The sequence below is a fragment of the Oryctolagus cuniculus genome, chromosome 19 (genome assembly GCF_051225735.1).
Source record: "Oryctolagus cuniculus isolate XC-2025 breed Fujian yellow rabbit chromosome 19, ASM5122573v1, whole genome shotgun sequence".
In the NCBI taxonomy this organism is placed as follows: Eukaryota; Metazoa; Chordata; class Mammalia; order Lagomorpha; family Leporidae; genus Oryctolagus; species Oryctolagus cuniculus.
Genome location: NC_142885.1, coordinates 59,093,875 through 59,316,091, shown reverse-complemented (window position 1 = coordinate 59,316,091; position 222,217 = coordinate 59,093,875). Strand labels below are relative to the sequence as shown.

The following is a 222,217-nucleotide window of genomic DNA, read 5'->3' as shown; positions in this document are numbered from 1 at the left end:
ATCTCTCTACCTCCCTACCTCCCCCCAAATAAATAAATTTAAAAAAAAAAATCAGTCTCATAGAAGTAGAACACACGTTAATGTTTACCAGAAGTTGGAGAGGGTGAGTGGAAGGGGACGGCTTGGTCCACAGCCCCAAAGTTGTAGTAAGATAAGAGGACTAAGTTCCAGTGCTCTGATGCTCCACAGGGTGGCTGAAGTCAACAAGACTGTATCATTCAGAATAGCTGGAAGAGAGGATTTCAAATGCTCCACTACAAAAAAACAGCTAACTGTTTGGAGTGATGAATATGCTGGTCGCCCTGTTTGCTCATTACACCAGATACTCATATATTGAAACTTCACATTGTACCCAATACAATTATTTTGTGTCAATTTTTTAAAAAGTACAGAAAAGAATACCAATGATAAGAAAATATGAAGAGCTTTATTACTATTTAAAGAGATGCAAAGTAAAACAATATGAAGTCGTTCTATCTTGCCAGGTGTCACCAACGCTCAGCCAGCAGCGTGGTGAAATATGTCTTTCTTCCGTACTCTTAGCAGTAGTTGAAATTCATATAACCTTTTCCAAGGGAAAGTCAGCAATAGCTATTAACATTTCATGTGCGCTCACCTACCAATGACTCAACAATTCCAGCTCTAGGCATTTACCATTTTGTAAATTGTTGACAAACCATACCAAGATATTTGAACAAAGATATTGCAGCTTTGTTTTGTAATGAGGTATTGGAACTATCCTAAATGTCGATCAATAGGGAATGTGTTAAATAATTACTATGCCTCCAGAAATCTGTTTTAAAATGTTAAGGTAGATTTCTATGTACTCATGGCTAAGACAACCTACTAGCTATGTTTAAGTGAAAAACTAGCATGCGTAGTGTAATCTCATCTTGTTTCTAAAGGAAAAATACAGTGTATTTATGTTTTTTAATTGTTTAAAATTTTTTAATGATTTTTTTTATTTGAGAGGTAGAGATACAGACAGACAGAGAAGGAGAGACAGAGAGAAAGGTCTTCCACTCACTAATTCACTCCCCAAATGGCCACAACATCTGGAGCTGGGCTGATTCGAAGCCAGGAGCCAGGAGCTTCTTCCGGGTCTCCCACATGGGTACAGGGGCCCAAGCACCTGGGCCATCTTCTACCGCTTTCCCAGGCAATAGCAAAGAGCTGGATCGGAAGTGGAGCAGCCGGGACTCGAACCAGTGCCCATATGGAATGCCCGCACTGCAGGTAGAATATTAACTTACTGCACCACAGCGCGGTCCCTTGTGTTTATGTTTAAAGAGTGACTGCAAATGTTAACATAGAATAAAAAATACTCTGGTGATTTTCAGATAAACTTTAAATATCTGATTTGGTTAATGTTCAATGGTTATGTATCCATTTTATTGTGATTAAACCATATATACAATTTATAAAACTTTTGTCCTATATTATTTATAAATAAGTCTGAAAATGAGAATATTGGATCATGGAATAAGTTCACTTAACTCAGGAGAACACAAAAGCTTTTCTTCTGGAGACCTTTAGTTTAGCACTCAGAAGTCATACACATCAACAGGCTTTTGTACGAATAAATGGACGGATGAATGGATGGGTGGGTGGATGGATGGGTGGGTGGGTGGATGGGTGGATGGATGGATGGATGGGTGAGTGGATAGATGGGTGGTTGGGTGGATGGGTGGATGGATGGATGGGTGGGTGGATGGATGGGTGGATGGATGGATGGATGGATGGGTGAATGGATGGATGGATGGGTGGTTGGGTGGATGGGTGGATGGGTGGATGGATGGATGGGCAGACGGACAGATGAGTACTCGGTTCTCAAAGGCAGGTTGCTCTTGTTGTTTTGATTGGCAACTTGAATAACTCCAGATAGACAGTCACTCTGAAGCTAGGTGGCTTTCCAAAAACAAATGTGAGGATTATTGACTACTATGGCTTTTGGAGTCTATTCCTCCCAAGCAAACAGCTGATGAGGGACCCAGATGAGATGAAGAGACAGCGACCACAGCAGCTCCGCTTAGCTGAAGGCAAACCTTTCCCCTCCATGGGTTCCAAGTTATCTGCAAGTGTGGTGCTTGTTGAGTGCAAGGCCAGGTTTCCATGGTGGTGTCTGTAGGCACCAGCTGGGTAGAAGGAGACCTTGGGATGGGAGAGTTGTGCCTGAGAGGCAGCAGCGTCTCTGAGCAATTGACTTTCCTTTTTGGTTTATACATACGCTGCTAGGGTTATAAAAGGAACTAATTGGTGTCATATTATACCACAGTCCAAAAAGGGCTAAAATGTGTAATCATCCAAATATATCCCTGCTTCAGCGCCCTATGGACACAGCAAAAGCTAAATTGGAAACGTTCCATTAGTTAGAATGTCCGCAAGTGTTGCCGCCTTGCCTCTGAGTTCATGCACAGCCCTGTTTGTTATCTGTTCCCACTCTGCCAGCACTCACCTCCATGGAGTCCTCCCCAATCCCCCTCTCTGTCCCTGATCCCCCTCTCTGTCCCCGGTCCCCCTCTCTGCCCCCGGTCCCCCTCTCTGTCCCCAATCCCCCTTTCTGTCCCCGATCCCCCTCTCTGTCCCCCGTCTCCCTCTCTGTCCCCGTCCCCCTCTCTGTCTCCAGTCCCCCTCTCTGTCCCCAATCCCCCTCTCTGTCCCCGATCCCCCTCTCTGTCCCCGGTCCCCCTCTCTGTCCCCCGTCCCCCTCTCTGTCCCCGGTCCCCCTCTCTGTCCCCCGTGCCCCTCTCTGTCCCCAATCCCCCTCTCTGTCCCCGGTCTCCCTCTCTGTCCCCCGTCCCCCTCTCTGTCCCCGGTCCCCTTCTCTGTCCCCGATCCCCCTCTCTGTCCCCGGTCCCCCTCTCTGTCCCTGTCCCCCTCTCTGTCCCCGGTCTCCCTCTCTGTCCCCCGTCCCCCTCTCTGTCCCCGGTCCCCCTCTCTGTCCCCAGTCCCCCTCAGTGATATCTTCTGATCATCAAGAACTTCAGAGGACCTCTCTGCTGCCACTGCTCATGAAGGGCACCTTGGGGGGCCGGCCCTGTGGCACAGCGGGTTAATGCCCTGGCCTGAAGCGCTGGCATCCCATATGGGTACAGATTCGAGACCCAGCTGTTCCACTTCCAATCCAGCTCTCTGCTGTGGCCTGGGAAAGCAGTGAAAGATGGCCCAAGGCCTTGGGCCCCTGCACCCACGTGGGAGATCCAGAGGATGTTCCTGGCTCCTGGCTTCAGATTGGCACAGCTGCAGTCATTGCAGCCAATTGGGGAGTGAACCATCGGATGGAGAACCCCTCTCTCTCTCTCTCTCTCTCTCTCTCTCTCTGCCTTTCCTCTCTCTATGTAACTGTGACTTTCAGATAAATAAACCTTTTAAAGGGGGGGGGGCACTTTGGAAAAGCTGGTGTAGGGCGAAAGCCCTGCCAGGCTCCAGCAGAAATGCAAAACTCGTCTTCCAAGTCAGGTCACCTGGCCCACAGTCGGGGGTGGGGGGGTGGGGGTGGGAAACGAATGAAGGTTATGACTATGAATAAGCCATTCCTACAAAAGGAGACTTAGTTAATAAAAAGAAAAAGCAGGGCCAGAGCGGTGGCATAGCAGGCAAAGCCACTGCTTGCCATGCCAGCATCCCATATGGGTACAGGTTCAAGACCCAGCTGCTCCACTTCCAATCCAGCTCTCTGCTGTGGCCTGGGAAAGCAGTGAAAGATGGCCCAAGGCCTTGTTCCTGGCTCCTGGCTTCGGATCAGCACAGCTCCAGCTGTTGCAGCCAACTGGGGAGTGAAATAGCAGATGGAAGACCAACTGACCTCTGTAACTCTACCTTTCAAATAAATAAATAAATCATTTAAAAAAAAAGTCTCAGAGTTTGAGTCCCAACACCACTTCCGATTCCAGCTTCCTGGTAATGCACACCCTGGAAGGCAGCAAGTGACGTCTCCACTGGTTGAGCCTCTGCCACCCATATGAAGGACTCCATTTGAGCCTCAGTCTCCTGGCTTCACCCTGCCTTGGAGTCATTTGAGTAATGAATCAGCAGATGAAAGATTTCTCTCCTCTCTGTCTCTCTCCCTCCCCCACCTCCGCCTTCAAATAAAATGAAAGCAAATTTTAAAACATTTTTAAATTACATTGCCAATCCCTTCCAGTGTTCTTTAAAAAAAAAAAAAAAAAGCAATGGACAACCTCAAGTGTTGGGCAGATGTGGAAAGACTAGGAGTGTCTGGGAAAGCAGCTGTCGGGGGCCAAGGCTCGGGGAGCCAAGTGCCTGCTCTAGCCCCAAGCCTCCTGAAGCATCGGGCAGCTCCAGCATTGATGAACTGATGAGAATGTGCAAGCCGGCACTTACTGAGGACCCACTATGAGGACGGAGTGGATGTTAGTGGAATTAACCCACGGAGCACCGGGCACAGTGGTAGGGCTGTCACATTGGTTATCTCATGTAGTCCTCATTGTCCCCTGGGACAGCACCCATTGTACAGCTGAGATAGCTCAAAGTCTTGGAACTCACACATACTGGTCGAGATTACTCAGCTCACATGACCCCAAGACCCTCATCTGAGTCGATGTGCCCCCAGGCCCAAGAGCTGCCCCCTACAGAATTGTGTCTAAGGATCTGAACCCCAGGAAAGCTGGTCGGGCTTGTCTGAAAGAGCTCGTTAGTCACAGAGGGTGCAAGTGGAGGAGACAAATGGGGGAGACACTGCTAGGATTCACCAAGGTTGGGGTTCTCCTCTTTTCCTGGTTTTTGGGATTTCCTCTTTTTTTTCACCACCTCCCCAAGCGAGGGGAGGCCTGGCCATGTGGCTTTCTTTGGCCATTGAAATGTGAGCTTAAAGGAAATACAGAACTCGATGAGCAGAGGTATTCAAGAGCCACTGGATGATTGCGCTCTCGATCGCTGCAAAGCAGTTGTTGAAGCCATCTGGGCCAAAGTGTGCATGAGGGCGAGTTGCCCGAACCTGCACTGAGTGTGAAATCAAGAAGAAACCAACTTCCGCTAAGCAACTGGGTGTTGGTGACATTTGTTACCGCAGAACAGCTTTGCCCACGTTGGCTAATACAATGATGACTAGGAAATTAAGAAGCAATGGCCTCTATAAGAAACAAATTTTTAGGACATGATGTTTGCACAGAAGAATAGGCAAACAGTTTTCCAGTCTGCCTAGAAATAGAGAAGCAATATCGAGCTTGCTGGAAAGGCAGTAGAGGGTGTGGGAAAGTGAAGAAGCGAAGTCTCACCAGCTGGGCTTAATTCCTGGCTAGGACACTCACCAGCTGGCTGGGCTGAGCCTCCCTGAGCCCATTTTCTTGTCTGTCATGTGAGATTGATGGGAACAGGGGCTTCCCACGGTGCTTAAGTTTTAAATGAGGTTATGCACGTGAACCTCTCCACATAGCTGGGGGACACAGTAGTCCTGGAGAAACGCTAACCGTTACTGCTGAAGGAGGCAATAAGCAGAGCCGGAAAAGGAGCCTTAGCTTTTCCTTCCACACAGAGCCCTGGCCTGCGGGGGTTAACCTGAGGTGCATACACATACACACACATGCACACGTACACACAGCCCCGAGTGGTTAACCTGAGACGCACACACATGCACACATGCACACACAGCCCCAAGTGGTTAACCTGAGACACACACACACATGCACACATGCACACGTACACACAGCCCCGAGTGGTTAACCTGAGACACACACACATGCACACATGCACACGCAGCCCTAAGTGGTTAACCTGAGACGCACACACACACACAACCCCGGGTGGTTAACCTGAGACGCACACACACACACAACCCTGAGTGGTTAACCTGAGACAAACACACACATGCACACATACACGTACACACAGCCCTGAGTGGTTAACCTGAGACGCACACACACACACACACACACTCACACTCACACACAGCCCCGAGTGGTTAACCTGAGATGCATACACACACGCACACGTACACACAGCCCCGAGTGTTGCCCTTTGATCCCGTCTCGAGGCAGAAACAGAGCTGAAGGCTGCCAACTGCGCGGCCCTAATTGCATTTTCTCCTCCAAGTGGGCCTGGTGCAGAACACCTGCAGTCCGGCGCTACGTGACGGCGAGGCTGTCGTCAGGCAGTGGAGGCAGAGGCAGCATGCAGATTCGGGGGCTGTGGGTCCAGACACGGCCAGACCTGGCACATCCCTGGGAACCCCCCCAGCTGGGCTCCCACCCTGCAGATGCAGCTTCTTGCACGAGGCTGGGGCGAGCTGAGCTGTTGCGATGCATTTCCTTCTCATGGGGCTCTCAGGGGCTGGGGATGGGGGAGAGAAGAGTCCAGTGATCTTCCTGATGCCCTCGGAGGCAGAATATAAAGCATGGTGGTTGAGAGGAGAGAGCTTTGACAGACGGGGAACGGGGCCCCAAATCAAGCTCTCCCATCAGTTGGGGTCAGTGTCATGAGCTGTTTGGGAACAAGCTTCCTTGGTGGAGCAATCCAAGCTGGGAACATTTGCAGGGCTGCCTGATGCAACTGAAGTGCTCAGGAGCCAATGCCCTGGCCCATGGCAGGCGCCTGACAATTGAGAGCCACTGTTACAGAGGTAACTCGTTCCCTTACTGCACACGCATGCATTTGGCACTTAGCGTGAGTCAGGTGTAGTTTCTGCTAAGAAAACTCAGGGAAACCACGTAAACCAAGCCTCTGCCCTAGGAGAGCTTCCATTCTGCTGCAGGAGACAGAGAGCAAGCATGCAATCCAATTAGAGACAGTTGGCACGAGCCAAATGCTCAGAAGGAAATAACCCTGGGCTGGTAGGGTTCTGAAAGCCTTAGCCAGGCTGGTTAGGGTGGTCCCCTCGGAAAGAGGTAACTATGCTGGAAAGTTAGAGGGCGGGGTGGGCCAGGCAGAGGGAAGAGCAGGTGCAGAGGCCCTAGGGTGAGCCTCTCCATCACTATGTGGGTGGATGGCAAGGAAAACTCTTATAAATTACAGCCACAATCACTCATCTAGATTCACAAGAGTTAGGATCCATATTGAAGGTTTGCAGATGTTCTGAATTTCTGAAGCTAGGGGAGTAGTAGGTGGATAAGGACCAACACTCCTTCTGTGAAAGATTTCCTGAGCATCCCCCTTGAACCAGGCAGTGCCTGGATACTAAGAGTCAAAGGTACATCAAGTTGACTGTTGCTTGCTGTCCCTATGACCAACCTGTATTCTAAACTCCAGACCCACAGCCTGGAAGACAGAAAGTACTCAACAAACAGGGGCTGGCAGAAGTAACAAGCATAACACTTGTTAAGATTTTTATAGCAAATTTTTTTATTTTTTAGTTAGTTTTTTTAAAATTTTATTTGAAAGACAGAGTTACAGAGAGAGGTAGAGACAGAGAGAGAGAGGTCTTCCACCCACTGGTTCACTCCCCAAATGGCTGCAATGGCTGGAGCTATGCCGATCCAAAGCCAGGAGCCAGGAGCTTCTTCCGGTCTCCCATCTTCTACTGCTTTCCCAGGCCATAGCAAAGAGCTGGATCGGAAGAGGAGCAGCGGGGACTAGAACCGGCGCCCACATGGGATGCCTGCGTCGCAGATGGAGGACTAACCTACTGCGCCACCGTGCCGGCCCCAACTCTAACATTCTTAGCGATGGGTTCAAAAAAGGTATAAAACAAAAATTGACAAAAACTAAATTTGTAGCAATACTGATACACACGGGCATTTCTTCTTTTTTTGTTGTTTTTGTTTTCTGTGTTTTTTCTTTTTTAATTTTAGCTCCCACATATAAGGGAGAACACGTGGTATGTGTCTTTCTGTGTCAGGCTTATTTCAGTCAACATGATGTCCTCCTGTTGCATGCCTCTTGCTGCAAAGTGTAGAATTTTATTCTTTTTCCAGCTGAGTAATATTCCATTGTGTGTATCTGTACCACATTTTCTTTATCCATTCAGCTGATGATGGACACCTTGGTTGATGCCGTATTTGTGCTGTTGTGAACAGTGCGGCTACACACGTGGTGGTGGTGCAGGTGTCTCTTTGCCACAGTGCGTTCACGTCTTGGGTGTATATCCAGAAGTAGGACTGCTGGATCATATGGCAAGTCTATTTCTAGTTTTTAAAAAAATCTCCACACTGTTTTCCACAGTGGCAGCTGCGCGATTTTACATTCCCACCCACACTGTGTACGTGTTCCCCTTTGGCCACATCCCCTCCACAGGAATGAGTCACTACTCCTTTCCTCTATGGGAGCCATTGAGGATGGAAAATCAAGTTGTTTCCTATAGCATTGCTCTTCCTTCCTCCTGAAATAGGCTGAATTGTGTCCCTCTCCCCCACCCCCAAAAAGATATTGGAGTCCTAAATTCCAGTGCCTGTGAATATGATGCAAATACCCTGCCTGGAAACAGGGTATTTGCAGATAAATTAATATAATTAACATAAAGACAGAGAGCGGCCTACAGACTGGTGGTTAAGACATTGACGTTCCTTAGCTCAGCTCCCAACTCCAGCTCCCAACTCCAGGTTCCCACCAGCGCAGACCCTAGTGATACCATCTTGCTTATTAATATTTTTCCAATACCAATAAGCTCGTGAGTTCTTGCCATGTATTCAGAGAAGAATTCTGAACACTGGCTCAAACAGACCAGACAACGTGGTAAGTTTTAAGGATTTTATTCAGTGCGAGAAATGAGTAGGAAAGTGAGGGCTTTATTTAGGGGAGAAAGAGAAGCCTAGAAATTAAGCTGTGTCTGTAACAAGCAGAGAGCAGGCCAGAAGCCACGGGCGGCAAGCATGCAGGCAGGAAGGCAGAGTGGGTGGCCCGAAGGCCATGTGCCCACAGGGTAACAAGGGCAACAAAAGCGGGGAGGGGGCCCACCATGTTCCAGGCCTTTTATCCACTTCCAAAGGGGCGTGGTTACCTAGCCTGATTGGCAGGTGGGCGTACAGGTAGGATCAGGCAGGGGCATGAGATCACACAGGGACGTGGTGAAGGCATGGTCTTCCAGCTCACAAAATAAATCAACTTTATCCTGTCTGCCTGCCTGCATCACTAGGAGGCACGGGTGGTGGCTCATGGTGGATGGCCTCCCACCCACCTGGGAGACCTGGATTGAGTTCATGGCTCATGGCTTCAGCCTTGACTATTGTGTGCATTTGGGGAGCAGCAGATAGAAGCGTTTCTCTCTCTCTCTCTCTCTCTCTCTCTCTCTCTTCCCCCTCTCCACTACCCCCTCAAATAAATAGGGTGAGCCCTAAATTAAATCACTGATATCCTTATACTAGGTGATACAGACACAGAAAGGATGACTACAGAGACAGAAATGCATTTTTAAGCTAAGAAACACCAAGTATGGCCGGTGCCGTGGCTCAATAGGTTAATCCTCCACCTTGCAGCACCGGCACACCAGGTTCTAGTCCTGGTCGGGGCACCAGATTCTCTCCCGGTTGCTCCTCTTCCAGTCCAGCTCTCTGCTGTGGCCCGGGAGCACGGTGGAGGATGACCCCCGTCCTTGGGCCCTGCACCCCATGGGAGACCAGGAAAAGCACCTGGCTCCTGCCTTCGGATCAGCGCGGTGTGCTGGCTGCAGCGCACCGGCCACAGCGGCCATTGGAGGGTGAACCAACAGTAAAGGAAGACCTTTCTCTCTGTCTCTCTCTCTCTCACTGTCCACTCTGCCTGTCAAAAAAAAAAAAAGAAAGAAAGACCAAGGATTTGGTGCAACATCAGAAGAAAAACACCAAGGATTTGGTGCAACCACCAGAAAAGGCAAAGAAAGAACCCCCCTTGAGCTTTCAGAGGGAGCTGGTCCCTGCTGGAACCTTGATCTGGCCTTCCAGACTCCAGAACTGTGAGAGGACACATTTCTGCTCTTCTGGCCCACTGGGCTTTGGAATCGCCCCCAGCAGCCCCGGGAGACTAACCCCTCTGTCCAACAGCAGGCAGCAGAGGGGACCGCAGTGGCTCACCTTGTTTCGCTGATGCTGGTTGGAGCTGAACTCATTTGTGCAGTTGTGTGATTCTGATGTCTTGGGTCAAGGCAGCAATGCACGCCACACAGGGGTGAGAACTCTGGGCGATTAGGCTAGATGGACGTGACGCAATCTCCAAGTCCCAAGTACATTTCCCAACCTTTTCCCCTCTCCCTTTCCGTGAACTTCCCAATTGGGCCTCCCTTTTCCACATCTTAACTACTAAGAACTGGGGTGGAGAAAAATTTCATTCAGACAGTGCTAGGGCGTGTTATAACAGTTGTGAGGAGCCAATAGTCTTAGGTGCCAGCAACAGAAAGCAACTGCTGTGGTCCGAGTGTTGCCTGTAAATCCTGTGCTAAATCCTACTCGCCAGTTGGGGGACAGGAAGAGGATGGGCTGTGGGAATGTGCCAGCCACGGAGCAGGTCCTCACCAAACACCAAATCCACCCGCCTCCTGATCCTGGGCCAGCCTCCAAAGCTACGAGCCACAGATTTCTGTTCTTTATAAATTTCCTGGTCTCAGGTGTTCGGTGACAGCAGCACAAAATAGATTAAGATACCAACTCTGGGCAATTTACACAGAAAAGGGATTAATTAAAGGCTATGAAGTAGCTGGCAGATGGGCAGAATGGCTAGAGGAGCAAGTGGAGAGCTGCTGGGCCAGGAACAATTCCAGAATTACACCACAGGCTCGGCCAGCACACGGCACCACCATAACGCAGACCCCTGCAGGCCCTGCCTCTTTGCTGAGCTCTCTCGCTCTCTCGCTCTCTCTCTCTCTTTCTCTCTCTTAAACACATGAATATTTAAACATCTTCTGAAAGAGGCCTGCCCTCTCATTCAGATGTCCTGTCTCAAAGACAGCCTGAGCTGCCCGGTGGGAATATGAGAGATCACATGGAGGGTAGCCCAGTTGTCCCACGATAGGTCGAAGGTTTGAGAGGAGCCCAGCCAAGACCAGGCCTTCACACCCTGCAAGTGTGCAAGCGAGCCCACCAGAGACCTGCCCAGATGACCCTCAGAGGGTGAGTATTTCAAGCCCTCCAGCCTGGCCTGTGGTGTTATTTCTACAGCACTGCTGGGCCGATAGATCCCGTTCTAGATACGGCGACCCTGGGTTTCAGCCTCCTGGGACTGCAAACGAGGCCACATTAGCTTGTGTGCGGGAATCATGCATATACTATGCACTATGCTTTTAGCTCGATGATACAGACGGGGTGTCACACAGGTCGTCACGCCTCTCCTTTAAAGGGCCAGATAGGAAACAGTGCAGGCTTCGCGGGCCATACGGTCGCTGTCAAAACCGCTCAGCTGCTTTGCAAGCATGAGAGAAACACTGACAATAGGTCAGCCAGTGGGCGTGGCTGTACACCAATAAAACTGTGCTCACAAAACCGGCTGAATTTCGCCCAAGAGCTGCAGTGTGGCTGCCCCGGGCATAGAATAAACACTCAAATTCTTCCTTTTCCCTTTCTCCCTTGAAAATAGACAGTTAACAGCTTCTGTATCCTTCAATTAATTTTCTACACATAAATGTCCTTAAAATACACACACACATGCATGCACACACACACATACCCATGCACACACACCCATGCACACACACACCCATGCACACCCACCCATGCACACACACGCACACACACACCCATGCACACACACACATGCACACATGCACACACCTGGTTTCCGACTACTCCTGCTGGCACAGCCTGCCTATTTCACAGAATGTGGCTTGGCCTTTTCTCTCTCTGTCAGCACCTCTGGGGTGACCTCATTGTTTTTAATAGCTGCAAAGTATTCCGTCGTAAGGATGGACCATAATGTATGGCTGGACTTTCAGTGGTTTTTCAACAGCTTCCTCTCCACATGAGTGCTGCAGTGAACAACCTCGTGCAGGTGCACTTTCAGGCAGGGGATGAACTCGTTTTCTCCGTAACCAACATTTGCAGACAGAAGCTAGTGGAATGCCTCACACAAGCAAGGCTCTGCGCTAGGTGCTCAAAGAGCTCAGTACCATGCAGTGGTGATGCCCAAGAACCTGTAGAGTGTTCACTAGGGGGTATGCACAGGGTGATGACACTGCCACGCACCCTCCCACTCAATCACCACAGCGAAACAACAGCCCCATGGGGCAGGTACTGTGATCAGCCCCAGTCTACAGAGTGAAGCTCAGGGAGGCTGAGTAACTTGCCTGAGGCCACACAGCCGTAGATTGAACTGGAATTCAAAGGCAAGCTCTTTAGCACTCTGCCTACACTCAGGGGACAGATTCCCGTGAGTGCAAGTGGAAGCCCAGAGGAGAGGAGAAAGGGCTCATTTAGGATGATTGAGGAAGGCCCCATGGAGCAAGCTTTGTTCTCCTGCTGGGGAAGGAGGGAGAGGGGATGCCAGGCAAACAGCACGAAGCCACTGATGGGGCAGTGAAGGCGTGGGGTTCCTGGGAAGCACTGGCGGTAATTCAGCAGGAGTGGGGTGCAGAGGGAAGGAGATGAGACTGGACAGAGGTGCCTTGCCTCCACGGAGGGCTCTAAGCTGTACCTGTGAGGAGCCACTGAAGAGTTTTTAAAGCAGAAAAATCCAGCCCACAGCTGCATTTGTAAAGGAGGACACTGACTACAGCATGGAAGTTGGGTTAGGGGGAGGGCAGAGGGGGTGGGGACGTGGAATAGGAGGCTGCCGGTTACCCGGGCCACACCTGGCAGGTGTCCTTTCCTTGGTGACAGCGTCAGCCTTGTAATTCAAGGCAGCAGGGCCAGAGGCAGGCTCAGCCCCTGAAAGCCCCCAGGACATCCAAGCCCACGGCTGCTGCTCAGTAGCGGAACTTGACTTCGCCCTGGGCCATTTAACTCCACAGCCGGGAAGCTTCAGGCAGCTCAGACATGTCCTCGGGTCACCCAGGCCTGGCGAGAGGACCTCTCGAGCAGTGGCCCGTCCATCTCCACCACCCCCTTGGGTGGCAGGAAGAAGCCGCGACCCTGTGGAGAGGCAAGCTGTGTGGCCACTGCGGCGTTGAGTCATCTCAGCTGGTTCCGGCTACTTTCCCTGGGAGGCAGAGGAGCTGGGCGGAAGTGTGCCCAGGGCTGCCAGCCACGGCTGAAGGGCAGAATGGATGCTGCACCTGCCCGCTGACCTTGGAGGGAGGGAGGGAGCTGCGGGGAGCACCTTGCTCGGTTGCACAATGGCCGGGTAGTGGTGATGGTGTCAAGGGCTCTGACCAGGTCAGGAGCGTCAAGTGAGGGGGAGCAGTGTCGGGAACGAGGTTGGCAGGGACAGCAGCTCACTGCTTGCTGAGCCCGGACTCCAGGCCAGAGCTGTGCTCAGCATTGCACAACACCACCGTGTCTGCAAGAAGATTTTATAGCCATTATCTCATTTAATCCACTGCAACTGGGGCCAGCCAAATCCAGATCGGGGCTGTCTTTGAACTACCCATGAGCTAAGAATGGTTTTTCATTGTTAAGGGGTTTTAGAAAAAAAGAAACAAAGAAAAATAGATGATAGAAACCATTTGCAGCCTACAAAGCCTAAAATATTTACTATCTGAACCTTTACAGAAAAACATGGGCCAGTCCAGGGTGAGTATTGGCACAGCAGCTGAGACACCTCATCCTGCATCCCATAATAGAGCGCCTGGGTTCCAGCCCCAGCTTCACTTCCGATTCCAGCTTCCTGCGAATGCACACCCCAGGGGGCAGCAGGTAATGGCTCAAGTACTTGAGTCTCTGCTGCCCACCTGGGCAATCTGGACTGAATTCCTGGTCCTGGCTCTGTCCCCCCAACTCCAGGCCACTGTGGACACTTTGGGGTTGAACCAGAGGATGCTCTTTTGCTCTTTCTCTTCCTCTCTCCCAAGGTTTTAAAATTATTTTAAACTTTTTTTGAAACTGTAAAGTATGCAAACCCTTACACCACATGTAAGCTCAATGAGGGCGAGGGGTGTGTGTGTGTGTGTGTACCACTTCTCAGATACTACAAGGGCCCAAGGACTAGGTCTTGTGGGCCTACAGCAGTCAGATTTCCTTGCGCCTCAATCAGCTGGGGCACCTGTTAGACTCACATGCCCAGGCCCTGCCTCTTGGAATTTCAATTCTGTTACCCAGAGTGGGGTCCAGGGCTCTGTGTGTATGGGGAAAGATGGATACATGAGTCGACAGCCAGGAGCAAGGAACTCTGGGAGGCAAAATGGGAGAGCATCAGAGTCTCCGATGTGTGGTATGCAATGTGAACGTTCTTCCTCCTCGCCCTACGATTGGTGCAGCAAATAATTGGTGCTTCAGATGGCACTTGGTGAGCTGGGTTCCCTGGGCTGGCATGTAGGGCCATATGTGGCTTACAAAACCAGCTACTTGAAAGCAGAGACTTGTTGGTACTTGAGGGGAACACGGGTTGAGAGCTGGTTAGTGGGAGTGGAAGAGCTGATTGTGATGGGCAAAGAATAGCCTTGCTCGTGGAAGTGTAGGCTGCATCCAGCCAGAAAGGAGACACGCCAAAACAGAGCTTGGAAAACGCAGGCTGAGAAAGACATCCCCAGGGGGGGTGCAGACCTTTGTGTCCTGAGGATGTGGCGGGTAGGGGAAGGGTCCCAGTCCTGAGTTGCTCCCCGATGAAAAACAGTGTAGCTTGGTGTATTGTTTTTCTCTTCTTAAATCACCTAAAGATTTTTAAGTCATTCAGGCTACATAATCATAGTCATTAGAGTTAAACATCACTTCTTTTTTTTAAACTTTTATTTAATGAATATAAATTTCCAAAGTACAGAATATTGATTACAATGGCTTCCCCCCCATAACGTCCCTCCAACCCACAACCCTCCCCTTATCCACTCCCTCTCCCCTTCCATTCATATCAAGATTCACTTTCGATTCTCTTTATATACAGAAGATCAGTTTAGCATACATTAAGTAAAGATTTCAACAGTTTGCTCCCACACAGAAACATAAAGTGAAAAATACTGTTTGAGTACTAGTTATAGCATTAAATCTCAATGTACAGCACACCAAGGACAAAGATCCTACATGAGGAGTAAGTGCACAGTGACTCCTGTTGTTGACTTAACAAATTGACACTCTTGTTTATGGCATCAGTAATCACCCTAGGCTCTTGTCATGAGCTGCCAAGGCTATGAAAGCCCCCTGAGTTCACTGACTCTGATCATTTTTAGACAAGGCCATGGTCAAAGTGGAAGTTCTCTCCTCCCTTCAGAGAAAGGTACCTCCTTCTTTGATGACCCATTCTTTCCACTGGGATCTCACTCACGGAGATATTTCATTTAGGTTTTTTTTTCCCCCAGAGTGTCTTGGCTTTCCATGCCTGAAATACTCTCATGGGCATTTCAGCCGGATCCGCATGCCTTAAGGGCTGATTATGAGGCCAGAGTGCTGTTAGGACATTTGCCATTCTATGGGTCTGCTGTGTATCTCACTTCCCATGTTGGATCATTCTCTCCCTTTTTGATTCTATCAGCTAGTATTTGCAGACACTATTCTTGTTTATGTGATCCCTTTGGTTCTTAGTCCTATCATTACGATCAATTGTGAACAGAAATTGATCACTGGGACTAGTGAAATGGCATTGGTACATGCCACCTCGATGGGATTGAATTCGAATCCCCTGGTATGTTTCTAACTCTACTGTTTGAGGTAAGTCAGCTTGAGCATGTCCCGAATTGCACATCTCTTCCCTCTCTTATTCCCACTCTTATATTTAACAGCGATCACTTTTCAGTTAAGTTTCAGCACTTAAGAAGAATTGTGTATTGATTACAGTATTCAACCAAAAGTATTAAGTAGAACAAACAAAAAAAATACTAAGAGGGATAACATATTAAGCTGCTCATCAACAGTCAGGGTGAGGGCTGATCAAGTCACTATTTCTCATAGTGTCCATTTCACTTCAACAAGTTTCCCCTTTGGTGCTCAGTTAGTTGTCACCAATCAGGGAGAACATATGATATTTGTCCCTTTGGGACTGGCTTAATTCACTCAGCATGATGTTTTCCAAATTCCTCCATCTTGTTGCAAATGACTGGGTTTCGTTGTTTTTGACTGCTGTATCGTATTAAACATCACTTCTTAAGGAAACAACAATGAAGGCAGAGAAAAGGAACTGTTGAAAAGGCAAGAGAGCCAACTGAGGCAGAGCCCAGAGGGGCTGAGAGAGAACAGAGAGAGCCTGGCGGAGCTGGCCGGCAGGGAGGGCAGCTGAGCACAGGAGGAGTGGGGGTTGGGGGTGGTGGTGGGGCTTGAGACCACAGAGACCTGCGCTGTCCACTGGCCAGCTCTGTGCCCTTGACCCGGCCTTGACCCAGCCACTCTTCCGTTAGGATTCCATCAGAGAAGCAGGACCACTAGGAGGCCCCTGGAGACCACTGTACATGTGGACGCGTGGGGGCTGTCCTAGTCCGCAGACCGGAAGCCATGGAATCAATAGAGATGTCTCCAGCACTAGAGGCTGCAGAGTCCAGGCAGATCCTGGGCCTGGTGAAGACCCTTCCTGGGTCACAGACGGCCGTCGTCTCCCTGGGTCCTCACGTGGAGAGGGGGCACAGGAGCTCTCTGGGGACTCTTTACAAAGCTGTGAACCCCAGCACGGTGGCACCACTCCCATCGCCTCATCAAAACCTGCCCACCCCCCACCCCTGGAAAAGCTCCACCTCCAGAGACCCTCACACTAGGGACTAGGTTCCAACACACAAAGCGTTCAGCCAATAGCGGATATGGAACTAGGTTTAGATTTACTTTTGCAGAAACTGGATCTTACGTAATTGTGGGAATTAGTGAAGGACCCTCTGCAAGGCTGCTGTCTTCCATCTGATGCTGGAGCCAGGCAGGAAGTCCAGAAGGAAAGACGGAGGGAGGGAAGCAGGGGGGACGAAGGCGAGGGACAGCTGAACCCACAGGCCCGAGCTGCAGCTGCTCTGTTCTGTTGCCTCTCGCCCGAGTAGCCTCAGTATTGAGGTAAACGCGCACCTGCCAGGAGACGGGGCATGCGAAAAGGAGAATCCAGGGTTGCAGACAATGGCACTGCTTCCCAGGCAGGAGCTGGGCCAGGACATGACAGCAATGTGTGTGAGCTGCCAAGGCCGGCTGCTCCACCACAGCCCACTCTCCAGCCAGAATCTCTACCACAGCCCACTTCTGAAGCTCATAGAAAAGAGGATTCTGGGAAATGTAGTTCAGCCCTACCAGTTGAACCACAACCATGCCACTTCTGAAGCACACAGAAAAGAGGATTCTGGGAAATGTAGTTCAGCTCTACCAGCTGACCCACGACCAAGGCACCACAGCGCTTAAAATGTTTCAGGTGTTTGGGGAGCTTGGCTGGGAGAGGGGAGTTAAGCTGTGGTTTTACTTTTTATTAAATAGAAGAAACATAATATTATTAAAGGCTAGTTTATATTTAAACATGAAATAATGACTCTCATAAGCATATGCCAGAGATGTTCTTCCCAAGCCATGAAGTTCTAGAAAGAACCAGAAGTTTGCATGCAATTGATTCAAAGGAGAAGTTGAAGAAGAAATGTGCAGATGATCAGGATTCTTAAAATAAACGTGCTCAGTGGATACAAAAGTGGTCAATAGCGAATACAGCAGTCGCATGCTACCAGACGTGAATCATGTGTATTTCTAGACATCACAGTCATTTGCATCGATAGCAGCTTTCTGTGACTTCCACAGTTATCAATGAGGAAAGCAAGGCACAGGGAAGTAAATCACCAGAGAACACACAGCTGTTAAACATCAGATCTGGATTCAAGTCCAGGCTTACGTATTCTGCATCCCACTTGCAGTGCAATGCCCTGTGGTAGCCAGAGGGACTCTATTTCACCCGATAGTGGTTAAAATTTCCAGCCAATGCTTTGCAATGGGGTGGGGTATGCTCACTCTTTGTTTTAAGTATGGTTTCCATCAGTTCTCCCCTTAATAAGTTGGCTTCACCTCCACTGCTCTCCGCTCCTTACCCCTGCCAAGAGGTGGCCTTTCCAGCTGATCTCCAGATATTTTCCTTCCTTAAAGGGAAAGATACTAATGTAGGGAACTTTGAATTCCTGAGGACACTTAGAGGGGCTCTTGGAGGCTGCAGGAGAAGAAGAAAAAGAAAGGGAAAAGAGAGAAGAGAAGAGGAGAGGAGAGGAGAGGAGAGGAGAGGAGAGGAGAGGAGAGGAGGGGAGGGGAGGGGAGGGGAGGGGAGGGGAGGGAAGGGAAGGGAAGGGAAGGGAAGGGAAGGGAAGGGAAGGGAAGGGAAGGGAAGGGAAGGGAAGGGAAGAGAAGAGAAGAGAAGAGGAGATCAAGAGAGACAGCTCCACGTTGGGAAGAATCTTGATGAGCAAAACTCTAAATGGAAAACTCGAAATGTCCAGTGCAGAATCTGATTGGGTTTCTGTGTGCCATGAGCCCTCTCTACACCCGTGGAATCTTCAGAGAAAATGACACTGTGCTCACGTACAGAGCTGCTGGGTGCTATTTGCAGAGAGTGCTTAGAAGAGTAGAACCTCTGGACAAACCGGCACACTGGGGTCCTGTTTTACACAGCTGGGCTGAAGATTCTTGAAATTAAACACAGCCCAGCTCTGTGTCCACGGGTTCTGTGTCCACATGATCAAACAGCCACAGATCAGAAATATTTACAGAAAAGTTGCATCTAGAGTGAACATGGACAGATTTTTCTTCTTGTCCTCATTCCCTAAGCAATGTGATACAAAAGCTATGTACAGAGCATCAGGTATTCTAAGTCATCTAGAGAGGATTTGTAATTAGAGGTGCAGGTGATAGGCAAACGCGACAGGGTTTCGGATAAGGGACCTGAGCATCCCGGAGACAAGGTGAACAAGAGGTCCAGGAGCCAATTCCTCCACAGACTCCAAGGGACAAGTGTATGTAAAGTGGTTAGCCCAGAGGAGACACTCAGTAAAAAGGGAAAACGGAGACAGGAAGACAGGAACAGGTAGACACACCTGAGAAAGAAAGCAGGCGCACAGGGGATCGGAGGGGCAGAGGAGCAGCGGGAAAGAAACCTGTGTAGGAACAGGGAGCAATGGAAAACTCCCAAAAGACAGCCACCTTGGAGACTCCTCCAGGGCTAAGCCAGCCTGCCTCATGCTTCCCCGAATCCCCAGCCAGAGTCCACACTCAATGTTTACTTGAATTCTTAAAAAATGCATGCCTCCTATGGACAAGAGCACCTACAGACAGAGGGATGTAAACTAGACACATTAGACATGCTGTCTACAGGGAACTGGTGAAAGACGCAATGCAATGGGATTAATCAAATCATAGTAATAAAACAGAAGGGAGTTTTGCCAGCCTGTCAGGTAAGAAGGACTTTGATTAGCTCAACTTTTGGCCCATGGGGTCCGGAAAGAACAGAAGGAGTAAGGATTGAGGGAGAGGGAAGGGGGGAAGCAGAAGGAAGGAGGGAAGAGGGATGAGGGACGGATGGGTGGTTGGTGGTTGGATAACAGATTCCCAGAAATGTGGGTTGGCTGCAGGACGAGGTGAACTGAAGAAAAGCTGGCACCACCAGCTGCCTCAAAGGAGAGTGACCCCCGGCATCCCAGGGATGGAATGGAAAGATTTATTGAAACTCTTGTCATGCCTTGTGGATTTTGAACCACCTGGAAATGTTGCCTAATCGAAAATAAAAAATAGGCATGATTTTAAGCCAGGTTTGTACTGGTTGTGGGAGACATTTCCAAGTGCAAATACATTTTCTCCTTTGCAAATATTTTGGAAACTCTCTTTTCTTGAAGGCCAGCATTTGCATCCTTCACAGCCCTGGTAGTGATTGATGGCACTCGGCCCTCTCCAGGCACCTCCCAAGGGCAGCGCACACAACAATCCAAACCGAATACTGCACTGCTCTAGGGGCTACCAGTTCCATTGATTGCATCATAAACAGGTTGTTCAGTGCCCAACCTGCTCAATCTTACATGGTGGCGCTCTCCTTCCATGTTCTACCCTTCCCCAGTATATAAAAGGATCATCAAACCCAAAACCTTTTTCTTGCATCCAAGAGGGAGTTCATGTTTGTTGTTTGCTTGTTGGTTTTCAAGTGTGGAGCAAGAAAGCAAGTCTCAACCCAATGAGCTCAACTTCCCTCTAACCCAGCACTTGGGTTCCTCGCCCTTGCTAACCATCCCTCACCACAAGTGAATCAACTCTGCCCACAACATATAATGATAATCTGAAGGTTTGTTCGCCTGCTTGGCGGAATTCAATTTGAGGAGTGCATTCAGGCAAAGGGAGCTGGCAGCATCCTGCCGGCTCAGGATGTGAGGTTGTTCTTAGGGGATCAGAAAACAGCTGCCTCCCTGGAGGCAGAGGGGCGCCTAGACAGCACATCGCAACTGCCCTGTCTTCTGTTCCCAACATAAAGTCTTTGCGGATGAGCTCCAGCCTGACTCCTACTTGATCACCCAAAGAGAGCTCCCCTTCCTTCCAGTTGTCACAATGTCTGCAGGGCCCCCACCAGAGTCCTTATTCCCTGGCACCCCCCAGCCACAAGCTGAAGCCCCAGTGTTAGACACGGCCCCTGCGGATCTCTGCCTTCCCTCCCACGCTGAGTCATCTTCCTGGTCTCTGTACATGCTCATCTCTCCGCCAAGAAGGCCTTTCCTGGAACAGTGACTGGTTCGATCTACTAGGGCACACTCTGCCAAGAAGCGTGACAAATGAGATGGACATTGTAGCACTGCTTAGGATGTCCATGTCCCATCTTGGATTGTGCAGGTTTCAGGCCTACCTCTGCCTCTGATCCAGCTCCCTGCTCAATTCAGGGCTCCCATATGGCTTGCAGAGACCCAAACGGCTGCCTTCCAGGGGTCTACACTAGCAGGAAGCTGGAATTGGAAGTGGAATTGGGTGTTGAACCTAGGCACTGTAATATGGGGCATGGGAGCTTTGACCTGACATCCTACCCACTAAACCATGGGTAGAGAAGCTACAGGTAGGCTTCTCCTCTCCTCCATTCCCCTCCCCTTCCTTCCCCTCCCTCTCTCCTCCCCTCCCCTCTTCCTTCTCTCCCCTCCCCTCCCTTCCCTTCCCCTTCCTCTCCTCACCTCTTCCCTCTCTGTGCGTCTCTCTCTGCCTTTCAAATAAATAAAAATAAACAAATAAACATTTTTTTAAAAAGAAGATAGAGTAAGTGTCCAAAAGCAAAGTACTTAGGCAATAAATATCTCCCACTTTCCAGGACTGTGTGGGTGCAAATATTAGTTCAAATTACTGCATGTGCATCAGCTGGTAGGGCTCCAAATACAGTTCCAGAGGCTGACGGAGATGCTCTTTGGGATGCACTGCGGATCTGGCCAGATACCAGGCTTCAGGGAAGCTTGGGTGGGTGCCTCCTCTACTCAAAGTGAGAGGGAGTGGCCAGTGCCGCAGCTCACTAGGCTAATCCTCCACCTAGCGGCGCCGGCACACCGGGTTCTAGTCCCGGTCGGGGCGCCAGATTCTTTCCCGGTTGCCCCTCTTCCAGGCCAGCTCTCTGCTGTGGCCAGGGAGTGCAGTGGAGGATGGCCCGGGTGCTTGGGCCCTGCACCCCATGGGAGACCAGGATAAGTACCTGGCTCCTGCCTTCGGATCAGCGTGGTGCGCCGACCGCAGCGCGCCGGCCATGGCGGCCATTGGAGGGTGAACCAACGGCAAAAGGAAGACCGTTCTCTCTGTCTCTCTCTCACTATCCACTCTGCCTGTCAAAAAAAAAAAAAAATGAGAGGGAGGTAGACCATTATCTGGTGGCCCCAGTGAACTGGATCTTCCCATCTGTGCCTGCTGCACTGGGTGTGTCCCCACTTCTCTGTCCCTTGGGAGGAGAATCTCTCTAAGAAAGCATTCATTCAGGCTGCTACAGCAGTGATAAAATGAGCCACAGCTTTACAAACAAATGCTAGCAGGTATAAGCCAGGCCATTTTACCTTAACGTGGCAAAGTCAAGGAGATCACGGTGAAATGGTTCTGTAGCTTCTATCGATGGTAAAACATATATAATATATAATATAATGTTATAAATAACATTATATACTGGAAGTGTTGCTGTTAAGGCCAAATGTTGTGAACTGCATATTTCCTTTATGAATTAAGGTAGGGTCAATGTTGGCACAGCTTCAGCATGTATGAACACACACACCCTCCGTCTCCTCTTCCTACAGATCTCAATGTCAACATTGCTTCCCAGCTAAGTCCTCCCAGACTCCCAGCCATGTATTCCCACATCTTTCCAGTCCTCTCACATTATAATATGTACTGTTGGCTGCCTACCCGGAATCCCAAGCCCTCCCTCTTATCGCTTCCAATAGAACTGGGTTGTGCCAAGCATCCACACTTCTCCCCTGATTTAGGACAATGGTAAAACCATTCTCAGTGGTGGTGGATAGACCTTAAATAGACTTAACCAGTCAGAATAAGGTATGCCCTCTGGCAGCTGCTATTGGTCCAGGAAAGGTCACATGTTCTCAACTGGCCAATTAGATTGAAGAGAAGGGAGATGGTTTAGGCATAGCAGGGACATTTTTGCTCCTCTCCTGCTGGAACAAAATGGTGAAGCAGAGAGCTTTAAGTGCATTGGAGCCCTCTTGGACCTACAGGGAGGACCAGGATGAGGCCAGCTCCAGGAAGGCACAGCAGAAAGACAGAAAGAATCATCTTGACATCATTAACCACCCCTTGCTCAGCGCCTACCCTACATGTGGACTTCTAGCTCTGGGTGATTAGTTTATTCCTAGACAAGTTTTAATCAAGATTCTCTGCTGATATAGCCAAAAGCATTCCAATAAATACATCTATTATCAATGCACTATTATTTTGATGGCTTAATTACCTTCTGCCTACAAATTTTTCCCATTAGACACTGTTCTCTATGATAACAGAGACAGTCTTATTCATCATAGATTCTCCAAAGCCTAACAGAGTGGACAGCTCCCAGCAGGTCCTCCACAAATACTCATAAATGGATGGACAGCGTCTTCCATGCTTTATAAATGGGGATGGGGAGGAGTGGACTTCTGACAAACACTGGGATAGACTCTGAGACTATCCCCACTGTTTATGCCTCTGCTGAGCGCTATAGTTGATGTACCTTTGTCGCTGTTGCCAACTGGATCAAATGATGAGCTGCAGGACGCTCTGCCCCCACATACGGCACCTTGGCTTTTGAAAGGCCAGCTGGAGCAGGAGGGCGACCCTCACCTTCCCCTCGCCCTGCTTCCCTGAAGCAGGTCATAGCAGAGTGTTTGGCCTAGGGATTGCCAGCTGACTCCAGCTTCCTGCTAACGCAAATCCAGGGAGTCAGCAACGATGGTACACGTGAACAGGTTCCTGCCAGGAAGGTGGGAGGGTTGTGTTGCGTTCCTGGCTCTTGGCTTCTGCCTCTGGTCAGGGGCCATTGTGGGATTTGGGGGATGAACTAGCAGGAGAGAGCCCTTGCTCTCTCTCCCCCTCCCTCCGTCTTAGCTGTCTTCCCTGCACTAAGTGCAATTGAGCTCATAGACCTTTATTCTACAAGTGCCCTCCCTATAGCTAGGGGAAAGGATCACTCTGCCTAGGAGCAGAGAAGAATCTGCACAAATAGCCTGAGTTCCTCCTTGCTGACCACCAGATCCTACTGTGTCCACTCATACTTCCACACAGCTGCACACTCTTCATCAAAAGTAAGCACCAAAACACCCAGGTGGCCCTGTTTCCTTTGGGTCAGAATGAGACATCCACAACAGGAATACAGTCTTCCCAGCTGTACTAGTTAGGTGATGCTGTCTAACAAACTACCCCAAAGTTTTTTTTTTTTTTTTGACATGCAGAGTGGACAGTGAGAGAGAGAGACAGAGAGAAAGGTCTTCCTTTTGCCGTTGGTTCACCCTCCATTGGCCACTGCGGCTGGCACGCTGCAGCCGGCGCACCACCCTGATCCGAAGGCAGAAGCCAGGTGCTTCTCCTGGTCTCCCATGGGGTGCAGGGCCCAAGCACTTGGGCCATCCTCCACTGCACTCCCTGGCCACAGCAGAGAGCTGGCCTGGAAGAGGGGCAACTGGGACAGAATGTGGCGCCCCGACCGGGACTAGAACCCGGTATGCCGGCGCTGCAAGGCAGAGGATTAGCCAAGTGAGCCACAGCGCCGGCCTATCCCAAAGTTTTAATCAGCAACCATGCATGATTTCAGTGGCAGTGGCTCAGGAATGTGGAGAAGCTCAGCTTCATGGTCAAGGTTTCTCGTGAGATCACCAGCAAGCCATCAGCTGCAGCCACCTCTCACATTCAATCACATGGCCATTGGCAGGAGGCATCACCCCCTTGCCACAGGGCTGCTCACAGAGTGGCTTCCCCAGAGAGAGTGAATCGGGAAGGAGGAAGTGCATGCATCCAGGAAGAAACCAAGAACCCACTCGTAGAGTAGACATCCGGCCACTTCTGCATAGTCTATTCATTAGAAGGCAGGCTTCAAGCCCAGAAGACACTCGATGGGAGGTGGCTTCAGCATCCATGTTTTAAACCACACTAACACTGAGTTCTTTCTCTCTCCCACTGATTGTTTATCTCCTGGGGTTAAGGGAGCCACAGCTCAGAAGCAGTCATGAGTGCATTGTTGTTATCATCAACATCATCACCATCACCATCATCATCATCATTACACAAGAGAATGACCACATTCATTGCTACCACTGTCTGGCCCGTGTGTCAGCACGTTAACTGCTTCACATTATCAGGCAGGTACTATTATTGTGCCCATTAATGGTTGAGGAAACAAACCCCTGGGTGCAGTTACATGACTCGTGCGGTGTTACATAGCTACTGAGGGCACAAACCAGAATGTGCATTCGGGTTGAACTACATAGTGAACGCTTCTAACCACTACTCTACACTGCCCCCCATTGGCCAATTAAGGAAACTCCACTTGTCCCAGGGCTGTGGATCTAAGTATCTCAAATTGCATTCCAAGTCCTTGCCCCACAGAGATAAGAATCCAAAGCAGGGGCGTAAATACAGTGCATAAGTAAGAGCAGGATTTATTTAAATGAGAGAGAGTGACTATATGTTCACCTGTGCGTGTGGGCAACCCCACATGGAGAGATGCTGCATCATGAGTGGGCCAGGGGATTGCCTAGGAGAGAGAGTGGGAGGGGGCCAAAGAAGGACCCAGAAGCCCGAAGTAAAGGAGCTGCTCCCATGTTGTCAGTCTCCCTCATGAGGTAGGGGATGGTGCCCTCATTGGATATACAAATGGAGTGGAGTTCAGCGTGCAAGGTTTCTAGGAGGTTCAAGGTGCCTCCATGTGGAGATTAACTTCCGTGTGGTCATCAAAGTGTCTTCTCCTTCCTGGTCCCAGATGAGACACAGGTGCATCATGGGGAAGTGGGCATACCAGATTGACAGGTAAGGGATTGGAGTTAATTGGAGTACAGAACTATGCGGCCAAGTCAGTTCCTAAAGCCAATGACCCACCATTGGGGAAAATAAAACCATCAACTTTGACATCAGAAGGCCCCCATCACATGAAGGAAGGGTGAGAAGCATTCTCAAGAATGGAGCTAGATGAATAAGAGATATTCAAGCACACACCCCAGCACATGCTAATCTACGCAGATATATGCAAATACATGTATGCGGCTGTGCCGATCTATGTAAAGAACCATGTCCTAAAAAGCAAAAAAGAAAAGGAGGGTGGAAGGAGGTCAGCTTTTCAAAAGATGATTCTCCCTGGTCTTGACGTCCCTTGGGTTAGGGACCGCCAACAAGAAAAAGAGGAAAGTCTCCCGACTGTAAGGAAAGGCCGGCCAAACCTTTGCAGGCATTCAGATGTCTGAGAGAGGGAGAGGCCCAGCTTACTCAGTTCCCAAAGAGCTGCCAGATTTGATAAATTAGTAAAAATCAGTAAAGAAAAATCCTATTTGAACGCAAGTGCCCGTTTTTCTGTGCATCAGGTAAATTAGCAAAACCAAATTGGAAACCTAGCTGTCCAGTGCAATCATTCTCAAACCAGCTGTGCATTTGAATTGCCAGGGTCCTTATTTCAAGGGGCACTCCCGTGCCCCTCCTGGAACCTCGTGAGGCAGGGTTTGGGGGTAGGAGTCAGCCATGCTGCAAATGTACATTTTAAAAACACATCCCGGGTTCTAGTCCCAGTTGGGGCGCCAGATTCTGTCCTGGTTGCTCCTCTTCCAATCCAGCTCTCTGCTGTGGCCTGGAGGGCAGAGGAAGATGGCCCAAATGATTGGGCACCTGTGCCCGCGTGGGAGACCAGGAGGAAGCACCTGGCTCCTGGCTTTGGATTGGCACAGTGCACCGGCCCTAGCAGCCATTTGGGGGGTGAACCAATGGAAGGAAGACCTTTCTCTTTGTCTCTCTCTCACTGTCTAACTCTGCCTGTCAAACACACACACACACACACACACACATCCCAGATGATTCTAAACCAGGGTGTTCATGGACCACCTTTTGAGAACATTGGCACTGAGAAAACACAGGGTCTGAGAGCAAGCAAATCTGGATTTGAACCTTGGCATGACACTCGCTAACCATGTGATCTTGCATTGTCAACAAAGTGTCCCTCTCTTGTCTTGCAAAATGGAGCTAATTGTATTCTCTCTCTCCAACAGCTCCTGCGGGGACTCAATGGGATAATTCCTTTAAAGGGCTTGGCAGGATGCCTGACACACAATTGAAAAAAACAACTCACTAAATAGTCAGTGTTGTTACGGTGGGCAGTCCCAGATGAAATCCCTCACTGGGTTTCCAAGCTGGCTCGGAGACAGGGCTTGTGACATAGTTGCACAGCCTGAAAATGTTACAACCGGAAGTGGAGGCCCAGAATTCTGTGACTTTAACCACTAGTGTAACCTTAACATGACCTTTACCTCTCATTCCACCTGTCACTGACCTGCCCCATCCCTCCCAGGGAGGCAGAGCAGTGCACCTGGCTGGGAAGTGGGCGAGAGTGTGAGCTCCCTTTGCTGCCTTTGGGGCGGATTTAAGATGTTACCTCCTCCTTCTTCCTCTTCCTCTTCCTCCCTTTCCATTCCCTCCCCCTTTTTCTCTTCTTTTCCCAACCTCCCCTCCCACTCCCCCTCTTATCACAGCCCCGAAAAGGGTCTCAAGTTCTAGACCAGAGCAGGGAGAGTAAGGCTGCTTGGGCCCACAGATCCGAGCCATGTCCTGCAAACCAGGCCAGCCAGCAACACATTTGACATTTTGATCTCTGACTCCTGGGTCTGTTAATTTCTCAACCAGTCCAAAACCCACAGAGCAAAGAGATGGCCTGACCCTACCACCTAGTGTCTGCCTTCCGGGCGCCTATTCGCATCCCCAGAGGGCAAGCTTCCTTGCCCGCTGCTGTCTGACTTGGCAGATTCCCACTGAGGTTGGTGATTCGGGCCTGATTATCCATGGCAACCATACTTGCACACTCACTGCACGCTGTCAAGTCTTCCTCTTGTGGTACACCCTCTATTTGCTTGAATTATGACTTTTCCCCGTCAGTTCTTAGTCCAGTGGGTTGTGTGCACAAAATCAGCAAACAGAGCGGCCATCGTAAGTGACGCCTCTGAAGGAGGAGCCCCAGCCACAGCCTATTAGCAATTAATAATTGGGTTTTGAAGCAGCTTTCAGAGCTGGTACTCCATGTTTATAAACAACAGCGCTGCCTGATCAACTCCCGTAGCAGCAGCTGCAGGATCCCGGAGCGGGGGTGGGGGGTGGGGGGTGTGTGTGTGCAGGCTGCGTGCCGAGCACCCTAAGAAGCTCCGTGGCTACACCGATCTTGGCAAACGAAGGTGATGCCCAAAGTCGGCCAGCTACAAGTCACGTGACCAGGATTCACACATGTGCATGTATCAGTAAGTAGAGCTTATTAAATAACAAATTTAAATTAAATAAATAAGTGGTGCTTCTTAAAGTGCTTTGCACTCTGATATAAATATGCATGTAATATTAGCTGAATTAATTAGAAAGCTGTTCTTTCGTGGTTAGTAGACTTCTGAGCAAACAGTGGCCTCTGCTCGCTGGTATTCAAGCGCTCCGTCATTCGCCTTCCCTGCAGTGCGCTGGGGCTCTTGTAGTCAACCAAACACAACCCAAGCGATGGGGTACGGTTTTCGCGCCAGGTTACAGAGGCCGCGACTCCCGTGTTGTTAGTGGAGTCTCTCGTACTGCATAGCTTGCACTTCCCAGCGGGGTGAGCTGCCATATTGGAAAGTGCACGTGGAACACACAGGAGGAACGGAGGCCCCTGCTCCTGCAGCCAGGGCGTGCAAACAGCCCTTGCAGCAACCCCAGGGGCTGGAAAGCAGACCCCGGCTTGCTCGGCTGAGCTTTGCAATGTCCGAAGCCCCAACTGACGCTGGATTGCAGCCTACACCACGGTACTCGGCTAGCACTGCCCGAATTCTCAACCCACCCAAGCTGTGAGGTACTGAGTGTGTGTGCCTCTAAGTCACTGAGTCCTGTGGCACTTTATTAAGCAGCGACAACGAGTTACATTATTCAATCCTTGATGCATTTATGCATTCGCTGGGGCTCTCCTCCGGGCCAGGCAGCAGACCAGAGGAGAGACACACAAACAGCCAGGCCTGCTCTGCAGCCCGTCTCCTTCTAAGCAGGGTCCTACGTGCGTATAAACAAGACCAACTCACCACCCACAAGGGAGGATGTGCAATCCACGCATAAAGAGGCAGGGCTTGTCCACGCAGGAGTAGCCGTGGCAAAGTGTAAATCCTAAGTATGAAAAAATGTAGATTTTTTTAAGTTAAAACTTAAGGGTAAAAATTAGGTTAAAATACAGGAGAAAGGAAAGACAGAAACATGTCCATCAACGGGAGAATGGCAGAATAAAGAAAAAAGAAAACTAAAATATAATTATAGTCACAGCCCATGAAGTACTTGGCAGCCATTAAGGATAATGAAATAAGCCAGTATCTATTGACATGGAAAAAACTCTAAGATACACTGCCGGCTGGGATTGGGAAAAAAAAAAAAAAAAAGCAGTATCAGAAAGAATGATTCAGTAAGACACTCATTACATTTGAAAGATAATCCACCGTGCACACGCATACCCATGGACACACAAACACAGTTACAGTCAGTGGGAAAACGTGCAGAAACAGTACAATAGCGAATAAGGGCATAGGCTGTTTTTAAATTTTTTTATTCATGTTCATTTTTATTTGAAAGGCAGAGAGACAGATGAAGAGAGATCTTCCATCTGCTGTTTCACTCCCCCAAAATGCCCACAACAGCTGGGGCTGGGCCAGCCTGAAGCCAGGAGCCCAAAACTCCATCCATGTCTCCCACGTCACGTGGGTTCCAGGGACCATCACCTGCTGCCTCCCAGGGAGCACTTTAGCAGGAAGGTAGATCAGAAGTAGAGCATCCAGATCCTGAGCCAGACACCTGATATGGGATGCAGGTGCCCCAAGCAGCAGCTTAACCACAGTGCTAAACAAGCCCTTAGCCAGACATCCAGGCCTCAACTTCCGGTTATGCCATTTACAGATTGTGCAACCTTAGGAATGTTTTCTAAATTCTTTGAGCGTCAGCTTTCTCATCTGTAAAATGGGATTATAATGGTATCTATATCACAGGATTATTGTGAGGACTCGATGAGCCAATATAAGGCTGTGCATATGAGGTCCTTAAGAAGGAGCCCCTGCCGGTGCCGTGGCTCACTAGGCTAATCCTCCACCTAGCGGCGCCGGCACACCAGGTTCTAGTCCCGGTTGGGGCGCCAGATTCTGTCCCGGCTGCTCCTCTTCCAGGCCAGCTCTCTGCTGTGGCCAGGGACTGCAGTGGAGGATGGCCCAAGTGCTTGGGCCCTGCACCCCATGGGAGACCAGGAGAAGCACCTGGCTCCTGCCATCTGATCAATGCGGTGCGCCGGCCGCGGCGGCCATTGGAGGGTGAGCCAATGGCAAAAGGAAGACCTTTCTCTCTGTCTCTCTCTGTCTCTCTCTCTCACTGTCCACTCTGCCTGCCAAAAAAAAAAAAAAAAAAAAAAAAAGGAGCCCCTGTGATGAGCAGTGGTTGTTGTCGTTCCTACTCCTAGTGTCTGGAAGGAAATACACAAAAGTCAAGACAAGGGTTCCCTTGATAAGTGAACTGGCACGAGCATGGAGGGACATTTCAGGTGTTATGTAATCCACCATCAGAATCAGCCAATCGCAGGTGCTCAGATGGCAGAGGGCACAGAGCCGGAAGTTCTCTGTTCGCAGTGGAGGTGGGGAGATTTCCAAGGCGGGGTCCCTGGAATCTGGCTTCCAACCATCCTCCTGCTCGCTGATGTCTAATTCGTGTCCTCTGTTTTCTCGACTGTCCGGTGGGGTCATGGCAGCTCACAGCGTGCCTGTGCCATTGTCATTGGGCCTGGCCGTGTGGCTCTGGGCAGCGGTGGGAGGCGGGGATGTGATGGGGGTCTTAGTAAAAACTGTAAAGGTATTATCCACTTCTACCAACTCCCTCCCTCTTCCCTCGGTCCCAAATGGCACATTTTGGAGACGGATCGTCCTCTCCACCTTGAACCTGGGAAGGAGAGTTTCGTGGTTGTAACCTACTGAAATTTTGGAGTTCTTAGATGTCGTAACAAAGCTGATGGTCACGAGGGCTTAGCACATCCTAGGCGCTGTTCTCAGGGTCTCCCATCCCTGGGGCTGGAGTGTGTGTGTGCCAGGAGCCGCGTGCTGGAAACGTGAGCCCCCGGACAGCAGTGAGGAGAGGGCGGGCTCTGAGGAGGTGATTAGGCCTGGGTGGGTCACAGATCCGGTCGTGTCGCTACGTACCAGTGAGCTACATACCAGTCAGGACAGGGAAGGCCACGCTACAGTAACAACAGCAAAAACTTCCAGGGACTCAGCTGCTCCGCCGGAAGTGACCCTTGGTTCCTGCTAGGCATCTGAGGCCGCTGGTGCTCTGGAGTGGGCACTGCCCCTCATTGTTCCTGCAGGATCCAGGGTGACCCTGGCGCCAGGCTGGACCGACCGTGTGATCACACTCTAGGAAGCACACACGGCAAACTGCCTGGGAGAGACTGACGCACATCGTGGTGCTGCACGGCCTAACTTCAAAAGGGCCTGGTGACTGTGCTGCAACTCTGCCACGTCGCCCGGCGTCCAGAGTCCCTGGCTGCGGGAGCTGAGGCACGGCCAGGTGAGGCCCGGCCCCAGGTCGCTCCAGGCGGCGGAGCCTGCGTTTGAGCTCTGGTCGCCTTCATTCCACAGCCTGACCTCTAGGTCTCTCTGCCTGGCCAAAGTCAGTTTCTTCCAGGCCAGAGGACTTACGGCTTCACTCCGGAAATGTCGCCTCGTTTTCCCACATCCAGCTTCCTGCAGCTTAGAGGTTGCAAACCTGAGCCCGAGGGCTGGATTTGACCTCCAGAAGGAACTTTTTTGACATGCACAGTGTTAAAAACATTCCTGAAGATTAATCACAGATATTTAAAGTTCCACCAAGGCACATGCGCCCACTCCTCCCTTTTCTAAACTCACGGGAAATTAAAAATACTCCTACCAAGGTCCCATCTGCACACGGCTACAGGGGACAGAAGCCACTGGGCGGCATCTCCCAGGCCGATTCACCCCCTTGCCATGCCCTCCTTGTCCCAGCAGGCCTATGAACTTGAACTCTGAGTCAAGGTCTCCTCCACTCAGCCTCTTCTTGCACCCGGCAAACAGAGAGGGCAGGGGCGTGAGGTCCTGTCCCCAGAACCAAGCAAACGGGCTGCCTATTAGAAAAACCGTGACACAGTCATCAAGAGTGGTCCCAGCCCCCAGAGCAAGCGAGTGAGACCCGCAGGAGCGAGCTGGAGGACAATCAAATCCAATAAATATGCATTTCATATCAGCAAGTTTTGCCGGCAGCTCATTAAACTGGAGTAATGAGTATGGGTCTGAATGCCCTCTTAGCACGCCGCGCCAGAAGGAGGGCCTCGCTGGGGGACTTGATCCGGGCATAAGAGGACATTCATCACAGTGGCTGCAGAGGCCTGGGAACGCCCCGCCGCGCTACAAACTGTAGCCGGCGGAGGAGGAAATGGAGCAACACAGAACATGCCGTGTTGAAGGCAGGCCGATTTGCCCTGCCCCTGGCCTGGCTGCTTCCTTCAGGGATGCTCTTGCTCCCCAACCCAGCGCAGAGCTGCTGCAGAGAGTCGTACAACTGCGGAATCCTGAGCCGTGGCATTCCCCTGTGTCTAGGTGGAGTGGTGCAGTACAGCTGTCCGTGAACAGCTTGTCCCTGAACGTCCTGGGCCGTGGAGCCTTCCAGGTTCAAATATCATGGCCTTCCAAAGCCTTTCCCAGGCCTATGCCTCTGCCCTTTGCAGTCTCACTTGTGGGGTGCTTGTCCTTTCTCCAGCGAGCTCTCCCCTGACCAGCCCTTCCCTCCCCTCTCCACCCCAACATAAGTGAGTCCTCTCTTATAATTCTCATAGCATCATGTTCTTTCCTTCATGGCATTCAGCCTGATGTATCATTAAATATTTATCTCCATCATTATTATTTCATGCCCCTCTTTGTAGCTGGGCTGCAACCTCCAGGACTACAGTCTCATACCCAGCACATAGTAGGTGTTAACTTAATAGATAACGAGTGAAACAAAGTAAATATCGCTTCGTTTACTACTTCACAGGCTAAGGGAGGGCAGGGATGGGCTTTACACGTGGTTGGATTCCCTGCAGGCCTGGCAAAGGCTTAGCACGTAGTAGGTGCTCAGTGGATGTTGACGTGAGGAGTAAAGGCCATGAGCTCCCATGATCACATGGACTGAATTCGCTGTGGCCTTTGCCATCACACACACCCCTTCCTGAACCCTCACCGCTTCCGCCACTCCTCTGTCTCTCTGCAGTTCCTGCCCAAGAGGTCATAGTGCACAACAGGTGCATGTGAGCTCCATCCCCCTTAGATCACTACCTCGCCCAAGGGCTCAGGAACCACAGCTCCCGGCTCCAACCCCGCCTATCATCTGTTTTGTAAACAAAATTGTGGTAGAATCCAGCCAAGTCCATTGTTCGGATGTGTGGGCTCAGCAAAATTCCAGGGGAAACTGCAAGGATTTTCAACTGTTTTGTTTTGCATCAAAATGAACACCTTTCTTCTTATATTTTAGAGTCAGGGGGGAGAGAGAAAGGCAGAGACAGAGACAGAGAGACAGAGATTCAGTCCGCAAGTGCCTTCAACAGCCGGGACTGGGCCAGGCCTGAGAAGGAGCCCAGAACCCAGTCCACATCTGCGGTGAGAATGTCAGGGATCCGACTGGCCCAGCCATCACATCGCCTGCTGCCTCCCAGGGCTCACGGTATCAGGAAGCTGGGACTGGAAGCGGACCCAGGACTGAGAGGCGGGCACTCCAGAATGGCGTATGGCATCTCAAGTGTTCCCAGAGGCTTTTGGACACGCCCCCGCGTTGCTTCTGTGCTGCAGCGACAGGAGTGAGCAGCTGCTGCAGGTCACTTGACACTCGAGGCTGGAAATGTTTGCTGCCTGGCCCTGCACAGAAAATCTTTGCCTTGAGCAAATCTTCTAACTCCTCTGAGTTTTCTTATTTGTCCAAGGGCTTATGAAACCTCGTTCATCAGGCTGTTGGGACGCTTCACATATTCACATACAGTAGGTGGTCCATAAATGCTGCTTTTCTCACCCTTGTCCCTTCTTTTGCAAACAGAATTCCGGTTCCTCTTCCTGAACTTCGACAGAATTTCTGCTTTTGTTTACTCATTCAACAAACTTTTTTCAACACGTTTTATCTTATTCATTTGAAAGGCAAGAGACAGAGAGAGAGATCGTCTATCTACCCGTTCACTCTCCAAATGCCTGCAAAAACCAGGGCTGGGCCAGGCTGAAACCAGGAGCCCCAAACCCTCACATGGGTGTCAGGGGCCCAAGCCCTTGCGCCATCAGCCACCTGCTGCCTCAGGAGTGCACATCAGCAGGAAGCTGGAATTGGAGCAGAGCCTGGATTGGAACCCAGGCACTTCAGTACAGGAAGTGTGCGTCTCAGGTGCTGTCTTCACCACCGTACCAGACGCTTGCCCCCAACAAACATTTATTGAGCACCAACTGTGTGCTGGGTGTTTTCTTAGGGACCATGGATGTGAGGGTGAGCAAGACAGACTCCGGCCTCATCTGGCTCCAGGTCTCTATAGGGAGATGCGATCACCAGGCAGCCAAACCCCGGTGTGAAAGTGGTGGGCGAGCAGGAAGTTCAGGGGACTTCAGCAGCGCGCAGTGGGGCAGCTCATTGGCCCTGCGAGCCCAGAAGGCTGGAGGAAGTGACTTTCAGCAGAAACCAGGAGGTGTGAGGGTGAGGAGGGGCAAGTGCGGAATCTTAGAAGCTCAGCTCCCAGGACCACTGCATTTCAGGGGACGGACGGCGCAGTACTGCTGAGTCATTGCAAGAATCCGACTGTCGCCGAAGCCAGAGGGGAGAGCCCCAAGCACCAAGTGCCACGGCTGGGCAGGGAGCCAGCGTTTGTCTGCAGGGCCTTGGAAGCCACACACACACACACACACACACACACACACCTTTTTTTTTTTTAGATTTATTTATTTGAAAGAGAGAAATCTTCCATCCGTTGGTTTACTCCACAAGTGGCTGCAATGGCTGGGGTTGGTCCAAGCTGAAGTCATGCCCCATGAGATGAGTTCCAGAGACTGATTGCACATAGCCCGAATGGCCTTAATGCCACAGAGTTGTACACTTTCCAAAATCTGCCAGGCCTGAGCTGTGACACAGCAGGTTCAGCCACAACTTATGCCTCTGGGTTCCCAACACCTGTTCAAGTCCCAGCTACCTGCGAGCCAGCTCCCTCCTAATGTAGCCAGGAAGGCAACAGCAGGTGGTCTGAGTACTTGCATTCCTGCCACCCATGTGGGAGACAAAGAGGGAGCTCCTGGGTCCTGGCTTCAGCCTGGCGCAGATATGGCTGTTGTGGACATTTGGGGAGTGATCCAGTGAATAGAAGATCTCTATCTGGGGCCAGCGCTGTGGCGCAATAGGTTAACGCCCTGACCTGAAGCGCCAGCATCGCATATGGGTGCCGGTTCGAGACCCGGCTGCTCCACTTCCCGTCCAGCTCTCTGCTATGGCCTGGGAAAGCAGTAGAGGATGGCCCAGGTCTTTGGACCCTTGCACCCATGTGGGAGACCAGGAAGAAGCTCCTGTCTCCTGGCTTCGGATAGGCATAGCTCTGGCCATTGCAGCCAATTGGGGAGTGAACCATCGGATGGGAGACCTCTCTCTCTCTCTCTCTCTCTCTGCCTCTCCTCTGTGTAACTCTTTCAAATAAATAAATAAATCTTTAAAAAAAAAGATCTCTATCTTTCTCTTCCTCTCTTTGCCACTTTGCCTATCAAATAAATTTTTAAAAAATTGTGCATTTAAAAAAATGTTGAGGTGGTAAGTTTTGTTGTATATAGTTCATCACAATAAAAACAATTCCCCCAAAACAGTACAGCACTCAGGCTCCACTAAGACCTGCCCAGGGACTGCTTGCCTTTATAACAAAACCTGCAGGGCTCCTATACTGGCTGATGTTTGAGACACACCATCACTGGAATATACCGTGGTCCAGGTACAGGATGCACTGGTAGGGACAGCCAAGAACAAGGAAATGGACAAGATCTGTATAAATGCAGAAAACAAGGGGATGCAGCTCAGAACACAACTCTCCTGCTTGCAGGAGCACCCCAACCTTGGGCTGCCAGCACCCTAGCACCTGGAAGGAGCTCTTGACCCCTGGGGTCTGGGCCAGCTGGCCACCACCCAGGCCAACAGAGCGCCCCACCCCCACCGTGTTTAGCCGGGCTCTTTGGAGCCCCTTGGCCGCCAACAGCAGTCACTGCGGTGCCTCTGAGCTCCGCTACAGAGGAGATTAATTCCTCCAGAGCCGAGGGAGCGGGGCGAGCGTAGGAGCAAGTGCAGGGCTGCTGGAGCAAATGGCTCTGGCAGCAGCTGTTCCATTTGGGGAACTAATGAGACTCGAGGAAAAACCTGGCGAGGGATGCCAAGCACTTGTTTGCTTGCGGAGCTGATACAGCCTTGGCCAAATTGGACAGCGATGCGCAAATGTCCATCATGTTTTTGTTCAGTGTTGCAGCTCTGCCTTGGCGTTTCAGAAAGCGAGGGATTAAAACCATGCGTGTCCCCAGGCCACCCCTCAGAGCTACAAAGATCCGGGGAAGACGGGCACCTTCACAATGCTGGGTATTCCACAAGATCATTTGTCTGGTCCCTGCTGACTCACTCCCCACCAAGCCCTGACCTTACTGCCTAAGTACTTCTTCGAAATTGTTTGGCTCGCTACTGCCTTTTGTAGCCAATGCGGATCTCTTTGCAGCAGATATAACATTTTAAAAGCTACAAACCCAGGTGAGCAAAAATATAATCTTTTTTTCATGCTTCTTTATAACTGGATTTTATTATTTCATCCAGAGCCCCAGCTCTTATCTGGCTGCTGTAAAGCTAACTCCGTTCACTTGAGGATAAACTTGGATGATTCGGGGAGAACTTAGTAAATCCAAGGGTTCGTTGCTGGTTTCCCAGTCTGCTGCTATGAGCTGCATTTCTCTTCCAGGAGGCTTCTATAACATCATTGGTGGGGGCACCTGGTTCGTGATTGCCCTCCTGTGCCTTGTCTTGTCTTAAATCAACAGTGCGGCTGCTCGTTGACATCACTGGACCTCCATGTTTTCTGGTCTCCATTTTCCCACGCTGTACCTGCAAGGACCCTGGGCCTGGAGGAGCTTTGTTCCCCTCTCCCTGGGAGATCCTGGGGGTGCTGCTGACTCAGCAAGTTTGCCGCCTCACAGACGACACCCTGAGCCGGCCCTGACTCAGCACGCCAGGCCAGGCTTCTTTGCAAAGCCTGACCACGGAGGCACAGATTCTCTCTGTTCTTGCTTTCTGCCCAACCTCCCTGCAGTTTCTTCAGTGCCTTCCCCCTGGAGGAATCTTGCAGCCAATGGGATTTCCCAAGGTTACGGGCAGTCATGCCTCTTACCCGTCACGTTCTTGTTATATTGGAACCTAAGCTGCGGGCTCTGTGTCCCCTTGAACCTGAGCAGAGCCTTCAACCCAGAGTAAGGCGGAGGACACACCTGACCTCCCTGCTTAGATCAGAGCAAGGTAACGCCCTCCCACCACCTTCTCTTGAAACACTGGCTCTTAGAACTCAGCCCTGACGCTATGAAAAAATCCAGCAGTGCCAGGAATGGCTTGTGGAGAGGTTCCCTGGCCTTAGCCCCAGCTGAGCTTCCCACCAAAAGCCAGCGTTGAGGTGCCAACCTCGGGAGTCCCTCAGCTTGAGAATGGATCGTCCTACACACACCTGCCCCGCCCATCCATGCCCTGCCAGCCGGTGCCACTGAGCAGATGGGAGCCTTCCACAGCAAACCTGCCCAGATGGCACTCTGTGCTCAACCACTAACGTTTAGGGTGTGTTGTTAAGCGGCAATAAAGAACTAACGCAATACCCATCAGCACCCAGTTCTCTTCTGTCTCCTTGAACCTTTCTCCTCCCAGTCATGATGAAACTCTCTCCACCCACCCTTCCCAGTCCAGGAAAATTTCCTTATGGTATGGACTCCAAGCCCTTTAGAACTTAAAGTTTTGAAACCATTTTTTTAAAAAAATCCAGCTCTTCTGAAGACAAAGTATTGGCTTTCAAGATGATTGCTTGGTTCTAAGAATTCCAAATTGCAAAACCCAAAAGCTTGGCATTATCTTGTCTCCTCTGCTGTGCATTCCTGATGCTCCGACCATCAGGAGGAGGATGAGTGTGGAATGCTGCAGCCTGCAACAGGAAGGCCAGGAGCAGAAGGAATTTCCAGGAGTGGTGGAAGGCTCTGGTTAATGCGTTAAAATAAAACCATGCTATCTTTACCAAAACAGGGACACATCTGCAGCGTGCAAGATTATCCTATCATTTTATTATCTTTAAATCAACTTAAATCCAACTCTGGGTCCCTCTCCCACTGTGCTGGTGAGAAAGCAGACTTGGGTCCACACCAGGACCCTGCTCTGAGCACTGCCCACTACCCATGAGGGGCTCAGAAAATTCTGAGTCTTAACCCAATTTTTTCAAGGCAGGACTCGCCGGGTTTTGGCCCATGGAGTCTCTGCTAAAATGTCCATTGCCCACGCCCAGCAACAAAAGTTCTCTATAAAGGACCAGATAGCAAATACTTTCAACTTTGGGGGCCACCCAGCCTTTGTTGCAATGTCTGCATTCAGCCCTTGGGTTGCAAAAGCAGCCATAGGCAAATTCATAACTACATAGTCACAACCGTATTGAAATAAAACTGGACGTACACAGACAGGACATGGTTTGCTGCCTCTGATTTTAGGTCAACCCGAGTCCACTGAAGTCCCGTGCTGCTCTGATTCTGCCTCACAGAGGGACATTGAAGTCTTTGCCACGACTGGACCCGCTGGTGACCAGGATTCAGAATCCCAGATGAGCTGCACAACTACAAGGGGTCTCTTTTGAGCAAGGGGGTTCTGGGGTACCAAGCAATCAAGTGGCCTACCAACCTTCAGCCACACCTGGCCCTAGGGTCCAGGCCTCCCTCTAACTTTGCCTTCCCTCCTCTTCTTCCTCTTTCTCCATCCCCAGTGAGTGCCAGCATTTTACCCTAGACAGGAAGAACCACTGGCTTGAAGCAAATTCTTCTTTCAGTTCTGTAAACAGGAGTTAAGAAATGCAAGGCCTAGCAACCTGCTTGACATCAGAAAAGGGGAAAATGCAGGGGCTGGACACAAACCCGTACATCAGTGCATTGTCCTAGGAAGCTTCATATTCGACTTCTCCTGTTCCCTTGCCTTTCTCTCACATATGTGGTGAGAATCCAGAGGGCACAGAGCAAATGTTACCCTCCTGAGTGGCACATTGCAAATGCTCCATTTTTTTTTTTTTAATTTTTGACAGGCAGAGTGGACAGTGAGAGAGAGAGAGACAGAGAGAAAGGTCTTCGTTTTGCCGTTGGTTCACCCTCCAATGGCCGCCGCGGCCGGTGCGCTGCGGCCAGCGCACCACGCTGATCCGAAGGCAGGAGCCAGGTGCTTCTCCTGGTCTCCCATGGGGTGCAGGGCCCAAGCACCTGGGCCATCCTCCATTGCACTCCCTGGCCACAGCAGAGAGCTGGCCTGGAAGAGGGGCAACCGGGACAGAATCCGGCGCCCCGACCGGGACTAGAACCCGGTGTGCCGACGCCGCTAGGCGGAGGATTAGCCTAGTGAGCCGCGGCACCGGCCGCACATGCTCCATTTTGTTGAACAAAAGGAAGAACATTCTGCAGGCACAGCTGATGTTTGACTTCCCAGAGTCGTCTCCAGTAGCTGAGCACTAAGGTAACGGAGTCCTCTTCAGTTTTTGATAGTTTTTGGCTGGGAGAAGGCAAAGGTGCCCTGCACACAGTAACATATGCATCCTTATAATTGAGGAGGATGAAAGCAAGGCTTTTAAAATAGATTTACTTACTTGTTTGTTTTATTTATTTGAAAGGTAGAGAGAGAGAGAGAGAGAGAGAGGTCTTCCATCTGCTGGTTCACTCCCCAGATGGCCACAGTCCCTGGGGCTGGGCCAGGCTGAAACCAGGAGCCAGGAACTCTGTCAGCGTCTCCTGCTTAGTACTTGGGCCACTCTCTGCTGCCTCGCAGGTGCACCAGCAGGAAGCTGGATCAGAAGCAGAGGGGGAACTGAGTCCCAGGCGCTTTGATATGGGATATCTCCCCCAAAAAGCAGGTCTAATGAACAAGATGACAGAAGCATCAAGGGAGACCTGCACACAGATTCTGAATGTAATTCGGGACCCTTCCGATGATGCTAGAGGTTAAAAAGGTGGTTCCTTGTGACCCTGGCTTTGCTAACTCAAAAAACTAAAGATTCTCTTTAGTTCTCTCTTTTTTAAAAAGATTTATTTATTTTAAAGGCAGAGTTACACAGAGAGAGAGAGAGAGAGAGAGAGAGGTCTTCCATCTGCTGGTTCACTCCCCAATTGGCTGCAATGGCCGGAGCTGTGCCGATCTGAATCCAGGAGCCAGGAGCTTCTTCCGGGTCTCCCATGCAGGTGCAGGGGCCCAAGGACTTGGGCATCCTCCACTGCTTTCCCAGGATTTCCTTCATCTCAGTATAGACAGGTGCTTGGCCACTTGGTGGGCCTTGTTAGGGACACTGGGTTTTTTATGTGAAACAGATTTGTCTTCCTATGGGGAAGGGATGGGACAGAGATGGAAAAGACATGGAGATGAAGGGAGCACATATATGTGGAATGTGAGGCTGTGGAAGTCCTGGAGTGGGACCCTCGACAACGTGGGTTCACAGGCAGGGGCCATGGGGAAATGCAGGAGCCCATAAGGAAGAGAATGAGTCAGACAATCTCACTGAAGCCACTAGGGGGAGCTATGGGTCGGACACAGCTTGGGCACTGTCCTGACTCATGGGGATGCCTGTGACGTCACACTCTGCTCTCACTTGGTATGCCTTCTCCTCTCACTGAATGGCTCCAGCCAGGCATATTCTATGTCTTTCTGGCCCTATGCAGGAAATCTGTTATCAGCCTGCAGCACCAACCGTCTTTTTTTTTTTTTTAACAGAGTTAGACAGTGAGAGAGAGAGAGAGAGACAGAGAGAAAGGTCTTCCTTTTCCATTGGTTCACCCCCCAATGGCCGCTGCTGCCTGCCGATCCGAAGCCAGGAGCCAGGTGATTCCTCCCGGTCTCCCATGCAGGTGCAGGGCCCAAGGACCTGGGCCATCCTCCACTGCCTTCCCGGGCCACAGCAGAGAGCTGGACTGAAAGAGGAGCAACCGGGACAGAACCCAGGGTGCCAGCACCACAGGAGGAAGATTAGCTTAGTGAGCCGTGGAGCCGGCTGGCACCAACCGTCTTAACGTGAAGCCTTAGTATTTGCATCCCACGCCTGCTTCCCGGTCTCCTTGTCTAGTTCAAGCCACTCGGGCTCTGGGTGGCAGCTGTTCCTTTGCCAAGCGTCTTCTCTTATCCTGTGATTTGAGCCCTCACCCATACCAGCTGTGAGAATCCCGTCAAACTCCTCATCTCCCTTGTCTGGTTGGCCCACCATCTCTTCTCTCTTGAATAAATAAACAAAACGTTAAGTAGCTTATTGAATGTTAAATGAATGAGTGAGTGCTGAGTGGTCCAAGACACTGGGGGATTTAGTTACCTCGAGTACCTGAAGACAAAATATTCCAAATCACCTCTGTTTTCGCCTGCTTCCTGGTACACGCTGGGTAGCAGACATGTTCAGCAGCCCAGGGCACCACAAGGCCATTAGTCAGGGTGGCTCTGGTCTCACTGGACTCCCATGGGACGCACCTTTATAAAACCCTCCACAGCTCTGCCAGCCAGCGTCCTGCCCTAGGGACTCTGTAAGACACACGCCCTTGAGCATGAGGACAGCTCCAGTATCTAATGATCATGCACGACACTGAGTCACCGGCACTCTCCCTTGGAGTGGCTAGGCCATTCCCATCACTGCACCGGTGGCCTCTGCTTTCACGAGACGTCAGAGTGCCCAAATGCACCACTTCGTCTGACCCTCCTGAGCAAATCCACCGAGCTGATGATCATCCAACCGTCCCGAACCACTCAGAAAGGAGGAGGTAAGACATTGGGTCCTGGGGACAAGAACAGCAGCAAATCCAGGAAAGGGGTAACTGCAGGTGCATCCATGGGGTCTTTCTCCTGGGATGCAGGCAAGGCCCACAGTTCATCCTGACAAGGCCTGTCTGTGTGCCACCTGGGCACAGACATCTTCCTAGAAAGAGGCCTGAAGTGGCGGAACAAGAGGGAGGGAGAGAGCAGGCCTGGCTATAAAGCCCCAGAGAGGAACTTCTTCCCTTCTGTGGACATCTGGCCTCTGCCGCTCTGGTCTCTGGGCTGGATGGAGATGGGCACTGACAAGGGTCTCCCCAGCCCGCTCTCTTCTCTCAGAAACAACCCTCATCTCCGAGAAACTGCTCCTCCCTGAGAAACTCATTCCTCCCAGGAGAACTAGAGCCATGATTCCAAACTTTTTTTATTGCACAACCCATTAATAAAATGCTGAGTTTGCAATGAAATGAAAAATATAGAAAACGTTTAATTTTCCTCCCCACAGCCTACATGATGTCTTTACTTAGAAGTCCATTGCCCTGAAAACAATGAAAATTTCCTAAAGCAAAATTGAATGTAAGTAGCGTATACAAAACAATATTCAGTAAGGGGATTCTTAATTACCTGACACTCAATACACAATATTTGCAAACCAGTACCTTCTCAAACCCCCAGCCCTCAGTAGCTATTGGACTAACAGTTTAGCAGTCCAATTTCCCTACATGGCATCCCTGAGTAAGGTCCTGGACCACAGCACCAGCATAACCCGGGAGCATATTAAAAATGCAGAATCTCATGCCTCACCCCAGACCTGCTGAGCCAGGACCTGCAGATGAATAAGATCCCCAGGTGAGTTCTGTGCACAAGCGCTCACCGAAGACACCATTTCCCAAGGCGGTCTGATTACAAGGCTCCCCGTGTTGCCTAAGCCACTTGGCGTCCTCCACCGGAATCGGGAGCCGCCCTGGCAGGGCCTGGGAATGTGTATTTCTGGAGGACACTCAGCGAATGCTCAGCTCAGGCAAGTCGGGAAGCTCTGCTCTACCGCTCAGCGTTGTGTTTCTGCAATGAGATACCTGGGGCAGCTCACTTCAAAGACAGAGAAAAGGTTTATTTAGCTCACAGTTCTGGGGGTTCGAGGGCATGGCATCCGTATCTCCTTGGTTCTGGTAAGGGCTGTGTCACGTCGTGGTCGACAGCAAGGGCGAGAGTCCAAGTGGAGGCATGAAACATCTCCAGCCAGCAGCAGGGTGAATGGGGCCAAACTCAGGTGTCTACAACAAAGCCTCCCTGGAGAACTCAAGAGATTGTGCAAGAACTACCTTCCAAGAACACCCCCTACCCCGTGCCTAAGGACTTCCGACTCAGCCCCAGCTCTTAGAGATCCCTCCTCCCTGGGAACCAACACCAACAACGCCTCAACTATGGACTTCAGCAGACTCGACATCCAAACCATGGCAGTTGCCTTAGAGGGCGCTAGCACCTTAGAAGCCTAAGCCCCTTCTTTCTCTTTTCCTAGCATTCAGTCTAAAGGGAACAAATGTAAAGTATCAAGCTAGACAGGTAACCTGGTGTAGTTCAAGTGTACAAAGTGGAAAAGAATGGAAGGGCTAAGACACCCCCTAACCTCAGGAGTCACCGCAGGCTGGCCAGGCTCCAGGGCTCCCTGGAACACAGCATTCAACGATTCCCTTCGCTTCTATGGGTGGAGATGTTTTCCCCTGTGATCGCTAATTAATAGAACTGGAACTGGATATGACATAGGTTTCCTGCAAAGCATCTGGCCTATCTAGAAATGTAATAGAATCGCAAATAGGGGCTCAAATGGCAAGTGGGGTGAATTGTTCACAAGGGGCATCTCAGCTCTAGAACTTTGAATTTGGATCTATCGTTGAGTGGGCTGGATCAGTGAGTGCCTGCCACACATCCCCTCCGATGGGATGGCTCTAATCTCCCCAGACACACCTGCTATTTAAACCAAAATACATTAAGTAGATAAAGTAAAATCCAACTAAGCCCCTGTCTGAAATAACACTCAACTGATATTACACCAAAAACCTTCAAGATCCCCAACCTGTGAGCTTCGGAGTTAGGAAGAATGTTTTCCCCAAAGAATTTCTTTTCCTGGCTTATTGTCATGACCTCACTAGGAAATAGCATCCCCATTTCACAGGAAAGTAAATGAGAGCAGGCTAACCATCTTACACTAATAACAGCGACCACTTATTGAGTACCTACTGTTTGCCAGGCATCGTGCTAAAGGTTGCATGCAGAAAATTGTTTTTATGCCCCCATTTTAACCTCTGAGCCTCAGAAGGATTAAGTAACGTGCCCAAGGTCACCTAGCCCGTAAGCATCAGAGCCAGAACCGGCATCCACATTTGCTGATTTCAAAGTATGGATTTTTAGCCTCTATTTATGCTACCTCCTTTTCCCAAAACTCACATAACTGGCAATGCCAAGTGCTGTCCTCATGTGATGATAGTTCTCTGGAAGCCTCCCTTCAATCAGCAAAAATAGCAATTATTGAGTGTTTACTGTATGCTGTGCCTGATGCCAACTGTGGGTTCCCATACCTCTGTCATCCAAATGTCCAAGGAGATTATGCACAAGCACGTAATTTAGATTTTGAGGCACAAAGAAGAAAAGCAGGTCTCTCTCTCTTTTCTCTCTCTCTTTCTCTCTCTCTTACTCTCCCTCTCTGGATTGGAGGTATTGAGTGATTCTGGGTAGAGGACAGACCACAACTTGGTAATCAATGATGCCAGATCTGGGCCTCACCCCGTCCAAGCAGCTCTTTGAGCTACAACGTCTGGGTAGGAAGAGCAGGGCTGAACATGACCCATAAGCTCCTTGTACAGGCTTCCTCAGTTTGTCTCTACCAACTTCCTGATTCTTCTCGGAATTGGTCGTCTCCCAGCTCCAAACATCAGATTTCCATAACAGCTGCCACGTTCTCCTTTGACCTCAAAGCACAACTGGCTGGTTCTGCAATGGGCACTTGACCCGAGCTAGACCCATCAGTGGCCAAGAATTGTTTTCTGTTTGAGGCCACAGTGAGAAACAGGTGCCGTCCATTTGGTTGGTATGACCATGATTTGGAAAAGTCTCCACCAATGGCCAACGTGTGGAGTCGGTGTGTCCATCAGGAGAGCCTAAGTTAGCACCTGGGGAGAAGCAGGAACAAGGAAACAACAGGCCTCCTTCCAGGCGTCCATCAGGTTCAGCTGCCTCACAGCACTTCCTGCCAGGTGGTTGCTCAGCCCTTGTTTGGATTCTGTGTGCCAATAAATTCCCTATTTACTGAAGCAACGTCAAGTTGGCTTTCTGTTTCTTTCAACCAAACAATATGCGGTCGTCCCTCAAAATCCACAGGGCCTCCATTCCAGGACCCCAGAGACACCAAAATCCATGGATTCTCAAATCTCTTCTATAAAATGGCACAGTAGGGGCCAGTGTTGTGCAGCAGTGGGTTAAGCTGCTACCGGCGATGCCAACGTCTCCTACCACAGAGACAGTTTGAGTCCTGGCTTCCCCGCTTCCAATCCAGCTCCCTGCTAATGCAGCCAGGAAGGCAGAGGAAGAAGGCCCAAGTGCTTGGACCCCTGCCACCCACGTGGGAGACCCAGATGGAGTACTGGGTTCCTGGCTTCAGCTTGGCCCAACCATTTGGGGAGTGAACCAGCAAATGGAAGGTTGATCTCTCTCTTTCTCTCACCCCTTTTGTAATTGCCTTTCAAATAAATAAATCAATCTTTTATAAATAAATAAAATGGCATAGTCCTTGCATATAACCTATGCACAGCTTCCTATATACTTTAAGCCATCTCTTGATTATGCATAAAAGCTCATGTAGGCCAGCGCTGCAGCTCAATAGGCTAATCCTCTGCTTGAGGCACCAGCACACCGGGTTCTAGTCCTGGTTGGGGCACTGGATTCTGTCCCAGTTGCCCCTCTTCCAGGCCAGCTCTCTGCTGTGGCCCAGAAGTGCAGTGGAGGATGGCCCAAGTGCTTGGGCCCTGCACCCGCATGGGAGACCAGGAGAAACACCTGGCTCCTGGCTTCAGATCAGCGCAATGTGCCGGCCGCAGCGCGCCAGCCACAGCGGACATTGGAGGGTGAACCAACAGCAAAGGAAGACCTTTCTCTCTCTCTCTCTCTCTCACTGTCCACTCTGCCTGTCAAAAAAAAAAAAAAACTCATGTAATGTAAATACTATGGAAACGGTTGCTTATACCGGGTTATTTAGGGAATAGTGGCTGATGAAAAAGTCTGCATTTTCAGTGCAGGTGCAATTATTTTTCTGAATATTTTGGGCCCAAAGTTGGTGAAATTCACAGACACAGAGCCCGTGGATGCAGGCGCCCAACCGGCTACGCTTATGCTGTGGTCATGTACTCACTGTATTCAGCACCCCAAAGAGGAACCAGTTGGTACCGCTGAAGACTTCTTCCGTTCCTTCCAGACTTGCCTCCACTCTGCATACCTGCTGAGCACCAAGCACACTGCAGACCGAGGCACAGTTTGGATGAAGTGATTGAGAGGAGTTTGAAAACACGGGAGAAGCTCTCAGATTTTGCAAAAACAAAAAGTACTTGGTGATGGAGTTGCCACTCAAACAGGCAGTGAAGGATATCCTATTATACCATCACTTAATTTTGCTAGAAAAATATGGGCTCCAAAAAGCGACTCATTTTTGTTTATCCTAAAATTCAGTGCAGAGGTGTTAGTCTAACCAAAATCATATTAGGTGCGCCAAATGCTGTGTCAAACTTGTCTCTTCCAATCTGATGACTCCATCTGGCTGTATTTTTCTTCTTCTTTCTTCCCCATGGTTTACCGTGAAGTTTTGGGATCTCTTCTAAGGGGGTTCACTGCCAATGCTGACCCTCGCGTGAGTTATCTTTGGACAACAAGGACCTGCTGCAGTTGCAATAAGCAGATACCAGATACTGCATGATGGGAGCGCTTGGGCTGCTTTCCTGGTGGTCAGATGAAGACCTGGGCCAGAGCCAGCGAATTCTCCCAGGAGCTCTCAGTCCAACTGGACGTCTCGAACCCCTTCCAATCAAATCCCTTCCTCTGTGATTCTCCCAGGCCTCCCTTACAGAATTCACCCTCTCTGCCTCTTCCAAGGAACCCAGGAAAAACAGCCTGATGGCTCCTTGAAGATGCCCTCCATGGGAAGCCACTATTTTTCCAGTCTCATTCTTTTTTTTGTTTGTTTGTTTGTTTTTTGACAGGCAGAGTGGACAGTGAGAGAGAGAGAGAGAGACAGAGAGAAAGGTCTTCCTTTGCCGTTGGTTCACCCTCCAATGGCCGCTGCAGCTGGTGCGCTGCGGCTGGTGCACCGCGCTGATCCGATGGCAGGAGCCAGGTGCTTCTCCTGGTCTCCCATGGGGTGCAGGGCCCAAGCACTTGGGCCATCCTCCACTGCACTCCCGGGCCACAGCAGAGAGCTGGCCTGGAGGAGGGGCAACCGGGACAGAATCCGGCACCCCGACCGGGACTAGAACCCGGTGTGCCGGCGCAGCAAGGCGGAGGATTAGCCTAGTGAGCCGCAGCACTGGCTCAGTCACATTCTAAAGCAGGAACTGGTGAAGCTTTTTCTGTAAAGAATCAGGTAATAATAGTGTAGACTTTGCCACCTATACGGTCTCTATGGCTACAGCCAACTCTGCCATCGGCATGCAAATGTGGCCACAGACAGACTATGGAAAATAGAATTTAGAGACCAGTTTATTTAGGTGCAAATAAAAAAAACCATTTAGAGGGGACCAGGCATTGTGGCATTGTGACATAGCAGCTTAAGCTGCCACCTGCAACACCAGCATCCCGTATTGGAGCGCCAATGCCAGTCTTCCAATGCGCTGCTTCTGATCCAACTCCCTGATGATGCTGTTGGGAAAACAGAAGATGGCCGAAGTGCTTGGGCCCCTGTCACCCATGTGGGAGACCTGGATGGAGTTCTAGGTTCCTGGCTTCAGTCTGGCCCAACTCCAGCTGTTGCAGCCATTTGGGGAGTAAACCAGCAGGTGAAAGATCTCTCTCTCTCTCTCTCTCTCTCTCTCTCTCTCTCTCTCTCCTCTTCTCTGTCACATGCCTTTCAGATAATTAAAACCAAATCTTTAAAAAAAATTTTTTGAAATCTATGCATACAAAGAGGTCTTCAAAATGTCCATGGAAAACTCATTATATGACAAAACTGTGCATTGTACGTACACACGTGGGCATGCCTGTATGTCAGTAAACTGAGTTTACAAAAATGGCCAGTGAGTGGGATTTGGCCCTGGGCTGCAGCTTGCCAGCCCCTCTGCTGGGGCATTTTAGAGCACAAGGGTGTGGTTTCCCCCCTCCCCGTGCCCCTGTTCACAGGAGTCGCCACCCCTGCAGGCTGTTCCCCAGGCTCCCAAATCAGCTGGGGTCTGGCCATGGTTGGCAGGACACTGGACAATGGGAGGAAAAACCAAACCGGGGCATGTCTTCCTCCTGCACCCCACGCTCAGCCTCTCCAGGAGCGGCTCTGCCTTCTCCAAGACCCCAGACCCTGGAGGCTGCCAACCGCACTCCCCAAGAGGCCAGGACTGCTCCTTTGCTCTCCAAAAGCAAATGCTCTTGAGGCCAGCGCCGCGGCTCACTAGGCTAATCCTCCATCTGCGGCGCCGGCACCCCAGGTTCTAGTCCCGGTCGGGGCGCCGGATTCTGTCCCGGTTGCCCCTCTTCCAGGCCAGCTCTCTGCTATGGCCCAGGAGTGCAGTGGAGGATGGCCCAAGTCCTTGGGCCCTGTACCCGCATGGGAGACCAGGAGAAGCACCTGGCTCCTGCCTTCGGATCAGCGCAGTGCGCCGGCCACAGCGCACCAGCTGCAGCAGCCATTGGAGGGTGAACCAATGGCAAAAGGAAGACCTTTCTCTCTGTCTCTCTCTCTCTCACGGTCCACTCTGCCTGTCAAAAAAATAAAAAATAAAAAAAGCAAATGCTCCTGAGAAACATCGCTGGCTGGGCCGGAGTGGGTTTTAAAGATAATGGCCTTCCCCACTCTCCCGGAATAACGAGTTCACCAGAGAGAGCACTTGGCTTGGAGAGTAAACCTTCCAGCCGCCCTCGGCCTGCGCTGACAGGTGCTCGCCTGCCACAGAGCAGCCTCCTGCCCTGGGTGACTGCGTGGGTTCCCAGCGCCCAGTTCTGTCCAGTGCAGGAGGTAGCCCCACCCATGGCAGTGCTGTACCTTATACACTGTCCCCAACACAACGACAATAGCGACAGAGAAAGCTGAGTGCGTACTTCTCTGGTTGCTTCCCATGCGTGCTTATTCAAATCACCAACTCCTGAGCCCACCTCCATGTTAGTTGCTTGCAACAGCCAGCGCTGGGCCAGGCCATACCCAGGGGCCAGGGGCTCCATCCAGGTCTCCCACGTGGGTGGCAAGGGGCTGTTATTGCTGCCTCCCGGGGTCTGCATTAGCAGGAAGCTGGCATTGAGAACAGAGCAAGGACTCAAGCCTAGGCACTCTGGAGTGACACATGGGTGTCTTTACCATTAGGTCGAATGCCTGATCCAAAATCAACAGCCAAGTGAACCTGCTGACCGGGTACGCTGGGGGCCAGCTGCATCATCCCTGAGCCTGTGAACTAGATACTCTTATTCCCATTTTATAGATGGGAATACAAAGGCAGAGAGGCAAAGGGGCCTCAGAGGCCACACAGCTGGGACACGGCAGGGCTTCATTCACACCCAGGTCTGCTTGGCTCCAAGGCCCAGCGTTCATGTCCCCTTTTATAGATCCCTCCCATGATCCTCAGTTCCTTCAATCATCCCAGGGGGCGGGAGTTCCTAGGGTAGAAAGCAAAACAAGGATTTGAACCCAGGTCCGCCCGCCTCTTGCCATGCACTCCTGTTGGTCCGTTCCCAGCGTGTGTTGGTACCTGGGCTGCTGGGGCCTCGTGGGCACCCTCGCTCTCTGTGCCCTCTTATAAGGACATGACCCTTTGGGAGAGCGCCACCCTGGTGACGTCATCATCTCCCCTAGGCCCCACCTCCCAACCCCCTGAGCTTGCAGACTAAGCTGCAGCATGTGAACTTTGAGAGGACAGACGTATTCACCCCATGGTGGATGCCCATTTCACAGATGAGGCAATGGAGGCAGGTCCAAGATCACACAGCTGGGACTCAAGTGCAGTCAGGCTGACCCCCAAGCCCACGCTTCAGGCTGTGTTGTAAGGCCTGGGAGGAGGGAAAGGGAGCTTAGCCAAGGTCAATCCCAAGCTCCTTCCATGTCTCTCTCTCTTTGTATTCCCATTCTTGAGCCTTTTGTAAAACCCTCGCAATCATCCCAGCCTCTCACAGCCACACTGCTGGGCTTATTAAGATTAGTGTCTCCTAGGCAGAAACTCGAAAGAAGTGAAAACATGCATCCATGCAAAGATGTCACAGGAAGCACTGTTTGTCAGAGCCAAGTTGTGCATGCAATCTAAACAGTCATCAGATGTGAACAGATCAGCACACCATCACAGACACACAACGGAAAACTGCTTAGATATAAAAAGGGCCGAGCCACTGATACAGACAACGCGGGTGAGCCTCCGACACCTTGTGCTAAAGGAGAAAGCCAGAGGCAAAAATCCACACATTGTGTGCTGTCACTTACGTGCCTGGGAAGGCCTGCTCTCCAGAGACACAGGGGCACCCAAGTGGCAAAGGCTGGGGGTGTGGATGGGGTTCACTGTGCGTGGGAGCGACTTTTTTGGGGATGCTGGAGTGAGCAGAAATGGGATGTGGGTGGGCATTTAGCCTTTCAGCCTAGCTGTGCAGATGCCCACACCCATGTGAGAGTCCTGCATTCCTGTCCCGGCTCCAGCTCTTGCGAACGGGCATGCTGGGTGGCAGCAGTGACGTCAGGCAGGGTCTCCTGCCGCCCATGTGGAAGACCTGCACTGAGTTCCCAGTGCCCAGCTGCAGGGCCATTGCGGGCACTTTGGAGTGAATCAGTGCATGGGAGAATCTCTCTCTCTCTCTCTCCCTCTCTTTTCCTCTCTCTCTCCTCCTCTGCCTCCCAAAAGCCAACTGAGTGGTGATGGTGATTATCACCTCTGTAAATCCATTCAAGTCTCATTGAATTGTCTCCTTAGCATAGAACTTATGAAACTCAAGGCACACTGGTAGATGATGCCTCAATAAAATTGTTCCTTAAAGCAGTTTGAAGAGGGATCACTGCCCCCTTGATCCCAGCAGTGTGGCTGCAGCCTCCAGGAGCCACGAGGGCAAGAGGTCAGGCACCAAGAACGCCAAGGGCTGAGCCTCGCCACGCAGAGACTCCCTGGGAGCACCTGTGCTGCCTTTTCCTAAGGGGAGACCATTTTCTCCTGCCTTTCTGGTCTCCCTTTGGCCCCTCTCTCGGGCGCCCCCTAGTGTTCCAACTCGGCAGTGTCTTAGACATCTTAGTCCAGACCAATCAGTCACACAGAAAGCAGTGGGTATGCAGAGGGTGGGAGCTTCCCGCGGGTGGGAGGCCGTGCATGGGCCCAGGGCCGGAGCAGCAGGCTTCTCACAAAGGTCCAGCAGAGGATACTGACAGGTGCCCATCAGTGGCACTGAGGCCCCTGGGGACCTCGACCAGAGTGTGCAGCTGCAGCCTAGCAGGAGTGCACTGGGCATCTACCTCCATGGGACAAAACTTAACAGCTTCAACCCCCAACACACACACATGAGTTCTTCCACAGTGCCTGTGACCCAGGGGGTCTGGCCTGGCTCAGCTGGGTCTCCTGCTGGGGGATCTTCACAGCCCACCTGCACCACGCCCACTGGAGCTGGGCTGCCTTGGAGGGCTCCACTGGGGACCTGCCCCCCACTCCCCGTCCAGCCTCATCTGGTTGTTGGCAAGACTCAGTTCCTTCTGGGTTCTTGGGCTTTTGCTGGGTGTCAGCTGGAAGCCTCTCCCAATTTCTGTTTTGCCACAAGGGTCCCTCCATCTGGCTTCATGCTTCCTCAAAGCCGGCCAGCTCTGAGGAGGCAGTAGGAAAGTTGATGGTTAAGACAGGGGCAGGATCTGGTCATGGGGGGAACCTCTCTCGAGGTTGGCATATTCTAACAGCTGGAAGCGAATTTCTTGGTGAAGGGGCTCACAAATGCATGAATGCTGGGAGGCAGGGGCCATCGGAGCGGCTGCATGCCACAGGGTCCAAGACAGTGAGCACGCAAGAGAGTAAACTTTGTTGTCCATTAGCTATACCAGGGAAAATACAGCAAGGAGTAGGGAGAGGGAACAAGGGGCTATTGCTTTAAATGGAGTGGCCGCGAAGTCCTTGCTGAGAAGGTAGCATTTCAGCAAGGGATGGAAGGAGGTGATGGCACAACCCTGGCTAAGATTGGGAGGCAAAGCCTTGCAAGTGGAGTGAACAGCAGGTGCAAAGGTCCTGGGGTGGGCGTAGGATTCAAGTGCTGAAGACCAGCAAGGTGTGAAGTGGGGGCAGGGTGAGAAGAGGTAATTCTAAGGAGGCAGCCAGATCCTGCCGCTCCCATGGGTGAGATGAGGCCACTACAGGGCTCTGAGGAGAGGAGAGAGCAGGTGCTGGGTGAGGCCCCTATCACAGGGAAACCCTCACATTCTCCTGTTGCACACCGCCTCCTGCTCCTGACAGAGAGCGCGACAGGAAAGCCTGGCCGGGGTCCAGACGACCAGCTGGGGCTGGGCAGACAGGAGTGCGTGCAGGACCACATGCTGCCAGAGGTTGCCTGGTTGCCTTAGCAACAGGGGCTTCCAAAAATCTCCCCAGGGACTCCCCGGGGAAGCAGCAGTAGGCCTGGCTCATTTCTTGTAACCCGGCAGCATGAGGACATTTAAAAAAAAATCAATTTATCGGCACACACGGTCCTGCAGGCTCCTGCTCTCGTTCTCCTTAGGATTCGACTCCATGTGGAACTTGCCGCATCCCGGTGCCCTGTGGGATCGTAAGCATCACTCTTGGAGGGAATGGACCGGCTGGTCTCCCCCAGCTCTCCATGGAGTAGAGGGCCACAGGGACATGCTCAGGGCTCTGGGTTCAAATCCCAGCTCTGTCACCGGCTGGTTGTGTGATCACTTAGCGTCTCTGGGCTCCGTGATCCTCGCAGTGCAGGCTGGTGAGAATCTAACACACAGATGCCTGTCCCATGCCCACCGCCTCCTCCCGTGTAAGACTCAGCCTCCGGAGCCTGGGAGCTTGACCCCTCTCTCCGGATCCTCCGTTATTTTCTACACCGCCTCTCTCGTCTCTGCAGGGAGGCTGTTCCCACTCTCCCTGCTGTCAGCTGAGATGCCTGGAATGTCCAAATGACCCACAAAATGGGGCGAGGGGCTCCGTTTCAGGAGTGGTTGGGAAAAGCAACTCAAACCCACACTGCACACTTGGCCTTTGCAACCAAACTCCATAGGAAATGGGATCCACAGCTACTTCTGTTCTTCTCCCCTCCTGCTCACTCCTCGGCCCCTAAACTCCTGCCGCAGGCTCTAAAATTGCTCATTGTGGAGATGGCCAACAATCTCAAGGTTGCTCAAGGCCATGGACGTTTTGCAGGCTGTCACAGAGAGTGACCCTTGGACTCTCACACCTTCCGTGATCAGGCAAGGACAGGGACAGCTCCTGCTGGGGGCTGAGAGCCCCTCGGAAACCAAAAGGTGGAGGAGACTCCGCCGTCTGGCAGGGCAAATGCAGGGAAAGGATACAGAACAGGATGGCCACACGTGAATATGCAAGGCAGCAAAGCCATGGAGAAAATGCACTAGACAGAAGGTGTGTGTGTCCACCAAAGATGCATGCAGGAGCCGCCAAAGACTCTGAGAATTTCCATCTCCCAGGTCCCCAAGAGCCTCTGAGGTGAGGATCTGCAGTGTCACCCACACTACCCAACCCAACACCCAAGGTCAACCCCAAGTACAGACAATGAATCTCCCATGACAGAAAACTCACAGCTGCAAAGTGAGACACTGTCCTCTCTCTCTCCCTCTCCCTCTCCCCCCACCTCTCTCTGCCTTTCCAATAAATAAACCTCTTTAAAAAAAAAAAAAAGGCAGTGGATTAACTACCACATGCTACATGGGAGTGCCAGTTTGAGTCCTGGCTGCTCTGTGCTTCTGATCCAGCTCCCTGCCAATGCACCTGGGAAAGCAGCAGAAGTTAATCCAGGTGCTTGGGTCCCTGCACCCAAATGGGAGACCTTAACTGAGTTCCTCACTCCTAGCTTCAACCTGGCCCAACCCTGGTTATTGTGGACATTTGGGGAGTGAACCAGCAGATGGAAGATCTGTGTGTGTGTGTGTGTGTGTGTGTGAGAGAGAGAGAGAGAGAGAGAGAAAGAGAGGCAGGGAGGGAGGGAGGAGAGAGAAAGAGAGAGAGAGAAATCCCTCTCTCTGTGTCTCTTCTCTCTGTTACTGCACCTTTTAAATAAGTAAACAGATAAATCTTTAAAAGGATGCTGCCACAGGTGGGGAGGAGGCCGACTCCTTGGCTACAGGGAAGTGAGCGATGTGAGATGTTTCAGCCGATCTTGGTCTTGGTGTCTTACTTGAGAGCCTTCTGCTCAGGGAGATAAAGAGGAGGAAGTGTGATACACAGACGAGATGCTCCCAGACCCAACAGAAACTCGGCAGAGGAGAGACTAAAGAGAGTCGCTGAAGAGAAGCAATATTTGAAGAATTTTCCAGATCCTTGGAAGACATCGGAGGCAAGAAGAAAGCTAAGCCCTCAGTAGCATGAGTAAAAGCAAACCCACGCCCAGATAGGATACAAAGAGGAGCAAAGCACAAAGAAGTCACAAAGATGTGTCAAATAGCACACACTGGAAAACACGATGTATTCAAGCCGTCTTGGGAAAGGCGGGGTACAGACTGGGGACAGCCAGGTTGCTCGCTCCTTCTCTGATTCCTGCTTCTCTGGTCTGCTTCTGGCACACACACTCCACACCACCCATCCCAGAAAGGGACCGTGGGTCTATCCCCACTTCCAGTCAAAAAGAATCCTAGAGTCCCAGACAAGGCTCTGATTGGTCCATCGGGGTCATGTGCTCACCTGTGGGCCAATAAGCTGTGGTGAGAAGGGTGGGATCTGCCAGCTCTCTGCTATGGCCTGGGAAAGCAGAACAAGATGGCCCAAGTCCTTGGGCCCCTGCACCCGCATGGAAGACCCGGAAGAAGCTCCTGGCTCCTGGCTCCTGGCTCCTGGCTCCTGGTGCAGCTCCGGCCATTGTGGCCATCTGGGGAGTGAACCATCAGATGGAAGACCTCTCTCTCTGTCCCTACCTCTCTCTCTAACTCTGTCTTTCAAATAAATAAAAATAAATCTTAAAAAAAAAAAAAAGAAGGGTGGGATCTGAAATCGATAACCCCCACACAAAGCTCAAGCTGCAAGTGGTGGGGGCTGACCCGGAAACACAGCTCATCCCAGGAGAGTTGGCGGGGGGCTGGAGGGAGGAAAGCGTTGAGGAGGGGAGGGGCGGCATCGCCCCGGGCAAACCTTTGTCAGACCCCAAAAGTGTGAAATTGAAAACCAGCAAAGGCCTCATAAGGGATCTCTTCCTCAGGTCAAGGTGACTCACTTGGAAGCCACAAGCAAACTCATTTGGGGGCCCACATGCATGACCCTACATGGAGCCAGGCGCCCGCATGTGGGAGAAGACACTTGTTGATGAGATGCCCCCCGGGTGGCAGATGCCTGGGGGGATTTCCGTCAAGCAGCCACCATCCATGCTCACAGTTGATAAGACAGCACGTGGTGACAGCCCCAGCTGCCCTCTCTGGGACTCTCCACCCCCGGACCCCGCGTCCTCACCGTGTGCTCCCCTCAAAACCCTGCTCAGCTCTCCCCCTCACATTCACCCCCGGGAGCTAAAGCCAGCTTTTCTTCAACAGATCCCAGGTCAGACCCACGCCCCGTCTCTCTGCAAGTGCAGCTAATGACATGAGGGCACGTCACAAAGCTCATGGGAACTTGAATTAAAAGATAAACTTGGGCCGGCGCTGTGGCACAGCTGGTTAAAAGGCCGGCCTACAGCACTGCCATCCCATATGGGTGCTGGTTCGAGTCCCGGCTGCTCCACTTCTGATCCAGCTCTCTGCTGTGGCCTGGGAAAGCAGCAGAAGATGGCCCAAGTCCTTGGGCCCCTGTGCCCATGTAGGAGGACCTGGAGGAAGCTCCTAGCTCCTGGCTCCTGGCTTTGGATCGGCCCAGCTCCAGCCGTTGTGGCCAGTTGGGTAGTGAAACAGCAGATGGAAGACCTCTCTCTCTCTCTCTCTCTCTGACTCTCTCTGTTACTATGTCTTCCAAATAAATAAAATAAATCTTTTTTTTTTTAAAAAAAGGATAAACTTATTTTGGTGTGAAAAAGTTTCAACCCATACATACAAGTAGCGTTTAAAGTGTTCACAGAAAATGAGTATTATGAAAAACCGTGTACAGGTTTTAAAGCCTTTTTTGCATCAAAATAAATTTATCTAGTTTTAAATATTTTAATTTTTTGAAGCAGAGAAATACAGGAAACAGAGACAGAGAGAGCACTCGCAACCGCTGGCTTACTCCTCACATACACACAATGGCCGGGGAGGCTGAAGCCAGGATCAGAAACTCAATCTCCGTCGCCCACGTGGGCGGCAGGGATCCGCCTACTTGAGCCTTCACCACTTCCTCCCAGCGTCTGCATTAACAGGAAGCTGGAGGCAGCAGCCACAGGCAGGTGCCAAACCCAAGCACTCCAATATGGGCCCTGGGGGTCTTAACCACGAGGCCAAACCCCTACCTCATACAGTCCCCGTGAAAATGAAATGAAATAATGCCTTTAGCACAAAGCCGGCACACCGTGGGTGATCAGCAAACCCAAGTTCTGACTTATGTACTCAGACGGGACAGGCGCACACCACTGATGCCTTTTCCCACGGCCCAGGGTCTCCTTCCACTCCCCAGGGCCTGCAGGCACACCGGGGGTCAGCAGAGCTGAGACTGGAGTGCTGAGACATTGGCAAAACCCATCAGCTCCCTCAGAGGGTCCCACCAAGTTCAAATGCAATACCAGTGATCACACAGCGTTAGGCCTTGGGCTCTGCTTCATTTCTCTTCCTAGGACATTCATTAACATTCACTAGTTGTATGGATTTATTTGTTAACATGTATTAAGTGCTGTCACCCAGCGCTATCCCAAGCTCTTTAGTATATGCATGTATTTAATCCTTTGAATTGAGTATTATTATTATTTGATTAGCCTCATCATCCATTGTCCTCCCTTTCCACAGATACGGAAGTGGATACAAGTAGGTAGCTGAGAGGAAGTGACGGAGCTGGGATTTGAACTCAGGCAGTCAGAGTCCCAAGGTCTCAGCCCTAACCACCACGCTGTGCTGGGTGACTGTGTTTTTACAGCCTGCGCACTCAACCAGGCTGCACACAGATCAAATGGGCTGTAGTAAACTCCAAGATCAGCTGAAAAATTGAAAAATCAATATCTAAGGCAAAACTCACAGAGTCTAAAATTCACCTTGAAAACCCTTCTTATGAGCCATAAAGGAAGGGTTGGTCTGCGTGTTGCTGTAACTACATCTTCTAGCCCGTGTTCCTTCCAACAGCAAAACAGAGCACCAATCCTTCAGCCAAATAATTTTTAAAAATAATACCCAATGGCTGGCACCGCAGCTCACTAGGCTAATCCTCTGCCTGCGGCGCCGGCACCCCAGGTTCTAGTCCCATTTGGGGCGCCGGTTCTGTCCCAGTTGCTCCTCTTCCAGTCCAGCTCTCTGCTGTGGCCCTGGAGTGCAGTGGAGGATGGCCCAAGTGCTTGGGCCCTGCACCCGCATGGGAGACCAGGAGGAAGCACCTGGCTCTTGGCTTTGGATCAGCGTGGCTCTGGCTGTAGCGGCCATTTGGGGAGTGAACTAACGGAAGGAAGACCTTTCTCTCTGTCTCTCTCACTGTCCACTCTGCCTGTCAAAAAAATTATGAAAATAATACCCAATGGGATATTGTTTCACTTGGTTGCTTTGCTGGGTGCCAAACTAGTGGTCTTGCAGAAGTTCACAGGAAATACCTATTATGAAAAACTGTGCATGGATTTCAATGTGTTTTTTTTTTTTTGCATCAAAATAAACTTTAGATTCCATTTTCCCAGTGACTTTTCAATATCCCCTGCTATTGGCCAAGATTGCACGGCTTCAGTCCCTCCAAGTTCAGTGTGTGTGTGTGTGTGGCCGCAGAGTCAGGGTGACGACACCAGTAGCAGCTGAAACTTGCCTGTGGCCCTCCCCAGGTGTCATGAGCCACTCTGTGTGCCTTGCATAGGTATGTGGATGAAGTGCATCCTCCCAACAGCCCTGCGAGGTAGATACCAGATCAGGGAAACTGAGGCACAGAACCTGCCAGACATGGCTTTGCTGGATCTGGCCGCGGATACTCTGGCCCCAGGGTCTGCACTCTCTGTGGCTGGGCCATGCCGTCTCTGCAAGGTCTCCAAGTGGAGGGTCATTGTGATGTCTCATGTGCCTCGCCCCCCACGCCCCCCACGCCCCCTGCCACCTTCCTCCGTGAGCAGCTGCCTGCAAAAGAGCCTGTTGGTCCCTGGGCAGCAGCCTCGCCGAGCCCTCTCTGAAAGCTAATTTGGGCATTTACTCCCAATTTGTGGCGGATGCTGTCGTCTCTCAGATTTCAAAGAAGATGAATGCATGGGTCAAATTGAATTAAAAAATTTAATTGAATAAGACAGAACCAGACAGCTTGATGGAAGACTTTGATCCGATAAAGGGAGAGGAGAAATGTGTGTGCCTAATGCCGGGGTGTGATGGGGAGCTGTCTGGACCTCGCCTAGCCTTTCTCATCTGCAGGAAAGCCAGTTATGCCAATTACGGGTGAGACAGCCCTGGGTGGTGTGGGGAAGACTGCTCTGAGGCCTCTTGCAGATCATCATGTCCCCAAACAGGCTGGCAGCCTGCCCACCTCCCTGGCCATCCCTGCCTCCAGCCCAGCCCAAGTCTCATCACAGACCCCTGGGTCCAGGCCATACAGAAACCCTACAAAAGACATCTGAACAGAGAACCACGTGTGCACGCACACACACACGCACATCAAACAGGGAAGGGCAGCCCGCAGAATCATCCGGGTACAGGGTGGTTGGTTTGTTGTCTAATTAGGCGATTCCCCATTTTCAAATCCGTATTTGCAGGTTCTTAAAGGGAGGCCCGCAGACCGGCAGCACCAGCACCCGCTGGAAGCCTGCTGGAGATGCAGAATCTCAGGCCCCACCCCAGATAGATATGCTCTGGGACCAGAATTTGCATTTTCCCATGAAGCCGGGTTCACAGCCCGGGCCGCGTGTCAGAATCACCTTCCGACTCCAGATGTTGGTCCACCTGCCGGCCCTGGATCTGAGACTCTGCAGGGGTGAGACATGAGCAGCTGTGTGTGTAAAGCTGCAGGGGCATTGAGACTGCAGGCCGAGCGGCAGACCCAGGAGATCGGTGTCAGATCACCTGCCCGCGTGGAGAGCTGTTCTGAGCCCGCCTGCCTGACCCTCGGCACGCACTGTCCTGCAGGGGGCTACACTCCTGTGATCCCCACGTGTTTTACAGCGGAAGTCCCTACATTCCCTGCTGGGCCCTCACCCTATCTTCCCCAGCCACCTCCCCACCCCCGGAACAGGACCGATCGCCAAGGCTGGAAACAAACCCAAACAACCGTCGGCACAAGCCAGGACCGACTGGGGCATACCCGTGCTATAGACTGTAGCTCGGCCATGAACGGGCAAGGCCGAGATGCATCTCAGAAACTAATATCGAGGGAAAGAAGCCAAACACAAAAGTGTACATGCTGTACAATTTCATCTACATGGAGGTCTTTTAAAATGAAGACAAAAATAGGGCGACTGCCCAGCATCCCTATGAGCGCTGGTTTGAGTCCCGGCTGCTCCGCTTCTGATCCAACTCCCTGTTAATGCGCTTGGGAAGACAACAGAAGATGGCCCAGAACCCCTGCCACCCATGTAGGAGACCCGGATGGAGTTCCAGGTTCCTGACTTTGGCCTGGCCCAGCTCTGCAGTCATTTGGAGAATGAACCGGCAGAGGAAAGATGTGTGCGTGTGTGTGCACGCGCATGTGTGGTGTCTCCACCCACCCCTCTCTGTAACTCTGCCTTTCAAATAAGTAAATGAACCAAAGATGGAAGAGGAGGAGGAGGAGGAGGACATGCAGGAGGAGGAGGAGGAAGAGGAGGAAGGAAGGAATCAGAATGGCAGTTGCCAGTGTGGGGGAGGGGTGTTAACTGGAAAGATCACCATGGAACTTTCTGGAGTGACGTCCATGCTTTCACCTTGCCTTGGTTCATCAAAGCGAGATGGGCGCAGAGCCGTGAACGCGGAACAACGTCCCCACGATGAGCACGGCTGCTCAGCGGCCCTCCCTCCCTCCCTCGCTGCTTCTGAACAAAGAGGGGTGAAAGCGATTATTTCACTTCTCTGTCCCCCGGCTCTGCAGCCAGGAACGACTGTGTGACCACACACCGTGTAATATGCAGAGAGCTATCAGCTCCACAGGGGGAGTTCTGGGAGAGGTTTTTAATCTCTAACTAAAGACAAATAAATAAAATAAACAGTTGTGGCTGGTGACCTCTCTCTCTCTCTCTCTCTCTCTCTCTCTCTCTCCTTCTTGCACTGAAAATAGACGTGATGCCTGGAGGAGGGGCAGCTGGGTTTTGACTATCAGGCAACAAGCAGGTGGTAAAAGGAACTCAGGGATACTGGCCATGACATTGCTGAGGTGTTGACCTGTGGTCAGCGATCACCTACCTTGAGACTTCATATATGAGAGGGAAAAAAACAGAAAAACAAAAACAAACAAACAAAAAAACCACAGTTTGGTGAAGCCACCAGGGGTCGGGCTGTAAGTTCTCTGCAGCGGGAAACACCCCCATCTCTCCACACTCAGGACTTCCAGGAGGAGTGAGAGCTTGGTGAAACCGCAAAACTAGACTCAGGGACGTGGTGAATGAAGCGAATTAAGCTGCCGATCCAAGAGCAGCATCCTGTGTCAGAGCCCCAGGGCAAGTCCCGGCTGCTCCACTCCAATCCAGCTCCCTGCTAAAGCACCTGAGAAGGCAGCAGAAGATGGGCCACGTGCTTGGGCTCAGCCACCCATGTGGGAGACCCAGATGGGGCTTCTAGGTCCTGGCTTTGACCTGGTCCATCTCTCTCTCTCTCTCTCTCTCTCTCTCTGGCATGTTCAAGTAGATGAAATTAAGTATTGTTTAAAAAAAAAAAAAAGCTGGGGCCAGCGCTATGATGCAGTGGGTTAAAGCTCCAGCCTGCAGTGCTGGCATCCCATATAGGCACCGGTTCGAGTCCCGGCTGTCCTCTGACGATCCAGCTCTCTGCTATGGCCTGGGAAAGCAGTAGAAGATGGCCCAGGTCCTTGGGCCCCTGCACCCGTTTTGGGAGACCCAGAGGAGGTGCCTGGCTCCTGGCTCCTGGCTTGGATCAGCTCAGCTCTGGACGTTGAGGCCATCTGGGGAGTGAACCAGCGGAATGGAAGACTTCTCTCTCTCTCTCTCTCTTTCTCTCTCTCTCTGGCTCTACCTCTCTCTGTAACTCTGTCTTTCAAATAAATAAAATAATTCTAAAAAAAAAAGCAGACAAATTCTCTCCTAGACCCTCCACAAGGAACACAGCCCTGCTAACCCTCACTGAGACCCAGTTCAGATTTGTGACCCCCAGAATTGTCAGATGGCACCAGCCCATTTGTGCTGTTTTAAACCACGACGCGTGGGGCAGTCGTCCCAGCAGCCCAGGTTCCTAATGCAGCGAACAAGTCCTTTTCCCAGAAGAGGATGAACGCAGGCAAACTATCCCAGCCAGAAAAGTGCTGGGCCTCCATCTAGCCGGTGGAGGAGAGAACACGCTATGTAACTTTTCCCTGCTGTGTGTCCACCACGTTCCCGCAGTGCCCATGTGAATTGGTTCTGCACCCGCCAAGGACATCAAGATCCAAGGATGCCCGAGTCCCTTATGGCATGGTAGCTGTGCGTGACCCACACACACCCCACCAATACTTAAAATCATCTCTAGATTAACCACAGTACCTAATAGAATGCCAGTGCTATGGACGTAGCGGCGACACTCGCCTAGAGGAGTCTGTACGGGTTCAGTACAAATGCAATTGTTTGTTTCTGAATGGTTTCAACCCGTGCTTGGTTGAATCCTACAGACGTAGACAGCCAACTCTCTATCCATTTAAAAGGGGGGAAGCCATGCTGAATGTTGTGACCGAATGTTGTTGTTGTTGTTTTTATTTTACAGGCAGAGTGGACAGTGAAAGAGAGAGACAGAGAGAAAGGTCTTCCTTTTGCCGTTGGTTCACCCTCCAGTGGCCGCTGCGGCCGGCGCACTGCGGCCGGCACACCGCGCTGATCCGATGGCAGGAGCCAGGTGCTTCTCCTGGTCTCCCATGGGGTGCAGGGCCCAAGCACTTGGGCCATCCTCCACTGCACTCCCGGGCCATAGCAGAGAGCTGGCCTGGAAGAGGGACAACTGGGACAGAATCCGGCGCCCCGACTGGGACTAGAACCCAGTGTGCCAATGCCGCTAGGCGGAGGATTAGCCTAGTGAGCCGTGGTGCCGGCCAATGACCAAATGTTTTTAGGCGATTCCTCCCTACGTCCAGCCAACCAAGTCAGCGGTCTGGGAGGAGGCAGGGCACTGCCCACAGAGGAAAGGGCCCGGGTCTGACCTCAGGAAGTGCAGCCCCGGGGCAGGCACCAGCACACTAAGAGGGGGCTTCCACCCTTGAACTCCCCTCTGGACACGCCTCCCACTTCCTGCCTTCACACAGCTTCCTCTGACATCTCTCCCTGGGCGTGCTTCCGCTACTACCCAGCATGGCCACAGAACTCTATGTGCCCAACAGAAGCTCCGTTTGCACCTGCTGTACAAGTCTAATTCACAGTGCGTCCCTGTCCGAACGACAAGTTGTGTAACCACCTAACTTGGAACCAATTGTTGAAAACGCGGCCTGGGGAGAACGCGCCAGAGGAAGAAATCACAGGCCCTTGCACACTGCACCTGAATGTTCCTGAGCTGCAGAGAAATCGGCAGAAACGAGAAATCCCGCATGCCGTGTGGGTCTGGCTAATCCCACCTGCTCTGCCCCGCTGGCCACACCAGTCTCAGCAGCACAGGGATGAGCTCAGAACAGCCAGAGACGCGGATCTATAAAACCTCACTTGCATCCTGCTCGGGGCTCAAACCAAACTGCCCACTCCATCCTCCCTGGGAAAAAGCGGTGTGCTTAAAAGCATCACATGGGGCCCATTCAAGGTAATTAAGAACCTGTTCGATGTCATAAACCAGCCCAACCCCCTCCCCCGGGTCCTTCCCTAACCTTGGGACTCAGGTAGAAAGGCGCACAAATTTGGCCATCGCTTAGCGTTGGGTTGAGCTTTTTCTCCATCTGTCTCAATGACATCCTGCCTTTTGAGGGGTCAGAAAACACAATCTATTTTGTGTTCAGCCTCTCCGGAGTTCGTGGCAAAGTCACCTTGCGGGAGAGGTGAACTTGACCCAGAGCTGCCCAGTGAGGTTTCCCAGGGCTGTAAGAGTGACGAGACCCAGTGTGTGGCTCAGACACCTCCTGAGGCTGGAGACAGACACACATCAGTGCTCCCGTGTGGCTCAGCCGACAGCGGCAGTAACAATGCAACACATGGTGGGAGGAGTCTTCCAGCTGGGGATCCAGGCATCACAGAGACAGGGACAATCCGTCCTGCCACGCCTGCGGAAAACAGGGAGAGATGAGGAAATAGCGTTGAAGCCACTCTGCTTTGGGCAGCGACTGATCACCCACAGGTAAAGAACTTAAAGGGCGCCCTCTTGTGCAGCACCCAGATTACCCTCTTTTGGAGGGATTGTGATTGGAGCTGTTTGGGGTGTGTAATCCTCCTCCTGGCCAAACCATTGAGACCAGGAGAAGTCTGCGCTGTGATTGGTTCAACCAACTGTCAGTGGGGCACCATGATCAACAACTCCACCTGCAAAGGAAGGCGGGACTAAGGGGTTTTCCTGGGAACACAACACTGGAAGGCAAAAGCAATGTCAAATACAGTGGCCGCGGTGCTTGGTCATCTCCCACTCCTGCCTCCCATGCTCCTCTGGTATCTTCTGCTGTTAACCCATTACCACTGAGGACATCCCCACGGATGGACCCCATGGACCCCCTGGGTAGCTGTGCTGGGACATCTGATGTCCAGGCCAATCTCTCACCAAAGCTGGAACCCTCGGTCACCAGTGCCTTGAGCTGTTACCTTTCTGGGGTCATCGTCTCGTTTCCTGACCTTAGGAGTCAAGGATGAGTCTCAGTGAGGAGCAAGGGAGAAGCGGAGCTGCATCATCCAATCCCTCAACTCCTACGCCAGCTGCTGTACTTGAACCCAACACAATCTCCCCATGGAAGTGGTTCTCAACCTTGGGGGCGCGTTGACCTTACCCAGGGAATTTTAAAAGCCAGCCCAGGTATTCAGGCTCTCCCCTGAGACAATGTTAAATGAGATGGCCAAGGGGAAAGCCCTGAACACCTGTATTTTGTTCAAGCTCTCTCAGAAGACTACAGGTGCAACCAGGGTGGAGCCCACTGGTTTGGGTGAGTTCTGCCCATGATGAAGTCACACTCCCTGGAGGTCACCAAGGTCATCTCTTGGCCCCCAGCTTCTTCCTGGTCCTCACCAACAGCAAGTTTTAGAAAACTCCAGTGATGGAGGTTACCACACTGGCCAAGGTTCTAGAACCTCAGTGGACTCCACTGCCAAGAGGGGAGCCGCATGGAAAATGAGCTAGGACAATTCTCTCTGCCTGGAAGCAGGCGTGGGGGGGGGGGGGTTTCTCCAAAAGAAAACCAGGAGGAGGTTTTCAGGCTAAGGGAAGGTGGAGAAGCAAAAACAACCACGTCCACACAGAGGAGAGAGAGAAATCAAGAGGGAAGACAGAAAACGTGAATATTGAGCCCTGGTTACAGCAGCGCCCCTGTGTAACTGGGCAGCAGTCTAACACGGGAAAACAAGCTGCAGAGAAATGCAAACAGTTTGACACCATTGGCATCAATTCAGGAATCCGCAAAACTAAACAACGTATTTTTTCACAACTGCAAACATATTAGGTAAAAGTAAAGAAAAGCCACAGAATGATAAACACAAAATCCATAGTGGTGAACTCCGAGGGAAGACAGGCAGAGACGGGATTAGACAGGGGCAGCCTGTAATATGGGGTCACTGCTGCAGAGAATTTTAAGACAATAAAACAAATTAAACATCTATCAGTCTTTTTTACTTTTGTTTTCATTGTGTTCCAACCATTCTCAGCCATGTCAGGGCTAAAATATTCCTCTCGTATATGAATGTATGCAAACTTCAAATTCTCCCATCCCCTCCCCGCCCCCCCCCCCCACCTTTGGTGGTCATTATCAATTTATTTGTCTCTCAGCTCCAAATCTGGGGCCAGACTCTGTGAACGGCCAGGGGTGCGCTGCTGAAAGATGTCGATAGAGGGCGCCATAGAGCCTCTGCCCGACGAAGGACGCTCTCCTTCCTGCCCGCCCCGCGGGGTCTCCTTCTGGCTCCTCGCCTGCAGGAGACTTGGCGGGGAGCTTCCCCAGTGGCGTCCAGCACCCAGGTGGGTTTCGCCAGCATCCAGCTGGGTTGTTTTCTGCTCCCCAGCCGTGGCTTCCAGAACCTCAGTGGACTCTGCCCCCCAGGAGGTGAGCCGCGTGGAAAGTGAGCTAAGTCCAAGGCAGCCTACAAGGATGCAAGCCGGGCGTGGTCCCCAGATCACGGCAGCCTGGGAGTGGATCCTGTGGGAACACTGGTGATGCTGGATTCTTCAAGGAATCACAAGAAAAAAAAAAGCCCGGACATGTTCCGTACAGATGCAGTTCCTTTTTTCTGGGTATTCTTGACCCACGATCAGCTGAATCCATAGATGTGGAGCCGCAGGTGCAGAGGGCGATAGATTTCAGATAGAATGTACTCGGCCTCAGACAGGCCACCTATCAGATTGGCAAAAATCAGAACTTTGATTGTCATCGACAAAGGCCAATCCCCCAGTTTATGAAGCATTTCAACAAATGCATCATGAAAAGACCAACAATCCAGTCTAAGAGGCACATGGCAGAAGAGATGAACGGACCACTGGCAGGAAAGAAAACACAGAAGATTCTTAAATATATAAAAAGATCACCGCTTTATTCCTCCTAAGAAAAGTCTAAGTCATTAGTCCGTGCAAAGGTTTGGTAAATGCACTGATTTGGCTGTGGGGAAGCTGGCTGGCACAAAGGAGACTGGGTGCTCTCTGCATAATGGACACGTGCTTTTCACCTCCAAGCCATCGATTCCACTCCCAGGAATTTAACCAACTGACAAGACAGGAGTGCAAATGCAGCTCGTGGCTAGTCACTGCGGCACGAATTCAGGAACCACCCACTTCCTCCAAGGAATGGTGTGATCAGCTACAATGGAGCCACGCCATGGGTCAGGTGGAGGAGACATTCGCAAGACACTTAAGTGAAAAATAAAGATAATGGGGCCAGCACTGTGGCATAGCAGGTAAAAGCCACAGCCTGCAATGCCGGCATCCCATATGGGCGCCGCTTCGAGTCCCAGCTGCTCCACTTCCTATCCAGCTCTCTGCTGTGCCCTGGGAAAGCAGTAGAAGATGGCCTAAGTCCTTGGGCCCCTGCACCCTCGTGGGAGACCAGGAAGAACCTTTGTGAAGTCAATGGTTAAGCATTTTAAACAACTACAGTTTTAATGATTTCTGATTAAAATTTACTGTTACGGATGAAGTGGTCATTTTTCCATTCAAGTGCTGTTTATAGCCATTGTCTATATTCCTACTAAACTAGGGTCTGTTTGCTTTTTATTGTTAAACTTCTTATTCAACAAAGTAGTAAGCCTTTTTACTGGAATGGAAATTCAAATGTTATCTCAATAAATTAAAAAAAGAGAGAAGGTGGTGGGGAGAGAGGGAAAGAGGGGGAGCAGGAAATATCATTGTGTTCTTAGAACTGTGTCACAAACCAATTAAAACTTTCAACAATGAAAAGAGAATTAATTTCTACTTAACAAGTATGCCTGTAGCATGTGCACGTGTATTATATGATAAGCCTGGGAAAATGCACCCGCAAACACAAACCTGGTTACGGTGGCGGCCGGGAGTGAGGGATTTGCTTCTGTTTTGAGAGGGAGGGGCAGTGAGGCTCTGGGAGTGAAGAGGAAACTGACTTTTCTCCCTATGCCTTTTTTTTTTTTTTCAAGGATTTATTTATTTATTTGAAAGGCAGAGTTAAGGAGAGAGAGAGAGAGGAGGGAGGAAGAGAGAGAGGGAGAGGGAGAGAGAGAGGGAGGGAGGGAGGGAGAGGGAGAGGGAGAGGGAGGGAGGAAGGAAGAGAGAGAAGGAGAGAGAATCTGCCATCTGCCAGTTCACTCCCCAAATGGTCACAGCAGCCAGGAATGGTCCATGCCAAAGCCAGGAGCCCAGAACTCCACGTGGGTCTCCCTCGCCAGGCACCTGGGCCATCTTCAATCCTTTCCCAGGTCCATGAGCAGGGGGCTGGATGGGAAGTGGAGCAGCCGGCTTGGAGTGGTGCCCACCTGGGACGCTCAGGCTTAGCCTTCGGTGTCACAGTGCCGGCCCCCCTCTCTCTGCCTTTTGCACTGATTCTTTTGACTTCTAAACACTGCCTCCTCAAAACAAAAAGACAGATCACCGACATCAACCGCAAACTAGCAACGAGGTTCCTGTGGGGTGGGCGGTGCCACCGTGGGGGAGCCAGCTGACCCCAGGAGCCAGGTGGGAGCCGGGACATTTTCTGTCTGTGGCTCAGGTTCGGACAGGGAGGCAGGCAGGATGCTTGCTGCACTGAGCATCAATAAAACCCACACTTGCACTCCAGAAAGCTCCGCCATTTATAGCTCCATCGATTTTCTAAGCCTATTTTTATGGCCGCTCTTCCCGGTGAGGGTTGTATACATTTTCGGGCTGCGTCCCTCTTGTAAATAAGTAAACATGCAGCTAAATGTGAATAAGGCAAGCATTTATTAGGTGCTTGGCGCCGTGCCAGGAAGGGTGCATGGGGGCCTGGGCTCCGTGACTGCATTTCACCATCACAGTGACCCCCACTTTAAAAGGGGGAAACTGAGGCTCAGACATGAATGAGCACGTCCCCCCTAAAAGGGGTCCAAGAGAAGCCATGGAAATGATCTGCCAGCCCCCCCCTCAAAGTGAGACATGGAGCTGCCATGTGACCCAGGTACATACGCGAGAAAAATGACAGCACCCACCGGCCCAGAACCCTGGGCACAAATGTTCTTTTTAAAAAAAATTATTTATAGGGCCAGCGGTGTGGCTTGGCAGGCAAAGCCACAGCCTGCAGTGCTGGCATCTCATATGGGTGTTGGTTCAAGTCCCGGCTGCCCCACTTTCCATCCAGCTCCCTGCTATGGCCTGGGAAAGCAGTAGAAGATGGCCCAAGTGCTTGGGCCCCTGCACGAACATAGCAGACCTGGAAGAAGCTCCTGACTTCGGCCTGGCCTAGCGCTGGCCAGTGAGGACATCTGGGGAGTGAACCAGCAGATGGAAGAGATCTGAGAATCTTCCATCTGCTGCTTCACTCCCCAAACGGCTGCAATGGCCAGAGCTGGGCCAATCTGAAGCGGCCACAGCGCCAGCCCCAGCACTGACGTTCCGAGCAGCACGGTTCACCGTGGCCAAGAGTGGGGAAACGCAAACATCCAACAGTGTCGCAGGGATAAACAAGATGCGATGGAGCCGCACAGAAGAACTGACCCAGCAGCGCAGGGCCAGGGCCAGAAAGCAGAGGCAAGAGGACTGCGCACCTGCGCCTTGCCCAGGGTGGCCCCCACAGCCTGCTCGCCGCACGGCCCCTGCGCTCCGCCCGGCTGCTTCCCAGGCACCACCGTCTCCCTCCGCGAAGGCGACCCAAAGCCCGCCCGGGCCCCGGCCTCCACGGACTTGGGGGCTGGCGCAGTCGGTTAGCCAGCCGCCACTGGGGCGGCCACATACCCTATCAGAGCTGTTCCAGTTCTGACCCAGCCCCTGCTCACGCATCAGGGAAGCAGGGACTTCCTGCCACCCACAGAGGAGCCCTGGGGGGGGTGAGGGGGCTCCTGGCCCTTGGCTTGCGTCTGTGCCACCCTCGATGGTGCAGGCGTAGGGGGAGTGAAGCAGACCTCTCTTTCCCTCTCTCTGTCGCTCTCTCTCTCCTCTGTCACTCTTTCAAATAAATAAATCTTCAAAAACAAGAAAGGCCGAGGGTCAAATCCTGCCTCTGCCTCCCAGGCAGGTCTCTGCATTTCTCTGAGCCTCTCTGTTCATGGGGCTACTAAGTCCCCCCCCAACCTTGGGGCGTGATCCGGGGGGGGGGGGGTCCGGAGGGGAAGGCTTCCCGATGCTAAAGGCCTGGATTCCACCCCCCAAAAATCCTGACATCCCGTGCCCGGGTGTGGCTGGGACAGGGTGCAGCCAGAGCCGAGCCACCCAGGGACGGGACAGCAGAGCCCAGTGTGGCCCAGCCCCCCCCCATCGGCACCGCCGGGATCGCAGTGGAAACGCACGTTCTCTGCCTGTCCTGCCCCCCCGCCCTCCACGGGTGACTCTGATGCATGTTCAAGTTTAAGCCCTGGACTCCTCACACTGCGGGATCACTGGAGCCACCAGGGGAAGGCGCTCGCTACCCCCCACCCCTCACTCCACCCCGACCCCCAGAGCTGAGCAGGAAGGGCTGGGCCAGGGCCTGGGAATGTGTGTTTTCAGGAAGGCCCACCCCCACACCCCTGGGTCTTAGCCTGGTGGGGGGCTCGGAGGCAACGCTGGCCCCCTTCCTCCGCAGGCACAGCCTCCTGCCTGTGCTGTCTCCCTCTGCCCCTAGGCCACCTGCTCTGTATCCTAACCCACATCCAGGACTTCCCACAAACGCAGCACGGACTTACTGAACCTTCACCAATGTAAGGAGCCGGACCAGGAAACCTCCCTGAAGGTGACCAGCAGGGAAGAGTGACAGGCCAGGATCCCCAGTGGACAGGCGGTCCTCCCCCAGTGTTTCCTGGTCCCCCAGCCCCTGCCAGCTGCCCGCCCCCGCACACCCCTGCCGGAATGAACAGAGAGCTAGGACTGGGCTGGGCTCTTCCTCCGCACTGTCTCACTTAACCCAGGACAGCACTGGACCCATATGACAGAGGGAGGAACCGAGGCCCGGAGGGGTTAAGATTCTGTAGTTAGGATGTGGGCTCTGAGACCAGCTGTCTGAGGTTACCCAAGGATGGGGTCACTTTAAATGTCCACCAACAACACATCAAGGCCCTACACATGGTTATTACGATTATTCCCATTTTACAGGTTGAAAAAACTGAGTCCCGAGGTCCACCCCAGTAGCAGACAGATCAGCTTTCTGACTCCACTCCTCAGGAGCTGGGGTGAAGTGCCCATCTTGAACTCCAGCCCAGGGCTCGTCCAGCTCCTCTCCACGCCCCACCCTACCCCAGCCCACCTCCCACCAAGGACCGCGCCAGTGTCCAGGGACAGGGACTGCGAGGAGTGGCCTCGCAGATGAAAACCGAGCCTGGGCTCGGCAGGTGCAGCTCTGGTTCTGATCACTTCCCCTCTCTGAGTCCCAGCCCAAACCCTAAATCTGGGTCCCGCTATTCTCCCACACCCTGGCCCCCCACCCCCTCCACCCTCGGGATGCAGACAGTGGAGAGGCCACCAGTCATGAAACACAAAGGGGCCTGCTCCGTGGAGCCCAAATTTGCTGTCCTTTCAAGGGTGTGGGGACACCTGCATTAATCACAAATGCACAAGCTCCCTACAGCTGGGTGAGGAGCCATATCTGCGAGACATTCTGCCACCCTGTGGCCACTGTGCGCCACTGCAGGCCACTCCAGGGATTTGCCCAGTTCACCGTGTGCTCCGCGGCAGTGGAGCTGGGGGAGCACCGGGAGCAGCCCCCACCCCTGCCCTGCAGGTGTGCATCCCCATTCGGGCGCGACAAGCTGTAGCACCTGGGAACACATGTGCTTTGCCTGTCATTCCTTCCCCGGCCGGAACACCAGCTCTAATGGGACACAGATGTCCGTCTGCCCTGCTCACTGCCCTGGCCTCAGCCCGTAGGGCAACACCTGGCTTAGGACAGCTGCATCCCACACCACAGAGCCAATTCGGGCCCCGGCTGCTCCACTTCCGATCCAGCTCCCTGCTAAGGCAGCAGAGGATGCCCCAAGTCCTTGGGCCCCTGCACCCACGTGGGAGACCCGGATGGAGTTCCCAGCTCAGGGTTCCAATCTGGCCCAGCCCCAGCCGTTGTGGGTATTTGGGGAGTGAACCAGCAGATGGAAGATCTTGTTCTCTCTCTCCATCTTTCCCTCTCTGCCTCTCAAATAAACGACTAAACACTTTAAAAAGTAAGATGACGAGAAGAACAATGCCTTCCTCTCTGTCTCCTGCCATTGCAGTGAATCAATGAGTTCCCGATGGGTGGACGGTGTCCAGCCTCATCCGTGTCTACTCGGCGGGATCCTGTTCAGAAAGAGACCTGGGTTTGGATGGGCCCACAGCCCAGGGCCTGGTGTTCTCCTAAGACAACAAGGGGGCACAGATACACGGGCTGGCATTCAGGGAAGGCCTGTGGAGGCACGGGCAGAGACCTGAGCGATGCCACCACAAGTCAGGAGAGGCCTGGGGCCACCGGAAGCTAACGCACCCAGGAAGCACCTAGGCCTGGAGGGTCCACAAAGCTCTCCTGCTTGCCCAGGGTCTTACTGCCGCGCACTGCATTACCAAGTATCACCACGCGGGGGCGCCAAAGCCCCAGAAATGTGCCTCCGGAGCTGGGAGACAACACAGGACTGCAAAAATCAAGTTGATGGTGGCAGATGGGCTATTCCTCCCAGCACCACAGGAACTGGGCTTGGCCGTGTGACTTGTGCCCGCCAACAGGACATCCGCAAGTATGGCATCAGCCAGGTTTGCTTTGAGCCTTGCCCTGCTGGGGCGCTCACTCTTGGAACCCAGGCATCCGGGCATAAATAAATTGGACAACCTGTGAGACAGACCACGTGACAAGAGGGTCCCGGCACAGGAGAGGCCCTGTGGGACCTGGCAGGTGATGGCATTGTTGGTTGACAAGCAAAAGGTGTGCCTTGATGCTTCTCAGAGTAGCCCCAGTAACACATGACTAGCTCAGAGACCGGGCAAGTACACACAGTCCACGCACGTTATAAGCGATCTTGGGAACCCTCCGAAGACGGGGTCCTCGTGCTCCCTGAAGGAGTGTCCCAACTCGAGCCTCAGATCCAGGGCCCGTGCGTGTCCAGGGAAGCCCCAGGCAGTGCGGAGACCCGGGGTTCCAGCACATGTCACAAGGACTTGGGCTCCTTCCGCTCACCCCCGTGCCCCTGAGGAGACCAAGCCCAGTGCACTGACCGTGACAAAGTCGCCACCAGGGTTTTTTTAATGATGTCTGCAACAGATATTTGGCAGAGTGGTTAAGGTGCTGCTTGGGGTCAGCACTGTGGTGCAGCAAGTGAAGCCGCCACCTGCGGCACCTACAGTCCCCTAGGGTCGCCGGTTAGAATCCCGGCTGCTCTACTTCCCATCCAGCTCTCTGCTGTGGCCTGGGAAAGCAGTAGAAGATGGCCCAAGTCCTTGGGCCCCTGCACACACATGGGAGACCTGGAAGAAGCTCCTGGCTCCTGGCTTTGGATCAGCCCAGCTCTGGCCTTGGCAGCCGTTTGGGGAGTGAACAGTGGATGGGAGACCTGTCTCTCTCTCTCTCTCTCTCTCCCTCTCCCTCCCTCTCAAATAAATAAATAAAATCTCTAAAGAAGATTAGGTCACTTAAAGACAGGGGAATGCAAGTGAAAGGGTTGGAGTCTTGGCCCCCGGACCCTCCCTTGCCCTTTGTGGCCACCCTGGGCCTCCCTGCAGCCCAGCTGGACTCCGGCCCAGGCAGATTTGCAGACCTAGGGTCCTGGTCTCTCTCTGGGGGCAGAGAGGCACCCCTGCCTGTCTCCAGGCCTTGTCCTGGCCGGCAGGCCCCCACCCCCATCACAGCGCCCGTCCTGCACCTCCTGCCCAGGCGCCGCCCCCGCCCTGTCAGGCCTGTGTATTCTGTCGCCCAGGAAGCGAGCGCGTCCCCTTCCCGGGGCCAGCGCCCTGGCAAGCCTCCCTGGGGGCCGCCATTGTGGGGAAGAACCCCTCCTGGGAGCTGCAAGCGCGAACTCCACCCTTTATTCATCCCGAGTCCACGACTGACCGCGGGAGGCCGATTCGTAGTGGAAGGGAGAGCAGGCTCCCCGAGCCCCCACTTCGGACCCCAGCGAGCACGCGGGCTTGTGATTGGCACCTGCGCAGGGACGTCTATCGGCCGGAGCCCTTGGCCTACGCAATCTCGTGCTGTCTCCAGGTACGTGGTCCCTGGGTCACGGGGCCCCCGAGCTGGTGTGACGGAATGGCTCTGTGTGGGGGGGACCCCACAGGCCAGCTTCCCGCGGGGGGGAGAGGATGGGAAGGGGGAGAGCAGAGTGGGGAGGCGGAGACCAGGAGCGCACACCTCCTCCCCCAGGCAGAGCTCACACCTCCCGCTCCCTGGGGGAGGCCCGGCCACACCGCAGGAATAAAGGAGCGGGAGCTGGCAGGACACCCCCCCCCCAGGGCCCTGGTTCAAGTCCTGACTTCCGCCCCGCCCCCAGCTTCCTGTTCCTGGGCGGGGGGGGGGGGGGGGGAGGCAGCAGGTGCTGGCTCAGGCCCCTGGACCCCTCCACTCACGCAGGAAACCCCGACTGCGTGCTGGGTTCCTGGCTTTGGGGTGGCCCAGCCCTGCCTGCTGCAGGTCCTTGGGGACAGCGTCCTGTCCTCTCTTGTGCCCCCAGCACCAGGCCCGGGCCTTGGCAGTGTTTGTTGACTGACTCAGTGAGTGTCATGGAAGCAGCGTTCTCCCAGCTAGCAAGCTGACTTTTCGGAGAGAAAGCTCTGGATAGGAATGCCACGCACAGTGGTTCTCAAACTGCCTGGGCTTGTGACCCTTTGACCCCCCCCCCCCAAAATTCACAGAGGCTCCGGGAGAGCTTAGTGCATGGATCTGGCTGAGACAGAGTGGCGCCCAGCCCCCAGGGGACCGGGGCCATTTCAATGGGCCAGCGGGAGGTCCTACGGGGAAGGTGTTCACACGTTCTCTTTTAAACGTTTATCAAAGCATTTAAAAGCAATGCATCCATTACTTATTAACCTAAAAGCTCTCTTAAAAACCCTCCATTTTCCAAAACGAAAAGCCAGTTTGTGGCGCCTGCCTGCCCCGGCCCACGTCTCAGAGCGGCTGGGAGACTCCGCAGTGTGTTGCAGACCATGGAGAGGAGAGGGAAAAATACGATTTTAGTCCTATTATGAACACTGTTTCTTTAAAAAAGATTTCCTTATTTATTTGCAAGGCAGAGTTACAGAGAAAGAGAGAGAGAGAGGGAGAGAGAGATCTTCCATCTGCTGGTTCATCCTGCCTACAATGGCCAGGGCTGGACTAGGCTGAAGCCAGGAGCCTGGACTCCATCCGGGTCTCCCTCGGGGGTGGCAGGGGCCCCCAGGACTTGGGCCATCTTCTGCTGGGCTCCCAGGGAGCTGGATCAGAAGTGGAGCAGCCAGGACTCGAACCGGTGCTCCTATGGGCTTCGGCGTCACAGGTGGCGGTTTTACCGGCTGCGCCATGATGCCGGCCCTCGGGTACGCTCTTGGAACGACTCAGATGAATGTGAGGAGCCAGGATTGAGAACGCCTGGGCCAAGGCCTTCACGACTCCAGGTGTGGTGCTGGGCGGGGCAGTCACTAAGGACCCCGGCAACCTGCTGCGGGCGTCAGTCCCGCAGCGAACCACCAGGTGGCGGTGCTCGCCCACTTTCCAATCGTGCGGCCGGCGGAGACCCCCCCCCCCAAACGGGGACAGGGTCTCCCTCGAGTGTTCCAAGGCTGCGACCGGGGTGCAGGGCGTTGATGCCCCCGTATCCGGCTTTGGCCCTAGGGCCGGAAACCTAGGCCAGGCGCTGGGTCGCTGGCCGAGGGCTCCCCCGGGGAGCTCAGCGTCCCGGGCCAGGGTAGGGGGTCTCAAGGTGGGAGAGGAGGGGGCGCAGCGCCGAGGGGAGCCTGCCCAGGACCCGCCCTCCTAGCAAGTCCCCCGGCGGCGGCGGCCACGGAGGAGCGGGTGCGCCAGGAGGGCGTGTGCGCACAGGGACACGCACGCGCCGCGGGTGGGGAGGCGCAGGGGTACACCCGGGGAACCCCTCTAGGCGAGCCCAAGCCTCGGGGGCCGGGAGGACTTCGGGACGCGAGTCGGGGTCTGCTGCGTGGGTGCCCAGGTCAGAGCGCGCCCTCCTGCCCTGGGATCCCCCTGTGGGGGTGTCCCTCGGGATGTGTGTGGGCCTGGGGTGCGGGAGGCGGGCGGCCCTCTGCGCTCCGGGCCAGGAGCTTGGAGCTTGCGCCCCTGGTGCGCGCGCGTTGCACCGGGTACCGGACGGAGCGGCTGCCGGGTTCGGGGGCGGGGGGCGGCTCGGCGGAGGGGCGGGGCTCGGGACTGGGAGGGGCGAGACTCGGGTCCTGAGGCGGGGCTCGGGCCCTAGCCCGGGGGCGGGGCTCGGGAACGGGCAGTGGGCTCGGGCCCGGGGAGCGGGGCTCGGAACCGGGAGAGATGGGGCTCGGGATGGGGGCGGGGCTTGGGCTCGGGGGCGGGGCTAGGGGCGGGGCTCGGGACCTGGGAGCGGGGCTTAGGCCCGGGGGCGGGGCTCGGTGGAAGGGCGGAGCTCGGGAACGGGCAGTGGGCTCGGGCCCGGGGAGCGGGGCTCGGAACCGGGAGGGATGGGGCTCGGGACGGGGGCGGGGCTCTGTCCCAGGAGGGGCGGGGCTCGGAACCGAGAGGGATGGGGCTCGGGCCTGGGGGCGGTGCTTGGGCTCGGGGGCGGGGCTCTGATCGGGGGCGGGGCTGGGGCCCAGGAGGGCGGGGGCTCGGGGCCGGGGGGCGGGGCCGGGGCGGGGCCGCGGTGCTGCAGCAGCGCGAGCCGGGCCAGGGGGCGCCTCGCGCGGCGGCGGCGGCTCGGAGCGCGATGCAGTGAGGCCGGAGCGGCGGGCGGGCGGGTGTGCGCGCGCGGAGTGGAGCCGCGGCCGCGCCGCAGGGATGTGACTCGGGCCAGGGCCAGCAGGAGCGCCGGCGCCGCGGGGCCGCGGGGGTCGGTGAGTGCGAGCCGCGCCAAGGCGGTGGAGGGCGCTGCGGGGACCCCGGAAAACTTTTCCCGCCGTGGACTTGGGAAGATTTGCAGGGGCGCGTCTTGCGGTTTCCTAAGCACCCCCCACTCCCACGCCACCCCAGGGTTAACCTGCCGAGTCGGGGAGGTGTTTGATTCCGGCCAGGGGACCCCAGGGCAGCGAGAGAGGAGCCTCAGAGCGCGGAGCGGGGCTGGGGGCCCCTCAGAGGGAGGGGTCCTGTGGATCCAGACCAGATGGAGGTCGAGTCCCCGAGGAGGCTCTGGGGGCGGCCCCAGCTGAAGGGCAGGAGCCCAGCCGTCTCCAGGTCGTGCGAGAGGAGCCGCGCGGGCTGGGCCCGGGGCCGCGCGCCAGGCGGGTGGGGGCTGCTGGGGGAGCGGGGGTCGGACTCGGGGGTCCAGCAGCCGCACCTGCCTGTCGCGGGGCTGGGGGCCACGTTCGCAGCCGGCCCGGGCCGCGCAGAGCTGGACAACGGCCCGACGGGGTGGGAACGTTGCTTGGGAAAAGGAGGCAGAGCGGAGACCTGGCCTTGGGGTCCAGTGGGGGCTGGAGGAGGCGGGGGGGGGGGAGGAGTGTGTGTGGGAGGGGGCGGGGAGTGGAGTTTCCACGCCAGACCCCGGGCGCTCGGCCCTCGGAGAGGCGGTCAGGTTGGAGCTAAGAAGTCGCCCAGTGCTGTGTCCTCTCCGCTTGGGGACACGGACTCCCAGCCCCTGGAGTGCCCCACACACATCCGGGGACCCGGACAGCCTGGGCAGTAAGAGGAGCACGGCTGGGGGGGGAGGGGTCCTGCACCTTGGCCTCCGGCTGCACCTGGTGCACCAGCCGGAGAGGGGCGCGCCGACCTTGCGCCAGAGGACTGCCCCCTGCGGCGTTCCTTCCCCGTCCTAGCCAGCTCCCCGCACCCCCACGCCCCACTTGTCCCCGGTTCGCTAAGGGGGCGGTCCTCGGAGCGCGGACAAAGGCCCCTGGAGTGTGGCGGCCGTGCGTCCCCGCCTGCGGCCCCAGCCCACGCTCCACGGTGGCCAGGATGGGGAGCACCTGAGCCTCGCACGAGCAGCCCTGCCCTCCCCCCCGCAAAGACGGAGAGAGAAGTGGGGGAGGGGGGAACCTGGCACAAAAAACCCGGCCGTGCAGCCAAAGAACCTTAATTCAGAAGTTTCTTTGGCAGAGCCCAGGGGCCCTCGGAGTGTCCAGACTGAGTTACACTGCGTGCGCACGGCACGGAAATCAAATGCGAACTGGCACCTGGTGGCCGGGAGCCCTGGTGCCTGCCAGGTTTGTACGCAGGCTGTGGAGTTCCAGGTCTGATAGGGGCAGCTGAGCCTGGGAGGCGTGCGGCGGGAGTCTCCATCTGGGGACGGGGGCTGCAGACGGTGGGGTTTGCCGGGACAGATAAGCTCAGACTCTTGGCTTGGTAACTTGTGATCTGAAGGAGGGGGCTGGGGCGCTGCCTTTATATAAACCCCCCACCCCACCCCCCGCTCTCCAGTCTTGGCAGGTGCGCAAGCCCACCCTCAACAGTGGAGGTAACCGTCCCCAGGGAGAGGGGCGGCAAGGTGTCTGTCCGTGCTAATCCCTGCGGGGGCGGGACCCTGGAGCTGAGCAATCCCCCCCACCCCCCACCCCCAGATCGTGGCGAAAGCCTGAGCCAGGCCCTGGGAAAGGCTCGGCAGTGGCACTGAGCTCAGAGGACCCAAACAAAGGCCATTGTGGCTGGGAAGCGGAGGCAGGTTTGGGGGTGGCAGCAGCGGGGACCAGCTGACCACCGTCTTTCAGGCCCGAGGGAGCTGAGGGTTTGTTCTGCTTGGGCCAGTGAGTCTCCGAAGAGTTCTGAGCAGGGGGCTGTGGGATCTGGTTTAAAAAAAAAATAGTTCTCCAGACAGATCTGGAGGCAAGGCAGCCTGTCCTCCGTTCTGGCTTTGGGACTGGCACTGGAGGAAGTCTCCAAGGGCCTTTGTCCAGCCGTGGGGAGCGCCTTGAGGCGTGGCTCAGGTTTTAAAACCCACTCTCCACTAACCAGCCCCCCGCCCCGAGCCCAGGCCCCCGTAAGCGCCACTGCGGACGCCTTCCGTGTTAGTCACATTTTCCACCCAGAATTACAGCCTGAGAGGAACCCGTCCACGCTGGAACGGACAGCCAAGGATGCAATTTGCATTTAAATGATTGCTTTTATTTACGGACCTCAGCTGCTTTGCATATTCATGAAGTCTTGGAGCTTGTGTTCTTGCAAGTCTGGGGGGGGGTGCTGGTCAGCCTTGGGGAGTGAGGATTAGGAGACCCTGGGACTTGGGAAAGATGGGAGAAGGTGAGAGGCGCAGGTCTGGAAAAGAGTTTAGTGTCAGGAAGCCTGGCGCGGTTTAATCTGGCAGTGCAGGAAGTCACCGGCGGCTCCCGGCTCGGGCGGAGGGGGCTGGAACAGAGCAGAACGCCGGGCTGCGTGGGGAGGCCGCCTCTGTAGCCACGTCCTGGGCTTCTGCCAGACGTGGGTGGTCAGAGTAGGAGGGCGCTGGAGAGGCCTTGGGGTCAGGAGCTGGGAAAAGTAAGCCGTGGCCCCTGCTCGTTCCGTGAACACCAGGAATGCTTGTGGCCAAACTGCGTGACCGTGACCTCTGCCTTCGTGTCCCATCGGGAGGACGGGGTGATTGTCTTCTGGCCTTCTCTGGGCCAGGCACTGAGTCCAGCACGTTCACCGCAGCCGCACCCCTTTTACAGAGAGGCAGACTGAGGTTGGGTCATTCCCATCAGTGTCACAGCTGTCTCCCGCCCACTGAGGTCCTCCACTCTGAAGCTAAACTGTGCCAGGCACCCAGGGGCGTGCTGAACCAAGAGGCAGAAAAGTCCGTTACACCCCCACCTGCTCCTTTTTTCTTTTCTTTTTTTTTTTTTTTAATGTTTATTTCTTTGGAAGACACAGTGAAAGAGAGTAATCCTCCATCTGCCATCACCTCCCCCCACCCTCCCTGCAAAGGACCCCAGCAGCCGGGGCTGGGCCAGGCGGAACCCAGGAGCCGGGACTGTACTTTGTCTCCTCCATGGGTAGCAGGGGCCCAAACACTTGGGCTCTCAGCCTCTGCTGCTTTCTCAGGTGCATTAGCCAGGAGCTGGATTGCCAGCAGAGCAGCGCGCTGATAGGGATGCGGGTGTCAGGTGGGCACTGAACCTGCTACACCACAACGCTGGCCGCTGGCCCCATGCCCTGCTTTGTTTTTTTCCCTTTCCGTGTTCCTGTGGCTCCTCCCACCCCACCCCATTACCAGCTTTCAAGAGAGCGAAGTTCCGATGCCGATGCCGCTGACCTGGCAGGCGCTGGGAGGGAGCCTGAGTGGGGGCCTCCCTGGGGCCTGGCTGGGAGCAGCAGAGGTGAGACCGAAAGGCGGCTCCGCCAGCGGTTTTGTGCATTTCGCTCGGTTTTGTGCATTTCGCTTCTCCTCTCCCAGGGCTGGATAGGAAAGGGGAGCCAGGCCAGGCTCAGCGAGACTCCCAGGGTCTGGGCTCGTGTCTGCCCGGGGGTGCTGCCACCCCCGCGGAGCGTGGGGGAGGCCCAGCCTGGAAACCAGCGGTGGACAAACACCCGTGGGAGCCCCCGCCACACGGCCTCCGGGTGTCCCCGTGCCAGAAATTCGGAAGCGTTCATTCCCCCTCTCGGTCAGCGGAGACTTGCCAGTCTATATTAACAGTTTCTTTAAAAGGTGCCTACTCCCCCGTGAACCACACTGTCCCACATTGTAATTACTACTTATTTTGTATCTTTTTTAAAGACTGATTTATTATTTATTTGAAAGGTAGAGTTACAGAGAGAGAGGGAGAAATAGAGATCGTCCATCTTCTGGTTCACTCCCCAAATGGCCACAATGGCCAGGACTGGACCAGGAGCTTCACCCGGGTCTCCCACATGGGTGGCAGGGGCCAAGCACTTGGGCCATCTTAGGCTGCTTTACCCAGGTGCATTAGCAGGGAGCTGGATGGGAAGTGGAGCAGCCAAGACACGTTCCACATGGTTAACCCATTGTGCCACAGCACTGGCCCCTAATTGCTAATTATTGTAACTGTCACCACAACCCCACGGGGTAAGCATCATTGTCACCCCCATTTGCAGATGAGAAAACTGAGGCAAGGTAGATGAAGTCAGCTGCCCAGGGTCAGAGGCTACCGGCAGGTGTCCCGGGGCAGGGTTTGAAGCCACTATGTCAGACTCCAAAGTTTACGGAGCAGGGAAGCTGTGTGTTGTGTGTGTGTGGGGGGGGGTGTCTCCAGGCAGGCCATGTGGTCCTTCACACACAAGGAATCCTGCTTGCATGGGTCACGGCCGCTGCAGGCCCCAGCAGGAGAGAAAGGGACCATGCTGCCCCTCTGCCTCCTGTGGTGGCTCAGAGAGAAAGAGGCAGAGAGAGGGAGCGATGCAGTGTGCTTGAGCCCTGGGTGAGTCCCTGGGAGCCTGGCTGGCAGCGTGGTAATTAGTATGGGAGCCGAGCCCTGCGCGCTCCCTGCGTTTCTTCCTTGCTCCTTTTGAGAAGCCGCACGCCTGCCCCCATGGGTCCCTTGTGGTCTCTTCATGCTGTCCCAGCCAGCTCTGCCTCCAGGCCCTCTGGAAACCTCTAATCATGTTGTTCCTCCCGGGATGGGAGGCAGCAGGTGGCTCACTCAGAGGAAGGGGGCTTACCTGCCAGGGGGCTCTGGGGCAGGGGCTGGGGAGGGCAGGGTCCTGCATCCGTGTACCCAGGCAACGCCTGCATGCGGGACTCATGGAAACACAGGTGTCCGGATCCCCACCCCCACCCCCAGCCCCTAGAGTCCGGGTTTCTGACACCATCCCAGGCAGTGCTGCTGTCCAAGTGTTGCCTGTCCAAGGAGCAAACTTAAGCTCAAGCCTTTCGGACCCTCACTCCTCTGTAGGTGATGGGAGAGCTAGAGACTATGTTTATCAGCAGGATAAATGGGGGGCCCTCCCCGTGTGCCAGGCCCTGGGGAATTGGTGCAAAACAAGGCAGATGCGGTGCTGGGCTTGGCATGGGGCCACGAGCGGGCATCATAAAATGAAATAATTAAAAATCCTGGCGTGGGCCACCAAGGCGGTGGCCCGAGGTGTGTGGTGGGGCGGGGTGGGTCTGAGTTGATAGACCTGCAGAAGGCTCGGCTTGTAGAGCCTGGTCCACAGAGAGAGCCCAGGGACAATCACAATTGTTTGCCTGCTGGCTCCACCTCTTTCTGGCTGTGTGATCTTGGACAAGCCTGGGACCTCCCTATACCACGGTTTTGTGCAAAATGGAAATGGTAAGAGTGCTTACCTCGTGAGGTTGTTGCACGGGTGACAAGGAATCTGTATACACAGAGGCCCCGGGCATGGTGAGCGCGCTCAGAGCTCACTGTCACTGTCACTGTCACAGAGGCAGTGGCAGAAAGCTCTGCAGGGCAGTTCTGGATCCTCCAGGCGGCCTAGGCCTGGCTTCGTGCCCTGGCCCGATGTGTGATGCCCACCCTGGCCATCCTGGACGTTGTTCCGTGGAGCAGGGTGGCTCTCGCCTCGGGGGCGTCCGGGGGACAACTGGGCCCCTGCTGCAGCCCCTGGCTGCCCTTGGTTGCAGGCACAGCCCGGGAGGTCAGACGTGGAGGACTTCCTAGAAGCGATGGGCCATAGGAGGTTGTGAAAAAATGAGAATTTGTGTGTTGCTGAATGAGAAAGACCTGGTTCCAGTGGGCACGTCTGTTGACTGCTGGCATGGCAAAGACTGATCCAGCTTCAGGCATGGATGCATCCAGCCGTTCCGTATATTAGGACACGGGCCCGGCACTCGGATCTTTCCTCTGCGTCAGCTTTACTCTAAGACAGGTTCTGCTGCTGCCATGGCAGATAAGTCCTGCAGCTGCAGGCCTCTCTCCTCCCAGCTTAGCAACCCAGCAAGCAGAGACACCCCTTGCCAGAACAGGGCGTCCCGGAGCTGGCACCCAGAGGTCCAGTTCAGGGCAGGTAGAAGCCTGAATGGCCTGTGCCAGGTGCCTCTGCCGGGAGCGCGGGCTCCAGGGAGCTCTCCGAAAGACAGTCAGCAGCTCTTTCCCGAAACGGGAGGACCACATGCTGGGTCACACAAACAGCAGCTGTCCTGGGAAGAAGGGGAAGATTCCACCCTCGGGAGCAAAAGCGGAAAGCCAGAGTGTGGCCGCTTCCTGTGTCAGAACCCCGGCAGGAGCCGGAGGCCTGGACCGGGGCCAGGAGGGCTCTGCACGCTCCCAGGAGTGAGGGCACCGTGTGGAGCTCTCCTCATCCCCCTCAGGCCTCCTGTTGAGGTCGGAAGACCGAACAGGAAGGGAAGGGAGCTGGGGAAACCAAGTCCCGCTTTGCGCCAGGCTGGGAGAGGAGCTCTTTCTAAGAGAAGGAACCGGGCGGCTCACCAAGGCCCGCTTCTTGTAGGAGAGGGCAGGCTGAGGCTGGAGGCCTGCTGGCTTCCTGTTCTTCCCCAACAGCGTTGCCCCTCAAGGCTACACCTGGCTTTCTCAGCGTGGGCCCTGTTGACCTGGTGGACTGACTTGTCAGTTCTCTGGCGTGGAGCCGTCCTGTGCCTTGTAGGAAACTTAGCATCCCTGGGCTCTACCCAGCAGGAGTGAGTCGTACCCTGCTCCCAGCGCTCAGCCTTGCCCAGTGGCCCGTGGTAGGGGGAAATGGCTCCTGGATGAAGGCTGCAGGCCTTGGGGGATCCAGAAGCACCTGCCACGCTCCCAGCCTGGGCCTGGCTGCTCCCCCGGTGACCTGGGGAGTGCTGCTTGCTGACGGTTGCTGGGTTTATGTTGATGACAGACGTCTGAGGGCCCCTCCACCCTGGCCGTGAGTGATGGCACCTTGTTCCAGCGCATCCAGTTCTCTCTATTTTTAACAATTGGTGTTCCTTTGTGTGTGTGCATTTAGTGGCTTTTATTTGAAAAGCAGAGCAAGAGACAGATCTTTCTCTGCTGGTTCAGTCCACGGGCCAGGCTGAAGCCAAGAGCCCAGTATTCCTTGTGGGTCTCCCATATGGGTAGCAGGAGCCCCAAGTACTTGGGCTGTCACCTGATGCCTGCTAGAGTGCTCATTTGCAGGAAGCTGGATCAGGAGTGGAAGAGCCAGGCACTCCGAAGTGGGATGCAGGGACTAACCCGCCGCATCACCAACCTGTCCACATCCAGTTCTGAAATGCTCATCCCCTGCTTCTTCCAGGAGCTCACAAGAAGCAGTTCTAGGCTGGCGTCGCAGCTCACTAGGCTAATCCTCCACCTGCGGCACCGGCACTCCAGGTTCTAGTCCCCGTTGGGGCGCCAGTTCTGTCCCAGTCACTCCTCTTCCAGTCCAGCTCTCTGCTGTGGCCCGGCAGTGCAGTGGAGGATGGCCCAAGTGCTTGGGCCCTGTACCCCATGGGAGACCAGGAGGAAGCACCCGGCTCCTGGCTTTGAATCAATGTGGTGCACCGGCCGCAGCAGCCATTGAAGGGTGAACCAATGGTAAAGAAAGACCTTTCTCTCTGTCTCTCTCTAACTCTGCCTGTCCAAAAAAAAAAAAAAAAAAAAAAAGGCAGTTCTGTTTAGGATAATAATTTTCCGAGGGATGTGCCCCTGGGACATCCTCATTGAAAATATATCCCATTAACGAGCAAGTTCAGAACATCAAGAATTATGTATTTAATGTGTTTATTGTCTCTAAAGTGGGTCACTTTAAAGGACTTGAGTTGAGTGACCGATGGCACCACGGGCGTAAGTAGCCGCAGTGACACTCTAATAACCCGCGGGCAGGGCCGTGGATAGCACTGGGGTGCAGCCTCACCCCCCAGTTGGCCCAGGCAGGATGCTGGCGAGCAGGCATCCCCTGCTAGATGCCCTCTGTCTGGGCCTGCATCTTCTCCCCTGCAGGCAAAGGAGAGGATCCCACGGCACCAGGCACCTTCTCCCACCATCACATCCATAATTCATGCCCATCGATGGCCTCACGGCCAAGGCAGGATCTGAGACGCTTGCAAGATCTCCATAAAGGAGCACAGAGGGAGGCGGTCGATACTGCATTTACTTACGGAAGCCCCAGGGACGCTTGGAGCCACGGGGAGGGTGGCTGGCTCCAGTGCTTCGCATGGGCCCAGCTCAAGGCGGTAGGACTGGCTTTGCAAAGCCTGGAGGAGAGCCTCACGCACAGACCTGTGCAGGCTGTGGCCTTCTAGGAAGCCAGGCAGGTGCAGGAGAGAGCATTCGGGATGAATAAGGCACTCTCGCTCATTCACTGCTTGCTGTGTGCTGGTGCTGGAGTCCACTCCCACGGTTCTCATCCAGGCAACTGCAGCCTCACTCTCTAGGGGCCGTTTCCGGTGTCTAGAGCAGTTGGATTGTCCAAGCTTGGGGAGAGGGTGCGCTGCTGGCGTCTGGTGGGCAGAGGCCAGGGACCCTGCCAAACACCTGGGGAGGCACAGAAAGAAGCCCCATGGCACTGTGTGATGCAGCCCGGAGGCCAGCGCCAAGGTTGCGGAGCCTGGTCCACCCCTGAGCAAGAGAGGACAAGGAAGGGAGGAGAGGGGGAGGGCGAGAGAGAAACAAAGTAAACAGGCAAAAAAAAAAAAAAAAGGATTACAGCCAAGAAAGGTAACAGGAAGCTCTGTTGAGAGGAGTCCGGCTATGACCTTGGGCAAGAACTGTGCTGTTGATGGCCGTCGGGAGGGGCGGCTTTCCCAGCGAGGGTGGCGGTGTGTCCTAGCGGGCAGAGCCCCCGCGGACAAAGGAGGCTTGGGGGATGCCTGTCACCGTCTCCGAGCTGCCTTGTGCAGTCTGGCACCCGTGGGGACAAGACAGTGAGCAGCATGGAGGGTCCTGCCGGTCTCCAGGCAGCAGCTGAGTGGGGTGGGGTGGGGAGGGCGTGTCCTCTGGAGAGCTCAAGGAGGAGAAGGAGGAGGAGGAGGAGGAGGAGGAGGAAGGCAGCCCCTTTCCTTCAGGATGGACAGGACAGTCATGTGCCACGTGGAGACAGGGACAGATTCTGAGCCCTGCAGGTTAGGTGATGGTGTCACTGTGCAAGCGTCCTGGGGGCACTCGCGGGACCCTGGGTGGCGCAGGTCACACACTCAGCTGGGCCTCCAGCAGGCAGGAGACGCCATCAAGGTGAGACGTGTGGCTGTTGCTGGCGTACGTGGGAACACACTCTACACAGCAGTGAGAAGTGTGACATGGGCAGCAACACAGTTTATTGCCAAGCGTTCTGTGCTGGGGTGGACACTGGCACAGCGATTCAGCATCCCACATCCGAGTGCCTGGGTTGGACACCTGGCTTCACTCTCCATTCCAGCCTCCTGCTCATGCACGCTTGGATGCAGCAATGGCCCAAGCACTTGGGTCCCTGCTCCCCACGTGGGAGACCCAGATGGTGTTCCTGGCTCCTGGCTTTGGCCTAGCCTGAAGCTGGGGATGGAAGCTCTGTCTCTCTGTCTCATCTTTGTCTCTCTGCCTTTCAAAATAAAAAGTACTGTTTTCTGCGTGTCACTGTATGGGCAATACTTTTACATACCAGTGGTGCAGCAGGAGTCGTGCCTTGTGCTATGATGTTAGGACGGCTGTGGTGTCAGTAGGCCATGGGGTTTTTCTGATCTGGCATCAAGCAGAGATGGGAACACCCAGCCCACGGGTCCTGGAAGGCCTGTGAAATCATTTGCTCTGGCCCTGGCTCTGCTACGGCAACCACAGGTGGAGCTTGAAATTCAATTAATCTTGGCCGGCGCCATGGCTCAATAGGCTAATCCTCCACCTAGTGGCACCGGCACACCGGTTCTAGTCCCAGTCAGGGTGCCGGATTCTGTCCCGGTTGCCCCTCTTCCAGGCCAGCTCTCTGCTGTGGCCCGGGAGTGCAGTGGAGGATGGCCCTAGTCCTTGGGCCCTGCACCCGCATGGGAGACCAGGAGAAACACCTGGCTCCTGCCTTCAGATCAGTGTGATGTGCCGGCCGCAGCACACCGGCCGTGGCGGCCATTGGAGGATGATCCAACGGCAAAAGGAAGACCTTTCTCTCTGGCTCTCTCTCTCGCTGTCCACTCTGCCTGTCAAAAAAGAAAAAAAAAAGAAATTCAATTAATCTGTTGCAGGCATTTTTTTTTTTTTAAGATTTATTTGAGAGGCAGGGTTGCAGAGAGAGAAAGAGGGAGAGGCAGAGAAAGGTCTCCTATCCGCTGGTTCACTCCCCAGATGGCTGCAATGGCCAGAGCTGTACCAATCCGAAGCCAGGAGCCAGGAGCTTCTTCAGGGTCTCCTACATGGGTGCAGAGGCCCAAGCACATAGGCCATCTTCTACTGCTTTCCCAGGCCATAAACAGAAAGCTGGATCGGAAGAGGCCAGCCGGGACTCAAACCAGCACTCATATAGGGTGCCAGCCCCACAGGCAGAGGCTTAGCCCGCTATACCACAGCGCCAGCCCCTTATGGCCCGCGAATGACGTCACAAATCTCCGGATGGCCCGTGGCAGGACACAGGTTCGCCAGCCCCACCAGGGGGTCACCCTCACATGAGCTGCCCATCATGCATCGAGATGTCATCGTGCGGCGCCTGCCTGTTGCAGTGTTTGAGACGCTGGTGGGTTTCCGAGGGGAGCCGCCACCAGGACTTGGCTTGTGTGTCCTTGGGCAAGTGCCATCACCTCTTGGACACCTGTTGTGTCACCTGTAAACTGGAGGTCACAATGGGAGCTGCCTCAGAGAGCATTGTGAGGGGGGGCGGTGCCCCGTTCCTAGGCTGGTGTGCGTGTGCAGTAGATATGAGCTGTTAGCCTTGAGCCACTGGAAGGGGTACGGCTCATGGCCTGGCCGTGACCTTCTCTTTCAAGCTCCATTTGAGTCTCTGACTTTTGGAGGGGCCGTTCGGGGCAGGGAGCCTCACATTTAAGGAATTCCAAAAGGGATACTGGGAAGGTGAGTCTCTGGCCCACCCGATGCCCCAGCCAGTGGCACTGATGGCTCAAGGCTGTTCACGGCACCCGGCCATGGATGACGAGGGAGATGAGGTCCCCAGCCAGGGGCTGCCCCACAGAGCCGTGTGGGTCCCCAGGTGTGGAACGAGGTGGGTGTGGACGAAGTCGGAAGGGTGAGAATCTTACTATAAATGTGTCTTCCCCCCTCCCTGCCCCTGCGTGACTTTTCCAGAACGTTCCCGGTGTCAGAAAGATGAGAACCCGCGCGGTGCTCGCCTTCCTTCTGCTCCTGACGGTCGCCTCCGTGGCCTCTGAGAATGCCAGCACATCCCGGGGCTGCGGGCTGGACCTCCTCCCTCAATATGTGTCCCTGTGCGACCTGGACGCTGTCTGGGGCATCGTGGTGGAGGCGGTGGCCGGGGCGGGTGCCCTGATCACACTGCTTCTGATGTTCATCCTCCTGGTGCGGCTGCCGTGCGTCCGGGACAAGGAGAAGCGGAGGCCCGCGTGCCTCCTCTTCCTCTTCCTCCTGGGGACCCTGGGCCTCTTCGGGCTGACGTTTGCCTTCATCATCCGCATGGACGAGACTATCTGCTCCGTGCGCCGCTTCCTCTGGGGCGTCCTCTTCGCCCTCTGCTTCTCCTGCCTGCTGAGCCAGACGTGGCGCGTGCGGAGGCTGGTGCGCCAGGGCTCGAGCCCGGCAGGCTGGCAGCTGGTGAGCCTGGCGCTGTGCCTGATGATGGTGCAGGTGATCATCGCCACCGAGTGGCTGGTACTGACGGTGTTGCGGGACACGAAGCCGTCCTGCGCCTACGAGCCCATGGACTTCGTGATGGCCCTCATCTATGACATGGTGCTGCTCGCGGCCACGCTGGGGCAGGCCCTGTTCACGCTGTGCGGCAAGTTCCACAGGTGGAAGCTGAACGGGGCCTTCCTCCTCATCACGTCCTTCCTCTCTATGCTCATCTGGGTGGCCTGGATGTCCATGTACCTCTTCGGCAACACCATGCTGCACCAGGAGGAGGCCTGGAGCGACCCCACCTTGGCCATCACGCTGGTGGCCAGCGGCTGGGTCTTCATCGTCTTCCACGCCATCCCTGAGGTCCACTGCACCCTCCTGCCGCCCCTGCAGGAAAACCCGCCCAACTACTTCGACACGTCGCACTCAAGGATGCGACAGACGGCGTTCGACGACATGCACCTGCCGCGCACCTACATGGAGAACAAGGCCTTCTCGATGGATGAGCACAGCTCAGGTAAAGCAGGTGCCCCCCGGGGGCCGTGCGACCCACACGGTCTCTCCTGTCTATCTCCAGGGGGTTGAGTGCACCTTGTCCCAGGGGCAGTCCTAGCGGACAGGAGCCCACTGACAAAACTGGCCCAGAGGTGGATTTTTTAAATTGTTACTTATTTATTTTAAAAGAGAGGGAGAGACAGGAGATCTTCCATCTGCTGGTTCACTCCCTAAATAGCCACAAAAACCAGGGCTGGGCCAGGCCAAAGCCAGGAGCCAGGAGCTCCCTCCAGGTCTCCCATGTGGGTGGCAGGGACTCAAGTACTTGGGCCATCACCTGGGTCAGAAGTGAAAAGCCAGGACTTGAACCTTCACCCTGCTACGGGATGTGGGTGCTGTATGTGGCGGCTTTCGCCCACGCTTCCACAATGCCTGCCCAAATTAGATTTTTGTTTAGCTTTATTCCCTAGCAATTGCCAACCAGATTATGTTGTAAAAAGGCAGGTTTCTGGCATCTTGTGACAAGTCAGATCTGGTGACTTGGGATGGTCTGGAAGTGACAGGAGCCGGAGTGTAGCAGAAGGCCCCTCGCTGAGCTGTGGCTGCCCTTCCTCGTCACCGTCCTCTCCGCCTCTCCCTCCTGCTCCCTGACCCAGCTGTGGCTCCGCTCGTGCCGGCACTCCTGTCCCCTCCCCTCCCTCAGTCCCCAGGAGTGTGTGACTCCGGGCCCTGGGGGCAGGTGCCAAGGTTCAGAATCCTGCCTCCACCACTCCCTGGGTGTGCGGCTTTGAGCAGATGGTTTGTGTCTCCACCTGTGGACGAGAACTCAGGCTGTAGTGAGAAGTGACCCAGGGAGTCCCACGCTCCCTGGTGTGAGGCATGTGTGTCTTACTGGGGTTCACCTGAAAGCAGAGTCTGGGACAAGGCTGGGGTGCAGGTGCAGGGGAGGTGGCCGTACAGGGGTGAAGCGGGGAGAGCAAGAAATGCCTGAACAAGTGCATTCATGGGCTGGGTAGCACTGGGAGCACCTGGGACTCAGTCCTGCCAGGAGCCCCTCTGAGGCTTGTCCTACACACATTGCCTGGAGTGATAGGAGGCTGGGGCATCGTCCACTACGAACTCCCATCTCCCGCCATCTCCTCTGACTCCGCGAGTTGGCTGAACGGGACCCCGTTGGGTTCCAGGGCAGAAAAACAGGTTTGGAAGACACTGTAGGTGGCGTGGGACCCCCAGCACTGCTCCTCTGCCCCAACGGGATACAGAGGTGAAGTCATAATAGGACCTGCCGGCGGTGCAGTATAGGCACCCAGGCCCCTCCGGGAGAAGTTTTGTCATTTGTGGAGTGCTGAGTGCCAGGCTCCATTCTACGTCTTTAACCTGCTTTACCTCAGTCCTCACCACTACCCAATTTATAGATGAGCACCTAGAGGCTCTAAGAAGCTCAGTGACTTTAAAATCCTGAGGGGGCCCCATCCGGATCGTCACTGTTCTGTGTTCAGTGCCATTCACCCAGGTGCATGGTGCCGTGCTCAGTAGCTGGTCACGCCACACCTGGTTGGGGTGAGTGCCATGGTGCTCTTAAGTGCTTCGACAGCCCTGCAACAGGGTGGGCATTGGGCCTGGGACAGCTGCCTCCTGTGTTAGAGTGCACCTACCTTGGGGGTAGCGGTGATGGCCCAAGTGCTTGGGTCCCTGCCAACCCACATGGGCGATCTGGATTGAATTCTGGGCTCCTGGCTTGGGCCCGGCCCAGCTGTGTTAGTTGTAGCCATCTGGGGAGTGAGCCAACAGGTGGACAATCTCTGTCTTTCTCTGCCTTCCAAATAAATGAAAAAACAAATACTTTTTGAAAAACAACTCATGAGGGCAGGGGTTGCAGACGGGATATGGGGGCTAAGTGACTCACCCGGGGGCGGGGGCGGGGGCGGGGTCTGAATCCTGGCAGGCTCGCTGCAAAGCCGACACCCATGACCTCTGCCGTGGAATCGCTCTCCGCTCAGCTCACGGAAGTGCCCCAGATCTCACCGAGCTGTCAGCAGCACTGTGTGCATTTGGTAGGATGTGTTTTGGCAAACACCCATTTCACAGAGTGGGACACCGAGGCCCAGGAATGCCGGCAAACGTGTCCAAACTCACCCTGTGAGAGCTCAGCAGGGCAGGGGAGGGGGAAGCTGGTTGTCTGAGTCTGATTGCACCTGTCTTGTAAAAATGCAGCCGGTACTGTGGGTGCACATAGGACTCAGTTGGTGGGCACGGTATCAGCGCAGCCACCGCACCCCACATCTGTTTTGCACTGTGATAGCCTCGTCCAGCCAAGTGAGTTATTTTTTCATCCCCCTCTTTCTGTTTCAAAACAAAGAAAGCCCTTTATTATTCCTTTCTGATGGCTGTACCCCAACAATACTCTGTTGCCGGCCAGGAACCGTGTAGGTTCAGCAAATGAGAACACAAAAGTTATTCCGAGGCCCACGCCTACAGGGGCTGCTCCCCTCTCGCCAGACCTCAGCGCAGGCAGGCATGCCGTGTCTCACATGACAATACGGCAAAGGCGCTCTGTTTTTTTTTTAAAGATTGATTGATTTGGAAAGCAGAGGGAGACAGATCTTCCATTCACTGGTTCACTTCTCAAATGGCCGCAATGGCCAGGGCTGGGCCAGGCCAAAGCCAGGAGCCCGGAACTCCATCCGGGTCCCCCATGTAGGTGGCAGGGGGCCCAAGCACTTGGGCCATCACCATCCCCTACTGCCTTCCCAGATGCATTAGCAGGGAGCTGGACTGGAAGTGGAACAGCTAGGATTTGAACCAGTGCTCCAATGTGCGATGCTGGCACAGCACCCTAGCTCTGGCCCCGGAGCCATTCGTAACCTGGCTGCATGTTAGAGGCACCTGGGCCGCTTAGGAAAATTACCAGTGCCTGCCTGCTTCATTCAGATTGAGCACACCTGATTTTTGGAATAGGCGATTCTAAGACCCACACAGGTGCAGCCGCTGCTCTGACTGGGGCTGTGCGGAGCTGCTTAGCCCTCCCGGGGTCAGCCACTGCCCAGAGCTTTCCATGAGGCACATTCGTTTATTTTTCTGCCCTTCTGCTTGCTGCTGGCTTTCCACGGTGAACAGCGCTGCATCGTCCGGCCTCTGATCACTTAACTCCTTGCACAATCAATCCTAGATGTGAATAAGAGTGTGCACTTTAAATCTGGTGTATCCTTCCAGAAGGGACCCCAGAAAGGCCAACTAACTTCCTGTTCCCCGACTTGATACTTGCAGGAGAACCCAATTCCTCCACCCCATCAGCAACCTTGGGTGTTGTCAAACTTTTTAAAAAGATTTATTTATGTATTTGAAAGGCAGTGTTATAGAGAGAGAGGGAGAGACAGAGAGAAACACATTGCCCATCCGCTGGTTCCCTGCCCAAATGAATGCAGTGGTCAGGGCTGGACCAAGCCAAAGCTAGGAGCTTTCTCCGGATCTCCCATGTGGGTGCAGGGGCCCAAGCACTTGGGCCATCCTCCACTGCCTTCCCAGGCACATTAGCAGGGAGCTGGATCAGAAGTGGAGCAGCTGGGACTCGAACCTATGGGATGCCGACACCACAGGCTGAGGCTTAACCCACTGCACCACAGTGTTGGCCCCTGTCAGAGTTTTTTTGGTACTAGCCATCTTTGAGATCACTCCAGCTGTCCACCAAAAATCACGTGGGGCCAGGCCGTGCAGCCCCTGGCAAAGCTTGCACAGAGAGGCTGGCTGCATTTGGAGTCATGGTGAGGAAGGCTGGTGTTCCACCAGCACCCGCTTTGCTGGCTGGGGGCATAGGGGTACGCTCCCTGGCCACCGTGGACAGCTGCCGACTTCCCTGGGGGTGCGGACCTCAGCCGGTGTGTATTTTAGAAAGCTGGCCCCTGGGCCTCTGCCCTCACAGAACCTCCGATGCCCCGGGCTATGTACAGTGGGGCCTGTTTTCCTTGCATTTCTGCCCTCCTGCCAGCCTTGTGGGCTTTCTTCCCAGGAGGACCGTCCCCAACGAGCTCAGGAGATGGGGCGGGCCTTCTCCAAGCCGCTCTGTGGCTCTGCCAGGCGCCGGCAACCAGCGCCTTCGTATTACCTTTCCCCGAGTGCAACCCCGCGTACCCACGACCTCCGCAAGTGCTGCCTGAGTGTGTATCAACAAGGCGTGATGTGTGTGATAAGAGTACCGCGGGGGGCAGCGCTGGATCCCATCTTGGAGAACATTAACAGGGCGTGTTCAATGTTCACCTTCCAGGGGAGGAAGGAAGAAAAGTGGGACTTTGGGCTCTGAGGTCACGCTAGGTGCACGGACCCTCTGCTTGCTCCTGGGGGCGCGGAGCTGGCTTTGGGGGCGGAGCCAACCAGGTGTCGCCTGCCAGTGTCTACACCGGCTAAGGCTGGCATTCCATCTGTGAGCTTCGATTCCCGGGGGGCCCCCAGTGGCTGAGCCTTGCTGGCCTTTCACGTCTGGGTAGGGTGTCAGTCTTCTGGCTTATTGAGGCTGCTTGCAAGAAATAATCCAGTTCAACTCAGCTAACGTATAAAAGAAAGTCTACTGAGAAGCAGGCTTGGGGCACGGATCCATGTGGGAGACTCAGTGGGGACAGGATGCAGTCTCTGCATCTCGTGGCTATGTTCGCCTAAGGCAGCTCTCAGCTCCAGGCTTGCCCAGATTCTCAGTGGCAAACAGGAACATTTCCCAGGATGCCTGGGCAAAAAAAAATAAAAATAAAAATAAAAAAAAAAAATCCCAGGGTTCACTCTGATTGGATCTGACTGCCCTGCCCTTGACCAATCAGTGTGTCCAGGGAGATGTGGTGCCCTGATTGGCTGAGCCTAAATCACATGCCCACCCCTGAGTCCTGGGAGAAGGCAGTTTGGCCTCCACTCAGGGGAGGTCCCCAAGCAGCCGGTACAGAGAGGGCCTGGGGGCTTAGGCACCCCACAGCTGGGCTGTGGACTCCTACCTTGGTTGCTTTGAGGGGAGCACGTTTGGAAAGCTGGGCTGTGTGGTGGTTCCTCTCCTGGGGGCAGGCGTTGCCCACCCTGCCGGCATCCCACAGGCCCTAGGATCACTTAAATTCAAGCTGCTTCTTAGTGACACGTGCGATGGTTTAAAACTCAGTATTTGGAGCCGATAGCTTTGAGGGGATGGGGAAGAACACGGCTGTTTGTTCTCTGCCGGACTCCAGTGCTGGTCCCGCCTCTGCGGCTGTGCAGACCTGGGCAGGCTGCTGGGGCTGGGTCTGTGTTCCATGTCGAGTGGAAATGGTAAGTGTGAAAACCCAGTGAGCTAATATATATATATTATATATATATATGCATAGAATTTACATGCCTGGCCCTGAGAAGGTTGGTTCTAGTGCTTAGGTGATTTGGTCCCTGCCCCAAGCAATTTGTCAAAACCAAAAAATAAACAAACCAAACTCTCTTGAAGTCATTTAGACAGACAGGCAGGACGCTTAGTGAAGTCCTTCAATGAGGATGAATCTGCAAAGAGCCCATCCAAGAAGACTTGGAGTCTTTCAAATAGTGCTTTGACTTTCTCATGGGTTTTCATAAGTTGTCTTTAAGATTTATTTATTTATTTGAAAGGCAGAGTGATAGGAGAGACAGAGATCTCTCCAGCCTCTAGTTCATTCCCCAGATTGCCACAGAAGCTGGGGTTCAGCCAGGCCAGAGCCAGGAACTCCATCCCAGGTTTCCCACATGGGTGGCAGGAACTCAAATATTTGAGCCATTGTCCACTGCTTCCCATGCACATATGCAGGACACTGGATTGAAAGCAGAGTATCCGGGACTCAGTCCTGAGCAGTGTGGCTTAGCCTGCCATGCCACAGTGCCCACCCCTCATTGGTTATTTTTTTAAGAGTAGTTTTAAGTTGATGGAAAAATTGAGCAGGAAATAGCAGCAGTTTCCAAATGCTGCCCACCCCACCCCCCGCCCCTATGTTGAACAGTGCATATTAGCTGTGTGTGTGTGTGTGTGTGTGTGTGTGTGTGTGTGTGTTTCAGTTGCTGGGTCAGTATTGATAACTGGATTCGCTGAAGTCCATATTTTAATTAGTTTGCCCTGTCCTGCAGGGTTCTGTGGGTTTTGACAAATGCATCGGGGCATGTATCTGCCATGTCATGTCTTACCGAAGAATCTCACTGCCCTCAAGATGCCCTGTCCCCCCTTCCCCGCCCCCCAGCCCCTGGCAAACTGTCTCCGTTGCTTTGCCTTTCCTGGAACATGAAATACTTGGAATCACACAATAGGTGGCTTGTATAGACCAGCCTCTTCCACTTAGCAATATGCAGTTACAGTTTCTCTCTGTCTTTCCAGGTTAATTTGTCTTTAAAACCTCTTAAAAGGCCGGTGCTGCAGCTCACTAGGCTAATGCTCCGCCTTCGGTGCCGGCACCACAGGTTCTAGTACCGGTCAGGGTGCCGGATTCTGTCCCGGTTGCTCCTCTTCCAGTCCAGCTCTCTGCTGTGGCCCGGGAAGGCAGTGGAGGATGACCCAAGTGCTTGCGCCCTGCACCCCATGGGAGACCAGGAGGAAGCACCTGGCTCCTGGCTTCAGATCGGCGCAGCGTCAGCTGTAGTGGCCATTTTGGGGGGTGAACCAACGGAAGGAAGGAAGACCTTTCTCTCCCTCTCTCTCTCTCACTGTCTAACTCTGCCTGTTAAAAAAACAACAACAACAACAAAAAACTCTTAAAGACACAACAACCCAACTTCCTGCTAACGCACCTGGGAAGCAGGTAATGGCCCACGTACTAGAGCTCCTGCCACCCACCTGGGAGACCTGGACAGAGTTCCTGGCTCCTGGCCTCAGCCTGGCTCAGCCCTGGCTGCTGTGGGCATTTGGGCGGAGAGCAGGGGCAGTGGTGAACCAGCAAATAGAAGAACCCTTTCTGTGTTTCTGCTGTCCTCTCGCTGTCACTATGCTTTATAAATTAAAAAAAAAAAAAAGTTCAGCCAAGTAAGACACACTGTTTGCTCACCCTTCAGGGGTAAAAGTGGTGACGTATTTTGCCATCTTTGCATCACCTCTCCCTGTTTAGAAATCACCTCCAGTGTGGCGAGGTCCCTTTGCTATATAGACAAGCATCACTGTGAACTTGCTGTGCGCATCCCTGAGGGTTCTCGCCCTTGAGCGTGTGCAGAAGCAGCCAAGGGGTTGAAGCGCGTTTGACTGCACGTGAAAGGCACTCCGGCGTGAGACCGGCTTTGTCCATGGCGCTCGTCCCCCTTGACCCCAGGCTGGGTGGAGGCGAGCACGGGGAGGAGGCTGAAGCCTGGGCCTCCTCCCACAGAGAGCAGCCTGCACCCTGGACTGCACACCACCACGGGGGCTCTTAGAGCTGCTGGAGAACAAAGCCCCTTTGTGACTTCTGTTTTGAATCAGGCTGTGACAAAGGGGAGGACCGATGGGGGGCGGGGAGGGGTGGGGGAGCTGCCAGCCCGGGAGGACACTGTGGATGCAGGGAAGCGAACAAAATCGAGTTTCTTTTTTGGGTGTTGTCCTGTTGCCAACTCCTCCCTCCCACCCCCAGCTCGCCGATCGGCAAGATTTTCCAATGGCAGCGTGGGGAAGAAGCGCAGTGGCAGCTTGGGGCGGAAACCCAGCGGTGGCGGCGGCGGGAGCCTGGGCAAGAAACACAGTGGTGGTGGCGGTGGTGGTGGTGGCAGCGGCAGCAGCGGCGGCAGCGTGGGGAAGAAGCAGAGTGGCGGCGTGGGGCACAGACCCAGCGCCCCGTTTAGAAGCAACGTGTACCAGCCGACCGAGATGGCCGTGGTCCTCAACGGGGGCACGGTAAGTAGCAAGAGGCCGATGGCTGGGCGGGAAGCCCTAGAGCACAGTGTTGGGGACCCCGTGCTCTGGGCAGGCTGCGGGGGCATGCATTGCTTTCCTGTCCCCGCCCCTCACCCCCCTGCACTCAGTTAGCTCTCGGTCCACTGGGCCTGCATCCCCAGTGACTTATCGTCTGTCATCTGGCTCCCTCTGTGGGAAGGGACCTGTAGGAGAAGCCCAGCACGATGAAGCTGGCTTGGGTGACATCTGACCTAGTTCAAGTCCCCTCGCCCCTGGGGGGCCTCGGTCTCTGTGACCCGGCTGGGTCCCCAGGGGTCCTCCCAGCCCCAATTCCTAAGAGAAAGAAATCTTGGAACAAGTGGAAGCGTTGGCCGTGTCTGCCCCCTCAAATACAGAAGCACGCTCACTGATGCCAAACAGGGTGCCACCATGATTGTCATTCTGGTTTTTTTGTTGTTTTTTGCTGCTGAGAATTGCATCATCGCGTTTCTCGGGCCGTCCTGAGACACGCTGTCATTCCCACATTGATCCCTGGCGTGGCTCCATGCTTCTTTGCAAGACAGCACGTGAGCCAGTTTACAGCAGTAAATTGGATCCATCCTCGATGCCATGTGCCCGCTCCATAACTCAACCTGAGCTTTTTTTGGTTTGGTTTTTGTTCTCCCCTGTTAGTGCAAGGCTGTGGGGGAAGGTCTCTGCTGTCCAGGGGGAACTTGGTTTTTCTGACCTTGTGAATGGGAGACCCTGCGTCGGTTTGCAGCGGTTCAGAACAGGTTCAAAGACAAATGCAAGCACAGCTTTGCATTCTTAAAGGCCCCCGCCACCACTGGGCTCTTGCACTGTCTGGTACAATAAAGGCCTGTGACTCATGGGCACTGGGCCTCTGTGTGTTATAATAAGTGTGGTGAGAGGGGCCCGTCTGGCCCTCGGGGGCACCCTGCACCCCCCACCATCCCTTCCAGGCCAGTGCACGTGAAGCCCCTGAGAGCTGAGTGGGCGGGCGAGGTCCTGGGTGAGTAGACAGGGACAGTGCCGCGGTGGCCACTCGGTCCGCCCAGGTGACGGCCGGGTCGTGGCCTGCCCCCGGCGCCGTGTTGACGGAGGGTTCTCAGCCTGTTATCCTTATGTTATTCCAGATCCCAACCGCTCCGCCAAGCCACACTGGAAGACACCACTGGTGAAAGACTTTTAAGTTCCAGAGAATAAGCATCTCTCTTACCCATCTTACTCCCTGGCTGTGTCTTTCTTGAGGGAGCAGTGGGGTCACTGTAGCCGAACCAGGCCGCCTCGCAGCCAGCCGGGAGATGTGGAAACCCCAGCCAAGGGGATTTTGTGTAAATGTGAACCTTGATGAACTGAAAAAGCTAACACCGACTGCCCTTCCTGCTCTGCCACACACACACACACACACACACACACAGTCTACCAAGCCAACCTCAATCCCCGCCAACTAAAGCAAAGCTAATTGCAACTAGTATTAGGCTTACTCAAAAATGTGGCTGGGAAGACAGGGTCGGCCCCTGGGGGCGAGAACAGAACCAGATTCCCAGCTGGTGGGCCCAGGCTGGTGTTGGATGACTGTTGAGATGGGGGTGGGGCGTGGACTCCCACCCTGCGGCCCCTCCCCCCAGCAAGTGCCGGACACCGGGTGGCCTCTTGGAGGCCACCGTTTTGTGAGGCATGGGGTCGCTTCCACTGGCCCCCCTGGTGGTTTGCACATTTCACAGGAGGGCCAGGCGAGCGAAGGAGCCTGTGGCTGTGACTCTGAGGCAGCCGGATGGTGGCGTGAGCTTTAGAGCCAGCCATGGTGGGGGGACTCTGGCATGTGCCAAAGAGGAGGAGGCTCTCCCGGTGTGGAAGTGACCGTCCCCTTGAGAAAGCACTGGCCAATCACTGTTCCCTCCTGGTGCCTGGGGCCAGACGGCAGGCCCCGCCCCCTTTCCTTGCAGAGCTGGGGGTGGTGAGGTCCCTTCTTCTAAACCCTGTCCCAGCTTCATGGCCATGTTCCTATCCAAAGCTCAGATGGAGCCACCAGCCGGAAGCCGCTCCAGGAGACAGGTTGGAAGGCGGGCGCCATGGCAGGTTTTCGGGATGATGATGTCGCGTGGTAGGGTTTCCCAGGGCTGCCCTCTAGAGTGAGGAGGGATGGCGCTTGCCGCTGCCTCAGTAGCAGTGGCTTCTCTGGTCTTCTCCGTTAACCTTGTGAAAATGGCAGGTGGAATGGGTATGTGGGGGTGTCCGGCTACTCTGGGAGGAGCGAGTGGGGGACATCCCGGTCCTGGTTGTCTGCAGCTGGCTCTCTACAAAGCCCATCGTTTCTGCCATGACTTCCATCTGTCATTCTTTTGTTCCTTGGCATTGCCAACATCTCAGCCGCTTGGAGCCCCACGTCCTCTACACTGTTTGGCCAGCGTGATTGCCAGCAAAGGGCACGGAATGTATCGATGAGGGTGGGGCCTTTTGCATATGCTCTGGTCGCTACATTGCTTTTTCTATGAAACCTACCTATAAGCCTTTAACCTTTCAGGAAAATGAAGCAGGTTCGCACTGGGCGGAGGCACGGGGGAGGCCTGACCCCTTCCGTGAGCCAGTGCTTCCGAGCTGCGCGTCTTTTAATAAACCTGATTTTTCTTGGCCCCCGTCTTAACTGTGTTCCCCCTGCCTGCCTCCTACGCCCCTGTCCCTGCACTGCACTGGAGAAAATGAGGCCAATCTGGGCCCCCCAGGGTGGCCCTCTGTGAGTTTTCCTTACAGCTAGGGTACTTTCTTGTGTCACCACCATGCTTGGGGTAGAAAGCATGGCACCAGGCTACGGCCCCTACCTGGCCTCCCAGGGTGAGTCCCCGCACCCAGCCCAAGGCATGTGCTTGCTTCTTAGAGAATCTGATCCCAGTCCTCTGCTTTGGGACCCTGGCTGGGTGGTCTGCAAAGCTGGGGTCTTGGCAAGGTGGGGGAGGGACAGAAGCGAGGACACTCCCCTCTCCCCGGGTGGGGTGCGGGGTGGTTGCATGCAGACCCCCTGTTCTGAAAATAAAGAGGTCCCTGCCTGCCTGGGGCCGACCCAGTGAAACGACCACAGCGTCACACATTCTTGTGCCAGGACGTGGCTGCTCGCCCCCGCGCCCTGGAGTCCTTCGGAGCTTTCTGATGGCAGCAGGGAGCTGGTGTGCAGGAGCCCCCACCCCCTGCAGAAGGCAGCAGTTCACACGGTCACTCATTCTAAGTTCTGTGTTGTCCACCACGTGCTTAAGGTGAGCAGGGCGTAAGTGGCAGGACTGGGGACATATTCCCCCCCAACCACGGTCACCCCTGGAAAAATGGAACCGCCACGGAGGCCTGGGAGAACCTCACCGAATAACAAGACCTTCTCTTCTTTCCTCTTTTAAAAATCTCTGATAGGCTATTGCGCTTCTGGGTTTTGTTTTATTTTGGCTTTAAGGTCAAGGTCAAGAGCAGGCTGAGTGCCCTCAGCATGGGGGCAGAGGCGAGAGTGAGGAGAGAAGAGAGAGAGCTGTTGTTGCCCTAAGGACTTTACTCGGAGCCCATCAGACAGAGCTCTGCCGTGCGACTGACCGCCAGCAGCCCCCAAGAAGCCAAGTTCAAGCGTGAAGTTTGGAGGCAGCTGTGTTTAAGACCTGTTTCTGTAAACACAGCGTGGTTGGGGAAAAGCACCTGGAAGAAGAGTGTCTGTGATCAGAATCCCTCATTGTAAGCACAAATCTTTCCATGTCCAGTCATTAGAATCGCTTTGGGACTCTATCAGCCACTGTTGTCCTCGTCTTTTGATAGAAAACTGTCAGTCTAGCGTGGATCTCTCCCCCCAGAGATGGAGAGTGAGGAACGAGGGGCTTGGCGGTGCTGGGGGCTCAGCAAACTGAGGTTGTGAGCTCTAGGGTTAAAGGTGCGGTTGTTGGGAGTTGGGTGTGCATGGGGCTTTTTGTGGCACAGCTGCCCACTGGGGCAGGGGTGGGGGTGGTCCTGGTTGGCCCAGGCTGCGTGGAATGTCTCAGGCTGAACCCCAAATGAAAAGGGAGCAACTGTGGCTTTTATAATCCGGTGATGCAATGATTATACCAGCTTGGGAGCGCTCTCGGCAGGTGCTTTTTGTTAATTGATAAAGAGCTGAGGCTCATTTTTTTGATAGATAATATATATTTATTAAATGGGTTCATGTGTGTTTTATAATGTCCCTTTATCTGCCCCTGGCTGACTTGCGTACTTCTATGGGACGAAAACTCCTTAAATGTCAAGACAATCAACCTGTACCCTGCGTGACTGTATATATCCATGTTGCCGATTCAAAAAGGTTTCATTTTCAAAATGCTGCTCTTAACACAAAAATAAAGGCTTTACTGTTCACTCCCGCCGTGTGGTAGTGTGTCACAGCAACCCAGTGCAGCCACCAGGGCTCGGGACCGAGTTTTGAATGGGAGAATCCTGGTTAGCAGCCAACCACAGCACAAATGAGAGTGATAACGGTCATTGGCCCACAAAAGCAACACCTCTCTATGTCTCTGGGGCCCGAACTTCAAAAGTCCTCTGTTAACAATTGCCTGGGTTCAGATGTCCAAGCCTGTGTTGGGTTTGTAGGGAAATTTAAGGACCCTGCTCTGTTGGAAATGATCGTAAGCACTGATGTCACCAGGCAAACGTGAAACCCAGTTGGGAGGTTTGGGACTTAAAACGCAGGTCTTTGCAGAAGGCGGCCAAAAGCGGGGACGTGGGGAACTTGAGCTTGTGGGGACTGGAGTTCACTGCACGTCTGCTGGTGCAGGGGGATGCTGAGGAAGCTTGGAAAAATATCTGGGTAAAAACAAAATCGGAGGATAAATCGGAAACTACGTTGTTTTCGAAAGAGTTCGTGCTAATGCCTGTTTCTGCTACCTTGAGCAGAAAGGATTCTGTTTTCGCGGGAACCAAGTCTTGGTGGCACAGCAGTCACAGCAGAGGAAGCTGCACTCGGAGGTTGTCCTCTGCCAGGATGGTTCCCGCAGGGGGCTAAGGTCGCAGGATCTTAACCACGGGCGCCACCGCCGCCTCCTCCTCCTCCTCCATTTTGCATTTCACTGCAAAGAGACAAAAGAGGAAGTCAGGCGGGGTGTAGATAGGCCAGTCCTTTGGAAACATGGATGCGTGGACAGGTCAGCAGCACCTAACCGCCGCCCCTGCTGTGGTCCCGGCCCCAGGAGCCCACCGTGAAGAACCCGGGGCCGGCCCAGGAGCCTTTCCCAAGCCGCTCGGTTCAGCGGGAAGCCACAGGTGTGCTTTGTGGACCGGGGTCCTGGAGGAAAGAAGTTTAATTGAAAGTTGTGACAGATCCCAGGCTCTCTGCTCAAGCCGGGCCGTAGCCACACACCGTTCCCCTGCACCCACTCAGAATGGGAACCCCAGAGTCTCGCTGGGGCCGGTGACATGGGCAGGATCGAGTCTTTCCTCCTCTGCCACCATCAGGACACAAACGGGATCCTGGTGGTACCCAGAGCCTGCCAGACAGGAGACTTAGGTGGACATGGAACAGCGCCACGTGTGTGTGTGTCAGGGAGAGGAGTCACAGCAGACAGCCTCTCCCCACACACATCAGGAAGCCCAAAGCCCCCGGGTGGGTGGAGGGATCCCTGGGCACAGACCCTCTTGTTTGTCCTACGTCTTTCCCTGGAGTGTCCCAGGACCTCCCCACCCCCGTGTTACTGCCCGAGAGGTGACTTGAACCACAGGGGCCCCCAGAGTCTCCTCTGCCGTCTGTGTTTATGAACCACCCACATGCATGATAAGGGTCAGCACTGTGGTATAGCATCCTGGCCACTCTGCTTCCAGTCCAGCTCCTACTAACAAGCCTGAGAAAGCAGCGAAAAATGGCCCTAGGGCTTGTATCCTGGCCACCCATATGGGAGCCCCCGATGGAGCGTCCAGCTCCTAGCTTCAGCCAGGCCCAGCCCTGGCTGTCATGGTCACTGGGGGGAGTGAACCAGCTGGTGGAAGACTTCTCTGTCACTCTGCCTTTCCAATCAATAAATAAGTGAATCAATTTGCTTTTGTGTGCTACTGCTAATTATAGAGTGTGAGCGTGTCTCATCCGGATTTCTGAAATGGTCCGAAACCTGAAAGTTGTTGGGTGTCAACAAAAATTCCACACTCTGTAGCTGTGAACAAAATCACTTAAAATACTGTATGAACCATGTCTTTTAGGCTGTGTGTGTAAGGCATGGTAGTGGCGTGTTTCAGGGAGCTAGAGACCCCCTGACTACCGGGTCTCTTACCCTCAGCTACACATAAGAAACAGGTGCTCAACTCCTGGAAGGGACTGGTGCCTGTGTCTCACTTCAGAAATTCTCATGTGCGGGGCCTGGGGCCTGGACACCAGCATTTCATCAAGGCCCCTGCACATTGCTAATAGCCTGGGTGGAGAAGCAGGCTGCGGGCGGAATGCCTTTGGAGAAGCAACGGCTGGCAAGGGACAGATGTCCCTTAAGTGTGACTGCCCCATGCGTTCATCACCTCCAAAATTGTATCCATTGCCTCGAATAAGTTATGGTCCAGCAACCCAACTAGGTTTTGTTAAAAAAAAAAAAAAAAACTAGCTAAACACAGATAAAATGATGGAAAACAGGTGGATTCTTACTTTTCCAAATGCTCTACAGCATACGCACATGACACACAACTGGGGGAAACTTTCTTAAGGAATCATCAGAAAATGTACCAGACAAGGGGCTGGCGTTGCGGTATGGGGGGTTAAGCCGCTGCCTGTGCCACCAGCATCCCATGTGAGTGCTGGTTCCTGTCCTAACTGTCCCATTTATGATCCAGCTTACCTGCTAATGACCTGAGAAAAGCAGTGGACCATGGCCCATGTGCCGGGGCCCCTGCCACCCATGTGGGAGACCTGGATGAAGCTCCTGGCTCCCGGCTTTGGCCCTGCTCAGCCCTGGCCATTGTGGCCATTTGGGCGCGCTCGCTTTCTCTCTCTCTCTCTCTCTCTCTCTCTCTCTCTCTCTCTCTCTCTCTTTCTCCCTCTCTCGTAACTCTGAATTTCAAATAAATTTTTAAAAATATACACCATACATAAGACAAACAGAACTGAAAGCAGAGTCAACATGGAAGCAGAGCTTCTACAGTCAGAGCCCAGAGATAGGGGAAAGAGAAGAAACAGGGTCAAGGGTCAGTTGGAAGCTCTAGGAACGGCACAGGAGCTGACCTCTGACCTCTCCAGTCTCACCAGGTCCGATGTTGGTTGCCTTGGAGGAGACCGTTAGGAGAAATGCTATGAGATGTTTGCTAGAAGTTTTTGATGAGCAGATTGCTGGAAAAACAATATCCCCTCCCCCACCACAAGTTTGCTTGCCAATGGAAGGGCGGACTTTGGGCATGAAGCAGATTCTACGTTGTAGTCCTGGTGCTGCCACTCAATAGCTGGGTGACCCCCCAACACACACACACCATGATCCCAGCCTCAGTTTCCTCCTTTGACCTGTAGGTATCATCACCTCCACCCCTCCAGGGTCTTTACAAAGGGTGCATTTAAAATGCCTGGGCCAGTGGGCCCATGGTGCCAGTGCCATCGAATAGTAGGCAGCAGGTGCTCAACAGATATGAATGCCTTTCCCCCTAAGAGGATGGCAGAAATATAATCTGAATCACCAGAGTTCACTTTAGCATCTTTTAAAATTCTTAAGACGTCACTTATCTGAAAATTATCTTGCACGCTCAGCCATCGGCACAGCCAAGAACTTGAGAGCAGGCAGACGCCAACATAGGTGTACTGGAGTGTGTTCCCAGGACGCGGGTGTTTATGTCATAAGGGGCCTTGGGGTCTGCTCTCAAAACACGTGCTTATTCCTTCAACACCGTGCTGGCAAACTGGCCCATCAGAGATCCCAAGAGCATAACTGGATGTAGGAACAAAATGCTGTTCCCGTTGGCTGAAAAGCACAGCAGAAGGTGTGCACCCTCCTTAGTCGTCGGGGAAACCAAAGCCCCAGTCGGGCAGCCGCTGCCCACTGAAGCCGTAACATGAAAAAGACTCATCGTGCTTGGTGTTGGGGAAGACGCACAGGGGCTGGAAAGCTCACGCCCCACTACGGCCATGTAAAAATGGGGCAGCCACTTTGGAAAAGCCACTTGGAAGGATCTGCTAGAATTAGACACGCGCATGCCCCATGACCAAGCAATTCCAAGTCTGCATCTGACATGAGTACTGTATAGACTCCATGAGAGGCTACCAAGAGTGTCCAAGGTAATAGCATTTTTCATAACAGGAACACTGGGTGTAACCCAAGTAAAAGGGAAAACAGTTGAGATAGTTAGTCACACACGGGGGAACTGCACGGCAATGAAAAAGAGCAACCTGGAGCTGGCTTTCGCAACCCAACTGAGTCTCCCAGATAGAACATTCAACAAAAGCAGCCATACAGAAATGAGGTCATGTGGTGTTTTCCAGCTGTGTCAAGTTCAAGAGTAAGCAAAACTCTTCTGTGATGGGAGAAGTCAGGATAGAGCTGACTCAGGGAAGGGAACTGCTTCATGGACCAGGGCGTGGATGCTGGCCGTGGTCTGCGTCCTGATCCAGGTGGGGGTCATGTGGTGGACGCTGAGCTCCATGCTATGACCAGAGTACCCTACTCCATGTACGTTTGACCTCAGCCACAAAAAAATAAAATAAAATTAGAAGAACGGGACTGCCGTTATTACTTATGTACCTGATGAAAGCAGTCACTGTAGAAAAATTGGATGATGGGGTGGGCCGGTGGGCTCCTCCCCTACCCCACCCCAGCGGCATTGTAGTACATCTGGTCAACCTGCCTCTGTGACTCCAGCGTCCTCTATTTGCAGTGTTGGTTTGAGTCCTGATGGCTTCGCTGGTGATCCAGCTCCCTGCTAATGTACCTGGGAAAGCAGCAGAGGACGGTTCAAGTGGGAGACCCAAATGGAGTCCCAGGCGCCTGACATCAGCCGGCCAGACCCCTCTGGCAACTTTTTGGGGAGTGAATCAGCAAATGGAATGTGTGTGTGTATATCTCCATCTCTGTAACTCTGCCTTCCAAATCCGTAAGATACACCTTAAAAAAAAAGAGAAAGGAAAACTGAAAAAAAAATGATTCCTAAAAAGATTTTCAAATCACTGGGTAAGCTTTCTTTTCTTTTTTTTTTTTTTTTTTTAAGATTTATTTTATTTATTTGAAAGACAGAGTTACAGAGAGAGGTAGCGACATCTGCTGGTTCACTCCCCAAAGGGTCGCAACAGCCAGAGCTGTGCTGATCCGAAGCCAGGAGCCAGGAGCTTCTTCTGGGTCTCCGATAGGTGTGCAGGGGCCCAAGGACTTGGGCCACCTTTTACTGTTTTCCCAGGCCATAGCAGAGAGCTGCATTGGAAGTGGAGCAGCCGGGACTGGAACCGGCGCCCATATGGATGCCAGTGCTTCAGGCCAGGGCGTTAACCCGCTGCGCCACAGCACCGGCCCCTGTGTAAGCTTTCATGTATGTATTACTCGCTTGTGTTTATAGACCTACATATTGATATTTGCTCTCTGCATCTCAACTGACCAGGGCAGCTCCCTTTCCCAGAGAGAGCGTGATCGGAGTGCAGCAGTGTGAGCGGTCTCCGGCTGCTAGCTCCCCCTGCCACACTGTGTGCCTTCCACAGGCTGTGAGTCACGGCCGTGCAGGAGAGCATACAACCCCGGGCGGCTCTGTCCCGTGACTTTTCCTTTCTCTCGTCATTCTCAGCTGCCGCCGCCAAGATCAGCCTTTGGAAACACCCCAGGCATTCTGAATGTGTTTAGGGCATCAACACTTCCCATCCAGTTCAGACTGGCAGAAGCGGCTGTGTGTTAAATGTTTCCTTTAAGGGAAATGGACACAAATACTCCAGTTTATTTTTAAACAGCGCTGCTACAAGGGTGACAAGTTAATAAACAATTACTGGAATTATTGCTTTCTGTGCTTTGGGGTTGGGAGGCAGTGTTCCATCATCCAGGTGGCTGACTCAGACCCCAATACAGGGCTCAAATCAAGAAATCCTAAATACCAGAAATCGAATTTATTTATCGTTAAAAGAAGGGGATGGGATAAAAGGGCCAGGGTTGTGGTGCAGCTGGTTAAGCTGCTACCTGCGACTCTAGCATCCCACAAGAGCGCTGGTTCAAATCCCTGCTGCTCCGCTTCTGATCCAGCTCCCTGCTAATGCACCCAGGAAAGCAGCAGAAGATGGCCCAAGTGCTTGGGTCTCTGCCACCCCGGTGAGAGACCAGGATGGGGTTCCAGGCTTTGGCCTGGCCCAGCCCTGGCTATTGCAGCCATTTGGGGGAGTGAATCAACCGATGGAAGATCTCTTTCTCTCTCTCACTCTCGCTCTCTCTCTCCAACTCTGCCTTTCAAATACATGAAAAAAAAAAAAAAAAGATGGGAATGGAAATCATACTGCAAGGGTTTCAAGAAGCCCCCTGATAACAGTGAAAAGAGGCCGGTGCCGCGGCTCACTAGGCTAATCCTCCGCCTGCGGCGCCGGCACCCCGGGTTCTAGTCCCGGTCAGGGCACTGTATTCTGTCCCGGTTGCTCCTCTTCCAGTCCAGCTCTCTGCTGTGGCCCGGGAGTGCAGTGGAGGATGGCCCAGGTGCTTGGGCCCTGCACCCACATGGGAGACCCAGAGAAAGCACCTGGCTCCTGGCTTTGGATCGGCGCAGCACGCCAGCCGGCCGTAGTGGCCATTTGGGGGGTGAACCAACGGTAAAGGAGACCTTTCGCTCTGTCTTTCTCTCACTATCTAACTCTGCCTGTCGGAAAAAAAAAAAAAAAGAAAAGAAAACACGGACACTTTGAACCACTTATGGTGGGGAGAAACAGACTTAACAATCAACAAAAATACCTCTTTGGAAGGGGTCACTCATCTCAACTTTGTTATTTTATCCCATAACTCTCTCCTAAATCCATCCACACCTCTCCATGCTCACTGCCACCGGACCATCTGGTCCACCCCCACCTGCAGCCATGCTCATCCAGCTGGGCAGCCCTTCTGAAGCTGCCGATGCCCAGCTGAAGTCAGGAAGTGCTTCCCAAGGTCCTGGGGCCACTGCACTCTCCTGGCGGTCCCCCTTGGAGACTCACCCTCAGTGGCCCTTTCTGCCACTCACGCCCAGCGAACTCACACACCAGCTCTCAGCCTGCAAGGACCTGCTGGCGCCGTTCACCCCCACCTCTCCCAGCACCCTGAACATCAGTGATGCGCTCCTTGGTGTTGGTGTTCACGTGGCTGCTACACTGCCTTCCCCATAGGCTCGGAGCTCCCAGCAGCTCAGTGTATTGTCTTCTGTTTCCCATCGCACTCCCAGCACCTGGCCCAGCCTGGGGCCTTACTTTACACTGGGTACAAGGATAACTCAGACTGGGCCAGAGACCTGCATAAAGGTGCTCAGGCTATAGAACGTTTAGGAAGAAGTGAGCAAAGCTTTGTGCCCTTGCATTAGGCATCGGGTTCCTAGATCATGACACCAAAAGCACAGGCGACCGATAACAAATAAACTGGACATCATCAAAATTTGTGCTTTGAAAGCAACAAGGAAAAGACAACTCCCAGGACTGCTGATCATGTGCTGATGGAGACTGTACCTGCAACCACGTGAAAACCTTCATAGCTCAGTGAGAAAAATATAGTGAAATTTAGAAGGGCAAGGGACTTGAATGGATGTTTCTCTAAAGATTACCAATGGTCACATGACAAGGTACCCAGCATCATTTTCCATCAAGGGAATTTACATCAAACCACAATGAGATCCCACCTAACACCCACTCCAGCTGAATTATATTTTTTAAGATTTATTTATTTTGAAAAGCAGAATGATATATACAGAGAGATGTCTTTCATCTGCTGGTTTTCTCTCCAAGTGGCAGCAACGGCCAGGGCTGGGCCAGGCTAAAGCCAGGGGCCAAGAGCGCTTCCAGGTCTCCCTCGTGGGTACAGGGGCCCAAGCACTTGGGCCATCTTCTACTGCTTTCCCAGGCACGTTAGCAGGGAGCTGGATGGGAAGTGGAGCAGGCAGGCTTGCACAGGCACTCTAAAATGGAATGCTTAACCCACTGCACCACAGTGCCCACTCCAAGTCTTTTTTTTTAAACAAATAAATACACTTGTCTTTCAGTTGGGCTTTTCAGTGGGGGTATTATTCCACTTTTCAGTTAAAAGATGAACAATCGGCAAGTTCAAGGACACACATCTAGGAAGCTGCCGGTCAGAGCTTGAATGCAGGTCTTGGGACACCAAGCCCAGGACTCTTTCTTCCATTCTTAGCTGCTAATCCTGAACAGCTTCTCATGTCGCTTTGAGACTTCTTCAATGACAGTTTCCCTGGATGCCATGGGAAGCAAAGAAGGCAGTGCCAATGCGCACGGCAACCACAGAACACAGGCGAGGCTCCCAGGTCTCCTCCGTCTCTGTTCCTATTCAGCAGAGGCGCTTGTTAAAAATCTTCCTGGACCGAGTTTGCAACTCCTGGCTGTCGCCTGGCACAGCCCCAATCATTGCGGCCATTTGGGGAGTGAACCAGCAGATGGAAGATCTCTGTCTCTCCTTCTCTCTCTGTAACTCTGCCTTCCAAATAAATAAATCTTTTTAAAAATATATAGTTTCCCTACATAGGAAAGTATTCTCAGAGACAGTGAGATCTCTTTAGATCTCTTGCTAGTTTCTTGTATTTTTCATAAGAACAACGTGCTGCTTGGCTATTATTTAACTATCTAATTGTTTAAACGGGAATCAGTCTGTTTTTCTAAAGACCTGGCCTCCAGAGCGCTGTACCTTTAAATTTTTCCCATGTCCTGGACTAATGAGAGTTGGATCTGAAAACTGGCAAGACACTCTAGCCGCTCACTCCTAAATTTAGAGACCAGGGGATACCGCGTGTCACCAGCACTGGAGTGGTACTCGCAGGGGGAAGGTGGGGTAGCTTGGGGGGCGGGCTGAGTCCCCCCCAAGGAACAGGAGTGGGGAGCACTTGTGCCCTCGGCAGCACCCATGGCTCTGTAAGACGCCCAGCACCAACAGAGTTCTGAACGTTTTCACCCCACAAATAACCCCCGTGCCTCGCGGCACAGCGCAGCCTCCGGGACTCTGGGGCACGCTGCTTGGCTGAGCCACTTTCTCCCTGTGAGGCCCTGGGCATCACCTGCATCGCGTACGGGCGCTGGCTGCTCCACTCCCGATCCATCTCCCTGCTAACGTGCCTGGGGAAGCACTGCAAGACGGCCCAAGTGCTTGGCCCTAGCTACCCACGTGGGAGACCTGAGGGAGTTCCTGGCTCCTGGCTTCAGCCTAGCCCAGCCCAGGCCATTGCAGCCATCTGGGAAGTGAACCAGTGGATGGAAGATTCTCTCTCCCACCCCCCTTCCTCCACTCTGCCTTTGAAATCGGTCTTTATTATAAAACGAAGCACTGTTGCAGAGCCTTCTTCACAGGGTTACTGTGAAGACGAATGGATGCAGCCACACGGCTGGGTCGCTCCAAGCAAAGTGCTTGGGAAAATGATTGTCTCCGAGTGAAGCCCGCGATGTAAGTGAATGCTCCTTATTATTTTAGCAAATGTGGATAACCGAAAGAGAGGGAAAAAATCCCCTACATTTCTGTTGTAGAAAAAAAAAAGCATACAAGAATTAGTGAGCCCATCAGTTGCCTGCATTACTACCAGGTAGAGAGAATCACTGGTAGCCCTGGGCAGGGGGGGTGGGTTAGTAGACATTTGGTCTTTATCCATTTAGATCGGCCACACGAGCAAATATTTCTGCTTTACTTGCTTTTTGGAAAGAGTTCTGTTTCCTTTAGGTTGCTGTTGTCCACAGCTATGGACCAGAGTGGGTCATTTGGGAGGTGGGCTATGTAAGGCCAAGTTCAGGCACCAGGGTGGTGGGGGGAGGCGGCGGGGGGGCTCGCCAGGCAGGGGACAGGAAGCAGAGCCTGATGGGGGAAGGGGAGTGGGCCAGGGGCCCCGCTGGGGTTGGTGCCTCCATTCTGGGGGGGTCTTGAACTTGTAGTGTAAACTATTAAGAAAAAAACTCATCTTTTATTTTACTTTTTATTTCAGCAGAATAGTAGGGACCTTGAAGCATTTCGGTAAAATCGTGTCCCAGCTGTGCCGACTTTTGCACACATTAAAGGAAAAGCAATCTGGGGGAAACTGACGTCATACAAACACCCCCACCCACGGGTGGGTCTGAAAAACAGAATCAATGAAGATATTAGCGAGGCGTGGAGTCATTAGGTGCCTCGTAATCAGCCTCTTTTGTGGGTTAAAATGGAGAAGAAGCTGAAGTTGGAGGAGAGATGGAAGGAAAAAAAATCAAAAATGAAAATGATGACTTAGATCTGCAGATAAAGCTCTTTTCTTTAAAAGCCACGGTATTACCAAAACAATGACCTCATGGAGAATTATCCCTGAGGCAAAATGAGTCTCATTTTGCAAAGACTCTCATTTTGGAAAGCCCCACCGTGGGGTGGAGGCAGGAGGCACAGACTGACACCACATTTTTGGATGACGGCACCGCGATGCTGCCGGAACCCCACGCGTGAATGTCCTTTGACCCAGCAGTCCCACTTCTTGGAATGGACACCATAAACACTTCTGTAATTAAGCAGGAATGTTTATGGGGCCCTGGAATACAGGCCAAACAGGGTTCGGTTCTGAGAAAAGGCGGCTCTGATCCCTCCGAATGGAGGCACTATCAGCGATGAGGCAGGGCTGTACGTCCTGGCAGGGACACAGGTCATGCGCACACAGCCATGGGGAGAAGCGCGCAGGGGCCGGCACAGCGCAGCCAACACGGCTCCCTGTCTGTACAGGTAGGCAAGGGTTCATCAGACAGTTCACAGCAAATAGAACTGAAAGATCACTGGGGTGTAGACCATTTTGAAATCCTATGAGGGATCTTCAAAAATTTGTGGAAAGTGTATATTACGAAAACACTATGTATGGGGTTAAAAAAATTTCATGTGTGTGTGTGTAATACATGCATATTTGTATATAATAGATTTATGAAAAAGAAAATCTATGGGCTGGGAGCAGACCTTTGGTATAGCAGTTAAGTCACCGCTTGGGGGCTGGTGCTGTGGCACAGAGGGTCAAGCCGCCCACCTATGCTGCCGGCATCCCATATGGGCGCTGGTTTTAAGTCCGGCTGCTCTACTTCCTATCCAGCTCCCTGCCAGTGGCCTGGGAAGATGGAGGTGGATGGCCCAAGTCCATGGGCCCCACCCTCATGTGGAAGATCCTAATGAAGCTCCTGGCTCCTGGCTGCGGCCCACCCCACCCCTGGCCATGGTGGCCATTTGGGGAGTGGATGGAAGATCTCTCTCTGTCTCTGCTTCTCTCTATAACTCTGTCTTTCAAATAAATAAATCTTTTTTTTTTTAAATCACCACTTGGGATTCCCACGTCCCCTGTTGGAGTTCCTGGTTCGAGTCCTGGCTCCACTTCTGACCCAGCATCCTGCTAATGTGCACGGGCCCCTGCCAGTGACCCGGGAGACCCAGCTGGGGTTCTGGGCTCCTGGCTTCAATCTGGCCCAGCCCCGGGTGCTGCAGGTATGGGGCGGGGGAGTGGGCCAGCAGATAGAAAATCTCCAAATGTCTCTTTCTCTCTGCCTTTCAAATACAAAATAACTTAATTTTTAAAAATTTAAAAAACCTACGGCTGACACACTCAACGGCCGTTGTCTCAGGAGGGTGAGGCACTGAAGGCGGAACCTTTCTGTTACGTGATGGGTGATGCTTGCTGATATCATAGGGTCTCGGCTAATGCCAGATCCCACTTCCTGCACCGCAGCTTGAGAGTCCCCCAGCCCTGGGTGCCAGTGCCCTCCTCCGCTCCTCACCTGTACATGGGCAGGGGATTGGGAAGGAGGGCGGGAGCAGCATCCTCCTCCTGGTTCACTTGACCCTGGCTTCCTGCTCTAATGTCTCCCCCAAACACAGGGGCAGACCCTGCTGCCGTGGGCCTGGAGAGTCAGCCTCCCCTACTGCTGCCTCCTCACCAGACCTGTGGGCAAGCTGGGCTTAGTGTGGAGGGCAGGAGGCAGGGCTCTTAGGCACCCCCCACCCCTTCCCCCAGCTAAGCTTGCAAAGCTCCTCCTAGGTGACAAGCAGATCTGGGTTCGAATCCCTCACCTCCGGTCCCACTGGCTGTGTGGCCCTGTACCAGTCTCGTCTCCTCCTGGCCTCGGCTTCCTCATCTGTACACTGCAGACGATAGCCTCTCTCTGGGGGAGCAGGTGTGGGCAGCACGTGCCTGGCACACGGTACCCACTCGGTAAGTGACAGCCACTGCTTGTCCTTATCTGTTCCCAGCAGGCACGCAGGCAGGAAAGACAAAGGTCACAGCAGGTGGTGTGGCCGAGATGAGCTTATTTTAAGAACGTCCTTCAAGCCACGGAGAAAGCCTGGAAGTCAGGACTTACTCTGCAAGCTGACCTGAAAACGGGGAAAAGAATGCTCTACCCCGTGCCCAGGGCTTCCACCTGTTCCCGCGGGAAGCAAACGTGACTCTGAGGAACCCGCTGTTATGTTTAGGGGAAGAACAGCGGTGTCCTCTTCGTCAGCGACAAACCACGTCTCAGCTCCAAGAATCAAAGTGGTTCCAAGACCCTGTTTTGGTCTTGAGGACACCGTGAGCCATCGATGATCCTATTCCTTTTATTGCTCAGGCTTCTAGGAAGCTCAGAGCTGTGTTTCTGTTTATCGTAGGAACATTTTTGAGCCTGTTATTCACGCTCCAAAATGCATTAGGGAAGAGCTTGGCCTGTCCTGAACGACTGGTTTTTCTTTTTTTCTTGTGGGCAATGTGAACAAAAAACTTTTTGTTTTGTCTCTAAGAAAACTTTATACTGGCCAAAGATTCAAGCTGCCAGTTATACAATGAATGAGTTCTGGGGATGTAACATAGAACATGCTGACTACAGTCAATAATATGGTATTGGCTCTTTGGAATTTGATTAATAAAAAAGCAGATTTGAAGTGTCCTCACCACCCCCCCCCCATGAACACTGAGTATGGGTGGTGATGGATATGTCAGTTGTGGTGACCACTGCACCACACGTCCATCTATTCCATCATCACGTCGTATACCTTGAGTACATACCATTTTTATTTCTCAGTTAAGTATTATAAAATTAAAAAAAAAATCTCGGGGCCGTTGCTGTGGCTTAGCAGGTAAAGCTGCCACCTGCAGTGCCAGCATCCCATATGGGTGCCGGCTCAAGTCCCAGCTGCTCCACTTCCCATCCAGCTCTCTGCTATGGCCTGAGAAAGCAGTAGAAGATGGCCCAAGCCCTTGGGCCCCTGCACCTGCATGGGAGACCCGGAAGAAGCTCCTGGCTCCTGGCTTCTGATCAGCTCAGCTCCAGCCATTGCAGCCAATTGGGGAGTGAACCAGAGGATGGAAGACCTCTCTTTCTCTCTCTCTCTGTAACTCTGACTTTCAAATAAATAAATAAATCTTCAAAAAAAGAATCTCTAGCAAGTATAGGTCTTGGATTATTTTGCTTCATACTTTCAGTGGCTGTCTGCATTCCCTAAACTCTCCTTACCTTAATTACCATGTTTACCTAAAAAGATTATAGAGCATATGTGTCTGTGACTACCACAAGCCGTGCTTAGACTAAGGTAGGGAATAAATAGTTAAGCCAACAGGAAGAAAACAACGCCTCCCTTCCCACAGATCTACCCTCCCCCCACCAAGCCCTGCTTTTTTGTCAAAACATCAAAAAATGAGTCATTTAAAGGTTGCTTGTATGTACATAAAAATATCCCTTTACACATTTCAGAGTACTTCAAAAAGTTTAAGAAAATGGAATTTAAAAATGAATTTATTTTGGTGCAAAGCATTTTTGGAATCTACGCATAAGGACCAGCAAGCGGTACGGCACAGCAGGTTGAGCCTCCTCCTGCGACACCAGCGCCCCATGTCCAAGCACTGGTTCCAGTCCAAGCTGCCCTCCTTCCGATCTGGAAGGTGGCCCAAATACTTGGTCCCCTGCCACCCACGTGGGAGATCTGGATGGAGTTCCAGGTTCCTGGCTTTAGCCTGGCCCAACCCTGGCTGTTGCGACCATTTGGGGAGTGAACCAGCAAATGGAAGATCTGTGTGTGTGTGTGTGTGTGTGTGTATCTCCCTTTCTCTGTGTCACTCTACCTTTCAAATAAATCTTTAAAAAAAAATCCTTATGCAGCTTTTTCATAAAATATGCATTTTCCACGATTTTTTTGAGGACTGTTCATATGCATGGATTTCAGGATTTTCTCACCAAAAATAAATTTAGCTGTTAAAATTCCATTTTCTGCAAACATTTGGAAGTACCCCGTGTATGGGAAATTGATCTGATGTTATCAGGTGCATGCATGTGCGTTTAAATGAGACATAATCTAATGCTATGGGAACAATTTCTACAATTTGTTTTTCCCTGTGCATACTAGATTTCCAAATAAAATAGAAATATTCCATTGAAAAGCACATCTGAAAATAATTACTGACTATATGGAGTTAAAAATACACTCTTAATCCAGACAGGATTTTTGATCACGTCTTGAAAATGACTTGGGCATCTTCTTCTAACAGTGGCTGAAATTCTTAGCACACACATTTAAAAATAATCCCTGCATCTGTCCCAATGCTTAGAGACCTGAGGATAGCTTCACGCCGTTTCTGTCCCCAAGGCAAATGGCATTTGGGACAGGCAGGCTTCTGACTCGGTGCAACATGAGCTGGGCTCGGTCTGAGCACGCTCCAGCCCGACAGCTGATGCTGGCTCCGAGAAAGGAACTTGGTAAACTATGTTCGTACTGTAAACACCAAAGCAGAACACGGTTAACGTCTATGGAAAGAAAAAATGATGTTGGCTGGATCTGTGCATTAAGGAGTTGTGCTTGCTTTTTTTTTTTTTTTTTTTGCTTGGAGCTGAAAACAACAACAAAAAAACATTTTCATTTGCAACTGCCTTGCTCTTAGTGATTGCAAGAAGAATGAACTCATGTTTCTGTTTGTTTTCAACTTGCTTCATGGGAGGTCTCTGCGGGGTAGTGACAATGTCACCTTGGCTAGGGGAAGCACATTCTCGAATCTTCCACGCTGCCCAGGTTCTGCAGATCGAAACAGGCAGTGACTCTAATGTGTGAGCTTAACAAAGTCATCCAGGGTGGTGACGCCTAAAGGAACAAACTGTCTCCTGCGCTCGGTGGGCTAGAGGTGGTACCCGGCTCCTCGTCATTCAGTCCCTGCCTGGAGGCTTCGCTCAGCCCAAACACAGGGAAGGAGAACGCGGGAAACCAAACTTCCCGAGAAGTCTGGGTCCGGAGCTCTCTCTGGTCGCTGAGGCTTGTGTTGGAACAGAGGCGGGAGAGAGGGAACGTCTGGGCGCTTGTCCTAGACCCTCTGCTGCCGTGTGAACTTGGGCAAGTCCCGTGACCTTCCTAGGCCTCTGGTTCATCATGTGTGCGGGGAGCCCGGAGCTTCAGCTGCCAAAATTGTGCCAACCACCTCTCTGTGCTGAACTCCACGCTGGGTGTGGAGCAATCCCACGAAAGAGACGAGCGTGGTCCCTACCTGGAACCCAGGGAGCTTGGCGGGTCCCAGAGGAAATCCACACACGGTTGCCTCAAACCACACAGCCATTTCAGCAACACTATAATGGCAGTGACTGGCCCTTAGGGGAACTGGCTCTAAAGACCGTCTCTTGGCGTGGGTGTCTGGAGCAGCAGGGGACGCCCACAGCCCTGTGGGAATGCCTGGGCTTCAGTCCTGGCTCCACTCCCAATTCCAGCTGCTGCGAGTCGCATCCCGGGAGGCAGCAGGTGGAGTCCTGGCTGGAGGTCCCAGTTCTAGACTTGGGCCTGGCCCAGCCCCCAGCTGTTGCTGGCATTTGCGGAGTGAACCAGCAGGTGGGAGATCTCTCCCTGTCTCTATCTCTGCACCTTTCAGCTAACCCACCAAAGAACAATCATCTCTTGTAACCCCTTAGCAATGCCTGTGTCCCGTGTTGTATGGGACAGAATGAAGTTTAACGAAGCTAACCAGACCAAGGTCACATAGCTAGAAGTGGTAGTTAGGATTCCAAGGGCAGCTTTGGCTAACCCCGCAGCCTTTAAATGTTAAATGCTGGATGACTTCCTTTTTATCTGACTGCACCCTGGGGACCGACTTTAGAAATGGCTTTTTTTGGGAGGTGGGCGTCTCAGCGTAGTGAGAATTTGCCCCCGGCTTGCACTAGGGCATTTACTGAGCACCCATCGCCTGTGGCAAGCACTGTTCCATCTGGAGGCCTCGAAGGCACAAGTGCAGCAAGCAGCAGGTGGCTGGAGGGGGGTCGCTGCCACACTGCCCCTCCTGGCTGCGGGCTCGCACGCCAAGCACCGTACTCTCCCTGCTCCCAAGTCAGTCCACCAATGCACAGCAGAGCACCTGCAGCCCGTATGCAACAAGTGCACTGCACTTTAACTTGACCTTTCCAATGGCGACCGCCCTGTCGTCCAGGTCAGACGTGAAATGAAATGAAATAGCAGTTGTGCATGGAACAGAGAGGCCTGTGCTAAGCCAGCCAGCCAGGAATAGCTCGAGTGGCTTCTTTCTAAGGGGCACTAAAGCTGCCAACTTGATGAGCTCTGCACTGGGCACTTTCCATGTTGAACTCATTCACTGCACCACAACATCAGCCTCAAGGAAGAGATTTACCAGGAGGTCCTGCCTAGCTCACAAAATTACGCAAACCGAGAAGCCCCACAATCTGCCATCTGCAAAGCTGGTGGTGTCATTCTAAGGTTTAACCATTGGTGCCCACAATGGCCGCCCATGGGGGAGGGAGGGCCCGAGAACCACGTGCGCCAAGGGCAGGTGAAGACGGACGGCACAGCTCGGTCAGGTGGAGTCAGGTCAACCCTCCGCCCCCTCCAAGGACTGGACCCCTCCCACCCTCCCTAGGGAGGACCGTGTGCTTTGCAGGGGGGCTTCCCAAAATTCATGCAACAGGTGTGTCGTTTTAAAATTCCCTTTTCCACAAATTGCTTGAAGCCCCTTCACGTTCTGCCTGCCCATTCAAAAGCGAATCTCTTCCGGAAACACCCCCACAGACACACCCAGAAATAATGCTTCCGCGGCTAGCGGGGCATCTCTTGGCCCGGTCAAGTGGCCGCCAAAACACTAACCATTACGAAAGGGGAAATGACCAGCATAAAATACCATTTAAGTTCAGACACACAGCCAAGAATAACTACTTATAATGTTGGTAGACACTGTGCTTCCAAAATCATGAGGCATTTGGATGTCTTTAAAAAAAAAAAAAAAAAAAAAAAAACCTGCAGACACAGGTGACAGTGAATTTGTGGCCGCGTCAGTTACATCAACTCTATCGCTCCTGATCAGAGCCTGCACCTGCAGCCACCCCACCCCACCGCGCGCGCGCGCGCGCCCCCATACACACAGACTGGGTTCCGTGTCGGCTCCGCGTGGTCATGCAGGGACCTTGTACCGTCTCAGAAGTCTTCCCTCTTCAGCCTGGAAGAAAAGTCGGGCTTTCCCCGAATGAAGCAGAGACTGCGAACCCAGACACTGACCTTTTATTTCTTGTTTGGTCCAAAACATTCGGACTCGCTGGCGGATGTGCTTGTCCTCGCGCAGCTGCTTCTGCCACTGGCGCAGTTCTTGAATCTCGGGATCGCAGCGGACCTGGAAAACGCAGGAGAAGCTGTGGCCCCTTTGCTGCGGGCTCGCGCGCGTCGGCTTGCGAACCCCACGTGGGAGGACGCTGTCCAGGGCAGCTGGGGGTACTTGTGACGCTCAGTGAACCGGTGTTCCAGAGTGGTGCGGACCGCCCTGCCTGTGCCCCGGAAGTCGTGGGTTCTGGCCCTGCCCAGGCAACCACAGGCAGGACTGGAAACCCAATCCACCTGTAGCCGGCTGCGTGTTGAGCGGGTCACTGTGGACGGCCTGTGAGCGATGCTACAAAGATCAGAAAGGCCCCTGGGAGAAGACAGCTTCCCTACCCCTGTCTGACCGAGCACTCATCAAACTCAGGTCCTGTTTGAGCACGGAGGAAATGGTGCGAAGATTTGCTTTGCTAACAGGAGGCTGAGATCACCTGCGCCATCCCACGGGGACATCATACAGCCACGGAAAATAAAAATCAGCCAGTGAGAATAGTTGTCAGAATATATTCTACCCAACCTGAAACAGCCAAGGTTGCATCACTTCAACATGAAAGTTATGTGTAGGTTTTACTTTCTGTATTCTATGTTCGCCATATCCTGCATTTTTGCACACAGGGCACATCCCAGTGTCAACTAGAGGCCTTTCGAGTGCTCCATAGCCACACGTGTTTGGTGACGGTTGTCTGGACGGCTGATACACCAACCGCAGCTCCATTTCACACAACTAACCGAGTGCCTACTTCATACTAGCCTTTATGCTGGCCCTTGAGAATAAGGAGATGATTAATAATTAGCTATATTTGATTGTTACTACAGCTATGATATTGACATGTATTACTAGAGCTACAGTATATACTATATCATCTATGCACCTATACACTTATATGGTATACAGTATTGTTACTGTAGCTATGGTATCACTATATGTTACTACAGTTGTTAGTATACTCTGTATATAGTATAGAGTATTGTTACTATAGCTAGTGTCACGATATATTATTGTAGCTGGAGTGTTACTATAATTATTTTTATTTTATTGTTATTATAGCTCATTTATTAAACCCTTATTTCTCAGGCATTGTTTAAGTAGTTTATAAATTTTAATCATCAAAACAACCCACTAAGGCAGGAATGATGTGAGAACTGAGTTTTTTTTAATATATAAATTTATCTGTTACTTCTATTTTTCCATGAATGCTTTGAAGTACTTCATACTTTTTAAAAAGATTTATCTATTTAGGGGCCAGTATTGTGGCTTAGTGTGTTAATTTATTGCCTACAACCCCTGCCATCTCATATGGGCACCAGTTCGAGTCCCAACTCCTCCACTTTTGATCCAGCTTCCTGCTAATGTGCCTGGGAAAGCAGAAGATGCCCCAAGCGCTCAGGCCCCTGTAGCCATGTGAGAACCAGATGAGCTCCTAGCTGCCTCCTGGCTTCAGCCTGGCCCAGCTCTGGCCATTGTGCATTTAGGGAGTGAAGAAGCAGATGGAAGACTTCTCTCTCTCTCTCTCTCTCTCTCTCTGTAACTCTGCCTTTCAAATAAATAAATCTGTAAGATTTATCCATTTATTTGAAAAGGCAAGCAGGACACTCCAAGGTCAAAAGCAACGGAAGGCACAGACAAGTCATGGCCTTGGCCTTCCTGCCTTTCAAATAAATCTGTCTTTCATAGAAATAAATCTTTTTTAAAAAAAATTATCTATTTATTTTAAAAAGTGGAGTTACAGAGAGAGGGAGAGAGAGATCTTCCATCCAATGGTTCAATCCCCAAATGGCTGCAATGATTGGACGTGAGAGAAGCTAGGCTCCTGGAACCCCATTCAAGTATCCCACATGGATGCAGGGGTCTAAACACTTGGGTCATTTTCCTCTGCTTTCCCACACACACCAGCAGGGAGCTGGATCAGAAGTGGAGCAATCAGGACTCAAACCAGCCCTCAGAAATGGGATCTGTTGTTAAGCCGCAGGCATTGGCTTAACCCACAATGCCAGCCCGAATACTTTTATTGTTGCTATGGCTCTTTTCTTGAGCACTTACATCCCAGGCATTGTTGAAACAGTTTACAAATTTTAATCATCAAAACAATCCAACCAGGCAGGAATGATTACCCCCACTTTACAGACGTATGAACTGAGTTTAAGTCGTTCACCAACTCTGGCAGTTAGGAAATGGGGGTGCTGTGATTTAAACTTTGTGAGATGGACTCCAGCTGCCCTCGGTCTGGAAGGACCCACAGGGGCAGGATCATCGGTATGGTAAGGAAACAGGTACCAGCGAGTGCCAGGAAACACAGAGGGCCATCTGACCCAGGAGACGCTGCACCAAGCAGGTGAGCCAGTGGTGGGGAGGTGTGGGGCATCGTGGTGTTCCAGGGAGAGAGGAAGCAGGCTGTGCAGAGGTGTGGAGGCTGAAGCGCCCCAGGCGAGCAGGACACTCCCAGGTCAAAAGCAGTGGGAGGTACAGACAGTGCCCTCGCTCTCACTCAGCTTTCCGCCTCTGTGCTTGCCTGCCGTGTGAATTCCAAGGCCACACGTGAGTAACTTGTCAATGTGCGGTCGTGGGTCCGATGCGCAAGCGGCGAAAGAACACCGGGAGGCGTCCCGAGGATGCTGGCTTCCTGGCTCAGCTCTTCAGGTCACTTACGGAACACCAGCCCCCCCCCCCGGGGGGGGTGTTCCCTTGGGTAACCAGCTCTGTCCGTTGAAAACGGGGCAGTGGTGTGTATTCTGGGAGATATCCCAGTTACCTGGAATCAGCAGGTGCCTCGGCTGCCGGGGGAGGGGATACGCAGGACAGGAAGAAGTAGACATGGAGCCCAGGGAGAAGATGCAATGAGGGCCTGGGTTGTCCAGAGGTCTCTCTGACCACTAATGAGTCACGTGACTCCCCGCCAGGCCATGGGCTTCCTACCGTGCCCACAACATCCCCGTGTGATTCCCAGAGCTCAACTGTTGAGAGTCCCCCACATGTGCCTGCCTCCCGGGGACACAAGCATGGCCCCCACGGGGGATCACTGGGGCCGGCTCTCAGCCCCAGGACCCCTACTCCCTGCTGTTGTCCCATCCCAGGAGGGTGCCCCTCTTCCTGCTTGCCTCATGACCAGAAACCCCAATGGTTGGGTTTTTGTGGCTTATATTGTGGTAAAACACATTTCCTGCTTTGAAGTGTACACTTCATGGCATCAGGCACATTCCCAGCACCGTGCAGTGCCGTGCAGCCTCCGTCCTGTGCAGTTCTGGCACACTTCCATCAGCATGAAAGCCAAGTCCCTACCCCGTGCGCAGTCTCCACCCCCTCCCCCCTCTGCCCAGCCCTGCACCACTAACCACTTTCCACCCCACAGCCTGCCCGATGCCTTCGCCTACTCTGGCTACTTCACCCCCATGGGGTTACGCGTGCAAGCGGCCTTTTCGTGTCTGGATGGTTTCACAGCTTGGCCCCCTTGCAGCCTGCACCAGGACCACCTCCCCAAGGAGTATTCCGCCATGCGCTGTACCACATTTTCACCCCATTCATCACTTAATGAGCATTTGAGTTGTTGTCTTTTTTTTTTCTTTTTTTTTACTATGATGAATAGAGCTTCTATGAACATTTGTGCACTGGCTTTTGTTCAAACACCTATTTTCCTGCAAGTATTTGACTCTCAGTTACCTGAACACTCGACAAACAGAAGCACCCACTCCCCGTGGCTCTGGAAGCCTGAAGGTGAGCCCCGGACAGTGAGCTTCGCCTCCTCTTGGCCAGGGACCCTCTCGTCTCCTTCGCTTCGCATCGGGGACTGCTCAGCCCCGTGGAACACAGCAGCCTTGTTAGTTTCCATTTGCCAGAAAGGCCTGGATCTTTAGAGAAGGCTTTTGTGAGCTCTGGGGAGAGCGTGCACCCATTGAGCTGGGTAATCCCGCTTGCTATCGTCATGATTAGGAAATCAGTTTAAATGGTAGTGGCTGTGCCAATCAGCAAATGCCATGGAGAATGCAGCATGATGTTGAACACACAGTTTCATGGCAAAACACAGGCTTTTTTTTTTACCAGGTGCTTTCTATTTTTACTTTTTGAAAAATTTTTAGGGGCTGGCGCTGTGGTGTAGTAGGTTAAGCATCCGCCTGCAGTGCTGGCATCCCATACGGGCGCCGGTTCAAGTCCCGGGTGCTCCACTTTTAATCCAGCTCTCTGCTATGGCCTGGGAAAGCAGTAGAAGATGGCCCACATCCTTGGGCCCCTGTATTCATGTGGGAAGACCTGGAAGAAGCTCCTGGATTCAGATCGGCTCACCTCCGGCCGTTGCAGCCATTGGAGGGGGGGGTGTGAAACAGCAGATGGAAGACCTCTCTCTCTCTCTGTAACTCTGCCTCTCAAGTAACTAAATAAATCATTAAAAAATTTTTTTGTAATTTATTTGAGAGGCAGAGCGAGAGAGAGAGAGAGAGAGATCTTCCATCTCCTGGTTCATTCCACAAATGGCTGCAACAGCCAGGGTTGGACCAGGTGAAAGCCAGGAGCCTGGAACACCATCCAGATTTCCCAGGTGGGTGCAGGGGCCCAAGCACTTGGTCCATCATCTGCTGCCTTCCCAGGCACATTTGCAGGGAGCTGGATTGGAATCAGAGCAGCCGGGGCACCAGGCGACACCCTGATATGAGAAGCTGGCATTGCAAGCAGCAGGTTGATGCACAGTGCCACAATGCTGGCCCTCTATTTTTACTTTTGCAAATCATCATGTGGCGTTTATTTGCTCTTCCAAGATATGCATGCAGAGTATGATGCACATTATTATATAGTTGACTTTGGGATAAGAAAAAAAAAACAAACTCCTTTATGGGGTGAGCATGAAGTATTAACCTGCGAGTTAAGACAGCCGCATCCTGAATCTGAGTCCTTGGGTTCGAGTCCCTGCTCCATTTCCAACTCCAGCTTCCTGCATGCTGGGAGGCAGCCGGTGATGACGATGGTTCATGTAAGTTGAGTCCCTGCCACCCATGTGGGAGATCGGGATTGAGTTCCTAACTCTCAGCTTCTGCCTGGCCCACCCCGGCCAATGTAGGCATTTGGGTAGAGCACCTGTGGGTGGGAGCTCGCTGGGTACCCACTAAAGCCAACACGGGGGATTCTAGGGATGGAAGAAGCCAGCTCTGAGTCAAACGGCTGGGGTGGGGGCAGCGAATCTCGGCTCTGGCAGCCCTGAGCGAGTCTTCCTCATCCGTCCAACGGGGGAAAATAAAGATACTCGGGTGGGATGGTGTGAGAACCAGCCGAGATAACGCAAGCGTAGCGGGAAGACAAGCGTACAGCAAGCTCTCCCTGGGCGAGCGCCTTCTCAAATCAGTTAATAGAGTCCCGGGAATCATCTGGATTCCGTGCACAGGCTGCGTCCTCACAGAGCTGGGAGTACATGCAGCCAGCGATTCTTCGCATTGAAAGCGAGGCCTCAGGGCTTACAAAGCGCTGAGCACACACGTGACTTTCTCATTGTGTAACCTCAGGCAGCGGCAGCCAACTGGTCAAGAGGTGGGGGCGGGGGGAGGGCAGGGAGGTGGGGGCTGCAGGCAGGGGGCAAGACCAAGGCCGGTGGCCTGGGACTCGCATCACTCATAGAGTTCTCTGTGTCTGAATTCCTCTTCGCTGAGTTGTTTTTTTCCCCCGGGGCTTCTTGGCAAAACAGACAAAAACATAGCAACCACTTCCCTCTCTGGATGGCTCCCTGGAGTCTTTCTGATCACTCTGAAGGAAGGCCCCTGATACGGCCCAGTTGCTGGAAAGATGCTGGAGACGTCAGGTCCCAGATGGCCCCCGAAGTGCTCAGGACAGGGACGCACTGGCTTCGGGGGGAGGTGGCTCGCGGAAGCTTCTTGCTCTGTACTCGCCACGACCTAACCATGATCATACTGAAGCGCTTTATTCTTGGGGAAAAGCAGGTTTCAACAGAAAGGAAACACGTCTCCAAAAGCTCTTTGAGTTACCGAAGAAGATAGCGTATGGGACTCTCCCGTGAGTTCCGTCTCCTCTCTGGAAGCCAGCTTTGTGATTGCCTCCCATGTCTCTGGCGAAATATAACCAAACAACAGTTGGTCTCTCATCCTGCTGGTTCTAAGTTCCCCTCGATGTCTTCAAACCTGTGGCTACAACATCTCCATTCCAGTATCCAGACGCCCACCTGCTGTAGGGGAGAAGGCCTTGGAGATGCTGGCCACTTTCAGAGAGGTGTAGCAGTGTCTGCTACAGTGGGCTGCAGCACAGTAGTTAAAGTCAACTGGGTGCACTGTCATTAGCACTGAAAAGATCTAATGGGCTGGGGGTAAGGCATTGTGCCATAGCAGATTCAGCCACTGCCTGCAATGCCGGCATCCTATGTGGGCACCAGTGCCCGTCCTGCTGCTCCACTTCCGATCCAGCTCCCAGCTAATGCACCTGGGAAAGCAGTAGAAGATGGTTTGAGTGCTTGGACCCCTGCACCCATGTGGGAGACCCAGAAGAGGCTCCTGGGCTCCTGGCTTCAGCCTGGCCTAGCCCTGGCTGTTGCAGCCATCTGGGGAGTGAACCAGCGATTGAAAGATCGCTCTATGCATCTGTCTCTCCCTTTCTCTGTGTAACTTGGCCTTTCAAATGAGTAAGTAAATCTTAAAAAAAAAAAAAAAAAAAAAAAAAACTAACTGAATAGAAAATGAATTAGTCCATTAAGTAAGGACCGTCTTTATTCCTGCTAATGTTTTCACTGCCTCAAAAGCGATTTTATCTGATGTTAATAAGGCTAGATCATCTTTCTTCTGGCCAGGATTGGTGTGGAACCTTTTCCTACCTCTTTACTTTCAACCAGCGTGGTCTTTTGTGTTGCTTGCACCTCTACCATACAGCCAGATTTCTTTCCATATCCAAACTGGGAATCCGAGCGGAAATTGTCCTATTACAATTTTTGTGATTCATGATACGTTTGTATTTTTTTTTTTTTAGACTTTTATTTGTCAGAGAGAGAAAGCACGCCCATCCACTGGTTCCCTCCCACGGGCCTGCAACAACTGGAGCCGGGGATGAAGAACTCAGGCCAGTTCTCTGATGCGAGGATCTCACTGTGTTAGCAGGAGCTGGAGGCAGGAATCGCACCCGGGCACTGAGTGTGGGAGGCAGGCGGTGTGGCGTGGCCGCTAGGCCGAAAGCCACCTGACATGTGCGTGTTTATCTGTGTCAGCTTGTTTTATTTATGCCTTTATGCCTTTATGTCTCTATTTTTTCTTGTTTTGGATAGCATTGGATTTTAAGAACTCTGTTTCCTTCTCCTGGTTTCTTAGCCTCCTCCTGAACCATGCCAGGACCCGAGACTGCCTCCACTCTCCACTTGCCTACTCTCATCGCCTAGTAATTTAGCCACCTCCTATTTACCTCCCATTGGTGAATGCCTACTTAGGTCTGGCAGCCGCTTGCTTCACCCTCCCCTCTTGCATCACTCCTTCCTCACAGGTTCAATTTCCTTCTGATTCAAGTCTGCCATTTAGGAGATCTTTCCAGGAGAGGCATGTCTGCAACCCGTTTATTTACAGCGGGGCGGGAATGTAGTTCCTTTCCTTCAGGACTGGAAGATCCTGCACTTCCTCCACCACCACCACCCCCCCCCCCCCATTCTGCCGGGGCTGAGACGTCTCTCATCAGTGGCATTGGTTTTCCTTTGTCATTGATCTTTCCCTGAAGATCGCTAAGGCGTCTTCCCTCTGGTGTTTCCCGGTTCGGCCATGAAGCCTCTGATGTGGTTTTGTCCTCATTTCTCTGTTTCAGGATCCCCGTTCCTTCAGTGTTCGGAACATCCTCACGCCACAGCGCTGGGAACTGCTCGTCCCCCTGGCTTGTTCCGTTGCTGCAGTCTGGAAGTCCTATTGGACTCATTCTGGTCCTTGTCTCTCAACTGCTTTTCCACATTCCCCATGTCTGTCTCTCCGCCTCATTCTGTCTCCCAGACTTGTCTCGCAGGTGACTAACTGCCTCCCTCTGCTCCTAACCTCATGCCCCAAATGTGGTCCCTGGATCAACATCACCTGGGAGCTCCTTAGAACTGCACATTCGTGGGCTCCCCCCAAGACCTACTAAGGTCGCTTTCCACAGAGTGGGCCCGGGGCTGTGTGGTGGGACAGAGTCCAGCTGACTCGGCCGCAGCCCATAGCTGGTGACGCTGCAAATCCGAGTTTCACCTCTTGCTTCCTACTGCCTTGTTCTTTGAGCAAGGTATGTGCTTTTATCCCAGTCATTCTCTATCATCATCTTAAACATACTTATTTCGTAGTCTCAAATGGCAGCCCTCGGGGGCCTGCATTTTCCACTCCGCTGTGCTTGCTGCCGCCCTCCTGGGCGGTCTGTTTTCCTATTGTGAGCTCATGGTCACTGCAGATCTTGGTATCGAGCCCCAGCTTGCCCAGGGCTGAGGTCAGTAAGCTCTTTTTGGTGAAGAGGCTGAAAGCAGACACCCTTGGCTTTGTGAGCCACGTGATCTCTCTCATCACTCCCTCTTTCACGATAGCACCAAAGTATCCACGGACAATGTTATAAAATGGGGAGGGCTGTGTTTCAATAAAGTTTTATTTATAAAAACAGGCAGTGGGCCAGCTTTGGTCCACGTGCTGTAGTTTGCCAAACCCAACTCTTATCCTTGAGTCAGCATTAAAGCTATAGCCCCCAAAGTCCCTCTTTGTCTCTTCCATCTCCACTCTCTGCACATACATAGACAACATATATAAAATATATTCTGTAACATGCATGTTATGTCAATATTTACTAATTTAAGACTCTTTCCTAAACTTACCTGATGACATTGATATCATTTTGTGGAACTGATAAAAACAGAATTCCAAGCCCTGATGCTGCAGGTTCTTTTTGTTTGTATGTTAAGGGGGAGAGGGGGGAGGGGGAAGAGGGGAGGGGGAGAGGGGGAGAGGGGGAAGAGGAGAAGGGGGAGGGGGAGGGGAGGAGGAGAGGGGAGGGGGGAGAGGGAAGAGGGGGAGGGAGAAACATCTTCCACCTGCTGGTTCACCCCCAAATGGCTGAAACATCAGAGGCTGGGCCAGGAGGAAGCCAGGAGCCTGGACCTCCAGCTGAGTCTCCCACACGGGTGGCAGGTGACTCAAGGACTCGAGCCATCCACTGCTGTTTCCCAGGCAACAATAGAAGGGAGCTGGACCGGAAGCAGAGCAGCCAGGACTTGAACCGGCGCTCTTTGGGGCTGTTGGGGTTGCACGCCGACCTGGTGCTGTGGGTTCTGATTCGGTACGTGTGAGCTGGAGGCGCAGTGGCCTCAGCGGGAACCCCGGGGGATTCTAATGCGCTGAGAAGTGTGGGGGACCCTGCCGCTGTGGCAGAGAACGCTCACGACTCCACCACGGGGAGAAGTTCGTTTCAGTTCTTCCTCATTCCAGTGCCATGCTGAAGGTTGCAACTGCTCACAGCCTGAGTCGAGAGGGAAGACTCGGGCTGTGACTGCGTGCTCAGGAAGGCATCGTGTCTATGAGTCACAGGCAGCAGCTGCTTGTTGGCGGGGTCCCCTCTGTGGTGCCGGATCGAAAAGGACCTTCTCCCAGGAAGCCACACCTTGTTTTTTAACAATGAGGCCGCGTCCCAGAACCTAGTTGGAAACAACAGAATTTCCCCCAGTGGTTCAGTGAGGACAGTTTGGATCAAGTTCATGCAACTTTTCTTGGTACTTGCTTGCCTGATAATCAGAGAATGAATAAGTTGCCAAAGCGTTTAAGGAATTTGATGAACTTTCCAATGATTTACAGGGTAAAATTACAGCGAAGCTTGCTATGCCAAAAACCATGCTATTACACATCTCTTCCTTATCATTAACACTCAGAACTGATGTTTGTGCAATACTTCCAGTTTATAATCCTCGCAGCACCAGCTCTGGGCTAGGAGTTCATATATACGAGCATACTTCACACCGTTCATGGAAAATGGAATTTAAAGATAAGTTGATCTTGGTGCAGAATTTTGTTGAAATCCATGCATACAAGGGATTTTCAATAGTTTCATGGAAAATGTGTACGATGAAAAAAATAACTATGCATGTATTTCAAAAAATGTTTGCCCCCAAATCAACTTATCTTTTGATTCCATTTTTCCATAGCCTTTCTGAAATGCCCAATGGAGTCAGTACAACTGCACCCCCACATTCCAGGAGGACCCCGAGACACAGGAGGTGAATAACTTGCCTACATGTACAGGTGCAGTAGCCAAGATGTCTTCAGCCAAGTAGTCTTCAGTCTCTGGCTACACATTGGAATCACTTGGGGGAGTTTGAAGACAACCACACTCTTACCTAAGATTTAACACCGTGGCTACTGATTTAATCGATGGCTTCAGGATGCCCACTGGTGCCCAGCTACCGCTGACCTGCAGTCAAGTGTGGGCGCCAGTGCTCCAGACTCAAGTGTTGACCCAAGTCCATCAGCATTTGCAGGGCAAGTCCTCAGGCCCCATCCCAGAGCCACTCACTCGGCCACTCTGGGAATGGGTCCCTCGGTACCGGTCTGGGGGCTAACAGGCAATCTAGATCATTCTGACTCAGGCCAAAGATGGAGGCCTGCTGGTTGCACTCCGTTCCAGGTGAATCGCATCCCCCAGGTCCCCGCCCCTTTGCAGACTGATACTCTGCTCATGAAATGGGGAGTCCATGCCGCCTCTCTTGAACTCAGGTGAGCCTCGTGACTCCCTTAGACCAAGAGAGGGTAACAGGTGCCGCCGGGCAAGTTTCCCAGGCGAGGCCTCAGAAAGGCCTGCAGCTGCTGTTTTTTACCTCGTTGAGTTGCTCCTGCCATAATTCCAGGCAGCTGGTCCGGCCCACTGGAGGATAAGAGGCCACGTGAAGAACACGGAAGGACCCCAGCCAACAGCCAGTGCTAGCTGCTAGGCTCACGAACGAGGCCAGCTCGGACCTCCCTGCCTCACTGGGTCACCACATGGACGCAGCCACAGGAGCGAGCCTAGGTAAGGCCAGCGTGAGTCTGCCCAGCTCACCCCCAGGACCCTGAAAAATAATCAGTTGTGGTTTTAAGTTGCTGTGTGTCAGAGGGATAGAACTGCTGATGTGAAATTCGCCTATAATCTTTACCTAGAAGGGACGCTGGTTAGGCCTTAGAGAGGAGGGCTCTATGAACGCTGGGGGTTGGACAGGCAGTAATGGCAGGTGATAGAGGTGTGTCACATGCAGGGCCTACTCCCTAGACACTGCTCTGTGCCGTCAAACGGGAGTGGGGGGCGGGTACTCAGAAGGGCGTCCTGCCTCTCTTATGCCCGGCTGTCACTGGCCAGAATTTCTCATAAAGATTCAGTTATTTGAGGGACTGGTGTGATGGTATGGCAAGAGCCCCTGACTGCCTCTCTGCTGGCTGCAGTATCCCCCCAGGAGCAGAAACGGATGCTGGGAGAACGACTGTTCCCGATCATCCAAACGATGCACTCAACCCTGGCGGGCAAGATCACGGGAATGCTGTTGGAGATGGACAACTCGGAGCTGCTGCACATGCTGGAGTGTCCCGAGTTTCTCCGCTCCAAGGTGGAGGAAGCTGCGGCAATCCTACAAGGTCATCATGCCAAGAAGTAAGCTGTCCAGAAGGTGGGCGCTGCTGCTGCCACTACCTCTTAGACATGGAAAAACCGATTCAAAAGCCAAATAACCGCTCGTGGAGTTCAGCTCAGGGTTTGAAGACTTCGTAGCTTGTCCTATGGACCTCAACACTAAGAACCACATTTTGCAAATTTAATAGGTCATTTTATATCAAAAGGTCAATTAATAAAGCACCTAGAATTTTTCAATTATATGACTATATTCTGAGTTCTGCTTTGGCTCAGTGTTAACTTTTTTTTTTTTTTCTATTGTGGGTTTTGATTTTCTTTTTTTCCCCCTTCCCTGGAAACTGGTTTTATTTGATGTACCCAAGTCTTATCTTTCTCAGTAAAGAAAAATCTCCATTAAAGACACCAGCATCCCATGTAAGTGCCGGTTCATGTCCTGGCTGTACCATCTCCAATCCAGCTCTCTTCTAGAGACCTGGGAAAAGCAGTGGAAGATGGCCCAAGTGTTTGGGCCCCTGCACCCATGTGGGAGACCTGGGTAAAGCTCCAGGCTCTGGTTTTGGCCTGGGCCAGCCCTGGCTGTTGTAGCCGCCTGGGGAGTCAACCAGTAGATGGTTGACTTCTCCCTCTATCACTCTGCCTTGCAAAACCTTGAAAAAACATTAAATTTGAGAGGCAGAGTTATAGAAAGAGGAAGAAACGGAGGTCTTCAATCACTGGTTCACTCCCCAAATGGCCACAATGGCTGGAGTTGGCCGACTGGAAGCCAGAAGCCAGGAACCAGGAGCTTCTTCCGGGTCTCCCACGTGTGTGCAGGGGCCCAAGCACTTGGGCTGCCTTCCAGTTTTCCCAGGCCACAGCAGAGAGCTGGATTGGTAAGGGGAGCAGGCGGGTCTTGAACTGGAGCCCATATGGGATGCTGGTGCCACAGGCAGAGGCTTAACCTATGCCACAATGCCCGCTTCTAAGAATTTTTTGAAATACTACTTATTGGAGAGGCAGAGTGAAAACGGGAGGAGGGACATACAGAATGTCTTCCATCTGCTGGTTCATTCCCCAAATGGCTGCAACAACCAGGACTGGGCCACGCCAAAGCCAGGAGCTGGGAACTCGCACATGAGTGTGGGAGCCCAAGGATTTAGGCCATCTGCTGCTGCTGTGCCAGGCACGCTAGCAGGGAGCTGCGTTGGAAGCAGAGCAGCTGGGACTTGGAATGCTGGCATTGCAGGCGGCGGCTTAACCCGCTGTGCCCCAGTGCCGGCCCCCAGAAACTGTTAGAATGCAGGGCTGCTTGTTCCAAGTTACTTAGTTTACATGGGGCCTGCCTTGCTAACCATACAGCCAGTCCTACTGACATGCGCCTTCTCAGACTCTTCCCAGTCACTCTTGGAACGAGATTAACCGTGATTATCATCCACATTTCACAGCTGAGGCAAATGAGGCTCAGAAGGTGAATGCAAATACAAGGTCATATGTGAGGGACTCGAGCCCCTGGGGTGAGCCATCAGGTTAAACCGGGAGTTGGGTTTATTGGACTTTGTTACATACTTGAGACAGGCTGTGACAGAAGAGGTGGAAAGCGGGGCTTGGGCTGACAGCTGGGCAGCCGGCAAAGCAACTTTAGGTCCACTGGGGAGACTGCACCTGCAGCCGGAGCCAGGAATACAGGGGAACGAGGAGGCCTAGCCTGGGAAGCTCAGCCCAGAGCAGCCCAAACCCATGCGTGTGCTGCTGAGGCTTGTTCAGCCTGCTGGGTGGTCTTGAAATGGCCCTGAAGTTGGGCCATGGGTAGTGGACCCTGACATTCTAGGGGATGGCTGGCATTACACCGGGCACAGGCAGAAGTTTTCTGATGAGCACAGGACGTTTGGAAAAAGTTGTCTTTAACAGGAGTTTTAAAAAAGCTTTAAAGGATGTGATTAGGAGTGATGAGGAACACACTTGTAGGGATGCCAATGCACGCATCAGGTTGAGTTGATAAAGAGCTATTAGTTAGGAGGCCTGAGTCACCTGTGCTAAGCAGCACATGTCCACCATTTCATCAATACTTTCACATGTGATCCTACGGGGACGGCACTACTACCCCCCCATCCCCCCCCCCCACACACACACAGAGAAAAACAGACTTAAGAAACCGATTGGGTTAACGCCCTGGCCTGCAGTGCTGGCATCCCATATGGGTACCAGTTTGTGTCCCAGCTGCTCCACTTCCAATCCAGCTCTCTGCTCTGGCCTGGGAAGGCAGTGGAAGATGGCCCAAGTCCTTGGGCCCCTGCACCTGCATGGGAGACCCGGAAGAGGCTCCTGGCTCCTGGCTCCTGGCTCCTGGCTCCTGGCTCCTGGCTCCTGGCTCCTGGCTCCTGGCTCCAGATGAGCACAGCTCTGGCCATTGCAGCCAATTGGGGAGTGAACCAGTGGATGGAAGACCTCTCTGCCTCTCTTCTCTCTTTTAAGTAAACTAAAAAAGAAAAAAGTGATTGACTGCAGGTTGCAGAATTGGGCAGCCAGGCTTCAAACCCACATCGTGGCTCCCTATTTGCCCAGGCTGTCACTTTCAGCAATGCTTTGCATCAACGGGGGATCTTACTAAGATACAGGTTTTGAGCTGGGAGCTCAGGGGTGGGGCCTGAGTGTGCCTTGGCAGCCAGTTGCCAAGCAATGGAGATAGCCCTGGTCCACGGACAACAGCGTGAATGACAAGGATGTGGGTATCCCAATAGTCTCCCTGTTTGCTCAACCACACCCTAAGTTGCATTGCTGTGGAACAAATGCCCCCCGAAACTTGGCAGCTTGAAATAACACAGCTTGGGAGGGTTGGGGATCTAGGGGAGCCTGGTAGGGTGGGGCTGACTGAGATCTCCTGAGACTGCTGTTAGCCTGACAGTGGGCAGTGTTAGCTAGAGACTCGACCGCACAGAGGGGTCTGATGGCAAATGTGACAAGCTGGGGGTCTTCCTGATCTTGGAAGTGGCATGCCATTATTTCTACTGTATTCTACTATTCACGCCTGATGCCCACAGTGCAATGTGGGAGAATGCTAGGACCTGCAGTTGATCGGGGGCTCATCCTGGGTGCTGGCTGCTGCACCTTATGAAAAGTTGGGTCATATGACTGCTCTCTAAGACCTTATCGCCACCTCTCATCAGAGTCGGAATAAAATCCACAGTTCCAGCATCCAGGCGAATGGTCACACTCAGCCATACGGGGTCTGGTCCCTAACTGCTTTCTTACCTCCTGCCCTACTCACCCCCAGTTCCTGCTCTATTTATCTTAAAATGATTGTATTTATCTGAAAGGCAGAATGACGGAAACACCTGCTGGTTCACTCCCCCAAATGGCTTCAACAGCCGAGGCTGGGTGAGATGGAAGCCAGCAGTGCAATCTGCATCTCCCATGTGTGAGGCAGGGCACTCGGGCCATCCTGGGACGCTTTCCCAGGTGCAGTAGCGGGGAGCTGGACTGGAAGTGGAGCAGCCGGGGCCTGGACGTGGGATGCTGCATTGCAGGCAGCAGCGTAACCTATGCCACAAAGCCACCCCCGACTCCGCTTCGCTTTAATCAAGTTCACGGATGCCCTGACTGTTCCTCAAACACGTCTAGCACGTTCCCAGCTCTACGGGCCTTGGCACATGCTTTTTCCCTCTGCCTGGAATGGACTGCATTCATGTCTGTTCTCACACAACACCTGGAGGTTGCCCTGAACACAGTCCTCATCTAGAATAATAGCCTCTGTTCTCCAGCCCTGGGGTTTGCTTTCCTTTGTTTCATGGTATTTATTTGCAGTAGGTAATTGTTCAGCAAGGAGGAGATGGTCCTGCCCCATTGATGTTGAACTTGGCCATTGAGATAGATGTGGGAGTGACGTGTGCCAGTTCCCAGCCAAGGCCTTAAAATGCATCCTGTGTGTTTTTACTCCCCCTCCTCCTGAGAGCTGCTTGCTGTGAGAAGAGCGTGCCCTTGGTAGCCTGCTGATCTCAGAAGAAAACTAAACAGAGGCCAGTGCTGTGGAGCCCAGCAGGGAGCAGGTGGTGTCGGACTGGTCTGCAGCCATCAGAGAAACATAAATGGACATTGTAAGCCACTCAGTTTGGGAGTGGTTTTCTTTTGTTTTTAAAGACATGTTTGAGGGACCAGCAGACCTGCACAGCCTGCACAGTAGGTTAAGCCTCTGCCTGCAATGGTAGCATCCCATGTGGGTGCCGTTCGTGTCTCAGCTGCTGCTCTTCTGATCCAGCTCTCTGCTATGGCCTGGGAGGGCAGCAGAGGATGGCCCAGGTTCGTGGACCCCTGCACCCATGTGGGAGACCTGGAAGAAGCTCCCGGCTTTGATTGGCCCAGCTCTGGCTGTTGTGGCCATCTGGGGAGTGAGGCAGTGGGTGGAAGACCTCTGTTTCTCCCTTTTTCTGTATATAACTGTCTCTCAAATAAGTACATCTTTTAAACATTTAAAAGGACTACAGAGAGCAAGCGAGAGACAGTGACCTGGTTCACTCCCCAGGTGGCCACAACAACTGGGGTTGGGCCAGGCTGATGCCAGGAGCTTCTTCCAGGTCTCCCACATGAGTGGCAGGGGCCCAAGCACCTGGGCCATCTTCCCCTGCTTTCCCAGGCACATTAGCAGGGAGCTGGATCTGAAGTGGAGCAGCCAGGACTCGAACCAGTACCTATATGGGATGCTGGCATTGCAGGTGGTGGCCTTAAGTGACTACTATATTTGTACATAGACTACTATAAGTGCCTTGGGTGTAGGGACTTCATCTTGTTCTTGAAAGTGTGCCAGGTAGTCCAGAATGATGCCTGCCACGTAGTAGGCACTCTAAAACCAGTGAGTGGATATCGGTGCACATTTCGTCTGTTTGCAGTGCCTGCTTGCTTAGCTGCACTGCCTTCAGATTAGCCCCCTTAACTGCAAAGTGTTGTTTTTTTTTTTAAACTGCTTGCACGGGGATTGTCGGCTGCATACACTCTACCAGGAAAACATGCCTTGCACCAGGCTGCTTGCCGTGGTCTGTGTGCCCAGTGCCATCTCTCTCCGCCTGGCCACACCAGACAGCCTTCCGTTCTTGGGCTGCTTTCAGGGACACTGGGTCGCCTGGTTCGGTGGCCCTCCCCAGGGGGAGCAAAGCCAGAGAGATGGCGGCTGAGCACTTACAAAGGGAGGAAGCCGTGCACCCCCACCCCCCACCCCCGCCTGCACAGCTGTGCCAGGACCAGCCCCTCTAGGCAGGGAGGAAGAGGAAGTGTGGGAAAACTGCATAGCCGAACGACAATATGGGGAAGTCGCAGACCCGGGAGGAAGCAGAGGGCAAAGGGGAGCTGAACCTAGCATATTAATCGTTGAGGCTTTCAAAGAGGAAATTAAACTGAGATCAGTCATGCCGCCTTGGGGCTCGCTGGGGCTGGGAGCATTCTGGGTGACGACCTCGGAACGTCCCACTCATCCGTGCGTTCCCCTGGAGATGTCAACAGGGAGAGCAGCCTCCCAATGCTAGATGCAAGATGGCTCTGCAGTGTCAGCCCGTGTCTGCTACCTAGAGTGGCCCAGTGGTTCAGCGACCACTTGGGATGCCCACATCGCATATCCCAGTGCCTCTTTGCAATCCAGGTTCCTGCCTGGGAGCCAGCAGACGACGGCTCGGGTGCTTGGTTCCTGCCGCCCGTGTGGGAGACCCAGATTAAGGCTGGTGGCCCCTGGCTTCAACGTGGCCTAGCCCTGGGTGTTTGGGAGGCTTTAGGGGGTGAGGCAGTGGATGATAAGCACACAGTATGATAAATACAACTGTACATCGATTACAAAGGAAAGTCGCCGGGAAGACGCACACGTGTTCACGGTAGCGCCACCTAAGCAGCAGTATTGGGGCAGGCAAGGAGCACAGGCCTCTTCCTGTACTCGAAGCCACTTCCAGACGGCGTAGTTTTTGCCCACAATAGGGACTTTTCACGCACAGATAGCCAATTTTCCCATAGGAAACTGACATGTGGCTCCTGGCACAGTCTCCAGAGTGTCCGAACGAGGTTGCAAGGTAACATCTGGTTTCGCATGGTTCTTGCCAAGCGCTCAGGCCTCCTGCCTGCTCCCCAGAGCTGCCCCGGAGTGGTATCCGTGGTGACCGGCCCCTGCCTGCCACGGTCTCCCGGTGCCATCCGTGGTTTACCTTCTGCAGGCACCATGGACTTAGCCGCTGTGTGGAGGAGGAGTGTGCCCGGTTCTGCTGCCATCACTGTGGTCTCGGAGAGGAGCGAGGTTCTCTGCTCCCCCTCTTTTCTCCCATCCTGGTTAGCCTTCTCGTGCACCAAGCAGTCTTCCAACAACACACAGAAGGCGATGAGGGGAGCCTGCCTCCGAGTATGGCCCTTCAAACCTTTCTCGCTCAAGTAGGAAGTAGAGCTTCTGGGACTTTGTAAATGGAGGAGGTGCTGATCCTGGCCACCTGCTGTCCGTGGCCGTAGCAAGATGGGGCTAGGAGAGCAGAAGATTGTGTAGCACACAGTTTTGGAGGCTCAATATCCAGGTTTGTGTGTCGCGGGTATGGGCCTGGTTATCTTAGTCATTATTGTGGGTTCTTGACCCTACAGGTAAGAATCTGAAATGGAGGCACGAGAGACAGCATGAGTGAGAATGGGATTTAAGAGTGAACTTGGACTCGCGTGTGAGCATGGGCTGCCCCACGTGGAGGGACACCTGTCATGCGTGGGCTGGGGAGTTGACCGTGAGAGAAGGGAAACCAGAGCATGGCCCCCAAGCATGGTCAAGGGCAAAAAGAGGGTCTCTCTCTCCTGTTACCAGCTCCCTTATGAGGAGGGGGGAGGTGCCTTAATAAACGGGGTGGGATCTTAGCATGCGTGGAGCTTCCTGGGATTTTTCATGGCACTTCCATGGGGTCCTTGTGGCATTTCCTCTTTCTGGGTCCCTGATGAGACCAGGATGTTGGATTGATAGGAGAGGAATCAAGTTAGAACTCGGGGCTGGCAAATTCTAGCTCGTCTACCCCTTCCCCCTACTCTCTGCCTGGCTTCCCATTATCAGCTCATTTGTTGGCCTCTGGCAAGGGCCCCGTTGGCCGCCTTACATCACAGTGCTGGCATCATGGTGGGAGCGCCTGGGAGACAGGCAGCAGGAGGACGGGGAGGAACTGGGTCATTTTGAGACCACCCCCCAATGACCTGATTCCTTGCAGTAAGCCCCAGCTCTTAAAGGACCCACCTCCCGCTGACATTGCCACACGGGGGACCAACATATGAACCCTGGGGAGGTGCCTTTGAACTGTATCCGAACTTCAGCATGGGTTTATCTATCACGCTCACTTTCCTGCCACTCATTTCTGCATCGAGAGCTTACAGAACTTTCAAGTATTGCCACATTTTAATCCTCATGATAACCCAGGCAGCTGTTAGTGTCCTTGATTTAGAGAGAGAACCTGAGACCTGGAGTTGAGTGGTTGGTCTGGGATCCTCCAGCTGGCAGTAGCCACGTCAGTTCTGGTACCACGGTGGGTTGCAGCCTGGTTGCATCTTAGAGTCTTTTAAGAAACGACTCCTCTTCTGCTCTGACTTCGGCCAAGTGAACAAGAATCTCTGGAATGAGGCCCTGGGTGTCAGATGAAAATATCTGTGGATGACTTGGCTGCATAGCGAGGTCTGAGACCACTGCAGTCTCTCGTAGAACTCACACGTGTGTTTAGTCCCCAGCAGGGTCAGGGTTCGCGCCTCCTGTTTCTTCTCTCACTGGGGCTCGGCCGTGGAATCCTCAGCAAACAGGAGGAAGTGGTTCCTCCTGCACCCAAACAGGGGAACCTCAAACGCGTCAGGCCTGGCGAGAGAAGCCCAGCTCTCAGGCCATGTGCTATACCGCCCCAGTCACGTGACGTTCTGCAACCGGTGAAACCACAGGAGCAGGAAACCAATCCCTGACCTCCAGGGAGCTGGTGGTGGGAGTGAGGGGTGGGGACTGACTACACCAGGGCATTGAGGAACTTTGGTGGGGGCTGAGACAAATATTCCATATATTGACCATGGGGGTGAGCCAGCTGTATACAGTTGTCAGAATTCAAATTCTTCTATTTAAGGAATACCTTAACACACCTGATTTGAAATATATGTACACAAGATGAGACCCCTATACCCTTACTAGAAGGGCTAAAGTGAAAAAGACTGACCAAGCCAAGTGTTGATGGGGGCGTGGAGCAACCGGAACCCCCGTACATTGCCGGTAGGAATGTCAGGGTTGTTAAGAGGCGGGGGGCTCGGAGGACCGACAGAGCTGAGCCTGGATTCTGGCTGGACCTCTTGCACGTGTAACACTGGGGTTCCTGGCCTTGGTTTGCTCACTGACACACAGGATAACCATGGTACATGCTTGCCACCTTCACAGAGCAGGTGTAAGGCAGACAGGAGAAAACGCCTAGAGCAGCGCTTGCACATGGTAAAGGACCACAGACTCAGGTGTTGCTATTCTCGATACTTCCTACCATCCTTCTTATGACTCATGCCTCTGGGCTTATCAACACAGGGCTCTGTCTCTGTAGCACTCTGCTTGTTCTTGGCAAGCCTTGCAACACAGGTTTGTCAAACAAGGGAACAGAAGAAGTCGCGTGCCGGTGGCGGGCACGAGGCATCCCCGTGAGTGGAGCGCAGGACGGCTGGCGGCAGCTGTCCGGGGAGCATCCCGTCCCAAAGGCGAGTGCTCTGCTGTCTGGATCCTCAGCATAGAACCGAGTTTTCGCATGGTTAGAAGGTTCAGGAATTTTACTCTACTCATGCAGTGGGATTTGTGGAGGTGGCCTACCTCCTCGTGCCCTTGTAAACATTTCCCACGTGTGACAAAATGCTCAAAACCAACCTCAAGCATGTGAATTTTAAAAATTTGAGGGCCTGGAGAGGAGATCTGAGTTTTCTGGTTGAGAACATGCGTAGAAGTGAAAAGTAATTAAAATTGTACTCATGAGTCAGCAAATACCAAGAGGATGCCACAGGGAAGATAAAATGTGTGTGGAATTCCCACAGAGGAACCTGGACAGACACGGTTCACGGAGTCACAAAGCGTACCGCCAGCCCCTCGGAGGCTATGATGGCTGGGTACCACCAAGAGGTGGAACTGGGGGCAATGTGAAGCAGCGCCCCATTTTTAGCATTCCTTTTGCACAATACCATGTCTGACTTTGGCAGTTTGTCCACCTGCCAGTGATACCAGCGATCGGAAAAATCAAAGGCCAATGTGGTGGCCTAGTGGGTTAAACTACTGCTTTCGGTCCTGGTACTGCCTATCTGAGTGCCACTTCAAGTCCTGGCTGCTCCACTTCTGATCCAGCTCCCTGCCAATGTGCCTGGGAAGCCAACAGATGATGCCCCAAGTGCTGGGGCTCCTGCCACTCTTGTGGGAGACCTGGATGGAGTTCCTGGCTCCTGCCTTCAGTCTGGCCCAGTCCTGGCTGTTACAGCCATTTGGGGAGTGAACCAGCAGAGGATCTCCCTCTCTGTTTATTTCACTTTCTCTTCCACGTGCTCTCTTGCCCCCCCTCTTCTCTCTTCTCCCCTCCTTTCTCTCTCACTCCCTCCCACCCCGCCCTCCCACTGGCCATGGAGAAGCTGTCCTCTTCCATGTACGGGGCCTCTGGCCACAATTCCTGCTTTCTGCAAACATGGGAGGAACTACAAAACCTGTTCTCTCTCCTGCCAGACGAGCAAGTGCGTCCAGGGTCGCTGGGGTTTTATCTGGCTTCGGCATCGGCTGTCGCCTGTCTGCCTGGGTCTGCCAGATCTCCTCCCAGTAGAAGGGAGTCGCTTTCCAGGAGGAGCGAATTGGTCGGAGCACACGTGAACCGCCACCAGCTTGTATCCCAGGCCTTTGCCTCGCTGGGGGCTGACCCCGTGACCGCACGTGTGCCATCCCTGCTTGTCCTTGTCGGTCAGTGAGGTTGAGACTCCCAGGAGGGGGTCTTTAGGCAGAGTGAGCCTGCCTAACTGGAGCTGGAACCAGGGTTTCGGCAGCAGCACTTCCTGTCCACGTGGCTATGCCATGGTGAGGGCGTCCGAGAGCCAGGCAGCGCCTTGTGGTTTCGGGATGCACTGTGTGAGCGAGTGCTGGGCTGCAGTGGAGCGGGTCTTCTGAATATTACTTTTTCAGTAGCTTTTGCATATTTAGGTAAATGCATGGAGTTCTAAAAAGGCTCAGGAAAAATAGTCTAATGGTGGCAAATCTTAAGGGAAAAATATCACTGCCATACTTAGCTTCTAAGCTGTTCCTTAATGTTTTTAGTCCTTTATAAAAAAATATGTATTTGAAAAATAGTTTGACAGGCAGACTGAAGCAAACAGTAACAACATCACGCCCTCCTAACACTGAACAGTCACAATATTTTACATACCTCTTGCTGGTCTGTTTTTTATACCCAGTTCTCACTTTTAAAATTTATTAAGATTTATTGCTTAGGCCCCTGCACCCATGTGGGAGACAGGAAAGAAGCTCCTGGCTTCGGATCGGCCCAGCTCTGGCCATTGCAGCCATTTGGGGAGTGAACCAACAGACGGAAGACCTCTCTCTCTCTCTCTGGAACTCTGCCTCTCAAGTAGATAGATTTAAAAAAAAATTACTCACTTGAAAGGCAGAATTGGAGGGAGGGAGGGAGAGAAAGAGAATCTTTTATCCCCTGTCTCATTGCCCACATGGCTCCAGGCTGAAGGCAGGAGCCTGAAACTCCATCTGCGTCTCCCACCTGGATGCGGGGACCCTAAAATACTTGGCCTATCCGCTGCTGCTTTCCCAGGTGCATTAGCAGGGAGCTGGATCGGAAGTGGAGCAGCTGGGGCTTGAACTGGCTCTTGTAGGGGCATGATGGGTAGTGGCTTCACCTGCTGTACCATGACATTGGCCCCAAACTCTTTTAACCTATGTGGATATAAGATTTTATTATGTGTACTATAGGCAATTTTCATCTTGTCATCCTGTCCAGTGTTTGATGTTTCATTTTTGGAGAAACACTGAAGACATGAAGGCCCAATTATTATTGAATATTGGTTGTATGTCTAACCACTAAAAGATGTTACATGATTTCAGAACGACACTCGGCTTCTACACTGTGTCACGGACATGCGCTCCGCTGCCTCCTCCCCACTCCAGCCACCGCCAGGCTATGTTCCCCTATCGGCTAGCAGCTGCCGAGACTGGTGGTACAGGAGAGAGGTATGCACATCGGCCCCTCGGCCACCATTTCCCAGGCTTCTCAAAGCCTCCTGTCCCTTCAGAGTTGTGCAGTCTGTAACCCACACGACTGACCATGCCAGCCCTCCCTTTTCCTGCCCTCCAGCGCCATGTCCTCACGCCCCACCCACCTCAGGCAGCCTTCGCGCTCCCTCTCTGCTCTATCCCACCCAAGCCTGCTCCTGGGGCACACTCAGTATACTTTGGGGGAGCAGCGGAAGGGCCTGGGCTTGGCCTCCAGCTTCCCCAGACTCCCAGAGCAGGGGCTCGCTCTGAGTCATCAGTTAACCTCGGAGAGAAACCCAGACACACGTGCAGACTCACGGGAGGGAGACCTAGAACATGCAACCGCCTGTGCCTGGCTCCGTGTGTTTGCAGGAAGATGCCCGCGTATACACTTACATACAACGCACGCATACGTATACCGTAGCATCATCAAACTTGTGAGGCAAACCTTAGTTGACTGACAAAGCTAGTCCCAGCATATCATTAAGGGCAGAAAATGCGCACTGGGAAAATTTCCTGCATAAAAAAAAAGTGAATGCCATCTTTGAAGAAACTTAAATGCATGACGTATTTTCTGCACGATCAATATATATTACTCGCCCAATGAAACAACCTAGGTATGTTTTGAAAAAAGCTCTTTCAAAAAGATGGATTTATTTAATTGAAAGGCAGAGTGCCAGAGAGAAATCTTCCATCTGCCAGTTGACTCCCTAAATGGCATCGACAGCCAGAGCTGGGCCAGTCTGAAGCCGGAAGCCAGAAACTGCATTTGAGTCTCGCGCGTGGGTGGCAGGGGCCCAGGTACTTGGGCCATCATCTGCTGCTGTCCCAGGCGCATTGGCAGGGAGCTGGATCAGAAGTGGAGCAGCTGGAACTGAAGCCGGCATTTGGATATGGAATGCCTGTGTCACACACAAGCAGAGGTTTAACCCGCTGTGCCACAACACCAGCCCCAGGGCACAGTCATTTACTGGGACAAACTGAGAAGGCCACACTGTGCAAGTACACCCAAAATTTGCATGTGTGTGACAGTTTCCTCCTGCATACAAGGAACCAGGAGGCTGGCTGTCTTTGTACTGAGAATTTATCATTGGGGCTCGAGGTTGTAAGTGAAATCTTAGGATCCACTGGGGTTACTGAGAACCAAGTCAGCGGGGCCCAGCCCTCCACTCTGCTGTTTAAGCCAGCGGGATGTGACGACATTTGAGTGTCCCAGTTGCCAGGGTGAGACCTGTCACCCTGGAAACCCAGCACTGGGCTTAAACCGAGCCGTTTGTCCTCGGGGGTCATGCACCCCCGGTGTAAATGAGTCAGACGCCAAAGTGCAGATATTCAGTGTTCACTGTCGAGCAGAGACCAGAATCTCCGTTCTCTGGTTATCTCGCAAGGTTATGAAGGGGCTGTGGCAGCCACCTCCAACTGTGTTCATCAAATCGTGGGTGATGATGGGTGGCCTCTGCGACTCGGTTGTCACAGTGCCTAGAAGTGGGCAGTCACTGGCTGGAGCAAGGGGATGGTGACTGTACGCTGGTGTCGCTCCCCCTCTTCGTGGAGGAACGACACAGGACCCTGCGCTGTTCTTTCGTCTGCTCGGCCCTCCCCGGGTTTGCTGCTGGTTCTTCCCGGGTTGGCTACTATCCCTTCCACCTCCGTGGAAGGGCAGTTCCCCCTGGCCGCATTCCCCACTTCCGCAGGGGAGCGGCACACCGCTGGCCGGTTCTCTCGGGGGCTGCACGGGTTCCCTTTAGATGTTCCCCATAGATGTTCCCGGTGCATGCCGTCTCTCTCCTCCTTTATAGTCCTCCTCCGCCAATCCCAACTCGGCTGAGTACGCTGCTCTCCAATCAGGAGCAAGTCCTACAGTTAATTGGTTGAACTGGAGGCAGCTGTGCGGAAGCTGTTTACTTCTCTCCCAGCGCCATATTGTGGGAGAGCAGATGCATAGAATAAGTCCTAATTCGAGCAACTTAGTCTAGTCCGGATTGCTCCCCACAGATCCCCCTTTCTTTTTATTTTTTAGCGTTGATACGCGCCTGTCTTCGGTGTCCCGCGGAACACACTCTGCTCTACTTGCTAGAGTTGCCACAGGCTCTTACAAGTCCTATCAATCAGGAAAACCGAATCCGGGTCCTCTCTTCGCCATTGTGAGGAGGTTTTTAGGCGCTGATGCATGCCTGTGTTCGGTGCCCTGCAGCGCATGCTCTGCTCTGCCCGCAGGGGCTTACAAAACCTATCAGGCAAACCGAATCCAAGCCTTCTCATTGCCTTATTGTGGGGGAGACTTATTAGTGTTGGTTCGTGCCTATCTTCGGTGACCTGCAGCTCATACTCTGGTCGAGCTTTGCTGGCGCTTACCGCCTTAAATCAGGCAGACCGAATCCAAGCCTTCTAATTGGCATGTTGAGGGGAGGCCTTATTTTTCTCTATTTCTCTATCTCCGGGCATTCCTACCTCTCCCATTTCACTTCTATCTTCCAGCATTCCCATTTCTCTTTTACTTCACTTCCAAACTTCTGTTTCTCTTATCCCTGCGGCTTTCCGGCACCTCGCCCCGCCGGCGGGTTCCCGGCTCTGCGCCGCTTCAGCCCGCGCGCCTCTCTGCGCGGCTTCCCGGCTTTGCGCAGTCCGCGGTCTCCACGCTTAACCCTTTCGCGTCTGAACCACGGCCTACGCCAGCGTTCCCTATCTATTCACGCCCCGTGCTCTCTCTGCACGCGGCGGCTTCCGCGAGTAACACAGCGTAGCTCACGTGTCCGCCACTAGGATTCAATCTAAGTTCCCCGGGCTAGCCTGGCGAATTCAACCCAGCGTACGTCTCCGCCCCACGGTTTGGCTTCCCGTCCTTTGCTCCCCGGGCTAATCAGACGGATCCCAATCTGGCTTGCGTCTCAGCTTCTGGTTTTAACTTTTCGCCCCCTATTCCCGGGCTAACTTGAGAATCCCAAAGTGGCTTTCGTTTCCGCCTTGGCCTGCCCCCCGCGGCTTCAATTTCCCTAACATTTTTCTCTACCCGGTATGTTTCCCCAAGCTTTCTTCCAACAATATTCCTCCCTCATTTCTCCTGGCCTCTCCCCACAGTCCGCATCCGAGTCTGTTTGTTCTAGCTTTCACTTTCGCTTTCGACCTTAGAGATTTCTCCCAGCTTCCCCCCGTAGTCCGTATACGAGTCTATGCCTAGGCTTTCAATAGCTTCTTCCGGCTCCTTTTTCGTCCGGCTTTTCCCTAGGCTGTTTGCTAGTCTCTCTCTCCGATATTTTCCCAGTTCTTCCCGTTTCTTCCCTCCTAGGTTTCCTATCCGTCCTAAGTTTCCTATCCGAGTCAGGTTTCCTATCCGAGTCACGGCACCATTATGTCGCTCCCCCTCTTCGTGGAGGAACGACACAGGACCCTGCGCTGTTCTTTCGTCTGCTCGGCCCTCCCCGGGTTTGCTGCTGGTTCTTCCCGGGTTGGCTACTATCCCTTCCACCTCCGTGGAAGGGCAGTTCCCCCTGGCCGCATTCCCCACTTCCGCAGGGGAGCGGCACACCGCTGGCCGGTTCTCTCGGGGGCTGCACGGGTTCCCTTTAGATGTTCCCCATAGATGTTCCCGGTGCATGCCGTCTCTCTCCTCCTTTATAGTCCTCCTCCGCCAATCCCAACTCGGCTGAGTACGCTGCTCTCCAATCAGGAGCAAGTCCTACAGTTAATTGGTTGAACTGGAGGCAGCTGTGCGGAAGCTGTTTACTTCTCTCCCAGCGCCATATTGTGGGAGAGCAGATGCATAGAATAAGTCCTAATTCGAGCAACTTAGTCTAGTCCGGATTGCTCCCCACACGCTGGGGTAGGCATCGGGGCTGAGGCGGCATGGAATAAAATCAATGAGGAGAAGGCGTGTGGCGCATAAAGCAGGCAAGATATTCGGTGGCTTCATCTGGTCTCTGCCTCCTAAATCATTAAGGAGAGACTCCAATCACAGCCTGGAGGAAGCTCAGTTTTCGAACATCGGGAGAGAGCAGGGTTTCTCAGTAGTTTCTGGTTGCCTCTGGCAGGTCGCCCACGGGGCAGAGCACAGGTGACTCATCACCGATGACACAGAGGAAGGCGAGGTTTCGCAGGACCAGATTGAATTCCTAACATTCACATGGATTTACACAAAAACCCAACCTGCTTTGTGTGTTGGAACAATCTCAGTTTTCCACTGCTGGTCTAGGGTTTTGAGACGGGGGTAGGGGGAACGTGTCTGCTTGTATAGCAGCCCTTGGTGTCCAGTGGTGAAGCATTGGCATTGGCCACGCTCCCTGGGAGTCGCAGCTGTGCAGGACAGGTCGCTACAGACAGCTCTCGCGTTCCGTGACGTTGCTGCTGGCATGGTCCATTGAAACGTGGTTATTCCGAGATGCCTGGCTGGTGCTGTGAAGATGGCAGGCTTCTGAGCTTGGAGACTTCGTGGCAAGCGTTTCATTCAGCCCTGGAAAGGAAGGAAGCTCTGACATGCGCTGTGCCGCAGCTGGACCTTGATCACCCAAGGACTGTGGGGATGGGGGTTGTGGTTCCTGGGAGCCAGCCTGGAGGGAGGGGAGTGGCCAATCACTGATCCAGTGATGAGTGATGAAGAACTTCTGGGTGGTGGTGACAGTCGCCTGATATCCGAGTGCACTGAGTGCCACTGCACCAGACATTTAAAAATTGCTAAGAGGACGCATTTTATTTTATGTGCGTTGTGCTTCACAAACACTTGAGTCCTTTATGGGAGGATTTGTTGTTTCGTCCATGGTATTTGAGAAAACACAAAGGTTAATGTTGACCAAGTTAACCTTAGCTAGTATAGAAAAATTCTCCCGGGGAACGGGTGTTCAACCGAGCAGTTAAAATGCCACGAGCCTGGGTTTGGTTCCTGGCTCCGGCTTCCTCCCGAGGCACACCCTGGTAGGGAGCAATGATGGTTCCTGCCACCCACGTGAGACACCTGGATTGTGTTCCTGGATCCCAGCTTTGCCCCAGCCCAGCCTCAGCTGTTGTAGGCATCTGGGGAGTGAATCGGTGGAAGGGAGGTTCTCCCCCAATCCTATATATATAAATAAGATATAGCTGCCAACCACTGACTCCCCAGATACCTGCAGCTGCCAGGGCTGGGCCAGGCCAAAGCCAGGGGCCAGGAAATCCATCCGGGTTTTCCCACGTAGGTGGCAGGGACCTAGGTACTGGAGCCATCACCTGCTGTCTCCCAGGGGGCCGGGATCGGGGCTCTGACTCCAGTATGGGATGCAGGCGCCACAGCGACATCTTCAGCACTGTGCAAACCTCCCCACCCGGGGAGACTTGGGCGTCCACTTCTAGAGTTGCTGGAGGTCCCGTTTGCCATTTGCAGGATGTTCAGTCCTTGCTGCAAGGATCGAAATTCGAGCTTGTATCAGAAGAATGCGTGACCACAAGGAACGCGAAGGTACGGCTGCTTTTTTCCTAGTTACTTCAATTTCTGTGTCGCTCAGGAAGCGTACAATTCTCCTTCTAAAGTTTGCAGTTGGGTGGGTTTTCTTATCGTCACAAAGCGGCTCAGCCAACACCACTACCTACTTCCAGGGCATCTTCATCCATGCAGACAGAAGCTCTGTACCCGTCGGCAGTCACTACCCGCCCTCCCTTCCTCCAGCGGCTGGCAATGGCCAATCTCGTTTCTGTAGATAGAGTGTCCTGTTCTGAACATTTCGTTTACACATCACACAGCATGCAGCCTGTTGTCTCTGGGTTCTTCCATGAAGCATAAAGTCTACGGGGTCCATCCATGTTGTAGCATGTAACACAACCCACCCCTTCTCACGGCTAAATAATCCATGTGCGGATGAGCACATTTCATTTACCTGTTCACGGGCTGATGGGCATTCAGACTGTTTCTTTTTAACCACTGTGAGGGCTGCTCCTAGGAGCGTTCATATCTAAGTGTGCAGACAGGTATCTTTATTATGTCAAATATTAAAATATCGCTGGCTCATCATACAGAGACTCTGTGCTTTAACTCTTTGGGGAACTGCCCAACTGCTTTCCCGATTGGCTGCACCGTTTTGGCCTTTTGCATTCCCATTCGTGTGTGAAGGTTTCCGGTACTCCACGTTCTCCCCAACACATTACACTTGTAAGTACCTTTCTGATGATTGCCGTGCTGATGAGTACAGATTAGCATCTTGGCATAATTTTGGTGGGCATTACACGGTGACCAGTGGTGCTGGGCATCTCTTCTTGGACTTCATGGCCAGAGTGCACAGTCTTCAGAGAAATGTCTGTGCAAACCTCTGCCAATCTTGAGACTGCGTTAGTTGTATGTTTATTGTTGGATTGTGGGAGTTCTTCATGTGTTACAGATATTGGATCTCTGTCTGATAGATGATCTGCAAATTCCGGTGCCCACGTGGGATGCCGGCACTGCAGGCAGCGGCTTTACCCGCTACACCACAGTGCTGGCCCCCTCTGGATTCGTTTTCAATCGTGGTGTTCTTGGAAGCACAGAAGCTTTTAATGTTGATGCAGTCCAATTTATTTTTTCTCTTCTGCTTATGCTTTTTGTTATATAAGCCTGTATAATCCAAGCATGAAGGTGTGTGTGTGTGTGTGTGTGTGTGTGTGTGAAGATTTGTAGTTTTATCGCTTTCATTTGGGTCTTTAGTTTTGAATCAATTTTTGTACATGGTGTGGAGTAGGGGGAAGTGTGGCTGACTTTATTTTTGGGCGTGTGGGTATCCAGTTGTCCCGGAACTGGTGATTGAAAAGGCTAATTTTCCCTGCATTGAATGGTCCTGGCATCCTTCAGACAGTTGGTTGATCACGAATATGAGGGTTTATTTCTGGACTCTGATTTTATTCCATTGATCTCCATGCTAGTACCACTCCCTATCAATCCCTCTCCCTTTGTTCTTTCTCAAGATAAGTTTGACTGTTGTGGGTCCCTTGCATCTTCGCATAAACTTTAGAATCGGCTTGCCAATGCATACCAAAAAAAAAAAAAAATAAAAGAAGCTGAGGTTTCGTTAGCGATTAAACTGAACCTGTGGATCATAGGGAGAGTACTGCCATCTTTACAAAGTCAAGTCTTCCAGTCGCTGACCATGGAATGCATTTCCGCTCACTTAGATCTTCTTTATTTCTGTGATATTTTCTAGGTCACAGTGTACAAGTCTTGCATCTGTGTTGCTAAATGTATCCCTAAATATTTTGTTCTTTTTGGTACCACTGTAGATGGAACGGCTTTCTTAATTTTCATATTGTTCATTGCTAAGTATATAGAAATATAACTTTTTTAAGATTTATTTATTTATTTGAAAGTCAGAGTTGCACAGAGGAGAGGCCGACAGAGAGAGAGAGAGAGAGGTCTTCCATCCACTGGTTCACTCCCCATTTGGCCACAACAGCCGGAGCTGTGCCGATCTGAAACCAGGAGCCATGAGCTTCTTCCAGATCTCCCACGCGGGTGCAGGGGCCCAAGGACTTGGGCCATCCTCTACTGCTTTCCCAGGCCATAGCAGAGAGCTGGATCAGAAGAGGAGCAGCCAGGACACAAACCAGCACCCATATGGGATGTCGGCACTTCAGTCCAGGGCATTAACCTGTTGCACCACAGCGTCGGCCCCATATATAATTGGTTTTTGTATATTGATTGTGTGTATCCAGTAACCTTGCTGATTTTTTTAGTGAATTCCTTAGTATTTTCCACATTTACAATCATGTCATCTATGACATGGGTAGTTTAATTTCTTCCTTGATGACTTAAATAGCTTTTATTTTTCTGGCCTGATTTCTCTGGTATCAACTCCCAGTACTACGTTAGACTGAAGTGGCGAGAGAGGATGTGTTCCCTTGTTTTAGTCTTGGGAGGAAAGCGCCCAGTCTTTGGCCATCAAGTAGGATGTCAGTGGTGGGGTCTTCACAGATGTCCTTTCCCAGGCCGTGGGTGTCCCCTTCTCTTTGCAGTTTGTTGAGTGCTTTTATAGGGAAAGCATGTTGGCTTTTGGCAAATGTGTTTTCAATGTCCATTGAGATGATCGCACAGTTTAAATTTTGATGAAACAAAATCATACTATGTTCTCTTTGTTTAAAAAATGCATTTAGTATATATTTAAGGTTTGACTTTTCTCCAGTTCTTGCTCAGCAATGCCCAAGGTACTCACTCACTCCCGTCAGACTGCTGTGTTTCCTTTCAGTTACATGCGAAGGTTGTATATAAAATAGATTTTAATTAACTATTTTTTTAGATTATTATTTGAGCGGCAGAGTTACAGAAAAAGGGAAAGACAGAGAGAAAGGTCTTCCATCCACCAGTTCACTTCCTAAATGGCCACAGTGGCCGGAGCTGGGCAGGTCCAAAGCCAGGAGCCAGGAACTTCCTCTGGGTCTCCTACGTGGGTGCAGGGGCCCAAGGACTTGGGCCATCTTCTAATTTCCCAGGCCACAGCAGAGAGCTGGACCAGAAGCGGAGCAGCCGTGCCTTGAACCAGCACCCATATGGGATGCCGGCACTGCAGGCGACGGCTTTTACCCACTACATCACAGTGCCTGCCCCATTAGGTTTTAATTTAATGGTACACAACATACATGCTCTTTCCTCTCCCTGGAGGCCCTTTGGTCCCAGCTGACACACAAGCCACCCCCTTCCCTTTCCTTTAAGGCTGAGTCCACGTCCTTTTTTCCTGTGAGGTCATCCAAGGTCATTCCCGAGGCGGGCACCTTCTCCTCTTAGTGATGACCTAGGATCTCTCCCTGCCCCTAGGTCCCTTAGGTGTGCTTTGAGCATGGGAGGTGTTCAGGGGCTCTGAACAGCTGAACTTGCACACGGTAGACACTGACCCCTCCCACCCCGCCGAAACATCTGTGAAGCTCAAGGAGCACTTGCAGCCATTGTGAGATGATGGTGCGAGAGCCACAGTTACATTGTGAGCCGGCCGCTCTGACACCTGTGTGCTTGGCAGTGTTTATCGGTGTGATGAGCTGCATTCGGCCGGCTCGCAGATGGCTTTTCAGGCCATTCCCACGGCACTGCGAATAAGCCTCACAGCACTCTGCCTGGGGCGGTGGGGGCGTGGGGCAGAGGGTCTTGCCACATAGGAGAATCAGGACAGTGCCTCGCTTTATACGACAGAGCTTCAAAACGTTTGTGGAAAGATGGAGTTAAAGGGAATGCACACGTTCCATGAACTTGCTAAACGTACCCCACGTCTCCACAATCTTCTTTTTTTTTTTTTTTTTTTTTGACAGGCAGAGTGGACAGTGAGAGAGAGAGACAGAGAGAAAGGTCTTCCTTTGCCGTTGGTTCACCCTCCAATGGCCGCCGCGGCTGGCACGCTGCGGCCGGCGCACCGCGCTGATCCGATGGCAGGAGCCAGGAGCCAGGTGCTTTTCCTGGTCTCCCATGGGGTGCAGGGCCCAAGCACCTGGGCCATCCTCCACTGCACTCCCGGGCCACAGCAGAGGGCTGGCCTGGAAGAGGGGCAACCGGGACAGAATCCGGTGCCCCGACCGGGACTAGAACCCGGTGTGCCGGCGCCGCTAGGCGGAGGATTAGCCTAGTGAGCCGCGGCGCCGGCCTCCACAATCTTCTTAAACATGTTCGTTTCGTCTATGTAAAAGGCAGACCAGCAGACATCCCCTATCTGCTGGTTTAGTCCCCAAATGGCTGCAACAGCCAGGGCTGCCCCAGGTCTAAGCCAGGAGCTTAGAACTCCATGCCGGTCTCCCATGCGGGAGGCAGCGGGCCCAAGTAACTGAGCCATCATCTGCTGTGTCCCAGGACTGGATTGGAAGAGGAGTAGCTGGGACTTGAGCCAGCGCTCTGATACGGGATGTGGCCATTTCAAGTGGTGGCTTCGCCCACTCTGCCACAGCACCTGCTCCTCCATTGAACTTTTCGAAGCCACCTCACTCTGTTACGTACTGGACTACAGGGTATGATTTGAGTTGAAGAAAGGGCTTTGCTGCTTTAAAAAAAAAAACCTGAAAATCACTGTTTTCTTGCTCTTTGCTCATCGTTTCACAAAAATGGAACAGCAAATAGAAACAAACAAACAAACAAAAAAAACCACTGACTCGAGTGTAACAGGCATGAGTCTGACCAGGATAAGACACTGATAGACAAGGTGGAATTCAAGAAGCAGGGGAGACCAGGACGCTTCTCCCCTGGATTGGACGTCTCTGGGTTCAAGCTGTCCTCCTGGTGTTCAGTTGTGTAGGAGAAGGACCACAGTTAAGAAATACGGGAAACCTACATTGCCAAAGATGATGTCTAAATTTGGGGCCAAGAGGGGGATTTTGTAACTGTTTAAAAACATCTTGGGCACAGACGATCGCTTTACGAGCATGCCTATTTAACCATTGCACCTGCCTTCAGCTGTGTTTATTTATTTATTTGCAAGGCAGAGTTACACACACACACAGAGGGGGGGAGAGAGAGAGAGAGAGAGAGAGGCTGACTTCCATCTGCTGGTTCACTCCCCAATTGTCCACAACACCCAGAGCTACGCCAATCCAAAGCCAGGAGCTTCTTCCAGGTCTCCCACATGGGCACAGGGGCCCAAGGACTTGGGCCATCCTCTACTGCTTTTCCAGGCCATAGCAGAGAGCTGGATTGGAAGTGGAGCAGCTGGGACTCAAACTGGTGCCCTTATGGGATGCTGGCACTGCAGGTAGCGGCCTTACCCACTATGCCACGGTGCCAGCTTTTCAGGAATGTGCATGGAAGCAGCAGACCTTGGACACGAAGCTCCCGTGACCAGGGCAAGTCCCACAAATGGGTACACAACAAATAGTCACTGGCTGACCGATCCTAGCTCATTAGGTTGAGGCCAACTCTGGGAAGGACAGCCATTGGCTGGTGTGTTCATCTCAGCCTCTTTCCCCTGCATCAGCTCAGAGGAATGCAGGGATAGCGATCTCTGTTTCCCACATCAATCCACTGCCATCAGTGGCAGTGTTGGCCACCGCTGCTGTCAAATCTCAACTCGTCCTTGGCTACCGCTCACCTCTCAGACCTGGGGGAGCCATGCTGCCTCCCAACAGGAGCTCCGTGCTTATGTGGATGCTTGCTAACGTTGACACTCTGCTGGCCGGACCATCGGCACGGGTGTGTACCCTTTTTGGCATGAGAAACATACACCATTCTCAGATGTATTGAGTAAGAATTTTTTAACAAGATTTACTTCATTAATTTGAAAGGCAGAGTTACAGAGAGGCAGAGTTTCAGAGAGGCGGAGGGAGGGAAGGAGGGAGGGTTGTCTTCCATTCATTGGTTCACTCCCCAGAATGGCTGCAATGGCCAGAGGTGGGCCAATCTGAAGCCAGGAGCAAGTGCTTCTTCTCTGCCTCCCACATGGGTGCAGGGGCCCAAAGACTTGGGCCATCTTCCACTACTTTCCCAGGCCATAACAGAGAGCTGGATCGTAAGAGGAGCAGCTGGGACCTGAACCGGTGCCCATATTGGGTGCTGGCACAAGAATTTTTTCTTTTTCTTTTTCTTTTTTTGTCTTTATTTATTTATTTATTTATTTTTGACAAGCAGAGTTAGAAAGAAAGGTCTTCCTTCTGTTGGTTCACCCCCCAAGTGGCCGCTACAGCTGGCGCGCTGCACCGATCTGAAGCCAGGAGCCAGGTGCTTCCTCCTGGTCTCCCATGCGGGTGCAGGGCCCAAGCACTTGGGCCATCCTCCACTGCCTTCCCGGCCACAGCAGAGAGCTGGACTGGAAGAGGAGAAACTGGGACAGAATCCGGTGCCCCAACCGGGACTAGAACCCGGAGTACCGGCACCGCAGGTAGAGGATTAGCCTAGTGAGCTGTGGCACTGGCCAAGAATTTTTTCAAGTACATCCTTCCTGAAGGGCCACATGACCATACCCATCAGGAGCTTGAAAAAGGAACTTGACTTTTGACTTAGAAATACCGTTCCCAGGGAGTGGTGTTGTGACATGAAGGTAAAGCTACCACCTCAACACCAGCATTCCATATGGGTGCCACTTTGTGTCCCAGCTGCTCCATTTCCAATCCAACTCCCCGCCACTGGCGTGGGGAAAACAGAGGAAGGAGGCCCAACTGCTTGGGACCCTTGCATCCATCTGGGAGACCCAGATGAAGCTGCTGGCTTCAGCCTAGCTCAACCCTGGCCATTGTGGCCACTTGGGGAGTGAACCAGCAGGTGGAAGATTTCTCTCCTTGTTTCTCCCTCTCTGTCTGCAACTCTGACATTCAAATAAGTGTTTCTCTTCAAAAAATGAACAAACCACTCCTGGGGCCAGTGCTGTGGTGCAGCGAATTAAAGCCCCAGCCTGCAGCGCCCGCATCCCATATGGGCACCTGTTTGAGTCCCAGTTGCTTCACTTCTGATCCAGCTCCCTGCTAATGCACCTGGGAAACCAGCAGAGGCTGGCCCAAGTCCTTGGGCCCCTGTGCCCATGTGGGAGACCCGGAAGAAGAAGCTCCTGGCTTCAGATTGGCCCAGCTCTGGCCATTGTGGGCATTTGGGGAGTGAACCAACAGATGGAAGAACTCTGTCTCTACCTCTCTAACTCTTTCAAACAAATAAACTAAATCTTTAGGAAAAAAACACTCCTAGATTTCCTTCTACATAATGGACAAAGATGACCACACAAAGATGTGCATTTTTATTTTTTGCAACAGTGAAAGAAAGGACATAGCTTCAAAGTCCCCAGGAGGAAAATGGTTGAAAAAGACAAGTTAGAAAAGAAAAAGTTCTTCTCTCTAGGTTGAATACAAAAATAGAAATATATATTCTATTTATATTATAAAAATATAAATTAAATTATATAATATATAATCTATAATATATAATAATATATATTTAATATATATACACTAAGATTTTTAAAGTCTAGGATGCTTTATACCAAAATGTTACAGAACAATTATCTTTTGGCTTAAAAGGATTTTTTCCTGCTTTGTCTGAATTACCTGAAGTTTTTCTGACAATGCTTTTGTCTATAAAGATAACGTATTCCCCTCGGTACTCATAGAATATGGTTTTAGGCAACACAGGCTGGTCAAGCCAACTTTGAAAGGTCGGAGGGAACTCGCACTGATAAAATGTCCAAGTCACTCTTGGAGACCTGCGCCGCAGAGCGTCCTACCACGGAGGTAGGGATGTGGGCTGGAGCATCTTGTTGCAAGTGTGTCTAATGCTTCATCCCCGGGCCTCCCTACCCCAGCAGAGCCCAGGCCGCGGCTGCACGCAATGCTTACCAGATAGGCTCTCCAGAAAGCCTGAATGCAAATCGCCGCTTCTTCCTCCGTCAGCAGCAGGGAGAGCATGATTGGAGGCCGCGGGCTGAAAAGGAACGAAACAGTCACATGCTCCATGCGTCCGCCTTGGAGTGACCTTGACAACAAAACACTCTCTGGTGAAGTGCCCCATCCAAGCCCTTTCTCAGAACGTAACAGTGTCACCGTTCATAGAAAATGCACGCTCAACTTGGCATTTTGTATCTCTCAATCTGGGATGGGGGCATGTATTCCTTTATTTGAAAGGCAAAGTTACCTAGAGAAGGAGATGACATCCATTGGCTCACTCTCCAAACGCCCCGCAATGGTCGGGGCTGGGTCAGGCCGAAGCTGGGAGCCAGGAGCTCCCCAGAAGCCTCCCACGTGGGAGCACGCTCACTGGACACTTGTGGGCTGAGCAGCTGCCTCCCTGAGGGGCGCAAGTAAGGAGCTACTGCCACTGGGTTAGAGTGGAAGAAAGAGGGGCGCACGGGGGTGGACAGCATGTCCTACGGAGATCACCTACTGCCTGGGAAACATGGGGAGTGGCCCAGAGAGAGGAGGCCGGCTCCGGAGTCCGGCAGCTGAAGCAGCCCTTGGCCCAGAAGCAAAAGCCACAGCCGCGGACAGCGCCCCCTCCATGGGGCTCTCCGGAGATACGGGAACTTCTGCAGGGGACTGCTGAGCAGAGCCGAGCTGGCACCCGTTCCACGGGGGAGACCCGACCGCGCCTCTGGGTCCAGCTGCCGCTTTGCAGCCCTAAGTACGTTTTTCACTGCAGATGTCCTGCAACCCACTGCTGGCTTCAGGAGGGCAGGAGGAAAAGAAGGAAAAATCTCCGGACAGGGACACAAGGGGTGGGGCCGGCCCAACAAAGGCCTCTCACAGCCCGGGAAACCGTGAGCCGCTCTCTGCATCACAATGACATCTCCGGAAAGCAAACTGGGAGAGGGAAAAGGAGAGGGAGAGGGAGAGTCCGTCCTCATGGGCCTCTAGAGCTGTAACAGGAGGCCACCTGGAGTGATGGATATCCCCATTCTGGCTAAATGGGCACCGTCCAGCTCCCAATCCGGGACTGGGTAGGAGAGAGCCCCTGGAAATCGAGCCAAACGCGGAGGATGGAGTCTCCGGAGAGGAGTGACAGGTGCCTTTGGGTCAGATGAAAACTAAAGAGGTGACAGCTTGTCACCAGGCAGCTGGGGGAGGAGAAGAGATGAATGTGTCAGTCACCGGAGAAGGCAGCTGAGGCTCCTCCCGGACCTGCCCGGGACCCCACCCCCCACCTCCGTCCGACGCGTTCGCGTGTTCAGGCATTCAGGCTTGCTGCCTTGTTTCTGAGAACTGTTTTCTGCTTTTTTTAAAAGCATTTATTTTTTTATTTGCAAGGCAGAGTTAGAGAAAGGAGTAGTGGAGAGAGACAGACAGACAGATGGCCTCAACAGCCAGAGTTGGGCTGGGCTGAAGCCAGGAGCTTCTTCTAGGTCTCCCACATGGGTGCAGGGCTCCAAGCACTTGGGCCGTCCTCCACTGCTTTCTCAGGCATGTTAGCAGGGAGCTGGATTGGAAGTGGAGCAGCCAGGACTCGAACCTGTGCCTGTATAGGATGCCAGTGCTTCAGGCAGCAGCTTAACCTGCTACGCCACAGCGCTGGCCTTGGGGACTGTTTTCTTAGTGCTGCTCTTTTTTCATGCACTTCATTTCCCAAGTGCAAATGAAGTATATTTGACTCCTCTGGGTCTCCACCCATGGGTACAGGGGCCTAAGCACTTGGGTCAGCCTCGGCTGCTTTCCCAGGCCATAGCGGGGAACTGGATCAGAAGTGGAACAGCTGGGACTCGAACCAGCGCCCATATGGGATGCCAACACTGCAGGCAGCTGCCTTACCCACTATACCACAGCTCTGGCCCAATACCTAATTTCTTAAAAATACAAGTTCATTTTGGTGCAGAAAGTTTTGAAATACATGCCTGCAAGGAAGTCTTCAATACCTTCGTGGAAAATGTTATGGAAGAAATGACACATGGAAGTAGACGCAAGGGGTTGTGATGACGCAAGGAAGGGGTCCCGAGCCGGGGAACCCAGGCCACCCCCAGAAGCCAGAGGACGAGGTCTCCCCAGAGCTCCCAGGGAGGCCAACACTTTGCTTTTAGCTCAGGAAAGCTGACTTTGGAACTCTAGCGTCCAGAGCTATAAGAGAACACGGGAACGTTATTCTACGCCACCCAGTTGGTGGGAAATGTGTCCTCACAGCCCTGGGCAGCCGAGACCTCACCAAGCATGCGGCAGAGCTGCAGCTGGAGCCCAGCTGGGGCTGCCTCGCCCAGGCTCGCGCCTCCCCAGCAGGAAGACGGAGAGGAAGCAGCACTGTACAGCCTGCAGAAAGGCCCCCCTCCCCCCCGGTGCCCCCTCAGCCTCTCAGGATGCTTGCGTCCCTGTGTGTCCCGAGTTCGGGAAGCAGCCTTCCTTCCTGCACACACGCGAAGCGCAGAGGCCATTTACCGTGCGGGCAGGGGGAGGCTCCCGGCCGCTGAGGTCCCCCACCCCACCCCCCACCCGGGAGTCTGTTCTTCCACGAGACAAAGTCGCTTCCAAGGCTTTTTGACTCTCAAAAGGGCGTGATGGCGTTGCAATGCGACCTTGAGCGCAGGATGCCCGCTGTCTCCTGGGTCACTTTGAAGGCAGGAGCGCGCTCGGTCCCTCGGCACATAGAGGCCACCGCATGGCCAGCGCTTGTCCTCACACGGCACCGGGATGCCTTTGTTTTCGCCTCACTTTTCAGTCATAAGATACCTTTCGCCAATGTGAAAGCATCGTGGGTTTTTTTTTTTTTTTTCCTCCCTTTTGCTCAGAGAACTGCTGAAAAGACACGTCAGCCTGCTTTAGCTTTCTCTTTTCTAAGATCTTTGTTTCGTGGAAGGTCTCCGTTTTAATGATATCTTTTATGAGGCTTCTCCCTGGGGGACAGGAGGCCGGCAGGGCTGTGGTGCACTTTTTGTTTTTTATTTTTGCAAAGGGATCTGACCGACTTTCTGTCAGTCCTCTTGGGCAATTCTTTTGGACACAAATAGGAGACTAAACTTTTCCTGTTCTTAATATGCCAGCAGATAATGACCTGGCCTCTGATGGGCAGGTTGGGTTAGGACCCTACACTTTTTTTTTTTTTTTGACAGGCAGAGTGGATAGTGAGAGAGAGAGACAGAGAGAAAGGTTGTCCTTTTGCCGTTGGTTCACCCTCCAATGGCCTCCGCGGCCGGCGCACCACGCTGATCCGATGGCAGGAGCCAGGAGCCAGGTACTTATCCTGGTCTCCCATGGGGTGCAGGGCCCAAGCACTTGGGCCATCCTCCACTGCACTCCCTGGCCACAGCAGAGAACTGGCCTGGAAGAGGGGCAACCAGGACAGAATCCGCTGCCCCGACTGGGACTAGAACCCGGTGTGCCGGCGCCGTAAGGCAGAGGATTAGCCTAGTGAGCTGCAGCGCTGGCCAGGACCCTACACTTCTAAAGAGAATGGTGATTAGGAATAAGGTCAATAGGATGTCTAGTATAACGCACCAGTGTGGACGATGGGGGAATACGGCATCCCTAACAAATGGTGGTTAGAGCCCGTGTGTCATTGCTCCCCGTCTTGCAGGGAAACTGTGCATCCCTTCCCCTGGCCATACACCTTGTGGTTCCTCCCTTTGGGAAGTGTCCCGTTCCTCTGGTGTTGAACTTGGCCATTTGACCTGCATTGGCCAATGTATAAGAGGGTGAGGGTTAGACCTGCAGTGCTACAAGGCTCTGAGACTTGGTGGGGGGGTGGGGGGGTTAGTGCTTGTTACTACAGCAGAACTTAGGGAGAGATGACTGACAGAGTACTGGGGGGTAGGCGGGGCCATAGCAGGACATTTCACTTGCAAGTGTCAGGAACTCAACCTGCCTTAAACAAAAGGGCTCACTTTATTTGCAAAGCGGGGGAGAGTTGAATTTCCATACGGCCAGATGATGAGGCTCAAAGGAACATCACAGGGGCAGGCATGTTGTGCAGTGGGTAAGATGCCCCTGGGAACGGCCCCATCCCGCGGCGGAGCGCCTATTCAAGTCTCAGCTCTGCTTCTGACTCCCGCTCTCTGCTAATGCACACCCTGGGAGGCAGCAGGTGATGGATCGAGTCGTTGGGTCCCTGCCACCCATGGGGGAGACCTGGATTGAGTTCCCCGTTCCCAGCTTTTGCCTGGCCCGGCCCTGGCTGTTTGTGCCTGTCTCATTTTAAAATAAAATGAAAGTAAATGACTTAAAAATTATTTTAAATTTTAAAAGATTGTAAGGACACAGACCCTTGCCGCCTTTCCATTCTGTCGTCTCGGGCTAAGGACCTTTGCCTTTAGGTGGTCGATCTTTGCAGTTACAAGCTTCGAGCTGCTCAGAGCAAAGTCTGGGATGTCGTAGTGCAGGGGGCTGGGCTGCTTGGGATGCCTCGTCCCATACTGGACTGCCACTGGGGTGCTGGCCAAGCCCTGGCACCTCCGCTTCTGATCCACTTCCTGCTAACCATCCTCTAAGGCAGCAGATGCTGGCCCAAGGGTTTGGACCCCTGGCACCCACGTGGGACATTCAGATGGAGTTTGGGGCTCCCAGCTCAACCCTGCTGTTGCAGTCATTTGGAGAGTGAACTAGAAGACGGAAGATAAGTCTCTGGCGTGCTCTTGCTCTGCTTTCCAAATAGATCAGAATAAGCTAAAGCTTAATAAAAAATGAGAAATCTAAGGGGAAAAAGTCTTGGGATTAACTCTGGGTGAACTGATTTGGGTAGCCGCCCTGGTGGTCAGGGAGAATCACCGATCTGATTGGCCAGACCTGGGTCACAACCCAGGCCCGAGCCAGAGGTGGAGTCGGCGCCCTGAGCCGGCGGAGTTGAGGATGGCAGATGGGTGATCCTTTAGGGACACAGGGGATCCTGTAACCCAAAGAGGGAGATCAACACAGGGCTGGGAGAAGCATAAATGTCCACCCCCACAAAGCAACAAAATGGAATAAATGTCCTTCAGTCTTACAACTGTTCTTCATTCCTACAATAATTCTGCAGAAACTACAAAAACTGGAAAGCAGAGAGGAGAAAACAGAAGGCATTCATGTTCCTGCCACTTGGAGTGGAACCTTCTTTTGAATGATTGTCTTTGGAGGCCTGGAGTTAGTTCATTCCATGATGATCCTTGAACATTCTCTGTCAGTGGATAATTTACCCAATATGTATATGGTAAACACAATAGATTTTCGTTACTTCTATAAGCGTAGGAGCATTTTTTATATGTCCCCGGCTACATACAAATGTAGCTGTAAGAGGAAGTTAGGGAAAATGAGTGGCCAGTTGGGAAAGGGTGGATGGAGCCTGTGGGAGAAGGGCCCGTCATCTGTGTGACAAGCAGTTGGCAGCCGCCGTGACAAATGATCCCAACCTCCCAGCTGTGATCTGATGGTATAATCACATGAGCTTCCAAGGCAGCTGGGCTTGAGAGACCGTCTTACCAAGAGCAGTAAAGTAAGACCCGCGCTCCCCGGGCTGGCGGGTCAGGTTATTTGAGGCACTGATTGCTAGCAAGCACACGGAGCAGTTGCACTGTAAAACTGAGACCTAAGATGGGGGTCATCAGTCAACATTTCCATTTCAAATCCTTAAATGACCCCAACAAGTGGCAGAGCTCGGTGGTCTCATGGGGCTGATTTTCTCCCAGTCTCAGTTCTGATCACTTTAAATACCAGGTGACAGGAGACAGCGCAGAAGTGGGAACTGCCCTCTTAACAGCCCCAGCGCTGGAGCCCAGCTGCTGGGTGCAAATCCTGACCCTGTGATTGGCTTATGTATGATGTCAGTGACCACTCAAGGCTCTTGACAGTGACCTGCCTAGGCTATGGAAGACTTTTTTTTTTTTTATTTAATGAGCATAAATTTCCAAAGTACAGCTTATGGATTACAATAGCTTCCCCCCGCCCCATAACTTCCCTCCTACCCACAACACTCCCCTCTCCCACTCCCTCTTCCCTTACATTCACATCAAGATTAATTTTCAATTATCTTTATATACAGAAGATCAATTTAGCATATATTAAGTAAAGATTTCAAGTTTGCACCCACACAGAAACACAAAGTGTAAAATACTATTTGAGTACTAGTTATAGCATTAATTAAACACCTAAGAGTAATTGTGTATTAATTACAGAGTTCAACCAATAGTTTTAAGTAGAACATAAAAAATACTAAAAGGGTAAAGTATTAAGTTCCTTTTTTTGTTATATAGTTATTTTTTTATTTAATAAATGTGAATTTACAAAGTGCAACTTTTGTATTGTTGTGGCTTCCCCCCCACCAACCTCCCTCCCTCCCGTGGCCCTCCCCTCTCCCACTCCCTCTCCCATCCTGCCCTTCATCGATTTTCATTTTCAATTACCTTCATATACTGAAGATCAACTTAGTATATACTAAGCAAGGATTTCAACAAGCTGTACTCACACAACCGCACAAGGTATAGGGTATTGTTCGACTAGTAGTGTTGTTTTTAAGTTTCATAGTAAAACACATTAAGGACAGAGATCCTACGTGGGGAGCATGTACCCAGTGACTCCCGTTGTTGATTTAACAATTGGCACTCTTATTTATGACGTCAGCAATCACCCGAGACTCTTGCTATGAGCTGTCTAGGCTATGGAAGCCCCTTGAGTTCACCGACTCTGAACTTGTTTAGTCAAGGCCGTATCACAGTGGAGGTTCCTTCCTCCCTTCAGAGAAAGGCGCCTCTCTCCTTGATGGCCTGTTCCTTCTGCTGGGGTCTTGTTCACCAGGATCTTTCATTTAGATTGTTTTTTGCCACCGTGTCATGGCTTTCCATGCCTGTGAGACTCTCATGGACCTTTTAGCCAGATCCGAATGTCCCAAGGGTTGATTCTGAGGCAGGAGTGCTGCCATTCTATGGAGTCTGCTGTGTGTCCTATTTTCCCCGCAGGATCATTCTCTCCCTTTTAATTCTATCCTTCATTATTTGTGGAAGACTTTTGAATCCACAGACTTCGTCAGTATTTAGACACGGCCATAAACTAAGTGCAAGTTCTCTTCTCCATTTAGAGAAAAGTACATCCTTCTTTGATGGCCACTTCTTTCTGCTGGGTTCTCTCTCACAGAGATCCTTAATGTAGAACATTTTTTGCCACTGAGTCTTGGCTTTCCATGCCTAAAATGGTCTCATGGGCTTTTCAGCCAGACCAGGAAGCCTTAAGGGCTGATTCTGAGGTCCAAATGCTAATTAAAGTGATTGTCATTCTATGAGTCTGATGGGTGGAATGCTTCCCTTGTTGGACTATTCTCCCCTTTTTAATTTTATTATAATTACCTGACACTTGATTCTAATTAATTGTCACTTTAACACTTAATCCTATCTATATGTTCACTTTAACACTTAATATGATCACTTTAACACTTAAGATGACATTTTTACCACCTAGCTTAATGAGATTTGGGGTCCCATGACATTTTTAAACTATACCCTTAGAAGTAAGTCCATAGGAAGGTATGCAGAACTGTACAGCCTCTCTTATTCTCACTCTTATTATTTTTTTTACTAAGATACATTCTCAATTAACTTTATACAAACATGATTAAGTCTATGTTAAGTAGAGAGTTCAACAAATAGTATGAAGAAGGAAGAAAGAAAAAAAATTGACAACTGAGACAAGGGCTATTCAAGCCATTGTTCTAAAAGTGTCAATTTCACTCCTACAGATTGCCATTTAGGTGTTCTATTAGTTCTCACAGATCAGGGAGAATATATGCTGTTTGTCTCTATGGGACTGGTTTATCTCACTAAGTATGATGTTTTCCAGATTCATCCATTTTGATGCAAATGACGAGATTTCATTTTCTTTTTTACTGCTGTGTGGTATCTAAGTGTACATATCCCATAATTTCTTTATCCAGTCTTCAGTTGATGGTCATTTAGGTTGATTCCATGTCTTAGCTATTGTAAACTGAGATGCAATAAACATGGAGGTACAGCTAGCTCCTTTATTTGCTGATTTCATTTCCCTTGGGTAAATTCCCAGGAGTGGCATGGCTGGGTAATATGGAAGGTCTATATTCAGACTTTTGAGGTATCTCCATACTGTCTTCCATAGTGATTTTACCAGTTTACATTCTTACCAACAGTGGGTTAGAGAACCTTTTCCCCCACATCCTCACCAGCATCTGTTGTTAGTTGATTTCTGCATGAAAGCCATTCTAACTGAGGTGAGGTGAAACATTGTGGTTTTGATTTGCAGTTTCCTGATGGCTAGTGATCCTGAATATCTTTTCATGAGTCTGTTAGCCATCTGGATTTCCTCTTTGAGAAAAGTCTGTTTAAGTCCTTGGTCCGTCTCTTAACTGGGTTGTTTGTTTTGTTGTGGAATTTCTTGATCTCTGTAGATTTTGGTTATTAATCATTTATCAGTTGCATAGTTTGCAAATAATTTCACCCATTCTATCAGTTGCCTCTTGACTTTCCTGAGTGTTTCTTTTGCAGTATAGAAGCTTCTCAATTTGAAGTAATCCCATTTGTTAATTTTGGTTTTGACTGCCTGGGCCTCTGGGGCCTTTTCCAAGAACTCTTTGCCTGTGACAATATCTTGCATGGTTTCCCCAATGTTCTGTACTAATTTGATGGTGTCAGGTCATAGATCTTTAATCCATGTTGAGTGGATTTTTTTGTGTATGGTGTAAGGCAGCGGTCTTGTTTCATATTTCTGCATATGGAAATACAGTTTTCCCAGAATCATTTGTTGAAGAGACTATCCTTCCTCTAGGGATTGATTTCAGCTCCTTGGTCAAATATAAGTTTGTTGTAGATGTTTGGATTGATTTCTGACATTTCTATTCTGTTCCACTGGTCTATCCACATATTTTTGTACCAGTACTAGGGTGTTTCGATTATAACTTCCTTTGTAGTATGTCTTGAAATCTGCTATTGTGATGCCTCTGGCTTTGTTTTGGTTGTATAAGATTGCTTGAGCTATTTGAGGTCTCCTGTATTTCCATACGAATTTCAGCATCATTTTTTTCTAGATCTGAGAAGAATGTCTTTGGTATTTTGATTGGTATCAAAATCAGTAAATTACTTTCAGAAGAATGGACATTTTGATGATACTGATTCTTCTAATCCATGAACATGGGAGATTTTTCCATTTTTTGTATCTTCTTCTATTTCTTTCTTCAGTGTTTTGTAATTCTCATCATAAAGATTATTGACATCCTTGGTTAAATTTATTCCAAGGTATTTGATTTTATTTTTGTGGCTATTGTGAATGGGATTGATTAGAAGTTCTTTCTCAGCATTGGCATTTCTGTGTATACAAAGGCTGTTGATTTTTGTGTATAGATTTTATATCCTGCTACTTTACCAAACTCTTCTATGAGTTCCAGTAGTCTCTTGGTGGAGTCTTTTGGATCCCCTGTATATAGAATGATGTCATCTATAAATAGGGATAGTTTGACTTCTTCCTTCCAATTTGTATCCCTTTGCTTTCTTTTTCTTACCTAATAGCTCTGGATAAAACTTCCAGGACTATATTGAATAGCAGTGGTGAGAGTGGGCATCCTTGTCTGGTACCAGATCTCAGTGGGAATGCTTCCCAACTTTTCCCCCTTCAGTAGGATGCTGGCTGTGGTTTTGTTATAAATCACCTTGATTGTGTTGAGGAATGTTCCTTCTATACCCACTGTGCTTAGAGTTTTCATTATGAAAGGGTGTTGTATTTTATCAAATGCTTTCTCTGCATCTATTGAGATAATTGGTTTTTGTTCTGCAATTTGTTAATGTGATGTATCAAATTGATTGATTTGCAAATGTTGAAACATCCCTGCATACCAGGGATGAATCCCACTTGGTCTGGGTGGATGATCTTTCTTATGTGTTGTTGGGTACGATTGGCTAGATTTTTTGTTCAGGATTTTTGCACCTATGTTCAGCAGGGAAAATGGTCTGTAGTTCTCTTTTTTTGTTGCATCTTTCCTGAGTATAGGAATTAAGGTGATGCTGGCTTCATAGAAAGAATTTGGGAGGATTCCCTTTCAGTTGTTTTGAATATCTTGAGAAGAATTGGAGTTAGTTCTTTAAATGTCTGGTAGAATTCACGGAAGCTATCTAGTAGTGGGCTTTTCTTTGTTGGGAGCGCCTTTATTACTGATTAAATATCTTTCTTGGTTATGCATCTGTTTAGGTTTTCTGTGTCTTTATGACTCAATGTAGGTAGGTTGTATGTGTCCAGGAATTTATCCATTTTTTTCTAGGTTTCCCAGTTTCCCAGTTGGCATACAGCTCTTTGTAGTGGTTTCTGATGATTCTTTTTTATTTCTGTGGTGTCTATTGTTACATTTCCTTTTTCATCTCTAATTTTATTTATTTGGGTCTTTTTTTGGGGGGGAGGTTGGGCCAATGATGTGTCAATTTTTTTTTTTTCCCAAAAAAGCTAGCTCTTCATTTTGCTGATCTTCTGTGTTGTTCCTTTAGATTGATTTTTGTTGATTTCTTTCCAATTTTAATTGTTCTTTTTTCCTACTGTTTTGGTTTTTGTTTACTGTTGTTTTTCTAGATCCTTGAGGTGTAGCTCATTTATTTGGTGCCTTTCCAATTTCTTGATGTAAGCACCAATTGCTGTAAACTTTGTTCTTAATACTGCTTTTGCTGTATCCCATAAGTTTTGATATGTTGTACTGTCATTCTCATTTGCTTCCAGACTTTTTTTATTTCTTCTATGACCCACTGTTTCTCTAGGAACATGTTGTTCAGTCTCCAGGTATTTGCATATGTTCTAGAGATTCCTGAGTTGATTTCCAGTTTCATTCCATTGTGGTCTGAGAAGATGCATGGTATGATTTCGATTTTTTTGAATTTGCTGCGACTTGCTTTATGGCCTAATATGTGGTGAATCCTAGAGAAAGTTCCATGCACTGGTGAGAAGAATGTGTATTCTGCAAATACAGGATGAAAAGTTCTGTAGATATCTATTAGGTCCATTTGGTCTATAGTGTCAATTAACTCTTGCTGTTTCCTTGCTGATTTTCTGTTTGCTTGCTGTCCATTGTGAAAGTGGGGTATTGAAGTCCCCCATTACTATTGTATGGAGTCTATGTCTCCCTTTAGATCCCTTAACATTTCTTTTAAATAGCCAGGTGCCCTGTAATTAGGTACATATACATTTATAATAGTTATATCTTCTGTTGAATTGACCCCTTAATCATTACATAGTGCCCTTGTTTGTCTCTTTCAACAGTTTTTGTGTTAAAGTCTATTCTGTATGCTATTAGGATGGCTACACCAGCTCTTTTTTGGTTTCTGTTGGCATGGAATATCTTTTCCTATCCTTTCATTTTCAGTCTGTGTGCATCTTTGTTGGTGAGATCTATTTCTTGTAGGTAGTAAACAGATGGGTTTTGTTTTTTAATCCATTCAGCCAGTCTATGTCTTTTAACTGAAAAGTTGAGGCCATTTACATTCAAGGTGACTATTGATTATAATGACTATGCCATGCTATTTTTCCAAAAATAGTCCTTTTTATTTACTTTGAATTTCCTTTGAACTTCTACTGGGAGATTTTCTTCTTTTACCTTCTTTCATCGTGATGACCATGTTTCTGTGTGAAGCACACCTTTAAGCATCTTTTTGTAGGGCTGTATGGGTGTGACAAACTCATTGAATTTCTGTTTGTTATGGAAGGTCTTTATTTCACCTTCATTCATAAATGAGCGCTTTGCAGGGTATACTGTTCTTGGTTGACAGTTTTTTTTTTTTTCACTCTTAAGACTTGGACTATATCTCACCATTCTTTCCTAGCCTGTAGGGTTTCTGATGAGAAGTCCACTGTGAGTCTAATCTGACATTTCTTTTGTGCACATTTTAGAATCTTTTCTTTATGTTTTACTGTGGTGAGTTTGATTGCAATGTGTTGTGGTAAAGATCTTTTCTGGTCATGTCTATTAGGTGTTCTGTGTGCTTCCTGTACTTGAATGTCCCTTCCTTTTTCCAAATTATGGAAGTTTTTGTTATTATTTCACTAAAAAGGCCTTCTCACCCTTTCTTTCTCTCTTTCCACACTTTAAGGAACTCCTAGAACCTGCATGTTGGGTCATTTGATAGTATCCTATAGATTCCCAACAGTGCTTTTAGTTTCCTAATTTCCTCTTCTTTTTGGTTTGACTGTATAATTTCATGTGCTTTGTTTTCTAAGTCTGATATTCCTTATTCTGCTTCACCGATTCTGTTGTTAAGGCTCTCCACTGCATTTTTTATTCTGTTGAATTCTTCTTTTCACTTTGATTTCTCTTTAAGATCTCAATTTCGTGGGATAAATTTTCTTTCATCTCATATACAGATTTCAGTAGTTTGTGCATTTGCTTCTGATTACTTCTATGCAATCTTATGATCAGTTTTTTGAATTCCATTTCTGGTATTTCTTCAATCTCTTCATCTTCACAATCTAGTATTGAAGTGTTATGTTGTTTTGGGGGGCATCATGATGTCTTTCTTATTCTTTCTTGAATTGGTGCATTTGTTATTTGGCATTTGTGGAGATACTTTATTTATTTATTTTTTTTTGCTGTGGCAGATTTTATCTTTGTACTATTCCTCTGTTGATAAGTGGAGTGTCTGCTTTCAGGGAATATCTAGAGGCATGTGGTGGGTGTGGCCAGGGAGATATGTTCAGTTTTCCAGGATGAAGGGTGTGTGTAAGGTGACACATCCAGGTTTGGCACGGGAAATCTTTTTTTTTTTTTTTTTTTAGCAGAAGGGAGGTTTATTTTGCTCAGTTGAGCTCCTCTCCTCAAAGGAGACCAGTTCCTGAGCACTAGCCCCAGTGAGTACAATATTCATCCACTCTGCCCCTAGATCCACACAAAGGATCTGTGCAGTCCTCAGTGTAAGCTTAGATTCTCCAGCAATGTCTCTCACCAGATAACCAGGAAGTCCTGAGTGTGTGGAGCCTCCCACAGTGACTGCTCAAAGTCCCAGGCACACCCTGAGTCCTCCCACACAGCCTCAGTTTTTTCCACAGTCCTAGCACACAAGCCTCCCATAGACACGAGCACCCAGCCTCCTGTTAGTTCTCCCCACCACAGTCAGGAGTCTCCCCTCAGCTGGTTGCTGGTAATGGACATGAGCTGGCACAGCTGTTACATATGTCCAATCTGGCACCTGCTCTATCAGCTTGTTACAGGACTCCGTTGTAAGGTGATCAGGGAGAGAGAAATGTGTCCCTCCTTGTTTTTTGCCCTCATCTAGTTTGGCAGGTACACTATCCCTCATGGGGCTCCAAGACAGAGTCCCTCTAGTTCTTCCTACAGCTTTATCGCCAGTGGCTTGGGCTGCTGTAGTCTGATCTCGCCTCACTCTCCAGTGCTGACGTGTAGGCTCTTGCCTGTTGGGGTCTTGAGTTGTGGGAATCCACGATCCTCATGTAGGTCTACTGTGTCCCTCTAATTTGCATAGAATTTCCTCTGCCATTTTCTCCCTAACACTTCCCTGCAATTGCACTCTCTCCAACTATTAAACTATTTTCTCCTAGATTAGAGCAGTAAGCTCCCTCCCTACTCCACCATCCTTGAAGCTCCTAAATGAATCGATGGGTATAACATTTCTGCCTTGTAGTATTGTTATGCAAGTTAAATTGGGTAATATTTGAAAACTGCTTGGAATAGTATGCAAATTAGAACCATGTAAATATTTGACAAGTCAAAGCACAGATGGACAGGCAGCAGGCTTTAGTTACTCATGTTACCAGGGGCACACAAAGCTGAGAATAACTCAGGAAATAACTGAGTCATGTATATCATCTTATGCTTCATCTCCCAGGTGAGATGCAAGAATCTCTTGAGTTTCAAAAAAAATTTTAGAGCATATTTATTTGAAGGGCAGAGTGGGGGTGGAGGGAGGGAAAGAGAGAGAGAGAGAGAGAATGAGAACGAATCTGCATCAGCTGGTTCACTTCCCAAATTCCCACAACAGTAAGGGCTATGCCAGAGCCAGGAACTCCATCCAGGTCTCCCATGTGAGTGGCAGGAACTCAAGTATTTGAGTCATCACCTCCTGCCTCCCAGGGTGCTAATTAGCAGGGAGCTGGACCAGAAGCAGAGGCAGGACTTGAACAAGGCATTTCAGCATGGGATATGGATATCCCGTGACAGTTTAACCAGCTGCACCACATTTAACCACCTGCCCTCATTTAAAAAATTCTTTCTCCCACAAGAGTATTGTTGAATTAGCAAACATTAAGTACATATATACTTCAATCCAACTATATATGGGATCTATCTATGAGGACTAGATCATGTTTGCCTAATCATATGTCCAGGACACCCATTAGGTATTCAATAAATGGAAGTGGTCTCTATAAATCCTATAAATTTATTCTATAACTGAATGTAACTGTTCCATAACTTTAGAGCATATTAGTATTTATTTGAGAAACAGTGAGACAGAGACAGACAAATCTCAGCTCAACGGGTTCACTCTCCAAATGCCTGCATTGGCCAGGGCTGGGCCAGGATGAGACCTGGAACCCAATGAAGGTCTTCCATGGCGGTGGTAAGGACCCGTGTGCATGAGCCATCACCCGCTATTTGCAGGGTGTGCATCAGCTGGACACTAAAATTGGGAGCAGGTGCTGTGATAGGAGATGCAGGTGTTCCACTGGCCACTTAATGGCTGGGCCAAGCACCTGCCCCTGAGAGCACATTTAACCACTCAGTGAATATTAGATAACAAATGGACAAATAAGTACCTTTCTTGAAATCACTGAAACACACCTGCTTGGTATATGTCTCAGTAATGGGAAAAAAAATGTATACCTGGTACCCAGTTCCTCTTAGGTGGGGTGCTTGCTTTATTTAGATGGGAAACTGCCTGAGCTGTGGACAAACTAAGGCTCAGAGAGACCAAGTCATCTTTTCCACAGTCGCACTGCAGGAGGTGGTGGAGCTGGTTTGCAGCTATGATTCCAGAGCCCACGCTCCAAGCCACGACACGGCACTGGCGCTTTTTCTGGAACGTTCCCACGTCTCCCTTGACAGCTTTGGGATTTGACTCCCTGCTGCCTTCTTCAACTGCCTCCCATCAACCTTCTCAGCTACCTATCCTCCATGCTATCAGCATGGAGGCTTTGGGTCCACATGTTTCCCATGAGCCCTACCTCACCTCTGTGACAGGCGCACAATAGAATGGTCCCATCTTGCAGATGGCTCATCACCGAAGACTGTCACCTCTCAATTTCCCAGGGTCCCGACTTGACCAGAACCTTCTGTGTTCTTCCATCTTTCCCAGCACCTTCCTTCTGTTTGTATTGTTTTTCGCCCTTACATGAGACCATGAAGGTTATTTGCTCTCCATCCAGAACAGGGATCAACAAACTATAGCCCACGGGCCAAGTCTGGCCCACCACCTGTTTTTGTTAATAAAGTCCTCCTGGAATGCAGCCAATTGCTCCATTCATTCACATATTGTCTATGGCTATTTTCATGCTACAGTGACCGAGTTGAGTGGTTCAGGGACCATCTGTGCCTGCAAAGCCTAAAACAGATTGTTTTCTACAGAAACGTCTGCTGACCCCTGGCCTAGAGAGACTCTTAATTGTTCCCAGAAACCCTGAGGTTATTGGAGCCTTGTTCTTTAGGGCAAACCCAAGCTTCTGATCACGCTAATCCCCCTCTGGTTGTGGCTGGGAGGATCGGGTTTGGCACTGGAGTGGGAGGTGGGAAGGAGCCTGAGACTCGTGTAGGGGAACTGCCGGGTTAATCGTGTGCGTCACGGCTGGGTCTCGGGAGGGCTGAGGAGGCATCCCCAGCACCGTGCTGCTTCTCGCTGGGGCCTGCACCTGCTACTCTCCCCGTGCCCCAGGGCCGCTGGAATTTCTCAGCATGATCTTGGGAAAATGCGGTCCCCCACCGTCACCCCAGCCATCTACCACGGAGAACTCTGGCTCGCTGCCAGGCAACAGATAGCTCCTTGCCTGTGGCCAGCCCCCACACGCTCAGAGGCGCGCACGAGGCGAATCCAACAAGCTTATACTTTCCTTCTCTTCAGTGTTTACTATGGAAAATGTCAGATATTTACAAAAGCAGACAGAAAAAAATGAGTGCACATCTCCATCTGCCAGCTTCAATTGTGCTGTTCTCCATATCTGTCACTTGGTGGTTACCACCTCCCCCAACCACAGAAGTTGTAATTTTATACATACACACGTCAGTGTGTTTCTCTTATTGTGACTATAAAGTCATTGTCATCATGCTTTAAATAGATAACAATAATTTATCCTTTTAAAGGTTTTTAGAATTTATTTAGAAGGCAGATTGACAAGAGAGAGAAATCTTCCATCTGCTGGTTCACTCCCCCAGTGGCCACAATGGCTAAGGCTAGGCCAGGCCAAAGCCAAGAGCCTAGAGCTCCATTCAGGTCTTCTACATGGTGGGTGCAGGGGCCCAAGCACTTAGGCTATCTTCTGTTGCTTTCAAAGACACCTGGGTAGAGAGCTGGATTGGAAGGGGAGCAGCTGGCACTCCAACTGCACCCTGGTGTTGGATGCCAACATCACAGGGGCAGCTTAATCCATGTGGCCCTAACAATAATTTCTTATGTCATCAACCACCTATTAAGTCTTCAAATTTCCAACTGTTTAATTTTTTAAATAGTTTTTTTTTGAATCAAGACCCACAGTTCAAGCTTTTTTTTTTTAAAGTCTTCTTGATTTTAAGATGGACCCCACCATCTCCTTTTCAGTGTTTATCAGTTTTAAAGAGTATGTTTCTTTTTGGAATACTTGATTTTCATTCATAAGAAAGGCTGAGAGCCACAGGCAGGGATCATCCACTCACTGGGTCACTCCTCAAATGCCTGCAGTGGCCAAGGCTGGCCCTAACTGAAGCTGGGAGCCTGGAGCTCCATCCGGGTCTCTCATGTGGGTGGCAGGGGCCCAAGGACTCAAGCCATCTTCTGTGGCCTCCTAAGGTGTGCGTTTGCAGGAGGATAGATTGAAAGCAGAGGCAGGCCTTGAACCCCCATGGGGGCACAATCCCAATGGCATTTTAACCACAAGGGCCTGATGCGCACCCCTGCTGGGATCTGGTCCTTGCTTTCCACGCATACACTCAACGTGCTGTTTCTCTTCCTGAAAACTGATTATGCAGGCATGCAAATGAATCGGCAGTGGTGGTAGCTGATGAGAAAAGGGGCAAGATGTGACTTTTAGAAAAGGATGCAAGGCTTTCCCTGGGCCCTGAGACCTGGGCCCCGCCTTTCCCCTGCTGTGGGACAGCTCCATCCATCTTCAGCCCTGACTTTCCAGCCATCTGTTCTCGCCACCCTCTTTCCAGGGTTGCTGGAGACCAACCCATCAGCAGGCTGTTAGCATGCAGGGGGCCACCCCTGTTTGGCCCTTGTTGATTCCCTATGGTTTCACCATAGTCGCTGCCACACTCCCCTCTCCTCCTCTTCAGGCCATCAGAAACTGCATGGCCTCCCTCTTCAGAGAGACCTTGATATCTGTGACAGCAGCCACGTGGCAGCTCCCAGCTCGGACTTTCTCAACGCTTCTCCCTTCCACCCAAACTTTCCCTCGCTTTTAGCTCCATCTCGGAGCACGGAGGAAGCACCTGCTTGGATCTCTGTGGAGGGACTATGCACAGAGGACTGTCTGAGAGGTGTCACTCCAGTGTCAACATGGTCCTGTCTGGGAGGGAGACGCCTAGGTGACCGGGCCTTCTGTGAAATTTTCCACTGAGTGTGTATTACTTTCACAAAACCTGTAATACCATTTGAAGATGGAAATGATACCCGCCAAAATGTAGACAACTACTAGGAGGAAGGGACAGTCCATTTCCCTACATTCTCCATCACCCTGTGTGGCAGACAGAATCTGGGTCCCAAAGATGGCCCTGTTATAATTCCCTGGGGAAGTGTTATCTGACGCTGGCAGAAGGGACGTGGCAGGTGGGATAGAGCTAAGTATCTTCAGACAGGAAGGTCATCCCGATCTTCCAGGCGAGCCAGTGGGAGCCCAGGAGTCCTTAAAGTAGCAGCTGGACACCAAGGAGAGCCACGCAGAAGTGAGGATGGAGAAGGCTGAGGATAAAGGTCAAGGGTGCAAAGTTGCTGGGTTGGAAGATGGAGGCAGGGGCCGCCAGCCAAGGAATGCAGGCAGCTTGTAGAGGCTGGAAAAGGCCCGAGCATCTTCCTCCAGGGCATCCAGAAAAGAATCCGGCTCTACCAACCCCTTGATTTTAGCACCGAGACCCAGGTCAGCCTCTGCTGTCTAGGCTGCGGGATAACAAAAACCTACCAAGGTTGTGGTGGTTTGTTACAAAAATGGAGGTGTTTGACTTCCAAGGCCGGAGCATAAAGGGCACTGTGGCTTCCTCATTGTGCTAGGTTTTTTTTTTTTTTTCTTTTTAAACTCAATGCATACTCAAGCAGCCCACGAGAGGGCCTGCAGCCAACAACCTCACCACATGACTGCACCATCTTGGAAACCCCAAGCCTAGCTAAGCCCCCTTGACATCTTGTCTAGAACCTCGCAGGAGGCTCTGAACCAGAACCAGCCACGTGTCTGATCCACAGAAACTCTGAGATAATAACTGTGTACTGCTTTAAGCTACTAAGTTTGGGGGCAGTGTATGGCGGCACAGTGATGGATAAACACCACTTGCCCAAGGTCAGACCATCAGTATGTACTGGAGTGGAGATTTGAAAACTGGTTGTCTATCCCCAGAGCTCAGGCTCTTGATCCAAAGCCAATAATGCCTAAAGCACTAGTTTATATTTGCACTTAAAAAATCTTGGCAGAGTTTTTTTTCTCAAAGTTCATCTTCCTCCCGTTTGCATCTTTAAGTCCTGCTCAAAATGCCCCTCTGTCCTTCTCCCGCCTCCTGTAGTCATCCATAGGAGGAGGCCGATAGAACAACCGGTCTTTGGTAAAGCCAAGAGCAATACTTTCCCAAAGCTCCCCAGGTCACTTCCATGGGCAGCCGGGGTGCAGAAAGCCACCAGAGTGGATGAGGAGTTCTCACCCCCAGCCTTGGGGACGCTTGCCAGTGTCTGGAGACATCCGTGACTGTCACAGGTGCAAGGGGGCAGCTACTGGACACTCGTGGGTGGAAGCCAGTGATGCTGCTCAATACCCTACAACACACAGGTCAACCCCACAACGAAGAGTTACCTGGTCCTAAACACCAGCCCACAGTGAGAAAAACCTGGGTTAGATACGCTTTTCCAGGCCCTGCCTTCAACTTCCTTTAAGAACTTGGGCTCCTGCTTGCTTCTCTGATTCTCCTTGCCCAACAGTACCCTGAGGAAGAATAATGCACTGAGTTCTTACACCTCAAGATCAAATCTAGGCCGGCGCCGCGGCTCACTAGGCTAATCCTCCGCCTAGCGGCGCCGGCACACTGGGTTCTAGTCCCGGTCAGGGCGCCGGATTCTGTCCCGGTTGCTCCTCTTCCAGTCCAGCTCTCTGCTGTGGCCCGGGAGTGCAGTGGAGGATGGCCCAGGTGCTTGGGCCCTGCACCCACATGGGAGACCAGGAGGAAGTACCTGGCTCCTGGCTTTGAATCGGCACAATGCGCCGGCCATGGCAGCCATTTGGGGGGTGAACCAACGGAAAGAAGACCTTTCTCTCTGTCTCTCTCTCTCTCTCACTGTATAACGCTGCCTGTCAAAAAAAAAAAAAAGACCAAATCTGGGCACTGACCACCCTGGCCACTGCCCGAGCAGGACTGGCTCCAGGCCCAGCAGCAAGACCCCCGGGATGGGGCTCTCTCCTGTTTCCTTCTAGTGCTCTGCTCACATCTGTATCACAACACTCATTATGGAATCTGTAGCTAATATAAACACCTCTCTCTCTCCCCAAGGGCTGGAGATATAAGTTATTCACCTCTGCTTTTTCCATAGCACTAAGCTCTGTGTCGTAGACGGTGGTTATTCAATAGATAGATATTGCTTCAAATGAATTGGCCTAGTATCACTTACTTGTCCTCATGCTTCTGGGCTTTTCTTTGAAAGGTAATGGAAGGACTGGCACTGTGGCATAGTGGGTAAAGCTGCTGCCTGCGATGCTGGCATCCCAGTTTGAATCTCAGATATTCCACTTCCTGTCCAGCTCCCCTGCTAATGGCCTGGGAAAGCAACAGAAGATGGCCCAGGTGCTTGGGCCCCTGCACCCATGTGGGAGACCAGGGGGAGAGGGGAGCTCCCATCTCCTGGCTCCTGGCTTTGGATGGGCCCAGCTTCCGGCCATTGGGGCCATTTAAGGAGTGAACCAGCAGATGGAAGACCTCTCTCTCTCTCTCTCTCTCTCTCTCTCTCACTGCCTTTCAAATAAATAAATCTTAAAAAAGAAAAAAAGCAATGGAAGTAGAGAATACGAATGCCAATCCAAGCAAGAGTGCCTGTGTTTCTGTTCCTGTGGCGTCCAGCTGAGATGACTATCCCCCCAAAAAATCAAATTTCAGGACCAGCAACGTGGCCTACCAGGTTAAGCCATCACTTGAAATGGCAGCATCCCATATGAATGCTGATTCAAGTCATGGCTGCTTCACTTCTCTCCGGCTCCCTGCTACTGTGCCCAGGAAAGCAGCGATACATGGTCCAAGTCCTTGGGCCCCTGCCACCCACATGGGAGACCCAAATGGAGTTCCAGGCTCCTGCTTCAGCCTGACCCAGCCCTGGCTTTTAGGGCCATTTAGGGAGTGAACCAGCAAGTGGAAAATCAATCAATCCATTTCTCTCTCTCTCTGTCAACCTTTCAAAGAAATAAATCTTTTTTTTTTTTTTTGACAGGCAGAGTGGACAGTGAGAGAGAGAGACAGAGAGAAAGGTCTTCCTTTGCCGTTGGTTCACCCTCCAATGGCCGCCGCGGCCGGCACACTGCGGCTGGTGTACCGCGCTGATCCGATGGCAGGAGCCAGGTGCTTCTCCTGGTCTCCCATGGGGTGCAGGGCCCAAGCACTTGGGCCATCCTCCACTGCACTCCCTGGCCACAGCAGAGAGCTGGCCTGGAAGAGGGGCAACCGGGACAGAATCCGGCGCTCCAACCGGGACTAGAACCGGTGTGCCGGCGCCGCTTGGCGGAGGATTAGCCTAGTGAGCCGCGGCGCCGGCCAGAAATAAATCTTAAAAATAAGAAAAAAGAGGCCGGCGCCGCGGCTCACTAGGCTAATCCTCCGCCTAGCGGCGCCGGCACACCGGGTTCTAGTCCCGGTTGGGGCGCCGGATTCTGTCCCGGTTGCCCCTCTTCCAGGCCAGCTCTCTGCTGTGGCCCAGGAGTGCAGTGGAGGATGGCCCAGGTGCTTGGGCCCTGCACCCCATGGGAGACCAGGAAAAGCACCTGGCTCCTGGCTCCTGCCATCGGATCAGCGCGGTGCGCCGGCCGCAGCGCGCCGGCCGCGGCGGCCATTGGAGGGTGAACCAACGGCAAAAGGAAGACCTTTCTCTCTGTCTCTCTCTCTCACTGTCCACTCTGCCTGTCAAAAAATAAAAAAAATAAAAAAATAAAAAAAAGAAAAATCAAATTTAAAAGCAAATGTACTTAGATGCAAACATATTTGAAATCCATGCATAGTTTTTACATCAGCTTTTTGAAGAAAGACCCCTCATAGGTATATGAGCAGCCAGTGGATGTCTACAGCCATTTTCTTAAGATTCATGAGTTACTTATTTGAAAAGCGGAGTTACAGAGGGACAGTTTCCATCCACTGGTTCACTCCCCAAATGGCCACAATGGCGGGGATGGTCCAGGCCAAAGCCAGGAGCCAGGAGCTTTTGTGGGTTTCCCATGTGGGTGCAGGGGCCCAAGCACCTGGGCCAACTTCTGTTGCTTCCCTAGGTTCATGAGCAGGGAGCTACACTGGAAGCAGAGCAGCTGGGACTCAAATAGGCACCTTACCCACTATGCCACAGCACTGGCCCCTCAAGATTTTTTTTTTTAATGGTAAAAATCCACTTGGTTGTTTGTTTTGTAATTGTCAAAATTGAGAGTGTCAAGTCTGCGCACACGGTGTGACACTGCAGGGCCATGGGTCTCACCTAACAGCTTCTGCTCTGGGTAACCCGCGCCCCTGCGAGCCTCGCACTCAGTTTCCTGACACTGTCCTTGCCCAGGACACAGGGGAAATCCATGTTCCTCTCCAGATGGAGCGCACTTTTCTTCCACCGAGGGCTTCACACGGTAGAATACTGCTTGGCTGTTGCCTTCGAAGCGAGCTTTCCTGACTGCGCCCTCAACTTGAGCGCCCGAACCACTTCACATTCTCCTCTCTGCTTGCTTCTTCCTGGCATGTACCCGCTGACCTTTTGTCATCCCCCACCCCCAAGACTATCAATTCCTTGCAGACAGACATGTCGGGCTACTGGGTTCACCGCCACAGCTCTTTCTCCAACACCCAGAATGATGTCTGGCATGCAGGATCAATATTTCTTGCATGCATGAATAAATTATGCTAATCTAGAAATGAAATGTACTGTAGAGTCATCAACAAGCACAAATTAGATGTAACTGATCCAGCGTGGTGGCTAGATCTCACAAGTGTATATTTGAATTAAAGGACATTGCAGAATAAAAGGAAAATTTCTTGATTTGCAAAAATTGGGCTGGTGATAGCATTGTTAGGCGGGTCAAATGCTGAGAACAGTGCTATAGGTACTCAAATGATGGCTGGACTTGCTGTTATCGACGACAAAAAAAACTTATACACAGTACTATCATATACTATGATATAAATACTACTAATTTTATATGATATAAACTAGTTTTATATAGTAAAAATATCACTTTTAAGAGCTCTGGAAAGATACACTAGAGACTGAAATGAATACCTCAGTGAGGGGAGGAGACCCAGACTAGCACGGCCAAAGAGAGTTACCTTTTTGTCTTGTTCTAATATTGGGAATGGAGAGTTAATGCATGTAATGAAAAATTAATATTTAGCAAAGTTTTTTTTAATATTTCCCAAGATATATTGACCTTCAGAGAGAGAGGGGAGATGAATGACTTCAGATAAGAATTATTTTTTCTAGTTTATTTCTGAAATGCTTCTTGAATGATATCACTGCAGGGTTAGAATGAGCTTAGCATGGGCTAAAAATAACCAGAGGCAGGAGCCACAAATAGAACTGACCCAGGGCTCTCCTATAGTGGGGAAAACGCTCAGTAACTCAATCCGCAGATGCGGATAAATCATGCAAAGCCCCGTGCCGTACTTACTGTTGCTTCAGCCACTCGGCCACGAATGGGATGGAGAAGAATTCTGTGAATGGCTCCCCCGTCCTCTTCGGATTGTGGCTGCTCCGGGTGCCATGCGATTGATTGACAGGGAAGCAATAAGCAAGGATGCAAGTCAGTTTTGGCCACACTCGCGAATGCTCAGGCTCGCTGAATATTCAAAGACGTGGACCACTTACTTGTATAACCACTCGGTGAGGAAATCGCAGGCCAGGAATTTGGTTCTCTTCCTCTGAAACGAGAGAATGAAATTGTATTCTGCCTCTGCTCACGGGTCTGAGTAGGCCAGAGGCAGAGGGTAACGGAAGGCATGGGTGGGATGAGACCCAACTTTACGAGGTTTATGTGCACATCAGCAGACAGTAGCTGGGGCCACAGCAGGAATGCTGAAGACATTTCCTTAGTCATCTTGGAACATCCTATTTTCTGGCAGTAACGATTAAGAGACTGTATGCACAGTAGGGGCTTGCTACATGCTCTTGGGATTGCTTTGGAAGGAGGTTGCACTTCGATCTAGACCGCGATTCTCTTTCTGAGTGAACGCAATCACATTTCCCAGGCTCCTCGGCACCAGGGGACAGCTACAGGAGGACAGCAGTCCGGCCTTACGGGCTACAAAAAGACCTATCCTGGAGATTTCAGGAAAAGCTCCACTTTTCTAAGTCCTGCTGCCCCCAGTTCCTAGAAGGTCACTTCCACTTCCAACCTGGAACCCAGACACAGAACTAGGAGGGAGCCAGGAAGCCACTGCCAGGGCCAGTGGAGCCGGGGGGGCAGGAGCCTGGGCCTTCGTTGGCTTCCTTCCACTCCAGCGTGGGCCTGCCCTGCATGGGCTTCTTCATGTGTAAGGATAAAGAAACTTCACGTGGGTCATGCCCTGTTCTAGAGTTGTCATTACACGCGATTAGATGCCGTGCCTCAGTGGCAGAGCTGGTCAGGCACAACGGGGAGAAAGTGGCAGAGTCAGTGGGGGCAAGGCACCAGATACTCGCCTTAGGTCTTGGGTTCGAGTCTCTCCTGGTAGCCCCGACAGAACCAGTCAATTCCTTTTGGAGAACTGTTAGGAAAATGGGGAGAGAGAGGGCGCCTGCCTCTCCCTTGAAGATGGCAGGGGCTAAGAACCACGTCAGGACAGAGGCGTTGGTCGCCCCGTGGAGTGAGTCTTCCCAAGGATGACAGTGACACAGCGTGATCTGGAAATTCTCTCGGGCTTTCCAGATCCGCCATGCTCTCCTCTCCTCTCTGCCCTGGAGAGCTTCTCAGGGACCAGGCTCCTTTGCCTTCTAATGGAGTGAAGCCCGTAGCAAGAGCCAGCAGGGGATGAGAGCGAGAGAGGAGAAAGGCAGCCTGCTGTGGGTTGAGCTCTGTCCCCTCCCCCTGACACGTTCAGGTCCTAACACCTAGTACTTCAGGACATGATCTGATGTGGAAACACCTGGCCACAGGTGTAACTAACTAAGCCCAGCTACTCCAGAAGGCCAAAGTTGCTCCAATGACTGGGAACCAATGTAGGTTTCTAGTAGCGAGGAAGACAGCGATGCCACTGGGGAGGCTACCAGTGGCCAGTACCACCATACTGGACCCTGGGTCCAGCCATGATGAAGGCAAAATGCCCTGCACCTTTCAGGAACCTGAGGCATGTCTTTCCTTTCCTTGGTTGGGACGGCGCCAGTTTGCACTGGGCTGGGCATGGTCTACAACAGCAGATGTGTTTTTTTTTTGTTTGTTTGTTTTTGTTTTTTTTTTGACAGGCAGAGTGGACAGTGAGAGAGAGAGAGAGAGACAGAGAGAAAGGTCTTCCTTTGCCGTTGGTTCACCCTCCAATGGCCGCCGCGGCCGGCGCGCTGCGGCCGGCGCACCGCGCTGATCCGATGGCAGGAGCCAGGAGCCAGGTGCTTTTCCTGGTCTCCCATCGGGCGCAGGGCCCAAGCACTTGGGCCATCCTCCACTGCACTCCCTGGCCACAGCAGAGAGCTGGCCTGGAAGAGGGGCAACCGGGACAGAATCCGGCGCCCCAACCGGGACTAGAACCCGGTGTGCCGGCGCCGCTAGGTGGAGGATTAGCCTAGTGAGCCGCGGCACCGGCCAACAGCAGATGTTTTAAACACCATTCTTCCTTCTCCAATCAGCCACCTGCCATCCGCCCTTCACAATGCTGCCAGGAAGCCTTTCTGACCACCATCACCCTCTTCCGTGTGGGGTGGGCTCTCCCCTCATTCCCTGTGTGCCCCCTGCAGGGCACCTCAGACTGTGACACACCTGGTGGCCCATACGTCTAAGTCCCTGACTGAATCATGAACTTGGGTAGAGCGTACCTGTGGGTTCTTCTGTCTTTCTGTTCCCAGCGCTGATGGGAATACCTTGCACGGGGCAGGTGATGAGCGGGTGTGCAGTAATGAGTGCATTCCCCACTCAGCTGCAGTGCCCCAACGCCAGAAAGAACCCACGCACAGGGGTGGGCTGTGTGCAAACAGGAACTGCTCATGTAGTTCCGGACAAGTGCTCCTCCCTTTCTTCCCACCACATACTAGACCGTGTAATGGGGTCTTCTGGCCTGCTTTGCAAGGGGAGGATTCCCTTCGAGAGGCTTTCTCTAGCCAAAATAAGGAAATACGCCAACGACAATGCACACAGGTAGCTGGCCTGACGCGCCGTGTACTAATTTGAACAATCCAGCGATTGTAGAATGGCAGCGTCGCGCTCCCGTCCCACAAAAGACGCATTGTTCCCTCGGCAGTCACCGCACCACTTAGTGGCAAAGGTTCCTTCTACGAGGGGAAGGCGGCCCGAGACTTTCAAAATTGCCAGACGCTCTGGTGTATGAAGGTCATGTAGGCAGATCTAATCACTTTTGATGCAAAGAAATAACATGGGGAAAATTGTGTTCTCCTCGTGTTCTGAGCGGGCGTGGACGTGCCGAGCATACCCGCACGCCCAGAACACTGCGGGCATTGTTCAGCTGCTGTTTGCTTTGAAAATTATCTGCTGGGGGGAGCTGAGAGAGAGAAGGGAAAGCAAATGAAAACTTGTGATGAGTGACGAGATAAGACAGAGGAAGTCATGGGAAAAGGAGAGAGCAAGATTAGGAATGTGTGGGCGCTCGAGGTTTCCCGAACGTGGGCAAACGCACTGAGTTCTTGGCGGTAAAAGGCTGCAAATGTGCGGGTTTGGGAAAGCAGAGGAAATCGTTATCGGAGCCTCAAATTTGTTACAAGGAAATTTGTTTTTTTAAATCAAGAATTCAGAGGAACTAGATTAAGCATTGAGGGACAAAACATCATTGTGTCATCACGAGTTGGCAAATTACTTTGAAATAGATCCAAAAAACCCAAAACAGACGGCTGGATGGCTTGTGGATAGATGTGTAACGAAGCGGGTAAAACAAGACGGTCGCTGACAATGTGGTCGTGGCTACGTGGGCAGTCGCTCCGACGTCCTTTCAGATCCCCTTTGTGCTTGGAAAAAAAAAACTGAAGGGTTCTTTTTTAAAAAAAAAATTTATTTATTTTAAAGGAAGAGTGGTGGGGGGAGAGAGAGAGAAAGAGATCCTCTGTCGGCTTGGTCACTCCCCCCAAATGCCCACAACAGCCAAAGAGGGGCTGGGCTAGAGCCAGCAGCCCAGAGCTCCATCCGGGTCTCCAACGTGAGTGGCGGGAAGCCGAGCACTGGGGCCATCTTCGGCTCGCCCACCAGGTGCATTCACAGGAAGCCGGGTCAGCAGTGGGGGATGGGGTGGGGGGCAGAGCTTGAGCCAGGCGCTCTGACGTGGGATGCAGACGTTCCAAATGGCAGCTTAAATTGCCGTGCCACAGAACCTGCCCGCTGTGTGCCTGGATGAAATTGTGTGATGAAACTGAGGGCCAGGGGGAGGGGAGAGAGCACCATCGTAAAAGATCCGAATCTCAGAGAGAGGAGAGGCACACATGAGTAGGAATTCTGTCCACACAGGCACTGGGACCAGTCTTTATGGGTGCGCGTACAGGAGACAGGCTGGAAGCCTGGGAGGAGAGTCAGTCAGCACTCGGAAGAGACGGAGTCTGATTCCACCCCCTAAAAACATCCGCAGCGCACGCTGTGAGTTGAGGGGATCGAAGCGTGGCCGAGACTCCTGGGGGCGGAGAGAGGGCGAGCGAGGGTCAGGCTGCCCCCTGCCTTGGTCCAGCTGGGCTGTTATACCAGAAGCACCTCGACCAGGGACTTCTAAACAAGAAAACTTCCTTTCTCACAGGCCTGGAGCCGGCAGCCTGGGGGGTTCATGATCAAGGGCACAGCAGCGGACTTGGCGTCTCCCACTTAGTACCTCCCCCCTCTGTCCCCCGAGCAAACAAGCTCCCTAGGCCCCTTCCACAAGAGCCCCGGACCCACTCCCGAAGGCCCTGCCTGTGTTTTCTGATCATTGCCCAAAGACCAGGCAGGTGACGGGGACACGGACACTCGGGCCGTAACACATCATTCTTGTCTCTCCCTTTTCTTCCCTCCCCTCTCCGTCAGCCAGAAGAGGGTAGATTTGCCAGGGTAATGCCCAACCTACAAATCTCAGTAGCTTATGCAATCAGAGGTTTATCTCGCCCTCACGTGACAAGGCCATTTTGAGTGGCTGCTGTTCTCTCTGCTCCATAGTTTTGTTTTTTAAAAGATTTTTTAAAAATTTGATTTGAAAGGCAGAGTGACAAATGGAAAGAGACGGGAGGGGAGAAAGGGAGGGAGAGACGGAAAGAGAGAGAACTTCAATGGCTGCAATGACTAGGGCTGGGCCAGACCAAAGCCAAGAACCTGGAACTCCATCCGGGTCTCCCATGTTGGGGGCAGGGACCCAAGTGCCGGGACCATCATCCCACGGCCTATGCAGGGGCATTAGCAGGGAGATGAATTCCATAGTCTTTGCAATTCAGACTAACCGAGGAGCCTTGTCTATCTGAAACGCCACCAGTTCCCATGCAAATAAACACCATCTACTGAGCCATGCTTTGAGTCAAAAAAAAGATTTACTTATTTGAAAGGCAGAGTGACAGGGAGAGACAGAGAGAGAAGTCTTCCATTAAGTGGTTCCTCCCCCGCCCCCAGATGTCCACAATAGCCAGGGTTGGACCAGGTCAAAGCCACAAGCCTGGAGCTCCACTCTGGTCTCCCACGTGGGTGACAGGGGTCCAAACACTTGGACCATTCTCTGCTGCCTTCCCAGGTACATTAGCAGGGAGCTGGATAGGAAGTGGAACAGCTGGGATTCAAACCAGCACCCATATGGGATGCAGGCGGCAGCTCAACCTACTGCGCCACAATGGCAGCCCCTCAGGTTTTGATCCTTAAAGCGTGTGTTTGGAAATGCCACACTGTCATGTCTGGTCCTTTCAGTGACCACAACAGGGAAGCCTCCCTTAGAGACAGGCCCAAAATACCCGTGCACGTCAAAATATTCCACCACACGGGGGCGCTGTAGAGGAGAAGGGGTGGAAAGGAAAGCGGGAATCCAGCTGCCTCTCCAGGCTCCCGCGGGCAGGAAGCGGAGGCAAGCCTTGAGCCCAGGCACTCTGATCTGGGCTGTGGGTAGCTGAGCCACGATGCCAGGTGCCTGCCCCTGACTCATGTTTGTGAAGCTTTCTCCCTGTCCCCGGGGGCCTGTTCCCTCTGTGGTCTGACGTGCGGCTCTTCAGGAGGGAGAATCTGATTGGGCTGGTTAGGTACTTGCCAGGGTAGAGCATCCCTGGCGAGCGAAGAAGCTGTGCCAGATCATTGCAGGCCCCCTTGCCACCCTGCGGTGGCTTCCCCACAGCCTGACGCTTACGTGGGCGCTTCACAAAGTTCGTGGAAAAGTAGGATGAGAGAGAAGTCTATTTGGGGCAAGCACATTTTGAAATAGTCTTTTGTTGCTTTCTAAAAACAACTGTTATTTATGGGGGAGGTGAGTGAGGGGAGGAAAAAGATGTTTTATTTGAAAAGCAGGGATGAGAGGGAGGCAGATGGACATCTCCCACCTGCTGATTTCTCCTCCCGATGCCCACCATAACCAGGGCTGGGCCAGGCCAATCCTGAGAGCCAGAAGCTCCCCATGCGTCTCCCACGTGGATTGGCAGGAACCCAACTCCTTGAGATGCCACCTGCTGCCTCCCAGGGTGTGCATTAGCAGAAAACTGGAATCGGGGGGAGAGCTGGGACTTGAACCCGGGACCTCCAATATGGGATGCAGGCACCCCAAGTAGTGGCTTAGCCACCAGGCCAAATACCGGCTCCCATCATTTTTTCATGCTATGTATTTTCTATGACTTTTCTGAAGACCTCTCTTATGCACAGCTTTCGCCCTTTTTCGCATCCAAATAGACTTGTAATCTCATTTTCTGTGAGCTTTTTGAAGTACCCTCGTACACCAGATTCAGTCACTTGTGGTCCAGGTGATGAGGACAGGGACAAAGCCTCGACTGAAATTGGCAGTCAAGGGCTGCGGACACGGCCAGCATGCAGAACCATCATGGTCTCCTTTCCAACGCACGTATTCTCTCCACTAGACTTAGGGAGGCCTGAGAATTCCCAGACAGGACAGAGCTGGTCCATGACTATGTTAAAGAAAAATTATGGGAGGTCATTATTTTTGCACTAAGCTCTTGCACAACAGATTAGGCTAAAGGTCAAAATGGAGTCACTCACGCTAAAGTTACCTATTGCCAAATGGCAGCTAAGTTGTTACCTGATCCTCCAAGAAGCCGAGAGAGAGAAGTAACAGTCCAGTTTCCCAAGCCAGGCTCACTCAGATTGGTAATGACGTTTCTTCCGCTTCCATCCTTAGAAGCGGAGGGACCTGGTGTTGGAAGTCAGTTATTTGTCTTTTGTTCTGTCTCCCTGTGCTGGTTCTGCAGGGAAAGTGACTCTGAAAGGACCCATGTGTTTTGTGTCCTGTGTTTCTGCTTTCTCCATTTCTCTGCTCAGCCCATTGGAATGCTTGTTCTATTTTATGGAATGAAGTGTTGCCCGATTCTAGAATTGCAGAGGAAGCCAACTGAGATCTCTCTGTGTTGTAATTTTGTCCTCTGATACTACGATACCAGGAATGAGCAAACACTGGGACTCTAACCAGATGTCAAAGTACTTAGCACAGCAAACTTCAAACAGGTGTTCTCATTGTCCCTGCTGCGCTCGAATTTTATTAGAGAAAAATAATACTTCTCAAAACAAGCTCAAAATATGCTCTGGAAACACAAACTATGGGCCAAGACATCCAGCCCGGTCACAAGAGCCTTACTAAAAGTGCTCTTGATAACACTGAAAAATTCTGCCACACCTTTCCTGCCAGGTCTATTTTTTCCACTCTTTAGGATTTTTTTTTTAAACAAAAGCTGATAATATTTCTAATTTTTCCTTATTGGCCAAGGTCAGGAAATGGAGTTCTTCCCATGCTGACCCGAGCCCTTGTACTTTTTAAAAGAGATTCAAGCATTTGGTTTAAACAAGGGAAATGGCTGAGCGTTTGGCTTGGCGGTGAAGATGCTGGGTGAGACGCGTAAGTCCTACACTGCAGTGCCTGAACTCCACCGCCGGCGCTGGCTCCTGATTCCGGCCACCTGCTGGTGGGGACCCTGGGAAGCAGTGGTGATGCCTCAGGTGCCTCAGTTCCTACCACCCGTGTGGGAGACCCAGATGCAGTTCCTGGCTTTGCCCCCGCTGGCTGTTATGGGCATTTGAAGAGTTAACCAGAAGATGGGAACTCTGTCTAGTTGTCTGTCTGTCTCTGTCTCTCTCTCAATAAATAAGCAAAGTCTGTAGATTTCTTTAAAAAGGGAAAGACTGAGATGGGCAAGGTATATAACAAGAAAAAAGGTTTATTTTACTTAATTATTCACATAGCAAATTTTAGTGTCATGACATCCTCAAAGGACTTTTCAGGAGTTAGAACTAACTTCCTGCTACCAGCTATTTTTTTAAAAGATTTATTTATTTGAAAGTCACAGTTACAGGGGCCAGTGCCGTGGCTCACTTGGTTAATCCTCCACCTGCAGCACCGGCATCCCATATGGGCGCCGGGTTCTAGTCCCAGCTGCTCCTCTTCCAGTCCAGCTCTCTGCTGTGGCCCAGGAGTACAGTGGAGGATGGCCCAGGTGCTTGGGTCCCTGCACCCACATGGGAGACCAGGAAGAAGCACCTGGCTCCTGGCTTCGGATCGGCGCAGCGCTGGATGGAGCAGCCATTTGGGGAGTGAACCAACAGAAGGAAGACCTTTCTCTCTCTCACTGTCTACCTGTCCAAAAAAAAAAAAAAAGGAAAGTCACAGTTACATAGAGAGAGGGGGAGAAACACATAGCATCTTCCATCCACTGTTTCATTCCCCAAGTGGCTGCAACAGCCAAGGCTGAGTCAGGCTGAAGCCAGGAGCCATGGGCTTCATCAGTGTCTCCCACATGAGTGGTAGGGGCCCAAGTACTTGATCCAGCTTCTGCTGCTGTACCTAGGCCATTAGCAGGGAGCTGGATGAGAAGTGGAGCAGCCAGGACACAAACTGGCGCCCATACAGGACACTGGCGTTGTGGGTGGCGGCTTTACCCGCTGTGCTACAATGCCAGCCCGACTGCTGTTTACGGTTCTCCTCCCTGTGGGAGCATCTGATGAGCCACCAAAAGGGAAATTTAGCATAGAGGAGGGCAGGAAGGACAGGTGGTCACATGGCCTCTGTAAAGAATGCACGTCTAATCCGTACTTAAAGCTGAGAAAATATTTATTTTTAGTCATTCAACTCATGCCTAGAATTTCTGATTTCTTTCCAAGTTAAGTATGGTGCACTGCTCCACTTTGATGATACTCTTCCACAACCTTTTGTTGAACATCTACTAGGTGGCCAGCTCTGGGAGAAACACTAGCGATCAAGAAATGGGCAAGAATGGCCCCCGTGTGGTTATTAATATAATGACTGGCGACCACCACCCCAGCCCCCAGAGCTGGGAAGTAGCTGCTATGGGTGCAGACAATGAACCCCGGTTCCAGCACCAGGTGTGGACCAGAGAGCAGGCAGTGGAGACAAACCCACTTCACCGGTCTGATCCACAGTTAACCTGGTCAAAGGAATTCCCTAAATCAGGACTGCACACAAGGCCCATTTTGGTCATAGGCTGTGAGAGATGTGCTGGGACTCGGGGGGGGGGGGGGGAGAATCGTTTCCTTTGCTTTTCCCAGAGAGCTTGCTCACGGCCTCATTCTGGTTGATGCAGCAGGTGGACGACTGGCCTCGGGCCATGGCCACGGCTGTCCTGCCGCTCTGAGGCTGACTCTGCAGGAGGCCACGCAGGAGGCAGAAGAGACCCAGACCCTCCGCTCCCTGAGGGCACTTCCCAGAGGTCATGGAAATGGAATTGAGAGACAAGTTTCTTTTGGTACAAAAAAATTCTTGCAAACTGCGTATGAGGAATCTTCCAAAAGTCCTTGAAAATGCACAGTACGAAAAAAAAAACAAAACTATGCACGGAGTTCAAAAAAATTCTACACCAAAATAAACTTCTCTTTTGTTCCCATTTTTCTACAGACTTTGTGAAATACCCTCCTATATACTGAGCCCCTGATTGAAATCCACCCTGAAGCCTGATCTGGGAATGTTCTAGGTTCCTGAGTCCATGAGGTCCCCTTAGCTCAGCTAGTGCAGCCCGCACCCAGCTAGCTGCCCAGGATGCCTTCCACCTCCTTTGGGTGCCAGCAGCCCAGACTCTTTGTGGGTTCCAGTCTTCCCCAACTCTAAGACCGTGTGCTTTGCCTGGGGCCCCTTCTCTTGCCAAAGCCCAGTAAATACTCCTAGTTCTGAGGACTCACTCCGAAGTGGGTATGTGACCCGAGTTAGTTCAATTAGAAGGAAACTCTGGGAGCAACTCTCTTTTTGCTCTTGAGCCTTAGGGCAGGGCACAGGCTGATGCCGCAGAGGAAGGAGCCAAAGCAAAGGAAACAATCAAGTGACAGAGAAAGAACTAAGTTCTGAAGATGTCAGGAGAGAGCCCAGATCAAGCTGTGCTGCCAGAGCTCCCGGCAGGCCTCTGGACTACACCTAAAATCCTCATCCTCATCTCTCTTATGCAAAGTCAGCTTGATTGGGTTTCCTGTCACTTGCAGGACCTGTTCTCAAAGAGTTAACTCCAGCAAATATGGGAATCTTAGCTCTGCATGCAGAACACTACCATCCGGCTGAAACAAACTCCTTTGGGTTTGCAATACTTCTTACTGCTAACAATATAAAAATAAATCTCTTATCAAAAACTGCTTAGAGGAAAAATCGTTATCTTGACTCTGAGTGCCCAAAACATTTTCAGAGATGCATCGGAAAGAATTTCCAAGCGAAATGTAACAACGTGGGCCGCTAAGCCAACTCTGTTTAATATAGCAGTTCAATTAAATTCTAATTAAGTTTTGATCTCTTGTGTTCCAATTAAGCTAATCCGGAGGCCTGGCTGGATGTCCAGGGATCAGTTAACAGCATCAACCCAACAGTAAGGTTTCGTCCTCATGATGGTATTTATATGTCTGATGCTTAATTTGTTCCAGTGAAATACAACTCAGTTCCTAGTAGAACAGGGCGAATACTGAAGTTCTATCTGAACAATCATACCATTGACTTCCTGCCTTAAAACCTCCTCTTCCAACTCTCACAGGCCCCCGCCAGAGAAGGCAGCTTTAACCAGAGCAGGAAGGTCAAGGTCAATGTCAATGCAGATTCAGCACAGGAAAGGCAAGTCCTTGCAAAGACTCTTCTCAGGAGCTGCTGTAATTTCAGTGAGATGGCTCCCGAACTCAGATTTTAAAGCTGAAGCCTCAAAGTGTATGCTAATAGCACTAAGAAGGGTGGAAACGTCATCCAATCACGGTGTGCAGGAGGCGGGCCTAGTGAGAGGTTCTTGGGTCGCTTGAGGCATGTCCTCCGAAGCAGTTCTGGCGAGAGTGTTAGTTAAGAACACCACTTGGGTCTAGCCTCTCTGGCTGTGCTTCCTGGCTCGCTATGTGCTGCCTCCTTTTCCCCGGGCTCTGCCGCTGCTCTCCTCCAGCCTCACCAGAGGGCTGAACCAATGGGGTTCGCTCAATCTTGGACTGTGAACCTCCAAAACCAGAATAAACCTCCTGCCTTCATTTGTAGCTTGTCTTGGACATTTCAGTGCAGCAGAGAAAGACTAACAAGAACCTAGATTCTTCACACACAAAGTTTCACAGCCATGCCTCCGAGAGACCAAGAATTCTGCTCTCTGCTCAGAGAAGGCTTGTCAAGGCTTGTGCACATGGGTGCTTCTGGAAGGAGGCTCCAGTGCCAGGCCATTCCTGATGGCTCCTCGCTATTCCTGGCTGAAGTAGTTCTTTCACCGTCACCCCGCACATATCTCCTCTCCCCCTGGCTGTTCACTTGCTGACATCTGCCGCCTCTCTCGAGACCCCTCCCTCTGGCACAATTCTTAACAATGGCTGCCACTTTCTGTGTTTGACATGTGCCTGCTCGTTCAACCTTCCCGACAGCGCTGGTGAGGTGGGTATTGGGATTGTCACTGCTCCCATTGGAAAGAGAAGAACAGGAGGGCTCGTGGAGTTGAAGGAATCTCTGTAGGGCTCCAGAGACAGCAAGGGTTAGAAGGGGGTTCAAGCCCGCTTGGCCCAATCTTCACCACGTGTCCTGCCACCGCCCTCCCATTTCTGAGGCTCATCTCCCACCATGCCAGCCCCCTGGCGGCCAGTCTCAGCCCACTGCTTCCTTACAAACTTTCATCCTCAGTCTTCCATCGCAGGTCTGCTCTCCAGTTGAATTTTGTTCCATTTTCTTGCTACATTTCATCATGGCTGTGCCAGTGCTTCAAATGCATTACTAAGTTCTCGTAAGCTCCCTTATACGAAGCCATTACTATTATTATTTCCATTTCACAAAGGAAAAAACTAAGCCTCAGGACAGTTAAGGTTACAATGCTAGCAAGGTCCTTTTAGAAAGGATGTGCAGCCGGCGCCGCGGCTCACTAGGCTAATCCTCTGCCTATCGGCGCCGGCACACCGGGTTCTAGTCCCAGTTGGGGCGCCGGATTCTGTCCCGGTTGCCCCTCTTCCAGGCCAGCTCTCTGCTGTGGCCAGGGAAGGCAGTGGAGGATGGCCCAAGTGCTTGGGTCCTGCACCCCATGGGAGACCAGGAGAAGCACCTGGCTCCTGCCATCGGATCAGCGCGGTGTGCCGGCCGCAGCGTGCCAGCCGTGGTGGCCATTGGAGGGCGAACCAACGGCAAAAGGAAGACCTTTCTCTCTCTCTCTCTCTCTCTCTCTCTCTCTATCCACTCTGCCTGTCAAAAAAAAAAAAAAAAAAAAACTATAGAAAGGATGTGCACCTGGGTCCCAAACTCAGCTGAAAATGGGTCCCCATTCCATGCTTTATCCTTAAATTGTCCTTACATGAGCATACTTCGAAAACCTCATGAAAACTAGAATCAAAATGTGGTTTTTTTGGTGCAAAAAAATCTGACATCTATGCATGTATATTTCATAATACACATTTCCCATGAACTTGTTGAAGACCCCTCATCCTGCTTTCCACGTAACAACTTCATCAGCATGCTTCCCTTGTCCTGCCTCCTCCCCAACAGCTCCAAAAATAAGAATCTGGAAAATTCCATGACTTCACAATAGGAGTTGGTAAACGTTTTCACAAAGGATCAGACCGTAAACATTTTTGGGTTTGTGCTACAAATTTTTGACTCTACCACTGCAGTAAGTATGTAGAAGAATGGGCCCAGCTGTGTCCCCCCCCCCCCAAATTTCTTCTACAAAAACAGGTTGTTGGCCCCATGGACTGTAGTTTGGAGACCTCTTCTTGAGGACATTTCAAATAACCGTGAGGAAGCTTGGTAGACCTGATGTCTGACATACAAGTCTGAATTTGAGACGGTGCTGCTTCACCTCTTTCTCTAGTTCCTGGCAACTGTCAGCTTGACAGTTAAACCATCTTTTAGATTCAGAGTTAGTCGATGAGTTGGGGTTTTCCTGTTTCTAAAAAACAGCAGAGATATGCAGTTCTCTGACCCACCCCAAGGAACAATAACTAATGTTAAGATATGCTTCCTAAAAAACAATCCATTGGCTATATTTTCATCCTTTTTAGAAAACATGACTTCTATTTTTTGGACATAAACTCTCAAATCTGGGATACTTTCATGGTTGGTTTTTTTGTTGTCAAAAGCTGTGATTCCAGCAGTTTCTAAATTCTTGGAGGTGTTGTCATATTCGAAGGCTCTGAGCTCATCTTTTTCTCAAAGTTATCTGTTGACATATGTACATATATAGAGGGGGACAATACGCCATTCATACTTGTAACAACTGATCAACCTGAAGGGGCCATGGGAGAATGATATTCTTACCAATTTGCTTTCTCTTTTAAAAGCACAATGCTGATAGTGTTCACAATAGCTAACATGGATTGAGTGTTTCCTTTGTACGAGGCACTCTCTTAAATTTTACTTAACTCATTGATCCTCACAAGTACACATTACTTTGAGGTACTTGTTGGGTATTCCTCATCTGAAATGCTTGGGATTTGAACTGTTTCAGATTTTGGAATATCCGCATGTGTGTAATGAGATATCTTGGGGATGGGAGCCAAGTCTAAACACAGAATTCATCTATGCTTAATTAATTTAATTTTATGCATGAAAATATGTTTTAAATATTTATTTGAAAAGCAGTATGATAGAGAGAGGGAGAGACAGAGATCATCCATCCACTGGTTCACTCCCCATATGGCCCCAACAGCTGGAGCTGGGTTGGTCTGAAGCTAGGAGCCAGGAGCTTCTTCCAGGTGTCCCATGGGGGTTGCAAGGGCCCACGTAGTTGGGCCATCTTCCACTGTTTTGCATGGGAAAACTGTTAGGTGTGGAATTATCCACTTGTGCCTCATGTCAGCACTCGGATAGTTCTGGAGTCTGAATTTTGGATGTTCAGATCAGGGATGTGGAATGTATACTCCATGCTCTCCCATTTTACAGATTAGTAAATGGAGGCATAAGGAGGCTACCTTGCCCTAACTGATCGTGCGTTAGTAAACAGAAGACTAAGAATCTGCATCCAGACAGCTGGACGCTAGGTTAGCACCTGGATTCACTAGTTCCCTCGGTCATCTCCATAACCCTGCCTATGGTTTACGAACAATGAGAGGAGAGAGCTGCCAGCAAGTAGCCTCCCTGAAGTTACAGGGCTGCAGCCAGAAGTAAGGCCGGGCATCTGTGACCAGTCCATAGCCTTTATTTATTTAAAGTTAATTAGTTTGAGAGGCAAACACACACACACACACACACACACACAGAGCGCTCCCCCATCCACTGGCCCACTTCCCAAATGCCCTCCATGGCTGGGGTTGGGATGGGCCAAGCTGGGAACCAGGAACTCCATTTGGGTCTCTCGGGATCTAGAGCCAGCTATTGAACCCAGGTGGTCCTGCTAGGCCAGATGCCCACCCCTATATTATTCCTAATGCAGTATGTGAGGTAAGGTGCAGGAAGGACCCCCATTCTCCACCCTTCTTTGTTCCAAAGCCTTTGCAATGTGACTTCACAGCTCTCCCCATCAAGGGGTGGAGCCCATTTCCTAACTCCTTGAATCTGAGCTGGCCTTGTCTCTTGCTTTGGCCAATATAACATTGGAAAGTGACACTATACCAGTTCCAAGTCTCAGGCCCCAAAGGCCTTAAGGGCATCCACTCAAATCCTAAGCAACCCTGCCTGGCTACCCTAGGAACAAGCTAGGACCAAACGGATGAGGGATGGGAGATCAAGTGCAACAGAGACGATCCATCCCTATAGCACCTGGCTGACCACAGACATGTGAATGAAGCCAGCCAGGGCCAGAAGAGCTTCCCAGTGGGTCCAGTCCAATTACTGACTTGCAGAATCGTGAATGAAATTGGTGCTTGTCATTTTAAGTTACTAACTCTTGAGGTCGTTTGTTATGCAGCAAAAAGTTAACTGATGCAGTGCATAATGACTGAAATGCAGTTTATGGCCAAATGATTATGTTCCCCGACTTGGCAGGTGGTCAAGGCAGCTCCTGCAGCCACCTGGCACGAAGCCATTCCCCTAAGAGCAAGAGGACAAAGCTTCAGGCCAGAGAAGGAAAACCCTGCCACCAAGCCACTGCCCTTATTTTGTAAGGGAACTACGGGGTCATCCTCGGGTCAGAGCCTGTTGACTTTCTTTCTAAAGCCTGTCCTTTGAGGATGACTTGGATTTTTCAAAACAAAAGCAACTCTTAGCCAAGTCTGGGGAATGAATTTATCAATGCTCTTTTGTTGAAAATCAAAAAAGAAGTATGAACAGGAAGTTCTAATACGATTTTTTTTTTGTAAAGCTTACAAACTGTATCTGCCAGAAATGCCAAGAATCACAATGGGAAATATTTTGGGCACCAACAGCCGTATCGCCATGGGCCAACAGTAAGAAAGAATGTCAGGGGGCTGTTGTGGGAGCACGGGGAGGGGGGTAAGCCTCTGCCTGGGATGCCGGCATTCCATGCTGGAGGGCTGGTCCAAGTCCCAGCTGCTCTGCTCTGCTCCAGCTCCCTGACAATGCACCTAGGAAGGCAAGGGAAGGTGGCCCAAGTGCTTGGGCCCCTGCCACCAATGTGAGAGACCTAGATGGAGCCTCTGGTTCCTGGCTTTGGCTTGGCCAGACCTGTCTATTGAGGCCATTTGGGTAGTGAGCCTGTGGATGAAAGATCTCTCTCTCTCTCTCCCTCTCTCTCTCTCCCCACACACACCTCCTTTCTCTCTCTGCCTTTCCCTTTCACTTTGACGCTGTGCCTTTTGGGCAAATAAATATTTTTTGAAGGAATAACACTAATAACAGCTATTTATTAAGGACTTGCAGTGTGGCAGGTGTAATGCGAAGCAACTAGCGTGATCTAGCTTGGTGCTCAGAACAAGCTGATAAGGCAGATGCTAATATTACTGTCCGTTTATACTCGAGAAAAGTGAGGCTATTGGGGGTGAGGTTATTCAAGTAAGCAGCCCGGGGAAATCACAACCCAGCTCTATCTGATTCCAATAGCTTAGTCAAGTAAATGAATAAAAGGAAACCTTAATTTTACAGAACTAATTCACACACATACTCAGACTAATAATATCAAAATACCCCTTCACCACCACATGACACCTCTTCCTATCATCAGAGTCCAAAAAAAAATTTTATGAATGAACCAAGGAAACACTATCAAAGATGTGGATCAATAAGAAGTAGCAGCTAGCTACAGGTGGCCTGTGGGGGGGGGGGGAGGTTTCCTGCTCCAGGCAGCCAGAACGAGGAGGCCCACAGGCAGGGTCTTGAGTGGGAAAAGAAATAGAAGCGAGGCTTTTCTTCAGTGGGTGTCAGCAAGCTGGTTCCAGTGCGCACGCGCGTACACACACACACACACACACACACCCTAGAGCGACAAACACCCCTTCTTCATCCAGGAGAGAGAGCTACCATACCCACAGCTCCTGGAGACTATGGCAAACCAGGGCCTGGTGGTTTCTCACAGATAACAACAAATAAGTGTCACTTCTGAAAGACAAGTGTGGGGGGGTGGTGCCTGGGAATGGGTGGCGACTGGGTTTCATGTGGGACCAGAGCTCTGCCACACCCTCTTCCTAGCTCTTTGTCCCGCAGAGAGAACTCTGAGGACTTTGTGCCCACCTGCTCACAGACTTGCCCTTGAACAGCCCTGCTTCCCTGGAGCGGGAGAGGCAGGCACTTCCGGTGGCAGGTGTGCGTGTTGGCTACCACCTCCACTGCCAGCTGTTGTGCCCTGAGTGGCTCCGTCTCAGCCTGCCTAGGGAGGGGATTCCCTCCTGGTCTATTAGGCCAGGGAGGCCGAAGCAGAAGCAAGTGCATCCACGAGGCTTTTACGCTGAAGGATTGTTCAGATTATCGAGAAATTGGGACCTTCCATGGCCAGTAGCAGGTGATCAGCTAGCACGTTAAGGCGAAGCCCACTATGAAAGTTCATGCAGTTGTTAGAAATGGGAGAAGGAAGGAGGTGCCTGATCTGCTGCTAAGTTTGTTTATTAAAATGTTTTTAAAAGTTTTTACTTAATAAAATTTTCTTATGTACAACTTTAGGAAAAGTGTTTCCCCCCGCATTCCCACCCTCCCACCCCCACTCCCATCCCACCACCTACTCCCTCTCCTATCTCATTCTTCATTAAGATTCATTTTTAATTAACTTTATATACCAAAGACCAACTCTATACTAAGTGAAGATTTCAACAGTTTGCACACACAATGTAAAAAGTACTGTTTGAGAAAAAGTTTTGCAGTGAATTCTCATAGTACAACACATTAAGGACAGAGGTCCTACGTGGGGAGTAAGTGCACAGTGACTTAACAATTAACACTCTTATTTATGATGTCAGTGACCAACCGAGACTCTTGCCATGAGCTGCCAAGGCTGTGGAAGCCTTCTGAGTCCACAAACTCCATCAGTATTTAGACAGGGCCATAAGCAAAGTGGAAGTCCTCTCCTCCCTTCAGAGAAAAGTACCTCCTTCTTTGACGCCCCCTTCTTCCCACTGGGGTCTCATTCACAGAAATGCTTCATGTAGGATATTTTTTGCCACAGTGTCTTGGCTTTCCATACCTAAATTGCTCTCATGGACTTTTCAGCCACATCTGAATGCCTTCAGGGCTGATTCTGAGGTGATACTGTTACTTAAAGCAATTGTCATTCTATGGGTCTGCTGTGTGGCCTGCTTCCCGTGCTGGACATTCCCTCTTTTTAATTCTATTATCATTACCAGGCACTTGATGGTATTTATGTGATCTTTTTAACACTTAATCCTATCTATATGTTCACTTTAACACTTAACAAATAAGATGGCATTTTACAGCTTTATGGGTACAAACCTCCTCCTCCCTCTACTATTCCTCCTCTTATTTTTACTGAGATCTATTTTCAGTTTATATATATATAAAAAAATGTTTCTTGACAGTCAAGACAAGGGCTATTCAAGTCATCCTTTCTCAAAGTGTCAATTTCACTTCTACAGCTTTGTTTTAGGTGCCCTATTAGTTCTCACAGATCAGGGAGAACACATGGTATTTGTCACTTTGGGACTGGCTTATTTCACTAAGGATGAATTTTTCCAGATTGGTCCATTTTGTTGCAAATTACTGGATTTTTTTTTACTGCTGTGTAGTATTTCATAGTGTACATATCCCATAATTTCTAAATCTAGTTTTCGGTTGATGGGTATTTAGATTGATTCCATATCTTAGCTATTGTGATTTGAGCTGCAATAAACATGGAGGTGCAGCTAGCTCTTTTATTTACTGGTTTCATTTCCCTTGGGTAAATTCCCAGGAGTGGGATGGCTGGGTCATATGGTAGGTCTATATTCAGATTTTTGAGGTATCTCCCTACTGTCTTCCACAGTGGCTGTACCAGTCTACATTCCCAACAACTATGGATTAGGGTGCCCTCTTCCCCACATCCTCACCAGCATTTGTTGTTTGTTGATTTCTGTATGAGGGCCATCTAACTGGATGAGGTAAAACCTCATTGGGGTTTTGATTTGCATTTCCCTGATGGCTAGTGATCCTGAACATTTTTTCATGTGTCTGTTGTCCATTTGGATTTCCTTTTTGAAAAATGTCTATTTGATTCCTTGGGCCATCTCTTAACTGGCTTGTTTGTGTTGCTGTGGAATTTCTTGATCTCTGTAGATTCTGGTTATTAATCCTTTATCAGTTGCATAGTTTGCAAATAACTCCCATTCTATGAGTTGTCTCTTCACTTTCCTGACCATTTGTTTTGCTGTACAGCAGCTTCTCAGTTTGAAGCAATCCCATTTGTTAATCTGGGCTTTGACTACCTGTGCCTTGGGATCTTTCCCAGGAATTCTTTGCCTGTGCCAATGACTTGCAATGTTTTCCCAATGTTCTCAATTAATTGGATGGTGTCAGGTCATAGATTTAGATCTTTAATCCATGTTGAGTGGATTTTTGTGTAAGGTAGGTATCTTGCTTCATACTTCTGCATGTGGAAATCCAGTTTTCCAAGCACCACTTGTTGAAGAGACTGTCCTTGCTCCAGGGATTGGTTTTAGCTCCTTGGTCAAATATAAGTTGGTTGTAAATGTTTATATTGATTTCTGGTGTTTCTATTTTGTTCCATTGGTTTATCCATCTGTTTCAGTACCTCTACCAGGCTGTTTTGATTATAACTGCCCTGTGGTATGTCTTGAAATCTGGTATTGTGATGCCTTTGGCTTAGTTTTTGTTGTATAAGATTGCTTTAGCTATTCAAGGTCTCCTATGGCTCCATATGAATTTCAGCATCACTTTTTCTTTGAATGTCTTTGGTATTTTGATTGGTATCACATTGAATCTGTAAATTACTTTTGGAGGAATGGACATTTTGATGATATTGATTCTTCCAATCCATGAACATGGAAGATTTTTCCATTTTTTTGTATCTTCTATTTCTTTCTTTAATGTTTTGTAATTCTCATTGTAGAGATCTTTGACATCCTTGGTTAAGTTTATTCCAAAATATTTGATTTCTTTGTATCTATTGTGAATGGGACTGACCTTAGAAGTTCTTTCTCAGCCGTGGCAGTATCTGTGTATACAAAAGCTGTTGATTTTTGTGTATTGACTTTATATCCTGCTACTTTACCCAACTTTTCTATGAGTTCCAGTAGTCTCTTGGTGGAATCTTGTGGATACCCTTTATATAGAATCATGTCATCTGCAAATAGGGATAGTTTGACTTACTCCTTCTAATTTGTATCCCTTTGCTTTCTTTTTCTTACCTCATGGCTCTGGTAAAACTTCCAGGATTATATTGAATAGTAGTGGTGAGAGTGGGCATCCTTGTCTGGTACCAGATCTCAGTGGGAATGCTTCCAACTTTTCCCCATTCAGTAGGATGCTGGCTGTGGTTTTGTTATAAATCACCTTGATTGTGTTGAGGAATGTTCCTTCTATACCACTGTGCTTAGAGTTTTCATTATGAAAGGGTGTTGTATTTTATCAAATGCTTTCTCTGCATCTATTGAGATAATCATATGTTTTTTGTTCTGCAATTTGTTAATGTGATGTATCACATTGACTGATTTGCAAGTATTGAACCCCCTGCATACCAGGGATAAATCCCACTTGGTCCATGTGAATGATCTTTCTTATATGTTGTTGGATTCGATTGACCAGAATTTTTGTTCAGGATTTTGGCATCTGTCCATCAATGAAATTGGTCTGTAGTTCTCTTTTCCATTGCATCTTTCCTGAGTATAGGAATTAAGGTGATGCTGGCTTCATAGAAAGAATTTGGGAGGATTCCCTCCCTTTCAATTGTTTTGAATACTTTGAGAAGAATTGGAGTTAGTTCTTCTTTAAATGTCTAGTAGAATTCAGCAGTGAAGCCATCCAGTCCTGGGCTTTTCTTTGTTAGGAAGGCCTTTATTACTGATTCAATTTCTGTCTTGGTTATGGGTCTGTTTAGGTTTTCTGTGTCTTCGTGGCTCAATTTAAGTAGGTTGTATGTGTTCAGGAATCTATTCATTTCTTCTAGGCTTCCCAGTTTGTGGGCATACAGCTCTTTGTAGTGGTTTCTGATGATTCTTTTTATTTCTGTGGTGTCTGTTGTTACATTTCCTTTTTCATCTCTAATTTTATTGATTTGGGTCTTCTCTCTCCTTTTTTTTTTTGGTTAGTTGGGCCAACGGTGTGTCAGTTTTATTTTTCCAAAAACCAGCTCTTCATTTTGCTGATCTTTTGTATTTTTTTGTTTCAATTTTGTTAATTTCTTCTTTAATTTTAATTATTCATTTTCTTCTACTAGTTTTGGGTTTGGTTTGCTGTTGTTTTTCTAGATCCTTGAGGTGCATAGATAGTTCATTTATTTGGTGCCTTTCCAGTTTCTTGATGTAGGCACCAATTGCTATAAACTTTCCTCTTAACACTGCTTTTGCTGTATCCCACAAATTTTGGTGTGCTGTATTGCCGTCTTCATTTGTTTCCAGAAATTTTTTATTTCTTTTTTGATTTCTTCTGTGACTTCTGTGACTGGCGCCACTGTCCGCAGCTCCGTGGACTCACGACCTCTCACCTGCTTCACTGGGGGCGGCACCCAGCTCCTCGCTCGGTCCCTACATCGCTCCTTCACTGCACATCAGCCATCTCTCCCTCCTCTTTGCTCCCCCAGCATGGACCTAAGCAGTCCCTGGTGGACTCCTGAGCCACACTGCACGAACTTCTCATGATTCCACCACCGGCTTGTATCCCCTCTAACTATCCATTTCTCCCCGCACGACTCGGAACCTCTCGCTGCTATACGGCCGTCTTCCTCCCGCACTATGCGTTCTGCTGCTAAGTTTTAAAAGCAGGTTATGGGGCCAGCACCGTGGCGCAGCGGGTCAGCCAGCTTCCTCCCATATTGGCTTCCCATATGAGTGCTGGTTCAAGCCCAGGCTGCTCCACTTCCCATCTAGCTCCCTGCTAAAGTGCCTGGGAAAGCAGTGGAATAGGACCCAAGTACTTGGGGGTGTGCTACCCCTGAGGGAAAGTCAGATGGAGTTCCAGGCTCCTGGTTTTGGCCTGATCCAGCCCTGGCTGTTGTGGCCACCTGGGGAGTGAACCAGCGACAGAATTAACCTCTCTCTCTTTCTGTTTCTCCCTCCTTCTCTGTAACCCTGCCTGTCAAACAAATCAATAAATCTTAAATAGAAATATAATAAGAATAATATAATATAATATATTCTAATTATTCTAATATAATAAGAAAAAATCATCGCGACCACATTAGGATGTGGTGAGTATGTCTGAATGAGAATTCTGAAAAAAGCATAGAAAAACATTAAACAGGTCAACAGGCTAGGATTATGACTGAAATGGGTGGTCGGCAGTTTCTTGTTTTTCTACAATGAATATCACATCGATAATAACTATTCCTGTCTGCCTCCCAAAAGTAAAAACTCCAAAAACCCAAGTCTGTGAAAGGAATTGGAATCAAAAAAAGATTCCAAGAAAAAAATTTCAAATCCAAAGGCCGTGTGAGGCAGGATCAGCATCTTGAGGGAGTGGGGCAGAGGGAGAACACCCGGGACCCCGGGAGCCACAGGACACTGCCAACCTGACTTGCAAACAGCCTCAGCCTCCACCATTAGGAATAAGAGGTTACTTTCTGTAGTTAAAAGAGTTCATGTTCACAGTCAAACGGATATGGGAGAACTAGGCAGGAAGTCAGATAAGAGTAAGTGAGCTGGCAGATTTTTCCACAACTTCTGTCTCTGCAACCTTGATTTTTTTTAAAAAAAGATTTATTTATCTATTTGAAAGGCAGAGTTACACACACACACACACACACACACACACACAGAATCTTCCATCTGTTGGTTGACTACCCAAATGGCCTCAATGGCAGGAGCTGGACCAAGTCAAAATCAGGAGCCTAGAACTCCATCTGGGTCTGCCACTTGGGTGGCGGCAGGAGCCCGAGCACTTGGGCCATCTTCTGCTGCCTTCCCAGACACATTAGCAGGGAGCTGGATTGGAACTGAACAGCTGAGATGACCACCAGTGCTACTATGGGATTTCAGCATTGCAATCTGTGGCTTAACCCACTTAACCACATCAGCCCCTGCAACCGACATTTTAATGCCACCCCTTGCATATCCATCCAGTATGCTCACTTCACCACGGTGCACCTTTTTCTCACCCAAGACGGGGAAGGAGATATGACAAACACACAAAAGTTAAACTCCAGGTGGAGGCACCATGAAACTCCCAGCAAGCCTCACGCATTCTAAACCCTGCCCAAACTCCACCCTGTTTGCATATTCAATTAGGGCGCCACCCCCTACCCCATAAAGAGAACCATTGCTCATGGGAGCAGCCTTTTGGCTCTGGTTGCCCACACTCCTGCATGAGTGGGTGTTCACTTTCTCACTTCAGCTGAGTCCTGCTCTCATTTGTGCACTGTATTTACACTTCTGCTCCGAATTCTTATCTCACACTGAGGCAAGGACTTGGAATAAAAATTGGGATACTTATTCCCTTAACAGAAGGACTGGGCTAGCCCAGCCAGGGGCTAGCTCCGTGACCTGGTACGCGCAAGCAAGGGATGTTCTTTCTGAACTGCAGTTTCCACACATTAAAAACATGCTAATGATGCCACGTACATCTTGAGGCCGCTCTTAAAAATCAACGCAATCTTACAAACAAGCATTGATCGAGCAACACAGAAAGTAGTGTAACTCCCACAGTGATGGTGTTGAGAGGCGGAGCTTTGTAAAGTGACTGGATCGGGAGAGTGGAGCCCCCAGGAATGGGATTTTCTCCCGCACGAGAGAGGCCCAGTAGCTCTTTTGTCTCTTCTGCCATGTGAGGATACCACAAAAACCAGGAAGCTGGTCCTCACCAGGTACTCAATCTGCTGGGACCTTGACCTTGACCTTGGACCTCCAGGCCCCAGAACACTGAGAAAAAAAATTTTTCTATTGTTTATAAGCTGCCGAGTTTAAGTATTTAGTTACAGCAGCCCCCAAAGCAATGCAGACCCTACATGAAATGATACATGTGCCCATTAGCTTTATCATGGTAATAGTTTCACTATACACGTGTTATCAAATCATCATATCATACACTTCAAATATGTGCAATTTTGATTTGCCAGTTGGACCTCAAGAAACCTGGATAAAGGAAGCTATCTCAGAAATGATGGTTGTTGTGATCTCAAGGATGGGCGCCATAGGGTATTTGAGGTGGCCTTGATGGGCATAAGGCAGGGTGGAGAGACAGCAAAGGGCCAGGAACTCGTTAGAAGAGTTAGGAGCACAGATCGGGGAGTGGGCATGGTGGCATGGTGGTTAAGCTGCCCATGTCCCACATTGGGATCTCTATTTGAGGCCCAGCTGCTCTGTGCTTCTGACCCAGCTCCCTGCTAATGCTCCAGGGAGGCAGCAAAGGGTGGCCCAAGTACTTGAGTCCCTGCCATCCACGTGGGGACCTGGATGGAGTTCCTGGCTCCTGGCTTCAGCTGTTGCAGGGATCTGGGGAGTGAACCAGCAGATGAACGCTCTCCCCTGACCCCTCTCTCTGTCATTTTGCCTTCCAAATAAGTAAACAGACCTTAAAGCAAACAGAACACGGATCAGAGGCCACCGCCCACCCAAGGCGAAAATCTAGTTCACAAATATGTTCTGTTTGGCATGCTGTGTTTAATTTTAAAAACTTGTCAATAGTGAAAAGTTGGTCCTAGTCAACTCTGGCTTAGGGGCTTGAATCAGGCAGAAGATGCAGCCCCAGGAGCCCTTGTTCCTGCACGGTTACCCTCAGGAGGAGGGCAGGTGGACAGCAGCTCCCCCTGTAGTGTACAGGCTGCTTGGGTGGCCACAGACCCCACCACGCCTTAGCGTCCCCTGTGGTTAGTCCAGGCCTATGTACTGATCTACCAGGCGCTGTGGTCCTCTGAGTGTGTTCGCCTTGGTACGTACAGCATCGGGACGCTGGTTGTGCTCAGCTGAACCAGGGCCCTCCCCAGATGTCACCTTAGGCGGCCGAGGACCCTCATGCTGTGACTGAATTAGGCTCTTGAGACGGAAAGAGAAGTGGCTGACACGGGCTGGGTCCGTGACTCGGCTGGCTCTGTGGGCTCCGAGGGTGGCGGGGGCCGTGAGCCAAGGAGTGCAGCTAGCAACCGGGAAAAGCAAAGGGCAGGATCCCCTCCCAGTACCTGCTGTGGCACCACGCTCTGCAGAGCCATTTTCGACGTCTGCCCCAAGATATTCCAGCCACTGCAGTGGGCAATGTAGTCCCACACAATAGAGACTGTCTTGCAGCCTCAATGTTTGCAAATAATCCACTGGACATTATTTTTAAAACTTGCTACTAGTTATCTGAGCCTAGAACCTAGCTAGCTCTCTAATGTATGAATACAAGGTCATTTTGCATTGTTTTAATTTAAATGGATTTTTTTTGGGAAAGTAACTATTATGTAGGTCAAGAGAAAGTTGTATTTTGTTTTATTAAGGACCTGGGTTCTTCACCATTCCAGAAAACCCTGTATCCTAGGGCAACACCCCTTAGCATACATGACACACACATACACACACGTATACATGTACACACGTGAGTTAGTTTGCCATTGGTTGCTGTAATAAGCATGGTGATTCTATACATATGTGCAAATGACTTCATGATACCTACAAACATAATTTCACTGGCATTTACAAAAGGGAATACGGGGGCGAGCATCTGGTGCAGTGGATACTGGTACACCCATGTCCCATGCCGGAGCACCTGGGGTGGAGTCCTGGCCCTGCTTCCGATTTGGCTTCCTGCTAATGCACATTCTGGAAGGCTGCAGATGGTGGCTCGAGCACTGGAGTCTGCTCATGGAAGACCCAGATTGAGCTCCTGGCTCTCTTCTTTGGCCCCGGCCCAGCTCCTACTCTTGCAGGCATTTGGGGAGTGAAGCAACAAATGAAAGATCTCTGTCTCTACTTTACAAATAAAAATAAATAAAAAATTTTAAAAATACATGTTACTTATAAATCCAGTTTTATTTTTACTTTGTATTATACTTCACTATAAAATAAATGACCATTATATATTTTTGAAATTCTGTAGATGAATGTGATATGTGATTATGGTCATGGCCCCTAAATTTTTTAAAGACTTATTTATTTATTTATTTATTTGAAAGGCAGATATACAAAGAGAAGTTGAAAAAAAAAGTCTGGGGAGGGAGAAAGAGTGAGAGGGAGAGAAAGAGAGAGAGAGAGCATGCTTCCATCTGCTGATTCATTCCCCAAATGGTTGCAATGGCCCGGGCTGTGCCAGGCCAAAGCCAAGAGCCAGGAGCTTCATCGGGTCTCCCACGTGGGTGCAGGCGTCCAAGTACTCAGGCCATCTTCCACTGCTTTCCCAGGCACATTAGCAGGGAGCTGGGTCAGAAGTGGAGCAGGGGCCAATGTTGTGGTGCAATAGGTTAAAGCCCTGGCCCGCAGCCCCGGCATCCTATATAGATACCAGTTTGAGTCCCGGCTACTCCACTTCTAATCCAGCTCTCTGCTGGTGTGCCTGGGAAAGCAGCAGAGGATGGCCCAGGTCCTTGAGCCGCTACACTCACGTGGAAGACCTGGAGGAACTACCTAGTTAGCCCAGAGCATCTTGAAAAATAATAACTCATTACTTTAAGCCAAAAGGTTTTCAGGTCATTTATCATGCAGCATAACCATCAGGGAATTTCATTTCAAGATAGTAAGAAGGGCTCTACCCAGTGCTACACAAGAGGGAGCATTGGACCCAAATGGGTCAAGAATCATGGCTCAGAGATGGCACTGTGGTTCAGGGGGTTAAGCTGCGGCTGGGACACGTGTCCACATCCCAAACCCGAGTGCCCAGGATTGAGTCCACCTCTGCTGTTGATTAAGCTTCCTGCTAATGCACTCGAGAGGCAGCAAATGATGGCTCAAGCGCTTGGGTTCCTGCCACCCATATGGGAAGCCTGGATGGAATTCCTGGCTCTTGGCTCAGCCCCAGCTATTGCAGGCATTTAGGGAATAAATTAGTGGACAGAGGATCGGTGTCGCTCTCTGCCATTCAGTAAGTAAGATACGTGTATGTGTATATAGAGTTCTACACCTAGTATCGAATATATATCAATATATATATACCCAATACAACATGTACACATAATTAGATATATATCTACCAACTTCCCCCTGCTCTTAGCATAGACTCTACCCTCTTTCCTGGCCCTGCCGCCTCATCTCCAGTCTCCTTTGCTCACTCTTCTCAGCCATCCTGGCCTCCTTTTCATCCCTGGAATAGGACACTGAATCTGACAGTACTGGGTCATTAAGTAAACTTGGGAGGAAGTGCCCCAGGGGATTTTAGTGCTGCATTAAAGAAAATGAATGGTGAAAAGCTGGAGGTGAGGCGATTTCTTCAGTGTATCGGTAAAAACGAGAACGAGAGAGAGAGAATAACCTAGATGGGGCATCTAGGTCATATCTAAGGGCTTGGACATGTTATTTACCTATAACTCTGTTTTTCCTGATAAAATCATTCATATTTATTTAAAAACTTTCTAATACTGTCAAAAGATTGGAGAGCAATGGCCCCAAAACTTTCACATCTCCAACTTACATACGCTGCTTTCTATTTTTTTTTTTTTTTTTAGATTTATTTATTTGAAAGAGAGAGAGAGAGAGAGAGAAAATCTTCCAACTGCTTTCCCAGGCCACAGCAGAGAGCTGAATTGGAAGTGGAGCAGCCGGGACTTGAACTGGCGCCCATATGGGAGGTCAGGGCTTTAACCCACTGCGCCAGAGCACCAGCCCCTATGCTGCTTTCATTTCTTGGCTAAAAGATCGAGATACTGCTGTCAACACGTGTCTAGCTCTGGCTTGGTCTACATTTGCTCGTGAATCAGGCGATGCACAGGAAGTGTCCCCACAATGCTGCGGCTGGCTCACAGGTGCACTTCCACCGGCCTTCTGGACAAAGCTAACATCCTCCACTCCTTGTTTTTTCACACAGTACACTTGTTCAGACTGTGGGCGCCCGGCTGACTTCACAGGAAAACTAAGAGGCCCATTTGACTTTATTTATGGTCCCTTAGATGCTATAAAGAAGTCCCTTTGGCTGGCGCCGTGGCTCACTAGGCTAATCCTCCGCCTGCGGCGCCGGCACACCAGGTTCTAGTTCCGGTCGGGGCGCCGGATTCTGTCCCGGTTGCCCCTCTTCCAGGCCAGCTCTCTGCTGTGGCCAGGGAGTGCAGTGGAAGATGGCTAAGTCCTTGGGCCCTGCACCCTATGGGAGACCAGGAGAAGCACCTGGCTCCTGGCTTCGGATCAGCATGGTGCGCCGGCCACAGCACACCAGCCGCAGCGGCTGTTGGGGGGGTGAACCAACGGAAAAGGAAGACCTTTCTCTCTCTCTCTCTCTCTCTCTCTCTCTCACTGTCCACTCTGCCTGTAAAAAAAAAAAAAAAAAGAAAAGAAAAGAAAAATACTTCTTTAAAAAAATGACCATCTGGGAAAGGGTTAAATCAGCCTATTTCACTGCTGAGTTCATCTCAGGAAATGCGCATGGTCTGAGATAATTCACGGAAATCATACACTTCGTTTTTTTTCCCCCTAACAACTGTAATCTCTTTCAAAATTTAAGGAATGGAGAAATATCACTTATCAGGGATCATGAACATTACTCTAGAGATTTTAAGGACTTGAATACTTAAAAAGATAAGCAAAATAGTTGATTAGGGCTTCTATTAGATTCTTAATATTTGAAATGACAGATATAAAAAGCTGGTTGGTCTCTGACTCCACATCAAAGTAAGCAAGTTGACACAGCTTGTGCGGGGGAGGCCAGGGTGGGAAGTAGAGTTTGCCTGGTCTGGAATTTGTGGAAAAACGGAATCAGACGATAACGTGGGGCAGTTATGATGCCGTGTCCCACGGTGCACTGCCGGGGTTAGATCTGGCTCTGACTTCAGCATCCTGCTAATGAAGTCTCTGGGAGGCAGCATTGGGGTGCGAGAAATTGAATCCCTGCCACCCACATGGCAGACCTGGATTCTGTTCCCGCTCCTGGCTTTAGCCTTGGCCCAGCTCCAGCCATTGCCAAGTATGGGAAGTGACCCGATGATAGCAGCTTTTTGAAGTCCCTTGCATTGCCTCATTTGTGTTCTCAGACCACCACCCGCCATTCCCCCCACCCTACAGTTACAGTTTGGACATGAATTGAGTGTATCCCCCAGGCTCATGTGCTGGGAGCCTGGGGAGACTGATCCCCAGAGCGATGATGTGGGGAGGTAGCGTGGAACTTTGAGGAGGCGGGGCCTGGGGTGATTGTTCAGCCTGTGGTTAAGCTGCCTACGACCCACATGGCAGTGCTGGAATTCAAGTCTCAGCTGTGGCTCCTCACTCTGTTCTCTGTCAGTGCAGACCCTGGGAGGCAGCAGGGTTAGTTCAAGTAATTGAGTTCCTGCCGCCTATGTGGGAGACCTGGACTGTGTTCCTGGCTCCTGGCCCTGGCCCTGACCTATCCCCAGCAGGTGCAGGTAATAGGGAAATGAACCAGTGTATAAAAGTTCTTTCTATCCATGGGTCTCTTAAATATACACACACACACACACACGTATATGTGTACACACACACACATGTATATGTGTATAAATATTTGTAATTTTTGGAAGAAAAAGGTGGGTCCTCCTGGGAAGCAATTAGGTCATTGAGGGCATTGCCCTCAGAAGGGATGGATGCAGTTCTCAGGGGTCCCCACTTTGTTCTTGCAAGAAATGAGCAAGACTGGTCCTTCACTCTCTCTGTCTTCTCCCCACCACACACACACGTGTTCACACCAGGATGCCATCCACCACATCACGCAGTCAGGGGTCCTTGCCAGAGCCAGTGGCATGATATTTGGAAGTGAGGCTAGAAAACTGAGCTAAATGGATCTATTCTCTTCATCCGTCACCCAGCCGCAGGTATTGCACTACAGCAATGGAAACAGGTGAATACTATCACAAGCGTCCTTGGCCAGTGGCTCAGTGGCGCAGTCACTCAGCATCGCAGCTTGCCATCTCTCACTAGGCTAGTCCCTGGTCTTCTTAGAGGTTAATAGCACTCCCAGGAAAACCCAAAGGGCTAGCTGGCTTCTCATCGCTTTTCTCCATAACCCCAGGCCCATCTTTCATGTCAGAATCTGGCCATGCTTCTGGCAACCTGTTGGACTGACCAGCACTGCGGTGCGGTGGTCAGGCCCCTAGACTCAGGCACCGCACCACTTGGTGTGACTCTGGCCTCTGCCACTTACTCGCTGTGTGCTTGCGCTCCTCGGTGCACCTGCGTGTCGTTCAGTCCGTCTGTAAGACGGGGAGAATGGTGCCCACCTGGAAGGTTGTCGGCAGGATTAAATGAGCCCATGCAGGCGCTGTGCTTAGGACAGTGCCGGGCACACAGAATGGGCCCTAAAGGTGCTAGCAAGGTCTGGAATTCTAGCCTCTTGCTCAACCCCACGGCTCTCCATTGGGCAGGAAGCCCCTGCCACTTTGAGGGATTTACTCCCTGCTCAGCTCTAGCTCCAGGGACCCCAGAGACCTGGGCAGCCTCCCCAGAGTCGACCTCTGTCCAGACACAGCAGGTGCACTGCAGAAATTACCTCTTGCACGTAGCAGCTACAGTAAACTGGGAGTAAAGTCCCTGACCGCCCCTGGGGCTCTCAAGACTCAACTGCTCTATTAAAAGTAGTCTCTGACTTTTGAGGAAATACATGCATTTGTCCATTCATTTGTCTATTCATCCATTCATTCAATAAATACTCATTGAGTCCCTACTACGTGCCAGGCACTTTAGGGGCTGCATCATGGAATAAAACAGCTGAATAGTAACTAAAAATAACTGGAAATCAGCATGTTAAGGGCATAATACGAATCAGCCTGACTGTGCTTGGGCAGCCTACTGTGTTATTTCAAGACATAATTTGAATGGCCCCAGTAAACAATGAGTTACGTGGCTGTCTAAGAGCCATTTGAGTGCAAGCTGGGCTGTGGTGACAGATGAGGATGCTCCAGTGATGTCATCTGGGCGGGAGGCTGGCCATCACTCAGTGTAAGCGTCTATTCCCAACCACAGGACGTGAGAGCTGAACTGAGACAATGCAAATCTGTCGTGCGAATCTGGGTAATGGGAGTCCCACCTGGTGGCCGCAGGCGTTGAGATGGCAATGATGGTGTTGATAAGCCTCCAAAAATAAATCCATTAAAGATAATGCGGCCAAGGAGAGGGACGGATGGAGGAAGTCCGATCAGTGAGAAGTCCCAAGTCAGGGAGTGGACCGAGGTTCCCAGCAATCTGCTCACCCCGCATGTTTGTGGCATTTAAGATACTGAGCTTCCCGGCGGAGTCGCGGGAAGCTAACGTCGTCGGAGCCGTGAGCACTATCACCTACGCTCCCACTGACAGGGCAGCGCACACTTCCTGCAGCCGCCCTGCAAGGAGTTGGTGGCGCAGGGTTTTGAGTTGCAGTGTGTCTGCGTCTTTCAGTTGCATCAATTCTTGCAAGGTGACAGCGGGAAGAACCCTTATTTTCTACCTTTGGTCATTTCTTTGAAAATCTCAACTTTCATGCCGCAATCGGGCTGCCTGCAGTCTTTGATGTTTAGAGTGTTTCCAGTGAGTCCCGGCAGCTGTCTATCCGTGGGATGCCAAAGACAAAACAGGACTTGGCATAGGGATGCCTCATTAATCTCCAATACAAACAGAAATGCCTCTTGTTTCTTAAAAGCATTTGATCACTGCCTGAAGGCTGGAAACTCTAACCCCCTCATTACGAAGATTATTTATGGGCAAATATTAGATACGCAGTCTCCGACGTCAAATCTTAATCACTGCCCCGGGAGCTGAGTTTGTGCCTTCTGCACGACTATAAATTAAAGGAATAACAGCTGAACAAGTTAGGATAAAGGCTGCATCACGGAATAGAAGTGAATTCCCAGCACGGATCCATTCGCTGCTTTTCCTCATAGATTCTTGTCTCAGAGACACAGAGAAGAACAGACTCACAGCGGAGACGAATTGAAAACAAAACAAAACAAAAAACTGCCTCAGCTCATCATTGTCCTGCCTCTACCAAAGGCTTGCTTACTCGTCTGTGGGTTTCTGGAGTTCAAGGCCGTGGCTTGTCCTCTCTGTGTCCCCAGGGCCTGGCCCCACGATCGCACAGAAGAACGCTTGATGAACAGAACTACACTTTAGTGACTTTGCCTTCTTGTAGGTATTCCTCATGTGTGTGCCAAGATGATCCCGCCGCTCTCGTTCTAGTTCACAGGACTGGGATAAGGAAGAAGCGGGCTGATGTGTGGACAGCGCTTTGGCCAGCGCTGGTGCGCGGTGTGCAGCTCATCAATGAGCCGACCACGCTGGCTTTCATGACTACGGCTGACACCCCGGCCCCGGGGGAAGTCCAGGGGACAGGAGAGCGGTTACCTGGCTGTGATGTAGATGAGTCACTGACATTTATCCGAGCAGCGTTTCCTGTTCGTGGACTGCTTCCCGTTCCTGAAAACATGGGCTCTCACCCCTGTGTGCTTTCCTGGTTCCAAGGGGACAGGCAGGCTGTCAGTGAAGCAGGATTGAAAGCCCCGGATTGGCACTCACAGGCCTGTGTCAAGAGGAAGCATTTCTTTTCTTTTCTTTTCTTTTTTTTCAGATTTATGTATTTATTTGAGAGGCAGAGTTACAGAGAAGGAGAAGGAGACAGAGAGAGAAAGGTCTTCCATCCGCTGGTTCACTCCCCAAATGGCCACAGTGGCCGGAGCTGGGCCAGTACAAAGCCGGGAGCCAGAAGCTTCCTCCAGGTCTCCCACATGGGTGCAAGGGCCCAAGCACTTGGGCCATCTTGTACTGCTTTCCCAGGCCATAGCAGGGAGCTGGATGGGAAGTGGAGCAGCTGGGACTCGAACCGGCACCCATATGGGATGCTGGTGCCGCAGGCAGAGGCTTAGCCCAGGAGTTCTAACGCAAGCCGTCTTATGTGCCCAGCACTGGCTAAGCCTTGTGCATGCTCTGCCTCATTCCATCAGCCATACCCCTGCTCCTTTCACAGGTAGAGAAATGCCTGCGGCTCAGAGAAATGAAAGAACTTGCCCTAGGCTGTGTGGTCAGCTGGGATGGTAATGAACTTCAAAGTCAGGTAGCTTTGACCTCAGAATCCTGCTCTGAAGTACTAGGCTACAAACAAGGCCGGGATTACTAAGTGTACAACTAATACAGGAGGGGGACCAGGCTGTGCCATTTGCCATTGCTTTCTCTTCCCTGTTGACAAAACTCGTGAAATGGATGGATGTAGTCTTCTTCCTTCTCCTCCTGGAGGCCTCTCAGGGATGAATCTAACAGGACAACTTTCTCAGACAGGAGCAAGCTGGGTTATGGTCAGGACCATGGGGATAGCAACGCTGCCCTGTGTCCGGCCACGCACTTACTGAGGACCTATGTGCGTCCTCCATTATGCCTTGGGCAGGGCATATTGGGCATTGAGTAGAGAAGTAAAAAGAAATCAGATAAAGACTTTGTGCTCAAGGGACTTAAAATGCTGGGAGAGACAGACGTGTACAAAATTAAGTCTATGCAGGCTAAGAATGCCTTAATTAAGGATATCTTAATTTGCCATGCAGCAAGGCATGGATGAAATACTCTGAAATCTGAGAGCTGGGATCAATTACTTGTGGTTTGAGCCCAGCAGGGAAGAGGTGTCACAGAGCTGGCCGTGGAAAACCAAGTGGAACTCGAATTGGCTCCAAGATTTTCATCTAACAAAAGCAGGAACACTTGCCGGGAAGTGGGGGCCTTGCACAGGGCACGCCGAGCGGTTCTGGTGGGCAGGGACGGGGCGGGGAAGGAGACTGGGGTGGGATGAGATGAAGCAGGGAGGCTGTGGACGGTCAGGCTGAGGGTCCCCGGCTTCCCCGTGCACATCCACGGCTGTCGGGTGGTGGGCTGCGGCCCACTGCACCCCGAGTTCTTCTTCACAGGTGCATGGCGCAAGTTCTCATCAATGCCTCATGATCCGTTCCTGCCTCAAGTCGAAGCAAAACTGCTATACAAGGCTTGGATCCGCGGGCAGGCAGTTAGGGGGAAGAGGCAGGAGGGGTGGAACAATGTCACACCCAGCTAAAGAGAAGCTCCAGTCTTTGCTGGAACACGGGAGACCTCTGGCTCCACAGTACAATAAAGGACCAAACACTCAGACCGGAGCCCTGCACTGAAAAGACAGACGCTTTTACAGACTCCACAGTGTGGCAACCCCGAAGGGCTTTGCACTGTAATGACCACTGTTCTATCACAAATGACTTCACGTGCATTCATGACCTAGCCCTACCATCCACCCTTGGTCACACTACTTTTTAAGTCTTATTTATTTGAGAGGCAGAGTTAGAGAGAGAGAGAGAGAGAGGTCTTCCATATGCTGGTTTACTCCTCAAATGGCTGCAATGGCCAGAGCTGGGCTGGTCCAGAGCCAGGAGCTTCTTCCGGGTCTCCCACATGCGTGCAGGGGCCAAAGCTCTTGGGCCATCTTCTACTGCCCTCCCAGGCCTTAGCAGAGAGCTGGATCGGAAGCAGAGCAGCTGGGACTCCAACTGGCGCCCATATGGGATGCTGGCACCGGGGGCAGTGGCTTCACCTGCTATGCCACAGCACCAGCGCCACCTTGAGCCCTCTGTCCCTGTGTGTTCTCATCTGCTGAACGCCGATGATGATGGTGGAAGGAAGGGGCAGGCGTTTGGTACAGCAGTTACGATGCCGCCTGGGCTACCTGCATCCCATATTGGAGGGCCTGGGTTCCAGTCCCGGCTCTGTTTAGGATCCAGCTCCCTGCTAACATGCACCCTGGCAGAGAGCAGTGATGACTCGAGTACCTGGGCCCCTGCCACCCACGTGGGACACCGGGATGCAGTTCCAGGCTCCTGGCTCAGGCCTGGCCCAGCTCTGGCTGTGCAGGCATTTGCGGGAGTGAACCAGGAGATGGAAGATCTTTCTCCCCTCTCCCTTCTCTGCTCTCTCCTCTCCCCCTCTGCCTTTAAAATAAAAATAGTAAATGATTTTTTAAAAACAGAGGATTGCAGAGGGCTGCTGTGAGGGCTGACTGAAATAATAGACAATAAAGTCAAGTGCCCGCACAGAGCCAGTGCTCACTCAACAGTAAGTACTTTTCCCCCACGCTCTCCCTGTGGCTCACCCAACATGCTACAATTCAAAACCGTGCAGGAGATGCCCCCGCCCCATCATCTCAAGGTGCTAGGTGGCCGTGTGCCACTTGGTTTGCACAGATAACCAGCTGCGGGGTGACAGCACCCAATATCCTATCACACTTAGCACCAGGCCCCTCCCAGAGCAAGTTCCATGCCATGGATGGTAAGGAAAGCTTTCCTCGACGCATGCAAGAAACAGCAAGGAAAACCAACACATAGGAGAAGGGCAGGCAGGGACGCCAGGCAGGGCGGGAGGCCCGCACGGCCGGACAGAAGGCAGGGCGAGTGCGTGCACCATTGGCACCATTGGCCACAAGGCTGGGCTTGGGTGAGCGGCCCCAAACACAGGCTGTCCCACCCAAAGGGATCGTTTCAAGGACAGGGACCCAGTGGCACTCTGAGATAATGAGCGACCATTTGATCAAAATGGAGGAGCGAGAACCTGTAAAAGAAGACCTTGCTGAGCAACTGACCTCAAAACATTTCTCCCTCTTCGCTTGGTGAAGGAGGCTGGCCATTCCGGGGAGCAGGACCGGAAAGATGAACGTTTCCAAATACTCTCTGGGGGAACCTGAAGCAGACAAGGGGGGGAAATCCCTCTGCAGGGCCCGAATGCCCTGTGTCATTCTGGGAAGAACATTTCCTTCTGACCGAAAAGAGATCTGGTCTATTCAGTAACACAGCCTTAAGTGTTACGGCGTACTCCACACTGCTGGGTTGGGGTGGATTATTGAAGAAACTTAAGAGGCAGGTGTTTGGGTGCAGTGGGACCCCCGCATCCCATATCAGTACCTGGTTCCAAGTCCTGGCTCCACTCTTGATTCTAGCAGTGATGGCTCAGGTAACTGGGGTCCCTACCACCCATGAAGGACACCCAGGTTGAGTTTCCAGCCCTGGCTGTTGCAGGCATTTAGGGGAGAGAGCCAGTGGGTGGAAGATCTCGGTCTATCTGCCTGTCTCTGCCTTTCAAAGAAAAGAATTTCTTTTTTTTTTTTTTTAAGGAACTTGAAATGTCCTTTGAGCCTCTGTAGACTGGCAAGGATGTAGGCCAGGCCCTACCTAGAGCCAAGTCCCCAGCTGGTTACAGCCCCAAGGCAGCAGGAGCGAGGCCAGGGCGCAGCTGGTGGGAGCCTAAAGGCCCAGAATGCATCACTAGCGGAGGGCCTGGCCAGAGGCCGCTCCTGCAGCACCCGACTCGGGGTGAAAGGCCTGCAGGCCGCACCTCTGGTGTCACATGAAAATGAGGGCAGTGTGATAACTGCTCCCACATTTCACACTGATTGACCCCCTCTCCCCTTTGTATTCAATGCAGAATCAAATTATACCTGCTATTATCTTCATTATATTAAAAAAAATCCTTATTTGCCTTTTATTTGAAAGGCAGAGAGGAAACACAGAGCCTTCATCTGCCGGGTTACTCCCCAGATGCCCACAGCAGCCAGGGCTGGTCCAGACCAGTGGCAGGAGCAGACCATGGCCTGGAGCTGCAGCCAAATAGGGGGCAGGGACCCACGCACCTGAGCCATCCCCTGCTGCCCCCCAGGAAGCTGTGTTGGGGCTCTAACGAAGCATTTCTGACCTGGGATGCAGGCATGTACAAGCTCACCAAACACCCAGCTCTTTATTACATTCTAACCTCCAAGTTAGTGGACTAAAGGATACTTCTCTTAAAACTTAAAACCCAAGCCATATTCTTTCTGATTTATATGGCCTCTGTGAGGTCTAGCTACCCACCCCCACCCCCACCCTGCGGCTTCTGCTGTGTCCCAAACCCCAAACGACAAAAGCTGAAATCTCGTCTCGTTTACTTACATGTTTTTGGATCGATGGCTTCCAGTTTGTGCGAAGGACAAGGTATGTGTGAGGTCACGGTGATAGGGGGAGCTGGCAGGTAGTGCTCGGCGTGGAAGCCGTGGACGACCACTTCCTCCAGTGGCAAATCCTGAGGGTGGGCAAGGGCGGGGACCCATCGCAGACACTGCCTTTCCTTTCGGAACCTCACAAAGGGTCGCGCTTCCATGGCAGAACCCTAGGCTCGGGGGGGGGGGGCACACCCAGCACAAATCTGTGTCTCCCTTCCCTCCGGGACACTGCAGAGGAATAAACCTCTGACCCAGGAAAGAACAGGAGCCGCTTCTCTGCATGACCAATTTGCAAATATACCCAAAAGAAACGGGGAAGCCGGGGAAGAAGGCAGAGCCAGAGGGGGACGTGGCTCCCGGGGGACAGAGTCTACCGAGTCGGTGCAGATCCGAAGGGGGTGGGTGGGGGAGCACGGTGAGGTGAGTGAGGGTCCCGCTGGGCTGCCCCCGCCTTCTTCCTGCCCCCATGTGCCCCCGGGGCGCACGGAGCCACACCCTGTGCCAGTGCCAGCCTCTCTCCCAGCGCTGCTCTCTGTAAACTGGCAACTCCATGGACCCCGATGCTACGTCCCGGGGGCCTCCCTTCCTGGCTGCCCTGTCCTTCAGCCCCTCTCTCTGGCCCAGCCTTCCTCTTGCCCGCCTAATGCGCAGACACCCACTAGGTCTGCAACCGCCCCTGGCATGGTCAGGCTGCTGGATTCATCCTGGAGGCCCTTCTCACTCAGGGGTCTTCTCTGAGCCCCACAGAGGCCCCTGGAGTCAAGGATTATGTCCCATTTAACAGACGAACAAACTGAGGCACAGAGAGGTCACGTGATGCCCTTTAAGTGAGGAGTGCAGCTAGCGTCTCTCCCTGGCTCTAATCCCTCCCCTTGTCCACCTCCCCGCTGTGACACTGACATTGGCCGCCGTCCGCACTAGTCTCTACGAGCCTTCCCCCCAGGTTAAGGCCTGGACAATACTCACAGCAGCCGGCGCTTCCTGTTTGACTTTGTATCCTTCTGGAAAGGGGGGCAGCTTGGCTTCATACTCTGAAAGGAGGCGGGGGAAGCGCTCAGTTCCATGCTTTGTTGCAGTGGGTGACACAAAGAGAGACGGCTGGTCCCACACATGCCAGGGCTAAGGCTGTACGTGAGGGTCTGGGGGTGTCTTTTCCCAGCATGCTCAGCCTCCAACTGTGACCGTGGTAACTATGAGCGATGGAGGGGGAAGGGGTGAGGGGAAGATGCCCGTGGCATCCGGAGGAGAGGCTCACAGAGAGCCCGCCACACAAGTTCTATGGAATGGCCGCAACGCTAGCTGAGAGGTGGCCAGAAACCTCTCTAGGGGGAAGGCTGGGAAAAGATTTCTGGGAAGGTCTGGATATTAAAGGCAGCTGTATGTCCTTTTTGGCAAGGAAGAGTCGCATTCTGGGCAAGACAGTATGGAGGGAATACAGGTGTCCTGCACGCAAGTTGTCTCCAGTTATCAGGGTTCTTTTTTTAAAGATTTATTTTTACTTATTTGAAAGAGTTACAGAGAGACATAGAGAGAGGTCTTGCATCCACTGGTTCACTCCCCAGATGGCCGCAACGGCCGGAGCTGTGCCAATCTGGAGCCAGGGGCCAGGAGCTTCTTCCAGTCTTCCATGTGGGTGCAGGGGCCCAAGGGCTTGGGCCATCTTCTGCTTTCCTAGGCCATAGCAGAGAGCTGGATTGGAAGAGGAGCAGCTGGGACTCGAACTGGTGCCATATAGGATGCCGGTGCTTCAGGCCAGGGCATTAACCCGCTGTGCCACAGCGCTGGCCCCCCGTTATCAGGTTCCCTACTGGGATATAGAGCATTTCTTAACTTTCTTTTTTTAACTCCTAAGTATCAGGCTGGGGTCAAGTACATCAGACCGCAAGTTGTAAGCCCTTTCGATTTGCTATAGCACTGTACTAGTTTTGTTTTTTTAAGACTTATTTATTTGAAAGGCAGAGATCTTCCATTTGCTGATTTGCTCCCCAGATGGCCCCAACAGCCAGGGCTGGGCCAGGAGGAAGCCAGGAGGATGGGACTCCAGCCGGGTCTCACACGTGGGTGGCAGGGTCCAAGAACTTGAGCAGATGATGATCTGCTGCCTCCCAGGCACATCCAGGGAGCTGGATGAGAAATGGAGCAGCCGGGACTTGAACTGGCATTCGTGTGCGATGCTAGTGTTGCAGGTGGTGGCTTAACCTGCTCCCTACAACAGCCCCAGCTGTATCAGTTTCTATTGCTGTAACAATATTGTAACAAATGACGGTAGCCCGCTGCTGCTCTGCAGGGGATGCATTCCAAGAAGTTCTACAGGTGTCTGAAGTTGTGGATGGTACTGCACCCTGTATTTATCCGTAAGTTTAACTTTGAGACTGGGCACAAGAAGAGATTAACAATAACTTGAGATAGAACAATTATATCAACACGCTGTAATCAGTTATTTTAAACTCACGAGCGGTTTATTCCTGGCATTTTCCATGCGGTATTTTCAGACGGAAGTTGACTGCGGTTAACCATAGCCATGGGAAGTGAAACCGTGGCCAAGGGAGGACCACTGCACCCGACTTCAGAGATTGAAAGCAACGGAAGTTTCTCACGTCACAGCTCCCTTGAGTCGGGAATCTGGGGATGGCGTGGGGTCTCAGGAGGCCAAAACCAAGGCACCCGCCAGGGCTGGTGGGATTCAGCTCCTCACCACTGTAGGTCTAAGGTCCCAAGGATCTTGCTGGCTGTCAGCCGGGGACCACCTGGCTCCTGGAGGCTGCCCCCAGGTCCCTGCCACAGGCAGTGGGCAACATGGTCGTTTCTACCTCAAGGTCAACACGAGAGTCTCCTATTCGACTCCCTCCAGCTTCTGTTCCTTGAGACTTCCCTGAGTAGGTCTGGTCCACTTCTGGTTGTCTCCCTGGGTTAAGGTCAGCCGATGAAGGACTGTAAATACATCCAGGTTAGCGCGTGACTGAGTAACCGTGTGTGCCAGGGGTGAGAATGTGCAGGCCACCTTAGCATCCTGCCTGCAAACCAGCGACAGCTCTGTGCTTGTCTTCCTCTTGGGCAAGGAGGTGAATTTACCCCTCCTGCTCCCACTGCTTTTTGAAGTACCCACCACTGATACAGTGTGGAAAATGTTATAGACCTGTGTATTTTTTTTTTTTTTTTGACAGGCAGAGTGGACAGAGAGAGAGAGACAGAAAGGTCTTCCTTTGCCGTTGGTTCACCCTCCAATGGCCGCCGCGGCCGGCGCGCTGCGGCCAGCGCACCGCGCCAATCCGATGGCAGGAGCCAGGAGCCAGGTGCTTTTCCTGGTCTCCCATGGGGTGCAGGGCCCAAGCACTTGGGCCATCCTCCACTGCACTCCCTGGCCACAGCAGAGGGCTGGCCTGGAAGAGGGGCAACTGGGACAGAATCCGGCGCCCCGACCGGGACTAGAACCCGGTGTGCTGGCGCCGCTAGGCGGAGGATTAGCCTAGTGAGCCGCGACGCCGGCCCGACCTGTGTATTTAAAAAAGAAAGAAAGAAAAGAAAAGATTTAGGGGCCGGCGCTGTGGCACACTGGGTTAATCCTCTGCCTGTGGCATTGGCATCCCATATGGGCGCCAGGTTCTAGTTCCGGTTGCTCCTCTTCAAGTCCAGCTCTCTGCTGTGGCCCGGGAGGGCAGTGGAGGATGGCCCAAGTGCTTGGGCCCTGCACCCACATGGGAGACCAGGAGGAAGTGCCTGGCTCCTGGCTTTGGATCGGTGCAGCACCGGCCGTAGCGGCCATTTGGGTAGTGAACCAATGGAGGGAAGACCTTTCTGTCTCTCTCTCTCTCATTGTAACTCTGTCAAATAAATAAAATCTTAAAAAAAAAAGATTTATTTATTTGAGAGGCAGAGTTACAGAGAGGCGGGGAGGGGGGGTCTTCCATTCGCTGTTTCGCTCTCCAAATGGCTGCAACAGCTGGAGCTGCACCGATCCGAAGCCAAGAGCTTCTTCCAGGTCTCCCACACGGGTGCAGGGGCCCAAGCACTTGGGCCACCTTCCACTGCTTTCCCAGGCCATAGCAGAGAGCTGGATCAGGAGTGGAGCAGCTGGGACTTGAACCGGTGCCCACATTGGATGCCAGCATTGCAGGTGGCGGCTTTACCAGAACGCCACAGTGCCAGCCACTAGACTTGTATCTTTAATTATAAAACCAGTACATAGCGAAAGATTTAAGTAATAGAGATAGCTCCCGAAGAGTAAAGTCACACCTAATCCCACTGCAACCCTATAACCACTGTTAAGATTTGTTGTAAATCTGTTAGAATGTTTTTCAACATATTTGTTAATGTATGTGTGAGGGTGCTTTAAAGTTTCAGGGGAAACAAAATTAAAAAGTAAGTTTGAGACAGGCAATTGGCCTAGGGGGTAAGATGCCTAAATCCAGGTTGGAGTGCCCTGGGTTCGAGTCCCAGCTCTGCTCCGGTTCCAGCTTCCTGCTGATGTGCACCCTGAGAGGCAGCAGGTGAGCCAAGCAGCTGGGTCTCTGGCACCTTTGGGAGACGAGGGTTGAGTGCCCAGCCCCTGGCTTCAGGCTGGCTCAGCTTCTGCCACTGTGGGCATTTAAGGCCTGAGCCAATGGATGGGAACCCTTCCTCTGCCTCCCCCCCCCCCCACAAAATACATAAATAACTTTTTCAAGTTTATTTTTGCAAAAAAAAGTTTAAAACTCATGCATAGCTGGTGTTTTTTTTTTTTTTTTTTTTTTTTTTTTTTTTTTTTTTGACAGTCAGAGTGGACCGTGAGAGAGAGAGAGACAGAGAGAAAGGTCTTCCTTTGCTGTTGGTTCACCCCCCAATGGCCGCCATGGCCAGCGTGCTTTGGCCGGTGCACTGTGCTGATCCGAAGCCAGGAGCCAGGTGCTTCTCCTGGTCTCCCATGGGGTGCAGGGCCCAAGCACTTGGGCCATCCTCCACTGCACTCCCGGGCCACAGCAGAGAGCTGGCCTGGAAGAGGAGCAACTGGGACAGAATCTGGCGCCCCGACCGGGACTAGAACCCAGGGTGCCGGTGCTACAGGCAGAGGATTAGCCTAGTGAGCCGCGGCGCCGGCCCATGCATAGTTTTTTAATAGGCATTTTCCACAATATTTTTGAAGACCACGTTGCAAAAAATATAAAATACACAAACATAATTACTTAAAAGATCTTAGACCAGGTCAAACGATCCAAGTGTAGACCTTCCTATATGTCCTTTTCCCTCACAACTTGTATCGGTCTGCCTCTCACTTGAAATCCTTTTCTTGCTTTGTGAGGGAGGCACCTGTGTGTGTGTGTGCCTGCCATTGTTAACTCCTGGAGAATACGTCCTCGATGGATGGACGAAATGTGAACAAAGCAAGGACTCCAAGGTGCTTTGACTCCTTGTTCACTCACTCCGATTCACTGAGGGCCCCCAAGGAAACATTCTAGGTGTTGGATGTGGTGCCATTCTCCATGGGGCTACACACACGATGTGCCATGCTTAATTAACCAGGGTACTCTCTTGGTGGGCATTCGGATTTTTTTTCCCAACGTTACACTGTTAAAGTTACAATGAGCATTTTTATACATATATCATTGATCTGAATGGAGCTTGTCTGTAAGATTAACGCCTAACTGGAGAACTGTTCTGTCAAAGGAAAAATTAGTTTAAAATCTGAGTCCCAAGGCTGACAACAATTTGTACTCCTGATTGTAACGCTCCCTGTTTGTCTAGGGTATAATCAATCTTACACAGTTTTAAAAAGATATTTGACTTCTATTTGCATTTAAGTATATTTGTCCTGTGTATATATTTGCCGAAGAAATCTCTTAGGCGTTCACTTCAATTTGATGGAAAAGATGCAAACTTCATCGTGACAACACTGAAAGATCCACAGTGGACGTGAGGACGCAGGAGACCGGGGAAACAGCTTGGCCTCGAGCCTATCCGATGTGTTCCTCACTCACAGCCTCGGGCACCTTTGAGAATCTGTAAATTTCCCCTGTGATTTCAACTGGAAATGTGTAATTGATTACAGACCGGTGCTGTTCCAACGAACGGCACCAGAGGATTTGATGGTTTGTAAAAAGCATCGCGTTCCTTAAACCAGCCTGATCTATCATCATTTGTGTCCTTTGATCACTAAGGGCTGCTGCCAGGCTCAGCTCCAATCTTTCGATTAACTGACTGGTAAGAGGGTTCACTGGGATTTTCATCACAGGCGGGAGGAAGGCACCCCTGTCTAAGCAGGAGAAGAAGTGGTCGCTCACTGAACACAGCAAAGGCGACACCGTGCAACCAGCAGAGTGAGCCCGGCAGCTTGCCAGGCGAGCAGCGCCCTGGGACCACAGTTGGACGCTTTCCCCGCCGTGCCTCTGGGATGCTAGATAATGAAATGAACTGATGGCCCAGGCCATTTACAAGTTGAGCTTTGTGTTGTTTGCTGCTGAAAGCGATCCTAATGGAAACAATTAAAAGGCAACATTTGCCCCCTGCTGCCTATTGGTAGTCCTGGAGGGTGTGTACTCTGCCAGGGGGTTAAACAAGGTTGCTGGACAGAGGGAAGAACAGAGCTGCCGTGAGGGGATGAACAGTGAACCCAGGTTGCAATACGTAAGCGCGATGCCACAGAGAGCTGCACCTGCGGCTTTAGAAGCACTAAGGAAACACAGGCCTTCCAGGAGAGGGGCCGCTGGGGCTGAGTCTTGAAAGATACAGAGGTTAGAACAGGGCAGAGAAGTTCCATTACGAAGCAAAGCCTGTGCCTAGGAGTGGAGAGGTGGGACATGGGGTAGTGACAAGGACATGGTACAGGACGGTGCACTGTGCCATGTGCCTTGCCTGGAGTGCTAGCTTCATGCCCAGAGTTCAAGGACTCATCAGGCCAGGGCCAGCACCAAGCAATCTGCGTTGTCAGCAAGCTTCCAGAAGGTTCTGCTCTAGGTGCTCCTGTCCATGCTTGAAAGAATACTGGCTCCCCCCCCCCCCCGCCTTTTTAAGACTTCTTTATTTGAAAGGCAAAAACAGAGAGAAGGAGAGGTCTGCAGCCATACCACCCTGAATGCGCCTAATCTCAGAAGCTAAGCAGGGTTGGGCCTGGTTAGTACTTGGATGGGAGAGAGAAGGGGAGAGGGAGAGGGAGAGAGAGAGATACCGAGATCTTTCATCTGCTGGTTCACTCCCCCAAATATCCCCAACAGCCAGGACTGGGACAGGCTGAAAGGTCTCCCACGCGGGTGGCAGGGGCCCAAGGACTTGGGCCATCTTTTGCTTCTTCCCTAGGCACATTAGCCAGGAACTAGATTGGAATGGAGCAGCTGGGACTTGAACCGATGCCCATATGTGATGCTGGCATTTCAGGCAGGGGCTTAACCTGCTGTATTACAACGCCAGTCCCAACGTGCTGGTTTCTTGTTGAGGGGTTTGGACTTGAGTGTCACACAGGCCTGACTTTGATCCTCACTCTGCTAGCCACTTTGGGCAAGTTTCCTAAGCCTCAGTTTCTCCCACTGTACAACAGGGAAAATCCCGAGTTGCTATGAGTCTTAAATGAGAATGCACATGAGGCCAGTGCTGTGGCATAGAAGGTTAAGCCTCCACCTGCAGTGCTGGTGGGTGCTGGTTCCAGTTCTGGCTGCCCCATTATGATCCAGCTCCTTGCTAATGCGCCTGGGAAAAGCAGCGGAGGACGACCCAAGTGCTTGGGCCCCTGCACCCATGTGGGAGACCTGGATGAGCCTCCTGGTTCCTGGCTTTGGATCAGCCCAGCCCCGGGCTGTCGCAGCCATTTGGGTAGTGAACCAGGGGCTGGGTGATCTCTTTCTCCTTCTCTCTCTCTATCTCTGCCTTATTTATTTGAAAGTGAGAGTTACACAGAGAGAGAGAGAGAGAGCGCACTCTTCCATCCGCTGGTTCACTCCCCAAATGGCTGCAACAGCCGGAGCTACACCAATCCAGAGCCAGGAGCCAGGAGCTTCTTCCGGGTCTCCCATGTGGGTGCAGGGACTCAAGGACTTGGGCCGTCTTCTACTGCTTTCCTGGGCCATAGCAGAGAGCTGGACAGAAAGTGGAGCAGCCGGGTCTCGAACCGGCACCCATATGGGATGCTAGTGCTTCAGGCCAGGGCATTAACCTACTGTGTCACAGCGCCGGCCCCATAAATATATCTTTTTTAAAAAATAAAGAAAACGTACCTACACTAGTTCCTTGCATCTAAAGAGCAGTTCACTAAATGTTGGCCATTACAACAGTTTGAAGCAAGAAAAATGATGAGCCAAGAAAAACAGGGTTGGATCCTTAAGGGGCTTCAGTGTCAGGCTGGCATGGCATGGTGAGATGGGAATTTTAGGGCAGCTCCTGTGACAGAGTGGACCATGGTCTAGAAGGAGACCTGCCCCAGTTCAATCCAGTTGGGGGTTGTAAGGGCCTCACCCTGGGGGTGGGGCGGGGGTGGGGCTGATCCCTGGAGATGCTAAGCAGGGAGACCCTGTAGGGACTGGCGATTGAGAGCGGGGGTCAGGGGTCATAACCAGGAAGCACACAAGAGGGGTCCTCGGCTTCTGGAGCGGGAGGCGGAGTGGATGATGGTGGCATTGGGATCCGGAGTCCGTTGTCCGGGCCCACAGGCCTGTCTGCCGTCACACCACGCACGCCCCGTGGGTTCGTGCTGACTGCTGACTGGGTGCAGGAGAATCCTTTCTTCGGGGAGATCAAGTGAAGCTCAGTCTGCCTGCGGTGCTAAGGAAGTGGGAGTGAGAGTGGTGCGCAGAAGTCGGGCTGAGCAGGGACGAGAGGTGGATTGGGACTGGCAGCTAATGGGGTCCGGGCAGGTTTTATTCCCCCCTCCCCGAGGTGAAAGAGCAGAGTGTTTGTGGGGAAGAAAGATGTGGAGGTGGTGAGTGACAGGGCGAGCTCCTGGAATGCAAGAGCAGACAGAGGGCTGAGCGGTGAGCGGCGCACAGAGCGCACGTCCTCTGTGTGTGCGCAGATGTGA

The 222,217-nt window shown here is 51.7% G+C and overlaps 2 protein-coding genes and 1 long non-coding RNA gene across 4 annotated transcripts; 2 read left to right on the top strand and 1 right to left on the bottom strand.

The window, feature by feature from the left end:
* The first annotated feature begins 75,620 nt into the window (after positions 1-75,620).
* Positions 75,621-100,123, top strand: GPRC5B (G protein-coupled receptor class C group 5 member B). Of its 2 annotated transcripts, none has more exons than XM_051847465.3 (4): positions 75,621-75,795; positions 86,953-87,976; positions 95,505-95,764; positions 96,901-100,123. In XM_051847465.3, exons 2-4 carry the CDS (start codon positions 86,974-86,976, stop codon positions 96,943-96,945), a joined length of 1,308 nt encoding a protein of 435 aa, XP_051703425.1. In that variant the 5' UTR covers positions 75,621-75,795; positions 86,953-86,973; the 3' UTR covers positions 96,946-100,123. The 2 variants fall into 2 exon arrangements, with proteins under 2 accessions (XP_051703425.1, XP_008255999.1); XM_008257777.5 differs by lacking the exon at positions 75,621-75,795 and adding an exon at positions 76,941-77,100.
* Positions 99,859-179,130, bottom strand: IQCK (IQ motif containing K). Its single transcript, XM_089321649.1, has 6 exons — positions 178,991-179,130; positions 176,855-176,907; positions 176,658-176,735; positions 153,393-153,477; positions 117,340-117,451; positions 99,859-100,830 (listed from the first exon to the last, which is right to left on the bottom strand). The coding sequence occupies exons 1-6, from the start codon at positions 179,078-179,080 to the stop codon at positions 100,763-100,765; spliced, it is 486 nt and encodes a 161-aa protein (XP_089177775.1). The 5' UTR covers positions 179,081-179,130; the 3' UTR covers positions 99,859-100,762.
* Positions 128,254-129,046, top strand: LOC149120606 (uncharacterized). The gene is made up of 2 exons (XR_016226188.1): positions 128,254-128,395; positions 128,803-129,046. It is a non-coding gene; the product is annotated as an uncharacterized LOC149120606 (long non-coding RNA).
* Positions 179,131-222,217: the final 43,087 nt, after the last annotated feature.

Bases quoted from the DNA above. Each gene is read 5' to 3' on its own strand.
- IQCK (XM_089321649.1), bottom strand. From the start codon at position 179,080: ATGCACTCATTACTGCACACCCGCTCATCACCTGCCCCGTGCAAGGTA. The intron at 176,908-178,990 runs GTACGCTCTACC...CTCTCGTTTCAG, and splicing joins AAAGACAGAAGAACCCACAG to AGGAAGAGAACCAAATTCCT. The intron at 117,452-153,392 runs GTAAGCATTGCG...TGCGTTTTCCAG, and splicing joins CTTTCTGGAGAGCCTATCTG to GTCCGCTGCGATCCCGAGAT.
- GPRC5B (XM_051847465.3), top strand. From the start codon at position 86,974: ATGAGAACCCGCGCGGTGCTCGCCTTCCTTCTGCTCCTGACGGTCGCC. The intron at 87,977-95,504 runs GTAAAGCAGGTG...TCCCACCCCCAG, and splicing joins GATGGATGAGCACAGCTCAG to CTCGCCGATCGGCAAGATTT. The intron at 95,765-96,900 runs GTAAGTAGCAAG...ATGTTATTCCAG, and splicing joins TGGTCCTCAACGGGGGCACG to ATCCCAACCGCTCCGCCAAG.